Source organism: Dromiciops gliroides, chromosome 2 (assembly GCF_019393635.1).
Source record: "Dromiciops gliroides isolate mDroGli1 chromosome 2, mDroGli1.pri, whole genome shotgun sequence".
In the NCBI taxonomy this organism is placed as follows: Eukaryota; Metazoa; Chordata; class Mammalia; order Microbiotheria; family Microbiotheriidae; genus Dromiciops; species Dromiciops gliroides.
The window spans coordinates 232457871-232746228 of NC_057862.1; the positions used below are offsets into that span (position 1 = coordinate 232457871).

The 288358-nt window shown below is 40.8% G+C and overlaps 1 protein-coding gene and 2 pseudogenes across 3 annotated transcripts; 1 reads left to right on the forward strand and 2 right to left on the reverse strand.

The window, feature by feature from the left end:
- The first annotated feature begins 11617 nt into the window (after window positions 1–11617).
- LOC122738620 lies at window positions 11618–13201 on the forward strand (annotated as a pseudogene).
- Window positions 13202–70910: 57709 nt separating this feature from the next.
- On the reverse strand, window positions 70911–232967 carry ADCK1 (aarF domain containing kinase 1). Of its 3 annotated transcripts, XM_043980711.1 has the most exons (12): window positions 232893–232967; window positions 214645–214794; window positions 212646–212729; window positions 210203–210253; window positions 171329–171532; window positions 130462–130620; window positions 116688–116846; window positions 103825–103941; window positions 85737–85886; window positions 83598–83795; window positions 76188–76381; window positions 70911–71818 (listed from the first exon to the last, which is right to left on the reverse strand). In XM_043980711.1, the coding sequence occupies exons 2-12, from the start codon at window positions 214777–214779 to the stop codon at window positions 71647–71649; spliced, it is 1623 nt and encodes a 540-aa protein (XP_043836646.1). In that variant the 5' UTR covers window positions 214780–214794; window positions 232893–232967; the 3' UTR covers window positions 70911–71646. The 3 variants fall into 3 exon arrangements, with proteins under 3 accessions (XP_043836646.1, XP_043836647.1, XP_043836648.1); XM_043980712.1 differs by lacking the exon at window positions 210203–210253; XM_043980713.1 differs by lacking the exons at window positions 210203–210253; window positions 212646–212729; window positions 214645–214794; window positions 232893–232967 and adding an exon at window positions 179776–179882.
- Window positions 109860–110072, reverse strand: LOC122738802 (annotated as a pseudogene).
- Window positions 232968–288358: the final 55391 nt, after the last annotated feature.

Genomic DNA, 288358 nt, shown 5'->3' on the forward strand with positions numbered 1-288358 from the left:
TCTTTGAACCTATATGAGTAGGAAAAAAGATGACACAGTGCTGGACTTGGAGTTAGGAAGACCTGAGTTCAAATCTAGCCTCAGATACTAGCTATGTGACCTGGGTGAGTAATTTATCTGCCTCAGTTTCTTCATCTATAAAATGCTAACAATACCATCCACCCAACAGGGTTGTTGTGAAGATCAAATGATATCATATTGTACAGTGCTTTGCCATTAAAAGTGCATTAAATAGGAGGAAGCTAGGTGCCAATAGTGGATAAAGCACTGGTCCTGGATTCAGGAGGACCTGAGTTCAAATCTGACCTCAGACACTTGACACTTACTAGTTGTGTGACCTGGGCAAGTCCACTTAACCCTCATTGTCCTGGAAAAAAAAGTGCATTAAATGGCATTAAAGTGCCATTTACCAGTATGATAAAGCCTCTGCTTGTTGTTATTATTATCTCCAAGGTCAGCCATCATTTCTAATTACTGTTTCATGCTGCCCCAGGATGTATTAGTTAAGAGTTTTAAAGTATAACACACAACTCACATTTCTATAGTATTTTATTCACAACAACCCACTGTAGATTGTATAAATTTTATTATTTTCATTGCACAGAAGAGAAACAAACCTAAATAAATAAATTGTCTTATGATAGAATGAATAATGTCAGAGTTTGGGTTTTGATTTAGGTCTTGCAAGTACGGAGCTTTTTCCAGCTATGATCATGCCATACAACCCACTTTATGCGTCCAGTACAAACTAGTATAAAGGTGAGGGTTAATTGAATCAATCAATCAACCCCAACCCTCTTAGAGTAACTATCAACATGCTCTCTATCCTGATACTTTTATCAGAGGAGAACATCTCAATTGAATCAATCAATCAATCAAAGGGGGTACAAAAAGTCCTGAATCATTTTAGAAGGAGCAAAATGCTTCTAGCCATGGGATGAAATGAAATTACACAGGAAGTATATTGGGATTTGTTGGAGAGTTTGTTTTAGTTAAAAACTGAAAAAAGTTTTAGAAAGACATTTAATAGGTCTTTCAGCAGAGGGGAAAGTCAGAAAAAGGTGGGGCTCCTTTTTGAATCTCTGTTTTACATTATATAGAGTTCAAACAAGGGTACAAGCCAACCAACCCAATTACACAGGCAGATTCCCCCAAAAGGGCAATTTCCAGATGTTGCTTTAGATGTAGAAGGTAAGCACAAACAATCAATAAAATTTGGGTAAAGTCAAAAACACAAGCTTTTGGGTAGACCCAGAACAAGACCTGGGTGGGATCTAAGCATTGCTTAAAGCAATCTTGGACTTCTTTGGAGGGTCTGTGAAGTCAGAATGACCCACACCTCACATTTTGGGTTAAACGATATCTAGTCACATAAAGCTAGGCTCGAATAATATTAATAAATAATAAAATATTTCCCCCACATTTGTCATATCCTATGGGCATGGGGAATCATAGAACCATAATTCAGAAACACAGATTCAGTGGCAGACCAACATAGGGAACAGAACAATTTCAGCCAAGTCCCTGAGAAAGAAGAGCTGGGGTTTGGGGGAAGGGAGGGAAAAGAAAGACTCAATCCATCACTTCCAGCCCCAGAGAATGATCTTATGAACTTGAAAGGTCAGAATATTTTGGACTTCTTAATAGGTATTCTAGCAGTGTCCCCTGGACAGTAGTGGCTAATTGCATCTGCATTGGGAACTGAGGACAAAGTAGGTGAAATGAAGAAAGGCAACTTCAGGATTCTACAAAGAATAAAGTAAAGCTGCATCAGGCCTAAGAGGAATTTCGTGGCTCCCCAAGAAGAAGAAACAAGGCTCCTAGAAATCAGGAGCTATCTATTACCCCTTTGCCACATGCATGGTTCCCTTCTTATACCTTTCATATGCCTTTCTATGCATGATTCCACTTTCCCTGAACCATGGATGTACTTGTGGAAGAGTAATCCCCAACTCTGTGGAGGAACATTGTACCAACTATTCTTACTACATTATTTTGGAAAATTGTGTTTAGTCTTTTTCAGTCGTGTCCAGCTCTTCATGACCCTTTATGGGTTTCTTGACAAAGATACTAGAATGGTTTGCCATTTCCTTCTCCAGCTCACTCTCCAGATGAGGAAACTGAGGCAAACAGGGTTAAGTGACGTGTCCAAGGTCACTCAGCTAGCAAGTGTCTGAGGCCACATTTGAACTCTCTTCTGACTCAGGTCGGGCACTATGTGCCACCTAACTACCACTAGTAATATCTATGCATTAGTAAATAATCTGTTTCTAAAAGCTAATTTAAGCTTGTCTGGCTAATTGCTATCAATCAGTGGTGGAAATCAATGATGGAAGTTCATGAGCTATACAATTAGGGGGGAAAAAACCCTCATTCCTTCAGGGTTACCCTTAGAACCTCAGGAAGAAATATCTAGTCACCCTCGAGGACCTAAGCTACTAGTTTTAGGGGGGAAGGTGGGAAGTGAGTCCAGACCTTTCTGTCCTAGCATAGATATGGGTAAAGGCCTGAGGGAGGGTGGCTTAGATGCCCTGAAAGTATGTAGACTGCCTGGGGAACAAAGAGGGGGGGAAGGAGAGAGACCAAAAAAAGATGGATCCTATGGAACAAACGACATAAGCTCCAAGGGGAAAAGAGTAGCTAGGTCCCTATGCTGCATTGCTGGGGAGTGGGGCAAGAGTGGAGGACAACCACTGGAAAGGGAGCTGAGAGAGAGGCAATTGACTAAATGATATTTTAACTCTCTCCCCTTGTAAAACTGGCAAGGACTTGATCGTTTCCCAAATCCAGTTTTGTGTGGATGGAATTTTTGGTGACATTTACAGGAGACAGCTGTCCATTTCAAGTCGGCTGTATCATTCTGATGCTGAAGTTACATCTGTTAAGAAGCCTCTACGTTTGGGGTTTTTTGTTTTGGTTTGGTTTTTTTCCTTCTGGGGGCTACTGCCCGCTGAAAACATGTCATTCAACTGCATGCTCAGAAGCACCCACTCGACAGAAACGTGAGCAAAAGGAAATAACAATGCAGCCCAGGCCGCACCATTTCTGGAGTATGAAGAGGCTGCGCCAGGCGAGGGAGTGCCATCCGGAACGAACAGAACAGAACCGAACGAAACAGAGAGGCCGGCCAGGGCCGCCCCCCCGCCCCCCGAGTCCTGCTTCTGCCAGCTCTGAGCGCAGTGTGTCGGAGCGGGCTCAGCCAGCCCCGCCACTCACGTCTCCAGCACAGGGAGAGGGAAGGCTGCTCCTGGGAGCGGGGTTACAGTAATGATCCGTGACCACACACAGACACACTGCAGTCGCTGGCTCCGGGCGACTGCTGCTCGTGACCTTCATTCCCCCCCCCCCAAAAAAAAAAAAAAAAAGAAAAAAGCAAGGGCCTCTCCTCTGGGGGCCAAGTGGAATAGGCCATCTGGAAGCGGGAGCCGATAACCCCCTTTTCTCCTGCCCCCACCCCTAATAGGGGACGAGGCAGCTGCGGCTTAGGGGCACCTGCCCAAGTGAGCCCGGCTCCCTCGAAGATGTCCTTATCCGCGCGCACGCAGCAGGACGTGCGTGGGGCGCCGTTGGTCTCTTTCTCTGGACCACGTGTACCCATTCCTACTCACACCAGCCAAAAGAAACGTCAGAAACTTCTCTAGCTGTGAGTGCTGGAGAACGAAATTGTCAGCTGCAGGTAGTCATTGGCTCTTTTGCGCACCTGCTTTTTGGCCCTGGGAACCCGGAATGTCTAGTCTGGGAGAGAAGACTGACCTGAGCAATCTCACTGAGCAATGCTGCCCCCTGGGAGGACTCTCGGGCAGTTTCGGGAATGGACTTGTGTGGTCGTGTCCTACTCTTCACGGTCCACTGGCCCATACTGTCCGTGGGATTGTCTTGGCAAAGATACCGGAGTAGTTTGCCATTTCCCCTCTCCAGCTCATTTTAGTGACTTGCCCAGGGTCACAGAGCTAGTCAGTGTCTGAGGTCAAATCTGAGTCTTCCTGACTCCAAGGCACAGAGCTCTATCCACTTAGCCACTTAATTGCCTATAAGGGAGGCTAGTATTAGCTTCCACCAGTGAGGACAACCATAGACCAGCGCCTTGAAGAGCCACAGGCCACAGTGTGGCTGTGCAGTCCGATAAGGGAGCCGCAGCTCCTGCTGCAAGGAGGACATCGGAAACTGCGCTCTCTGTTGCCTGTTGGTTCGTTTTTCTTCCTCCAGAGCTTGGAGGCCCATCTCAGCTGCATGCAAGCTGCTCCTGATACTGAACTCCATCAGGCCGGGGTCCTTGGCCATCTCCTCCCAGCTTGCCGGTGTCTATTCCCAGAGCCCTCAAGTCTCGCTTGCAGACATCTCTGTAGTGAAGCTGTGGCATCCAGCAGGTCTTTGGCCTGAGGCTAACTCGCCATAGAGTAGATCTTTAGGAATGCGCCTATCTTGTAATGCGGTGCCGAAGGCGAAGGCGGTGCGTGTGGAAGCTGGTTAAGGCTTCTTTTGTCTAGTGTATTAGTCCATGTTTCGCTGCCCAGCAAAAAAAAAAAAAAAAAAAAAAAGCCTGATGTGGGCTCAGGACATTGTTCAGGGCTTTTTTTTTTTTTTTTTAAAGAAAGCCATAGGCTTTCTCAAAGGTATTCCTGGAAAGGACACCTTATGGCATCTCACTACATCTCAGACAATTCAGACTGGGAAGGTAGAAGAGATCTCAAGGATCATTGATTAAGGTTCTTTCCTTTGTACATATCTGAGGAAAGTCAAGGACCTAGGTCATACAGGTTTGAAGGAGCAGAACCCAGAGTTCTAAACCCAGGCTGTCTGACTCCAAATGAAAGAGAGAAACTGTGACCGAGACAGGATCCCATCATGCATCCATATTGGGCAACCTCCCTGAGCACTCTCACCCTGCCCCCTCCAACTTTTCAGTTTCTTTTTATTTTATTTTATTTTTGAGGTATCCGGGTTAAGTGACTTGCCCAAGGTCACACAGCTAGTAGTGTCAAGGGTCTGAGGCTGGATTTGAACTCAGGTTCTCCTGACTCCAGAGCCAGTTACTCTATCCACTGTGCCACCTAGCTGTAGAATTGTCTTTACCTTTCTTTGTAACCTGTGCTTAGCACAGTGCCTGATAGTAGTTACTTAATAAATTGTTTAATGGACTGACTTATTTCACTAGCATGTGTCAGAGGTGTAAGGGTTCATAAGGCTCAAGTGAGATAATAAATCTAAAGCAATTTCCAAACCTTAAAGTGCTATATTAATACCACTTATTAATAATAAGTATTATTATAGCCTCCAGTCCAGTGATGACTTGCTTCATTCCTTAACCTTCTATTGCTAAGTAAGCTCAAGCAGTGTTAAGGAACAATATAGAAATGTGGCGGTAAATTTTTAAAAACCCGGGTGGGGGGGGGGGGGGGGTGGGGCATGTATGCACACTTGCTTTTGAGTTTAATCTGCATTATTAACACTTAAATTTAACAATGGCTCCTCTCCCAAACTGGTTAAATCTGGCTCCATCATACCCTTAAATAGTGATATTTGAAACCAGATTAAAAGGAATTGAGACAATGACTGTGATAATATAAACGTAAAGAATCACAACCAACACCTAAAAATCAGTACACCTCTGCCAAACCAACTGTATTAATATAATGATTAATCATGGTCCCCAGAAAAGAGATGAGAAATCCAGCCTCCCTCCCTGCTTGCAGAGGTAAAACTATGGATGCTGAACATTGCATATACTGTCAGGCTTGGTTGATGTGTGGGTTAGTTTTGCTGAAGTGTCTTTTTTCCTCTTTGTAAAAAAATTTCTTGTAGGAAGTCTAATGATAATAATAACTGATGCTCACAAGTGACTTGAACACTATGACTTCCCTTCTCCACTACAGAGCTCCTCTGCACTAGAGCCTTGCATTTAGTTATTAGGTGCATCAGTCCTGGGTAAGCCTGGCCTCCTAGAAGAGGTATCAGCCTCCTTTTCTATCACTCTTCAGCTCACTGATGCTCAATGTCCTAAGATAATTTACTTTTGTGTGTGTGTGTGTGTGTGTGTGTGTGTGTGTGTTTTTTGTGGTTTTTTGGTGGAGCATTGGGGTTAAGTGACTTGCCCAAGGTCACATAGCTAGTAAGTGTCAAGTGTCTGAAGCTGGATTTGAATTTAGGTCCTCCTGAATCCAGGGCCAGTGCTTTATCCACTGTGCCACCTAGCTGCCCCAGATAATTTACTTAAAGCTTAGGTTTTAGCTCATCTATAGTGTCTTCCCACAAGTGTGGCATGGAAAGATATTCAATATCTAATATTTATCAAGTATGGGACAGGTATTTATTTCTTACACACAGAAAAGAAAAACTAAAAAAACACAAAGACTCACAGTACACAAGACAAGATGTAAGCAAACAGTGAATATCACTTATAAATACTATTACAATATGCCAGGAAGTTGCCAAAACTATTAAAGCAGATTACAGGGCAGCTTGATAGGAATTGCTGCATTTTCCTTTGACTCTGCACTGTATAAGTGTAAAGTTCAAGCCTGATATATTTGCATAAGACTCTTCTTATTGGTGGAGAGAATGGTCACTTGGCACTTCCTATCTGCATGATGGACAGAAGCAGAGAAAAGAAACATTTTTCTTGATTTCTGTTTCTGAGAGAGATCTTCAGAGAAAGACCCCTGGAGGGATAGAAAAGACTGGGAAGCAACAGACCTATAGAGGAATCAGTGCTTCAACATTTCCCTGATTTCCAGTTTGTTCCCTAGAGAGAGAAATCTTCCCTTGAGATGAGATCCATTGAGATGAGAGACTCAGCTGAGCTGAGATGTAACACTGCCAGTGGGAGAGGTCATTGACTTTGTGTATCGTCTGGTATATTCTAAATGTATAACTTCTATGATTTCTATTTGCTATCAGCTAACAAAAATTGATTTATTTATTCCTAATGGTCTTTTGTATAACTAGCAATTTGGTGATAAAGCAGTCAAGCCTTCAAATACAGCTTGGGGCACTCTTTACCCTTTAAGGGATAGTGATTTGTAACCCCCAAATTCATTTTCCTCTACAATAACAACACTTAAGGGGGGAAATGGAATAATTCTAGTCTGGCACCACCTTTCCAAGGAGAGCAGAGTAGCCAGCTTCAGGGCCCCCAATCTCATGCTCCCTTCAGGCTGGAATCAAGGTCTCCCTTTGAAAGAAATTCAAGGTTTCAGAGATATGCTTCCCCTCAAGCCACATTTAGGAAAGTCATGTGGATGTACACATAGCCTACATACACCTTACACAAACAACTCTGTATCATTTGCTAATCCAGGCCAGAGTATAGGTTTATTATTCTGCCAGTGGTCATTTTCTTTCTTTCCTTTTTTTTTTGGGGGGGGCAGGGCAATGGGGGGTTTAAGTGACTTGCTGCCCCCCACACTACAATTCTAAAGTGGTCAGGGAAGGTGATACAGGAAGAGGGATGGGGTTGTCCAAGCAGAGGAGAGTGAGGCATGAGAAAATCATTGGGAAGCAGAAATGAGGATCAACTGGGATGTGTCAGTGCTGGAGGCAGGTAGCCCAGAGACAAGAAGTCTAAAATACAGTAGACTAGGAAAAGGGAGATCAGTGGTTGCATGAACTGGGAGGAAGTGGGTCAAACTGGAAGATGATCCATTATTATTTTTTTGTTTTGTTTTGCAGGGCAATGAGGGTTAAGTGACTTGCCCAGGGTCACACAGCTAGTAAGTGTCAGTGTCTGAGGCCAGATTTGAACTCAGGTCCTCCTGAATCCAGGGCTGGTGCTTTATCCATTGCTCTACCTAGTTGCCAAATTTTTCTTTTTCTTTTCTCTTCTTTTCTTTTTTGTGGGGCAATGAGAGTTAAGTGACTTGCCCAGGATCACATAGCTAATAAGTATGATCCATTATTATTAAAGCATGACCTCATGATTCAAGAAGAAACCCTCTTAAACATGACTACTGTTCAGTATCTGCGGCAGGTGAAGAAACTCCTTCACTTACGGACAGGGTGTTAAACAAGAGAAGTGATATAGTTCCATAGACACACATTCCTTGCCTGAATTAATCAGGGACCAGAGAGCTTCAAGATGTTAGGAAGAGAGATTACTGCCCTCTCTCTGGTGTTTTTTAGAGGCATAAGAAGGAGCATCAGGAACCCTAGAAAAAAGGAAGTTGTGAACAAGCTTTTTGTTTATGTGGCTGCAGTCTTGTTCTTGTGAATTGACCACTATGCCCTCAAAGTTTTGAGACAACTCTCACCAGATTTTCCTGCATTTCTTATCAGTATAATAACTTTTTTGGTTATCATTATCAGAGTTGCTTAGGTGGCATGAGATGATGCAGTGGGTAGAACCCTGGGCCTAGAGTCAGGAAGATCTGAGTTCACATTCGGCCCCAGCTGTGTGACCCCCAGACAAGTCACTTAACTCTGTTTGCCTCTGTTTCCTCATCTGGAAAATGAGTTGGAAGAAGGAAATAGCAAATTGCTCCTTATGTTTGGCAAGAAAACCCCAACAGGGTCATGAAGCCTTGGACCCGACTGAAAACAATTGAACAAAATGGGCATAGTAATAACACCTACCTCCCAGAGTTATGTGAGGATTAAATGAGATAATAATTGTAAAGCTCTTAGCACAGAGCCTGGCACATAGTAAATGCTATACATATGTTAGCTATTATAGCTTTAGTGATGTTGAACAAAAATGAGCATGTAGGGTCTGCTAAGTGAAAGATACAGAGTAATAGCAACAGCAGCAACAGCAGCGAATGCTTAGATGGTTCTTTGCAATTTGCACACATTATCTCCTTTAAGCCTGACAACAGCCCCTGGGGTATGTAGTGCAAGTATTATATCCATTCAACAAACAAAGAAATCATGTCACAGAATTTTGTGTTTTCCCTGAAGTGACACAGCTACCACTGGGCAGAGCCAGGACACCAATCCTAGGCATCAGACTCCAAATTTGTGCCCTTTTCACTATACCACAGCTGCCTCTTTTTTTTTTTGTTTGTTTTGTTTTGTTTTTTTCAGGGCAATGAGGGTTAAGTGACTTGCCTAGGGTCACACAGCCGGTAAGTTTCAAGTGTCTGAGGTCAGATTTGAACTCAGGTCCTCCTGAATCCAGGGCTGGTGCTTTATCCACTGTGCCACCTAGCTGCCCTACAGCTTTCTTCTCTCTCTTTTTTTTTTTTAGTGAGGCAATTGGGGTTAAGGTGACCTTGCCCAGGGTCACACAGCTAGTAAGTGTTAAGTGTCTGAGGCCTGGATTTGAACTTCAGGTACTCCTGACTCCAGGGCCAGTGCTCTATCCACTATGCCACCTAGCTGCCCCCTACAGCTCTCTCTTAATAAAAGAATATACAATTCCTAAAAAACTCATATCTTATAGGAAAGAAAATCCTTTGTTTTTGTTTTTAGCTTTTACTTACTTCAGAGTTACAGCAATGAATTCCTTACTTCAAAGGTACAGCAAAAACAGCTGGGTGGTACAGTGGATAGAGGGCCAGGCCTGGAGTCAGGGAATCATCTTCCTGAGTTCAGATCCAACCTCAGACACTTATTAGCTGTGGGACCCTAGGCAAGTCACTCAACCCTGTTTCCTCATCTGTAAAGTGAGCTGGAGAAAAATATCACTATTAAAATGATAAACCACTCCAATATCTTTGCCAAGAAAACCCAGATGGGGTCACACAGGAGGAATTGGACACAACAACAACAAAATAGCCAAAACAAATACACAAATGTTCTTCCCCAACACCTGGGGCCCATAATAACCTCCCTCCTATCCCTGGGAAGAGGAGGAGGATTCGGCTCACAATTTAGCCCAATCCCACCAATGCCCAAATACAAAGTCCCCCAAAGTTTTCAAAATCCATTTCTACTTATTTATTACTACTACTACTACTACTATACTACTACTACTACTACTACTACTACTACTACTACTACTACTACTACTACTATTAATAGCCAGAATTTCTATAGTACTTTAAGAATTTGCAAAGCACTTTATAAGTATTTCTCATTTGATATCTCACAAAAACTTTGGGAGCTAAGTGCTAATATTATGCCTCATTTTACAAATAAAAAAATGGAGGCAGACAAAATTAAGTGACTTGTTCCCAGTCTCACAAACCTAGTAATTGTCTGGGGCCATATTTGAAACTCAAGATCTTCCTCTTTCCTGGTCCAATACTCTATCCACCTAGATGTCTTTTATGCATTTGTATATCTATAGATACTTATTTTATATGTATATCACATATATATATACATATGTATGCTCACACACATACACACATATTTGATAGAAGTTAGAAGGAGGGACCTTTGAGATCATCTACTTCAGGGGTTTTCAATCTTTTTTTATGTATTGTGGATTACTTCAGCAGCTTATAAAGACTAGGCACCCCCTTCTCAGAATAATGTTTTTAAATGAATGAAATAAAATAAATGATTATAAGAGCAATCAATTTTAATTGAATATAGTTATCATTTTAAAATTTATTTTAATTAATTTTTTTTTTTTGGTGAGGCAATTGGGGTTAAGTGACTTGCCCAGGGTCACACAGCTAGTTTGTGTCAGCTGTCTGAGGCCAGATTTGAACTCAGGTACTCCTGACTCCAGGGCTGGTGCTCTATCCACTGTGCCACCTAGCTGCCCCAATTATCATTTAAAAAAAAAACCTCAGGTTAAGAACTCTTATCTAATCCAATCTCTTCCAATGGGGAAACTGAGGTCTAAGGAGATTAAGCCACCTACCCAAGGTCACAAAGGTGAGAAATGTCAGAAGTAAAATTTGAATCCAAGTCTCTTGACTCGAGAGCCTTTTTCCAATGTGCTTCCGTATAATAATAAATTTATATTCATACCTTTACCCCATTTGTGTATATGGGCAAATAAATATAGATGTATAAATGTTTGTATACATCTATACTGTAAGGTCCTAAAATTCCTAGATATGATATCTAAAGTCTAATGAGTGGTCATTTTAAATTAGAAAATGTATAGCATCAATCTTTGGGCATTAAGTACTTATTAAAGTATATTAGGGGTTAGTAAAGAGAAACACATGGATAAAGTATGAGATTTGCCTGCTCTCCCTATCCTGCCTGTCTCTGTCACCAAGCCCCTGTCCACCAATGAAAAGGCCTCACTTCCCCCAAAGGCTTCTCCCAAACCCTCCTGTGAAACAAGAAACAGGGCTGTCCACACACACAGCTCCAAACTATTTGGCTGGTAACACTGATTGACAGGACCCACAGGGCAGCAAATGTCACTTCTGGATGCTAAAGTCACATGGTTTCTTTTCAGGCCAGAGCTCACAATGTCCCTCCCAGCAGGGGGTGTCATTCCAATTCTCACAATATGTAAGTATTCGTGCATAGCTCTATATACACAGGAATACATATATGAGGATATGCATATACTCATGTCCCTTTTACATATATGTGTATGTGTGTATGTATGTATGATGTATATATATGTTTAGGACTGGTTCTTTAAAATGGAAGATAATAGGACTCCGACCAGCTTCTTCTGTGGGCAGAGCTTGAGTTTCATCTCTGGCCCCGCTGAGGCCCCAGACCCCCCCTGCCCCTGTCTTCCCTGCCTTCCTCTGCCACTGTCATGGAGGATCCCAAATACTCCGACCTCCCCGCATTGCCAGAAATGAACCAGATGTGTTTGAGATCAGTGACCTCCCTGAGGACAACCAAGCAGAATTTGATTCGGAGTTGGAGGGGCTGGACGAGTACAAGTATGGAGCACATCATTGTCAACCCAAATACTGCCTATGACAAGTTCAAAGACAAAAGAGTGGGGAGCAAGGGACTTGACTTTTCGGATTGTATTGGGAAGACCAAAAAGAACAGGCTATGATCTGGAGAGTTTGAAATGCTCGGAGAGGGACTGGGGCTGAAGGAGACACCCCAACAGAAGTACCAGAGACTGCTGCATGAGGTTCAAGAATTAATGACTCGGGGGGGTGGGGTAGGTGGCGCAGTGGATAAAGCACTGGCCCTGGATTCAGGAGTTCCTGAGTTCAAATCCGGCCTCAGACACTTGACACTTAATAGCTGTGTGACCTTGGGCAAGTCACTTACCCCCCATTGCCCCGCAAAAAAAAAAAAAATAAAGAATTAATGACTGAAGGGGCAGCTAGGTGGCACAGTGGATAGAGCACCGGCTCTGGATTCAGGAGGACCTGAGTTCAAATCCGACCTCAGAGACTTTAACACTTACTAGTTGTGTGACCCTGGGGTAAGTCACTTAATCCCAACTGCCCTGCAAAAAAACAAAAACAAAAACAAAAAGAATTAATGACTGAGGTGAAGAAGATAAAGACAACAGTGAAGGAGTCAGCCACTGAGGAGAAGCTGACGCCCATGGTGTTGGCCAAACAGCTGGCCGTCCTGAAGCAGCAGCTCGCTGCCTCCCACCTAGAGAAGCTGCTGGGACCTGATGCTGCCATCAACCTCACTGACCCTGACAGAGCCCTGGCCAACCATCTACTGGTGCAACTGGAGGCAGCTAGGAGCCGCAAAGGAATTGGGACAGGGGGCAAGGACAGTGCTGGGTCCTCCCCTGACAGCAGCCTGGTCACTTATGCCCTTCACTCTCAGCCTGAGCAAGACAAGTTCTCCCAGGCCGCCAAGGTTGCAGAGCTTGAGAAACGGCTGTCAGAACTGGAGGCAACAGTGCACTGTGACAAGACCTTCAGAATCCCTTGTCTGCGGGTCTGCAGCCTGATAGAAACAGTGGAGCTGCTGCAGGCAAAGGTGAGTGAGCACCCTGGACCTTACTGCTTTGGATCAGGTAGAAGCACGCCTACAGAGTGTCCTGGGGAAAGTGAATGAGATTGCTAAGCCACAAAGCTGCCATGGAGGATGCAGACACACAAAGCAGGTATATCAGTTGTATGAGACAGTTCAGCACTGGAGTCCCATTGCCTGCTAACACTTCCTGAACGAGTACAGCTGCCTTGTTACCATCAAGCAGCTGCATGAGAAAGCTATGCAGTTTGGTCAGCTCCTGACACATCTGGACACCACCTAACAGATGATCGCTGGACAAACGCTGCCCTACTGGCTTCAGGTGCAGGCTACCATGCGTGAGAACCTGGTCACAGTGGAGGGAAACTTTACCAGCATCAACACACGAATGAAGAAACTAGGAAGTGAGCAGAAAAAGTGGAGGGGTATAGTCCTCTGACCCGTTGTGTAATATCCTGTACTTATCAGCTTGAGTATGGCTGCTGTTTCCCTCTTTCCTTAATTATAAGAATCCCTGGGTCCCTCCCTTACCTCCAAAGAGAGGACCCTCCCTGAATGTGGAGTGTATCCCCCTTCCATACATTAAATAGTGGTGGTCAAGGGGAAGCATCTCCTGTTAACCCCTGGAGATGGAGGGCATGGAAACAGCCATTCTCCTAACCCATGTATAACACTGCTTTCCCGTGATGTGGTGGGAGTAGGGGTACATAGCTGCTCTGTGGCTAACTGTACAACTTTCTGATCATTAAATGCTGTTGTGCCGTAAAAAAAAAAAAAAAAGGAAGATAATGACACTGGAAATTATTCTAAGCTTTTCAGAGACATAAATGACCAAACTGCCTCCTGGCTCTTGAATTATGTTACCCAGAAAGAACTTAATAGCATGTTATTATCACTTCTCCTCACTGACAGGATTTCAGGACTGAGCAGACAAACAAGGAGTGCTTTTATAATCACCAGCAGGCTCACCTCTGCAAAGCCAGACCACTGCTAATTCCAGGTAAGTTCGTCATTGAGGGAGAGAGAGCCCAGGGCCACTAATTTGACTTAGTGTCTTGGTAATTGCTGGGGTTACAGTTGATTGTCACCATCTGAAAGAAGATTAGGCAGACTCCTGGAGTATCTGGAACCACAACCTGGGGCAGTAGTAGAGCCAGATGTGGGGAAGTTTCAGGGAACAAATTAAGTTTTTTTCTCATTTTACCAGCTGTTGGATAAGGTTGGTGTGAGAAAAGAGCTTTGTCAATCTTCCTTTTCTTTCTTTTTTTTTCCCTTTTGTTCAGAACGGTGATTTCATCAGTGTGTGTAGGTAGGTTGTAGGGAGGGGCGTCCCAGTGTTGGACCTCTCCCACTACAGGTGCAATCCAGGTCAACCAATCAAATATTTATTAAGCACCTACTAAGTGCCAGGCACTCTGCTAAGCACTTGGGATTCAAAAAGAAGCAAAAAGACAGTCTCTGCCCTCCCGGAGCTCACAGTCTAATGGGGAAGATAACATACCATCAAAGATATGCAAATAAGCCCTATATGGGATAAACAGGAAATAATGAACAGGAGGAAAAAGTACAATTAAGAGGGGTTAGGGAAGACTTCCTGAAGAAGATGGGATTTTAATTGGGACTTAAAGGAAGCCAGGGAAGCCAGTAGGCAGATAGGGAGAAGGGAGAATGTTTCATACATGAAGGACAGTCAGAATAAAAATTCCCAGAGCCAAGCAATGGCTGAGAGTGTCTTGTTCCTGTAATTGCCAGGAGGTGTCACTAGATCAAAGAGTTCCTGTTGGGGAGTAGGGTGTAAGAAGACAGAAAATGTAGGAGGGGGGAAATTTATGAAGGGCTTTGAATGCCAAACAGAGTATTTTGTATTTGATTTTCAAGGCAATAGGGAGCCAGTAGAATTAAGTAGTTTGCAATTAATCTGTGGTTTAGAGTTTTATCTATCTATCTAATTTTTGTAAATCACTTTTTATTTTTTCCCAATTACATGTAAAGATGGGTTTCTTTCTTTCTTTTCTTTTCTTTTTTTCTTTTGCAGGGCAATGAGGGTTAAATGACTTTCCCAGGGTCACACAGCTAGTAAGTGTCAAGTGTCTGAGGCTGAATTTGAACTCAGATCCTCCTGAATCCAGGGCCAGTGCTTTATCTACTGGGCCACCTAGCTACCCTCCAAAGATAGTTTTCAACATTCATTTTTTTTTTTTTAGTGAGGCAATTGGAGTTAAATGACTTGCCCAGGGTCACACAGCTAGTAAGTGTTAAGTGTCTGAGGCCGGATTTGAACTCAGGTACTCTTGACTCCAGGGCCAGTGCTCTATCCACTGTGCCACCTAGCTGCCTCCATTCAACATTCATTTTTTAAAATAAGATTTTGAGTTCCACATTTTTCCTTCCCTTCTTCCCTTTCTTCCCTCCCCCTCCCCAAGACCCAAGACTTAATATTTTAGAGGCTTATCTGGGGCACTAGGAGATTAAATGACTTGACCAGGGTTACACAGACAGTATATATCGAAGACAGTATTTAAACCCAGGTCTTCCCAACACCAAGTCTGCTCTCTATCTACTATACCACAGTGCCTCTGCTTTTTGACCTTAAAATGCTATATATATAAATATGAGTTGTTATTCTTATTGTTAAGATGGAAGCTAATTGACTGTTGGGAATCCTGGTCTCACCCGAGCAAATTAAACCCATAATATCTTCCTAGACAGTGACTGGTTAGTGAGATATCTTATTAGTCCAAAGTAGGTGGTCAGTAGTTCTAAATGCTCCAGAGAATTTTATACTTCACTAGTAAGTCAATAAATATTTATGAAGCACTGGGCTAAGTGCTGGAAAGAAAGACAGATGATATTCTACACTGTCTAGGAGCTCAGTCTAAACTACACTGGGGCAGGGCAGGGGGGAATGGAACCCATGTACAAGGAGAATAAATACAGGATAAATTGGAGATAAGCAATAAACTGAAGATATTCCACCAGTACAGCTCCCAACCTCTTCCCTTTGCCTACAATCCTTAGTCAATGGTCTTTGTGAACTGCTCTGACAAAAATGGTTCATCACCCCCTGGCCAACCTTCTGATTCTGATACTGTGTAGTTAGGCTGCTTTCTGGACCATAGTCCACTAATGGCTCCATAATCGAAGCCGTTCTAGCTTGTTAGCCCTTGCCAAGACTTGTCATTTTGGTGGCATATCCTTGAAGGACACAAGGTAGAGAGACAGCATGAAAGAGGGAAAGAGCAGGAGTCAAAGGACCTGGGATGCTTGATACCTAGGTGACCTTGGCAAGGCTCTTAATCTCCATATGCCTTAGTTTTCTTATTTGTAAAATGAAAAGGTTGGACTAGATGGACTCTGCCCTGACTTTATGATCTTATTTAATCTCTTAGTGTTCTAGGCAACTCTCTAAGACTGTAATAATAACTAGCAATATTTTTCAAATATTATCTCATTCTATCTTTACAACAGCCCTGGAAGGTAGGTGCTATAATTATCCCCATTTTTCAGATGAGGTAACTGAGGTTTTAAAGTTATTATCTCTAAATTCCCTTAGGTGACTTGCTCAAGATCATCAATTGGGCTGTATCAGGAGCAAGATTTGAACTCAGATTTTCCTGACTCCAGGTCCAGAATTCTATCTACTCAATACCTAGCTGGCCAGGAATACTGCATAACAGTTGATTTGCATTGAGAGAGGGAAGGCTACTGACTAGGAGTTCCTTCCATCTATTAAATCATAGATCTGAGCAAAACAAAACAGAAAGAACTCAGGGTAAACTTAGCACCAAAGATGAGCATCACCCAAATTGTTATTAGATGGGAAATCCTATATAGAGAAATTAGAAGGAAGAGCTATTTATTAGTTTCCTAGTACTACTGACAACTTACAGTGTGGTAGTAGTTTGTATACTTCGTGAGGGAAATACAGAATCCTCTCTGGGCTCACTTTCCAAACCTTGACTCACATTGGATGGGATGGGAGACAAGAGGGCAATTGAATACTTTTCCCTTCAAGGTTCTATCATCAGTAACCCTAAAGTGCTGAGGTTTCCAGTCCCTGATCTGGTATGCTCCTTCCCCACAAAGCCAATAACAATCAATTAGTGGAAATTAAGTAGCTCTTATAAAGGAATTTTTACTGAGAAGGTATAACAAAGACAGAAGTTTAAAAAGCATTCCAGTAAACAAGGGGGTTCATTATCCCCTCAACACACAGTTGGTTGGAAGAATAAGTTCAAACTTTATGTACAAAGATAGTCAAACCTGTGCATAGAGAACATGGGTTGGGGGTGGAGCATTGAAGGTTACCTCAATACTCCCATCCTTGAGTCCTTTTCTTGCCTCAAGAAATCCCTGCCAAGTTCAGTTCTGGGCATGTCATAACTAATGGATGAGTTCCTTGTTAGGCTGGGCTAGCTCTCTGCATTCTATTTTAATTTCTTTTTCCTGTTTGCCTTTTTATGCTTCTATAGGGTCTTGTATTTGAAAGTCAAATTTTCTATTCAGTTCAGGTCTTTTCATCACAAATACCTGAAAGTCTTCCTTTTCATTGAAATCCCATTTTTTCCCCTGAAAGAGTATACACAGTTTTCCTGGGTAGGTGATTTTTTGGTTGTAATCCCCAATTCCTTTGCCCTCTGGAATATAATATTCCATGCCCTCTGATCCTTTATGGTAGAAGCTGCTAGATCTTCTGCTATCCTGACTGTGGCTTACAGTACTTGAATTGTTTCTTTTTCTGTCTGCTTGCAGTATTTTCTTCTTGACCTGGGAGCTCTGGAATTTGGCTATAATATTCCTGGGAGTTTTCATTTTGGGATCTCTTTCAGGAGGTGATGGGTGGATTCTCTCAATTTCTATTTTACCTTCTGCTTCTAGAATAATCAGGGCAATTGTCCCCGACAATTTCCTGGAAGATGATGTCTAAGCTCTTCCTTGATCGGTGGTTTTCAGGTAGTCCACTAATTTTCAAATTATCTCTCCCTGATCTATTTTCCAGGTCAAGCCTGTCTTTCCAAGGGAGATATTTCATATTGCCCTCTATTTTTTTATTCATTTGGATTTGTTTTATCTGTGTCTTGATTTCTCATAAAGTCATTAGCTTCTATTTGCTCAATCCCTTATTTTTAAGCAATGATTTTCCTTCAGAAAGCTTTTGTAATTCCTTTTCCATTTGGACAATTTGGCTTTTCAAGCTGTTGACCTTTTTTTTCATGACCTCCTTCATCAATCTCATTTCTCTTTCCATTTTTTCCTCAACCTCTCTTACTTTATCTTCAAAGTCCTTTTTGTGGCACTTCCTATGGCCTGAGGACCCAATTCATATTTTTCTTGGAAGCTTTGAATATAGGAGCCCTGATGGTGCTATCCTCTTCTGAAGGTGGCACTCAATCTTCCTTGTCACTAAAGAAACTTTCTATGATCTGCATCTTTCTCTGTCTGCTCATCTTGCCCATCTTTTACTTGACTTTAACTCCTTCTTAAAATGAGGCACTGCTTCAGGATGTACTGTCCCAAGTTTCCGGGGATCTAAGGTGGTATGATTTTAAGGAGGGGCAGGTTCTTCACTCACCTGGGAACTGTTCTCTGGTCCATAGATAACCTAGGCCAACTTGCTAATTAACCAGGTAGCAACATTTTGTGTGCTGTGGTTGTCAGCTTTGACAAGCCTGTGCCCCTCCCTGACATGGGCCACTGCCACTCAAGCCTACTTTCCTGGTTCCCAGCAGGGGTTGAAACACCAAAGTTCTGACTCAGAGCCAGCAGAGACCCCTGTAATCTCCCCCTTAGCCAACTGCTCACGCCCTCTCACAGGCTTTGAGTTTAGTTCCAGACGATACTGGCACTGCAAGCCGATTCAGAGGCTCCAGGGATCTCTTTCTCTGGCTCGGCCTGCCTGGGACTGGATCTGTGCTCACTCCACCCGAGCAGAGCAGCCCCCCTCCTGCCAATCTTCTAGCCGTCCTTTGGGTTAGAAAATGAACTCAGCATCATTCTTTTTTTTTTTTCTTTCTTATCTATCTTTTTCTTTCTTTTTTTTTTTAGTGAGGGCAATTGGGGTTAAGTTCATTCTTTTGTGGGTTCTGCTGCTCCAGGAATTGTCCTATGGCATTATTTGTAGGTTTTTTGGAGTGATTGTGTTGGGAGTTCCGAGAGCTTACTGCCTTTCCTCCGCCATCTTGGCTCTGCCCTGGAAATCCCAGCTCTCTGCATTCTGAGAGGTTGATACACTGTTGGGCTGTGTCCAGCAGGTCCCTCCTCAGAACTGGCTCCTCCCTGGATTCAACTATAGTTATTATTGGCTCTGGTAATCTTTGCTATATACTCTGCTGAAGAAAATGCCAACCTTTCTAAGATAACCAGGTCCTAACCTTGTGCATTCTGTCAATGGAAACTCATTCCTTAAGATCTGGAAAGAAGATATACAACAAAAACAGATATGCTATGTGCTCAGGGACATATGGCAACCAGGTAGGACAGAGGGCTTAGAGAGAATAGAAAGAGAAAGATATGCACAAATATATCCATAATACATACATACATTTGCAATGCATACATACACACATACATGTATGTATAGCCTTCCCCTTCATATGTGTGGGGGTCAAAATTTAATATATGGAGCATTAATTGGATGACTCGCCAAAATATTGGGGTAGCAGAAATAATGAGGGACCTTTAGATTCAAAGCTCCCTCCCCTCTGAACTGCCCTTTTAGATATTTCTCCCAGGCCAATAAGAAAGGAGCCTTACAGCTTCTTTTCCACAAAAGGATCAGATTTTATTACTTGGGAATTAATTAAACAACAAAGGTGAATTTAATAAAAATCAAAGATAAGGAAGTAGGAAAAAGAAATACAGATAAATTCTCTTGACTCTAAACTAAGTCTATGCAATCCCCAGATTGTTTCCAATTAAGTTAATTCAAATGAATTTGTGTTCACTCACCACACTTGGTATGTCTGCAGTTGCTCGCACCACCAGAAAGGCAGAAGAGAGAGAGAGAGAGAGCGCGCTAACATTCCAGAAGCACTAAAAAATTATTTTTACCACATATGTGTATGTGTATTGTCTTTTCTCCCAAAGCCTTCCCCCCTCCTAACTTCTCTATTACTGTTGAGGGCATCACTATCCGCCCAGTCACCCAGGCTCAAAACCTAGTTATTCTTTTTTTATAGGTTATATTGTGCAATCATGTAAAACATATTTCCATATTAGTCATGTTGTGAAAGAAGAAACGGAACAAAAGAAAAAACTATGAAAAAAATAAAGTGAAAACAGTATGCTTCAATGCTCATTCAGACTCCATCAGTTCTTCCTCTAGGTGTGAATAGCCTTTTCCATCATAAGTCTTTTGGACTTTTCTTGGATCATTGTATTGCTGAGAAAATCTAAATCAGTGGTAGTTGGATCATGTCACCACGTTTCTGTTACTGTGTACAATGTTTTGGTTCTGCTCACTTCACTTTGCCTCAGTGTGTGTGTCTTTTCAGTTTTTTTCTGAAATCCACAAAACCTAGTTATTCTTGATTCCTCACTCTCTCACTCTACATGTGCAATCAATTGCCAAGTTCTGCCAAGTTTACCTTCATAATATATCTTGGATATACCCCCATCTCTCTTCTGACACTGCCACTACCCTGGTGTAGTCAGTCCCTCATATCTGTCTGTCTATCTATGTATCTATGTATCTATGACAGAGAGAGAGGGAGGGAGGGAGAAGAAAGAGAGAGAGAGAGAGAGAGAGAGAGAGAGAGAGAGAGAGAGAGAGAGAGAGAGAGAGAGAGAGAGAAAGAGAGATTGAGAGAGGAACTTAGCAGCTAACAGTGACCCTTCTCACTTGAAGCCCACCAGAGAAGAAAGTGAGAACCTTTTGTATGCACCCTCAATTCTGGCTTCTCAGCCAATAAGACTCTCGATCACTACAGTACCAGGTCCTTATTTACTTATGGTTAGAAATAAGGTTATGGGGCAGCTAGGTGGCGCAGTGGATAGAGCACCGGCCCTGGATTCAGGAGGACCTGAGTTTGAATCTGGCCTCAGACACTTAACACTTACTAGCTGTGTGACCCTGGGCAAGTCACTTAACCCCAATTGCCTCACAAAAAAAAAAGAAAAAGAGAAGTAAGGTTACTAGGCCTCTGAGTGTTAGACTGAAACCAGTGAGAAAATATTACACATATTCTGAATAACCTATATGGCATATCTGCCCAGACCTCCTTGGTTAGTCCCCTCATTACATAAGCATTTGTTACAGATTTATTTGAAGTGGTTCAGTGCATACTTTGCACCTAATTTAATTTTGTTCATCCTTTTAGGACATGAACCAGTTCCCCTAAATAAATACAAGTATTCTGTCATTCTTCCCTTTGACTTGCCTCCTTTGTCTCTGTTACTTGACATCAATATGCTGTTCACTTCATGAGTGTGTTATGGCCAGGGGTATGTTGTAAATATTCCAAAAGCAACTCTTCAAAAAAAAGTGTATCTTACTTGCTTTTTTTTTTTTTTTTTTTTTTTTTGCAGGGCAATGAGGGTTAAGTGACTTGCCCAGGGCCACACAGCTAGTAAGTATCAATTGTCTGAGGTCGGAATTTGAACTCAGGTCCTCCTGAATCCAGGACCGGCGCTCTATCCACTCGTGCCACCTAGCTGCCCCCATGACCTACTTTTAAGTTTAATCTGTACTATTAACATTTTCTCCATCATTCTCTTGTCTAGATAATCCAACAAAACAATAAACCAAGCCCCTATTTGTGGGTGCTTGAAAATTTCTGAGGTGTAAATGCTCACCCTAAAAATTTAACAATTAGCTGTTGTAAGCCCGTTCAAGCTGGCTCCAGTATACTCTGGTTCCAGGCAATTTCCCTTGCAAATATCGTTTTGAGCTAAGCACTGGTGTGTTGTTTATCTATCGTTCCTTAAGATTAAGCTTCCTGGTAAATAGGCAATTTCTTAGGCCAATTAGAGAATATTGCTTATCGATTGCTTTCTTTGATATATTCCATTGGAAAAATCCATTATGCCCAATGGAGCTTGAGGTACCCCTTATTCTTATCTTAGTTGCCACTGGATTCAGGTCATGGGGGAAAATTACGTGCTAAAGGGTTAAAGCTAAAAAATTATATTTGTCCTTAGATATTTCTTTAGTACATCCTGTCCAGTAATGACACATGGTGAATCACAGTAGTTAGAGGGCCAAGTTCTGCTATGGTTTAATTATTCTATGAGCCTGGGCAAGTCACTTAACCCCATTGCCTCACCAAAAAAAAAAAAAAAATTAAGGGCTATTCACCTTGATCTTCCTTCTTTCCTCCTTTCATATCTCCAATGTCTTCCTCTAGTCTTCCTCTATCTTCTCCCCTCCAGTCTCAAAGAAGAAAAGGGTGGCCCCCTTCACTTTTCCAAGGCAAGGCAAGCCTTCTCTAAATGCATACATGATTTCCATTCCCTTCTGCTTCTCCAGAAGGCTGCCTCCTACTCTTCATTCCCTTCCCTCTATTTTTTAGTCTCTCTCTATCTACTGGTTTCTTCCATTCTACTACAAATGTGTTGAATCTAACCATACCCAGTAATTATTATTGTTTTTCTTAAAAAAATTTTTTTGTGAGGCAATTGGGTTAAGAGGACCTTGACCAGGGTCACACAGCCTAGTAAGTGTCAAGTGTCTGAGGTCGGATTTGAACTCAGGTCCTCCTGAATTCAGGGCCGGTGCTACTATCCACTGAGCCACCTGCTGCCCCCTCAGTAGTTATTATTTTGTATGTCTTTCTCTTGTGGCTAAACTCCTTAAGAAAGGGATCTATAATCAGTGGCAATTTCTGTTTTCTTTCTTCTCAATCTCTTCTAAACTCTCTGAAGTTTCACTTTCAACATCATTCAACTGAAACGATTGGCCTTTCTCAATCCACTTCCTCCTTGACCTCTTGGCAGAATTAGGACATTGTCAATTATTTTCTTTTTGGATATTGTCTTCTCTCCTAGGTTATTAGCACTTCTCCTGTTTTCTCTCCTACCCTACTCGACTTCTTCTTCTCAATCTCCTTTGGAGTCATGAAGATTGGACACTACTAAATCAACACAACAATACCCTCCACTCAATATATCTGAAAAAAGATATTTCTTCACCAAACCCCTGCCTTTCCAAAACCATTCTGTCATTTTTGAGGGGTACCACCATTCTTCTAGTCACCGTGGTCTAACAAACTCAGTATTATCCTAGACTCCTTCATTCTCACTCACCCCATATATCAAATCCATCACCAGATCTTCTTGTTTCTACTTATTCAAACATATTTTCTCTACATCCCCTCTCTCTTCACTTACATAGTCATGATCTTGGTTCAAGCCCTCATTACCTCTCATCTGAGCTGTTATAAATGAATTACCTTCTGGTTGTTCTCCATGCCTCAGCTCTCTACTCATACCAACCCATTCTCCATTTAACTGCCAAGATTATTTTTTAATTATTTTTTTAACTCCATGGAATTTTATTTTTTTTCCAAATTACATGCAAAAACAAAACTTTGACATCATTTTTTTTAAACTTTGTGTTCCAACCTCCTCTTCCTCCCTCCCCACCCCACCCCCCGAAAAACTAAAGCAATTTAATACAAGCTACACATAAGCAGTCATGCAAAACAACCCCACACCGCCAGGCTTTTTGAGAAAGAAAACAGACAAAACCAAAACTTCAGATTAAGGAAACTATCCAAAAAATTATGCTTCAATCTGTTTTCAGATATCATCAGTATCTTTCTCTGTAGATGGATTGCAATTTTCACTAAGTCTTTCAGAGAAGATTTTTTAAAAAGTATAAGTCGAACCAATGTCACCCCTATAGCCTGATAAATTCTGGTGACACCTTCTAGCTCCAGGATCAAAAAGAAAGTCCTTTATTTTGGCATTTTAGAAAACTCTTTATAAGCTGACCTCTTCAAACTTTCCAATCTTCTGACATTCTACACAGTACCCTGCACACGATGGTCCATCTACATTGGTCTTATTATTCCTTGAATACAATAATCTGTGTAACATCTCCATCACGTTGCAATGGTCATCTCCATGTCTGGAGTTCTCTGCCCTCTCACCTCCACGCTTAGTTTCTCTGGCTTCCCTCAATGACTCACCCTCAAATCTCACCATTTACCAGGTCCCCCTAGCTGCCTAATAGCTTTTTCCTTTCAGATTATTTTCACATAATTGGTATATATCTTGGATATACTTAGATATTTATGTGTGGTGTCCCCTTATTAGAATATATGATTCTAATTATACTGTGTGTGTGTGTGTGTGTGTGTGTGTGTGTGTGTGTGACTTTCTCTGTATCCTAGCACTTAGCACTGTGCCTGGATCATAGTACTTAGTAAATGTTTTTTGACTAACAGACTGGTTGCCCTCCTCTGAACACTATAGCTTTTTTTTTGTGGGGGGGGGGCAGGGCAATGAGGGTTAAGTGACTTGCCCAAGGTCATACAGCTAGTAAGTGTCATGGTTGAGGTCAGATTTGAACTCAGGCCCTGAATCCAGGCCAGTGCTTATATCCACTGTGCCACCTAGCTGCCCCCCTATAGCTTTTTTGTTTGTTTGGGGGTTTTTTTTGGGTTTTTTTAGTGAGGCAATGGGGGGTTAAGTGACTTGCCCCAGGGCCACACAGCTAGCAAGTGTTAAGTGTCCTGAGGCCGAATTTGAACTCAGGTACTCCTGACTTCAGGGCCAGTGCTCTATCCACTGCGCCACCCTAGCTGCCCCTAAAGGTTTTTGGTCTGTTTTTGTTTTTTTTTGTTTTTGGGGGTTTTTGGGGGTTTTTTGGGGTTTTTTTTTTTGGTGAGGCATTGGTTAAGTGACTTGCCCAGGGTCAACACAGCCAGTAAGTGCCAAGTGTCTGAGGTTGCATTTGAACTCAGGTCCTTCTGAATCTAGGGCCAGGCTTTATTCACTGTACCACCTAGCTGCCCCCTCCCCCATAGCTTTTTTTTTTTTTTGGATCAATGGGGGTTAAGTGACCTGCCCAGGGTCACCCAGCTAGTGTCAAGTGTGTGAGGCTGGATTTGAAACTCAGGTCCTCCTGAATCCAGGGCCAGTGCTTTATCCACCTGCAACCACCTAGCTGCCCCCTCCCCCATAGCTTTTTTTGTTTTGTTTTTTTGTTTTGTTTTTTTTATTTTTTTTATTTTTTATTTTATTTTATTTTATTTTTTATTTTTCCCCCATAGCTTTTTAATATTGTTGTTCAGTCATTTCAGTTGTGTCTGACTCTTCATGATCCCATTCAGGGTTTTCTTGGCAAAAATACTGGAGTGGTTTGCCATTTCTTTTTTCCAGATCATTTTACAGATGAGGAAACTGAGGAAAACTGGGTTAAGTGAGTTGCCCAGGATCACATAGCTAGTAAGTGTCTGAGGCCAGACTGGAATTCAGGAAGATGAATCTTCCTGATTCCATACCAGACACTCTATCCACCTAGCCACCTACCTGGTATGTTGTAGGTACTTAATAAATACTGGCAGATTGATTAGCTGCCATAACATTGCTTACTAATTTTGAGCCTGCAGTCCCCTAAGACCTTAAGAATCTAAGTATAGAGTTTAAACTAAGCCTAACGTTCTAGCCTGTCGAGATCTCAGATCTTTATTCTATCATCTTGTTGGGCTAAGGATTCTCCCCAAGCTATAATTGAAAAAAGCACCTTCTCTCATTCTCTTCTAATTTTTGCCAAAGGGTGCTTGATATAAAAGGGGTTAAGATTCCTTGGTTTAAACCTGATTTCTGCCAAGCTGCTTTTCAGTTTTCCCAGCAATTCTTATGAAAAAGGGAATTCTTTCCAAAGTCATTTCTGTTCTTGGATTTATCAACTATTATGCTATTATTTTTCTGGGTTTTGTTTTTTTACCGCATTATTTAGATGTGAGTGTGTGCTATTATTTTTAAAAATTATTTCTATTCCTTGTTTATCTAATTTGGTTTTTTCTTTTTCCTTTTTTTCTTTTCTTTTCTTTTCCTTTCTTTTCTTTTCTTTTCCTTTCTTTTCTTTTCCTTTTCTTTTCTTTTCTTTTCTTTTCTTTTCTTTTCTTTTCTTTTCTTTTCTTTTCTTTTCTTTTCTTTTCTTTTCTTTTCTTTTCTTTTCTTTTCTTTTCTTCTCTTCCCTTCCCTTCCCTTCCTTTATTTTTTTTTTTTGGTGAGGCAATTGGGGTTAAGTGACTTGCCCAGGGTCACACATCTAGTAAGTGTCAAGTGTCTGAGGACAGATTTGTAATTTGTCCTTTAATTTTTCTTACTGTTCTTTAACTTGGACCAAATAGTTTTGATAAGATAGGAACTAGACCTGTGAGTTCACTGATAAAGAGAACATCTGAATAAGGAAACTCCTTCCAGCTCCCTGTGTACCTTCCCTTCTACTTATGATCAAATTTGCCTAAAACACTGATAAGTTAAGCGACTTGCCCAGAGTAAAACAGTCAGTATATATGTGTCAGACAGTACTTGAACTGAGGTCTTTTTGGTTTCAAAGCCATATCTCTATCTGCTATGCTATACTGTCTTGATGACTACTACTTTATAAAATAATTTGACAACTGGCAATGTTCAACTCCTTTCATTCATACTTTTTCTCATTATTTCTATTGGGATTCTAGACTTTTTGCTCCTCAAATGAATTTTATTACTGGTTTTTCTAGTTCTATACAGCATTCCTTTATGATCGTACTAACTCTAGAATGAAATTTTACAATGTTGCCATGGCTCAATCATGAACAGTTAATATCTCTCCAATTATTTAAATCTTCTCTTTTTTTCAGTAAAAAGTGTTTTATAATTGTATTTATATAAATCTTTTATCTTGATAGGTTGACTCCTAGATGTTTAATACTGTTGTAGTTATTTATTTTTTTTGGTGGGGCAATGAGGGTTAAGTGACTTGCCCAGGGTCACACAGCTAGTAAGTGTCAAGTGTCTGAGGCCGGATTTGAACTCAGGTCCTCCTGACTCCAGGGCCAGTGCTTTATCCACTGCGCCATCTAGCTGCCCCTGCTGTAGTTATTTTGAATGGAATCTCTCTTACCATTGTTTCTTTCCTTTTTTGGTTAATATTATATAGAAATGCTAATGATTTTTGCGGATTTATTATGTATTCTGCTACTTTACTGATGCTGGAGAAGGAAATGGCAAACCACATCAGTATCTTTGCAAAGAAAATGCTAAATGGGGTTATGAACAGTCAAACATGACTGAAATGACTGAACAATACCAATACTTTATTGATGCTATTGTCTTAACTAGTTTCTTCTTCTTCTTCTTCTTCTTCTTCTTCTTCTTCTTCTTCTTCTTCTTCTTCTTCTTCTTCTTCTCCTTCTTCTTCTTCCTCTTCTTCTTTTGGTGAGGCAATTGGGGTATGGTAAAAAAGTTTAACAGTCGGTTAGATAATGGAGAGATGCCAGTTTTTTTTTTAGGACCACCCTTTTGGGGAGGAGACCAACAGCATGTGCTACGCACACCAGTCCGCCTGCGACGCACGCCAGATTGCCTGCTGAGCACTCGACTTCCGGGGTGCGAGCTTAAAAGGCAAGGAGAGAACGGAAGTGGGGCCTTTTTTTTCCTGCTCCACTGGTCTCCTGGCTGCGCTGCACAGACAGACACTGACTGGAGCTTGACTCGGCCCGGCTCTCGGCTTAACCGCACGTGCTTTGAATCGGTTTCTCTCCCAAAGGTGGCCTCTTGGGTTTTGGTTGAGTTTTATACAGAATATAGAACTAAGCCTAGACTTAAGAGATTTGTATTGTACTTTCATACTTCCTATCCTTCTAATCAACATCACTTGTGACTACCATACAATAACAAGCTCTAACTAGAAAACCAGAAGCTTCTTCCATTTACTTAGTCTGGAGATAAATTAAGGGAAAGGTTAAGTAGGGGAGATTTATGATCTAATATCCAATTTTAATCTCACAAGGGTTAAATGATTTGCCCAGGGTCACACTGCTAGTGTCAAGTGTCTGAATCCAGATTTGAATTCAGGTCCTCTTGAGTCCAGGGCCGATGCTTTATCTACTGCTCCACCTAACTGCCCCCAGACTAGTTTCTTCTCTTACTGTCTGAGGCTTTCTTGCTTCTTTATTCTTTTCTGTCTAGTATCTAGGGACTCTATCCAGAGATGCTATATTTATAAGGAAGAGAGGGAAAATCCATAGGTGACCACCCAATGTTCCCCAAGTTCAGTGCTCTCATTCAGAATACTTAAGAATAGTTTGGGGCCAGCTAGATGGCGCAGTGGATAAAACACCAGCCCTGGATTCAGGAGGACCTGAGTTCAAATCCAGCCTCAGACACTTGACAGTTACTAGCTGTGTGACCCTGGGCAAGTCACTTAACCCTCATTGCCCTACAAAAAAAAAAAAAAAAAGAAAGAAAAAAAAGAATAGTTTATTATAGGACTACCCAAGTAGATCTCTAGTAAAGGAGTCCTAAGACTCTTCCAGGGTACGACAATATCCACAAGTAGACTGGGAAATTTTCCATTGTGCAAGCCTGATAGAATTTAGGGGAATGGTGGACCAATTTATACCTGCCACTCCACATAACAAATCAGTCAAGAAGCAGTATGGTATAGTAGAAATAACATTGTGCTTCAAGTTAGAAGATTAGGGTACAAATCCCAGATCTATCACTTACTAGCTGTGTGAATGCCATTGTGTATGTGTGTACATCCTATCGTAATTGGATGTTATTTGTCAATATCTATTACTTATGATGTGAGTTTACAGATGTTCGAATGCATCTCCATCTAATTGGCCTTGACTACATCTCTTGTAGTTCTAGAATGTGGATATATGAACATAGCTTGGAGATGCAGGCTAACACACAAGTTGTAAAAAAACTTCCTATGATATTCACTAATTTCTGCCTTTGTTGCTGCTGTGGAAAAGGAGTTGGGAGGAGGGAGAGTACAGGGGCACAGGTTCCTGGTGTGTTTAGCCTGATGAGCCATTTATCTGAATTGAAGACCAGGGCAGCAATGACAATAGATGTGATTACTGTTCTTTCTCTCTCCTCTTTGAGAAATATCCTTGTCTATCCCCTGGTCTTTTCTGATTCTGTGTCATTTAGATGTTTCAGTTTTATCATAAGTTGGTCATATGTAAAGATGAGTATATGCATAAGATGAGCAATGAAAAAGTGAGAAGCAGAGCAGAGCAGAGGGAAGAAATAAAGGCTAATAGAACTCTGGTGTCTGCAGCCTCAGAACATCCCACTTACATATAGGTAAGCAACACATATCCCAATGAAAAATTTCACCACCAGGGTGAGACAACCACTACAAAATAGGTCAGGTCAATCACAGAATATCAGTTTTAGAAGCAACCTTAGAGGCCATGTAGGTGAACCTATTCCTGAAGAAAAATCTCTTCTACAACAAACCTGACAAATTGTCATTCTGGCTTTGCTTGAAGATGACAGTCTATGGTATTCTGGATTCAGGTTATATAGGTTTATGAGGGCAGATTGTTAAATTTTCACATTTATCCTTCAGAAATCAGCTAATACAACAAATCAGGGTTTGATTTATTGTTTTGTTGATTTTTAGACTTATAGAAATGATATAGTGTTAATAGATGTGTGTCATGCATGTTTCCCCCAGAAAGCTGGTTGTTAAACACTTACAGGGTAGCTAGGTGGCACAGTAGATGGAGCACTGGCCCTGGAATCAGGAGGACCTGAGTTCAAATTTGACCTCAGACTCTAGCTTTGTGTCCCTAACCAAGTCACTTAACCCTGATTGCCTTAAAAAAAAAAAAAACAACAAAAACTAAAAACAAAAAATTTATCAGTATGTATCAGAAACCTACTAAACCTCAATGCAGCTCATTCCACTTTTGAATAGTTCTATTTATTTATTTATTTGTTTGTTTATTTGTTTGTTTGTTTGTTTTTGGTGAGGCAGTTGGGGATAAGTGACTTGCCCAGGGTCACACAGCTAGTAAGTGTCAAGTGTCTGAGGCCACATTTGAACCCAGGTCCTCCTGACTCCAGGACCGGTGCTCTATCCACTGCGCCACCTAGCCTGCCCTGAATAGTTCTAATTATTAATAAATTCTACCTTGCATCAAACCTAAACTTGAGCCTTTGCACCTTCTACCTTTAGGCCATAATTCTATCCCTTGGGCTAAGGAGGACATGTCTAAACTATGTTTTATATTTTTTGTTGTTTAGTCATTTTAGTTGTGTCTCTCTTTGTTACTCCATTTGGAGTTTTCTTGGCAGAGATACTGGAGTGGTTTGCCATTTCCTTCTCCAGTTCATTTTACAGATTAGGAAACTGAGGCAGACAGGGACTAAGGAACTTGCCCAGGGTCACACAGTGAGTAAATGTCTGAGGTCATATTTGAACTCAGGTCTTCCTGAGGCCCAGCATTTTATCCACTGTACTACATAGCTGGATTAAATAAAGTAATTTTTTTTTTTTTTTTAGTGAGGCAATTGGGGTTAAGCGACTTGCCCAGGGTCACACAGCTAGTAAGTGTTAAGTGTCTGAGGCCGGATTTGAACTCAGGTACTCTTGAATCCAGTGCTCTATCCACTGCTCCATCTAGCTGCCCCCAGTAAAATAATATTTGTAAAAGGTTTTTCAAATCCTTAAAGTGCTAGTTAAGTGCTAGCCAAGTGCTAGCTATTATTGTCATCCAAGTCTTTGGGAAAAAAATACTAAATGGTACTTAGGGCAGCTACGTGGTGCAGTGAATAGAGCACTGACTCTTGAGTCAGGAAGATCTGAGTTCAAATTTGACCTCAGACTTTTATTATCTTTGTGACCTGGGCAAGTTATTTAGCCCTGTTTGCCTTGGTTTCCTCATCTATAAAATGAGATGGAGGGGCAGCTAGGTGGTGCAATGGAAAGAGCACCGGCCCTGGATTCAAGAGGACCTGAGTTCAATTCAGCCTCAGATACTTGACACTCACTAGCTGTGTGACCCTGGGCAAGTCACTTAACCCCAATTGCCTCACCAAAAAACCCCCACAAAACAAAATGAAGTGGAGAAGGAAATGGCAAACCACTCCAGTAACTTTGCCAAGAAAACCCCAAATGGGGTTACAAAGATTCAGACATGATTGAAACAACTCTACAACAACAAAATAGTACAGAGTCAAGGACAGATCCCTAAGGGTACTCCACTGGAGGCCTCCTTCCCAATTGGCATAAACCATTAGAAATGTCTCTTTGGATCCAAGCATACAACCAATTCCAAATCCCCCTAACTGTGCTATCATCCAGCCCCCATCTCTCTATAATTTTCATAAGACTATCCTGAGAGATGATGTCAAATGTTTTATTGAAACCCAAATAAAATATATCTATAACATTTTCCTGATCTACCTATCCAGTAATCCTAAGGAAAAAAGCAAATAATGTTAGTCTGGCATGATCTATTCTTGATAAAGCCATATTGGCTGTTTGTGATCACGTCTCTTCTTTTGATAACTATGCTAAACATCTCTTTAATAATTTGTAGGGAGGGGCAGCTAGGTGGCGCAGTGGATAGAGCACCGGCCCTGGATTCAGGAGGACCTGAGTTTGAATCCGGCCTCAGACACTTAACACTTACTAGCTGTGTGACCCTGGGCAAGTCACTTAACCCCAATTGCCCCACAAAAACAAAACAAACAAAAAAACAAACAAAAAAATAATTTGTAGGGAGACAATGAGACTATTCCACTGGCCAAAGGAAAGCACCAAACCAGTTGCCTTTGTTGCTGATAGGTCTGAAGAATAAAGACAGAAATGCAGGCCAGGAGTATGATGAATGATGACTTTGTCTCCTTATGTTACCTTTTATTCTGCCTCAAAAGAATTTGCCTGTTAAGTGGAATGTCCAAGCCTAAGTTCATTAGATATCTTTAATAAAGGACTTTAGTACCCTAGGCATGAAATTTGGAAAGAAAAGATAATCTTATCCTGGAGGCTCTCTGCCTGGCTTTTGTTAGCTAGCTCTGCTATGACAAGAGCTATCAACTTACCTTTATCAGGAAAATATTCTGACCATTCTACACTAGCACAGTGGTCTCCAAAGTGGGGTCAGTGCACCTCAGGGAGTGGGCAGGAGGGGCCAGTATGGTGTGGGGAGGAAACATTAGAGCCTCTATTTCTGTTTTGTATATAATTTACTTTTAAAATAGCCAAATTTATTATATATTTACTAATATTTAATGTACATATTGGCGCTAGTATCTTTGTTTAATTTATATATCAATGACATGTCATATGTCATTAGTACCAGTTTCACAACATGAAAGTGTTGACAATGGCACCCTCACTCCTTAGTTGTCCTCCAGACTACTGTGATGCATTGCAGTTTGCATGTGCCGGGGTTAAGTGGATTTACAGATTATATTATCTATATTTAATTAAGCTAACCCTCACAAAACAAACAAATGGGCTAGAAAAACTCCAGAGGTGGGAAAAGCATGGATAAAAGATAATGCTAATTTTGTGGGGAAAAAAAAAAATTTGTTGGCCATTTTGATGGCTTCTCCATTTCTACTTCCTTCTCACAGGAACTTTAGACACTATCCTTGAAAAAACTACCCTGGGATCTGATAAGTGAGCTCTTTGCTTTTTCCTAACTCAGATCTAGGATTCTGCCTCATTTCCCAGCCCCTCCTTTGGACCCCTGCTTCCTTTTTAGCTTTTCTTTATGAGTTGTCTTCCTCCCATTGGGTATAAATTCCTTGAGGGCAGGGCTGTCTTGCTAGTTTCTGTTTGTATCTCTGGTGTTTATCATCATGTAGTAGGGGCCAATTTTAATATGGAGAGAGTTAATTGGGTGGCTTGCCAAAATGTTGGGGTCCGAAAATAATGAGGGATCTCTAGGTCCAAAACTCCCTCCCCTCTGAACTGCCTTTAGATATTTCTCCCAGGCCAATAAGAAAGGAGCCTAACAGCCTCTTTTCCACAAACAAATCAGATTTTATTAAGGGGAATAAGATACACAGCAAAGGTGAAATTAATAAAGTCAAAGACAAGGGAATAGGGAAAAAGAAAAATGGATAATCCCCCCTAAATCTAACCTAAGTCTATACAATCCCCAAACTCACTTCCAGTTCAGCAAATTCAAAAGAGCAGGGCTCATTTGTTAACTCACCACCTGGGGTCCGTAGCTTCAATGGGAAACAGCCATGCAGCCAGGGCCCACAGGACAAACTGCCAAGAAAAAATCTCTCTCCTGTCCACTCCCACAGCTCACACAACCAGAAAGAAAGTCCACAATGTCTAGTACCTAGTAAGCACTTAATAAATGCTGTCTTTCTGTGGATGCATCTGTCCATCTGTCCATCCATCCATCCATCCATCCATCCATCCATCCATCCATCCATCCATCCATCCATCCATCCATTTATCCATTTATCCATCCATCTATCTATCCATCATCTATCTATCTATCTATCTATCTATCTATCTATCTATCTATCTATCTATCTATCTATCTATCTATCTATCTATCATCTATCTACCTACCTACCTACCATTTATATGGCAGAGCTGATAGTTCTCTTCTTGCTAGTATGGGCTCTTAATCAACTATATTACAACATAAAATCATTGATTATCTAATTAAATCAGATAAGAAGTTGGCCCCCCAAACTTAATATTATCAATAAGATTATTTAAAATATGGATTTACATCCATTGTCATTAATGATAAACATTCCTTTAAGTGTGTTATGCCTTGAGATAGTAATCAGTGATACTATGAAGACATTGCCATTAGCAGTTCACCTATCTTATTTTCTCTGCTGACCTCCAGTCTCACATCTCCAACTACCTTTGGGACATCTCAAAGTATATGTCCAGCAGACATTTTAAAGTTCATGTGTCCCTCAAAAAAATTCATTTTCTTTCCCCCCAAACCCTCCCCCAATGCTACCTTACCTTTTACTGTAGAGGGCAACACCATCTTCCCAGTCCCTCAGGCTCACAATCAAGAAGTCACCTAGATTCCTCACTGACTCCCACTCCCCATATACAAGGTATTGCCAAGGCCTATCAATTACACCTCTGTAACATCTCTTGACCATGCCTCCTCCTCTCCTCTGATACCATCACCACTCTTGTGCAGGTCTTCATTTCCTCATGTCTAGATCAGATCACATTATGCCCTAATCAATAAATTCCAATGGCTTCCTATGGCCTCCAGGAACAAATACAAAATGATCTGTTTGTCATTCAAAGTCTTTTATAACCTGCCTCCTTCCCCCTCTTTGACTACTGATCTCTCTGGCTTCCTTTAAGTTCTAACTAAAATCCCACCTTCTACAGGAAGCCTTTCCTAACCCCTCTGAATTCCAGTGCTTTCTCTCTTTTAATTATTTCCTAATTATCCGGTATATAGCTTGCTCTAAAAATTCCCATGTCTTCACACTGAATAAACTTGGAAACACAATTTTCTAAACTGTTTTAAAATCTTCCAAATAAAGAATTTCAACAGGTTTTGAAACTATTTGTTGAAAATATTAAAATGCAACACCTTCTGATTATTTCACAAGAACTACTGATTGACCTCTGGGGAAAATGGAAATTTGCTAACCAAATTTCAATAGGAATCTTGGTATGATTAGTAAATGGGATTTAAAAAAGTATCATGATTTCATAAATACAGCCAACATTGAACTACTTGCCATTTGGAGCTATATATGTTTGCCAGACATCTTTTTCATCTGTGACAGTCATTAAAACCAAGCATTGACATAACTGAACTCAGAACTAAACCTTTGAATCACTGAATCACAAGATATTCAACCAAGATTTTAAAAAAATAATGAGCCTTATTCAATCACATCTCTCATTATTATTGCCAATAATATTTTAGTGAGAGCAAAAAGGGTTTTGTACAGTTACAGTAAAAGCTGAATTATTTAAAAAATAATATTTATTTTATCTTTATCACATCCTTTTAAAGTGTTTATTTTATAATGTACTTAATGTTAGTACAGGGGCATGTCATATAGTTTATTAATAGAAATATACATACTTGGGGTGCATGTTCACAAATACTTTACCTATAGGGTATGTGATTCTTTCTTTCATCTCTCTAAATCTTCCTTCTATCTCTGCTACTTACAGTATATGATTCTTTAAAAAATCTGGAGACTACTGCCCTAGCAGACCATGTCTAAGATGGAATGTCAGTGGCCTGAAAGAGATGCATCCTAGAAGCTGGTAACAGAAAAATAGCCATCAGAGACTATGACTGACCCAGAAATAGCCAGGAGATCAGATGAGAACAATAGAGCTATACCCACAGCTGTGACTATATGCCAGGCAGTCAGCATAAGACCAAGACCAGTGTGGTATTTCATTCAGTAGAAATGTGAGACCTGCAGAAAGCAAGAATAGACTTTAGAAAGAGGCAAATTTAGGATTTTCTCTAAAAAGTAGAATGGATTGCTATAAAAGGTTGTACCTTCCCCCTTCTTGGAGATCTTTGAGCCGAGGATAGATGGCTACTTCTGGGTATATTATAGTGGGCCTTCCTGTCTCATAGGGGTTGGACTAGCTAGTCAGGAGGTCCCTTCTAACTCTCAAACTCTGTGATTTTGTGACTTAAACTCTGTGAAGTTCAGTTTCTTCATCTCTTAAATAGAAGATGATGACATGCCCAATAAGGTTTTTGTGAAGAACACGAGTTCAAGTTTCACCCCTTTCAGAGGCTGATCTCTAAACTTTAACTTGCCATAGAAATGTGGTCTATTATTAATACTGGGAAACAGCAAAGTATGGTAGATAGAGACCAAGCATCAGGATCAACGTGACTGGACGGGGGTAAAATTTCATTTCTGAAACATATTTACTTCTTGATCCTAGACAAGTCATAAACTCTCAGTGCCCCATGCAACTCACTGCGATTACAAATTGCAGAATAGTTATAGATCTGACTTGGTAGAGGACCACGTTTCATCATCAGGAGTTCCCCATGCCAAAGAAAATCACAGATTTGGATGAAACAACTTATTATTGATTTCCTCTTACAAAATAAAATCTTGTTCTGTGCTGTACGGTACTTCTTCCCCTTAAGCCCCCCAATATGGTACACAAATTGGTTAAGTGAATAGTATACCAGTCAGCCAATAAGCAATCATTAAGCACTTACTATAGGTTAGACAATGTAGGTGGGTGGGAACTATGTGTTTTCTTCTGTGGAGACCATTTCTTCAACTTATCCTCTCTGTCTGAAGCAATTACTTTGACAAGGGAAACGACTACTCACCAGCTCTTTGGAGTGAGCTCTAGAAATAGGAGCTGATAGACCCAATAAAGTAAATTAAACTTAGTACTCTAGAGAGAGGCAGCAAAGCATAGTGAGTGACCTGAGTTCAAGTCTCACTTCTGACACATAATATATGTGTGACCCAGGACAAATTACTTAATCTCTCAGAGCTCCCAGATAATTCTATTTCAAGGTAGGCCTGGGGTGTTTTTGCTGTTGCATATGAAGAAGGGGTATATGGGGTGTTTCAAGGAGGACAAACACCTCTGGAGTGAGGGCTTGCTGATCCCTTTTCAGGGCTGTTCATTCACCTTTGGTGTCTACCTGCCACTCAGCCCTCACCTGTGGCTCCAAGATGCTATAGCATATGCAGTGGCTACACCCAGGTAAACTATCTAGGCAGATGGCCAAAACTAAGTTGAGGATAATCAACAGGCCTCAAACCTGTCAGTAAGTTAAAGGGGTGTCTATCCCAAGCATGAAAAGACTTTCTCCAGTGGAATGGGCAAATGAGAACAATTTGTTCCAACCTCCATGAAGGCAGCTGAAGCAGGCTCTATGGAGTACTTAAAACTTGGTCAGGCATCAAAGACACCAAGATCATTCACTGCATTCTGGGCCATTGCCAATCATCCTAACTTTTGTCCTGCCAGTGGACTTCCATGACTCTGGAAGAGAGTGAGGCTGATGACTTTGTGCACCTCTGCCTCACTTAAATCCAATTTGCTCACAAGTCAAGACATTACCCTCTAAGAAGGAAGGGGCAGCTAGACGGATCTGAGTTCAAATCACACCTCAGACTCTTGACACTATTTGTGTGACCCTGGGCAAGTCACTTAACCATCATTGCCCTACCAAAAAAAAAAGACATATCCTAAGGAGGAGTTGATAAGGGCCTGGAGAAGATGGTAGCTATGTGAAAGAAGGGAATGGGTAATATGGGAGAGATGTTTTGAAGGTAGAAGCAGCAATAGTTAGCAATTGATTAGACATGACAGCATAGAAACTTTCTCATAATGGAATACTAAATTGACTTGAATTGAAAATAGTTTCCTGCTATCATGGAGTTTTCAATTTGGTAGTTGAACAGAATATAAAACAAATAATTATTTTTATATTTATAGATTAATTATTCATATTTTATTTACAGATAATTTATAAGTTAATAATTTATAGATACTAATTTAAATATTGTTAATAAATATTTGTATTTAAAGTTTTGAGTTCCAAATTCTATGCCACTCTCCTTCCCCTCCCTTCCCCCTTCCTTGAGGTGGCAAGGAATCAGATATAGTTTATACATGTGCAATTATGTAAAACATTTCCATATAAGAAGACTCAATAAAAGAAAAAAAATGAAAGAAAGGAAGTGAAAAATAGTATGCTTCAGTCTGTGTTCAATCAATATCAATTCTTTCTCTGGAGGTGGATAGTATGCATCATCATTAGTCCTTTGGGATGTCCTTGGATCATTGTATTGCTGAGGATAGCGAAGTCATTCACAATTCTTCATCAGACAATATTGCTGTTACTGTATACAACATTCTCCTGGTTCTTTACTATGCATCAGTTCATGTAAGTCTTTCCAGGTTTTTCTGAAGTCATCCTGCTTTTCATTTCTTACAGCACAATAAAATTCCAGATAATTATTTTTATATTTATATAAAAGAGATGCAAAACTAAGAGCTGTCTGAATTCAGAAGGTGAAGTTTGTAAAGAAGGTGGGGAATTGTATATCAGGGAAGACTTCGAGGAAGAGGTGTTAATGGTATTTGGGTTGGACTTTAAAAGACAGGTAGGAATTCAGCAAGTGAAATGGAGAACATTATAGTTATAGAGACCAGTTAAGCAAATGTACAGAGGAAGAGGAAAGCACAAGGTATGTTTGGAGGACAGAGTGTGGGCTAGTTTGCATAGAATATAATATGGGAAGGAGAAGGGTAATATGGGAAGAATAAAAAGCTAATACTAGACTATAGGTTCAAAGAGTTAGAATTTAATTCATTCAACAAGCATTTATGAGAGAGTGTTGGGGAGTGAATAGGGCACTGGACTTGAAGTCAGGAAAACCTGGTTCAAATGTCACCTCCGACATTTCCAAGTTGTGTGGGTGGCCCTGGGCAAGTCATTTAACTCCTATGTACCTCAGTTTTACCTGTAAAATAAGGGAGTTGGACTCATTGGTCTCTAAGATCCTTCTTAGCTCTAACATCTGTTTGTTTGGGGTTTTTTTTTGCAGGGCAATGGGGGTTAAGTGACTTGCCCAGGGTCACACAGCTAGTGTCAAGTGTCTGAGACCGGATTTGAACTCAGGTCCTCCTGAATGTAGGGTCAGTGCTTTATCCACTGCGTCACCGAGCTGCCCCCTGACATCTGATTTTAAGAACCTACTATGTGCCAGGCAGAGTTTATTCCTGGCAGAACTGAAACAATCCAAGTCTCCAGGGTCCTAATCTCATTATGCTTCCTCTTCTTAAGATTTGACTGTAGGGGCAGCTAGATGGCGCAGTGGATAGAGCACCGGCCCTGGAGTCAGGAGTACCTGAGTTCAAATCTGGCCTCAGACACTTAACACTTAACTAGCTGTGTGACCCTAGGCAAGTCACTTAACCCCAATTGCCTCACTAAAAAAAAAAAAGATTTGATTGTAACTAAAAGTAGTAGAGGAAAGATTATCTCCCTGATGTTGACATAGGCTTATCATAACTCATGTGGCCAGTGATTCTGGATTCCCTCTGGCTATTATGAAATAAAGTGTTGCTTAAACATAAGAATTCAATAATATTAAATTAGCTCATTAAAATGTCCTGAATTTTTATAGCATCTTCCTTCCTAAATTGCTTTACAGATATTACCCTGTTTCATCTCTCAGCAGGTCTATGAGGGAAAGAAGGGCAAAAGTAGAATTATCCCTAGATCCTCGTTTAATGCAAAAAAAAAAAAAGGAGCTCTACAAACCTTTTATTAAAGTTTAAAATACCCCCACACAGATCTTCCTTTCCAGGAATCTTCCCAGGTACCATGTGCAGAGAGGACCAGGACCTACCATCCTAGAGCTAGAATGTAGAAGTCAGATGAGTTAATTAATTATTCCTTTAAAATGTTTATATCACAGTCATTTTCCTAATAAATTCCCCCCTATCCACCATAACAAAGAAAAACAGTTAAGTAATCTGAGTTGATCAGTAAAACAGGGTTTTTTTTGGGTTTTGTTTTTTTTAGTGAGGCAGTTGGGGTTAAGTGACTTGCCCAGGGTCACACAGCTAGTAAGTGTTAAGTGTCTGAGGCCAGATTTGAACTCAGGTACTCCTGACTCCAGGGCCGGTGCTCTATCCACTGTGCCATCTAGCTGCCCTCTAGTAAAGCAGCTTTATCCATTGCTTTTTAGTGTTTGTAGGATCACAGATTTAGCACTAGAAGGGACCTTGGAGGCCTTCTGGTCCACCCCCTTCATATTAGAGGCAGAAATCAAAGTCCAGAGAGGCTGTTTTCCTTTATGCTACTGTGGTCATTGCTTATATTCATTCTCCTACCACTCACTTCACTCTGTACTACTTCATCTAAGTCTTCCTGAGTCTCTCTAAATACGGTTTTCATTGTTTCTTTTGACTCAATTAATGCAATTCCATTACATTCATATGCTATAATTTGGTTTAAAGCATTCCCCAACAATGAAGAAACCCACCTTGTCTCCTGTTTTTTTAGATATCATGAAGAGTGCTGATATAAATATTCTATTATAAATTGTACCTTTCTTTCTCTCATTGACCTCTCTGTGGTATATGCCCAGGAGTGGGATCACTGAGTCAATTGTTTAGTGATTTTTCGCATAGAATTAAAAATTACCTTTGAAAATGATTGGAAAATCCACACAGTTGATCAATCAATGAGCATTTATTAAACACCACCTGTGTGCTAGGCATGGTTCTAGGTGCTAACATCAACCCCCAACACTATTCTCAGATAAAGGTCTCATATCTCTAATATATAAAGAATTCTGTCAAATCTATAAGAATATGAGTCATTCCGCCATTGATAAATGGTCAAAGGATATGAACAGGCAGTTTTCCAACAAAGAAATCAAAACAATTTATTGTCATATGAAAAAGTGCTCTAAATCATTATTGATTAGAGAAACACAAATTAACACAACCGTGGGATATCATTTTATATCTGCCAGATTGGCTAAAATGATTGAAGGGGAAAATGATAAATGTTGGAGGGGATGTGGAAAAATTGGGACACTAATTTATTACTGGTGGAATTGTGAACTGATCCAACCATTTTGGAGAATAATCTGGAATTATGCCCAAAGTGTTATTAAACTGCTTATACCCTTTGACCCAGGAATACCACCAGTAGGTCTATTTCCAAAGATGATTAGGAAAAAAAGAAAAAGAACTAATATGTTCTAGAGTGTTTATAGCAGTTCTCTTTGTGGTGGCAAAGAACTGGAAATTGCAGGATGCCCATCAACGGGGGAATGGCTGAACAAGCTGTGGTTTATTATTGTGATGGAATACTATTGTGCTATAAAAATGATGAGCCAACCATGTATTCATGTGCTCATTTTTCCATAGCTCCTACAATACTATTTAATTTTTTTTTATCATCTTTGCCATAGTGAACAGTAGAGCTATCAAGTGAGAAATGCCAACTCTGCTGTGCCTTTGTCAAGTACATGGGTTAAATAGTGTCTCAACAGGGAGTATGGATTCCATGAAGATAAAAGTGCTTGTCAGATGACTGCATCCAAGAATCTTAAAGAGTTTTTTTAAGATTAAGTGGCGACTATTGGGAATTTGTAAAGAATTATGCCATCCTCTCTGTCATTCAATGATCTTGGCTTCTTGGCTTCCCTGGCTTTCTTCAAGACTCAGTTCAAGTGCTACTTTCCACAAAAGACCTTTTCCAGTTTCTTCCTTCCTCCACTCTCCCAGCCCCAACTATGAAAGCCATCCTCTGTGAGATTTATTCTATCTATTGTGTATATGCCTGACTATTTACATATCTCCCCATTTAGAATGTAAGCTCCTTGAGGGCAAGAACTGGGGGGGGGGCGCAGTTGGGATCCCTAGTGCTTAGCGCAGTGCCTGGCATACAATAAGTGCTTAATAATTCTTGTTGACAGACTAACATGTTTGAGGAAAAAACAAGAGTAAAGTGGCAAAAACAAATTATCTGGCCTGACCATTTTAATAAACTTCAGAGATCATTAATTCATGGAAGAGTGAATAAGCTCCCAAGTTCAGCAACCTCCTGTGGGCACTAGTGTTGGCTTATGTGGTTACAAGTAAGCTCTTTGCACAGCATCCTCACAGCCTAGAAGTCTTGGTAGCATGGTCTTGTACTAAGTTTGTTGCATATGTCAGTAGAGGTCTTAGTGACAGTGAGATTTGCTGTCCCATCACTCAGACTGGAATTCTGGTTTTGAAGTGGGTTATCACAGATAAGGCAGCTAGGTGGCACATTGGATAGAGCACTGGGCCTGGAGTGAGGAAGACTCATTTTCCTGAGGTCTAATCTGGCCTCAGACACTTATTAGTTGTGTGATCCTATGCATTTGACCATGTTTGACTCAGTTTCCTATCTATAAAGTGAACTGGAGAAGAAAATGGCAAACCACTCCAGTATCTGCCAAGAAGACTCCAAAAATGGGGGTCACAAAGAGTCAGATATGACTGAAATGATTGAACAACAAAAGTCACAGATAAATGCTGTATATGGAGCTCAATTTCAAGTATAGACTAGCAATACTCCACTGGATTATATTTTGACAAACAAGTACTAAATTGGATTTTGCCTGACAAGATACAGGCAGCAGCATTACTTAACAATGAAGTCAGCATTTACTATGGGACAGGGAAGACTAATGTGGATGTGGATTCCCCAATTCCACAGGCTATGTTACTTTGAACCTACAGTGATGTCCATAGGAGTGAAGCTAATCTGTGATATCTAGAAAGCTGAACCTCCATCATGTAAAAATGAAGGAACTGGGGGCAGCTAGGTGTTACAGATCGAGCACTGGCCCTGGATTCAGGAGGACCTGAGTTCAAATCCGGCCTCAAACACTTGACATTTACTAGCTGTGTGACCCTGGGTAAGTCACTTAACCCTCATTGCCCCCCCCCCAAATGCAGTAACTATGGGTGTGAAATACCATATATACTCTAGGACTCCATTAATTTGTTAGTCTTATTGAACTGCTGCTCTCCCTTTTAAAAAAAAGCAGTTCTTTGTTACAAGAAATGGTTTGCTAGACAGAGAAGTGGAAAGAGTATTTTCAGAAATGAAGGTGATGCACAAAAGCTATACATAAATATATATATATAAATGTACTAAATGTACTTTTTATTTGTATAAAATAATGTATCTAATGCTGCTGTCTGTGTGGTCCAATTACAAATAATAGACATAAAATTACATTCAGCTAGATTATCAAAAACATGTTAAACTTGCAACTAGGAATCCCAGTTTTTGCAGATAAAAGCTGGGATATGCTAACTACTTTAAAAAGGGTAAAATAATGCATAAATTGGTATTCGAGATTCTTTCCCTCCCCCCACCCATCAATAAGTAGTAGGCCTAGTGCACCAAAGATATATTTAGCAAAAGATATCAGTGATTTTTTGCTTTTCTCAAAAGCAACTGCGAGTCAGGGACTTAGCCCAGGGAAAGTATCAAGAGTGGGTGTAAACTTTGTTGCCCTAAACTGACCATCCTTGCCTCCATCATCCTTGGATGACTCATGATATAGAAGATGGCACTTGAACTGATCTCTGAAGGAAGCTAAGGATTTTAAGAGGCATAATTAAGGAGGGAGTACATCCTAGGCATGAGGGTCAGCTTGTACAAAGGTGATAGAAAACAGAGATAAACCAAATTCAGGGTATACACTCTGAGATGAGATACACTCTGAGCCCATGCTGGGGGACAGGAATACAAAAGAGGACTCATGCTCCAGGAAGGTCCTTTGAGTATCCTATGAATTTCCTACCCTGCTGCAAAGCTTCCATGATACCACCAGACTTTGGGCTCTGTTGACTGGGATAGAGTCCAGTATAGCTCTTGTTTGCTTTGTAAATTGGAAAGCACTATAAAACGGGAACAATTATTACCATAAAACAACAATGTGTTGACTTGTGTGCTAATGGAAAAAAATACATGACAACTAGAAAATTTTGAAATAATTTATTTGAAATTACCTTAGGAGCCAAGGAAGATAAGAAATACATCTTCTAGCTTGTAAGGGTTAATTACAAAAAGTTCGAGTAAAGCATGAAATCAAATGGAATTTCAAGTATACAATATCACTGAATTTGAATTAACTACTGGGGATAAAGTGCTGGACCTGGAGTCAGGAAGACCTAAGTTCAAATATGGCTTCAGATACTTACTAGCTGTGTGACCTTGGGCAATTACTTAATTGCTGTGAGCCTCAGTTTCCACAACTGTCAAAGGAAGATAATAAGAGTACTTACCTCACAGGGTTGTTGTGAAGATCAAATGAGATAATATTTGTGAAGTGACTAGCATTGTGCCTGGCACATAGTAGATGTTTAATAAATCATTATTTTCAAAAAGAAAAAAAAGAAAGAAAGGAATTGATGTTGGGGAAAGGTACAAGAGAGATTTGACAGCAAAATCCATGGAAGAAGAATATAATTCTAAAAGTGTTAAACCATGGTTTCCTTCTCATTTCCTGTTTAGTTTAGCCTCAGGGTGGAAACATATTTCACTATTAGTTTTGAGACCTTTGACAAATTTGCTGACACACATCAATGATTTCTCAGTTTGCGGGTGAGTTCATACAGCTTGACCTCTGTCCCCTCCATATACTAATTATTATTGCTATTATTCAGATCATGCTCTTCATAGAGGCAGATAGGTGATGCCACTGATAGATTGCTGGTAGAGTCAGGTAGACATAAGTTCTAATTCAGCCTCAGATAACTACTAGCTGTATAACCATGGGCAAGTCACTTAACCTCTCTCAGACTCAGTCTCCTCATCTGTAAAATACTCTCAACCTCTGATTCAGCAACACAGTACATATACAATTTTGGTGCAGCCTTGGCTTAATTTAGCAAGGTTGAGCTACTTTCCTACTGGCAAAATCTCCACATCTCTCCCTAAGTATCCTTTCTTCTTTCTTCCAATACTCTTTCCTTTTTTCTCCCAACCCTCCTGGTTTCACTTTTGGAAGCTTTTTTTTTTTCTGGTCTCTTCTTTCTCTACAGGCTCTTCCTTGATGATCTCATCAGCTTCCATTAATTCATTTATCACAGATGACTCCCAAATCTATATATCCAGCTCTCTATTGACATGGTCATTGGGGGTTAGAAAGATTGACTTCTTTGGGGCAGAGAATCCTACAAAAGCCTCAAACCTCAGATCCCATCTGAGAAAGGACTCCAGGAAGGGAAAAGGACTTCCAATAACTAGGAGCTAAGAGTTAGCCTTTTGCCATATGTGATCTCTAAGTATGAATTACCTTTTTGCCATATGTAATCTCTTTCTTTCTTTTTTTTTAGTGAGGCAGTTGGGGTTAAGTGACTTGCCCAGGGTCACACAGCTAGTAAGTGTTAAGTGTCTGAGGCCGGATTTGAACTCAGGTACTCCTGACTCCTGGCCAGTGCTCTATCCACTGCACCGCCTAGCTGACCAGCTATATGTAATCTCTAAAATATGAGCTTGCTTTCTTTTGTGCAGACTGTTTTTACTATATTACCATGCTAAATTCCCATTTTAAAAGCTAATTAACACTGTCTAGCCAATTGTTAATCAATAGGTGCACAATGGTAGGGGTTTATGACCAGTAGAAAACCACCCCAATCCCTTAGGGTTATCCCCTAGGATCATGAGAGAAATAGACAATTACCCTCCAGGTCCTTGTCCAGCCAATGACTGTGAGAACTTGGAGAGTGACCAATAGGTTTTTTTGTTTTGTTTTATTTTTGGGTGAGGCAATTGGGGTTAAGTGACTTACCCAGGTCCACAGCTAGTAAGTGTCAAGTGTCTGAGCTCGGATTTGAACTCAGTCCTCCTGAATCTAGGGCCAGTGCTCTATCCACTGCACCACCTAGCTGCCCCTAGGGTTGTTATATTATATCACAGATTTAGAACCAGAAGGGACTATTAAGGAACATTTAGACTAACCTCATCGTCTGAGTTCAATCTGGCTTCAGACACTCCAGGGCTGGCATTCTATCCACTGTGTCCACTTAGTTGACCATTTGAGAGTATAGTGATATGAAAATCTTAAGTATTATTATTGTTATCATTATTACTACTATGTGACCTTCCCAAGGTCACAATGCTAGCTTAGTATCAGAGCAGGATCTGAACCTGAATCTTCTTAAATTATAGCACAGTGGACATAGTGTCCCTCACCCAGACAGACCCCAATGTCTGTCTCCTTCCCTTTCTCATGGGAAAGATGGGAGCTGCCTGAGAACACTGGGGGGACTAAAAGAAGGAAAGCAGAAGGTTTTGGGGAAATAGAGGGAGAAAAATTCATCTACTTAGCAATTTTGTGAGGGTCCTCACTGCCCTGTCAACACAAGCAGATATTCCTTAGAAAAGAGAAAACAGGAGGAACACTCCCACCCTCCCACAAATCAATAACAACAACAAAAAGCCGGAGTGAGCCTGAAGCTGGTGAGTGTCAGGCAGAGCAGAAGAACGACTTACATTGTTATTTCAGGGCACAGTGACCTGGCTGGGCAAGAGAGTGACCGTCTTGGTGGAGGGCTAGTCTTCCTGACAGTATACTTATACCAAGCAAACCAAAGATCTGCATAGAAAGGGACAGCCAAATAAATCAAGGCTAAGGCACCATCTTACACGTGTAAATCAATTTAGCAGCCATTGCTGTTGTTCTGTATTTACTTTTTACAAGGACTGTTTCTCCCGTCGAAAATTATAAGAAACAAGTCATGGAGCCCAGCCAGTCTTCGTGCTGCTTTTCAAATAGGTTTTGCTTCATGGTTTGAATGCCAACAAGTTATTATTGGTTCGGACATTACAACACTGCAGTAAATCAGCTGAAGATAATCCCCTTCACCATAAACAGGGGCAGAATTGTAATTACCGCTAAGAAGTCCACATGGAAGATGCAAAGACCAGATGGAGCCAACAACGTGGGGCCTCTTCAGGCTCACTGATTTCTATCCCACTATTTGGAGATATACCTGGTACCTCAACGGAAGTGGCTGCTGGAGACTAGGTCAACTGGAAGGAAGTGAAACTCACCTGGGAAGGTGCGTTGTCTAGAAGGCCCTGTAGAGTTAGGACCAGATCATGGGGCTTCTCACTGCCCCCACCCTGGCTTGAAATCAGACTAAACTAGGCAATAGCAACAAGTGGCTTATCTTTCAAGACCCTCCGCATCTGGTCCCACCCTGTCTATCCGATCTTTATTTCCCACAACTCACCAACATGCACTGTCTCCTCCAGGCAGGCCTGTTTCCTCACCATCTGCATGAATATTAGTAGCAACATCTTCAAAGTGGCCCTGCCATGTGTATAGGGTAGGCTCCTTCTTCCCTTAAAAGGAAAGGAAGCTAACCTTGAGCCTTAATTGGCTTAGGAGACTAGGGCACAACAACAAGGCTTCCTGGTCACTAAAAGGCATAGAAAATGTAAGCCTAAGTAGCATGAATGCCCTTTAGATTTGTTTTTAAATTTAAATTTTTTTTCAGTTAACAAAAAATATATTTCTCTCTTTCTCTCAACTCCCTCCATCCCACACCACTGACAAAACAGAAAAACCCCAAACCCTTGTAACAAATGTGCATAGTTAAGTGATGCAAATCCTGCATTGGCCACAACATTCAAAAATGTATGTCTCCTTCTTCCCCATAGGTTCATCACATCTTGTCAGGAGGTGGGGAATGTGCTTCATTTAAGTCCTTTAGAATGGCTGGTCATTGTATTGATCGAGAATTCTTAAGTCTCTCAAAGTTGTTTGTCTTTTCCATGTTGCTGAGTATCCTTATGTACTAAGCTATGTTAATCTCCTTTGATTAACTGCTAAATAAATGTTCCATAGTATCTCATTTTATTCTAGCCTGGAACCCCAATGGCCAGACTAGCCTGTGCCCTGACTCCTCCTTGTTCTTTTACCTCTCGGTAGCACTGGGAACCATTAATTATATTCCTTCCAGAACATAAATCTGACCTCAGACGCTTCCTAGCTGTGTAACCCTGGACAAGTTACTTAACCTCTCTTTGCCTCAGGTTTTCTCAACTGTAAATGGGGATGGTAACAGCATCCAAGGTTCTTGTAGATCAAATGAGATAATATTTGGGTTTTTTTTTTGGTTTTTAAAGTATTTTATTATTTTCCAGTTACATATAAGGATAGATTTCAACATTTTTTTCCACAGGATTTTTAGTTCCAATTTTTTTTCTCCTACCCTCCTTCCCTCCCTCCTCCCCAAGATGGAAAGCAGTTGATATAGGTTGTATATGTACAATCACATTAAACATATTTCTACACTAGTCATCTTGTGAAAGAAGAATCAGAGCACAAGGGGAAAACCTCAAAAAAGAGAGAGAAAAAAAAAACATTCCAAAAGTAGAAAACAGTATGGTTCAATCTGCATTCATATTTCACAGTTCTTTTTTTCTGGATGTTGAGAACATTTTCTATCATGAGTTCTTTGAAACTGTTTTGGATCATTGCACTCCTGAGAAGAGCCAAATCTATCCCCATTGTTCATCACACAATGTTGCTGTTATTGTGTACAATGTTCTCCTGGTCCTGCTCCTCTCAGTCAGCATCAGTTCATGTAAGTCGTTCCAGGTTTCTCAGAACCCCTCCTGCTCATTGTTTCTCACAGCACAATAGTATCCCAAAATGAGATAATATTTGTAAAGTGCTTAGCACAGTTGCCTGGCACATAGTAGGTACTGTATAAATGCTTATTTCCTTCCTTCTTCCCTCCTCCTCTTCTTCCTTTTCTTCCTTCTTCCTTTCCTCTTTCTCTGCATTTTTGTGACCCTAATCTCTCTAGATTCTTCTCCTACCTGTCTGACCATCCCTCTTAGTCTCCTTTACTGGATCATCATCATCCATACCACAGCCCTTAACTGTGTATATACCCCCAAGGCTCTTTCTTTCTATTCTGTCTTTCTATTCTCTCAGCAAATCCCATAGATAATTATTTCATTTTTATTTTTAAAAAATAATGGATTAGCAAGCATTTAATTGAATACCTACTCTATTCCAGGCATTGAGGATATAAAAATGGGTCTCCGACCCTCAGAGAGCTTCTATCTATGGATTAATTGGTAGATCTACATTTATCTCTCCTGAGCTACAGTCCTACATCCATGCTTCCTAACTCAATGTGTCTAAAACAGAACTCTTATTTTCCTACCAGACTCATCCCTTTCCCAAACATCCATACTTCCGTCAAGGTCACCACCATTTTGCAGTTACAAGTTTACAACCTGTGTCATTCCCCATTCTTCCTCTACCCCACATAGGCAAATAGTTGCCAAGTCTTAGCAATTCTACCTCCATAACATCTCTCTCAAACATGTCCTTGTCTCTCCTCACATAATCACCACCTTATCACTTCTCTCTTTTTTTTTTTTGTGGGGCAATGAGAGTTAAGTGACTTGCCCAGGGTCACACAGCTAGTGTCAAGTGTCTGAGACTGGATTTGAACTTAGGTCCTTCCAAATCCAGGGCTGGTATTTTATGCACTGCACCACCTAGCTGCCCCTACCTCATCATTTCTCAACCACAATATTGCAGAAACCTCTTAATTGGTCTCCCTCCTTCAAGTCTCTTCCCTTTCCAATCCAACCTCCATCTAGCTTCCAAAATGATTTTCCTAAGTCTGACCACATAATTCCATTGCTCAATAAACTCCAGTGATTCCTAATTACCTCTAGGATTAAAAACAAGTACATTTGAAGACCTTCACAATCTGGCCCCAACCAGCCTTTCCAGGCCTATTATTTCTCTTGTTCACAAACTCTATGATCCATGAATACTGGTCTTCTCACCTCACACAAGACACTCCATCCTCTATATCTATGGCTGCCCCATCTAGTCCTGAAATGCAGTTCCTCCTCACCTCACTTCTTAGAATCCCTAGTTTCCCAAAAAGCACAGTTCAAGCACCACCTTCTATAGTCTTTCATGATCTCTACCCCTCCTCCCATAGTTGCTTATGTCTTTCCTCTTTATGCTTTTGAAAAGTTAAATTTTTATTGATGGATTTTGTTTTTTATATCACCATAATTTCCCCCAGTATTCCTCCCTCTTCTGCTCCCAGAAAACTATTCTGTATAACAAATAATATATTTTTTTTTGGTGAGGCAATTGGGGTTAAGTGACTTGCCCAGGGTCACACAGCTAGTAAGTCTCAAGTGTCTGAGGCCGGATTTGAACTCAGGTCCTTCTGACTCCAGGGGCCGGTGCTCTATCCACGGCCACCTAGCTGCCCCACACAAATAGTGTTTTTAAGACAAAAAAAGAAAAGGGAAGAAGAAAAAATTCAGCATAATCAATCAATACATTGGAAAAGGCTGAACATATATACAATGTATGACACTTCTCAACAAACAAATTACACAAAAAAACCACAACAAATAGCAAATAACAAATACATCCATTCATCCAAACAATATGAAATGGAAATAGGAGAAATTCTACATATTAGAATATACCAGAAAACATACAAATGGATCAACTCTTTAGATGGGAGTGAGATGAAATCTGACTTAACCCAAAAGAGACGTTTGGCTTCCACTCAAAAGGAAAGTCCCTTAAGTCTCTAGGAAGGCAAGTTAGAAATTAAGGAGATGGGGCAGCTAGGTGGCACAGTGGATAGAGCACTGGCCTTGGATTCAGGAGGATCTGAGTTCAAATCCAGCCTCAGACACTTAACACTTACTAGCTGTGTGACCCTGGGCAAGTCACGTAACCCAATTGCCTCACCAAGAAAAAAGAAAAGAAATTAAGGACATGTTGAGGACCTAGATTTTTATTAATGTTCTCAACATCCAGAAGTTTTTTTCTTTCTGGATTCATTCCTAAGGAGACTCTCTGAAGCTCTTGCACTATCTTTGCCCCAAGACAGGAGCAGCATGGTAGCATTCTCTCTACCAATAAGGAGAATTTCATACTAAATGCTTTAAGTTTAGCAACATCTCAGACCTATTAATCTGGCAAAGATGATCAAAAAGGAAAATGCAGAATGTTGGAGACACTGGAAAGACAGATGTGCTAGTTTACTGTTGGTGAATCTATGAATTGGTCCAACCAACCTCAAAAGTTATTTGGAACTATTCCCAGAAGGGTATCAAACTATATACACACTTTGACCCATGTGAGATTTAAAATTGGATATATGAGCATTAAACTCCCCCTTTAACTTTTCCCTTATATATCTCCCAGACCACTAAGAAAAAGAAGCCTCTGAGCTTTAATCAGTGAGGGATTAGTTTTTATTGTTTGGGATTAATTAGACAACAAAAGGTGATACCAATTAGGGAAATAGGAAAGTAGAAATACAAATGAATAATCTTAGATCTAAGCTTAGTCCATATTCCTTTATAAAACTCACCAAATCCCAAACAGCCTGCCAGGCTGAGAACCAGCACCGAACACCAAACGTGCCCCCATGGCTAAGCTGAAAAGTCAGAGAGAGACCAAACTTGCGTTCCACCCTCAGTTTTAAGCTGGTGTGCCGGAAGTTCATCACGGACTCCTCCCCAAAAGGGAGGGCCTTCAAAAGTCGCTTCAGTAGCATAAGCTCAACTCTCAAATGATTCAGCTAAAACTTCTGTTTTTTTTTTACCACACCCAGAAATACCATTATTTGACTTAACCCCCCAAAGAAATCAATGGAAGAGGAAAATAACCCATATGTACAAAAAATATTTATAGCAGCTCTTTTTATAGTAGCCCCAAAATGGAAACTAAGGGGGTAGCCTCCTATTGTTGAATGACTAAACAAATTGTGGTATATGAATATAATAAAATATTAACATGCCATAAGAAACAATGAAATGAAAAATTTCAGAGAATGCCAGGAAGATCTTAATGAACTGATACAGAGCAAAGTGAGCAAAATCAGGAGGATAATTTAATAACATTGCAGAGAAAAATGACATTGAAAGCATTTAGAATTCTAATCAACACAGTGATAAACCATGAGTACCAAAGAATAAAGTTGAATGTTCTCTTGACAGAGAACTGACAAACTTAAAATGCAGAGAGAGATATATACATTTTTAGCTAGTGTGGGAAGTTTGGCTGAAGTATGCAGCTATATAATGAGTATTGTACTTATTTATTTTTATTTGCTCAATGGGGGTGGGAATAGTGGAAGAGACATTTAAAATGTTTAAATGTTTGTTAATTGAAAAAATAAAAATAACAAACTATTTTTTTAAATGTCCCAGATTTGGCTGGAAACCAGGATTATATTAATACAATGGTTTTAGTTATGTTTTAAGATTCATAATGCCCATTGTATTTAAACCTCAAATGTGAAATGGACTGGCCTAAATTAAACCTAGCCTATAATAATTAACTTTCATGAGAAGTGGGGGAGTGGAGGGAAAGGAATTATTATATAGATCCTACTATTTGCCAGGCACTGTGCTAAGTATTTTTTGTTTTGTTTTGTTTGTTTTTTTTTAATGGGGCAATGAGGGTTAAGTGACTTGCCCAGGGTCACACAGTAAGTGTCAAGTGTCTGAGGCTGCATTTGAACTCAGGTCCTCCTGAATCCAGGACTGGTGCTTTGCTCACTACACCACCTAGCTGCCCCACTAAATATTTTTTTTAAATAAAATATTATCTTAGTTGATACTCAAAGAAACTCTGAGAAGTAGGTACCCTTATTACTTCTATTTACAGTTATAGAAATGGGACAAACAGAGGTTAAATAAGTTCTCCAGGATCACACAGCAATGAAGTAACTGAGACTAGATTTGAATTCAGGTCTTCCTTGACCTTCAGGCCCAGTGCTCCAACTACTGCCCACCAATTGCCTCTTCTTTTATGACCAGAGTAGGGGAGGAGGAGAGAATGGGTGGTGATACTGAGATGTGCAAAGGAATGAAGGAGAATTGAGAGAGCTCATGACTGATGGCCTCTAAGGTCCTTTCCCACTCTAAATCTATGATCCTATAATATTTGCTAGACAATGTCATATACTTTCAACCTCATGTATTATTTTTTGTTGTTGTTTGTTTGTTTTTTTTTAGTGAGGCAATTGGGGTTAAGTGACTTGCCCAGGGTCACACAGCTAGTAAGTGTGTGTTAAGTGTCTGAGGCCAGATTTGAACTCAGGTACTCCTGACTTCAGGGCCGGTGCTCTATCCACTGCGCCACCTAGCTGCCCCCACCTCATGTATTATTAATGTATCTCACTACTATTATTATTAACTCATCTATTATGACCTATATTCAGATGATTCCCAAATCTATCTCTGTGAGCCATGACCTTTTTCCTGAGTTCTAGATTCACATCTCACCCTGCCCGTAGGGTATCTCCCACTGAATGTTGTACCAGCACCTCAAATTTAATAAATAGATAAAAAGACCCTACACTTACTATCTTTCTTCCTAAACCTATTCTTCCTTCTGATTTTCACCATTTCTATAAGTAACATTCATCCATCTGCCCATGTTTCCAACCTTGGGGACTACCTTTGATCCTTTTTCTTTCTTGTTTCATATCCTGTCATGGTCCATTCTAACTCAGGGACATCTTACAGAAGTCCCTTCTACTCTGACCTAATCTGGAATTTCATTGACACAGGTCTTTACTATGTCAGTATCTTCCTAATAGTTTCTGCTGCTTCCATATTTTCTTGCCTCCCCAATTCAACTTTTATAATCTCCGTCGGAATCATCTTCCTCATGTATGGATATGCTGCTTTACCCCTCTGTTCAAAAATTTTCAGTGACTACTAGCTTCAAAGTATATAGTTCAACTATTGTAAGCTCTATAGGAATCTGCCATCACCCTATCATTCCAGCATTATCTCATATTATTTCCATCTATGTATCTATTTATAGTATATAATAAGTTCTGGGCTTTATTCTCCCAACACCAACTCACACTGGTAGGTCAGGTCCCCAGAGCATGGCTATTGCCCTGAAAGTTTTAGGAGTAAACTTGAGGAGTTTGGCAGTTTTCTTTCTACTGCTATAGATAGTGCATTATTTTTAAAATTTTTTTGGTGAGGCAATTGGGGTAAGTGACTTGCCCAGGGTCACACAGCTAGTGTCAAGTGTCTGAGGCCGGATTTGAACTCATGTCCTCCTGAATCCAGGGCCGGTACTCTATCCACTGCACCACCTAGCTGTCTCCAGACAGTGCATTTATTAAGTATTTACTGTATGCCAGGCAGTATGCTAAGTACAGGGGATATGAATACACACAGACAAGGACAGTCTCTACCCTCAATGAGTTTACATTCTGATGGGAGAAGAGAACACTTGTAAAGGAATTGGAAAGCAAGAGTGGGAAAGGGTAAAAATGGGTGCCCACAAAGGATCAAATTGATAGTCAAGGAAGTCTGGAGAGTGATTCCAGATGTAAGTGAGGTAATATTGCTGGAGCCTTTCCTAAAATGGCTTGGTCATGGGCACAGTCACCAATAAAGAGAAAGAGGGCCTCAGAGTGGAGGTTTGCAATATATTTCACAAACCCCCATGTATTTGTCCCACTATCAATTCCAGATAATATTACCCTAATATCTTCCCAATAGTACCAATATTAATTTGACCAGTTGGTATTTCTTATTATTAATTAATAGTACTCAATATTAATTTGGCCAGCTAATATTTCTTAATATTAATTAATACTACCCAATATTCATTTGACCAGTTGAAATCTCTTGCTTTGCTGAGAAGTTATAAAAAGAACTGATATACAAAATCTTCCAAAACCAGAAATACCCTCTCCTCTACCACCTTCATAGAATGAGAAGAGTGAGCTCAAACGTAGCTTGAGTGCTTGTTATTAAATGTTCCTCTCACCAAGCTCACTTTAAGGTTTATCCACATTGCTGGTGGATAAACTGGGTTGCTCCCTTGAATGCAGGATTCAGTATCTCAAATTACAAAATGATTCACTACTTGGCTGGTACTGTGCTGGCCCAGCACACTTGGTTGCTATGGCAATGGTAGACTCTCTCATGGACTTCTGTTGTTGGATCTCTGGTGACTCTTCCAAATTTTCGAAGCACCAAAGGTCATAGCCTAGACTAGAGATATCACACTCACATAAAAACAGATCCTTGCAAGCTACATATTGATGTAAAAGACCAAAAATTACCATTATCTATGTTGTACTATATTTCTATTTATCTTGTTTAGCCTTTTTTTTTTTTTTTTTGGCGGGGCCACACAGCTAGTAAGTGTCAAGTGTCTGAGGCCAGGTTTGAACTCAGGTCCTCCTAAATCCAGGGCTGGTGCTTTATCCACTAGGTCACCTAGCTGCCCCCTGTTTAGCATTTTCTAATCCCATTTTAATCTGATTCTGATGCACTCGGAAATTTGGGTCAACATTTTGGCTAATGTAATAAGTAATAGTAAGCAAACAGGGAAGAGTTGAAGAATACTTGCACAGGCTCTGCAGTGTAAGGCATTTCTACAGGTTGTTTCATTAAGCCTCAGATAGAGCACACTATGAATGTTCCAAGTCCACTCCTTCATTAACTATCCCCTAGACAAATGGGACTCTGCACTGTCCAGTTGAAATGAGATACTATTTGTAAAGCACTTTGCAGACTTTAAAACACAATGTAAATGGTAGCTATCATCACTGTCCCCTGAACACACCATGAACTCTCCCACCTCATTGCCTTTGTTCATGTTCTCTATGCTTGTTATATCTTCCATTTCCCTTTAGCTATAGAATTTCTGCCCATCCTTTAAATTTCAACTCAAATACCTCTTCCATGAAACTTTCCCTGATTGAGCAAGTCAATGATGATATCTCATAGACCTCACCCATCAGCACTTTGATGCATTAAAAAATGTTTTGTTTTGTTTTTTACTTCTGAGTTCCAAGTTGTTTCCCCTCCTCCCTCCCAAGCTCACACTAGAGAAGGTCATTATTTCACATAGATCTATATGTGAAATTATACAATACATAGTTCCATATATCAGTTCTTTCTCTGGAGGTAGACAACATCTTCCTTCACAGATCCTTTGTAAATTATTTGAATATTCATATAACTCAGAATAACTTAATCATTCACATTTAGTCTTTGAACAATATTGTCATTACTGTACACAATATTCTCTTGGTTCTGCTCATTTCACTCTGCATTATTTCATGCAAGACTTTCCATGTTTTCCTAAAATCAACCTGCTCATTATTTTTTTTATAGCTCAGTAGTATTCCATCACAATCATGTAGCACAAGTTATTCAGCCATTCCCTAATTGATGTGCATCCCTTCAATTTCCCGTTCCTTGCCATCACAAAGAGAGGTGTTATAAATATTTCAGAACATATAGGTTCTTTTTCTTTCTCCCTCATCACCTGGGGCAGCTAGGTAGCACAGTGCATAAAGCACTGGACCTGGAGTCAGGAGGACCTGAGTTCAAATCTCACTTCAGAGACTTACTAGCTGTGTAATCCTGGGCAAGTGATTTAACCCCAATTGCCTCAAACATCTGGGGCTATCTCCAGTTGTCCTAATATATATCTTAGATGGCTCCGGAGGAGAGAGTGAGGTTGGTGACTTTGCCCAGCCCTCCCTCACTTAAATCCAATTCAGTGTTAAGTCATGACACCACCCCGATGTCATGGTCTTCTTCAAGAACAAAGAACCAACAACAACCCTGAACACCTTGGGAAATAAACATAATAGTGGTATTGATGGGTCAAAGGGTATATATAGTTTTATAACTCCTTGGGCATAATTCCAGATTGTTCTCCAAAATGGTTGGATCAGTTTACAATTCCACAAATAGCAGTTTAGTGTCCCAATTTTTCCATATTCCCTCCAACATTTGTCATTTTCCTTTTCTGTCATTTTAACCAATCTGATAAGTGTAACATGGGATTACAAAGTTGTTTTAATTTGCATTTCTTTGATCAATACTGATTTAGAGTAATTTTTCATATGACTATACATTGCTTTGATTTCTTCCTCCAAAAGTGCCTGTTCATTTGTGACTATTTATCCATTGGGGAATGACTCATATTCTTATAAAACTGACAAAGTTCTCTATATATTTGAGATATGAGACCTTCATATGAAAAAATGCTTATAACAATTTCCACCAATTTTCTACTTTTCTTCTAATCTTGGCTCTATTGGTTTTATTTGTACAAAATCTTTATTAGTTTAATGTAATCAAAATTACTCAATTTACATTTCACAATGTTCCCTATCTCTTGTTTATTCATAAATTCTCCTCTTACCCATAAATCTGATAAGTAATATTCCATGTTTTTCTAATTTACTTATGATAACTCCCTTTATGTCTAGATATTGTATCCATTTTGACCTTATCTTTATAAATTATGTAAATCAGTCTATACCTTGTTTCTGCCAGGCTGCTTTCTAGTTTTCCCAACAATTTTTACCAAATAGTGAGTTCTTATCCCCAAAACTTAAATTTTTACATTTATCAAACACAAGATTACTATAATCATTTACTACTGTGTGTTGTATATCTTTTTTTCCCCCCACTTTTCTACCATTCCCTAGCCAGTACCAGATAGTTTAACCTGATACAGGTTAAGATCTGGCAGTACTAGACCTTTTTCCTTTATAGTTTTTTAAAAACTCTTTTTTTTTTGACATCTTTAAACTCTTTAAAAAATTTATTTAGAATTTTATTTTTCCCCAATTACATGTAAAAACAATTTTTAACATCCTTTTTTTTTTTTTCGGGGCAATGGGGGTTAAGTGACTTGTCCAGGATCACATAGCTAGTAAGTGTCAAGTGTCTGAGGCCAGATTTGAACAGAGGTACTCCTGAATCCAGGGCCAGTGCTTTATTCGCTGCACCACCTAGCTGCCTCCAACATCCAGTTTTAAAACTTTGTGCTCCAAATTTTCTGCCTCCCATCTTCCCCACATCCCCCTTAAAAAACGCTAGTAATTCAATAAAAGCTATACATGTGTAGTCATGCAAAACATTTCCACTTTGTGTTTTGTCATTAATTCTTTTGATATTCTTGACCTTTTGTTCTTCCAAATGAATTTTGTTATTTTTTCTAGTTTAAAATAATTTTTTGGTAATTTAATTGGGATGGTACTGAATACATAGATTGGTTAAGGTAGAATTGTTATTTTTTATTATATTGGCTTGGCCCACCCATGAATAATCAACATTTCTACAATTATTTAAATCTGATTTTATTTGGATAAAAAGGGGTTTATAATTATGTTAATATATTTCCTGGGTTTGTCTTGGCAGGTATACTCCCAGATATTTTATATTGTCTATAGTTATTTTAAATGAAATATCTCTTACTATTTCTTATTGTAGGGCTTTACTGGTAACATATAAATGCTCATGATTTATATGGGTCTATTTTACATCCTGCTACTTTGATAAAATTATTAACTAGCTTTTAGTTGAATCTCTGGTATTTTCCAAGTATACCATCCTATTGCCTGCAAAAGGAGATAGATTTATTACCTCATTGCCCATTCTTATTCTTCAATTTTCTTTTCTTCTCTTACTGCTATTGCTAGCATTTCTAGTATGATACTGAATAATATTAGTGATAATCTGCATCTTTGTTTTACTTCTGATCTTATTGGGAAGGCTTCTATCTTATCCCTGTTACATAGTGTTTGCTGATGGTTTTAGGTAGATGCTTCTTACTATCCTAAGGAAAAATCCCTTTATACCTATGCTTTCAAGTGTTTTGTTTTGTTTTAGGGCAATGACAGTAAAGTGACTTGCCCAAGGTCACACAGCTAGTAAGTGTCAAGTGTCTGAGGCCATATTTGAACTCAGGTCCTCCTGAATCCAGGGCCAGTGCTTTATCCACTGTGCCACCTAGCTGCTCTCAAGTGTTTTTTAATTGGAATGAGTGTCATATTTTGTGTAAAGCTTTTTCTGCCTCTATTAATATGATTATGTGATTTTTATTACTTTTGATATTTATATAATCAATTATGTTAGTAATTTTCCTTATGTTGACCCAACCCCATGCTTCTAGTCTAAATCCCACTTGATCATAATGTATAATTTTTTGTGATATATTGTTGCAGTCTCCTAGCTAGTATTTTATTTGGGTTTTTTGCATCAGTATTCATTAGTGAAATTGATCTATAATTTTCTTTTTCTGCTTTTGCTCTTTCTGGTTTAGGTATTGTCATCATATTTGTTTCAAAAAAGGAGTTTGGCAGGACTCCTTCTTTGCATATCATTCCAAATAATTTATTTAATATTGGAATTAGTTGATCTTTAAATGTTTGGTAGAAATCACTTGTAAATCCATCTGATCCTGATACTTTTTCCTAGGAGTTCATTTATGGCTTGTTCAATTTCTTTTTCTAAAACAGGTTTCTTTAGATATTATATTTCCTCTTCTGTTAATCTGGGAAATTTATGTTTTTGTCAATATTCTTCAATTTCAGGGGCAGCTAGGTGGAGAAGTGGATAAAGCACTGGCCCTGCATTCAGGAGGACCTGAGTTCAAATCCAGCCTCAGACACTTGACACTAGCTGTGTGACCCTGGGCAAGTCACTTAACCCTCATTGCCCCACCAAAAAAAAAAAAAAGAATGGAGGGAAGTATTCTTCAATTTCACTTATATTGTTAAATTTCTTGGTTTATAATTGGGCAAAATATCTCCTAATAATTGTTTTAATTTCATCTTCATTAGTGGTATATTCACCCTTTTTGTTTTTAATACTAGTGGCTTGGGTTTCTTCTCTCTTTTTAAAAAATCATATTAACCAATGGTTGATTTTCTAAATTTTGTAATAAAACTAACTGTTAGTTTTCTTATATTCAATTTTATTAATTTCACCTTTAATTTTTAGGATTTCTAATTTGGTGTTTAATTAAGGATTTTTGGATTGATCTACCCTTTCTCTATTTTGTCAATGCAAGCATTCAGAGATATAAATTTTTCTCTGATTATTCCTTTTGCTGCATCCCATATATTATCATTCTCTTTAATAAAATTATTTATTATTTCTACGATTTGTTCTTTAACCCACTCTTTCTTTAAGAGTAGGTTATTTAGTAGCTGTACCAGATCTCAAACTGTATTATAAAGCAGTAATTATCAAAACAATCTGGTACTGGCTAAGAAATAAAGTGGTGGATCAGTACAAAAGAATAGGCATGAATTACACTGTAGTAAATGACTATAGTAATCTAGTACATAATAAACCCAAAGATCCAAGCTTTTGGAACAAAAACTCATTATCTGACAAAAACTGCTGGGAAAACTGGAAAACGGTAAGACAGATACTAGTACAGACCAAAATCTCACATTGTATATGAAAATAAGGTCAAAATAGGTACATGGTTTACACATAAAGTGTGATACCATAAGGAAATTAAGAGAGCATGGAATAGTTTATCTGTCAGATTTATGGACAGGAGAAGAATTTAGGACCAAATAAGATATAGAGAACATTACAAAATGTAAAATAGATAATTCAGATTATATAAAATTAAAAAGCTTTCGCACAAACAAAAGCAATGTAACCAAAATTATAAGGAAAGCAGAAAACTGGGAAAGAATTTTTGCAACAGGTATCACTGATAAAGTCCTCATTTCTCAAATATATAGAGAACTGAGCCAAATTTATAAAAAATACAAATCATTCCCCAATTGATAAAAGGTCAAGGGATATAAACAGGCAGTTTTCAGACAAACAAATCAAAGCTATCCATAGTCATATGAGAAAATGTTCTAAACCATTATTGATCAGAGAAATGCAAATTAAAACAACTCTGAAGTACCACCCCACACCTATCAGAGTGGCAAATGTAACAAAAAAGGAAAATTTTGAATGTTGGAGGGGCTATGGGAAAACTAAGACGTTAATCCACTGCTGGTGGAGTTGTGAACTGATCCAACCATTCTGGAGAGCAATTTGGAGCTATGCTCAAAGGGCTATAAAACTGTGCATACCCTCTGATCCAGCAATACCACTGCTAGGTTTATATCCCAAAGACATCCCCCTGTAAGGGCCAAATTTTAATTGGGTGGCTCACCATAATATTGAGGTTCAGAAAATAATGAGAGAACTCTAGGTCCAAAGTTTCCTCCCTTCCAAACTGCCTTTTTTAGTTATTTCTCCCAGACTAATAAGAAAGGAGATTAACAGCCTCTTTTCTACAAACAAACCAGGTTTTATGAAAGGTAACAAAATTTACAACACAGGTGAAGTTAATAAAGTGAGGGACAAGGAGGAAGAGAAAATGAATAAACTCCCTGGCTCTAGGAAAGACTGACTCAAACCCCAAACTTGCTTGCTGCTCAGCTAGCTCACTTCCACTCACCACCTGGGGTCAGTAGTTTTTCAATGAGAGACCCTCTCCAGTTCCCTCCGAAGCTCTCTCACTCCAGAATGAATGTCTCTTCCCTTCCTAGTTCCTCTCTCCTTCCCCCAAAGGGGAGGTCCTTCAAGCTGATTGGTTGAAAGTGGTCTCTTGCTGATTTCAGTAATACACCAACATGTCACTCAGGGCTGGCCAGGTGTAGCCTCCATCCAATCATCCTTAAGTAGGTACTTAGTTTCTCATTCTCACCCAATTCAAACAATACTAAGTCAATCAGGTGGGGCCCCTGGGTGTCTGCCAAGTTCCATTATTTTATCACACCCCAAAAGAGAAAAAGACCTATTTGTATAAAAATATTTATAGCAGCTCTTTTTGTAGTGGCTAAGAATTGGAAATCAAAGGAATGCCAATTGATGAATTGGGGAATGGGTAAACAAGCTGTGGTATATGATTGGAATGGAATATTATTGTGCTATAAGAAACAACAAGCAGGATGATTTCAGAAAGGCCTGGAAAGACTTATATGAACTGATGTATAGCGAAGTGAGCAGAACAAGGAGAACATTGTGCACAGTGACAATAATGTTGTTTGATGAAGAACTCTGAGTGACTTAACTACTCTCAGTAATATAATGATCCAAAACAATCTCAAAAGGTTAGTGATGAAGCATACTATCCACCTCCCAAAAAAGAACTGATATTGATTGAATACAGACTGAAGAATGCTATTTTTCATTTTCTTTCATTTTTTCTTTTATTCTACTTTTCTTTTACAAAAGGACTAATATGAAAATGTTTTACATAGTGGTACAGTATAACCTATGTCTGATTGCTTACTGCCTGAAGGAGGGGGGAGGGGAAAGAGGGATAGAATTTGGAACTTGAAACTTTAAATAAAAATATTTATTATAAAAAAATTAAAATATAAGAACTACATTTTTCTGGGACTTACTTCCCTTTCTTGAAAAAAGATTAGGTCATTTAGTCTCCAATTAATTTTAATCTGTTTTCATGGCCCTCTATTAAATATATATTTTTTACATTATGGTCTAGAAGGGATGCATTTAATATTTCTGTTTTTCTGCATTTAAATATACAGTTTTTATGGCCTAACATATACTCAATTTTTGTAAAGGTGCCATTTACTGCTGAGAAAAAGGTATATTCATTTCTGTTCCCATTCAGTTCTCTCCCGATGTCAATCATATCTAGCTTATCTAAGATTCTATTCCTCTCCTTGACTTCTTTTTTATTTATTTTTTAGTTAGATTTATCTAGTTCCAAGAAGGAAAGGTCAAAATCCCCCATTATAGTTTTACTATTTTCATCTATAAAATTCATTTATCTTTTCCTTTAAAAATGTGAATGCTGTAGCATTTGGTGCATATGTGGTTAGTATTGATATTCCTTCATTATCTATGTTACCTTTTAACATAATGTAGTTTCCCTACTTATCTCTTTTAATTAAATCTATTTTTGCTTTAATTTTGTCTGAGATCATGATTGCCACTTCTGCTTTTTTTACATGAACTGAAGCATAACTAATTTTACTCTAGCACTTTGTTTTTACTCTGTCTCTTATTTTCAAATGTGTTTTTTGTAAATGACACATTGTTGGGTTCTGGGTTTTGATCCATTCTATTATCTATTTCCATTTAAGTTATAATTACCAGTTATGTATTTACCCCCATCCTATTTTTCCTCACTGTTTATCCTTCTCTCTCTTTTTACTCTATTCCTCCTCAGAAATCTAATTTACTTCTGACCACTGCCTCCTTAATCCACACACCCTTTTAAATGTCTCTCCCTTATCTTATCCACTTGCCCTATTTCTCTGTAAGTTAAGAAAACTTTTATACTTTATTAAATGTATATGTCATTCCTTCTTTAACCCAGTTCCATGAGAGTAAGGTTCCCACACTATTTGCCCTCTACTCTATATTCCCCTCCATTGTAACAATTTTCCATTCATATCTCTTTTGTATGAGATAATTTGTTCCACTTTACCTCTCCCTATCTATTTTTTAAGATAATAATCCTGAAATAATTCATTTTTTGCATCAAAATCAATAACTATACTCAATTCAACCCCAATCCTTAAATCTGTGTATACTCTTTTGAACTACCCTAATAATGATAGCATTCTTGAGTTACAAATATCATTTTCTCATATAAAAAGTAAACAGTTTAACCTTATTAAATCCCTTATAATTAGTCTTTTTGTTTGCTTTTGCAGGGCAATGAGGGTTAAGTGACTTGCCCAGGGTCACACAGCTAGTTAAGTGTCAAGTGTCTGAGGCCGGATTTGAACCTAGGTCCTCCTGAATCCAAGGCCAGTGCTTTATCCACTGTACCACTTAGCTGCCCCCTTATAATTAGTCTTTAAGATTTACCTTCTTCTGTTTCTCCTGATTCTTGTAAGTCAAATTTTCCATTCAGTTCTGGTGTCTTCCTCAAGAATAGCTAAAAGTCCTTTAATTCAGTAAATCTTCATTTTTTCCATATAAGATTACATTCAGCTTTGCTGGATAGGTTATTCTTGGTTGCAAACCCAGCTCCTTTGCTCTTTGGAATACTGTATTCCACACCCTTCAATCTTTTAATGTAGAAACTGCTAGGTCTTGTGTTATTCTGATTGTAGCTACACAATATTTACATAGTTTCTTCCCAGTTACTTGTAATATTTGCTCCTTGACCTAAGAGCTTTGAAACTTAGTCATAATATTCATGTGAGTTTTCATTTTGGGATCTCTTTCAGGTTGTGATTGGTGGATTTAAAAAAATTTTTTTTACCCTCTAGTTCTAGAACTTCAGAGCAATTTTCCTTAATAATTTCTTGAAGTACAAAGTCTAGACTATTTTTTTTATTATAACTTTCAGGTAGTCTAACAATTCTTATATGAACTCTCCTCAATGTGTTTTTCAGGTCCAGTTGTTTTTTTAATAAGTGGTTTCATATTCTCTTCTATTTTTTCATCTTTTGACTTTGTTTTATTATTTCTTGAGGTCTTATGAAGTCATTAGCTTCCCCTTGCCCAATTTTAAACTTTAGGCAGTTATTTTCTTTGGTCAGTGTTTGGATATCTTTTTCCAACTGATTGACTTTCTTTTCATAATTTTCTTGCTTTTTTATATTACTCATTTATTTTTTTCATTTTTTCCTCAACCTCTCTTATTTGATATTTAAAACTCTTCCTTGGCTCTTCCAAGAACTCTTTTTGGGCTTTCATATTCTTGGGCCTTCACAATTTCACATTTTTCTTTGAAGCCTTACAGGAAGCTGTTTTCTTTTTCCAAGTTTGAACCCTCATCTTCTCTGTCACCACAGTAGTTATCTATGATCAGTTTCTTTATATGTTTTTTTAACTCACTTTTTATTATTAATTTTTTTTTTAGTGAGGCAATTGGGGTTATGTGACTTGCCCAAGGTCACACAGCTAGTAAGTGTTAAGTGTCTGAGGCTGGATTTGAACTCAGGTACTCCTGAATCCAGGGCTGGTACTCTATCCACTGAGCCACCTAGCTGCCTCTGCCCCTTTTTAACTCACTTTTAAGGGCCTATTTCTTGTCTCTTAACTTTATGTTAGTCAGGCTCTGCTCCTGGCATGTGGCGCATAATGTTTCAGGCTTTTAGTTTTTTATGTTATTTTCTGACCTTTACCTGGAGTCCTTTGACTTCTTGGTTCTTCTAATGTTCTATAATCCAAGGCCAGGTGTGGTCACTGTTCCTCCAATTCACACTTTGGTCTATAAGTAAGTAACCTCTATGCTCCTGAGCCATGACCAGGTCTCCACCTTAATATTGCTACCACAGAAAACCTTGCTCCCTGTGGTCCCTCAGACAACTGTAAGCATCATCTTACCCCTCAGCCTTGGAACTGAAATGAGGGACTTTGCTTTCCTGCCAGTGACCAACCCAACTCCCCACCCACCCACCCAACCACACTCACTGATATGTGCCCACTTCTCCTTGCTTATAGCCATAGCCTGGGACCATGTTTGTTCAGCACACCTCAGCTCCAAGTCCATTGTCAGTGGAGGGGATCCCTGATCAGCTGCACAACCCCCACACTTTCTGTGGGACAAAATCTGCCAAAGCTAAGCCAGTCACCTATACAGCTGCCCCCAGGGCTTAATATTCATTGACTGCAGAATCTGCCCAGTGGTAACTGCACTTCACTCAGGCCAGACCACCACCCTGAAAATCAGAGCTTTCCTAATGTGCTTCCAAGTTGTCTTAGGCTGGACAACTGATTTAATTATTTCTGCTGCTCTAAAATTTACTTTGAGGCATATTTTTAGTTATTTGTGGAGGAATTTGTGAGAGCCAGGTACTTTCCTGACTTACTCAACTATCACCCCACAATTCCTTCTAATGCATTTTTCATGTATTAAAGTTATCTGTATTTGTCTTATTCCCCTTCTAGACTAAGGTCTAGGAACCTTTTCATGTCTAAACCATTTCATGAGCATAGGAACCATTTTATGTCTAAACTTTGTATAGTCTTCTGTACTTAGCAGCATCCTGAATATATAGAATAAGTACTTGATAAATATTTATTAAATGGCATTGAAGTACTACCTTTCCTGATTCTGAACTCTCTCTCTGTCTCTCTAAATTCCTATAGCTCTTTAAAATTTTTTAATTAATTAAACTAATCTTATTTTCAGATCCACATTCCCTCGCTCAAACTTCTCTTTAGTCCTCCTTCCCATCCCTCCCTACCTTCTCATTAAGAAAGCAAGAAAGGGGCAGCTGGGTGGTGCAGTGGATAGAGCACTGGCCCTGGAGTCAGGACAACCTGAGTTCAAATCTGGCCTCAGACACTTGACATTTACTAGCTGTGTGGCCCTGGGCAAGTCACTTAACCCCAGTTGCCTCACCAAAAACAAACGAACAAAAAAAAACCCCAAAATAAACAAAAACAACAACAAAAAAAGAAAGCAAGAAAAACAAAGTCCTCATTACAAATCTGTATAACCATGCAAACTAAATACCCCCATTGGTTATGTCCCCAAAACATGTCTCAAAATGCACTGAGTCCATCACCTCTCTATAGAAAGGTGGGAAGCATGTTTTTATTTTTAGTCCTCGAGAAGTGTAGTTGGTTTCATTGTGTTGATCAAAGTTATTTATCTTTACAATATTGTTGTTATTGCATAAATTGTCCTCCCAATTCTACTCACTTCACTTTGCATCAATTCGTTTATGTTTTCTAATGTTTCTCTGAAAGTATCCCCTTCGACAAACTGTGTTATATGACTGTAATGGAACATTATTATGCTATAAGAAATAATAAGCAGGATGATTTCAGAAAAACCTGGAAAGACTTACATGAATTTATATGTGGTGAAGTGAACAGAACAAAGAGAACATTGTACACAGTAATAGCAATATTGCTCGATGAAGAACTGTGAATGACTTAGCTATTCTCAGCAGTACAATGATCCAAGACAGTTCCAAAGGATTAATGATGAAGCATACTATCTACCTCCAGAGAAAGAACTGATATTGACTGAATACAGACTGAAGCATGCTATTTTTCACTTTCTTTCTTTCAAGTTTTTCTTTTATTCAAATTTTCTTATACAAAATGACTAATATGAAAATTGCACATATATAATCTATCTGATTGCTCACTGCTTCAGGGAAAGGGGAGAAAGGGAGGGAGGGATAAAATTTGGAACTCAAAACATTAAATCAAAATGTATACTAAAAAAAAGTAATCCCTTCATCATTTCTTATCGGACAATAGTCATGTACTGTAACTTGTTCAGCCATTCCCTAATTGATTGGCAACTCCCTCAGTTTCAAATTCCGTGCCACCTGGTATAATTTTTTTTTTAAACATAGGTCCTTTTCATCTTTCTTTGATCTCTTTTTGGGGGTATTGTACTAGTAGTGGAATTGCTGGGTCAAATATCTTTTTGAGAATTGTTCCAAATTACTTTCCAGAGTGGCTAGACCAGGTCACAACTCTGCCAATAGTGCATGAATGTACCTATTTTCTCACAGTCCCTCCAGTATTTGTCATTTTTCATTTGTGTCATCTTTGCTAATATAATGGGTGAGAAGTAGAACCTCTGAGTTGTTTTAATTTGTATTTCTCTAATTATTAGTGATTGAAGTCCCATAGCCCATTTATTGGCTGCATCACACAACTTCATATTTAATCGACCCAAATGTGGCATTAGAAGAAAACAGAATCAAAATTCCAAAAGCTTGTTCAATTTGTTCATGGAAAGGTGCAGAGTGGATGTGCAGAAAAGGCATTAGATTAAGAGTCAGAAAATACAAGTTAAGGTTTCACCTTTGCTGCCTAATAATTGTGTGAACCTAAAGCAAGTGACTTTGCCTTTCTAGTCTCAGTTTTCGAATCTGAAAAATGAAGAGGCTATGCTAGATTATTTCTAAGGTCTCTTCCAGTTCTTGGATAGCTAAGGAGAGGTTGTATGGTATAGTGGACAGAGAACTAGACTCAAAGCCAAGGAGGCCTAGATTTTCAGAGAACAGTGGCTTTGCAGCTAGAGGGCCTAGGCCCACCTCACATGCTTACTAACTAGACTTACTTTACCTTGGAGAAATCACTGTATCTTCCAGGTCTCGGTTTCCTCATCTACAAAATGCATAGGGGGAAGGTTAGGGTAGATAGCCTCTGAGGTCTCTCTTCATTCTAAATCTACAATTCCAAGAACCAACCTTTTTTTAAAAAATTTTTTAGTGAGGAAGTTGGGGTTAAGTGACTTGCCCAGGGTCACACAGCTAGTAAGTGTTAAGTGTCTGAGGCCAGATTTGAACTCAGGTACTCCTGACTCCAGGGCCAGGGCTCTATCCACTGCACCACCTAGCTGCCCCTAGAACCAACCTTTTTAAGATCAAGAAGGAGTTCTATTTCCCAGGCCAACATCCCAACTGTCATCAGGGAACATCCTATTCTTGGACTGTCAACCCACACTTTTTACTGAAGCTAAATTCACTAAAGTCTCTGTGTTTTAAGGGAGGGGAAAGGCCTCAGAAAGTCAGCCTCCGCTGCTTTCCTGATAGATATTATCATTGCTTCAGGCAAAAAGTGACTGCAATTTATAAAAAGGCACTAAGCTCAATCATCTGTCAAACCTTATGGCTTCTTCTATAGGACTGAGAGGGGAATCAGGGAGGGGCTCGGGCTGTGGAAGTGAGTCTGATGCCATTTCAGAATCACAGCAGGTAGCACTAGGGCAAATTCTCCTCTCTGGTCCTCTGGGCTCCACAAACCATTCCACCCTGAGGCTAAGCCTGGGGAACAACAGCCAGAAACCTCTTTTTCTAATAAAATTCACTCCCATCAACTCACAGGGGGACAGGACAAAAACATCAGAGAAGCTTTGTTAGCACTTTACACCCAATGAACTGATCATGTTGTTATTGTTGTTAATATTATTATTTTTGCAGGGCAATGAGGGTTAAGTGACTTGCCCAGGGTCACATAGCTAGTGATTGTGTTATTATTGAGGATTACTACTATCATCATATGGCATCCCAGCCCCCAATAAAGACAGCCCCTCCTTCCCATAGCAGTGTTTTGCCCACAGAAGGCTTGATAAGAACCTCTTCCTGACCCTTGCTTAATGTTAGTGCCTTTCCTATGTGATTATCTCCATTTTACCCTACATATATTTTGTTTGTACACAGCTGCTTGCACATTATCTTGAGCCACCCCTACCCTCCACTCCCATTAGACTGTGAGCTCCTTGAAGGCAGGGACTGTTTTTTGCCTTTCTTTGTAACCTAAGCACTTTGCACAGTGCCTGGCACATAGGAAGGACTTAATAAATACTTATTGATTTGACTTGATTTCAGGGACTTTGTGAGGATTTGTTGCATTGAATTGGTGTCCCACTTCCCCCTCAAATCCCAGGGAGTAGAATGGGATCTAGTCAGTTCTTTTCAGGTTAACTCCTCTGCCCCCCATCTCCCTACCCCCTGAATCTTCATCCCCTAGATACTATTTTCTTTACAGCAGGGCTTTTAATATCCAACTCAGTTATAAAGATTGGCCAAAGGAACAAGCATTAAATAAACACTGTAGCTTTTTGGCATACCAGACCCACTGGCAACCTTTAAAATCTTCTCATTTCAGGATAACAGTCAGTTAATCCCTAAGCAGAAAGAAAAAATAGGCAACTTTTTTGTTGTTGTTGTTGGACAGGACTCTGGATTGCATCAACATAGGTAGCTCCAGATGAGGAATTCCTACCAATGCAGATAAAGAACCTTCTTTTGAAACTCATCATAGTCTTAGAAAATTGCCTGGGGGCAGTGGGAAGTTAAGTGACTTACCTAGAATTACACAGTCAATATGTTTCAGTCTGGACCCAAACTTAGATATTCCTGACTCTGAAGCTAGCTCTCTAACTTGTAAACCGCATTGCCTCTAAGGAAGCGACATGGACTAATAATATTCAAAACTCCCAGAGACCATGGAGGCTATCAAAATTTAAAATGTTATAAGCATTCTTATGTTTAAAGACAGGCTTTTTTTCAAGAGTTTTTCCAAGAAGCTAAGAGGGAATAGTTCTTGATCACTGAAATGATTGCCCATCGTAAATAAAGTTGCAGTGTGGCAGAGGGAAAAGAACCTCAACTCCAATTGAGTAAGTTACCTGCCCTCTGAGAGACTCAGTATATTCCTTTGTAACATGAAAGGGTAGGAATTTTACCCATCTCTCTTTTGGTCTATCAAGTTCCTCCAAACCTCAACTCAAATGTCACTAGACTAAATGGATTAGATGATAAAGTTCCTTTCATCTAAGAGGTGGAGTCTAAATCCTTTGGGAATAATTCCAAATTATTTTCCAGAATGGTAGAATCAGTTCACAACTCTACCAACAATACATTTGTGTCCCTATTTTTCCATTTGAGCTTACTTCTTCCTGACTCCAGGGCCAGCACTCTATTCACTGTGTCACCTAGCTGCCTCTAGAAAGCAGATCTAAAATCTATTAGGATTGTTTCTCATGCAATGGCCTATCGTTGTTAATCTGTACTTTGTATCAAGGTCATAGGTCTTATTTCTGGAACTACCCATTTTATCTTTTGAATTAAGTTCTTGTTTTTGTTTTTTCTTATCCCTGTTTTTCTTCTTACTCCAATGTGGTATTGTAGAAAGAATGCCAGATTTGGAGTCAGAAGACCCTGGTTCAAATTCTGACAATGATCCTTTTTTTCTTTTTTGGGGGGAAAAAACATTTTTATTTAAAGTTTTGAGTTCCAAATTTTATCCATTTCCCCTCCCTCCTCTCCCCTCCTTTCTGAAGTAGTAAGCAGATATAGGTTGTACCACCTAGCTGCCTGTTAACTAGATACCATTGTGTATGTTAATAACCCTTGGCAAGAATTCTACTAGTTACCCATACCAGTTATACATGTGCAATTATATAAAACATTACCATATTGGTCCTTTTGTATCAGAAAACTCAAAGAAAAAAATGAAAGAAATAAAGTGAAAAATAGCAAACGGCAGTCTGTGTTCAATCAATAACAATGACCCATTCTTTAGTTTTTTTGCAGGGCAATGAGGGTTAAGTGACTTGTCCAGGGTCACACAGCTAGTAAGTTTCAAGTGTCTAAGGTCAGATTTGAACTCAGGTCCTCTTGAATCCAAGGCCTGGAGCTTTATCCACTGCACCACCTAGATGCCCCCCTACAATGATCCATTCACAACACAAGTTCCATTAACTAAGACCAGGCTTGGCCTAAACCACCGAAAGGCAGTAGGCTCTAGTAAATAGTGCTGGATTAGAAATCAGGAAAATCTGGGTTCAAATCCCACATCAGACATTTATTAGCTGTATAGCCCTGGGCAAATAATCAACCAGTTGACAAGCATTTATTAAATGCTTACTAGGTGCGAGTCTTAACCTACCTGAAAGCTCATTTTCCTCATAAGTTAAAATGAGGCAGTTGGAATCCCTAACCTCCAAGATTGCTTCCACGTCTAAAGTTATGATGCTGTGATTCATCTCAGCCACCCTAAAAAAGGCACTGGTATGGGTAACTAGTAGAATTCTTGCCAAGGGTTATTAACATACATGATGGTATCTAGTTAACAGGCAGTTAGGTGGCACAGTAGATAGAGTGATAGGCCTAGAGTTAGGAAGACTCATCTTCCTGAGTTCAAATCTGGTCTCAAACACTTCCTAGTTGTGTGACCCCAGGCAAGTCACTTAACCCTGTTTGCCTCAGTTTCTCATCTGTAAAAATGATCCAAAGGAGAAAATGGCAAACAACTCGAGTATCTTTGCCAAGAAAACCCTAAAATGGGGTCACAGAGTCAGACACGATTGAAATAACCGAACAACGTAATATCTAATTAGAGAGGGCATCAAAAGAAGATACATCAGGAAGTTGTATAACACTGGAGTTTTTATTGACACATTTACTGTGATAGGAAACAACAGAGGTTACCTAGACAGGGCTTACAGTACAAATGGAGTGTCTTCTTAACTTGGAGAATCCCTCGTCCTAATTTCCTACACCTTATGGTATGGAATGTTGGGAGGAGAGAAATGTCTTCTTTCTTTCCGTCACCATTCTGAGACAAGGGGGCACCATAGGTTAAAAAGCTCTGGCTCATCCATCCTGATCCCCTTTGTGGAGTCAAACTGTGCTTCAGTGATGGGAGAAACATCCATCCAGCAGTGAGGACACCAGGGGCTGAGTTATATAGTTTGCCATATAAGAGGCTAGTGGAATTCTACCCCTGAGGTTCCATTTTTGGGGAAAGGCAGTGGATTGTGGGGAGCTGTGGTACTCAATTCAACAGTACCCTGCTTTTGAGGAGAGGGAAGTTAAACTGCTGGTGTTTTTTCCCTACCCACATTTTCCTTTCCTTGCCCCGAGAGTCAAGATGAAGGGGTTGGGAGAGGTATTCCACCATTTTAGGAGATAGCTGGTGGATTCTGTGACCAGTGTTACATACATGGCGACAAGGCTGATAGAGGGGTAGGCGAATGTATCCTGGAGTACAACCACAGAGAAGATAATGATCCTGGGGATCCCTCTCCCACATCATTGGAGAGCAGAATCAGAGTAGAGTCCCCTTCCTGCCTACTCAATCCAACATCACTGTAGGGTAAGGTTGCCCCTCAGTCTGCCCCTCAGTGTGGAGTAGGAGACAGCCAGCAGAGAAGGGCAAAGACCAAGTTTCCAAGCCAGGACCCCCGCACACGCAGGAAGAGTTCATGCAGGTTGATCTGCCACAGGCTGAATGACTCCTCAAGAGATATCTGGGTCCTCTTGAGTAAGGAGCAAGTCTTCTTCTTCTTGTGCCTAGGGGAAGAGAAGAAAGTAGAGGGTAAGACAAATGGAAGACGGCCTCGTTGGCCACTGTCAAGCTGCCTGCCACGATTTAGCTTCCCAATTATCAGTGTCTAGTGGACATTCAGTATCATGATGGTCTTTTCAAACTAGGCTGCTGGAGCAACTCTATTTTTTTTTCCCCTCGGGTATAACTTTCCGGCAAGGCAGAAGTACTCCCCTGTGACCTTTAATAAATATAATAAACTCACTTACACAAAGATTCCCACAAATTCAGCCATCAATAGGATCAATACACATTGATCCCTAGCTGTCCCACCTGTCATATCCACAGGAGATTATAACTTAGGTTTGTTTAGGATATCCTTGAGGTACTTCAAGGGAATTGGGGGTTTCAGATCCATTGTCTTCTGGATTCCTAGAAAGGCATTTTGGTTTATTTTAAGGAAGAACCTCCTAACAATTATAGCTATCCAAACATGAACTGGACTGCTTCAGGAGGTAGTGAGTTCCCTGTCACTGGAGGTCTTCAAGTTGAGGCTAATGATCACTTGCCAGGGGCAGGTGGAGGGGATTGATGCTTTGAATAGGGGTGAGATTTTCAGATCATTCAAAGGTAATTCACATGAATTTGTATTCAAAGGGTTATTTTGCTGGATCTTAGTTCTTTGAAATCTGGTATTTAACTTGTGGCCATTCTCAGTTAAATTGGCTGAACTCTCTGTTCCTCACTCTGGATAAATACGAGTCTTAGTCTTGTCCAGGGGATATTTCTCAGCTAGGGATTTATCCTTATGATCTATCAGGGTTTTAATGTTTAAAAAAATTAAAGGTTCTAGATCCCTCTTCCTTTTGTCACCCTGCAGCAGTATACAAACATTCTCCCTTTCAAAGAATTTTGACCTTCCTCAGAGATTCATTTAGTCTGACCTGGGTTAAAAATGAACTAGTTTAGGGGGCAGCCAGGTGGTACAGTAGATAAAGCACCAGCCCTGGATTCAAGAGGACCTGAGTTCAAATCCGGCCTCAGACTCTTGACACTTACCAGCTGTGTGACCCTGGGCAAGTCACTTAATCTCCATTGCCCCACATTAAAAAAATAATTAACTAGTTTAAGTAATCTAACCTAGTTTTAAAAAAGTAAAGGTCCTAGAGCCCCCTTTCTTTTGTTACCCAGCAGTATAAGAACATTCTTCCTTTCTTTTTTTACTTTTCTTTTTTGTAGTTTTATTTTATTTTCTAATCACACATCAAGATTGTTTTCAGCTTTCATTTTTGTAAGATTTTGAGTTCTAAATTTTTTCCCCAAGATGGCAAGTATACACACATATCTGCATCTATATCTACATTTACATATTTATATCTCCATCTCCATCTCTATATCTATACACAATTAGAACATTCTCCCTTTCAAAAAGCTTTGGAACTAGAAGGGTACCTTCCTCTGAGATCCCCTATTTTAATCTCATTTAATCTAAATTAGTTAGTTAAAAAACTGATTTTTAAAAAACTAGGTTAGACTAGTTAGTTCCTAACTAGTCTGGGCTACTAGGTGGCACAGTGGATAAAGCACTGGCCTTGGATTCAGGAGGACCTGAGTTCAAATCCAGCCTTAGACACTTGATACTTACTAGCTATGTGACCCTGGGCAAGTCACTTAATCCTCATTATCCCGCAAAAAACAAACAAAAAAAAAACCCAGAAGAAGAAAAGAAAAACTAACTAGTCTAACTAACTAGTCTAACCTAGTTTTTAAAAATTAAAGAACTAGATTCCCCCCTTCTTTTGCCATCCAACAGTACAAGACCATTCTCCCTTTCAAAGAATCTTCAGAAGTAGAAGGGGCCTTCCTCAGAGATCTCCTAGTCTAACCTCTACCTAATGCATAAATCCCATCTATATGCTTCACAGCAAATGATCATCAGCTTCCACTTGAATATTTCCAGTGACTGGGAACTCACTACCTTATGAGGTAGCCCAATGCATTTCTGGACAGCTGTAATTGTTAGGAGTTTCCTCCTATCTTGCCTTTCTAGGAATCTAGAAGACAATGGGTCTGAAACCCCAAGAATTCTGATGAGTTCAAATTTATGAGATCACAAATTTAGAGCCGGGAGGGATCTTGGAGGCAGATGAGGAAGCTGAGATACAGAGAAGATAAGCGACTTGACCAAGCCAGTATCTGAGGAAGGCTTTGAATTCAGGCCTTCTTGATTCCAAGTCTAGAGCTCTATCCACTGTGCCAGCTCTGTTCATAGAAGGTTTTTCCATCCTACAATAATCTACAATCTCTCTCCCATTAGAATGTGGGCTCCTTCATGTTAACCACCTGTTGACACAGAGGGGATAGACTCAAAAATGAAAATTAAGGCATGCATTTTTAGATACGATCACTACAAGAATTTGCTTTAACTATGCATATCTGTCATGAGAGCGTCTTTTTTTTTTGTACAAGTGGAAAGGAAAGGAAAAGAATATAAAAATAATAAAGTTTAAAAAAAAGAATATAAATTCTTTGTGAGCTGAGCCTGTGTCTTTGCTTTTCTTTGGTATTCTCAGTGCTTAGCACAGTACATGGCATACACTAGATGCTTAGTAAATGTTTATTGACTAGGGGTAGCTAGGGGGCACAGTGGATAGAGCACCGGCCCTGGATTCAGGAGGACCTGAGTTCAAATCTGACCTCAGACACTTAACACTTACTGGCTGTGTGACCCTGAGCAAGTCACTTAACCCTAATTGCCTCACCAAAAAAAAAATGTTTATTGACTGACTGACCAACCAAAAAGTCAGGATCATAATGCCCCGCTCAGGTAATACTCATATTAGGGGGAGTTTTAACTTTAAGGATCAAAGTGATCACAGAATAATAAAGTCTCTTATTCCCCACCTCTGTGCCCCACCCCCATACACACATCTGTGCTATTTACAAGTTTTCCAATGGCCTTCACACCCTCACACCCTCTGGTCTTCATGACCTTCATGACCTCCTGTCAAGGCTACCAGCATTTCCCCAGTCACCCAGACTTCACACTCTCTCTCACTTTCTACATCCAAGCAGTTGCAAGTCCTTTTGCTTCTACCTTTGTAACATCTTTCGTATACGTCCCTTTCTTGGCCTCAATACCTCATGTCTGAACTCTGGAAACAGCTTTCTGGTGAGCCACCCAGCCTCATTTCTCCCCACTTGTCTGTCCTCTATTCAGTTGTCAAACTGAACTTCCTAAAGCACAGGCCTGACCCTGACCCTTGGCCTCGCCACCCCCCCCACCCCCCCCCCACCAATTCAATATATCCCATTACCTCCAGGATCAAATATTATATTCTCTGTTTGGCTATTAAAGCCCTACATAAACTTGCCCCTTCCTACCTTTCCAGCTTTTTTATACCCTTATACTCTTCCATGGCATTCAGTGACAGTGGTATCTTTGCCACGTGATATTCCATGTCCTGACTCCAGGAATTGTCACTGCCTGTCCCCCATGCCTAGAATTCTCTCCTTCCTCAACTCCATCTCCTAGTTTCATGGTTTGTTTTAGGTCCTAGCTAAAATTCCACCTTCTGGAAAAAGTCTTTCCCAATCCCCCTTCATGCTAATGCTTTCCCTCAAAGACTATCTCCAATTTATTCCTGTATATCTCATTTGCATATAGTTTTTTCATGTCATCTCCCCCATTAGCCTGTGAGTTCCTCCAGAGGGAGCAAGGACTGTTTCCCCAGCACTTGGCACAGTTCCTGGGGCATAGTAGGTGCTTAATAAATACTTGTCTACTTGACTTGAAAAGGATTCATCTTGTTTCTCTTGGTCCTGAAGGACAGAACTAGGAGCAATGAGTAGAAATTCACTTTTAGGCTAGATGTAAGAGGGAATAAAATGTTTAACAATGAGAGCTATCCCAGAGTGGAAAGGGAGATGGGGTTTTCCATCCCTCTGAATGATCACTTACTGAATCTACATGGCACTGAGGTTAATTCCAAGTCTGAAATTCTCTGATTCCCCTCTTCCCTGCCCTTCTTTCTGAGTTTTGGAAGTTGAGAACAAAGAAAAAGTGAGATGTGTTAAAAAAAAAAAAGAAAACCCTCTCTGCCCAATGTAGTATTAAAACCCTTGAGGTGGGGCAGCTAGGTGGCGCAGTGGATAGAGCACCGGCCCTGGAGTCAGGAGTACCTGAGTTCAAATCCGGCCTCAAACACTTAACACTTACTAGCTGTGTGATCCTGGGCAAGTCACTTAACCCCAATTGCCTCACTAAAAAAACCCAAAAAAACCCTCAAGGGGAGTCTTGTTAGTGAAGTGGCCCAGACTCTGGAGATGACATGGGTAGCTAAGGCTTATCTTGAATAAGAATGGAGAAGGATCCCTGGGAGCCCAGAGACTCACGCAGCAAGGGCTCTGGTACAGCATCGAGACATGTTGAGGAAGGAGCTGGCACTGGCCCGGGTAGACAGGGCTGTCTCGATGCCCCGGAGCAGGTCATTAGTCTTAAGGATGAGTAACATCTGCCGGGGCACCTTGTTGAGGAGCTGACTGATTTGTGGGAGGTAGGTAGCAGCATTGTTTCGAATCTCCACGTCCTGAGGAAGGAAAACAGAAAATCAGAATACATGGTGCAAATGTCATCTCTGTCACTCACTAGCTGTGCGACCTGGAGCTAATCACTAATCTCTGGGTCTCATCTTCTTCATCTGCACAATGGGTATGATGATAATTATTTTACCTCCTTCACAGGGATATGTATATTACCTACTGCACATAGGACAGATGAGGAAACAGGCATACAGAGCTCAAGTGACTTGTGAATCAGCTAGACTTTGAAGTGGAGAGAGCACTGGATCTGAAGACAGGAAGACCCGAATTCAAATTCAGCCTCGGACCCTTACTAGCTGTGTTATCCTGGGGGAATGGAGGGAATAACTGTTTATATGGTGCTTACATTGTGCCAGGCACTGTGCCAAGCTCTTTACAAATATTATCTTATTTGATACTTAAAGCAATCCTGGGAGGTAGGTGCTATCATTGTTCCCATTCCATAGGTGAGGAAACTGAGGTAAACAGCAGTTAAGTGACTTGCCCAGGGTCACACAGCTCATAAGTGTCTGGAGCTGGATTTGAACTGAGGTCCTTCCTGTCTCCAGATCCAGTGCTCTTTCCACTTAAAAAAATCTAGCTTGGGGCAGCTAGGTGGCACAGTGGATAGAGCACCGGCCCTGGAGTCAGGAGTACCTGAGTTCAAATCCAGCCTCAGACACTTAACACTTACTAGCTGTGTGACCCTGGACAAGTCACTTAACCCCAATTGCCTCACTTAAAAAAAAATCTAGCTGCCTCAGTTTCCTCATCTGTTGAATGTAAATAATAAAAGCAATCCCTCCCAGGGTTGTTTTGAGGAAAAAATATGACATAATATTTGCAAACTTTACAGTATTCTAGGCATGGTATTATTATTATCAATGTTGTTAAAGCAATTTCCAAACCTTAATATGTTATACAAATATAAGCTTTTTTTTTCAAATATAAGCTTTAATAATAAAAATTGTGATTGGTCAAGCAAGAGGCCCCAACTATGTCTTGTGTGGCACAGTGCAGAGTGTTGTCTTTGGAGTCAAAGGACCTGGGTTTGAATCCTGCCTCTGTCATTTACAGCCTATGTGACCTTGGGCAAGTCATGGAACCTCTACAGGTCTCAAGTTTCCCTTGCCTGGAAAACGAGGGGGTTGGATCCCTTCCAATTCTAAGTCTATGAGCCTATTTTCTAAAAGTCCAGCAATTAGGGAACAATTAGGGATATGAGTCTTCATTGTTTAGCCAGAGTTCCTAGATGCTAGAATAAGTTTCCCTAGGAGTGACCTGTTCACAGAACAGGCTTAGTACTACCAGACCGGGAGCCCTTGATGACTGAAGTCCTATGCCAGGGGCTTGGACCAGATGTCTGACATCCTTACATACTCGGAGAAAGCAAACTGAGCTAGATAACCTGAAAGAGCTTCAGCCTTCACATTGCCCCAAAGTCCCACTTTAATCAATCAACAAACATTTCTTAAGTGCTTACTGTGTGTCAGTCACATAGTTGGGGATACACATACAAAGAATGAAACCACACCTACTGACAAGTAGCTTACAATTCAATGGAGGGGACACAAAACAAGTACAAATAGAACTATCAATTTAAAGAGAAGTAACACAAAGGTGTTAACTGTAAGGTGCTTGTTGTTCTTGAAGATTATGTAAATATGGAATATGAACTACAAGGGAGTTTGGGAGGGAAGGAAGGCACTGGCATTTTGGGGAGATCAGGAAAGGTTTCAGGTACAAGGCCATACTTCAGCTGTGTCTTGAAGGAAGAGAGACTCTAGAATGTGGAGTTAGGGAGGGAGGGAATTCCAGGCTTCGGCACAGAGGGAGATTTTGTGAGGGACAAAGAAGGTCAGGTGGGCTCCAAGAGTACAGGAAGGAAAGTCACTTTCAATGAGGTTGGAAGATAGTTTAGGGCCAGGTTGTGAAAGGCATTAAAAGCTAAAGAGAAGACTTTATATTTGATCCCAGAGGTAACAGGGAGTCACTGAGCTGACTGAATAGGGGAATCAGAGATAGAGGCGCACTTAAGGAAAAACATTTTGGCAGCAGTGTGGAAGATGGACTGGAATGGGGAGAGAAGTGAGGCAAGGAGACTAATTAGGAGGCTGTTTTAATAACCTAAGTGAGAGATGATGAGAGACTGAACTAAGGTGGTAGCTGAATGACTAGAGAGAGAAGTGTGGTCCAATATCAGAGATATTCATGGAGGTAGAAAGAGCAAGATTTGGCAACTGATTGGAAAAGGGGTGAGTGGGTGAGGTGAGGGATAGTGAAGAGTCTAGGATAATGCTGAGTTTATGAAGCTGTCAGACTGCAAGAATAATGGTGCCTTTAAAAGAAAGATGGAGGCTAGGAATAAGGGAGGTTTGGGGGTGGGGGAAGCACAGCATCGAGCTTCTGGACCATACTAAATGGGGTAAGCAAGATCTCTTCTCAGCCTTCTTGTAAAGAGTCATAACCATGTGATGCTGGGGAAATCATGTAACTTTTCTTTGCCTCTGTTTCCCCGTCTGTAGGACTACTACATCGGATAGATATAGTAGGTGCTTAACAACAGCAACAACAGCTAGCATTTATACAGCAAGAGAAGCCTTGCCAAGCACTTTACAAGTATTATTTCATTTGATCCTCACAGCGACCTTGGGAGCTAGGAGCTATTATTATCCCCAGATAATTCAGATGAGGAAACTGAAGCAGACATAAGTTAAATGACTTGCCCAATGTATTATATAACTGGTAAATGTCTAAGTCAGGATTTGAACTCAGGTCTTCCAGACTCCAGGTCCAATGCTGTTACCCACCTACCTGCATCAGGATTTTTAAAAAAATTATTATTTATTGCTTGATTAAAATGAGGGAATGGGGCTAACACTGTCCCATGCATTTTGAGAGGATCACAACGTGTAAATCACACAAAAAAGGCAGAGCATTAATCTATTTAGTAGTGATTTTGTTTATTTATTCATTCAATCAACCAATATCTAATGAGTGCCTAAAATGAACAATATTTATTCAGAAGGCTTCTACCCCACCCCTACTTCTCAGGCCATGCTTCTTAAACTGGATAACAGTCATTGGCCCTTTAAGAAACATGTGCGTGCTGTTAATGCCTGAGCGGCTCCATGATTTGAAATCTCCTCCAGGCAGCTGCTATCAGACTGGAACATCTCAGCACAAAGCCAGACACCAAAAAGAGCGTGCCTGCTTGCTTGCTCTTCCTTCCTTCCTTCCTTTCTCTCTTTTTCTCTCTCTCTCTTTCTTTCTTTCTTTGTTCCTTCCTTCATTTCTCTTTCTTTCTTTCTTTCTTTCTTTCTTTCTTTCTTTCTTTCTTTCTTTCTTTCTTTCTTTCTTTCTTTCTTTCTTTCTTTCTTTCTCTCTCTCTCTCTCTCTCTCTCCTCTTTTTTCCTTTCTCTCTCCTCCCTCTTTCTCCATCCCTTTTTCTCTCTCCCTTCTTCTCTCTCCTCTCCCTCTCCTTTTTCTCCATCTCTTTTTTCTCTCTTCCCCCCTCTCTCCTTTTCTCTCTCCTCCATCCTCTCCTTCTCTGTCTCTCTCTGTCTCTCTCTGTCTCTCTCTGTCTCTCTCTCTCTGTCTCTCTCTCTCTCTCTCTCTCTCCTGTCTCTCTTCCTCCCCCATGTGCTGCTACTCTCTTATCCCAAACTAGTCACACCACCACCTTTGTGCCAGGATATGCCAACCATAACAAACCAGAGACAGATCAGATGCCCAAATCACCCCCATCCACCCCACCATCATAGACTTAAACCGGGAAGGTACCTTAAAAGGCATATAGGACTTTCTTGCTATCTCTCACACAGGACAATCCATTTCAAGACTGCAGGGATTTGCACTGACTGTCCCCAGTGCTGAGAACATTCTTCCTCCTCACTGGTCTCCTGGCTTTTTCCACGGCTTCCTTTGAGACTCAGCTCAAGTACGTCCGTCTCTTTCTCTCTTTCTTCCTTTCTCTCTTTCTTCCTTTCTCTCTTTCTTCCTTTCTTCCTTCCTTCCTTCCTTCCTTCCTTCCTTCCTTCCTTCCTTCCTTCCTTCCTTCCTTCCTTCCTTCCTTTTTCTTTCTTCCTTCCTTCCTTTTTCTTTCTTCCTTCCTTCCTTCCTTCCTTCCTTCCTTCCTTCCTTCCTTCCTTCCTTCCTTCCTTCCTTCCTTCCTTCCTTCCTTCCTTCCTTCCTTCCTTCCTCCCTCCCTCCCTCCCTCCCTCCCTCCCTCTCTTTCTTTCTTTCGTGAGGCAATGAGGGTTAAGTGACTTGCCCAGGGTCACACAGATAGTAAGTGTCAAGTGTCTGAGGCTGGATTTGAACTCAGGTCCTCCTGAATCCAGGACCGGTGCTTTATCCACTGCGCCACCTAGCTGCCCCCAATCCACTCATTTTACACATGAGGAAACTGAGACCCAGAGAAGCTCCTATAGGATCATAGCTCTAGAGCTATAATATAATAGAAATCATTCTAAATAGTAATTGGAATATTATAGATAATATAATTATATTAGGCACAATTATGTATAACAATTATATAATATTAATATTACTATACAGCTATAATGTAATGTCATATAATAACATATGATAAAAATATGATGTGATATAATATTATAATACAATATAATATGGATCTCAGAGGTCACTAGTCCAACCTTCTCAAGTAGCCATCACTTAACCACTGTCTGCCCAGTTTCCTCATCTAGAAATGGGGATAATAGTAGCATCTGCCTCTCAAGGTTGTCATGAGGATCAGTTGAGATAATATTCATAAAGTACTCTGCAAAGCTTAGAGAGATATGTACATGCTTTCACAGAAGAGGAAAGCGATTAAGTGATTTGCCCAAGGTCACCCAGAATATGAACCCAGAGCTCTATAGTACTCCACCACCCAAGATGACACAGGAAGTTAGCTTCAGAGGATGAGCAAGCTTTGCTTAGGCCAAGTCCTAGAGAGCTCTAAACTGCAGAGGGTGTGGCCCTTTACGCTGGGGTATGTTGCCTCTCCTACTTCTGAGGGACCTGGTGTTTAAGACTACTGCCATTTAAGTATAAGCCACTATAGAGAGACAGGAACAAAAGTCATGGGATCATATGAACTCAACATTGGAAAGGATTTTACATATCATTTTGCTCCTCGTCAGTCCTGTGCTTTAAAAGGAAAATCATGTTGGTAGCAGGGTAGGGATGGATCAGAGAGAGTAGAAACTTGAAGCAGTAGGACCACTTAAGAGTAGATTAGGATTGTCCAAGCAAGATGGTGTAATGGGCTAAAATTCTAGCTAGTCTGTCTAAAATATCTAATGAATAGTCACCAATAAATTATAAGCTTTAGCAAGAGTTAGACTTTTAAGCATTTTTTAAGGAGAATAAGAATTTGGTAAAGAGAGAATGGCCTAGATTCATCTATCTATTAAAGGGAGGGTGCATTTCTAGCTCCACTCTCCACCAGAGTCCTGAGGAAAGAAATCGAGGGAGCCAGCCTCTCCCCTTCTTCCTCCCACACAGAAATGTCACTTCCTGATGCCAAAGAAAAGCCACCTGGCTTGCCCTCAGGCGCCTTCTCCTCATGGTGGAGCTTTCCTACAGTAGCTCTCCAGCAGGTGGTGTCATTCCAATCGTTACAATGGGATGAGGGACTGAACTAGGGTGGGAGGTCATGTGAGCAAAGAAAGAGGATTGGGTGCAAGAGCTACTGTGGAGAAAAGGCTGACAGGGCTTGACAACTGATCAGAATGTGGGGTGAGGGAGAGCAAGCAGTCATGGATGACTTCTAGTTATAAATCTGGATGACTGGAAGGACAATGGTGACCTCAACAGAAATAGGGAAGCTCGGAAGAGGAGGAGGCTTTGGGAAAAAGATAATGAACATGTTTAGTTTGAGATGCCTATGGGACATCCAGTTCAAAATGTCTAATGGTGACTGTTGGTGACTGAGGACCAGTCTCTCTATATAGATAAAACAACAGTAATAATAATAATAATAATAATAATAAACAATAGCTAACTATATAGTGCTTTGAAGTTTGCAAAGAACTTTACGTCCTCTCTCTCTCTCTCTCTCTCTCTCTCTCTCTCTCTATTTATTTATTTTTTTAAGTGAGGTAACTGGGGTTATGTGACTTGCCCAGGGTGACACAGCTAGTAAGTGTTAAGTGTCTGAGGCCAGATTTGAACACAGGTACTCCTGACTCCAGGGCTGGTGCTCTATCCGCTGCGCCACGTAGCTGCCCCTGCGTCCTCTCTTTTTACATGTCATTTGTGCTTTTGCATGTCATCTAAATAATAGCTAGCATTTCTATAGCACTTTCAAGTTTTTGCAAAGCACTTCTTTACAAATATCATCTCATTTGATTCTCCCAACAACCCTGAGAGGTAGTTATTATTATTACACACCGTTTGATAGATGAGAAAACTGAGGCAGACAAAGATTAAGTGATTTGTCCAGGGACATACAACTATTATCTGAGGCAAGATTTGAACTCAGGTTTTCCTGGCTCCAGGTCTAGCTTTGCCACCTAGCTTTCTTATCGCGACCATATGAATAGATGCCATTATTATTTCCAGTTTAAAGATGAGGAAACTGAGGTTGAGAGGTTAAATGATTTGCCCAGAGTCACACAGCTAAGTGCCTGAGGCAGGATTTAGCTACTTAATTAGATCTGGGAGTCATCTGTGCAGAAATGATAACTAAGTTGATGAGGTCATTGAGAGAGTTCAGAGAGAGAGAAAGGTCCAGGACAGAACTATGGAGTATACCCACAATTCAGTGGGGTGGGGTATGAATGATGATCGAGCAAAGGAAAAGGTAAGTCCAGCAGGCAGGAGAAAAGCCAAGAGAAACGTAACAGTATACCTAGGCCTGAAGTTTTCCCTCTACTTTTTTTTTTTTTTTTTTTTTTTGCAGGGCAATGAGGGTTAAGTGACTTGCCCAGGGTCACACAGCTAGTAAGTGTCAAATGTCTGAGGCCGGATTTGAACTCAGGTACTCCTGAATCCAGGGCCAGTGCTTTACCACTGCACCATCTAGCTGCCCCCTTTCCCTCTACTTTATTAGCCTTCAGCATGGTTCCTTGTCCCTTTTGTAGGAAACACCAAGAAATCACAGCGTCCTCCTGCTGCTCTGGCTACCTCACTAGGGGGCCTTCCATCGATTCCCCTGAGAACTGGCTATAGGGATAGCTGGTTCTCTCCACAGCTGGAGGAGGGGCAAGGACCTACCTCATTGGCAGTGACTGGTGCCTGGCCAATGCCTTTGTTGACCGAGTCCCAGGACCGGGCTGTCAGCATACAGGCAAACAGTGGGTAGAGATCCCCCGCCCCCAGCCGTTGGCTGTATTTCTTCACACGCTTCATATCCGCCTTGATCAGGGCCTGCCAGAGGTGACAGTAATCTAGGCGAAACTCGTCCGTCAGGATCTGCAGTCAGGGATGGAAGCAACAGAGATTTGCTAGAAGATGAGAGGCATGCTTCCTCCCAATGCTTTCCTCACCTCTAGATACACATGTCAATGGCCAGACAGAAGGTGAAAGAGATGGTGGGATTTCAAGCTAAATGATCCTAGGTGATCATGTCCTGTCTCCTAGAGACAGATCATCTAGGCCAACCTTCTCATTGTGTAGATAAGGAAGGGGAGGCCCAGAGAGACAAGTGACTTACCCAGGATTACACATCTAATAAGCAGCAGAATTTGAACCTATCTATGTCTTATGACTCCGAATTCAGTGCTTCTCTCACTAATACCTCATTTTACTCTCAAATGAATGGTGGAAAATCTCTGGTTTCCCAGCTATTATCATTTGTTCTTTTTTTTTTTTTTTGTGAGGCAATTGGGGTTAAGTGACTTGCCCAGAGTCATACAGCTAGTAAGTGTTAAGTGTCTGAGGACAGATTTGAACTCAGGTCCTACTGACTCCAGGGCCAGTGCTCTATCCACTGCATTACCTAGCTGCCAAAAATTATTTTTATTTTTATTTTTTGCAGGGCAATAGGGGTTAAGTGACTTGCTCAGGGTCACACAGCTAGGAAGTGTCAAGTGTCTGAGGCTAGATTTGAACTCAGGTCCCCCTGAATCCAGGGCCAGTGCTTTATCCACTGCACCACCTAGCTGCCCCTCCCAGCCATTATCTAGACTCTTAGGAATTCTGCTAAACTTCAGAATGGAGTTAGAAGTCTAAGGTAGGAGCTGCTGACTAGGGTATTTGGCCTCATGGCATTAGGCACTTAACGGAGCACCAGTTCTTACCACTGGCTGGCTCCTGGAAGCCTTGTGTGCTTCACATAAGGGCAGAACATACATATATCACTCCTTGGCTCAAAACCCTTCATTGGCTCCCTATTGTTCATAGGATAAATTAAAAATCCCTTAAACCTGGCTTTAAAGATACATCAAAATCTCACTGTAACCTCCCTTTCAAGCATTTATTTCATGCCATTCCTTTCATGCAGTCCAAATTCCAGTCAAGCTGAACCCTCATCCATTTTTTTTTCTTTTGTGAAGCAGTAGGAGTTAAGTGACTTGCCCAGGGTCACACAGCTAATAAGTGTCTGAGGCTGGATTTGAACTCAGGTCCACCTGACTTCAAGGCTGGTGTTCTATCCACTGTGCCACCTAGCTGCCCCTCTCATCCATTCTTTTTTTTTTTTTTTTTTAGTTTTCAACATTTGTTTAGATAAGATTTCCAATTTCCAATTTTTCTCCCTCCCTCCCCTCCCTTCCCCCTCCCCTAGACAGCAGGTAATCTGATATAGGTTATATATACATATATATATATATATATATATAAAACATATTTCTGCATTAGTCATGTTATACAAGAAGAATCAGAGCAAAAAGGAAAAACCTCAAAAAAGAAAAACAACAGCACCAAAAACAAAAGAAATAGTATGGTCCAATCAGTGTCCATATTCCACAGTTCCTTTTTATTTTTTCTGGATTTGGAGAGCCTTTTCCATCATAAGTCCTTTGGAACTTTCTTGTACCACTGGATTGGTGAGAAGAATCTAGTCTATCACAGTTGATCAACATACAATGTTGGTGATACTGTGCACAATGTTCTCCTGGTTCTGCTGGTTCTGCTCATCTCCTCTCATCCATTCTTGAAACTTAGTCCACTCTTGTCACCATGCACTCACACAGGTCATCTTTCATGCTGGGAATACATGCTTTTCTCATCTCTACCTGTTGAAACCCTTCAAGGCTCATCTCAGATGCTACCTTCTCAGTGAAACCTTTCCTCATTCACCAGCTACGTGAATCTCTACATGTTTGTAGAATTTAGAAGACAGAGAAACAATCCGAACCCTGGCTCTGAGGGCAGATGGAGGGGTGGGGGGTGGGGAGGAGTGTTCTCACTCACCTGGTACAGTCCATGGTCCAACAAAACAATCTCCACCTTCCCCGTTCCTGGACACTTCCTCACCAGCACGTTGCCTGGGTGTGGGTCACAGTGAACAAAGCCATTGACAAAGATCATCTCACTGTACATCTTTCCCAATTGTTGGGAGATCTGAAAAAGGAAAAGGTTAGGAATGGAGTTCCCATTGGGCTGGGACTGGAAGACTTCCACACTGGGCTTTCCATTTTGTTCCATCCAATCCAGTCAGTTAATAAGCATTTATTAAGCACCTACTATATGCAAGACACTATCATTATTGGAAGGAGAGGACAAGGGGACTAGAAGATGTGGGGCAGAAAGAAATAGGTCTCATAGTGGAGCTGATGGCTGGTGAGCCTACAGTCCTTGAGTTGAAGGTGTGTGTAGAGGGGAGGGGGAAAGAAGCAACATTCAAATTCTTCTTCCAGTGACAAAAATTGCCCTCTAGAGTAAGTTGTTAAGTTATTTTTTCAGTCTTGTCCAACTCTTTGTGACCCCATTTGGGGTTTTCTTTTCTTTTCTTTCTTTCTTTTTCTTTTTCTTTTTTTTTGGTGGGGCAATGAGGGTTAAGTGACTTGCCCAGGGTCACACAGCTAGTAAGTGTTAAGTGTTGAATACGAATTTGAACTCAGCTCCTCCTGAATCCAAGGCCGGTGCTTTATCCACTGTGCCACCTAGCTGCCCCTATTTGGGGTTTTCTTGGCAGAAACATTGGAGTGGTTTGCCTTTCCTTCTTTATAGATAGGGAAACTGAGGCAAACAGTGTTGTGACTTGGCCAGGGTCCTTTTTTCTCTCCTTTCCCTTCTTCCTCTCTCTTCTCCCTCTCTCCTCCATCCCTCTCCTTCCTCAATTTTCAAGCAAGCTGGAAGGCACAGTGGGAATTGGGGGTGTGGTGGTAGTAGGGAAATCATTCCAGTTCCTTTTCTTCCTCATTTCAAGACTTATGTTTCTACATCCATATTTCCTCTCCACTTCCTCTTAAACTGATGAGATGGGAATTTAGTCCTAAGTCTTTGCACAGAAGAGAAGCCCAGGGCTGCACAAAAATATGGATGCTGTGTAAAGGTGAGACCTGGGGCTCTCAGGACCAAAGGAGTGGCAGAAATGTCACTCTCCAAAGAGCCTAGCTGGGGGTATCAGAAATAGGAGGTGGGAGACAAAAGGCCTCTTGGGCTGACAGAAAGGTACAAACGTAGTCCTCAGGTCCACCAGGGAATACCTGTCTAGTTGTTCAGCAGGCCAGGCCAGGGCTTAATCCCCCAGGGGGTTCTCACCATAAAAGCATCCACACCAGATTCTAAGGGACGAGCAGAGCACAGTGCTGCTCCTTCCCTTCGTGCACCTCTCTCCCATGCCCTCCCTTCCTGAGTCCAATGCTAATCTGATTTATGATGTCTGCACAGATGAAATGACACTGGAGAGGCCATTTAAATCATTCTGTCATTGCTGCCTTCCCCACTCCCAGTGGCAGCCTTCTTATCTCTGCTCCCTTTTTATTAAAGCTAAAAGCCTTTCTGGAGCAAGGAAACACTCCCCCAGAATAAAGCCAACTCTAGGCCCAGGGTAGGTCTGTCCATGCGTCTCCCAGAACAAACAGATGCTTCTATAAAGCAGTCTCTGTATCTGACACTTCACCCCCTTTACTCCCTTCTCTGGAATTGACTGGATGCCTTACTGATTTAAACACACACACACACACACACACACACACACACACACCCCAGGAAGAAGTAGAGAAACCAGGAATTGGTTGAAGGGAAGATCAAAACACAAGAGAAAGTAATAGGAGAAACCAGAGAATCCCCTTGGGAAAAAGGAAATAGACAATATTCCTCAAATCCTACAGAGAGGTCCTAGAGATTCAAACATTTGACCATATCCTGCTATAGCATCGCAATAAAATGGGGAGGCCTGGCAGTTAGGGTTTCTAGCTTCCTACAAGTCTCAGCTCACCTCCTAAGACAAATTTTCCCTAATTCCCCAGAGGTGAGTGCACTCTCCTTCCTCAAATAATCTTTTATTTACTTATCTGTTTACCAGTTATATCTCTTTTTTTTTCTTTTTTCTTTTTTTGTGGGGCAATAGGGGTTAAGTGACTTGCCCAGGGTCACACAGATAGTAAGCGTCAAGTGTCTGAGGCCGGATTTGAACTCAGGTACTCCTGAATCCAGGGCCGATGCTTTATCCACTGCACCACCTAGCCACCCCCCAGTTATATCTCTAGCAGAATGAAAGTTCCCTGAGGGCAGGGACTGCTTTTTTTTTTTTTTTGGTCTTTGGTGCCTTGTTCGTAGTAGGCTTTTGACAAATATTTGTTGAATCTCACTGAATCTGTTGAGTTCTTTTGTTGTTGTTGTTGTTTTGTTTTTTTAATAATAAACATTTTTATTTATAGTTTTGAGTTCCAATTTTTATCCCTCCTTTCCTCCCTCCTCTCCCTGAGGTGGTAAGCAATCAGATATGCATTATACATGTGTCATGCCTGAGTTCTAATAATAACTACAGCAACCAAAGAGTGTCCAGGTAAAGACAGAGAAAAACCCTGCCCGCTATTGCAGTCAGACCTATTAAAATCCATTATCTCACTGGATTTGACCAATAACTCGGGGAAATAAGTGAACAGCTATCATTACTCCGTTGTTACTCTATTACATCTTACCAGTGTAGAGCACGTCCCTATTTTAGGTCCTGTCACCTGCCTCAGCAGTGTTGTTGTGAGGATCAAATGAGATAACAGTACAGTGTCTGGCTGGCACACAGTAACTGCTGCACAAATGTTAGTTATCATTATCATCATCTCATTTAGGTCTCATGATCCTGTAGGATAACAGGCAGGAATTACCAGACTTATTTTATAGATGAGAAGACCTCAAGAGGTTCAGAGAGGTTATAGGGCTTTTCCAAAGTCACACGGCTAGGAGACAGTGGAAGGGGAAGGACAGGAACTGAGGAAGGGGGAAGGGTCTTTTTGATACAAGGGAGGCGCTTGCTGTGACCATCCTTCTCTGAGAGTGGCCTCCACCACCAGCAGAAGGTATAAGGTCTGTGAAGAAACTTCTGAGTGTAATGGGCTGGAGAAGAGGGCTGAGAGATTCTTGGTGAGGAGAAGGGAAGGATAATAATAATGATGATGATAACAACAACAACAACAATAATAATTGTTAGCATTTATATAGCATTTACAAGATGCCATTTGATCCTCACAACCACCCTGGGAGGTAGGTGCTATTATTATATTCAATTTTACAGATGATGAAACTGAGGTTATCTACCTATCTGTATGCATGCATATGTGTATATATACAGTGGACACACACGTGGATATGGATGTATACACATATGTATATATATATATATACACACACAGCCTCATATGTAGACTTTATATACATACAGCCTGTATGCATATGCATGAATATATATAACCTCATATACCTACACATATATTGCCTCATGTGTAGCCTATACACATATACAGTCTATACACACATATATACTCATATGTGTATACATACACACATATATATATTAGCTTCAGTTTCCTCATCTGTGTGTGTGTATGCACGTACACACCGACATGTGTGTGTAATTTTGCTGAATGTGTGAATATGTGGCTGCCATTGTGAGGATGTGAAATATCATCTGTCTCTACCCAAATCTTCTCCCCCTGGGAAAATCTGTGTGAAGCCCTCTGTGTTTCTCTAGGTTGTTCTTCCATGCATTTATTTTTGCTTATTAAGCTGATGCTAACCGTGTAGCCTGCTCTTTATAACTGTGGCTTAAATTGCAATGTGTCAGAAATGTAATGAGTAATTGAACTATATCTTTTATTTGTTTTGTTTTTAAGTTTTTCAAAGTGCCTTCACTCTATTATCTCATTCACCCCTCACAACCACTGTGTAAAATAGGTTGGGCAGGTGCTATTATGTCCTTCTGACATATGAGGAAACTGAGGCACAGAGAGGTTAGTGACTTATCAAAAGTCCCTGGACTCCTCTTCCTGTGCCACACTGCCTCCTGCTGCCACAGTTTCTAGCTTGACCTCTAGCTTGTAGCAAATTTCTCTGGATGAAATACTGATTAAATATACATTTCTTCCTTAGGAAACCTGACCCCTGACCCATTAAAAGTATAGGAGACAGCGGGGCAGCTAGGTGGCTCAGTGGATAAAGAGCCAGCTCTGGATTTAGGAGGACCTGAGTTCAAATCTGGCCTCAGACACTTGACACTTACTAGCTGTGTGACCCTGGGCAAGTCACTTAACCCTCATTGGCCTGGGCGGGGGGGGGGGGGGAGTATAGGAGACAGCCAATGGCCCAACAATTGCACAGGCTTCCCTATCCCTCTCCAGACTTTACCTGTTTACCAGGTGCCTTCCACCTTGGGGAATTTCTAGGCCTGCTTTCCTAATAGGTGACTTCCTAGCCCGGAACATTTCCTGAAGGACTCTAGCCACGCTCACTTCACTTCCTGCTCAACTCACTCTTTGGCCTTCTCCTCTTTCTTCACCTTGTCCTCTCCCCCTACTTTCCAGATCCCCTTGATGTATTTGTTTTCTCCCATCAGGACGTAAACTCCTTGAGGCAAGAACTGCCTTGTTTGCTTGTGTTGGTACCCCCAGCTTTTGGCACAGAGCCTGACAAACAACAGAGGCTTAATAAATGCTCTAGCTACCTATGAATCGATTTAGCTACACATAAAATACGGATCATAATATTTGCACTATCTACCTCACAGAATTGTTGTGGGGGAAATGCATTGTAAATCCCATAGCATTTAAAGTATGAGAAATACACAAGGAGTTACTATTATGGAGTTCTACAGGTACCATCTTGTTGATCCCCACCTGCTAGGTTTCCACAGAGAAGGTAAGAAAACAGAGCTCATTTTGTGGTATGACAAAAAGGGGTGGTTGGGGTGATTTGGAATCATCTCATTTTACCTTACTGGGCTCTGAACTTTGGAGGCATCCTCAGGGCTGGGAGAATTGGCCTGTAACTGTATATCTAGAAGCAAACCATGGAGAGCGCATGGCTCCAGCAACTACTAGTGAAAACAGAATGAGATTTGTTGATGTTCAATCAAGGTAACAACAACTCACACATCATATACACTCTCCACACTCCACAAACTCTAACAGGACTCTGACTCCCCTTTGCTGATTTGGAAAGGTCACTGGAGTCTAATACCCTTCATTTTATAGGCTGTTCTAAGATAGTTGCCACTACCCACAAGCCCCAGAAACATTACAGGGCTTCTTAATTAGATCCATAATCACTCAAAAGGATTCAAAAGAGTCCAATCTAGTTATCCCCATAGGAAAAACCAAGTATATAAAGAATGCCTTTTGTCCACATGATGATCCACAGCTGGAAGGACAAGCGATAGGGCTTGTCTATCAGTACGCATCTCTTGAGCAGACACTACAAAGGGATAATGTACTAAACAAAAGGAGAGAAGGCCAGAATGCCTTTGGGAAACTGCATAGTTCTTTAGATAGCCCTAAGCTTCTTCTTGAAATAAAGGCCTGTCTTTAAAAAAAATTTATTTCTCAAATGGATAGAAATCCATCCTCTCCCTCTCCTCTCCTCTCTTCTCCTCCTCTCCCCTCTCTCTCTCTCTCTCTCTCTCTCTCTCTCTCTCTCTCTCTCTCTCTCTCTCTCTCTCTCTCTCCCCCTCCCTCCCTTGCTCCCTCCCTCCCTTCCTGCCCCTTCTCACATACCTCCCCCTAAATGAGAAAACAAGAAAAACAAAGCCTCCATTACATGTATAGTAAGAAAAAACAAATTCCCTCATTGGTCATGTCCAAATAGCATGCACGCGTGCATGTGTGTGTGTGTGTGTGTGTGTGTGTGTGTGTGTGTGTGTGTTCCAATCTGCACTGTCTATAACCCCTCAGGAGGTGGAGAGCATGTTTCATCCTGAGACCTTTGGAATTATGGTTGGTCATTTTGTCAATCAAAGTTCCTAAGTCTGTCAAAGTTGTTTGTCTTTACAGTATTGTCATTATTGCATCAATTGTTCTCTTGGTTCTGCTCACTTCATCCTGAACCACTTCATACAAGTCTTCCCAGGTGTCTATGAGACCATTTCTTTCATCATTTCCTACAGCACTACGGTTATTTCATCAATTCATATACCATAACTTGTCCATCTGTTTCCCAATCGATAGGCACTCCCTCATTCTCTAATTCTTTGCTACTGCAAATTCTGCTGTAAGTATTTTTGTACAACTAGGTCCTTTCCTCCTTTTTTTTTTCCATCTCTTTGGGGTATAGACCTTGTAGTGGTATTGATGAGTCAAAGGGTATGAACCACTTAATCACTTTTTGGTTATAGTTCTAAATAGCTCTCCAGAATGGATGGACCAGTTTGGAGCTCCACCAGCCAGGCATAAATGTACCTGTTTTCCTACAGTCTCTCCAGCATTTGTAATTTTTCCTTTTTTTTCCTGTCAACTTCAGAAAGGCTTGGGTCTTTTTTTTTTTTTAAAACACAAATATTCTTGGGGCAGCTAGATGGTGCAGTGGATAAAGCACCGGCCCTGGATTCAGGAGTACTTGAGTTCAGATCCGGCCTCAGACACTTGACACTTACTAGCTGTGTGACCTTGGGCAAGTCACTTAACCCCCATTGCCCCACAAAATTAAAAACAAAAACAAAAAAACCACAAATATTCTTTGGGTAATGTTGTATGGCTGCCATTCATGGAATGTTACAGTCTCCAAAGAACTAAAGTTGAAGATCTCTCAAAGAAAAACAGGAAGGCACATCTCTGAGGTGGAGCCAAGGACTTTGGGAGGAAAAACTTTGTTTCTGGGTCTTCAGAAGCTATGGTGACTGAAGAAGCTAGGACTGCAGCATATGTAGATATAGTTGCCAAACCCTCTTTGCTTCATTTTCCTCTTCTGTAAAATGAGCGGGAGAAGGAGATGCAAACTACTCTAGGATCTTTGCCAAAAAAAACGCGAAATGGGGTCACGAAGAGTCAAACGTGACTGGAAAAATGATAGCAATAAAAGTCATTGTAGGGGGCAGCTAGATGGCTCAGTGTATAAAGCACTGGCCCTGGATTCAGGAGGACCTGAATTCAAATTCGGCCTCAGAGACTTGACACTTAAACTAGCTGTGTGAACCTGCGTAAGTCACTTAACCCACATTGCTTGGCCAAAAAAAAAAAAAAAAAACCATTGTATATGGGCAGTTAGCTAATACAGTGGTTAAAGTGTCAGGTTTGGAATCAAGAAGATTCATCTTCTTGAGTTCAAATCTGGACTTAGACACTTACTAGCTGGGTGACCGTGGGCAAGTCACTGAACCCTGTTTGCCTCAGTTTTCCTCTGAAAATGAGCTGGATAAGGAAATGACAAACCACTCCAGTATCTTTGCCAAGAAAATCCCAAATGAGGTCACAAAGAATCAGATATGACAGAAAACACATCGTCATCATCAACAACAAGAAGTTATTCCCAGAGTTCTTGGGCTCAATGTCCTGGAATTTCCCCTCTGAAGTCTGAGGGGAGGTAGTAGTCAAGTTGGAAGCAGTGGTTTGACTCACCGGGTCCACGTGGCATCCTGTCTCTCCCTCAGGATGCCTTGCTGCTTCACATAGATGACTTTGCCATGAAGATTGTTTGAAGAAAATTGGGGATATTTAACCTGAAGAAGAGAAGACCTAGAGGATATAGGCTAGCTATCTTCCAAATATTTGAAAAGCTTTTAAGTGAAAGGGGGATTAGATTTGTTCTGCGTGACTTCAGAGAACAGAATTAGGAGCAGTATGTGGGAGTTGGGGGAGTTTATACAGAAGGAAAAACTTCCCAATGATTTGAACTGTCCAGAAACAGAATGGGAGGCCTTGGGAAGTAAGCAGTCATCTTTGATTGCAGGTGTTCAGGCAGAGCTGGATGATTTTCAGTAACGTGATGACAGGGAATCTTGGTCAAGTACAGTTTGGACTAACTGATCTCTGAAGGGTCTCTTCAAACTCAGATTCTGGGATTCTATGATTAGATGCTCTCTGAGGTCTGTCTCCTCCAGCTCTAAATTCAATAATCTTTTGAAATGACTTGTCCAAGGTCACATAGCTGGTTAATGGGAGAATCTGGATCAGAACTCAGTATTTCCTTATTGCTTATCTAGTGCTCTTTCCACTACTGCCACTGATATTAACTTGAAGCAAATTTGACCTAACAATACTTGGGGAAGCAAAATCAGGTTGAGAGTAATTTACAATCACCTCATTTCTCCCTAGAAATAGACTTTTATCTACTAGAGACACCTCAATGTGAAATAACTCTCTTGGGTGCTCTGGATGAATAAGAGACTCATTCTCTTTGAGGGGTCTGCTTACTAAGACCTTACTAAGTGGGTTCTAGACCCACAAAGATAAATACGCACGCTGCCAAAGCAGAACATTCTCCTGCCAATATTAATTTGAAAACCCTCCTGACTTTTCATAGGTCAGCTCTTGATGCATCAAGGATTCAAAATGTTAGGTAATAAGACTGGATACTTTTTTTTTCCTGTTCCCAATAACTGCTATGCATGCTTCAGAACACAGCTGAATAAAAACCATTAGCATGGCGCAAGATGGTCTACAAGTCACCTCATCCAGTGAATGATTCGAGAAAACAACTAGGTAGTGCACCTCTACAAAGATAGGGAAAGGCAAGAGGTGACTTCTCAAGGTCCTTCTGCCTCAAGATCTTACAAGGAATCCATAGGCCAAGATAATAACCATTCAGAGAAGATGTCTGAGTTCTGTTGGGAGACATATGAGCATCTGACCAACCAACACTGTTAACTCAGCACAGCAGTGAAGGCTCCATGGAAGTGCCAATTCTTTAAATTTTTCTTAGTAAAAAGAATGTGCCACTCATGTAAGTAATTTCTAAGTAATTACACAATAGCGTTATTCTGTAGCAGTAGGGGGAAAAACAGGAGTCTATAAAAAGGCTGAGTAAAGAATTAATTTAGTAAATAATATTTAAATCAAGGAGTTATTTTTAGATTTTTCTCAAAACTAGAATTGACTGAAAGTCTTTAATTATTCCATAACTGCTTGGATTAATTTGTAACTACCCCCCACCCCCCCAAAGGATAGTCTATTTTTGTTCTCAGGAGCTTCTTAAAAACAAGATCAAGACCACCAAGGGAAGCAGCAAGCTAGGAAACACAGAAAACAAAGGAAAAGAGACCCAGGAGCTCCCAATACCAATCCTAAATCGAGCCCTAGTTCCTCTTAGGTAAATCTCTTTAATTCTTTCCTCCTTAGTTTTCCCCATCCACAAAATGGGTACAAGGACCCCTCCCTATGTATCTTCAAATAATCCCCACACACACACACACACACACACACACACAGACCTTTTTCAGTAGACATTTCATTGGCAAAATGAGGAGGAAGGCCGGGGGGGCTATAATTACATCAATTGCTCTCAGCTGTTTCTACTTCAGGGAACCCCTTAGGAATCCATCTGCCGAGCTGTTTCCCATAAAAATTGCCAAGCTTTTAAAGAGCTGTTAGAAAGAGATGAATACCATCACTCTTGCACCTTAAATGGACAGAGACTTTATGTCTTTTCAGCTGCTCTGATCTAACTTCCGGAGCATCCCCTGTTCAGGAGGCAGTGTAAGGAGGGAGAGCATTCCAGGCATGGGGGACAGCCGGAGAAAATGATCAGAGTGGGGATGGAGTGTCCTTGTCATAGTAAGAACACATATCAAGCATATATGTAGTCTATCTTTTCAACGGTATTCAATGTATTGGTATACATCTCTTTTTAATTACATCCTCATTCAGTCCCTGTGTGGTAATGAGAAAGGTCTCAGCACACAGCCTCAGTTTACTCATCTGTAAAATGAGGGGATTGAACTAGGTGATCTCTAAGGTCTATTCTAGTTTGAAATCAATGATCCCATGATCCTTGAATGAGCCTTTTAATAAGTGGAAGATATAAGGAGTTAAGCATCTGAGTCAAGGTCAGAGAAATAGTATGCTACAGGGTAAAGAGTGTCCGATTTAGAATCAGAAGGCCTGGATTTGAATCCCAACCCTGCCCACTTATCACCTGTATGATTTTAGGAAAAATCATTTAACTTCCCTGGCTTCAACTACTTATTCTTTTTTTTTGTTTGTTTGTTTTGTTTTGTTTTGTTTTGGTTTTGGGGGGCAATGAGGGTTAAGTGACTTGCCCAGGGTCACACAGCTAATAAGTGTCGTGTCTGAGGCCAGATTTGAACTCAGGTCCTCCCGAATCCAGGGCCAGTGCTTTAGCCACTGCGCCAACTAGCTGCCCTCTCTCAATTACTTATTCTAAGTAATTTATAATTAATAAGTGCGCAGGATCAGATGATCCATGATCCTGAGAAGAATTAGATTCAGAAACACAAAGCTTCCTCCTGGAATGTTGTCACTTATTTGGGAGTCCCATGCTGAGAGACAAATTTTTTAAAAAATTATTTTGAACTTAAACACCAACGAAGTGGAACCTTTCTATATACAATGCACAACAGAAAAAGATCATTCATACAGCTATACAGCTGTACCACATTTAGCTTGGTTCCACCTACAAGTATGGAACAAATTCAATCTGTTATTTTCAAAGCTGTCCAGCTTTATCTCTGTTTCCTACTGACCTTCCTTCTGTTCTCTTCTGTGCATTTTAAAAAATGCTTCCATGACCCGCTTTTCTTAATTTTCTCCCCCCCCATTTTTATAACCCTATTGGTAGCCTTTATCTCCATCCCCCCAACTTAATATCCCAATTTTTTCCAAAAAATGTTTTGAGAGAGAAAAAAAAATCCTCATATCTAATAAGCAAAGTCAAGCAAAACAAATTTCCACATCGGCCATGTCCAAAAATATACGTGTCTGAGGGATAAAAGTGGAACATCTCTCTCTGCTTCGGGGTGGCTTTGCCATGTGAGTAGGAATCATCATCCTTTTCCTAGTCTCCTTACCAGACGACTTTCTACCAGAGATACCCAGTGTTACAACAGAACTGTCCCCTGGCATGGCCTTCAGTCAAAACCCTCCCCCATCCCGCCATCCCCAACTCTCTCCCTTTCCTCTTTGCTAATTTCACGCAAATTAAATTGGTCCTCAGCACCAGCAGGGTCCTAAACACACTCACTGAAATCCAATTAACCTTCGATAAAGGTCTGCCAATCAATAGTGGTTCTTTGGCTCAAGGAGGCAATATTGAGCCCAGAGAAACAAGCTGCAGCCCGACCTTTACTCTTAACAAGATCAATGAGAGCCACTGTCGCCAGCTCTTAAAGTAATTGGCAAATATGATCCCTGGATTAGGCCCCGAAGCAATACCTGCTCCTGATCTGAAAAGACAAAAACAGATGGGGGCCAGAATGGGCAGCCAGCTTCCCCAATGGTCCATGACAAGCGGGCGATGGGGCTTCAGGACAAGTTTGCCATATCCCCTCCAAGGGCTGCTATTTGGGTGGATTCTGGGACCCTAAAGTCAGACGCAGGAGAGACAGAACAGGGCAATGCTTTTATCCAGTCTTCTCTCATGATAATAAAAACAGGGGGATAGGTCCCAGAATCCTGATTTTATTGGTATAGGGAGCCCCCAGGTGAGTGAATTCCCTATAACAAGGCACCTTCCCGACAACTAATAGAGTAGAGTTGCCTGGAGCAGAGGTATCAAACACACTGGCTGAATGCTGCCCTAAACACTCCCTAGTGGGGGCCTGAACCAGATTAAAATGTAATTGGGAAATATTTAACAAAGTAAATAAAAATACTATAAAATATATATAACGTTACATTTTAAAACCGAGTCAACATGCAGCCCATAAGGATCCTTCTGTACAGATTAGTGGCCCTTGTTTTGATTTGAGCTTGATACCAGTGGCCGAAAGCACCTAGAAGCTGAGTAACAACATTTCTATAGCACTTCCTATGGTGTCAAGCACTTTACACTTATTATTTCATCTGATCCTCAAACAAGTCTGGGAAGTGGGTGCTATTATTATCTCCATTTGAAAGATGAGAAAACTGAGGGAAACAGGGGTACCTTGCCCAGGGCCCAACAGCCAGTGTGTACCAGAGGTATGACTTAGATTGAGGTCATCCTGATTTTGAGGACAGATCTCTATCCAGTAGCCATGTTGCCTCTCCGATAATAATAGCTTATGTTTATATAGTGCTTTGAGCACTGGATTTGAAATTAAAGGGCTTGCGTTCGAATCTCAACTCTGGCCTTTACTACCTGTGTGACTTTGGGCAAGTCACTTCACTCCTCTGGGGGTTCAGTTTCCTCCTTTGTAAAATGAAGGAACTGGAAAATATGACTTTTAAGGTCCTTTCCAGCTTGAAGTCGATGATAACAATGTGAAAAGCTGCAGTCGGCAGAGACAGTGGGACAGCCACCTCAGGTTGGTCTTGTTCCATCTTAGCCCCTGAAGACCTAAGAAGGACTAGGCTAAGCTAGGTTGCTAATGGGGTAGGACAAATCAAGTGAAATGGGGTGGGAGGGATTTGACAACTAACTTAGAGGAGCCCAGAGCCAGCCTTTCAATCAGTCAGTCAACAAACATTTGTTAAACATCTACTACGCCCCAGGCCCTGTGCTAAATGCCAGGGATACAAAGAAAGGCAAAAAACTGTCCCTCCTTTCGAGGGGCTGAATAGTTGATTTTGTAAAAACATAAAAACAAGCTGTATCCAGGATACAATGGAGATAATCACAGAGGGAATGCAATAGCATTAAGGGGGATTGAGAAAGGCTTGTTGCAGAAGGTGAGATTTTAGCTGGGACTTGAAGGAAGCCAGGGAAGCCAGAGGGGGAGATGAGGAGGGAGGGCATTCCAAGCATGAAAGACAGACAGTGAAAATGCCTGCAGTCAGGAGATGTAGTGTCTTGTGTGAGGAACGACCAAGAAGCCAGTGTCATTAGACTGCAGAGGACACTGGAGGGTGAGAGAAAGGGAGAAGAGAGATAAAGTAAAAGAAGACTGAAAAGGTAGGTATAATCACATTATAATGGGCTTCAAGTGGCAGAGGAGTTGCTTTGTTTTGGGGGGCTTTTTTGGTGAGGCGATTGGGGTTAAGTGACTTACCCAGGGTCATACAGCTAGTAAGTGTCAAGTGTCTGAGGCCGGATTTGAACTCAGGTCCTCCTGAATCCAGGGCCAGTGCTTTATCCACTGTGCCACCTAGCTGCCCCTGCTTTGTTTTTTAAAGAGTACCTTCCCATTGAAATATCAGGTGCTGCAGACTCTTTGGGCCCATCCCAAGATTTTTTTTTTTTTTTGAGACAATGGAGGTTAAGTAACTTGCACAGGGTCACACAATTTATAAGCGTCTGAGGCCAGATTTGAATGAGTTCAAATAAGTCCTCCTGACTTATGGCTGGTGTTCCATCTACTGTGCTACCCAGCTGCCTCCCCATCCCAGAATCTTGACTCAAGACTTTTACTAGCTCAGAAAAGCCATTTGGGCTTTGTGTTTTCAGGAAGGCTCCTAGACAGAGTCTCACTTAGCCTCTCTGGACCTCAGTCTCTAAACTTTCCATTTCCCTAGAATGCTGGTAATTTGAGTGGGTTCTGGGACCCTAAAGTCAGACCAAGGAGAGGTAAAGCAGGGCAATGCTTTTATCCAGTCTCCTCTCATGATGATAGTGATAATAAAAAATAGGGGACAGAGTCTAGGCTTATGATTTTATTGGTATAGGGAATTCCTGGGTGAGGAAATTCCCTATAAAATTTGCAAAATTTTGTAAAAAATGAGGGAATATGATTTCATAGTCTATAAAGTCCCTCCTATCCCAGAGTCCTGTGATCCTTAAGATGCAAAACTCTTGATGGTGAGATTCTGTTTGTGAGGCTGATCCTCAGGTCGGTTACCTTGGAGAGATGATTAGACCCATCCAAGGCAATGAGTGGTCACCAACTCCCATGCTCTGGGTAGGACATTTAGGCCCTTAGGTTCCTTTGTCCAATATTGTAGAATACCTTAAAAAGGGACACATACTACTAATCATTAATTAATTTCATTGGGAGGAAACCAAATAGTTAAATTCTTTTAAATCTGGTCCATCCTTAAGCCTACTCACATTTAACCAGTCAGTCACAGAGTGACTCCACCTAGTTATCCAATGACATCATCGTGGCATCCTGATGTTTCTAGAGAAGACAAATCATGTAAACCTGAGGGGCTTGGGGGACTTTATTTAGGGATGAAACAGCCTACCGGCTGTATTCAAGTAAGTTAAGATTCTCATGTAGGTGGCCAAGTAAGTCAAGCAGTAATCCAAATCCTGCCTTAGACACTTAACTAGCTGCGCGAGCCAAGGCAAGTCATTAAACTTCTCTTTGACTCAGTTTCCCTAGATGTAATATGAGGATAATAACACCTATCTCATGGGGTTGTAAGAATTAAATGAGAGCACACAGGCACAGGGCTTTGCTAGCCTTAAGAGCACTTTATAAATGCTAACTTTTACGATGATATAGTGTCATATCAATGGTATAAAGACACTTGGATGGCACCTCCTTCATTCTAGCTGATAAGGCTTTCAGAAGGGCATTTCTAAAACCAGAGCAGCTGAAGGTAGCTCCCCAAAGACAAAAGGTTTTAAAGCTGGAAGAGCATTGGAGAATACCCAATGCAACCCCTTCATTTTCTAGGTGAAGAAACTGAGACAGGGAGCTGACTCACCCAGGATCACACAGCGTTAGCAGCAGAGGTCAGACGAGAATCTGATTACCAGGCCACCTCACAGAGCTGCCAGCCTCACCTGCCCCTCCCTGTCACAGAAAATTAAAACCAATCCTCCTTATCATAGGTCTGATTTTCTTGGTCTGGCATATCTATACTAAAGTTGCAACCACAGGCAGAAGGTTAGTATGAATCCATGAAAGGATGACAATTTCATAAACTATTCCATAATATTTTTGGTTAGTGCTCTTTCTGCCTTCTCAAATTTCCTTCTACTAACAAGCATCTAGGTGGTGCAGCAGAGAGAGTGTCAGGGCCTGCCTTAGAGAGACCTAAGCTCAGATCCAGCCTCAGATACTTATTAGCTGTGTCACTCTGGGCAAATCACTTAAGCCTGTTTGTCTCAGTTTCTTCATCTGTAAAATGAGCTGGAGAAGGAAATGTGGCAAACCTCTACAATATCTTTGCTAAGAAAACCCCATGAAGAGTCAGACATGAATGAAGATACTGAAGAACAACAAATTATTACAATTACTGGCACTTCAGCTTGCTCTTCCTCCAAACCCCACTTCCTGACTTGTCTGAACTATAACTGACATGATCACAGATTTAGATCTAGAAGAGATCTCAGAAACCACCCAGTCCAACCCCCTCAGTTTACAGATGAGAGATTGAGGCTCAGAGAGGTTAGGGTGAAATATGATTTGACCAAGGTCATGGAAGGTATAAGTGGCAGGGCCAGGATTTGAACTCAAGTCCTTTGACTATTAATCCATCTGGATGTGTAAAGAATAAATTGTGATCTTTATACTGTATTTCTACGTCCTAATATCCTCTTTATAGCCAGCAGCAAGCACTCTTGGTCGTGAACAAGCAACAGTACCACTAACAGATCATGTTGTGTTTGCATTTGTCTTTAAAAATCAAAGCCTCCTCCGATTAAATGCCATTACAGCCCTGCGCCAGCGAGGATCCAGAGAGATTAATGTGCTTTGGGAGCAGCTTTAATGATAATCCTGCCAGAGTAGGCATTAAGTAAATGTCACCAACCTGTTTGGAAAAGGAGGGAGGGCCTGGGTATCCTTCCCATTTCTGAGACGAGAGAGGCTCAGTTCACTTGTAAGACGGCCTGAGAAAAAGCCAAGCTTAGCCAAAGCTCCCTTCCTTTCCCCCCAGCAAAGCTGGGGACTATTTATACAGGGTGGCAAAGGAGTGAGTGGATGTGACTAAGTGCATGTGGAATTGTTTGTGCTTATGGATGGATGGATGGATGGATGGATGGATGGGAGTCTATATGCTCAGCCTACCCAGGACATCCCAGCCGGCCAAAGAACTGTGGGTCAGATATGCTCATAGAAATAAGCCAATCAGAACAAGCAGGATTTCCCCCTCTCCCTCCTTCTCCAGCAGGAGAACATCTCCTGGCTCTCACTGGACTGTCTCCCAGTTAGGGTCTGAAATCATAAGGGTTTGGGAGACTGGGCCCTGATTCGTTTCAGGAAGTTTTCCCCTGATGTCACAAAAGGGATTCCTTCTCTGATTATGTTTGGATTATATGACCTTTGAGGATCTTTCCAACTGTAATACATAGTGATTCTGTGATCCCAGGCCTAAGATTTCTTCTACTTTGACCCCTCACTCTTCATTCTTCTCCCACTGAAGACAAGGGCCAGGATAACTTCCCATGCATCCTACTGAGGGTAAGGCACACTAGTAAGGGGTGAGAGGTCACAGTGAGCATCAGTTATTCCTTGCACCTATCCCATTCCACTGGAGTTAGTAAGTGCTTACTTTGTGCTAGACCCTGTGCTAAAAGCTGGGGAATCTAAAGAAAGGCAAAAAACATGGTCCCTACCCACAAAGAGACAATGTAGAATACACAGAGTATAAATGGAAGATACTTTTAGAGAGAAAGCACTGACAGGAGGAGGGGAAGGAGAATAGACTTGAAAAGTATAGAGAAGGTGGGTTATAGACTGGGTCCTCAAGGAAGTTAGGGAAACCAAAAGGTGGAAACAAAGAGAGAGAGTGTTTTAGGCAGGGGCACAGCCAGTGCAAGGGCACGGAGATGGGAGATGAAGTATAGTGTATGAGGAACAGCAATAGGGCTAGTATCACTGGGTCATAGAGTGTGTAGAGGGGAGTAAAGTGTAAGACATCTGGAAAAGCAAGAAGGGGCCTGGTTATAAAGGGCTGCTGTTGGATGATACTCCAGCCTCTCATGTTCAATCAGGCAGGCTACCTATTGAATTCCATTCAACAGTCATGTAAGTGCAATTCACTATACTGGAACAGCCAAGGAAACATAACTTTTCCTGTTGTTCAGTTGTTTCTGACTCTTCCTGACCCCATTTGAGGTTTTTTTTTTTTTGGCAAAGATACTAGAGTGGTTTGCCATTTCCCTCCCCAGCTCATTTTACAGATGAGGAAACTGAGGCAAAGAGAGTTAAGTGACTTGCCCAGGGTCACACAGCTATTAAGTATCTGAGGCCAGGTTTGAACTTAGACCCTCCTGACTCCAGGCCCAGGGCTCTAACCATTGGACCACCTAGCTGCCCAAAGATACAAACCCACAAAGACATAAAAACTACATCCCGTGCAACAGTCTAGTAAAAAAGTGGCTGGTCCAGCTAGGAAAATAGCCATGGATAGAGAAGGAAAGACTACGGGCTAGATGGGCCCAGTGATCTCAAACCCTCTACCCACACTCCCAAGAACCAGGCTTTAGAGGCAATAGCACCAAGGTGACAATGACAAGGATGCCAGAGGAGACACTCAGCCCTTCTGTATGTGATTAATATCTTCCTCTACCCCTAGAGAAGCTTCTCAGACCTCTGGTTGCTTTTATTTGCCTCACAAGCTCTACTGTGGAGGGAGGAAAGAAGAGAGACTGTTTCTCAACTCCAGAGAAGAACAGATGGGCAGATCAAGTCCAGCTGATTTCATGCCATAGTTCTTTGGTAGCTAGTTGGCTCTGTGGCTCATCAATAGCAAGTGAGGAGAGATCAATGCTCAGCTTTCAGAAGAAAAGTAGCAGGGGCAGGACACTGGGCAAGGACAGGCCTTAGTGACTGCAATGTCCCTTCTTTTTTGAAGGGAGAGAGAGAAAGTCTTTGTGTAGGGCCCCCTAGGCCTTGGGAGCTGAAAGGGCCTCTATGTGAAATGTGAAATGAATCACATCCTCCAATTGACCTCAGGATCCTAAAAGGTTTCGTTGTGGGGCCTGTAACTTAATACACCCATCACACTCATTCTTCACGCAACAGTTCAACAACAAAAGGCACAAGAGTCTCCATTTGTGACTATGTGGCATCACTCTAAACGGGACACCACTAGGTCAAAGCAACACCTTCTTTCTCTCCTATCCAACACACTCTTCTTACCTTGTTTACATCAATCTGGTTCTTCTCCATGTAAGCCTTATCATTGACCTGTCCACCTTCTACAAACTCCATCAGGAGGACTCGTCGAGTTGACAGTTCCCAGTAAATGCGAGGGACCTAAAACAGGACAGAGAATTGGTCAGGGCAGTTCTTGGGGAACAAAAGAAGGGAGTTCTGAGAGAAGACTCCAATAGGACACAGTGAGCAGAAAAATGGAAGGTCTTTCTCTGTGGACAGAGCAAAGGACGCTATATTGAGTCAGCAAAGGAGGAAAATAGAAAATCACTGGTGGGGAATAAGGCACAAAGAAAACAGGCCATGGTGAAATGTCTTGTCCTTTAGTTTGACTCCACATTCCTATTAAGACGGCCCCTTTTCAGTACTAGAAAAGGAAGATCCACCATTACCTGCTGGTATCTTTTAGACATTATTGTAACCATAACCTACAACTGAAAACTTGAAATTCCCAACTTTTAGATTTATCTTACTGAAGGAATGGGGAAGCTAGGTGGAGCAGTGGATAGAGTGCCAGGCCTGGAGTCTGGAAGACCTGAGTTCAAATCCCACCTTAGACACTTACTAGCTATATGACCCTGAGCAAGTCACTTAACCCTGTTTCCCTCAGTTTCCTCATCTCTAAAATGAACTGAAGGAAATTTCAAACTATTCCAGTATCTTTGACAAGAAAAGCCCAAATGAAGTTACAAAGAGGGAGACATGACTGACTAACAATAACAACAACACTGAGTGACCCCAAATACATTGCCTAATATGTCTGCTTCGGTTTTTCCATGTATATATTGGAACTATTAAAAAAAAAGACTTTCCCATGGGGTCTGAATGGAAATGTTTAAGGGATGAAAAACTCTACAAGGAAACCATTGATTTTTAACTCTCCCAAGGGATAAGTTCCCTAGATAAAATTCTCAACACTTAGACTCTACCAAGAATTTCAAGCTTCCTAGTCTTCCAAATCCTCTAAGGACAGTAAAATACCAAGAAGGCAATTGATATTTCATAGCTACTCCAATCACAGATCGTCCCAGAACTTAGCAAGAGGCTGAATTTGTGGGGACCAATTTTTAATTGGGGAGTGTTAGCTAAGCAGCTCTCCGCAATATTGGGGCAAGGAAGGAGACTGGCAGCCTCCCTCAAAACAGAACAGAATTTATTTTAACAAGAACAAACTTAAAAAAAAAAAACATAAACAGGATCAGTAGGATCAAGGGAAAGGAAATAAAATGGGGAAAGGGAAATTATACAACCTGAAAAATACCACCACCCAGGAATTAGCTGAGAATACACAGACCTCCTGTTGCCCTCCATCATCCAGCTAGAATGCGCAATTCTCCACCCCCAATCCCAGAAAAACCCCACACAGCCCCAGCCAATGGGATGGCTGCTCTGACAGTCACATGACTGCCCTCACTAGGTTTCCAATCATTATAATTTTGCCAGGCCCATGTAGGTGTTGGCAAGTGGTGATGATGTGAGGTGCCAGCACCATGGCAACGGCTACAACCAGTGGGTGGAGCACCATGCAGTTTGCAGAGCCCCAGGCCAGTGCATGCGGAGGCATAAAAACCTCAAATAACAATTAATTCTTTACAAATTTCATCAAGTCCCATGGTTAAAACTGGAAATCTTTATGTAAATACATCAAAAAGTAAATATGCCTATATAAATATAGGAGTATAGATTTTAAGCAGGAAGGGATTTAAGAGAACATCTACATTCTAAATTTTGCAGACAGGAACCTGATATTCAGAGAAGTTCAAGGTCTTGCCTATGGTCACCCAGCTAGTAACTGTCAGAAGTAGGCTTTGAACTTGCTTCAAAGCTTCATTAGATCTGTGATCTCATCCTGGATGTGGGTAGTCTCTCCAAGAATACAGATTGTAACACATCCATTCATTCTTATCTCATTGTATTCTTATCCATATTCTTCCAAAGACAGCCCACAGAGGATCCATCCAATATGTTGAAGGCTTTCTTTTAGGCCTCTTTATATTTAAGAGTACCATTGGAATACTCAAGCTATCCATGTGTTATATTTTATTTGAGCCAATGACCAGTTTACTTTCCCTTCAGACTGTACCTTTCTTCAGTACCTTTCTTATAGCACTTTCTGAGCCTAGGTTAATTACTCACTGGAAATATGCCATAGTTTACTTGCGCTTAACACGTGTCTCTTCATTGTCTTCTGAGTCACCTGAAAATTTAATTACTCAGAGGTTGTGATGCTCTAAGATGTGCAACCAAAGCACATCACTGGGAGAACATCTGTATTGATAAGAGGAGGAAGGGGAAGTTTCTGTACCTGGAAGCAGCTTAGATTTGCCAAAAGAGCTGCACAATTTCCCATATGCAATGCAGCCTCCTTTCATCTTCCTAATTCAATTATGGGCTCAACCTATTTCCATCTGCAGTGTTTGTCCAACTGATGTGTTAATAATCCAACTCAATGGAGTGGTTATTCAATTGTATGCCACAGTCTGGACAATAGGCATTTTTCACTCAGTTTTTTTTTTTTCTGTGAGGATTGTTACACCAACCTCTTTTAAATAATCATGGATCTCATTGAAAAGACTTTTATTATTTGGGGCAATTTGATGAAACAAGTACCCTATCATCTATAAATAGGAGCATTGAGGGGCTCTCATCAACTAGAAATAATCCTTTTTTTCATTTGGACATTGTGCCTCATTTGACATTAATAATCAGAAGGTCATTGACCAGTGTTGTTGATATGGTTGTATTTGTCAAAAAATTCTGTAGGACCTTGCAATAAGAGTCTGAAAATTGACTGGCATTCTGGGATTTGAAGTTCAGGAGGACATCTCTTCCCCCATAGCTCTGAGTAGAAATTTGGACTACTGAGATCTTTGAACTGGAAGAACGACTTGAGTCACAATCCTCAAGAGAACAGGGGAAGCAGAAGGTGCTGGCACTACTTGACCAGAACAAGAGAAGCAGCAGTGGAGGAGGTGACATCCTTAGCCCCAACCTGGGACTTCATGAAATGATCTGGAGAGGAAAGTAGTACCTATGGGGTGATGGGCAAGAGAGACAGAATGATAGTATGATGTTTAATAAAGTTTGAGAGACATACTTTTATTAATAATGCTAGCATTTTATTACTAAAAGGAATGGTCATTTGAACACTCTCTCTCTCTTGGACCAAAGACCATTACGGTGGCAGGCTCACAGCTTATATTCGCTTAGAAAAGTGGGTGTTCTAGAGGGTGACAATCAACTCTGATTGGTTACCAATTAATGATAGGTGGACTTTAAAAAGAGAAGTGGGTTCACTGCAATGAGGGATTGGAAGAGTGACATCATGTCACTCTTGGACAAAGACACTACTTCTGCACCCAGCAATCTAGACAGAGGATCTACCTCTGCCCAAATTACTCTGAGTAGAACACAGTGGGCAGGGATTCATCTTAGATTAGAAGTCTGATCTAGCTGACCCAGAATAAAGAGAATGTTAATCCTATCTTTCATCAGACCTGTCTTTTGGAGAGACTGGTCTTTGAACAAGGAAATAGTACAGGGAAAAAAGCTTGGGTGTCCTCAATTTTAATAAATGGCTATTAATACGAGAGAGAAATAATCATTTCTCTCAATTGAGAGACAAAGAATTTAATTGGATTTAAGTGAGGGTGAAAGGTCGTCAACCTCACTCTTTCCTCCAGAACCATTTGGGTCCAATGACTTGCCCAGGGTTACACAGTTTAGTAAGTGTCTGAGGTGAGATTAGAAATCAGGCCCTCCTTACTCCAGGGTCAGTGCTTTATCCACTGTGCTACTTAGCTGTCCTTATTGCAAGTCTATATGCTGAGAAAAGGGAAATGGAGGAAACCAGGGACTAACTGTAAATATACAAAATTAAAATTGGGACAGAAAACTAATAAATATTAGGAACTTTTTAAACTGGGGGCACTGGGCTATTATTATTTTGTCTGATTTTGTTATTGAGTCATCCAACTCAGTCATGTCCAACTCTCCATGACCCCATTTCGGGTTGTTTTGGCAAACATACTGGAATAGTTTGTTTTGTTTTGTTTTTTGTTTTTTGCAGGGCAATGAGGGTTAAGTGACTTGCCCAGGGTCACACAGCTAGTAAGTGTCAAGTGTCTGAGGCCAGGTTTGAACTCAGGTCCTCCTGAATCCAGGGCCGGTGCTTTACCACTGCGCCATCTAGCTGCCCCCATACTGGAATAGTTTGACACTTCCTTCTCCAGCTCATTTTACAGATGACAAACTGAGGCAAACAAGGTTAAGTGACCTGTCCAGAGTGACACAGACAGTAAGTGTCTGAGGCCACATTTGAACTCAGGTCCTCCTAACTCCAGGGCCAGCATTCTATCCACCATGCCACTTACCTGCCTTTTGTCTGTTAGAAACTCCATAAAATAGCAGAGCAAAGGACCACACTGGCCTGACAGCCATTATATTGCTCTGAGGTTAAAAGTGTGGTAACTATAGTAACAAGGTATGGCTGATTAAATCTCCAGCCCCTGAAGTGAGAGAAGAGGCAGGCAAAGAGGAAAGGTGGCACCCAAAGAGAAAGTCATAATCTGAACTAGCCCTGAGGGGGAGGATTCAGCTCCATTCCTTCCCAGAAGAGAAGAGGGGGTAGACAGAAAGAATACCACTGGCTCCTTCCACCACAACAGGTAGGTGTTACAGCCTGTAATACTTCTGGGAGTCTTTAAGGCTGCATTCCACTCTACTGGGTCAAATGCTTTTTTTTTCTTTGTCAACAGAAAAGAAACACAGAGGGATCTTGTAATTGTTTGATTGAAGATGTGGTCTCCTAGAAAGATTCCCTTTTTCTATTTTCATCAAAGATATCCTTTATACACATGGAGATAACTGTCATAACAGTTTTGTAGCAGTGAGAAGGTAGACATACGAGACCATCAAAGGGCCACCTACCAGAGACCTCATCCCACCTTTCTCTCACTGTGTAGGGCTAAAAGGAAGCCAGCCCTGAGGATGAATCTGCAGCCATCAAAAGGAACCCAAGCTTCCTCTCTCTCTCTCAAAAATGGGGCTACATTTCCAATGAGGTCCTGGGGTTCCAAGGTACCTCAGGCAGCAGACAAGTTCTATAGATTCACCTGGGAGATATAGACTTAATTAAACTAGGGCCAGGTAGGGCTGGGAGCAGAGAAGAACTAGCCCTTTCTAGACCTTAATGTTATTTATTTATTTATTTTTGCAGGGTAATGGGGGTTAAGTGATTTGCCCAAGGTTACACAGCCAGTAAGTGTCAAGTGTCTGAGGCCAGATTTGAACTCAGGGACTCCTGAATCCAGGGCCGGTGCTTTATCCACTGTGCCACCTAGCCGCCCCCCAAACTAGCCCTTTCTATCCTTTAGCTTTGTGGGAAGAAAGGAAGAAGCCAGGAAAGGCAAAAATCAGGGAAGAGCACGTGGAGGTAATTAATGCAATAGGTACAAAGTATACTTTCCACTGTAATTGGACAAATCACTTTAATATATCCAATTCTTGGTGTTACCAGTGGAAAAAATAATTAGTCCCAAAATATCATGAAATACCATGAGTACAAATGAAGTAACCAATATGAGGTACTTTCTCCCACAGTGTCAGGCTGGTGACACAGGAATCATTCCCTTCCTGTTATTATTTTGCCCTGTATTGAATGAAGTGGTTTTCTGTGACCCCTGAAACTTAAAGTTTACACTTGACATTTTTCACTGAAGAATTACAGGGTTTTCCATAGCTTCCAAATAACAAGAAAATAAGTTTTGTTTTTAAACTTTTCCCTCTCATTTGTTTGGGTGAAAACTTCTCCAACTATTTTTTTTTCTTAGTGAGGCAATTGGGGTTCAGTGACTTGCCCAGGGTCACACAGCTAGTAAGCGTCAAGTGTCTGAGGTCGGATTTGAATTCAGGTATTCCTGACTCCAGGGCCGGTGCTCTATCCACTGTGTCACCTAGCTGCCCCCACAACTATTTTTTTTAAACACATTTTAATACAGGTGTAACATTGAATGATTCCTTCATTTCAGCTCCTTCACAGCCAAACCAGGAGACAAGGATTGTTTAAGTTTCTCTGCCTTCTCTTTGTCTGTGATGACCAAGGTCTACAGGTATCTGCTGCAGTGAACCTTAAACTTCACATTGCCCTTGTTTTTCTTGATCTTGACAGATTTGGCATCCTTTCGCCTGGCTGTGAGCAAGAAGTCTTTTATTTCCTTGATTTTTCAGGGCATGGTGGTGGCGGGGGCGGGATGAGGGGGCAGTGTGGGGCCGGAGAGATTCAGTAACTGCCAAAGGTCCGAGGAAGACAGAAAAGCAACTTCTCCAACCATTAAGGAGTCATTGTGGTATAAGGGAGAGCCTGTTATCTTTGGAGTAAGAGGTCTGGCATATGGAGTCCAAATCTCAGTTCTACTACTTACTAGAGTTATCCCTTCCCCATCTCAACTTCCCCCATTATGGTTTTGATATATCGCAGGTCAGCATAAGAAATTAAATGGGAATTTGGGGAGAGTTTTGCAGAGGCCACAGAAAACATACAAAGGTCATCAGATGACACAGAAAACGTCAGAAACTCAGAAATGCATAATATATATATATAGTTGTATAATATCAACTCAAATTTTACAATAAGATACTGCAAACACTCTATTAAAGAAAAAAAAATCAGACTTCTTCTCTGGTACAAAGGGAGGGTCAATAAATTTTATGAGGATTTTCCAGATTGGGGCAGGGGAAGGGGTCACCGTGCCCCTAACCTCTGCAATGTGAAAGGGATAACTGTACCTGTGTGATCTTAACCTCGCTAAGCTTCATTCCTTTTGTAAAATGAAGGGGCAGTACAAAATGGCTCCTAAGGTCCCTGCCAGATCTAAACCTATACCTGAGATCCTGAGACTTTGGAAAGAGAAAATTAAAACCCTATGACTAAAAACTTCCTATGGTAGCCAGCAGACAGAAAATGTCAGATAAATAGCACCGAGCATAAAGAGAAAATGAGAGATTTGAGAGATTCTGAGTTTTTAATCTGGCCCATCGGTTGTCTGCTACTACATATTCTACACATCATCTTTCACCTCAAGAAACCAGCTTCTTTTCAAACACAACTTCCATCCTGATGAGCAGAATGTGCCCCTCACCTAAAATGTCAGAAATATCAAATGTGGGAAATAAGGGGGTTTGTCGTGGAAACTCAGGGAGAACTTTGTAAGTGCTTCTCAGTGGATATGACACTGAAATGACTGTTGAAATGCCAAACTGTTCACTGCTTAGTTAGGAGGATATTGGCTTGACAGAGTTAGAGAAGGTCAAACGCCTTGCTCCATGATCAACAGGCAGCCAGGAGGGGTTGGAGCATGGTATCAGTTAAAGGCACTTATGGCATCCCAACATCTTTGTTAGGCTACTGTTCCTTCCACTTCCTGATAACAGGAAAGGTGATAAGAGAGAGTAAAAAAATGTGACCTTGGTTAAATCACTTCCCCTCTTGGGTTGTTAAGTTTTATCATCTAGACAACAAAAAGGGGTTGGACCAAGAATAGATTGGAGGTGATACCATAGCAGGATAAGATGAAGGAACAGGCAATGTTGAATCCAATGAAGAAAAGACTTTGGGGGAAAAATGGTTACCTGTCCTCAGATATCTGAAGGGCAATCAGTGAAATTGGGATCTGGCTTTATTCTGTTTAACCCCAGACAATAGAAGGGGTGACAAAGGAGCAGAGGAAGTTACAGAAAGGCAAGTTTTTCTCAATATAAGGAAAAACTTTTTAATGATAAGGGATGACCAAAAGGGTACGAGATTTTTTTCAGGAAGTAGTAAGTTCCTTATCAAGCAGAGGCTGAATGAGCAATTGTCAAAGTTGTTTCAGAGGGGATATCTCTTCATGTATAAGTTGGAGTAAATGAACTCCCTTACATCTTTGAGGTTCTAGACAATACCTAAGGTCCCTTCCAGCTCTATATCCTAAGATTTTAGTAGTCTTGGTGAGTCACTTAACCTCTTTGGGACTTAGTTTCCTTGTTTCTAAAAGTGAAAGGGTTGGATAAGATAATTTCTAAGGTATCTTCAACTCTGAAACTAAAAAAAAGAAAGATTTTTAAAAATCAAAAGAAAAAGGAAGGACACACTTCCCCTGCCCCGCCCCAAACCAGGCTTTTAGGCAGAAATCATGTAACAGTGAAAAGATCCGTGGCTGTGGACTGCTATTTATTATTTATGGGATGTTAGGCAAATGTCTTAACCTCTCCGAGTCTCAGTTTCCTCATCTGGAAAATGAGGGGGTTGGACTAGATGACCTCTAAGCCCCCTTCCAGATCCTATGAACTGCAAACTTACTTTGGGTGGGAAGATAGAGATGGAAACATTCTGTGGTGCCTTCCTGTACAGAGTTCAAATTACTTACTAGATACTAAACCACATGACTACAAAATAAAAAAGTGTCACATTCTTCCTTTTTTTAACTTAGGAAATTTTACAAATCCACATAATTGTAAATATCAGCCTGGCTTACAAAAATCTGACACCCATCTCCATACAATACAACTTTACAATGGACTTTTTTCACCCTCTAAATTGTTCTGTTGTCATAGGAGAGAAAACTAAACAAACTTCTAAAAAAATACATTTTCTTAAGTAGGTAAGCCAAAAAAAAAATCACAAAATCACCAAAAAGGTGACTGTAATTGAAAATAAAGCAACTTCCCCCCCCACCCCAGGAAGGAGGGAGATATGAAGTAGTGAACCTGAAATTTCATTAGCATAGGAAATTTCCCATGTAGAAACCCCCTCCAAAGATATAGATGTGTAACTTACATCCTCAGTTACCTGCAGTATGAGGAAGTAAAAAGATTCCACAACAGCTAATATGTTTCTTTGAATGCTTCATTTTTACTATTTCTTAAGAGCACAGTGATATGCTAGCGTATTCATATTCCTCAATTTGTTTACCTATACTATAAGCCAAGGGTTCTTAAGCTCTTGTGTTGTGGAACCCTTTGGAAATCTGGTGAAGCCTACAGACCCCTTCTCAATAATGCTCTTAATGAATACTATAAAACAATAGGCTTACAAAGGAAATAAATTACAGGTTTTTCTATTTATTAAAAATTATTATTTATCAATTTTTAACATTTATCTTTAAAAATTTAACTTCTAAATCCTCTCCTGCCTCCCACCCCTTCCTCACCTATTGAGAAGGCAAGAAATGTAATATCAATTATACGTGTGAAATCATCCAAAACATTTTTAAAGGAAATCAATCATAGTGAAAATAATGATGGGGTTTTTTTAATATCCTAGTTTACGGACCCCCTGAAATCTATTCACAGCCCCCTTGGGGCCTGTTGACCCAGGTTAAGAAACTTTGCTCTAAGTGTTGGGCATTTCCAACTTTTTGCTACTACAAATTGAGTTATTATCATTATCATAAAGATGGCTCTTGTCTGTCTGTCAATAACCTTCGTGAGATAAAATCTAGTACAAAGACATTCAAATAAATGAGTATGAACAATTTTGAAACTTGTCCTGTATAATTAGAAATAATTTCCCAAGATGGTTGAGCCAATTCACAGCTTCACCAGGAGTGAATTTGTTGTTGTTCTTTGTTCTCAAAGAGGAACAAAATGACATCACTATGTTGGGGTCAAGGTACAGTGTGTACAACTGTGGCTGATCAGACCAATAGGAGCTCAAAAGGCTCCACCAAAGGTCAACCACGAATAGTCCAATGAATATTTGGGGTGGAGATGGCTCTAAATTTGCAGTGAATTAGCATGCCTTTCAAAGCTCTCAAGGCCTTTTTGGAAATTCAATTCTAAAACGCTTGAGACTCTCCACTGAAGATCTGCCCTCTTAACAGAGAAATATGAAATATCTAGCAATTTCTGAAATGTCCAGTCCCATAACATGGACCAGTGATTCTCAACTTTTTGAGAGCTATAATACTCATCATTTTTTCATTTATTTCCCCACAGTTGCCCTTCTTTAAAAAAAAAAAAGCCTTCTGGCTTCTATTGATTTTTGTTGTTGTTAAATTAAAGTGAATGAAAATTAATTTAGAGAATTCTCTTGAGATTACTGAAATCTCTCAGAAACTGACAAAAAATTTGCTATAAACAATGTTCTGAAAATACAGATATTTCCCAAGAATTACCTTTTAATTAAGGACACTTCCCCCCCCCCCCCCCGAGCGTTCACCCTGGCTTCTTCCTGACACATCTCTTATTGTATCCATATCCTAGAGTTATGATAAGCCTTTTCGTTTCCCAACTTGTCCCCCAATTCTCTAGCCATCATCCTCTGCCAGTCCCAAATTGTAGTCACCCATTACAGACCAGATCCATATTAATTGCCCAGACTGTAACCATCCCACTCAACTTCCCCTTAAGCTCCCTGCCCCATGTGCCATCCCTGCATTTGGAAGGTGTGTGTAGCTCTAAGATTTACTGCACTAAAGTAAGGCAGTTATTAAGCCCAACATAAGCATTGGAAGATGCCTCACACACCAAGAGGTAAACTCTTTGCTGAGGCTTAATTACTCACAGATGTTTCAATGAGATGCCAGTATATAAAAACAATTTATCTCCGGCTTTAAGAGCTCAACTGGGTTCACAGCACAAAATTCACTTCCCACTTGTTATGTGCTTAGGCAAAATTAATTACTCAGGAGCTGAATTCCACTACTGTCTTTGGGGTAGTGTGCATGTTTTGGAAGCAACAGTTTAAGTCAGTAGATTAATTATTTATCCATTTGGCATCCTTGGTTTTTTCCCCCTTAAGCAGTACTATTATTATAATTACATCATCAGTACAGTTATGGCTTTTTGGCCCCAGCTGGTATGTGATTGGCTGTTTCCATGGGGACAGTAGAGGGTTCTACTTGTCAGTCTCCTAGTAACAGCTCTGATGGGCACCCTGCTTGCTCCAAGGTGTGTGTTTTTGTGGAAACCAGTTTTTAGCTGACCTATGGTGATTTCATGGTTGCTCCCCAGGGGTCCTGTCCAATTGTCTGGATTTGGATGGATGAGAGCTCTCTATTTCCATCGACACAAGCAGCCAAAGTAAGGCCAGCCAAACAGACTGGTGGTTACCAACCCACCGGAGAGAGGACATCTGGACATATCTAGCCCAGAGCACACACAACGATCTGAATTCTTCCTGCGAGAAGTACTTTCCTGTTTCTTCCAAAATGCACACACAACTCCAAGAATGAGAATTCAGCTCCTGGGTAATTAGTTTTTGGTTTTTGCAGGGGCAATGAGGGTTAAGTGACTTGCCCAGGGTCACACAGCTAGTAAGTGCTAAGTGTCTCAGGCCAGATTTGAACTCAGGTCTTCCTGAATCCAGGGCCGGTGCTCTATCCACTGCACCACCTAGCTGCCCCCTGGGTAATTAATTTTGCTTCCCCTCCCAGACAAAGATAAGCACCTTAGGTCTGGCTGTTTCAGCTCTAATGGCAAATCCACAGATTTTTTGAGCAGCAATTGTAGACACCTCTTCTTGGACCATTCTCATCTCTTCTGAATGATCTTGGTGAGAAATAAAGCCCACTTCCAAAACTGCTGTTTCTCAGAAAGTAGTTTTTAGATAGCTTGGTCCAAAGCAAGATAGATCTTTCTTCATTTCCTTGAGATGACTTGTCCAAGCTAATAATTATGATAATGGCTTCCTTTAAGACTCAGGTTAAATCCCAACTTCTGCCTATGAACTTTCCCAGTCATTCCTCTTCCTCAACATCTCACACTTCCAGGAGAAGATAAACCCTTAGAAGTCAGGAATGATTTCATTTTGGCTTTTGTGCCCCCAGGGTTTAGAACAGTGCCTTCTACCTTGTTGTAGGTCCATTGTTTCAGTTGTGTCCAACTATTCATGACCCCATTTTGGAAGTTTTCTTGGCAAAGATACTGGAGTGGTTTGTCATTTCCTTCCCCAACTCATTTTACAGAACAGGAAACTGAGGCAAACTGGGTTAAGCGACTTGCCTGGGGTCTGAGGCTGGATTTGAATCAATTAAATTGAGTCTTCCTGACTCTAGGCCTGGCACTCTATCCATTGTACCACCTGGTCGTCCCTTTTTACTGGTGACTTAGTAGTTGCTTATCATATTAATTTAGATGCCAGAAATAATGTGCTATCTATTTTGATTTTATCAAAATAAAAAGTTAAACTGCAAAAAACATAGTATTATATGATAAATGCAACAGAGTAGCCCCAAACCAAGTGCAAATATGAGGTTTGAAGGGGAAAGTTGTTACTGACCAGGCTATAAGGGAACAAAGTGGTGTTATTTCATTCTTTCATTTCTTTTTTTTTTTCTTTTGCAGGGCAATAAGGATTAAGTGACTTGCCCGGGGTCACACAGCTAATAAGTGTCAAGTGTCTGAGGCTGGATTTGAATTCAGGTCCTCCTCAATCCAGGACAAGTGCTTTATCCACTACACCACCTAGCTGCCCCCGAGGTGGTGGTATTTCAGATGAGCTTTAATATATAGGTAGGAATTTGACAGGTGAAGAGGGCTGTATGCATGCATGTGTGCATGTATATGTACATATGTACACACATATGAAGTATGTATAGGAAATGTATGTGTGTTTTTCAGATACAGGGAATATTCTAAGTAAGGATTGCCAAAATGACTAAGAATATCTGATTTAGAGTCTCAAAGAAGGACTCACATCTATTTCCCAAGTATTAATTTATTCATTGTTAGAAGGAGGATGCATCAAGGTTACACTATCTCCAAACGTCAGTAGCTAATTCACAATAAGAAGCCATCTCTGCACTTTGAACCCAGCACTCCTCCTTTTGACCACTTGGCATTCATCCTCCCCGACCCCTCACTCCTACCTTTAAGAACTCAAAGCGTTTAAGCATTTCAGCCACTTTCTCTGCATTTCTCCCTTCATTGAGGAAGTCTAACTCCAGAGGCAAGTTCTTCTTTGCCTCATCCACCAGCCACATGAACTCAAATTCAGGAAACAGCTGCTTCACAGCCCCAACAAGCACCTGAAATCCAAGAAGTCACTGTTAGCCAGCCCATTCTCCTTCATTCCTGCCCTCTGTCTCAACTTACTATATGATAACTCACTCATCACACGGAAAGGGAAAGGCATTGGGGAAATAAAGCAAAAGGTGTGGTTAAGTTCCAGAGAGACTTCTTTTTATATTTTAGGCCACATCCAAGATCCTTACTTTGTATGAGAAAATCTTTTACCAAGGTCTACTTCAAAAAAACATCAACATAGAATCATCTTTTCAAAGAGCTGGGAAAGCCTTTATTTTTTAAAAATGTATATTATATCTATTTTTTCTAATAACATAATATTTTATTTTCCCCCAATTACAAGTTAAAACAATTTAAACTTTTTTTTTTAAGTTTTGAGTTCCAAATTCTATGCTTCCCTTCTTCCTTTCCTCCCCAAGTTGGTAACCAACCAGATATAGGTTATACATGTGTAATCATGTAAAACATTTCCATATTAGTCATTTTGTACAAGAAAACTCAAATTAAAAGAAAGTGAAAATAAAAGAAAGAAGGGAGGGAGGAAGAGAGGGAGGGAGAGAGAGAGGGAGAGAGAGAGAGAGAGAGAGAGAGAGAGAGAGAGAGAGAGAGAGAGAGAGAAAGAGAAAGAGAAAGAGAAAGAGAAAGAGAAAGAGAAAGAAAGAAGGCAGGCAGGTGAAAAATAGCATGCTTCAGTCTGCATTCAGACAGTATCAGTTTTTTCTCCGGAGGCAGATAGCATGTTTCATCATGAGTCCTTTGGGATTGTCTTGGATCACTGTATTGTTGGGAATAGCTAAGTCATTCACGGTTCTTCAACCTACAGTATTCTTCAACCTACAGCTGTTACTTTGTACAATGTGCTCCTAGTTTTGCTCATTTCACTTTGCGTAAGTTCATTTGTCTTAATTTTTTTCTTTTCTGCATTCATTTAAAAATTTTGAGTTCCAAAATTCTCTCCCTCTCTCTAGCCTCTACCCCACCCATTGTGAAGGCAAGTATATGATACCTATTATAATGTGAAGTCATGCAAAACATTTCCATATTAGCCATGTTGCAATAAAAAGGTAAGAAAAATAAAGATAGTGAAAAAAAGTGGAAAAGTTATGTTTCAATATGCACTCAGAGTTCATCAGTTCTCTCTTTGAAGGTGGGTAGCATTTTTCAACAGGGGTCCTTTAGAATTATCTAGGATCATTGTATTGGCTAGAGTAGCTAAGTCTTTAACAGTTGATCATCATACAATATTGCTGTTACTGTATACAAATGTTCTCCTGGTTCTACTCACTTCACTTTGCATCAATTCATATAAGTCTTTCCAGGTTTTTCTAAAACCATTCCCCTTCTCATTTCTTAGAGCACAATAGTATTCCATCACAATCATATACCACAGATTGCCCAGCCATTTCCCAATTGATGCACATCCCCACAATTTCCAATTCTTTGCCACCACAAAACACTACTGTAAATATTTTTTGTAAATATGGCTCCTTTCCCTTTTTCTTTGATCGCATTGGCATACAGACCTACTAGCAGTATTGTTGGGTCACAGTTTTATAGCTCTTTGGGCATAGTTCCAAATTGTTCTCCAAAATGGTTGGTTCAGTTCACAGTTCCACCCACAGTACATCAGTGTCCCTATTTTCCACATCTCATTCAGCATTTGTCATTTTCCTTTTCTGTCCTGTCTCTAATTGTTAATGATTTAGAGCATTTTTTATATGACTATTGATAACTTTGATTTCTTCTTTTGAACACTACCTGTTCTTATTCTTTGACCATTTATCAATTGGGGAATGAGAGCCTCCTTTCTGTTGAGATACATCTCCTCTGATTTGTGAGTTATCTCTGCTCACTGTAGGTCTAAATATCCATGGCACATGGAAAGTCAGTTAGAGGAGGAAATCAATGTACCACTCTGTGAAAATCAGGGAAGGGCAGAATGAGAAGATCTCCATCCCCTTTCCTATCAGCACTATAATCCCTGATGGGTAGAGATTGAGAAACCAAAGTCAGGACCCTGGGAACTGTTCTGACTTTCTCCAAAGAGGATATAGCTCGAGGCTACACCTCATTAATTCTCTTTGTCTCTTCTGTTTCTCTAATCCATAGCCTCTGCTAGTGTCTGACTTAACCACTCATCTAACTTTCAATTCAATTCCAGAGGCATTTAATAAACACAGTAATGCAGTCAGTGCAATGAGGCCACTTGGACTCACCTTCTCCAAAAGTCTCTCTTGATTAGCCCTGCCCCATAATGATATTCTCTTTCTTGAACTTTATATACCATCTATATCACCTTTATGTTATGCTTCCTCCCCACTGCACTCTTATACATCAAACTTATTGTCACTCATTCAGATTATAACCAAATTATCAAACTCAATCATTCTACCATTGAAGCTCTGGATCTAAGACAAGAGGGCAGAACTTCTAAACAGTAGGCTATCAACCCTTCCTGATGGGATGGGGGAGTTAATCTTCTTTGCTGATGTGATTCCAAAGGCTAGTTTATGAACCAGACAATAATAATAATAGCTTGAATTTCTATAGTACTTTAGAGGTTATGAAGCACTTTATATACATTATCTGTGTGAGAAAATAATGGGTTTGGGGATTCCCAGAGGCCCTGCTCAAGAGGATAGTATTGAGATTAATTGGATTGACTTTGCTGATTAACTCACTTGAAGTTGACTTGGTTGAAACCGTGTCTCTCTGAGGGCCTGGCCCTCAGAGGGTGTGTTCTCTGAGCTCTGACCTCAGCACGGTCTGCTCATGGACCGCCCTCAAGTCCAGTGAACCAATGGATTTGGGTGATGCTGGCCAATTAGCTTGGAGCAGTGTGTAGGGACTGCCTCTCCTCAGGACCCACAGGAAGCTTCCACTCACAGAGGCATAGGGACTTTTCTTTCTGGCCTGAGACTTGTAGGTGGCTGCGCCTTTTTCTCTCTCCTCCTCTATCCTAGTTAGGCTTTCCTAACTTTCTGAATCATGTGCTATCTCTACTAATATCTAACCAAAACTGGCGCTAAAGCTTCTAATTTGTAAGTAGCAATATATTAGAAACCCCAGATAAAATTTCCCCAAACTTGGGACAGAAATAAGGCAACCACATATAGGTTTTTTTTCACATATAGTTTTACTTGCCACATCTGATTTAATCTTCAAACAACCCTGTGAGGTGGATACTAGGAATGTTATTTATTTTACCAATGAGGAAAATAAATCTCTGAGAAGTTAAACCCAGTTACTAAGTATTAGAAGTATGATTCGGGGGCAGCTAGGTGGCGCAGTGGATAGAGCACCAGCCCTGGAGTCAGGAGGACCTGAGTTCAAATCCAGCCTCAGACACTTAACACTTACTAGCTGTGTGACCCTGGGCAAGTCACTTAACCCCAAATGCCTCACTAAAAAAAAAAAAAAGTATGATTCAAATCCAGATCACCTGACTCAGATTCAGTACTTCTGCCCCCATATTGTCACTAAGTCCTTTGTACAGAGTAGAGGTGGGGAAACTTTTTTATTCAATCAATCAAGAAACATTTATTAAGCACCAACCATATGCCGAGCACTATTAAGACCCATGGAAGAGAAAAAAAAATTAAACTCAGGAGACACATATATTCAAATAGCAAGCAATAATTAAGACCCACATGAATCTAAAATTAGTCACCAGAAAATATATCAATTTGAATATGACCAAACTGTCTTTTTTAAAAACCTCTTCTTTTAGAATTACCAACTACCTACCATCCCATCTAGACATTGGATAAAATTACAACCATAATATTACAACCATCAGCTAAAAATGCTTTTTCAAGAAGCTAAAAGTATGGTTTTTATGGTTCTATATTTTTTAGAAATGCTTAATCTACCCCTAACAAAATTAAGAAATAGGCTCGATCCTGACTCTTAGTTTATAAAAAGTTCTGAGCACAATATGTATATACAGAGATCTGGGAAGTTGGGTCACATAAAGGGCATGACAAACATGGGGTTTTTTTTTGTCATAAGTTAAATATTCTGGGAAAAGGGGGCTTAGTCATTAGCAATTTAGGTGAAATTAAGTGGTACCCAGGTACCAGAGCACTGGACCTGGAACCAGGAAGACCTAAGTTCAAATTCTACTTTTGCCCTTATCAGCTGTGTGACTCTGGGCAAGTCACTTAACCTGTGTTTGAATCAGCTTCTTCATCTGTAAAAAGCAGATAATTATAGCATCTAACTCAGAGAGTTGTGAGGATCAAATGAGATAATATTTGTAAAGTACTTTGCAAACCCTAAAGTGCTTTATAAATGCTAAGCAGTTAGGTGGCTTAGGGGATAGAGCCACTGGGCCTGGAGTCTGGAATATCTGAGTTAAAATCCTACCTCAGACATTTACCAGCTGTATGATGCCGGGCAAATCACTTAACCTCTGTATGCCTCAGTTTCCTCAGCACCTACCACCCACGGTTGTTGAAAGGACCAATGCCTAGCATATAATAGGCACTTAATAAATTCTTCCTTCCCTCCCTCCCTCCCTCCCTCCCTCCCTCCTTCCTTCCTTCCTTCCTTCCTTCTTTCCTCCCTGAATAAAGGAGTAGGAAATTGGGATGCAAAGGACCTGTCCTCCCCATGGCTCAAAAATAATTAGGACAGATCTGTTTTGGAGCTCTGGTCAAGAGGAAGATTGTAAGAGGAAGATTGAAGGCTATGGTAATAGGATTTGTGCCCCATATTACCTTACATTGGCAGGAAACACCAGAAAGTCCATAAATACCATAAAGGGGTAGGTGAGATAGTAGTGGCCAAGACCTAGCTTCTGGCCAATTAAATAACCAATAGGGTAGCTATTCATTTAGATATAAATAAGGTCCTCTGGAAATACATCCAGGAATAGAGTTTCCTTTGAACTTTTAAAGCAAGGGTTATTAATCCAGGTTCTGTGAATGTCTTTTAAAAAATATTTTTATAACTGCATTTCAACATAATTGGCTCCCTCTGTATCATGTGCCTTTTATTTTAAGCATTTAAAAACATTATTCTGAGGAGTTTGTAAGTTTCACTGGATTGCTAAGTCTCCATAACACACAAAAAGGTTACTAACCACTGTTTTAAAGGGACAAATATCAAATAAGATGAGAGGGTCTTAAAAATGATCATTGAGTGACCTTCTCTTCCATGGAAAGTCATCACCAAATAATACCTACTAAGAACATATCTGCTTGCCCAAGAGATGCCCTCCACGTGACCCTATTCTCTCTACATCTACCTAAGGGCCAGGACTTTGTACTGTCCAGTTCAACAACCTTTCAAGAGAGTCTGAGTTGCTCAAAAAGGGTCTTTCCTACCAAACCAAGAAATGAGTGGAGCTCTCCTTTTAAAATACCAACATCTTTTAAGTAGGTCAAGCCAATCCCATATTATTTTTGTTTGGTTTTACCTTCATTTTATTTATTTTTTCAATTAACAATAATTTGTTCTCTCTTTCTCTTTCCTACCCCTATTTAAGAGAAAAACAAAACCCTTATAACAAATATGGATGGTCAAACAACATTAATTCCCACAGTCTCTGTCCAAAAAAATGTATGCCTCATTTTGCACCGTGAATCCATAATCTATCAGGAGGTAGGTTCATCATCAGTGATGATGGTTATTGCATTGGTTGGAATTCTTAAGTCTATCAAAATTATTTGTCTTTACAATGTCATTGTTACTGTGTATATTTTTCTCATTGTTCTGCTCATTTCACGCTGTATTAGTTCATACAAGTCTTCCCAGGTTTCTCTAAAACAGGTAGGAGTGTCGGTGCCTGGCAGCTGCCCCCAGCTTCTGCTGTGCCTTAGCGGGAAGAAACTGCTCTGCATGCCAGACACACCCCACTTGGGCTATGACTGCCAGTTTTTGATGCTTATCTTAGGGAAGAAGAGATGCCAGACAGTTATTATTGCTATTGTCCTTAACTGTCCATTATTCAGGGAGTCCCTGGGCTTAGCATACAGAAAAGATAACCTCTGCCTTCCATGCCCAATGCTTAGAAAAAGATTGTGGCTGGGGGACAAGCTCCAACTCCACCATCTTCCTTCCCCCCCTGCCCTGAACTACCCCTACTAGGGAAGCTGGTGACTTAGTAGTGTCTGGGAAATCAATGTCTACAGATTCCCAAAGAGACCACTGTGGTAAAGAGGGCTTCCTCTCCAAACACCTTCTCTGGAAGAACCCAGTATTCGGGAAGGATGTAGATAAAAGATGATTTGATAAGTAAAGTGTCCAGAGTTGGAACGTCTCTCAACCTCAACCTACTTATCTGGAAATAAAGGCGTTAGACCAGATGATCCCTAGGGCCCTTCCCAATTTCAACATTTTAGAGTCTGTGAATGTCTGGGCAAATTCTTCCTTATCAAAGCAGCATGACAAAGCCAAGAGGTCAAGAGAGCCAGTGAACATAGCCCAGACACACCGAATACTTCCCTTTCACCTCCACCCTCCACCCCCACTCCCACCAGAGTCAGCCAGATTGGGGGATAAATATTTCTGTCAGTGGTGCTACTGTTCTTGCAATGACTCAGGCTTAGAAACCAAAGCCATCTGTCTCTGATGCTTTCCTTTCCTTCATGCCCTGTAATCAGTCAACAAGTCCTGTCAATTCACCTTTCAAGACATCTCTTAGAACTATCCCTTTTTTCCCATCCCTTTTGTCATCACCTTTGTCCAGGCCCTCATCACCTTGTACCTGAACTACAGTAATAAATAGCTTCCTAACTGGCTTCTAGCTTCCTGTGTCTGCCCCTTCCAATCCATCTTATATATCACAGTCACATTAATCATCCTAATGGACCACTTTCATCATGTTCCTCTCCTACCCAAAAAACTTCAATGGTTCCCCACTGCCTAAAAAATAAAGTCTGAGCTCCTCATTCTGGAATTTAATGTTCTCCACATTCTGCCCCCAGTCTACTTAACGGAACCTGACTTATCTTCTTTTTTTTTTTCAGCCTCTTTATTTTGAATCTCATTTGTATTGATGCCTTTTGTTTTCATATCACATTTTTCCAAATATAATCCTTTCTCAGCCACCCAGCAAGCCATCCCTTGTAACAAATATTAAAAAGGAAAAAAAAAGGTAGTTCAGCAAAATGAACTGATCCATTAAACATGTCTGACAGTGAGTACAATATTCCACATCCATGACTCCCCATCTCTGCAATGAAGGGAGAGAGGAGAGTTTTTCAACTCTTCTTCAGGGTCAGGTTTGGTCATTATAATGCTACAGCATTATTTGGTTTTGTTCGTTGCTATTAATTTTTCTATTTACATTGCCTTAATCACTGTGCATATTTTAAAAATTCTGCTTACTTCATAACATATGACTTCATCATATAAGCCCTCCCATGCTTCTCTGAATTTTTCATATTCATCATTTCTTACAGTACAATTACATTCCATTGCTTTCCTATTCCACCAGTATATGGACAACCACTTTGCTACCAGTCTTTTGCTACCACAAAAAGTGCTTTCTTTGCTCAATGACCTTTTTGGCACATAGGTATCTTGGAATCATAGATTAATAGACTTAGAGCTGGAAGAGATATAAACATGTTGGTAGAACTGTGAATTAGGCCAACCACTCTAGAAAGCAACTTGGAATTATGCTGAGAAACAGAGACAGAGAAAGAAAGAGACAGAGTCAGAGAGAGATGTGCCCATGTCCTCTGACCCAAATAGAAAGTTTGCTTTAGAGTGTTAACAACCCCAGAGAGGTCATCTAGTCTAAGCACTTTATTTTCCAAATGAGAAAAACTGAGGCTGGCAGAGTTTAAAGTGGTTTGTCCAAGGTCACACATGGAGAAGTAGCAGAAATAACATTTGAATCTGGTTCCTCTAATTCCAAAGCCAGTTCTCTGTCTGGGTCTGTGGGTATGGACATTTTAGTTATATTGTTAGTATGTTTCTAAATTGTCTTCTGAAAGTTTCACCAACAATGCACTAGCTAACCATTTCTCCGTGACTATATCCATATTTTGTCACCTCTGCCAAATGTTGGGTCTGATGTGAAATCTCATAGTTGTTTTGATATGCATTTCTCCTTGAGGAAAATTAATTTTAATGCTGTATCATTTGATTATGAATATTAATTTTTAAAATTTTCTTCCCTGTTCAAAAGGCTATCTCTTATGCTAGCTTAAAGGGAAACTTCTCCTGGCCCATTCTCCTAAGTCTTGGACTAGGCTTCTTTGTTTATCCCATACACAGAAGCCCGTTTGAGCTAAATCCAAGCAACCAAAGGGTGACCTTGTGTCTTTGCTTTCTTTTTATTTTATTTATTTTTTTTTTTAGTGAGGCAATTGGGGTTAAGTGACTTGCCCAGGGTCACACAGCTAGTAAGTGTTAAGTGTCTGAGGCCAGATTTGAACTCAGGTACTCCTGAATCCAGGGCCGGTGCTCTATCCACTGCGCCACCTAGCTGCCCCGTGTCTTTGCTTTCTAATCAAAATTGGGAGTGACCTGGTCTACAGAGGGGGAACTAAGCCAGGGAGATCCTGATGAGGGTGGTTCTTCTAGCTCAGATTGCTAAAGGTGATTTGAATCCCATGACTAGGCCATGTTCCCCAGCAATTCTCCTCCCCACAAGGATGAAGTAATCAGGAGGAGCTGAGAACTCTTAGCCCACCTCTTCATTAAATAACCATCAATTAGGACTGCCTTTTGCTTCTCAGGGGAAATCCCAAGGATGTACTGTCAGAAGGAAGACATCTGGATTTAAGGTGGCTTGGAACACTTGCATGGAGTCCTTTGATCATTGAGAAAGACCGCTGACCTCAGTTTTTAATGATTTGCTAGCTTACTTAATAAATCAATTTATCATACCCAGAACTTTGTCTCTCAGAATTTCACTCATGACATCTTATTATTAGTGATTTGGAGAAATCTTTTATATGATTAGTAATAATTTGCATCCTTTAAAAAACTTTGTTCATATGTTTTGACCACTTATCCATTGGGAAATAGCTCTTGATTTGCTATATTTGTGTCAATTACCTGTATATCTTCGATAATATACCATTATCAGAGATATTTAAAGCAAGGATTTTCCCCCCAATTTCATTCTTACCCTAGTTGCATTGCTTTTGATCTACAAAGTTTTTCAGTTTTATGAAAAATTATCTACTTTATCTTTTATAATTTATTTATCCCTTGCTTGGTTAAAAATATTCTCCCCATGTCCTTTACCCTTACCCATACAAATTTTCTCTCCTTCAAGATTCCATAAGCCCCCTTCCCTCACAGAGCTCTCCCCACAACTGCTATAGACCATAGTAATCTCTTTCATCTCACTCCTATTGAACATACTTAAAAATCAGTACCATTGTCTTGGACACTCAATCACAAACTGACTTGTATTTTTATTTAACTGTTCAGTGTGTGTGTGTGTGTGTGTGTGTGTGTGTGTGTGTGTGTGTGCACGCGCACGCGCGCGTGTGGTGTGATGTGGTGTGGTGTGGTGTAGTATGTTTGTCTTCTCCCCAGCTGAACGGTGGAACCCTGAAAAGCAAGGACCAAATCTTAATTACCTTTTCTATGTCCTTGAGGATTTAACCACAGTGCTATTCAGATATCAAGCACTCAATAAATACATGTTGAATGAATGGAAGAAGGAAGAGAGGGGGCAGCTAGGTGGCACAGTGGATAAAGCAGCGGCCCTGGATTCAGGAAGACCTGAGTTCAAATCTGTCCTCAGACACTTGACGCTTACTAGCTGTATGACCTTGGGCAAGTCACTTAACCCTCAATGCCTCGCAAAAAAAGACAAAGAAGAAGAAGGAGGAGGAGGAGGAGGAGAAGAAAAAGAGAGAGGGGAGGAGGAAGGTAAGAAACAAACAAGAGGGAAAGGAGAAAGGTGGGAAGTAGGAAAGGAGTGGCAGGGGAGAGAGGGGAAAGGAAATACAGGGAGAAACAAAGAGAGAAAAGGAAAGAAAGGAGTGAAGGGCTTAATGACAACTGGATTGACAAGGTTTGTCCCTTCATGGTCCCTTTTGCAACCATTCTTCACATCCTGCTGTGAGAATGATACTGGAACATCACAAGGGGTAAAGAGAGATCCCTCTAGCAAAAGATAAGCCCCTAAATATGTTATCTCCAATATGATTTTTCTTAAGATTAATTTCCAGGTAAGTTTTGCATGTCTTTGCATGTATAACTGATATCATATTACTTGCCTTCTTAATGGGGAGAGAGAAGGGGGAGAGAATATTTGGAACTCAAAAGTTTTTTTTAAATGAATGTTAAAAATAAAAAAAAATTTAAAAGGACTTATTTTCAGGCATATGAGTTTGTTTGTTTGATCACATGATTACATAAAGCATAAGCAGTTCATCCATCTTAAAACAAAACAACCCTAACTACTTCCTATCATTGCTGCTAGCTGTTGCCCTATATCTCTCCTCTCCTCATTAACTAGACTCTTAGGAAAAGAAAAAAACACACATGTAAATTCCCACCCTCTGAAGTTACCAATGATCTCTCTCTCTCTCTCTCTCTTTTTTTTTTTTTTGGTGAGGCAGTTGGGGTTAAGTGACTTGCCCAGGGTCACACAGCTAGTAAGTGTCAAGTGTCTAAGGCCGGATTTGAACTCAGGTCCTCCTGACTCCAGGGCCGGTGCTCTATCCACTGCGCCACCTAGCCGCCCCTCCCCAGTGATTGCCAACTCTAATGGCCTTTTCTCAACCCTCTACCTTATTGATCTCTCTGAAACATCCGGCGTGGCTGACCCCTTTCTTCTCAGAGACTGTCCTTTCTGAGGTTCCATGACATTGTTCTATTTTGGTTCTCCTCTGACCTGCGTGATCTTCCCTTCTTAAGCGTGCTCCTTCCTGTCTCATCTATTAATTGTGGGTTTCCTCCAAGGAACTGTCCTAAGTAGGAACTCATCTTTTATCTACATATATGCTCTTACAGACCTCATCAGCTTCCAATCCTCCTCTAAATGCTGGGGACTATCAGATCTCCGCATCTAGCCTCAGTCTCTCTCCTATACTCTGGTGTAATATCAAAAACTGACTACTGGACATTTCAAACTGGGCATCCCCGAGGCATCTCAAAGTCACCATGTCCAAAATAAAACATTATCTCTCCCCTTAAACGTACCTTCAAACCCCTTTTGTGTCAAGCACACCACCTTCCTTCCTTCCAATTACTCAGGTCTGAAACCACAGGGTAATAATCCTTGATTCCTTACTCTCGTTCACCTCACACGTCTCATCAGTCATGGAATTTTGCCATTTCTTTCTTTATAACATCTCTCATATACATCCTCTTCTCTACATTCAGCCACCACTCTAACTCAGGAGCTCTTCATTTCTCACCTGGAATTTTCCCAAAGCCTCCCATCTGAACTCCCTGCCTCTTGTCTTTTGCCATTCTAATCCAATGTGGTGGATCCACCTCCTCAAAAAGTAGGTCTGACCATGTTGCTGTGCTACTTGACAACTTTTAGTGGCCCCTTCTTGTCTCTAGCACCAAATACTATCTCCTCCGTTTGGCATTTAAAGCTCTTTACAACCTGAACTCTTCCAATGTTATTAGTCTTCTTTCATATTACTCCCCTCCACACATTTTATGGTCTAGCCATACTGGCCCAATTCTATTCCTTGCCCAGGATGCTCTATCTCCCATCTCCATGCATTTGCACTGGCTATTCCTCATGCCTTGAATACTCTCCCTCCTCACCTCAGCCTCTTACAATCCCTGGCTTGCTTCAAGATTCACTTCAAATGTCACCTTCTGGGATGATTTCAGAGAAACCTGGCAAGACTCATATGAACTGATGCAAAACAAAGTGAGCATAACCAGGAGAGTGATTTCTACAATAACAACAATACTGCAAGGCAGAGAACCTGAAAAAAAACCATAAGAATCCTGATCAATAAAACCAGGCATAATTCCAGATGAATTATGTTACCCATTTCCTGATAAAGAGATGATGGCCTCAGATTTACAGATTGAACCTTTTTTTTTTTTGTGGGGGGGAGGGTGGAAGGGAAGGAGACATAGCTTCACTATACATTTGGGTTTGGTTTTTTTCTTTTGCAGGGCAATGAGGGTTAAGTGACTTGCCCAGGGTCACACAGCTAGTGTCAAGTGTCTGAGGCCACATTCGAACTCAGGTTCTCCTGAATCCAGGGCTGGTGCTTTATCCACTGCGCCACCTAGCTGCCCTTCACTATACATTTGTAATGGGAGGTTTGCTTTTTTCAATTAAAATTTCATTTTAAATTCATTAATTTGAGTTTTTAAAAATCTAATGCTACCTTCTGTAGAAAGCTTTCCTCTCTATCGTTAGCTTGTATTTACTTCATAGGTATCTTCCATAGTCCTATTCATGTACATATTGTCTCTCCTATTAAAATAGAAGCTCCTTGGGGACAGCAGCTGATTTTGCTTTTTTATACTTTATCCTTCGTATACCTAGCTAACTTAGCAAGGTGCCTGGCAGTCGTCATTAATAAAATTTAAATAAATAAACAATCAAAATAGAGAATACTTTTATGAAATTTGCAAATAAATTTAAATAAATAATAAAGTGGTATATTAATGAAGTTAAATAAATTCAAGTAAAATGAAAGTATTTCATGAAAGGCTTGTTGCTTGATTGATGAATTGAGTTCCTCCTCTCTAGAGGTCTTCAAGTGAAAGCTGGATGCCTACTTATCAGAAATGTTGTAGGGGGGCGGCTAGGTGGCACCAGCCCTGGAGTCAGGAGTACCTCAGTTCAAATCCGGCCTCAGACACTTAATACTTGCTAGCTGTGTGACTGACCCTGGACAAGTCACTTAACCCCAACTGCCTCACTAAAAAAAGAAAAAGAAAAAAGAAAGAAATGTTGTAGGGAGGATGCTTAATCGGGAACAGTTTGGACTACATGATCTCTGAGGTCCCTTCAAATTCCAAGATTTTATGAAATCTGATAGATTAAAATAAATTTCTTGAGGGAAAAGTAGGTTTGGGGGTGGGGAAAGGGAGGGAGGAAATTGTCTCTGCATTCCTCATTCCTACAACATTGCCTTGGCATGGTAAGTGTTTTAATGAATGTTTATTGTATTGAACTGAATTTTATATGGACAGACAAAAAAGATAAATTAGATGCTGTTTCTTTAAGGTTTCTTTTGATAATAATTTCTTTAAATATATTCAATGTATGCTTCACTTTTTTTATTTTTTTTGTGGGGCAATGGGGGTTAAGTGACTTGCCCAGGGTCACACAGCTAGTAAGTGTTAAGTGTCTGAGGCCGGATTTGAGCTCAGGTACTCCTGAATCCAGGGCCGGTGCTTTATCCACTGCGCCACCCAGCCGCCCCATGCTTCACTTTTTAAATCAGTACATAAGAAACATTACAACTCAAGTAAATACCCTCTTTGGATTTATAAAAGGTTTACTCAAATCCAAGTGTGAATTTGGCTATACCTCCAGAGTCATGGCACCATCTATGGTCAGGGCCAATTACTACAGATAACCTGAATTTCTTTCTTCCCTCCATCTCTCTCCCATGTTCCAGGCCTTGACTGTGATCTGCATTAACTTTACATCTTATTTACCAATAAACCAATATGATTGGAAGGAAGAAGAAAAATGATTCTCACCTCCATCAGCAGAATGTCCTTGGAGCTCTGGGCTTGTACCTTAGGGTGCTGGACCTTCACTGCCACGGTCCTCCCATCATACAGCACTGCCTTGTGGACCTGGGCAAGGGAGGCAGCCCCAAGGGGAGTGTCCTCAAAACTCTGAAACAGGTCATGGATCTGTCCAGAAGGGAGAAAGAAGGATGAAAAGAGTGAAAGGGTGACCCACTTCAAGCTGCATAAGCAATCTAAAAGAAAGGAATTATCAAGAACTTCCCTTGGCCCACAGGTGTTATCTGCGGCCACCCAGGGTCTGATGGCTCCTTCCAATCATGTGGGCTCCTTTCTGGGAGACATTTGTGGCTAGAGACAAAGGAGGGGACCAGCTCATTATCATCTATGTTTAGATGATTCCTGAGCTCCAGTCCCACATCTCCAACATTTCAGAGTGGATATCCCATAGACAACTCTATGTAATACATATAGAACTCATTGCCTTTCTCAAAAAACTCATTCCTTTACTGAATTTCCCCATTACTGCCAAAGCCACCACCTTCTACTCACCTAAGCTCACAGCCTTGGTATCATTTTTGACCACTCACTCACACCAATCCCACATTCCAATCCGTGGCCAAATCTTGTTGTTTCTACTCCCACAGCATCTCTAGCATATGTCCCCTTCTCTCCACTCACACAGCCTCTAATTCAGGACCTGATCACCTCCTGCTCAGACTATTGCAATATCTCCTGCTTGGCTTTCCAGCCTCAAATTTCTCCTGACTCCCCTCTACTCTTCACATAGCCATACTTATGCCTTTAGGATCAAATACAAAGTTCTCTGCTTGGCATTTAAAACTTTTCACAATCTGGCCCCTTTGTAACTCTCCATTCTTCTTGCACATGACTCCCCATCCATGCACTCTACAATCCAACCATGCTGACCCATTTGCTTTTCCTCACACAGGATGCTATATCTCTCATCCCTGGGCCTTTGTACTGTCTGTCCCTCATGCCCATAATGCACTCTCCTATTTGCAATCCCTGGTTTCCTTCAAGATTCAATTTAAATACCACCTTCTATATGATGCCTTTCCTGATTCCCCTAGGTGCTAGTGCTCTCTTTCCCAAAACTTGCACTTATTTTTTGTGCATATGCATGTATATATGTATGTGTGTATATATTCTGTGTATACCTATAATATATTATAAGTGTTATATAGTATCATAATATATAATTATATATGATATATATTCTGCACATATATTTTCTGTACACATAAATATATGTGTCTGTTTTGTTTTTGTTGTTTAGTTGTTTTAACTAGTGTCCAATTTTTTGTGACCCCTTATGGATTGTTCTTGACAAAGATACTGGAATGGTTTGCTGTTTCCTTCTCCAGCTCATTTTATAGATGAGGAAACTGAGGCAAACAGGGTTAAGTGACTTGCCCAGGGTCACACAACTAGTATGCATCTGAGGTCACATTTGAACTCAGGTCTTCCTAACTCCAGGCCTGGTACTCTATCCACCGTACCACCTAGCTGCTTATATGTATATGTATGTATAAAAAGGAAATATGTGCACATTGTTTCAAACTCCATTAGAATGTAACCTCCTTGAGGGCAGGGACTGTATCATTTTGTCTTTGAATACCTAGCGCTTAGCATAGTTGCTGGCAAATTGGAGATGCTACACACATGCTAGGTGGCTAGGAGGCTCAGTGGATTGGGTTCTGGGCCAGAAGTCAGGAAGACCTGAGTTCAAATCTGACCTCAGACACTTACTGTGTGACCCTGGGCAAGTCACTTATCCCTGTTTCCTCATCTGTAAAATGAGCTAGAGAAGGGAATGGCAAACTACTCTAGTATCTTTGCCAAGAAAATCCCAAATGGGACCACAAAGAGTCAGACATGACTGAAACGACCGAACAACAAATAAACATGTGTTGGTTAAACTGAGTTTATGTGTAATTGCAAAAGAAAACTGATTTCTGGATTATCCAGAATTTTGTATCATCTCATCATATGAACAATTTATCATTATCCGTTGTTTCATGATATTAGCACCCTGCTCTTTAGTAATGTGATAATCAAGTGATAATGGTACTTGTGGCCTTAGATAATAATCAGACAGGATGAATTCTAGCTCTGCCCTTATATAGCTCTGAAAATCCCAGGCCCTCGGCATAGAATGCATACGTCATCTCCCTAAGAAGCAGCCTTGGAGAGTGCGTGTGGCCCCATCATCCCTTTACTCCGAGGCTCAGCCCAGTCTTGCAGAGAGCTCTGGGCTAAGAGCCAGGAGTTTCCATTTCGGTCGTCATCAGTAACCTTGACTCACTGAACAACTTCAGCTAAACCTCTTCTATCTATGTCCTGGTTTCTCCATCTGGAGAGGGGATGCTCTTTGATCTCCAATCCTCTGCTTGCTCTGAGATATTTGTAAGAAAAAGATGAAATTATATAGGTAGATAACTTGCTGAAGAGATCTTTTTTATGATCTTTTCACTTGAAAAGGAGTCAAAAGTCCTGGTTTCTAGTTTCTGGTCATGGTCCTGGCCACCTTTGGACAAATCACTCAAACTCTCTGGGCCTCTGTTTCTTCATTTACAGAATAAGGGGATAGTATCAGACAGGCTCTAATAGCCCTCCCATCTTTAACATTCTATGATGACATGAATAAAGTACAGGTATCCAGTGGGCAGGCCCAACTCAGGCTCATTTCCTGTTAGTTTATGTTTGATATTAGAACAAAATGAGACACTCATGGGTCATTCAAGAGTTAACAAAAGGAGAACAGAAAGGATATTCAACAAGGATACTGCCCTTAGCCTGAGTAGACTCACCTCTCTCTTTCCCCTTCTCCCTCTTGACCACATACAGAAATCTATCTGGTCAGCAGGGCAGAATATGGTGTCCCAAGAGGTCCTGGTATATCTGCCAAGTCTGAAGTGCCCTGCCTCCACGTTTTATGGGGTTTTAATGTCCTTAAGTGACCGGAAGTCACAGGAAGGGGCATCAAGAGCCTGAGTTTGAGCCTTTGCTTCCTGAGTCAATCAAGCTTTGGGAAGAACTTCCTTGCCTTTTAGGAAAAGAAATAGGCTAACCTACATGGGGTTAGCTAGGGGCAGGTAGGTGGTGCAGTGGATAGATTGCCAGGCCTGGAGTCAGGAAGACTCATCTTGCTGAGTACAAATCTAGCCTCAGACACTTACTAGCTGGGTGACCTTGGGCAAGTCATTTAACCCTGTTTGCCTCAGTTTCCTCATCTGTAAAATGAGCTGAGGTAGGAAATGGCAAACCACTCCAGTGTCTTTGCCAAGAAAACCCCCAAATGGGGTCATGATAAGTCGGACACAACTGAAAAACAACTGAACAATAACAACAAAAACTGGAAATAATAATAGCACATACCTCACGGGGCTGTTAATGAGAATCAAATGAGCCAATATATGTAACGTTCAGGCAAACATTACTGTATCTAACCTAGCAACAACAACCACCTATTTGGGGGTGGAGTAGGGAGAGGAAATTATGAACTCTACTGCAAGGTGGACGTACCCCAAAGGAAAAGAAAGTGACCCTGTGAGTCTCTCAATGTTTCTGACTCCCCAGAGGCTAGGTCAGGCCAAAATTTCCATCTCTTCAACCTTATCTCACCGAGGACCCAGAGTCGATGTTTAGAATTATCCCAAGGCGTCCTATCCCTTCTTCCCCCTGCCCCATATTATTGCTGTTTTCATCCTTCTCCCTCTCTCTCCTCTGGCTTATGCCCCTGTCATCCTGTCCCTTTGTTTTGCCAAGCCACACAGTTACTCCACTAATCTCTCCTCATAAATCATTCCCTTCAACCATTTCATCATTTTTGTGGCTTTTGCTGAACTCCTTCCCATTTGTCAACATCTCACCAGGGAGGAATGCCCTGGCAACAGGGGAAGAAGGCCAAGGATCTGTTGCTAGTAGGACGGGACTACCTTCCTCCATATGAAAGGGTATGGGTCCCAAAGTCAGACTTTGGATGGCTCTTACACACACACACACACACACCCCTGTGTACAGTGGTAAATATGCTGAATTTGGAGTTAGAGAATTTAGGTTAAAATCTAAATTCTATCATTTCCTAGCTCTGTGACCTGGGTCAAGTACTCACTTACCCTCTCTGCACCTCAGTTTCCTCATTTGGAAAATGAGGAGTTTGGACTACGTGACTTCTAACGTGCCTTGCAGTTTTAAATCTATGGTCTTATGTCTTTTTCTGATCATTTTTTGGGTACTGGGTTTGTTGGGAGACAGGATGCATTCCATCTTATCTACTCTCAAATAATAGCCACTGGTTTTGGTTTTGGTTTTGGTTTTGTTTTAGTGAGGCAATTGGGGTCAAGTGACTTGCCCAGGGTCACACAGCTAGTAAGTGTTAAGTGTCTGAGGCCGGATTTGAACTCAGGTACTCCTGACTCCAGGGCCGGTGCTCTATCCACTGTGCCACCTAGCTGCCCCGCCACTGTTTTTTTAAGGTTTTACAAAATACTTTCCTCAAAATGACTCTGTGAGGTATATAGAGCAAATTTTGCTATCCTTGTTAAACAAATAACAATAAATAATAGCTAGCATTTCTATAGCTCTTTAAAGTTTGAAAAGTCTTTTCAAGTATCTCACTGATGCCAACCCTTGAAGGTAGGTGCTACCCATTTGACAGATAGAAACAGAGTCACTGAGAAGTTAAATGATTTGCCCAAGGACACACAGCTAGTAAGTATCTGAGGGAAGATTTCAACTTAGCTTTTTCAGACCCCGGGCCCAGCACTCTAATTCACTGGGCCTCCTCGCCACCATTACAAAAATACCAGATGATGAAAGATGAGAAAACAAAGAGACAGGTTTAAATGACTGAGCAAGTTTCAGAACCAGGACTCAATCCCAGAGCTTCTGACTTTGAGACTAGTTCTTTACAGTGTTCAGCTGTACAACCACCCTTTTTTTGTTTTGTTTTGTTTTGTTTTGAGGGGCAATGAGGGTTAAGTGACTTGCCCAGGGTCACACAGCTAGTTAGTGTCAAGTGTTTGAGGCTGGATTTGAACTCAAGTCCTCCCGAATCTAGGCCCGGTGCTTTATTCACTGCGTCACCTAGCTGCCCCCACAACCACCCTTTTTACTTGAGTATGTCTGCTAGTAAGGATTCTCACTGTAGGACCCAGGATTTGGGATGGGAAGTCCTTGGATCATCCCTTGGTAGCCTTGCGCTACTCACTGCTTTCCCATCTGAGAAGAACTGGATCAGGGCTTTCCTTTCAATAGGATAAAAAGCCCATTTTCTCAACTCATTTTGTCTCCCAATCATCATCACTCCATGCTGATGCCTGCCAGCTGCTCATCTTTTTTTTTTCTTTTTTTTTTTTTAGTGAGGCAATTGGGGTTAAGTGACTTTCCCAGGGTCACACAGCTAGTAAGTTTTAAGTGTCTGAGGCCTGATTTGAACTCAGGTACTCCTGACTCCAGGGCCGGTGCTCTATCCACTGCGCCATCTAGCTGCCCCAGCTGCTAATCTTAAGAAGAATATTTACAGATTTGGAAGTCTCCAACACAGAAAAAAAAAAAAAAAACATTTCCTGTAGCCTCTATCAGTCCATAGTTCCTGAACTATGAATAAAGAATTTTCTTATGAACAGGCTAGGCTGAGAGGGGGTAGAGTACCCTGCTCCCTGTCTCACTTCATCAGGAAGAAAACACTGGGTAGGAGGCAGTAGGACAATGGGACAAGACAGTTCTAGAGGAGCTAAAAAAAGAAAAGAAAAGAAGTATCATAGATAAAGAAGAGCCCCATGAGACCATCAGATCCAACTCTTTCATTTCACAGGATGAGGAAACAGAGATCCAGGGAGGTTGTGACTTTCCAAAAGTCTCACAGGTAGGTAAGCATTAAGAGACAGGATGGAAAGCCGGTACTCTGACCCTAGAGGCACCATTCTTTCCACTTCATGGAGGTGCTCAAGGGAGCAGCCTGGAAGAAGAGGGCACTGGATTTATTGTTAGAGGAATCGGTTTCAAATCCTGGCTCTGCCACTTAGTCCATGCGTTTTCAGTTGTTTTTCAGTTTTGTCTGACTCTTCGTGACCTCATCTGGGGTTTTCTTGGCAGAGATAATAGAGTGCTTTGCCATTTCCTTCTCCAGCTCATTTTACAGATGAGGAAGCTGAGGCAAACAGAGTTGAGTGACTTGCCCAAGGTCACACAGCTTGTAAGTATCTGAAGTCAGATTTGAACTCAGAAATTTGAGTCTTCCTGACTCCAGGCCCAGCACTCAGTGCACTATGGCACTACCTTGCTGCCCATAGTACTGTGTAGCCTTCAGCAAATAATTTAACCTTTCTGGGACTCAGAGGTTTCTCTATTTTTTATTTTTATTTATTCTTTTTTTTTTTTTGAGGGACAAGTGCTCAAGGTCACACAGCTTCAGGTCCTCCTGAATCCAGGGCCTGGTGCTTTATCCACTACTCCACCTAGCTGGCCCCCAGAGGCTTCTTTAAGGAGAGGGGTTTGGCCTAGATGACCTCTAAGGATGAAAGCTAGGATCCTCTAATTTCTGCAATGTCCTGGCTTTTCCCATTATTATACAATTTGTCCCAACCCAACAAAAATTGCCTTTAGGATTTTCTCAGGCAGTTCTTGCTCCCAGGGAGAATGCCATGGAGCAAGGTGCAGGAAGGGTTTCCCAGTGGGTATTGTACTCGATTCCTCACCTCCTGGCAGCTTTTCTCAAATCTGTAAAACCTGAGAGAGGAAAGGGACTTCAGAGATCTCCATTCCTCATTTCCTGTCAGCTACATTCAGAACTGTGAAACCTTCGAAGATGGAAGGGACCTTAGAGATTGTCCAATTTCTCCTGGAATGAAGAAATAAATCCCCCTCTGTCTGCAGAACATCAGCCAAATGAACTCAGAGAGGCCTCCCCATTAGACAACGTTGCAAAGCCTCAGCCTAAATCTAAGAAGGCATTCTGTGATAGTACGGGGAAATCAGAGTCTGGGCACAGGGGGGGTGCTGGATCCAGGAGCACCATCAACAGGTGATATTTCTATGGTGCTCATATCCAATGGAGGATCACAGTTAAAACAGGGAGGCTCCATGGAACAGTGGGAGAACAGCACAGGCTAAGAACTGGAAGACCTGGCTTTGAGTCCCGGTTCCACTGTTGCGAACCTTGGGCAAAGTCATTCAACCTCTCTCATCTGCAAAATTAGAATCTGTGACCACCTACCTCACCTGGTAATTAATTGTAAAGATCAAAATGAAACACTGTGTATAAAAAGTGCTTTATAACCATAAAGTACCATATATATACATCTTCATTATTATATTAACATTTTAATATAATGTTTTATAAAATATAATATATAATGTTATTTTTGCTGTTGTCCATTCACAGTTATGTCTGACTCTTCAAGACTCCGTGGGGTTTTCTTGGCAGAGACACTGGAGTCGTTTGACATTTCCTTCTCCAGCTCATTTTATGGATGAGGAAACAGAAGGACACAGGGTTAAGTGACTTGCCCAGGGTCACACAACTAGTGTCTGAGATCAGATTTGAACTCTGGTCTTTCTGACTCCAGGCCCAGTGCTCTATCCACTGTGCCACCTACCTAACCCATATAATATATTGCTATATATATTATAGTACACTAGATGCAGGATATTGTAAGGGAAATAGAGTTGGCCCCCGAGTCTAGAAGACCCAGGTTCAAGTTCTGCCTCTGACCCATTCTGGCTGTGTGACCAGGGGTAAGTCAATTAACCCTGTCCTAGGCAACTCTAATACTATAAATGCAAAGAAAGTGCAATCAGCACTGGTAAATGGTGGTTTCCACATGAGGAATTCCCTATAATAATGAAACTTCTTTGTTTCTTTGCAACCTACAGTGGGACTTCTCCTCATACTGCTTCTCCATTAAAATGTAAGCTTCTTGAGGGCAGGGACTGTTTTTCCTTTTTGTTAATATTTGTATTCCCAGCCATCAGCACAGTGCCTAGCCCTTAGGAAGCATTTAATGTTAGTTGACTGACCAAAATCATAGGTCCAATCCAATCCAAAATTTTAAAATTCTGAGTTCCAAATTCTCTCCATCCCTCCAGCCCCTTCCCCATCCATTGAGAAGGCAAACAATAGGATACCCATTATATGTGCAACATATAATTTTTTAAAATTAAATTAGAATGCTGAGGGTCCATGAGAAACTACCCACAGAGATGCAGTTAAGAAGTAGAAGGAGGACTGAACTGGAAATCTTGAGAACTGTGTTGTAGGATTATAGGAACATGGACCTTTGGAGTACTAGAGCCCAATTTCTTTATTTTATTTTTTTAATCTTCTTTTAAAAGTTATTTCATTAGTGTAGGGAGTTCTAATTTCCTCTACCAATGTCAATGCAGAATCAATCAACCCTATCTTTGGATGGTGCAGTGGATAGAGCACTGGACTTAGAGTTAAGAAGACCTGAATTTAAATCTGGCCTCAGACACTTAATAAGTTGTGTGATCCTGGGGAAGTCACTTTACCTCTGTCTGACTCAGTTTCTTCAAATGTAAAATGGGGATAATAATAGCACCTTCCTTCCCAATGCTGGTTCCCTTTCTTCCTTTCTCTCTCTCTTTCCCTTCCTTCTTCTCTCCCTCCTTTCCTTTCTTCCTCCCTCCTTCCTTCTTTCCTTCCTTCCTTCCTTCCTTCCTTCCTTCCTTCCTTCCTTCCTTCCTTCCTTCCTTCCTTCCTTCCTTCCTTCCTTCCTTCCTTCCTTCCTTCCTTCCTTCCTTCCTTCCTTCCTTTCCTCCTTCCTCCCTTCCTCCCTCTCTTCCTTTCTCCCTTCCTTCCTTCCTTCCTTCCTTCCTTCCTTCCTTCCTTCCTTCCTTCCTTCCTTCCTTCCTTCCTTCCTTCCTTCCTTCCTTCCTCCCTCCCTCCCTCCTCCCTCCCTTTCATCTTTCCTAACAATTTATACTCTTAAGAGAATTGCTTAGGGTCACTGAGAAGTTAGATGACTTAGTCAAAGTCTCAAAGCTAGTATATGTCAGACACAGGTCTTTCTGACCCCAGTGATGTTTCTTCCAACCTTATTTTACAGATGAGGAAACTGAGACCCAAGGATATTAAAATGACTGGCCCAAGGTCATATGAATAGTAAGTGGCAGATGTGGGAATAAAAACCAGATCCACTAACTCCCAATCCAGAGCTGGTTCCATTATATCCCCACTGTTGGCCCTCACTTTCAATCAATATCTCTTTCCTCTCTAATGACTTAAAGTCATTGTGTGGAAGGGATTTCTTCCCACCCACCTATTATAGTGTTCACCACTGACTCTACCTCATAGGAGGGAATAGGAGAGGCTTCAGGAGATACTACCACCCTTTGTCCCCTCCAACAAGCCAGAGTTATAAGGATTAGCACCAGATCCCTAAAATGAGTCAATGGTAATAAAAGGTGAGGGAGAGCAGTACCTAAGTCCTCTGAGGCCTAGCTGGCATGTGTCCATTCTCTGTACCTGCCTCTCATAAGTAACAGCTCTTCCCTCATTTTCAGGAAGTTATCTCTCTCTCTCTCTCTCTCTCTCTCTCTCTCTCTCTCTCTCTCTCACACACACACACACACACACACACCCTCACTCGAGAACGTGCACACATGAGCACACGCACAAATAATTTATTGCTAGTGCCATGTTCCTAGCTGGCTTTATAAAAAGGTAATTAAAGACTGGCACTGCAGCCTATAATTAAATATGAATAAAACGTCTCCAAATGGAACCTTGATGCAAGGTGTTCTTTGGAAATGCTTTATGCTGATGGACAGCAGGGAAAAAACAGAAGGCCCTGTCCCTAAAAGCGGGGTTTTTTCCTCCAGTACAGTTAAAAACAAATGCCCCCTCCCCCAATCTTCCAATACACCTTCCTGAATTCTTTCAACAACAATCATTAGAAGAAACAAACTGCAGTAGTTACAACAATTAGATTCAAACTGGGCCCTCAGCTGCCCCCTAGTCATTCACCAGAAGCTTGTCTTGATTTCTTAGGGTTTTGCCTTTCATTCCCCGCCCCCCCCCCACGTTCTATCCTGGAGGCAAAATCAATTAAGTAAAACAACTGCATTTTTAAATGACTAGTTTTTTTGTTTTTAATTACTGCTGTCCCATGATTCAAATTTATCGATGTCCCTGTCTGCAGAAAGAAAAACAACAGGGAAAAAAAGTTTCTCTCCAACCTTCCCTCTCCCCCGACTATAGTTTTTGTAAAAGTAGAAAAAAAAACCCACCAAAGATTAAAATAAATAAATATTTTATTCCTCTGATTCTTGGCAGAGATTGCAGCTAACTTATAAAAAACAAGCATAGCCTGGGGGACGGGGTACCTTTCACTTCTGTGTCATTCATAGTCACTATAAGAGATTCTCCAGAAAGCCGGCCATTAGAAATGCAAGTTCCTTGACTCAAGGGGACATTTTTTTTTGGTCTTTCATTGTATCCTTAGAAACTGGCATATAGTAAGCACTTAATAAATGCTGACTGGCCATATAAATTCCCACATTGCCACATAATTGCTTAATTATGCAGGGTCTTTAGGGAACTATTCCTTTGAATTCCCAGGGCCTAAAAGTATAGGTTTCTCTACTGGTATCAGAACAAATGTGCAAATGCCTGGGCATGGATGGAGTCAGAGTCTTGGGATTAGAAGAGACTCCGGGGTTATCTATAACAACCCTTCCTGAAACATGAATCTCTTCTATATCTTCCACAACTGGGCTTCCAGTTTCTGATGAAAGGAATCCCTGATAGGGAACCCACTTCCTCTTTTTTTTTTTTTGGCGGAGCAATGGGGGTTAAGTAACTTGTCCAGGGTCACACAGCTAGTAAGTGTCAAGTGTCTGAGGCCACATTCGAACTCAGGTCCTCCTGACTCCAGGGCTGGTGCTCTATCCACTGCGCCACCTAGCTGCCCCAACCCACTTCCTCTTGAGGCAACCCATTCCACTTATGAACCAGTTCAAATTAGTGGGAAATTTTTTTCTCCTCTTGAGCCAACAATCTGTCTCCTCATGGCTTCCACTGACTAGCCAAGAACAAATGTAACTGGTCTTCTACGCAGCATTGAAGAGCAGAAAAAGCACTGGTTATGGGTTCTAATCCTCTGATGCTTACTATCTATGTAACCTTGAAGAAGTCACTTAACCTCAATGGGCCTCAGTCTCCTTAGTTGTAAAATAAAGGAGCTGGACTAGATGTCCTTTGAGGCCCACATCTAGGGGCCCTCAAATATTGAAGACAGCCATCATGCCCCCCTTTATATCTTCTCTTCTTCAAGATAAACATCAAAAAAAGAAAAAAACCAACCAAACAAATAAATAAATAATTGTGTGTGTGTTGGGGGGGAATAAACATCAACCCATCCTTGTATGACGCTGTTTCTAGTCCTCCCATCCCTGTCACCCTCTTTTAGGTAGACTCCAAATTGTCCCCATCCGGCCCCACCCACCCTACCCCGCAAAATACTGTATCTAGATGTGTTTTTAGCCAGTTTGGGAGAACTCAAGAGGTGGTCATTACTTTCTAGGCCAGGAGTTCTTAATCTGGGGTCCACAGATTCCTGTGGGGTTATGGGTAAACTAAAGTATATCCGTGAACTTGGAGAGGAAAAAACCTCATCTTTATTTTCATTAACCTCTAACTGAAATGTATCATTTTCTTCCATTATGAACTTTTTTTTTTGGTAAGGCAATTGGGGTTAGGTGATTTGCCTGGGGTCACATAGCTAGTAAGTATCAATCACGTATCTGAGACTACATTTGAACTCAGGTCCTCCTGACCCCAGGGCCAGTGCTCTATCTACTGTGCCATATCCACTGTACTCTATCCACAGCTATCTAGCTGCCTCCATTATGAACTTTTAAAAGAAAGAATTATTCTGAGGAGGGGGTCCCTAGGTGTCACTAGACTCCCAAAAGGATTCATGACAAAAAAAAATAAAGGTTGGGAACCTCTGACTAGGAGACTAGGGAACCTGTGAGATGGGTACCTGGGGGGAGCGGTGGTTCTCCCGATATTCTCTGTTCCTACCAACTGGGCCACTCTCTCCCCTCACCTGTCACTTGTCAGAGAGGGGAAGGAGGATACACCCATAATGCACCCGACAGAAGCTGAAGATAGCTTGGCTAGAGCTGAATAAAGTGATGTGTTACCCAGAGGCAGGGATGAGCCTCACCTGTTGGGCACAAATGGTTACCACTCAGGGGCTAAGTAAACTGTTTGTCTCAGGCAGCAGCAATTTCCCAACAGCCCCAGAAACATACGAGGCGGGTTACTATGGCACCGGCAAACAACATCTGGCTGGCGATGTCACAAGCTGGCCAACTACCTGGCTCTCCGCACTCCTGGATCAATGCCAGCCATTATCCGTTAGAATCTTGTGGGGGGATGGGGGGAGGAGATAACTCCCTTTCTGCCTCAAATGGAAGTGCATGAACCATGCGTGACACCCCCCACCCCCACATACATACACATGCTAGACCTGAGGCTGACTCTGGCTGTATTTGGGATCACAGATGGGGGTGAACCACAGGAAAAACTAGACAGTAGGAGAAGGCTGTTTTAGGTGCTTTTCTCACTTCAATACGCCCCTCCTTACCTCGGCCTCACAGGGTCATTAGTAAGTGGGGAGTCCATGTTTTCCATAGGTATCCTGGTGGTGTCAAGAGAAAGCAAGAGAGGGCTTCAGCATCTTGGGCGGACCCCCCCCCACCCCCCTGCAGTGAATTTATGGAAAGACATGGATGAAAAGAGGCACACAGGGTAGGCAGGCATAGAGGGAATATCCACATCTAGGAGATCACAGATCCCTTTGAGTATGTGAATCAAAAATTTTTACTGGATTGGGAGATAAACTGAAGAAACTGCAGACCAGTGAAGGAATAGGTGGAGCCTCTCAGAATATATTTTGCATCCTGGGATGAGGAGGTGGAGAGAAGGGAACTCGAGATACTTCTCCTCCACCCTAAAAAAAAATCCAAGTCTTTCATCCAAAGACTCAACGCCGGCAGCACTACCTCAGCATTGGGGCAGAGACCCCTAGTTCCCTCCTCAGAGCAATTTATTATAATAAAAATAATAAACAATAATAATAGCTTAGATGTATGTAGCTCTTTTCCTTCAAAGAGCTCATATTAGCCGTAGGGTACTTACTGAACAGGTTGACATTATTACAGGCCCATTAGCTGTTATTTCGGAGAACTCAGGAAGGAGAGGTGAAGGGTCTGAAGGCTGGCGAAAGGAAAACATGGATTCCGCCTATTCTAAGGGCTGACCCCCACAATTATAGACCAGCAGCCTCAACTGGATTACTAGGGGAAGGTTGGAACAAATGACCAAACCTCTGATTTACCGAAAGCCTCAAGAAGACGGGGTCCTAGGTAATCACCAACCTGGTTCTATGAAGGGCAAGGCATGTCAGAGCAATCTCATTCCTTCCCATGGAAGAATGGCAGGCCCAGCAGATAAGTGGGTAAACAATCAAAAAGCTTTCAGAGTGGGCCCCACATGACATACTAAATAGTGAGTCAGTCAAACAGGAGCACTCTATTGGGAGAGGGAAGACCCCACAAGTTGGAAATCTGTACTCTAACACAGAATGGCAGAAAAGAAAGAGTACTGGACTAGGGGTTAGGAAGGTAGGACATAAAGGTATATTAAATGTCAAAAAAAAAAAAAGGAAGGAAGGAGGGAGGGAAGGAAGGAAAGAGGGATAGGGGGAGGAAGGAAAGAAGGTGAGAGAGGGGGAGGGAGGAAGGGAGAGAAGGAAGGAGGGAGGAAGGGAGAGAAGGAAGGAGGGAGGGAAGGAGGGAGAGAGAGGAGAGAGGGAAAAAGGGAAGGAAGGAAGGAAGGAAGGAGGGGCGGCTAGGTGGCGCAATGGATAGAGCACCGGCCCTGGAGTCAGGAGTACCTGAGTTCAAATCTGGCCTCAGACACTTAACACTTACTAGCTGTGTGACCTTGGGCAAGTCACTTAACCCCAATTGCCTCACTAAAAAAAAAAAAGAAAAAAAAAGAAAAAAGGAAGGAAGGAAGGAAGGAAGGAGGGAGGGACGGAGGAAGGGAGGCAGGACTCCTATCCCAGTTCCTTTCATTGATATGGGTTTCAGTCAGTGTATCAGTCCCAAGTGTCCAAGCCCCTACCCCTTTCCCCAATTTATATGCTATTTTCCTTGTCAAGATGCACAAAAATATGGATGATCTTGAGCAAATCACCCAACCTCTCCAGGTTTTGGTTCTTTCATCTGCCAAATGGTGATAATATCAAGAATCAGAGAATTTAAAGAGGGAAGGAACCTTAAAGATCAAATCCAACTCCCTTTTTTTCTTTTTTTCTTTTTGGTGAGGCATCTGGGGTTAAGTGACTTGCCCAGGGTCACACAGCTAGTAAGTGTCAAGTGTCTGAGGCCAAATTTGAACTCAGGTCCTCCTGACTCCAGGGCACAGCTTTATCCACTGTGCCACCTAGCTGTCCAAAACATTTCTTTCTTTCTTTCTTTTTTTTTTCCAACTCCCTTTTTTTATAGACAAGAAAAACTGAGACACACAGAGGGGATTGGCCAAGGCCACACAGCTAACTGGTGACAAAGCCAAGACTAGAGTCCAGGTCTCAGAGAGAGGAAGCATGATGCAATGGACACACCGTTTCTCTGTAGACTGACTGCTGTTGACTCATCACCATAGGATCTGGTCTATCATGCTAGAAAAACCTCTTGCTCTGGAAGCTCACGCCACCCTTTACTACTTCTCTCACTGGGATTCCCATTCTGCCGCTGTGGCCTCTCCCTCTGATCAGCTGGTGCCTCCATTCTAAGGAGGAGGCCCAAGCCAGCCACAGCTCCATTCATCTCTAGGCTACAGTTCTGACTCTCTCCTGGACTTTGTCTACCATACTGGCTTTGAGTGTCTTCATCTCTGCCTCTCCCTCTCCCCCGCTCCCATTTCAGCTCTCTTTTATGCACTCTCTCCCTTCATTAGAATGTAAACTACAGGACAAGGACTGTCTTTCTGCTTGTATGTGCATTCCTAGCACTTAGTGCTAAGCACATAGCAAAGTATTTAATAAGTGCTATATGTTCTATGATAAACCTATATGATCTAAAATATTTATAGTAGTTCTCTTTGTGGTGGCAAAGAACTGGAAATGACAGGGATGCCCGTCAATTGGAAAATGGCTGAACAAGTTGTGGTATATAATTGTGATGGAATACCACTGTGCTGCAAGGAATGCTGAGGAGGGTGGTTTTAGAAAAACATGGAAAGACTTGCATGAAATAATGAAGAGTAAAATGAGCAGAATCAAGAGGACGTTGTATCCAGTAATGGCAATATTGTTTTAAGAACAACTTTGAGTGAATAAGTCATTTTGACTATTGTAAATACCCAAATTAACAATAAAGAACATGAAGGAAGAAACTATCTGCATCCAGAGAAAGAACTGATAGATAGAAGTATGTATGGAATGGTTTTACACATATATACATACATATATACATACTTGTGTCTAATAGTAGCCATCTTTAGGGTTTGGGGGGAGGGAAGAACAAAAGGAAAAAAAGGTCCATGATAACTTTATTATATATCTAAAAGGAATGGCAAGTTGTACATAATAGATTTGCAGTTTCATGTATAATCTTTTTTTCCCTATTCAACTATGTTATAGAAATGCTTGTTTTATTTCTTATGTTTAGATTAAAATAAATTAAATTTTTAAAAATAAATGCTCACTGACTTGTTGTTGACACCTGGAATCTGAGAGACTGAATTTGAGTTTTAGTTTTGTTACTTCCATTGTGACATCAGACAAGTCACTAAATTTATCTGGGCCTCAGTTTTAGGCACTTTTTTTGGAGGGGGGGAGGTTTGTGGGGCAATCGGGGTTAAGTGACTTGCCCAGGGTCACACAGCTAGTAATTGTTAAGTGTCTGAGGCCAGATTTGAGCTCAGGTCCTCCTGAATCCAGGGCCAGTGCTCTATCCACTGTGCCACCTAGCTGCCCCTGGGCCTCAGTTTTCTAGCTGTAAAATGAGAACATTGGACTATATGACCTCTAAGGTTCCCTTCTGGTTCCAAATGCTATGCCAAGCTAACAAGAAAGCTAAACCTAGCACCTGGAGAACTATTGCTTGTGGCCTGTAGGAATATACTTTTAAGATACAACATGATGTGCAGCCATCAGACTCAGGTAATCTGAGGAGACAGACTGAGCAAGTCTTCAGAGCATCCAGTCCATAAAAGAGCAGAGGATATTTTTCAGCTTTTTGGTATTCTATGATATGCAAATATATGCAAAATACACATGGTAGAGAATAGCTAATATGCCGGGTACTGCCATAGAATCCTCTTATTCAAGCCACAAGGGTGAACACTCAGTCTTTCTGTTTGTCCGGACACTGTCCACTGCCTACATTGGAAACATCAGTTCAAATCCCGCATCTCAAGGCAAGAAAGCAACTCAGATTTATTTAGCCCTTACTAAGTGCCAGGCACTGTGCTAAGTGCTAGGGATCTAAATACAAGCAAAAAGAAAGTTATACTTGCCCTCAAGAGACTTATATTCTAATGGGGGGGGGAATAATATTGTACACAAAAAGGAACTGAAAAGCAGGGTGTGGGGAAGATGGGCAGAGGTCTTATTAACTGAGGAAACCGTAGGCCCAGCCACCGGTGTCCAGTTTCTCTCTTGTCTCCTACCCTAGCCATTTGTATCACCAGTACAGAAGCAAAAATATCACCCATTGTGGCTGCTGGAGTTATTAAGATGGGAAAAGTTGAAAGATTAGATTTATGACAGCCGGTGGTGGATTATGAAGAATAATTTATCAAATGTCAGCTCCAGCAGCCCACAATTTACTAAAGGGCTTGGTTAAGCTGGGGAGATCTGATTGGACCCCCCTTCTCCCTCACTTAGGCACTAATGAGTGACAGGTCTAACTGATGGCCTCCAAAACTGGCCGTCAACCCTGAGTATTTATCTATTTTTCATTAATAATTATTATCACAACATTTCCATAGAGTCAGCCCACCCACGGCTCCTGGGAAGCTCTGCCCATTTAACTCCAGGGATTCTTTGCCAACTTCCTCATGTAACAACTCCTAGAGTGCTCAGCATTCCCTGGAACAGGTTCAAAGCAATAGGTGCCAACTGACAACAGGCAACTGGGGATGGTGGGGGTGGGTAGAGGAAAACTGTAGCAACTGTAAGAAGATGAAAACTGTACCCTTAATTGGATACAGGAAAGTGGCAAGAGACCAAAGTGGAGAAGGGAGAGAAATGAAGAGAAGGGAGGCAGGAAGAAACAAAGTCTCACAAAATAGAATTCTAGAGTTGGAACAAGCTGCAGAGGTCATCCATTCCTGAAGAAGAAGTCCTGCTATAACATTCTAAATCAGTGGTCATACAGTCTCCAGCTGAAAGCCTCCAGTGATGGGGAACTTACTACCATCTGAGGCTTCCCATATCACTTCTGGACAGCTATAATTGCTAGGGAATATTTCCTTAGAGCAAACCCAAATATGCCTTTCTTCAATTTCCACTCCTTGCTCCTGGTTCTGCCTTCAAAGGACAAGCAGAAACAACATAATCCCCTCTTCCGCATTACTTGGAATTGGCTATCACATACCCCCAGTTCTCTTCTTTAGTCTGTAAACAAGGAGTCCCAGGCCCCAACCCCTCTTCTCTCCCTATGGTTGCTTCCAAGAGCAGCCATCGTGGAAAGTCAGAGGCAAAGGGATATGAAGTCTACTGGGAAGTGTCAATGACTGAGCCAGCCATTGGTGGGGCCACCATCGGGGTCCTAATTCTACCTCCTGAGACTGACAGAAAACTCAGGGCTTCCTAATCCCAAACCCAATATACTTCTTCATTCCCCCTTCTGTTTTTCTCTTTCCATTTCCTCTTGGTCTCTACTACAATTCATAGGAAAACATCATGATGTTTTCAACGGTTTCTTCCAGTGATTCTTCCTTTCTCCCATCACACCTTTCCAATTTTTCTCCCTTTCCCCCATCTCCAAACTGGCCTATTCCCCACCCCCACAGCCCCTATTCCTCAGGTCAGCCCCTCCGATGGCCTTATTCCTTGCTCTCAAGTCCATTCACAAGCCTATTGCGTTGATGGGTTCCATTTCAGCAACAATGTGTGAAAGATGGTTGATGTACTCTGCTCACAGCAGGAAATGCCAACATAGAAATCACTGAGGCATCCTGGCCTGTAAAATGGGCTTGTTCTAGCAACTCTATGAATAGGCAAGCAGGCACAGCTGGTCTATTCATAACCAACATAAAAAATAGATTAGCATGTTGGAGATTAAACATTATTGTCTTTACGGTTAGCATAAATCAACCACACTTAAGGTTTGGACTCCTCCTGCTGCTGGGCATGATGATGATGGTTAAGAGAGTGAAGTCCTCAGGCAAGTGGGTAGTGGGCTGAGGGTTTCTACAGAAGGAAGGGACCGATAGTTTACAAATCTTCTGAGTCTGAGAAAAATCATTCTCCTTGGGTCTCCCCAGTTGTCTGAGATGGCCCAAGGCCAGAGGATTATTTTGGGCTCAGTAAGAAAGCCGTCTCTGGGCCTCAGTTTCCTCATCTGCCAAATGTGAGGTTTGAAGTAGATCAGGAATTTCTTTTTTTTTTTTAATTATACTTTATTTTTTTTAATTTTGAGTTCCAAATTCTCTCTTTCCTCAGCTCCTCCTCGACCCACTGAGAAGGTAATTAATAAGTAGATCAGGCATTCCTAACTTTTGTTGTATCAAGGATCCCATTGGCTGACTGGTGAAGTTTAATGAACTCCTCAGAATAATGTATAAGGTAAAATACGAAGGATTATAAAGAACATCAATGACATTGAAATAAATGTGTGGGGGCAGCTAGGTGCCACAGTGGATAGAGCACTGGCCCTGGAGTCAGGAGTACCTGAGTTCAAATTCGGCCTCAGACACTTAACACTTACTAGCTGTGTGACCTTGGGCAAGTCACTTAACCCCAATTGCCTCCCTTAAAAAAAAAGAAAGAAAGAAAGAAATGTGTATTTTTTTCTCATCCAAGTTCATGGACTCCCTGAAATCTGTCCATTGACCTCTTTGGAGGATCCAAGGACCCCAGGTTAAGAACCCCTGGATTAGTTGAGGTCACGGGGCCATGTCCAGCTCTAACATTCCAGTACTTACACAAATCAAAAATCAAAAATCGTTTTCAATGGCACAGTTGAAGGCTCCAAAGAAATATTTGCACACATTTTACAAATCACAAGCTCTGCCCTCTGCCTAAAGGTCAGGCTCCATCCCCTGCCCTTAGTCTAGAGCCTGGCCTTTCTCACACTCATTCTCAGCACAACTCTAGACGAGCACCACAGGAACAAGGGAAGGAGAGGAGATAAGCATGTGGCAGAAGGCACATCTTCATCACCATGGGACACACACATGGGGACTGGGGCAAGGAGGAATAAGATAAGTCCACAAGTAGCTTTGAAGCAAAAGGTGATGAGAGCCATATTTATTGTTGTTCAGTTGTTTTTGAGTTATGCCCAACTCTTCATGACCCCATTTGGGGTTTTCTTGACAAAGATACTGGAGTGGTTTGTCGTTTCCTTCTCCAGGTCTCTTTTACAGATGAAGAAACTGAAGCAAAGAGGATTAAGCGACTTGTCCAGAGTCACACAGCTAATGTCTGAGGCCAGATTTGAACTCAGGAAGATGAGTCTTCCTGACTCCAGGCCCAATGCTCTGAGCCACCCAGCTGCCATGATCAGAGCCATGAGAAGAGGGAAAGATGAGGAAACACATCATGGAAGGATTGGCATTTGAAAATGGCCTTTGAAGGAGGGCTAGGCTTTCAACTGGAAGAGATCTGGGGGTGGAGGTACATAGGACTATGTTCCAAATTCAACTCCAATTATTTATTATACACCCACTGCTTACAAGATAATGAGCTCAGTGTCCAACATACGAAAACAAAAAGGATACGATTGCTGCACAGATGTATGCAGGTGGTCCCATTTGGATGGGCTAGAACACTGTGGATAGAACACTGGGCCTAGAGTCAGAGAAACCTGAATTCAAATATGGCCTCAGACACTTACTAGCTGTGTGACCTTGGGCAAGTCAATTGACCCTGTTTGTCTCAGTTTCCTCATCTATAAAATGAACTGGAGAAGGAAATGGCAAACCACTCTAGTATCTCTGCCAAGAAAACCCCAAATGGGGTCACAAAGAGTTGGCCATGATTGAAACAGCTGAGCAAGAAGTCCCATCTGACCGAACTAAAAGAGGATTTCTAAGAAAAGTAGTGATTGGAAAGGCAAATTGGGGTCAGATTATTTGGGCTTTAAATGCCAAGCTAAAAAAGCCTCTTGATCTTTATTTATGATGCAATGGGGAGCTACTGAAGATTTTTTTTTAACAGGGAAGTGATATGATAAAATGTTAATCTGGCTGCAAGGTATAGGCCAGACTGGAATGAGGAGACAATAATTGGAGTAATTACTCCAATTAATCAATAAAGGAGTCTTTATGAAGTGTCTATGTGCCAAGCACAGTACTAGGAATAGGGTTTCCAAACAATCCCTTCTCCCAAGGAGCTAATATTCTAATGAGGGAAAACAAATACACGTACATAAAGAGAATAAATACAAATATATACAAATCAGTTAAACACAAGGTAGTTTGGGAGGGAGGGCACTAGTGGTTGATAGACTAGGTCAGAGATGACGAGGGCCTGAACCAGGGTGATTCCAGGAGGATGGATAAGAGAGGACAGCAAAAGGCCTCCATCTTCCATTAGCTGTCCATTCCTCATGCCTGCAACACACTCCTTCCTCACCTTTTCCCTTAGAATACCTTGTTTACTTCAAAACTCAGTTCAAGAACTACATGAAGCCTGCCTTGATCTTCCCAGCTACTAATGCCCTCCTCTGTGGTTTATTTTGAATATATAACTGTTGTGTACACAAACGCTACAGATTGGGAGTCAGGAAGATCTGGGTATGAAACCTCCTTTACATGCTTACAGGCTGTGTGACTCTGGGCAAGTTCCTTTTTCTCCCGGAGCCTCAGTTTCCCTATCTGTAAAATGGGCACAATTAATAGTGTCTACTTCACTGAGTCTGTTGTGAGGATCAAAAGAGAATATACATACACATATATACATATACATATACATACATACATATATATATATATATACACACACATATATGTAAAAATAAAACCACGTGGTGATCATCCTAAATAGATTGTAAGCTTTCTGAGGACAGGGACTGTTTCATCTTTGCCTGTTTCCTCAGTGCCTACCACAGCACCTGGAACATAGTAGGCACCTAGTAAATGTTCACTGATTGACTGAAAAGAGGGGGACCAAAGCAAGAAATCTTCTGGAGGCCAGAATTGCCGATGAGCTATGAAAGAGAGCCCCAGACAGCATCTCCACCACTCCTTCTCATTGACTAATGCAAGCCCATTTATTCTGGATGACATTAATGCCTCTCACCATCCATCTCCGACTCTTTAAATTACCTTTTTATGGCCAAAATCCTTCTCATAATTGATAAAAATCTCCTTTTGATGTCCTGCGTTATTGGGGGCAAAACTGTTTTTTTATTCCTCATTATGTTTTTAATATAAATGTATTTTTTATTGATAGCTGCTGGGAAAGCAGGAAGAGAAAAGAAGTCGAATGTCTTCCCTTCCCCCATCCTCGCTCCCATCAGCTCTTTATCACTTGGTCCCCTCTATTCTGTTTCCACTGCTAGACATCAGCAGCCTGGCTCCTTCAGCTTTCTGATTATGCTGGAGAAGGCAGGCATGAAGGGAGGGAGCTGGCAGGGGGAAGGGTATGGATGCAGAGAAGAGACTGTAAGGGACAAGCCTGGTCTCTGAAAAGGCATCTGTGATGGGAGCTTGGAGAAACAAAATGCTGTGTGACCTTGGGCAAGTCACTTAACCCTCATTGCTCCACCCCTCCCCAAAAAGAAGAAGGAGAGAAACAAAACGTAAAGACAGGCAGGGCCATCACAATGGGTTGCACTGGAATATCTTGAGCACAGTAAGGAAGGAAGTGACCAAAGTGGGTGAGGGCATTGGACTAAAGATAAACAGCCCTGTCTGTCAGCTTCACCTGAGACGGAGAAGGGGTTGCTAAGGGGCAATCTGGCAGAGTATATACGACAGCAATAGACTAAAATCAGGAAGGTCTGGGCTTGAAACCTTCACATGCTTACAGGCTGTGTGATCCTGGGCAAGTTCCTTCATCTCTCAGAGTCTCAACTTCCCCATCTATAAAATGGGTACGATTATAGTGTCTACCTCACCGAGTCTGTTGTGAGGATCAAAGGAGAATGCATGAAGAGAGCTTTCTGATCAATCATCAAGTATTTATCAGTACCAATTATGTGCCACACACACACGAACCTCAAGGCACAAGATCAACATCAGCTATTATTAGCAAGACAGCCATCAAAATAGAAAACTATGGCAGAAAGGATTTTCATTTCAGGGGGATGGAGGGAGAGCATGACGGGGAGTGAGTGCCAGGGCTGGTTTATCAGTTTGTCTTTGCACACCCAGCACCTGGCACAGTGCATTGTATACTATAGGCCCTTAATAACTGCTTGCTGTACTAGAAAATGAGTGAGGGATATGATGTGTTAGTAACAAAAGTGAATTCAGTCTCAAGTTACATGAATCAGAATGTTTGGAAAAAAGGGAGGCTGGAAGTCCTCCTGTCGCTTGACCATAGAAAAGCCATAGCTTGGCCAGAGGGGGTCAACCAAGACGGGAAGGGGACTCAGAACCACGTCACCTGAGAAACAGTTTGGAGCAAGAGAGCTCTTTAGGGGCAGCTAGGTGGTGCAATGGATAGAGCACTGGCCTTGGAGTCAGGAGTACCTGAGTTCAAATCCAGCCTCAGACACTTGACACTTACTAACTGTGTGACCCTGGGCAAGTCATTTAACCCCAACTGCCTCACCAAAAAAAAAAAAAAAAAAAGAGAGAGCTCTTTAGACAGATGGAAGACTTAGAGGACAAATTTACAGCTGCCTTCAAGTATCTGAATGGCTCGAATGTAGCAAGGGGGATTAGATTTAATTCTATATAGGTAGCTCCAGCAAAAAGAACTAGGACCAGTGAAGTTACAAAAAGGCATAGTTGGGGGCAGCTAGGTGGCACAGTAGATAAAGTACCAGTCTGGATTCAGGAGGACCTGAGTTCAAATCCAGCCTCAGACACTTGACACTTACTAGCTGTGTGACCCTGGGCAAGTCACTTAACCCTCATTGCCCCACAAGATAATAATAATAATAATATAATACAATGCATAACACTACAAAGGAAACCAATTATGCTGAAATACATTTCTCAAAATATTTTTAAAAACAAGTTGACAGGGGGCAGCTAGGTGGTACAGTGGATAAAGCACTGGCCCTGGATTCAGGAGGACCTGAGTTCAAATCCAGCCTCAGACACTTGACACTTATTAACTGTGTGACCCTGGACAAGTCACTTGACCCTCATTGCCCCGCCCCCCCCAAATAAAACACAAGTTGACAGACCCCAGGTTAAGAACCTTGAAGTAGAAGGTAATGGACTATATCACTGGCATCAAACTCAGATAGAAATGGGGGGCATTAAACCACACATAAGGATCTCAGCAGACCACATGATGACTTGGTTTTAAAATGTAATACTAGCTAAGTTTCCATGTATTCTTATTAATTTTGCTAAATATTTCTTAATTACATTTTAATCTGCTTTGGACTGTACTCGGGAGTGTTGTAGACTACATGAGGTCTACCAGGAATGTTAATGCCCAAGGCTTTGATGACTTCTGAGGTCTTTCCTACCTCTAAAATAAAATGAATTTTATATATGAAATGTCATCTATCACCATCCTACTCTACAGGGATGGGACTTCTCGGCCACTCTTTCTGAATCCATTTCCCCTGCCTTTCAGAATAGCATCCTAGCTCTGAGCCTTATGGTGAGGGAAGTGTGGCACTGATTCCCTTCACATTACCCACAGGAAAACGTTATTCTCCCATCCTTCTCTCCAGGTAGCATGGTTCCTCACTGGCTATTTTAATGCCCCAGAATTACTCATGGAGGAACAATATGCTTTCCAAGTACTTATTACCACTTTGCTTTTGACTCTGCAACTCTGGGCCACACTCGTCCTTTCCTGGGACAGAAGGCACAACATGAACAAGAGCAGAGCCTTTAGTTCTCCTAACGCATTAGGATCATGCCTATTCTTAACAACAGCAATAAACACCTAGATGTGAGCTGCTGACAGCCTCTAAAGGGAGTAAAGGGGAGCCTGAATGTGATGCTGAGAATAGGTTTCAAAGACAGGGTGCGAGACAGGACTATCAGGAGAAGAGAAGGCACATTTTCTTTTCTTTTTTTTTTTTTAGTGAGGCAATTGGGGTTAAGTGACTTGCCCAGGGTCACACAGCTAGTAAGTGTTAAGTGTCTGAGGCTGGACCTGAACCCAGGTACTCCTGACTCCAGGGCCGGTGCTCCATCCACTGCGCCACCTAGCTGCCCCCGAGAAGGCACATTTTCAATAGATATGGGGTAAGTGGAAAGACAGGACAGCAGGAGCTACAAAGAAAAAGACTCAAGAGACAGTGTGGTATGGTGGAGAGGATTGCTGGATCTGAATTCAGAGGGTCTGGGTTCAAATGCTGGCCCTATCACTTACGGCCTGTGTGATCTAAGACAAGTTAACTTCTCTGGGTTTCATTTTCCTTCCCTGTAAAAGGAGGGCATTGGCTTAGATAGACTTTAAGGTCCCTTCCAAGTTCAAACCCTTGAACCACAAAAGAAGATATCAGGACACCATGTGGGGAGTCCAGTCATATTCCTAACCCAAAAATTTTATCATACCATTCACTCATTCAAAAACCTTTCAAGACTTAAGTGGACTGATACTGAGTGAAGTGAACAGAACCAGAACACTGTACACAGTAACAGTAACATTGTGTGATGATCAGCTGTGACAGACTTATCTCTTCTCAGTAATATAATGATCCAAGACAATTCTAAAGGATCCATGATGGAAAATGCTCTCCACATCCAGAAAAAGAACTGTGGAATCTAAATGCAGATTGAACCATAATATTTTTTGTATTTTTGTTGTGTGTTTTTTTCATTTTTGAGGTTTTTCCCTTTTGTTCTGATTCTTCTTTCACAACATGACTTAATGTTTGATGTAATTTTTTATATATAGATGTGTATATATAGAGATTTACATATGTGTGTGTGTGTGTGTGTGTGTGTGTATATATATATATATGCACATCTATATATATAACCTATATCAGATTGCTTGCTGTCTTGGGGAGGAGGGAGAGAAGGGAGGGAGAAAAATTTGAAAATCAAAAGCTTTTTAAAACGAATGTTGAGGGGCAGCTAGGTGGCGCAGTGGATAGAGCACCAGCCCTGGAGTCAGGAGGATCTGGGTTCAAATCCGGCCTCGGACACTTAACACTTACTACTAGCTGTGTGACCCTGGGCAAGTCACTTAACCCCAATTGCCTCACAAAACAAAACAAAACAACAACAAAAAAAAAAACCGAATGTTGAAATCTATCTTTACATGTAACTGGAAAAAATATTATTAAGATTGGGAAAAAACCTCACAAAACCCTTTCAGAATAAAGGGCAGACTCTGCAACCTGACACCCACAATCTGGTCCCATCACAATCTATTGAACTGTATCTCCTGCTCCTTTCCAGGGTGAACTCTGCACTCTAATCATGAAAGTTTTCTCACTACTTCACAAATACATGTTCATTACTATCTTATACCTTTGCTCATGCTATTCCACCAACTTTTTTTTTGTTTGTTTTTGGTTTTTTTAGTGAGGCAATTGGGGTTAAGTGACTTGCCCAGGGTCACACAGCTAGTAAGTGTTAAGCGTCTGAGGCCAGATTTGAACTCAGGTACTCCTGACTCCAGGGCCAGTGCTCTATCCACTGCTCCACCTAGCTGCCCCTCCACCAACTTTTAGTACATTTCCTACTGCCCATCAATCTTTCCAGTTCCTACTCAATGTTCAAGATTCAGCTCAAGTCTCACTTCTACCATGAAGCCTTCCTTAATTACTTCAGCTCACATCTATTTCTTCCTTCAAGCTTTTATATCAAGCCTGGTACTTCCATGCTTCCTCCCTCCTTGATTTTGCTCATGCAGGTCCTTTTGGTAGAATATTAAACTCCATAAGCATAGAGAATGGGCTAAGTGTGTCAGCATATGGCCAAGTAAAGTATTACCATTGGTTTCTTCTTTGAGATAACTTTGCAAATAGAAAGAAGGAAGGAAACAAACATTTAATAAGTGCCCAGGCATGTTGCCTTACAAATATCTCATTTTATCCTTAAAAAAAAACATGAAAAGTAGGTGCTAATATTATTCCCATTTCACAGCTGAGGAGACTGAGACAAAGGTTAAGTGACTTGGCCAGAGTCACACAGCTAGTAAGTATCTGAGGCTGGATTTGAATTTAGGTCTTCCTGATTCCAGAACTAGTGCTCTTTCAACTGTGCCACCTAGTTGCTTCTAGGTTGCATTATCAATGATAATACTGGGGTATTTCCTCAATGGCAAAATGAGGGAATAGCTGAAATGTTATCTAGGGTCCCATCTAGTTCCAAAACTATAATCCTATGAATTCTTGAACTACAAGACTACTAGGTATAACCTACTAGGTATAACCTAGGTATAACTACTAAGGTATAACCTCATTCACTCTTTTGCTACTAGTTGTTGAGTCATTTTCAATCACGTCCAACTCTTCATGACCCCATTTTGGGGTTTTCTTGGCAAAGATGCTGGAATGGTTTGTCATTTCCTTCTCCAGTTCATATTATAGATGAGGAACTGAGGCAGACAGGGTTAAGTGACTTGTCCAGGGTCATGCAGATAATAAGTATCTGAGGCCAGATTTGAACTCAGGAAGATGAGTCTTCCTGATTTGAAGTCCAGTGCTTTATCCACTGCACGACCTTCCTGCCCCTTCTGCTACTGGACAGAAGGCTAAAGTCTGCTAGCCAGTCATTTTAGTGACTAAGCACCTATATGATAGTCAACTATCATAGACACTACGGGGATCTATAATGAAAGAAAATTCTTGATACTAATTACATATGTGAGCCAAATCCCATTACAATAAATGCCAATAGAAGAATCTTTGTAGAAAAAAAATTCTGATCACCTACTTTTTTTAGACTATCTTCAATGCAGAGCAGCATTCCAACAATTAAATGGTAACTTATTAATCACCTATTCTGTGTGAGGCACTGTCCTAAAAGTTGGAGATAAAAGATAGATAGGAGATAGATCCTGCTACTCTCAAATAATGTTGGGAAAGAAAACTAAACAAATTTGTGTGGTACAAGGGAGAATGAGATAAGCATAAAGAAGAAGAGGGATAGCAGTATGAGAAATCTGAAGCAAGTTCTCTTTCACCTGAGATGAAGGTGAAAGAGGTGGCATTTGAGTTGGGCCTTGATAGAAGAACAGAGGGAATTCAAGAGAAGAAAATGGCATGATGAATTATATTTAATGTTGTTTTGTACTTTGTGATATATAAATGCAGCACGTATTGTTATTCTATATACTTATTATTTTTATTACTATAGCTAGTGTTGTTTTGTTTTTCTCCTTATGTAAAGTAGTCTGTCAAAAAAGGACTTTCCATTATATGTTTACTTTATAGGATTTTAACGTTGATCTGATATACCCTCAAATGATTTTTCAGGGGAGTGAAAAAATTTTGGCCAAGGGGAAAAATGTAGCACAAACATCAACAAAAGCCTCTCTCTTTCAGAGACCCTGCTACTCCATCTCTAAGAGGTATTATCACCTTGAGACTATCTATTTAAATCCCATTCTGGAGAACCTGTGAACTATCATGTTGAAGAGAGACAGAGTCAGTTAAAGAGAAAAAGAGGATGAAAAAACCCTATTTTCAAAGAATATTATAAAGGGAACTCTAAAGATCTTGGCTGCTATCCTGAGAGCTGAATGGTAGAACAAATCTGAATGGAAGAATGGCATGAGCAAAGGTATGGAGACAAAAGAATGGGGGACAGAAAATAACAAATCTGACTAGAACACAAATGTACAAAGGGAATTATTATAAAGTAAGGCTAGGCAGGAAGTTGGAGCCCGATTATAGAGAGTGTTGAATGTCAGATTTTATTCTTTATTTGGAAAAGAACAGAGAATCACTGAAGATTTTTGAGTAGAGGAGTGACATGATCTTGGCCATACATTAGGAAGACTTCTTGGAGATAGGTTACAGAAGGGATGGACTGGAGCCAGGAAGCCCATTTAGAATGCTGTTATAATAGTTTAGGTGAGATGAGATGAAGCTTTGAACTAGAACAACGCATTGGGACTGGAGAAGAGAGGCCAGATGCAAAATATACTGTAGAGGTAGAAACTACCTGACTTGACAAACTGACTGGATGCATGGGGCAAAAAAGAGAAAAGAGTAAAAAATGAATCCAAGATTATAACTTTGGGAAGACTAGGAGGATGGTAATACCATTAACAGAAGCAGAGACGCCAAGGGTATGGTTAGGTTTAAGGGGAATGATCCAATCCACTTCCACTAGCTTTTATTAAGAGCCTAAGGGGGGGCAGCTAGGTGGCCCAGTGGATAGAGCACCAGCCCTGGAGTCAGGAGTACCTGAGTTCAAATCTGGCCTCAGACACTTAACACTTACTAGCTATGTGACCCTGGGCAAGTACTTAACCCCAATTGCCTCACTTTAAAAAAAAAAAAAAAAGCCTAAGGAGAGGGACAAGTTTAAGAGAGATAATCTAATCACATTCAACAATCATGTATTAAGATTGCAATGTGGGGAGGGGACAGCTAGGTGGCGCAGTAGATAAATCACTGGCCCTGGATTCAGGAAGACCTGAGTTCAAATTTGGCCTCAGACACTTGACACTAGCTGTGTGACCCTGGGCAAGTCACTTAACCCTCATTGCTCCGCCAAAAAAAAAGAAAATTGCAATGTATGAGGCCTTGGGCTTAGGTACTGGAGATATAAAATCAAAATTTAGAGTGATACAAAATATAAATAGAAAAATACACAAATGATTATTTGAAGAGAGGCAGAGCCCTATCACCCAGGAGGATCAGAAAAGGTTTTCTGTAGGAAGAACTTAAGATGAGGCTTGAAAGTCATGGATTCTAAGAGATAAAAGGGAGGAGGAAATACATTCTAGGTGTGAGGAATGGCCTATGCAAAGACTTAGAAGTAGGAGAAGAAAACTGAGACATGTAGAGGTTAAAGTGACGTACCCCAGGTCACACAGGTAGAATGTGTCTGAGGCTGGATTTGAACTCAGGTTTTCTTGACTCCAGAACCATTGCTTGCAATATTGTGCCACTTAGCTGCCTCTTAAAGGTTCTTTAATGACAGGATTAGACATGTGCCTTAGGCAAATTATTTATGGCAACAAGATAGAGGATGGATTGGAGAGGGGAGTTAAATGAGGATAATGTAATAGTTGAGATAAGTGGCGATGAGAACAATAATGAGAGTGATGGCTATCTAAGTGAGAAGAAGAGTAGTGATACACACATCAATAAGACCTAATAAATGAATGGAAAGGAAAAGTGAGGTGCATCAAAGATGATGCCAGGGTCTCAAACATGAATAACTGAACGGATGGTAGTACCATCAATACAAACAGGAAAATCTACAGAAGGTTGGGCTTTTGTGTGTAGTGACAGCAGTATTGTTCAATGAGCAACTGTGAATGACTTAACTACTCTCAGCAGTGCAATGATCCAAGACAATCCCAAGGAACTAATGAGGAAGTTTACTATGCACCCCTATAGAAAGAACTGATAAAAAGAACACTTGTGGATTGTACATATATAACCTGGTTGTGATCTTGTGGAGGGGGGAGGAAAGGGAGGGAGGGAGAAAAATTTGGAACTCTAAATCTTATGAAAATGAATGCTGAAAACTACCCTTACATGTAACTGGAAAATAAAATAAATGTTTGTTGCTGAAAAAAGAAAAAGAAAAAGAAAAAGAAGGTTGGGCTTAGGGGGAAATACAATGAATTGCATTTTGTACAGTGTTAAGCTTGACATTCTTACAGAAAGGCAACTAGCTGGTGCAGTTGATAGTGCACAGGGACTGGAGTCAGGAAGACTCCTCTTCCTGAGTTCAAATCTAGTCTCAGACACTTACTAGTTGTGTGACTGTACAACTCACTTAACCCTGTTTGCCTCATCTGTAGAATGAGCTGGAGAAGGAAATGGCAAACTACTCCAGTATCTTTGCCAAGAAAGCACCAGATGGGATCACAAAGAATTAGACAATACTGAAACAACTGAATAACAATGGAATGAAGATGGGCAGGGAGCAACATTAGGGTGGGTCTAGGTCAAACTTGGAACAGTGAAATCTCCCCAGTCAGATGCTCGGGACCCCAGAGCTGGTGATAGAGTGACAGACAGGTCAGAGGTAGACAGTGGAGCCCAGAATCATGTCATGAAGATAACCAGAGAGCAGCAGCATTGTCCTGCCAGGGAAGGCTAAGGGAAAATGTAGAGAGAGAAGAGATATCAGGACAGATCCTTCAGGGACAGCTATGCTTCATGGCCCGGACATAGATGACTATTCGGCATAGCAAACGGAGAAGGAACAGTAAGTCTGGTCAGAAGAGGACTAGAAGAGTGGTGTCACAAAAGCTCAGAGAGGAGAGAGCATTCAAGAAGAACATGGTGACCAGTGGTGTCAAGCAGGATGAGGGATGAGAAAAGGGCATTGGATTTAGCAGTTAAGGGATCATTGGTTACTCTGAAAAAAGCCATTTCAGTTGAGTGTTGAGGTTGGAAGCCAGATTACAAGAGGCTGCAAAGTGAGTGGGTTAAGAAATAACTGATTCGGCTTCAGATGTGTTGGGTTTGTCTAAAAAAGCCACTGGATGATGCCTTGAAATCTGTTGCAATGGAACCTGATTTCTAAATTGCATCTCTACACAAGGGGCAGAAAACTCAAGAATATACACAACCAGCTTACAGCTATATGTAATGGGCTGTTAAGGATCCTATTAGTCATCCAGTTGACTCCCTAGCAGAGTTGCTATTCCAAACCTTCTCCACCCTTCTCAAGTCACGACTCCTACCCATTCCCCTTATTCACAGGCTTCCCCTAGTTTAAAAGTAACCTTCCTTTGACTTTACTGTTCCTTCTAGCTATTTCACTGACCCTTCCTACTTTTGGAGTCAAACTTTTCTTTTCTTTTTTCTTTTTTTTTTTTTTTTTAGTGAGGCAATTGGGGTTAATTGACTTGCCCAGGGTCACACAGCTAGTAAGTGTAAAGTGTCTGAGGACGGATCTGAACTCAGGTACTCCTGATTCCAGGGCCGGTGCTCTATCCACTGCACCACCTAGCTGCCCCAGGAGTCAAACTTTTCTAAGGAGTCACCCTCACACATTACTGTAATGGACTGGAGGCTGTAAGGTGGCTTCTGCCCCTACAACTCTACTGAAAAGACTGTCTCAAAAGGCACCACTGACCTACTCACCACATCTAGGCCCTCTTCTGTGTTCACTGCATCTACTACTGCCTACTGTCTCCTCCTTCTTGAAACTCTTCCTCTTTTGGCTTACGTGTCACTATACCAACTATCCTGGTTTTCTCCCTAGTTTTCTCACTCTTTCACTAGCTAAGTTTTCTACTGCCATCTAAACACAGGCCCCAAAACATTGTCATTATTCCTCTTCTCTCACTATGGTTTCTCCCCCGCCAAGATTAGCTGACTAAATCTGACATTCAAAGCTCTCCATAAGATGACCCCAATCATATTAACTCACCCACTCATGACACTCTAGCCAAAACTGGTTTGTTCCATTCCCTGAACATGCCACGTCCCTTCCTACACAGAATATCTTCCCCAATTCCTGATCCATGCATATATATCTCTGTCTAGTTAAAACTAAACCCATCCTTCAAGGCTCAGGTCAAGAATCAGCTTCCCCAATCATTCCTCAGCTAGAGATGAGCTCTTCTTCCTTTGACCTCATGCATATGGAAATTCTCTCCGAGAGTGTATACTAAAAGTAGACTTGTAAGAGTTCCTTGAGGGCAAGGACAGTCTCAGTTTCAGATCTGAATCCCCACAGCCTAGCACAATGTCTCATATACAGGAGATGCTTAATAAATGCTTGTTGATTAAGTGATTCTTGTTTATGTCCTTCTATAAAGCCTCTCTCAAGGACCTACCAAATACATTGGAGGCCTTCCTCTTTCTGAATAATTTAGCATTTTATCAGAATACTGCAATATTTGAGCTATCTGGTATCTAGATACCATGGTGAATAGGATGCTACACTTGGTGTCTTGAAGACCTGAGTTCAAATTCTGCCTCAGACACTTACTGGCTATGCGACCCTAGACAAATCATTCAGCCTCTCTCAGTTGCCTCATCTATAAAATGGGGATAACAGTACTACCTCATTGGACTGTTGGTAGGATCAAATGAAATCACATACATGAAGTGCTTTGCAAACTTAAAGTGTTATTATTAACCATCATCATTATTATTTCCCTTGCTCTTGATATATCACCTGCTTACCGCCTTTTTAAAATCAAGGACAATATCTGTTATACCATTATTTCTGTTCGAGTCATCTTTGGCAACATGTTACAGTCTACTTATAGCCTACTTACCCACTGTGGGCACTTCCACTGCCCTTTGCACTGCCCATAATTTTGATTCTTCAGAATTAAATAATGTTCTGTGATCCATACAGTATCATTCACATAGCAGCACCAGAAGACTGGTTTAGTGCCAAGGAACAGCTCATAAAATCACTAAAAGTTGTATGCAATTTCCAAAAACACATCAATCTTTTTCCTCTTTCTCCTCTTCCACTGTAGATACAGCTCACTGCCCATCTGAAGTGTCCGTCAAAGACATAAGTACTGCTGCCTCCACTGTGGTATGGAGATGACCCCGAGTTCTCGAAGGCTATGCCCATACGCACAAGCACTGGCAGGTTCTACCAACCTGCAAAGCTTAACACATGGTCCCAGGAACAGATCACATCTGCTCTCTAACACCAACTCAGTTAAGTACAGAGAAACTCATCAATCAATCAGTTGCTAAGAATGTATTAAGTGCCTAATATGTGCTGGGCACCAGGGATAAAAAGACAAAAATGAAATATCACCACCATAAAACTACATTTTATTATATTTATGATGTTTATGTACAAGTCTTATCTCAGCTATTATATTTGTTCCATGAACTCAGGGATTTTCATCTCACACCATATGCTATACATTATTCAAAATATAGCCAATGAAGAAATGAACATATATGCATCTATCTATCTATCTATCTATCTATCTATCTATCTATCTATCTATCTATCTATCTATCATGAGTCTTTGGAGCCTATTTTCATATTTAAATAGATCCATTAAGGTGGGTACTTTCTCCAAAGGTGCCTATAAACAACTGATTCATGCTTTTTCATCTTGTGTGACTTTTATCCAATTCGAGGGAAGAAGGAAGGGGGTAGAACAAACACAATGGAGCTCTTCCTCTATGTCTTTAGACATTACATCAGTACCAATGAAACATTCAGATGGAGTCTATCTGCTAACCCTTACTCTCAAACATGATTGGCCTATCTTCCTTTCAAAGCCATTTTATGTACTTAGGTCACCACTGATAACATGCTGCCTAACACGTCTCTCTATTTGCCCTTTGGGTCAATTACAATTTTTGTTCCTCAAAGATTGCTATATCCCATGATTTACAGCCATATAGCAACCTATAGCCATATAACATAAGGAAAGGAAAGGTGTGACTAGTGTAATTGACTATACCAAGTACTTTGAGAGGAAGGTATGACAATCCTGCCTCAGCTACCCATGAACAGAGCCAAGTATTCGAGGGGAAGAGGAGACGAGGATTTCTTTCATTTGGAACCAGCTGAGAGCAAGGTAGGCTTCAGTTCTATGAATGCCCTCTTCAGTGTATGGGAAGAGGTCAGCTTCAGCTTCACAAGGCAGAAAAGATGAGCAGGGGATTAAAAGTACCCAGAAGCCTTAATCTTCATGCACCTTAGCCTGGACCAATACTTCAGCAGCATGGAGCATGGCTGAGGGTGCTATCTCATCCCAACCCCAGCATGTGAATTCTTTCTCACACCCACCATCGAGTTCCCCACCACCAGTCTACTCAAAACTTGAGCACCATCTACTGGTCAATATCAGCACAGCAGCTACGTCAGCAGGACCAAGGGCTGACCAACACACTCCATTGCCCAGGTCAGTGCACAGCTAACCGATACTAAATCTGGCTCAAAAGATACATGGCCCTGTGAGGGTCACTTCTCAGGCCCTGGAGAAACAGGTCCCAACAAGCCTTATGTCTATAATTAATACAAAAAGGGAAGAAGCGGGGCTTCCTGGTGTAACTATATAAGAATATTTCATGTACACAGACTCGTACCCATGTTGGGAACATGTGTAAACCCACAAGTCCACTCCTTCTGGGGTCAAGTTTTGTCTGAAGAATACATTTCTAACTAGATCTAGTGATTTAGGACTGTCAGTGAAGGGGTTCCTGCAATGGGTGGGAAGGTAGGTTTGATAACCCTAGGGTTAGATCTCTTTCCAACTCTCAGCTTCCATAGAAAGAAATGTCAATAGTGCCTAGCAGATTCTTTGAAGTGTTCTATACTTTAATTCTTGAATTTCGGTCTTTTATTTTAGTTTTTGAATTTTTATTCTTGAATTTTTTTATTCTTGAATATTTATCTTCAATCCTGAAATAAATCTATATGAATTTTTTAAAAGAATACTTTTTTAAACAATTTCAAAAACAACAGTTATTCATGGTATAGTAGAATAAACAACAGGCTTGGGAGTCAGAAGATCTAGGTTCTAAGCCTTTATTACCATTTATTAGCTGTATAGCTGTAGATAAGGACTTTTATTTATGAATAAATGGTGGAGACCAGTGGTAGCAAACAACAGAAGTTGGAGGCCACTAAATGGTACATAAGGATCCCTGCAGGATGAGTACTGACTTAGCAGAATACATATTAACATTATACATGTTCTATTATATTTTATTCCCCAATTACATTTTAATTTGGTTCAGCTTAGCACTCGAGCGCTGACTACGTGTTTGACATCTCTAGTATAGACTATATGTTAGAGTATTAGTTAGACCGTGATACAATGGGAAGAGAGGTAACTGGATGGCTCAGTGGATACAGCTCTGAGCCTAGAGTCAGGAAGACCTGAATTAAATTTACTAGCTGTGTGACCCTGGGCAAGTCACTTAACCGTTGTTTGCCTTAATTCACTGGCAAACTACTTCAGTATCTTTGCCAAGAAAACCCAGTGGGCAGTATGGTGCATGGGGTGACGAAGAGTAAGATACAACTGAATAACAACAATGGAAAGAATGATCTATTTGAGCAAGAGGACCCAGATTCAAATCCTAACTTTACTATTTATTACTTAATGTGACCTGGGCAACTAACTTAACCTTTCTGGGTCTCAGTTTCTCATGTATAAAAATGAAGGGGTAGCATCCGATGGTTTCTACGATCCCCTCCAGCCCTAATTACTCTATGTTGTTGTGGTTTGTCCTTTATTTCCGAAGAGGACTGATGACATTACAGGTAATGTCCTGACTTGAGTGTCCATAGGATGCAGAGTTCATTAAGTCTTCAGCCTCACTCTCTTCATGAGTCATATTAGTCCAATGGCAGGACAAAAGTCAGGGCAACTGGCAACGGCCCAGGATGCAGTGGGTGACCTTCACATCTTCAATGCCTGACTAAGCTCTAAGCATTCCACAGAACCTGCTTCAGCCACCTTCAAGCTATGAAGTCAAGGAAGTCTGCAGTATTCAGGGTATTCTTCCTACAGGAAGTGGGATTTGAGCTGGGACAATTCTGACAGACTGAGAAGAGGAGGAATGACATCCCGGGCAGAGAGAACAACATGTGTGAAGGCAAAGCACAGAACTGGAAATATTCTAAGAAATGGCTAGAGAAGAAGAACCTCAAAGAAAGAATTGCTCCTTGTCAGGATTAGGAAGTGCCTGATTCTAGGGTAGTAAAATGGGCATTGTTCTGGGATAGAACAATGGCCTAGTACTATCCAAGGCCCTCAGGTAGGATTATGGGAGCTGGGGGGCCGGTCAGGGCAATTGCTTCTGTCAGAGGCAACCCAAGGGACTCATAGGATGTTAAAACTTGAAGAGGGGCAGGGGGCAGCTAGGTGGCTCAGTGGATAAAGCACCGGCCCTGGAGTCAGGATGACCTGAGTTCATAATCCAACCTCAGACACTTGACACTTACTAGCTGTGTGACTCTGGGTAAGTCACTTAACCCTCATTGCCCCACAAAACAAACCAAAACACACAAAAAAAAAACTTGAAGAGGGGCAGTTAGATGGCGCAGTGGTTAAAGCACCGGCCCTGGATTCAGGAGGACCTGAGTTCAAATCCAGCCTCAGACACTTGACATTTACTAGCTGTGTGACCGTGGGCAAGTCACTTAACCCCCATTGCCTAAAGAAAAAAAAAAAACTTGAAGAGACTTTTTTTTTGGTGGGGCAAAGATACTCATCCAAACAAACCCTTGTTAAAGCCCCAGTACTTCAGTGAGTCCTGAGAGGTCACATACCAAAGTAGAAAAAGTGCTAGGAAAGAAGGAAGGAAGGAAGGAAGGGGAAAGAGAGGGAGAAGGGAAGGAGGGAGGAAAGAAGGAGGAAAGGAATGGAGGGGGGAGAAGAGAAAGGGAGGAAAGGATGGAAGGGAGGAAGGGAGGGAATAACATTTGTTACATACTTACTATGTGCTCAGCAGTGTTCTAAGCTCTAGAGACATAAACACAAGCAAGTACCAGAGTTCCTGACTTCAAAGAGCTGCCATTCCAAATAGGGGAAGCCCATACATTTAGGGGAGCTAGAGTGGGAAAGGGCAGGGTTGGCCAAGGACAAGCTTGGAGAATTCTAGGAAGTGGGATGGTGTCCTGGTCTCTGGGTATGGTAAAGGGAAATCTCACCTGTGCTTTCCCATAGTCCCAGGTGCAGGAGTCCCAAGTTCTGATGGGAGGTGGAAGAGAGCCAGAGCAGCAGCTACCTGGTTTAGAGCTGTCTGGGAACTGACTTGAAGTCATGGAATCCCTGGGTTCAGAAACCAATCTCTGATACTGTATAACCCTGGGCAAATCAATCAACTTTTCCTGGCCTCAGTTTCCTAATCTGTAAAATGAGAAAGCTAGACTCTATGTCCTCTAAGGTCCCTTCCTATTCTAAATCTAATTGCTGATGAGCCAAGCCAGCCTATTCAATTCTCAGACAGTTTTTAATTGTTGGGTTTTTTTTTTCTGGTATTGACTTATTTGTTGTATCTGGAATATGTTCCATTATAGCTTCCACTCATGAACCCTATTTCTGACCTCTCAGTTCAGGCAGAATTAAATCTCGGGGGCAGCTGGGTGGCGCAATGGATAGAGCACCGGCCCTGGAGTCAGGAGTACCTGAGTTCAAATCCGGCCTCAGACACTTAACACTTACTAGCTATGTGACCCTGGGCAAGTCACTTAACCCCAATTGCCTCACTAAAAAAAAAAAAAAAAGAATTAAATCTCTCTTTCATATGGCTAAAATGGTCCCTAAGACAAGGAATTAAATTATAGCTCTAAAGTTAGAAGGTATTTTGTTTTTATTTTTTTATTTTTTGGGGGGAAGGGGGCAATGAGGGTCAAGTGACTTGCCCAGGGTCACACAGCTAGTAAGTGTCAAGCATCTGAGACAGGACTCGAACTCAGGTCCCCCTGAATCCAGGGCCGGTGCCCCATCCACTGTGCCACCTAGATGCCCCAAGTTGCAAGGAATTTTAAAGGCCATTGAGTCTAATCCCTTCATTTTACAGATGAAGAAACTGAGGCAGAGCAGTTAAGTACCTCGCCCTGGGTCACAGAGCTAAGTGTTTGAGGTAGGATGTTTGAACCTGTCTTCCTAATTCTCATTCCAAACCCTGCTCCACTGTACCACAATGATTTCTGTTACCAGATTAGTTTCTTGCTAAGGAGACCCATACCAGGTTAATGCAGGTATGAAATTTATTATTTTGGGGGGGGTATTTCTCCAAATGTGTTCTTAAAGGTGGTAAGTATTCACCAGAAAGGCAGGCCTGCAGGAGAACTGTTGGAGGAGGGGGGTGGAGACACAGACATCTTTGTCCCCCGCCCCTACACCCCCACATTCACCTACCCTGCTTCCCACATAGCCCCTTTCACCTCCCCTCCACCCACAGACTAGGAAAATGTCACCCAATCCAACCCACCCAGGCAAAGTGTGTCAGCAGGAAACAAATGTCATCTCCTTAGGGTGGAGGAGAAAAAAACATCTTTGGGGAGACAGGGAAGGGGGGGAGCGTGTAAGTGAGGGAAGGGAGGGCCTTGGAGGGGGGAGTCAGGGGTTTCCGAGATCCCTAGAACTAGAGGATGGAGGAGCCTTTAGGGACTGCTGAAGGGACCACCATCCCCTCCCAGGTCTGAGATGGACTTTGGATGTCTCCTGAGCTAGGCCGCCTGTGAGCGCTACCTGGTCAGAGAGAGCCTGGGATAGAGCCTGGCAAAGGAAGGGATTGGGCTAACAAAGACAAGGCGTCCCGAAAGATACAGCCCTGTTTCAGTGTCCTTTTCCAATGTCAAATTCCCTTGTATGAAGTGAGCTAGGGAAGCGCAGCCCAGCTGGAGAAGAGGCCTGATTTCCCCTCTGTGGCACTCAGAGATGCTGCTTGCATCCTTGCCTAGGTTGAAAGAATCCTCTATTTTCAAATGCCTTCCTCCCCATTTCTCGCAGCCCCTCTTCTAGAAACAAAACAGCAAGGCCTATCGTGAAAGGGTTAATCTCTTTTTTCCCTTCTCTCCCTCTCCCTCACACCCACCCCTACTGTGCTGCCACATGCGAGCAGTGACACGATTTACACTGTTATTAAAGTGATTTATTTAGTTTTAATTTGGGGGTGAAATTGGTTCTGCTGGAAACAGAAGGCTGACAGGCTTGGCAGGAGGCAGAGCAGTTCGTGGGTAGGCACCGTGCCAATCCCCTCCCCTCTGCCTGTGACCCCTTGTTCCTGACCCCCTGTTCCTGACCCCCATCTTCCTGACCTACATCCAGCCATAAGTCCTCTCCTTCTCCCCTCTCTCAATCTCTCCCAAATTACCTAAGTTTAGGAAAATGTACCCCAGCAACGAGAAGGCCAATCAAGCTTACCTCTTGTGACCCGGGTCCCTCAAGTTTCAGAATCAACAAGTTTGACTGTCTCACATGCCCCAAATCTTTCCAGGCAAAATCTGTCAGACTTAGAAATGTCTTTGTCTCAAAGACTACCGGTCTAGTGCCGGATATGTGTTGACCTGAGGGCCTCAGACAGATGCTTGTCTTTGGTCCTCCTTCCTCATTCACTTTCAGCCCCTTCTCTTCATTCCCCTTTCTATCCCATCTAGTTCTTAGCTAAATCTCAGCTAATAATTGTTGTTTAGTCATCACTGACTCTGTGTAATCCCATTTGGGGTTTTCTTGGCAAAGATATTGGAGTGGTTTGCCATTTCCTTCTCAAGCTCATTTTACAGATGAGGAAACTGAGGCAAATTGGGTTAAGTGACTTGCCCAGGGTCACACAGCTAGTAAGTGCCTGAGGCTAGACTTGAACTCAAGGAAGAGGAGTCTTCCTGACTCCAGACCTGGCACTCTAACCACTGCACCACCTAGCTAATAATTAAGGCATAAGTTATTTTCAAATAACTTAAGGCATCACAACTCTTAGGGATATTTATAGAGTCATGACTGGCAATTTCTATCCCTAGGGTAAGGGGGACAAGGAGAAGCTCACCTGGGATGCTGCTGCTGAGGTAAAGAACTATGTATGAGAATAACACAAGGCAGAAAAGGACCCTCTGGATTTCTGTGGCTATTGGAAACTTTCCTGAGGCAAAACCTGGGTCAACAGCTTTATTCTCATTTATTTATTTATTTATTTATTTTTAGTGAGGCAATTGGGGCCAAGTGACTTGCCCAGGGTCACAGAGCCAGTAAGTGCCAAGTGTCTGAGGCCGGATTTGAACTCAGGTACTCCTGACTCCAGGGCCAGTGCTCTATCCACTGCGTCACCTAGCTGCCCCAACAGCTTTATTCTTAAAGAAAGTCTTTAAGACACAAAGGAATTAATATCTAATGGTAGAATTTCACATGGGTAAAGAGTGAGGAGAGATTTTGGAATTGGAAGGGTTCTTCTCTGAATCTCTCAAATAATAATAATACATCCAACTGGCCCTGACCAGAAGTAATGGAAAACTAGAGCAATCCTCATGGCCTAACCACTCAACTCAACTACCCCGTCTCAAGGTAGAAAGCTGCACTCGAATTAGCAATGGGCCAAAGGACATCATAACTGCAGCTCACATGTATACAGCGCTTTATGGTTTACAAAGTGCTTTGGATCCATCATCTTATTTGATCCTCCCAACAGCCCTGGAAGATAGATATACCCATTTTATAGATGAGGAACTTGAGGCACAAAGAAATTAAGTGAACTGTAGTTAATAAGAAGCAAAATCAGCATTTAAAACCACATCTTCTGACTCCAAATCCAGCATCTTTCCCACTATACCATCTAACATTGTGCCTTTTTGGGAGGGAGCCCCTTTACAGATAGCCAGTTACCCCAAGGGGCCTGCTGTATTCTCCCCACTAGTTCCCCACCCCTGCTCCAGGTTCTCCCACAAGCGCCCAGTCCATACCTCTTTGCCCAGGTCCTCTCGAATCACCTGCTGGATCTCTTGCATGCTGCTTTGAGGGGCCTGGCTGTGCAGGACCTTCAAGGTACTCGTGTATTCCTCGGGCAGCAGGTAGTCCAGGGCCCCTAGGTGCTGGCCCACCTTGATGAAGGTACCTCTGTTTGCACAGCAGAGCTCTCGGAGGCGCTCGGCTGACCGACGATGTACCTGCCAGGAGATGAGCCAGGGTCAACACCACAGAGTATGTATAGGCTCTGCTTTCCTTTACCCCTGTGTACTTTCCATGTTCCCATAGTGGAAAGAGTTCTAAAGTCTCGTCAGTCAACAAGCATTTATTAAGTACCTCTTGTGTACTATGCACTAGTTTCAGAGGATCACAGTCCAGCCCCTTGCTGACCTGTTTGACATTCTCTGGGCCTCAGTTTCTTAAAATAAAATGAGAGGGCAGGGTTGGAATTCTAGGTCTAAATCTATGATCTTATGACATATTTCCCTGTGCTATGAGTAGAGGTCTAAGCAGCAATAACCACTAGACTTCAAGAACAAAATTATGAAGGAAATGTATGAGGTATTTCCATATGTCCTTTGGTTCCCCGTCTGTCTAAGAACTCTGAATCTTCCCTCCTAATTCTTGGATACTCAGAATCTCCTTCTACAATATCTGACCTACAACTGGTCCCTTAGGTTGTCTCATGTTCAGATTTCCTATATCAAAACTTAACTGTCTTGGGGCAGCTAGGTGGCGCAGTGGATAGAGCACCAGCCCTGGAGTCAGGAGGACCTGAGTTCAAATCCAGCCTCAGACACTTAACACTTACTACCTGTGTGGCCCTGGGCAAGTCACTTAACCCCAAATGCCTCACCAAAAAAAACAAAACAAAAACTTAACTGCTGGGGCAGCTAGGTGGCGCAGTGGATAGAGCACCGGCCCTAGAGGCAGGAGGGCTTGAGTTCAAATTCAGACTCAGACACTTAACACTTACTAGCTGTGTGACCCTGGGCAAGTCACTTAACCCCAACTGCATCAACAAAAAAAGAAAAGAAAAGAAAAGAAGGAAAAAACCCAACTTCCAAGAGCCCAAGTTGACAACTAATTGGATAAACCAATTGCTCCTAATTTACTAATGGCTACTAATGAGCTAATTAGCTATCCCTTTTATGGACCACGGGGCCATCCAGTAACCAAAGGAATGATTCGTATGGTGGAAGTGGCAGGCCAGGCAGGGAGTTACCTGGGGGTAAGGAGTTTTTCAGCTCCCCTTTATCATATCCACACTGATTTGTATTCTGTTTACTAGTAGGGTTGGCTATGTTTATTTCATTCCTATTCTGTGTACCTGCAGCCATCACCCCATACCAACTAAGGTTCTCAAAGCTTTATTAAATGCATCTTGCTCCTGAAGAGCTAAGAGCTAAGTCAGCATACATATAAATACAGGGCATAAAAGATCACTGGGTTTTATGGGCTACCAGAAGTCCCTTGCACAAATTAAATCAACCCCCCAAAACCTATATTGAGTATCTATTATGTATAAGGTACTATGCTGAGAGTTATGGAAGATAAAGATAGATGCAAGACGCAGTTCTTGTCCACAAGGAACTTACAATCTGTGGGGTAGAAGGAAGAGGGAAGAAAAGTCGCAACCTATAAAACAAATAATTTTCTTCAGTCGTCTCAGTTGTGTCTGACTCTTTGTGATCCCATTTGAGGTTTTGTTGGCAAAGATACTGAAGTAGTTTGCCATTTCCTTCTCCAGCTCATTTTACAGATGACGAAACTGAGGCAAATGGAGTTAAACAACTTGCTCAGGGTCACTTAGCTAGTTAGTGTCTGAGGCCGGATTTAACCTAAGGAAGATAAGTCTTCCTCACTCCAGGCCCAACACTCTATACACTGCACCCACTAGCTGCCTATGAAACAAATAATCTAAAATTTAAATAACAGTTCAAGACAAAGAGATATAAGGAAGTATATGACTAATATTAAGTGAGAGAGAGATAAATATTTTAAGAGTTCAAAAGGAAGATAGATAACTTCACATTGCAGCAGTCAAGGAAGGCTTCACGGAGGAGATCTTTCCACATTCTCTTTTTTTCTTTTCTTTTTTTTCTTTTTGCAGGGCAATGAGTGTTAAGTGACTTGCCCAAGGTCAAACAGCTAGTAAGTGTCAAATGTCTGAGGCTGGATTTGAACTCTGGTCCTCCTGAATCCAGGGTCAGTGCTTTATCCACTTAGCCACCTAGCTGCCCCCTCCACATTCTCTTCAAAGGCAACAATTACATACTATACCCCAGTTAGATGCAAGCTCCTTGAGGGAGGGCATCTATTATCTTTTTTTTTCTTTCTTTCTTTCTTTTTTTTTTTTTTAGTGAGGCAATTGGGGTTAAGTGACTTGCCCAGAGTCACACAGCTAGTAAGTGTTAAGCGTCTGAGGCCGGATTTGAACTCAGGTACTCCTGACTCCCGGGCCGGTGCTCTATCCACTGTGCCATCTAGCTGCCCCTATTATCTTTTTTTAAAATAATAAACATTTTTATTTATAGTTTTGGGTTCCAATTTTTATCCCTCTTTCCCTCCCTGAGGTGGCAAACAATCAGCTATTCTACAAGAAAACTTGATTAAAAGGAAAAAAATGAAAGAAAGTGAAAAATAGCGTGTTTCAGTCTGTGTTCCATCAGTATCAGTTCTTTCTTTGGAGGTGGGTAATATGCTTTATTATTAGTCCTTTGGGACTGTCTTAGATCACTGTATTGTTGAGAAGAGTTAAGTCTTTCACAGTTCTTCAGCAAACAATACTGCTGTCACTGTGCACTATGTTCTCCTGGTTCTGCTCTCTTCACTATACATCAGTTCATACATGTCTTTCTAGGCCTTTCTGATGTCATCCTGCTTCTCATTTCTTATACCACAATAATATTCCATCACCATCATATACCATGGCTTGTTTAGTCATTTCCCTATGGATGGGCATTCCTTTGGTTTCCAATTCTTAGCCACCACAAAAAGAGCTGCTATAAATATTTTTGTACAAATAGGTCTTTTTCTCTTTTTGGGGATGTCTTTGGGATATAAACCTAGCAGTGGTATTGCAGGACCAAAGGGTATGCACAGTTCTATAGCCCTTTGGGCATAGTTCCAAATTGCTCTCCAGAATGGCTGGATCTTTTCACAACTCCACCAACAATGGATTAGCATCCCAGCTTTCCCACATCCCCTCCAATATCCAATATCTTCCATTTTTGTTATATTTTCCACTCTGTGTCTATTATCTTTGTTGTTGTTTTTGTTCTGTTTTTCGTTTTGTTGGGGTTTTTTGGGGAGGGGCAATGAGGGTTAAGTGACTTGCCCAAGGTCACATAGCCAGTAAATATCAAGTGTCTGAGGCTAGATTTGAACTCAGGTCCTCCTGAATCCAGGGCTGGTGCTTTTATCCACTGTACCACCTAGCTGCCCCCATCTATTATCTTTGTGAGACCAGTGCCTAGCACAGTGACCTATGCTTTGTAAGTGTTTGTTGAAGTGACTATACCAGGGTCCTGCCTTTCTACATTGAGATGTCAGGCCAGTTATGGCTCAATTCAACATGGGTAGGTCTAAACTTGCGGTCATGGTCATTGTTGTTCGTCCTTGATTTTCAAAGAGGGCCAATGACATCACGGTGACATCTTGACTTACACATTAACTGGATTTAAACGAGGCCGAGCTGAACAAAGCTGTCAGCCCAGGGGCAGCTAGGTGGCACAGTGGATAAAGCACCAGCCCTGGAGTCAGGAGTACCTGAGTTCAAATCTGGCCTCAGACACTTGACACTTACTAGCTGTGTGATCCTGGGCAAGTCACTTAACCTCCACTGCCCTGCAAAAAAAAAAAAAAATTAAAATTCCCTCTCTGGCCCAGCATACCTTTCTGAACCATAACACATTCCATGGTCCAATTGATTTCTCTTACTTGGTGTCTCTCACATACAACATTCTATCCTGTCTCCATGACTGTGCAAGGGCCATGCCCCACATGCCCAGAATGTACTCCTTCCCAAACTTAGCCTCTCAGAATCCCTTGCACCCTTCAGAGTTCAGCTCAAGTGCCAATTCCCAAAGGAGACCCTTCCTGATCTTCCCAGTGCCTCTTCTCCAGCACCTTGGATCTATTATATGGGTACAGGTTGTCTCCCCAGATGGAGCATCAGTACCTTCAGGATGAAGACTGCTTTCTTTTTGTCTTTGTATACCCACCACCTAACCCTGAGCCTGGCACCTAGTAGGCATTTAATAAATGCTTGATGTTGTAGCATCACACCAACTGAGGTTCTTGACAAAGAGAGAAGGAATAGAATTCCTTCTCTATTCAGCTGAGGGAAGAAAGAGAAAACACACTATTCACACATGCACCTGGCCAGTTTATCACAGCACAGAAAGTTCAGGCCATTATGGGTAAATAGCTTTTATGCAGCTCAGATAATTGTCCTCAACACTGCGGCACCAGCAGAGGAGAAATGTGCCATTACCAGCCCAGAGAAAAAGGAAAGATACAGGAAAAGGCCCTGAAGGGGCTTCTGCAAGGCATCAGTTTCAGAAGCAGAGACATTAGTACGTGGTTTTGCCTATGTGGGTACATGGAGCCTGCTCAGCAGAACCAAGGAACTCCCAAGGGAGAGCATATTTCCCCAGATGTTTGGAGGCCTTTTTGTTATCTCCCGGGGCACCCCCAAGAGCCAGACTGTCATGGGAAAGTGAGACATGAGCCTTGTCCTCTAGCTGGGGAGACAAGGCTAATACATGTGAACAGTACGAGTCAGTATATAATTAAACACTAAATTGTATAGATGGTAACTGTGGGAGTTCAGAGAGAGGGGAGACAGGGAGGAAGGCTCCAGACTCAGTCTGCAGACCTGGGTTCTCATGGTGAGGATGAAACATCAGTCTCAAAGCTCTACCTTTCTCACCGGTCAGATGAGGACGAGATTAGCTCCACGGTCCCTTCCAAATCAAGCACCCCATGAGCCGTAATTTGTATCAGCATATATGGTCAAGAAAGGCGTCACGAGAAGGTAGGACCTGGAACTAGCCCTTAAAGAGTGGATAGGAAAATACTAGAATGGTAGGGATGAAGGGGACTCACCAGTCCAGCCCCTTTATTTTAGAGATGTAAAAACAAGGCAAAGAAAGAATCCATGTTGCCTGGTAGACAGAGAGCCTAGCCTCAGAGTCAGGAAGACCTGGGTTCAATTCCTGCCTCAGACATTTAATAACTGGGTGACAACTTACCTCTCCAAGTCACTTAATTTGCTCCCTCTCTAAGCTGTACGGTGACCGTATAAGTTACAGATATGTTGCGTCGCTAGAGGAAATGCCTTCCTGGGAGTATATGACACAGATGGAATCACAAGCATGTTCAAAAACAGAGAAAAAGAAAAAAAAAGATGAAACAACTTGCCCAAGGGGAACAACATGACTGAAGGCAAAAAAAAGGACATGTGAATGAAGGGGAAGTAAGGGCTGGTGGGGAGGCAAAACTGCTCTGCCCATCTTCTCAAAAAGGCCTCACCCATGGCATTCGTCCCTGCTATTCATGACTCTGGAGGGAGTTACTGTCAAATCCCTCCAGAGATCTCCTAGTGTTCTATAAGCCAGAGGAAAAAAGAGGGTAAGATGAGGACTGACCTCTGTTCCCCTCTCATTCTTACCACTGGACAGTTCTTTAGTGGGACTGACTCTTTCTTTTTTTTTTTTTTTAAGTGAAACAATTGGGGTTAAGTGACTTGCCCAGGGTCACACAGCTAGTAAGTGTTAAGTGTCTGAGGCCGGATTTGAACTCAGTTACTCCTGACTTCAGGGCCGGTGCTCTATCCACTGCGCCACCTAGCTGCTCCCGGGACTGACTCTTAAGGTAATAATGGCCTCTGAAATATAGAAACCCTCTCTGATCACATTCCCTGAAAACACTCAGTTGTGTCTGACTCACATATTGCTTAGATTATCAGATACCAGGACAGGGACCTTTGAAAAGAAATAAATTTTACTGAATTTTATTGAAAGCACATACAAAAAATAAAAGAAGACATTAAGAGGCAAAAAGCAAAGTCAAACTGCCCCCTATAAAAAGGAGAGGGGGAAAGATGAGGCTAGTGAATGATTTGACTAAGTCTGTAAGCTGTAGTTAGGTTCTGATTGCTTGGCGGCAATCCAAAGGATGTGAATATTGACTTTAACATCATAGTGTCCACACTGAGGGGCCACATTTACACCTACACACTATCCAGTGTCTGGCACACTCTGGGTACTCAATAAAAAGAGACTGATGATGGCAAGGGTTTCGTCCTCACAAAGCTAGTAACCATGAAACTTCATAACTGTGGCTGGCTTCCATAGTGTGAATGGATGGACGCATGGATGAAATAAAGTATTTATTAAGTGCTTACTAAGTACAAAGCATGGTACTAAGCACTAAAGACCCAAATAGAAATAGTTCTCAAGGAGCTCACATTCTAATGCTCCTCCATTAAAGAATGCAAGTAAGATGGGCAAGTCTCAAAGAGTTAGGGCACAGTGGCAAAGCAGATGCTCATGCCTTCTCTTTAGTGTTATTTCCATTCATGATACAGTGGATAGAGCACTTGGCCTGGAATCAGGAAGACCGGAGTTTAAATCCAACCTCACATACTTAGTAGCTGTGGGACACTGGACAAGTCACTTAACCTCCGTCTGCCTCAGTTTCCTCAACTGTAAAAAGGGGATAATAGTAGTACCAATCTCGTAGGGTTGTTGTGAGGATGAATAATAGTCATAAAACTCATGGCACAGTTCCTGGAACATAGCGGGCAGTTAATAAATACTTGTTTCCTTCCTTCCTTTTGACAGCACCAAGGACTTTGGTGGCACAAACGTTCTTTTCTGGGTCTAGAGTAGCTTTGATTGCCATGCCTACAGGAGCAGAGGTAAGGCTGCGTCTCTACTGGGGCTTCCTCCCCGGGCTGATGGCTAAGGCCACTGGGCTAGAAGCATGACTATTCCTAATAAAAGGCGAATTCTTCCCAATTTAAGATAGAATCCAGTCAATAATCTAATGCCAACTTCTTTTTTTTTTTTTCTCTTTTTGCAGGGCAATGAGGGTTAAGTGATTTGCACAGGATCACACAGCTAGTGAGTGTCAAAGTGTCTGAGGCCGAATTTGAACTCAGTTCCTCCTGAATCCAGGGCCTGTGCTTTATCCACTGCGCCACCTAGCTGCCCCTAACACCAACTTCTAAATGCAGTCACCTCAGTGGATTTTCACACTGCATGCCTCCAACAAGAGGGACACCACAATACCTTTGTTTAGAATTAGAAACAGCCAAGAAGCATGTTTAGGTATGATATAAGGACAAACTTCTTAATAATGAGTTATTCAAAAGTAAAACAGACTTCCTCAAGAGGCAGTGAACTCCCCCTCAGTGGAGGTTTTTAATCAAAGGCTGCCACCGACCCTGGATTCAGGAGGACCTGAGTTCAAATCCGGCCTCAGACACTTAACACTTACTAGCTGTGTGACCTTGGGCAAGTCACTTAACCCTCATTGCCCCACCCACCCCCCAAATTAAAACAACAAGAACAAAATCAATCAAAGGCTGGGTGACCACTTGTTGGAGATGTTATAAAGGGAGTTGGGTTCCCGCCCCACCCCAGGTATGGATTGGACTAGATGACCTTTAAAGTCCTGTCTAACTAGCAGACTCTGAGAAGTACTGAGCACCCACTGGGTGTATGTATGGCATGGTTTAGTCACTAGGGTAATCAATCAACCAACAGATAGTTATTAACCACCTACTGAGCACCTAGAGTAAGACCCACTCCCTGTTTATATCTAGTTGGGGAGACACGAGGTCACAGAAATCAAGTGACAAGTGAGTAATAAAGTCAGTTCTTCCTAGAGGAGAGAGAAGGAGTGGGGATGTTACTGGGAATTGGGCTGGTCAGGGGATCAAGGGGTCACAAACCATAGATTTAGAGCTGGAAGGGACCTTGGAAGTCATCGAGTCTACCCCCCTCATTTTATAGAAGAAGAAGCTAAGGTTAATTAGGTGATTTGCTCAGGGATTCAGAGTTGGGATTCAAATCCAGGACCCCTGACTCCAAATCTAATACATTTTTTAAAAGACAGCTACACCAAAAAGGGAAAAAAAAAGTCTTTGACTGGAGACTAATGCTGAAAGCTTTTCACAGAAATTGGTGTTCTCATCCCCTCCCTATGTTTTGTCCTGTCCATCTACTGCAGAATGCAATCACAACAGGCAGATAACATGTATAATTATTATGTTCTGCCCTACACCTAGCAAATTGTTGGTGCTCAATAGCTATTATTATATGAACTCACTCCTACCATACACCCACTCGAGTTCTCTCCCCCCAGAATCCCTCTATGCTCACTACTCAGCACACAACCACCCAGTTCACTAGCCCGCCTTGGAACCTACCTTCAGCCTCTTGTTTGGTCAGACTCTGTCTGGATGAAAGATGCTACTGGCATGGTACCCCCAAGCCTATCCCAGGCAGAGGCCAGCCTAAGTCTCTCTGCTGGGTGTCCATCCCTTCCTCCCTCCCCATCAAATTGGCACAGAAACAGCTGGTACTGTCTCTTTGCCTCTGCTCCATCTTCATTTTACTCTGAGCTCGATAATTTGCCTTATGATTATCTCTCATTACCAACGACCTTGCTGTAATGAGTTTTAATCTGCCTCATATTAATTAAAAACATTTTCATTAGCCAGCTTGGTTTGGGGGGTAAATAGCTAACAAAATGAGCTCAGTGGGCTGGAGAAGGAGTGTTACTCCTATCCCATTTCAAAACATCTAAAAAAGGAGACACCCGGGTCCTGAAGAAGAGAATGACAATGATCAACCTGGAAAAAAACAGGGCAACTGAAACTGATCACAGAGAAATCGTGGCCATAGTTTTTCCGACTATGTCTGTATCAAAAAGGACCATGAGTTGGGTTACTTCAGATGTCAAAAATGCTTTCCCCCTCATCTCGCCTTTAACGAAAAAGTATGGATTGGATGTTCTACCCGTGAGATTTCAATATAGAGCCAATAGGGCAGTATCTAGCATCGACAACCCCTACCTTCTCCATTCCCAAAGGAGGGGCAAAACTAAGATACCAACATGTGTGTTTTTCATCACAAAATAACTTCTCTGCTCCTAGAGAGAAGACAGGTTTTTTGTTTTGTTTTGGTTTGGTTTGGTTTTTTTAGTGAGGCACTTGGGGTTAAGTGACTTGCCCAGGGTCACACAGCCAGTAAGTGTTAAGTGTCTGAGGCAAGACTTGAACTCAGGTAGTCCTGACTCCAGGGCCGGTGCTCCATCTACTGCGCCACCTAGCTGCCCCGAGAGAAGATAGTTTTAAGAGCCCTTTCCTAACTATCAGACCATGTCCTGAACTGTCCTTTGGGGAACAAAGTTGGATTCTTCATAACTTGAAACTTAGGATCTTAAAGGGGATCTAGACAAACTCCTTCATTGTTACAGACAAGGAAGCTGAGGTCCAAAGAGGTTAAGTAACTTGTCCAAGATCAAAGAGGTAATAAATGGAAACCCAGGTTTTTCAGATTCAAACCCAGGTCCTCTGTTTCCACTGTACCATGTTGTCATTCCTAGGAGAGTGATATATCAAATCTGTACATAAGTAAGATTAATCTGGCAGCAGTGTGAAAGATGGATTAGAGGGAGTAGGTAAGAGACAATGTAAAGAAACGTTACAGAAATTTGTTCCAAAGAGAATTCCGCCTAGAGGGAAGATTCTCTTCAGCCTAAATATATACATCTTTGGAATGTCATCTACAAGAGGACTTAAACACTTTGTCCAGAAGAATAACAAAAACAAATGAAAAACTGACTTATGTTCAAGCTTCTCTCTTAGCTTTAAAGCAATTATACCAACAAATTTTGTTTCACTCAACCAATCCCAGGGCCTGTTGTTGTTCAGTCATTTTCAGTCATGCCCAACTCTTTGTGACCGACCCCATTTGCAGTTTTCTTGGCAAAGATACTGGACTGGTTTGCCATTTACTTCTCCAGTTCATTCTACAGATGAGGAAATTGAATTAAACAGGGTTAAATGACTTGCCCGGGGGTCACACAATTATTAGATGTCTGAGGGTGGATTTAACTAAGAAAGATAAGTTTTCCTAACTCCAGGCCCAGCACTCTATTCGCTTCGCCACCTAGATAGTTCATAGGCAACTATCAATCAACACAATAGAACACAGTGCATATTTTTTTTTTTTTAGTGAGGCAATTGGGGTTAAGTGACTTGCCCAGGGTCACACAGCTAGTAAGTGTTAAGTGTCTGAGGCCAGATTTGAACTCAAGTACTCCTGACTCCAGGGCCAGTGCTCTATCCACTGCGCCACCTAGCTGCCCCGAACGCAGTACATATTAATGAAGCAGTTACTGGGTACAAGGCCATGGGAATAATGTGGTATGGTAAAAAGAACACTAGATTTGGAGGCAAAAGTTCTAGGTTCAAATCCTGACAGCCATTTTTTTGGAGAGAACCTTGTATAGGTTACTTCACCTTCTCTGGGCCCCAGTTTCCATATTTGTAAAATGGAATGGCTGGGTCAGATTATCTTTAAGGTCACTTCCAAGTACAGATACTGGATACAAAGGGACACAGCACTGCTCTCAAGAAGTCTACAATCCAATGAGGGATTGGTGAAAAGAAAGCTAAGTACAGAAATAACCATGATACAGAGGAAAGTTAGATAAATATAAAGGATTTCCAGTCAAGATGGCTACCAAATGGAAGACAGACCACTCAGTTTCCACGAACCAATTCCAGCAAAATCATTCAGTTCACACCAGACCAAAATGATAAAGAAACCCAAGAAGAAATTACAGTAAATTGCTTTTTCCACCCTAGAATTGCCCAACAGATCTGCCAGAAGTTCAAGGGCAAAAAGACAGGGGACCTCCAGTAAAGCCAGTGCTAGTACAAGGCTGCCTCCCAATGTAACCAGGGATAGGCCTGGGATGTGTGTACTGTATAAGGCTTTGTATCTGGAGGCAGCAAGAGAGAAGAGTTCTAAAAAAGTTCTAGGGTTGGTCAGAAAGCATGGAACCTTGAGATTCCTAGGGAGTGGCAGAACAGTAGGAAAGGACAAGTGATTACTATAACATTAATAATATTCAGACTATGGGACAGCTAGGTGGCGCAATGGATAAAGCACCGGCCTTAGATTCAGGAGGACCTGAGTTCAAATCCGGCCTCAGATACTTGACACTTACTAGCTGTGTGACCCTGGGCAAGTCACTTAACCCCAACTGCCTCACCCACCCAAAAAAATATTCAGACTAGGACATCCTACACGAAGGGGATCTGAGGCCCCTAATACTCTATTATGAAAAAACAGGGAAGGCCCTGAAAATCCAGTGCTTTGAGCACCAAAGATTAAGAGGTGCCTAAGCCAGGGAGGTATAGGTCAGTACAAGTACCCAGATTACCCAGGACAAGGTCAAGCAGGACTGAGCCTACTATTCCACCCAAAAGCACAGCATGGGGTGGAACCTGCCCCTGGCAGAAAGCCCTAGTTCAGGAACTAAAGTTGAAGAGGTGAATAAATGGAAAAAACCACACCAACTGGAATAAAAAATTATTGCAAATATAGAGAAATCACCCCAAAACTCTATAATCACTTCAGAGACTCAATTTTTTTAATGGATTTTCCTCAAAGACATCATTAATATCTAAAAGAAAGGGTTTAAGAAGTGAAATAAAAGCTCTGGAGGTAAGATTTGGAAAGAAAATAAATAGCTTAGAAGAGAAAGTGGGAAACCTTACCTAAGTAATAGTCTTTCAGAAAATGTGAATAGACCAAGCAGAAAACAATGACTCCAATGAGACAGCAGAAATATTAGACCAAAATAAAAAACTTGAAAAAAGGTAAACTATTTTATATATCAAAAACAACTGACCTAGAAAACAGATCAAAGGAGAGATAATTTAAGAATGACTGCACTAGGGAGCAGCTAAGTGGCGCAGTGGATAAAGCACCAGCTCTGGATTCAGGAAGACCTGAGTTCAAATCCAGCTTTAGACACTTAACACTTATTAGCTGTGTGATTCTGGGCAAGTCACTTAACCCTCATTGCCCCACCAAAAAAACCCAAAAAAGAATGACTGGACTCCATGAAAACCATGATTTAAAAAAAAGCCTGGACACTGTCTTTCAAGAAATCATAAATGAATACTGCCAAGATTTATTAGAATTAGGGGTAGCTAGGTGGTGCAGTGGATAAAGCACCAGCCCTGGATTCAGGAGGACCTGAGTTCAAATTCAGTCTCAGACACTTGATACTTACTAGCTGTGTGACCCTGGGCAAATCACCCTCATTGCCCTATAATAATAATAATAATAATAATATTAGAATTAGTAGACAAATACAAAATCCACCAATCACCTCCTCCAAAGAACCTAAAAAAGGAAGCCTCAGGAATGTCATACTCAAAATCCAGAGTTTCCACATCAAAGAAACAAATTAAAAGGATACAGAAAGAAGTAGGTCAAGTATCAAGGAATTACAGTCAGGATCACAAAAGAACTAGCAGTTTCAAATATAAAGTTGAGGAAACTTTGGAATACAAAAGGGCAAAAAAAAAAAAGTAGTCCTACAACCAAAAATAACTTAACATTAAAAAATGTGCATAATCTTACAGAGGGGGGAAAAGGACCTTTAATGAAATAAGAGACTTTCAAGCATTTCTGATAAAAAGATGAAGAATTGAGTAAGAAATCCGAAATATGGATACAAGAATCCAAAGAAACCTAAAAAAAGTAAATTCACTTGAGAAATTGGAAGGAGTTCTATAATGATATATTGCTAACATCACAATGGGGGTAAAGAAACATGTACCTCTGCAGAACCTTAATGTTTCCAAACAGTAGTGAGGGAGGTAAACTGGAAAAACAGAAGTCCTGGGGTGGATTGGTGATGTTCTGAGGAGGTGACATAGTAAAGAAAAACAAGGATAAAAGGGGAAATTTACTAGTATAGAAAGGAGGAAAAGGGGGCTAGAACTTGCTATTTCTCTTATTTGGGGTACATGAGAGGAAGAGTAAATAAGGATGAGAAAGGGTTTGGGAAAGGAATATCAGATGAATATGAGTCTTATCTGAAATAGACAAGATAGGTTAGACATACAAAGACACAGTTTTTTGTAGCTATAATATGAAACACATCAGGAGAACAAGTGGGATAGAAATGGGGAGAGCTTAAATGGGAAGATAACACCAGGAGGTGAATAGTCACAAGAAAAAGAAATTTCCTGATCCTGAAGGGTGGATTTAAAAGGCAGAGAAGGGGAAGAAAAGAACTAGAATCTAAAGTGATGATTTAGATTTCCCCTTTGGCCATGATGGAATGGCTGGAGAAATTGTGGTAACACTTTGTTATTAAATAGAAATGTAACAATGTAATATTGTTCCATAAGAAATGTCAAAAGATAATTTCAGAGAATCCTAGATAGCATCATGAACTGATGCAGAATGAAATGAACAGGAACAGCAGAAAAAAATTACATAAGGACAGCAAAATTGTAAATAAAAATAATTTGAAAGACTTCAGAATTTTGACCAAAGCAATGACCAACCACATCTTGAGATGATCTATGATGAAGTATGTTAACAATCTCTTTTTTTGGCAGGGCAATGAGGGTTAAGTGACTTGCCTAGGTTCACACAGCTAATAAGTATCAAGTGTCTGAGGCTGGATTTGAACTCAGGTCCTCCTGAATCCAGAGCCAGTGCTTTATCCATTGTGCTACCTAGCTGCCCCCTAACAACCTCCCTGACAAAGAAGTCATCTCATCATTTCTTTGAGTCTGTCTTTGAGTCTGTTGACTCAAAGTGCAGAAAGCGATAAATGATTTGGGGCATGACCCCAAATATGTGGATCCATCTTGCTTAACTGTGCTTATTTTCTTAAAGTTTGTTTTTTCCCCTACATTTCCTTCTCTTAGTTTTCAAATAGAGAAGGATACACACACACACACACACTTTTTGGTGAAAGAGTAACACAGAAAAAATAACATGGATGGATTGTGATTATATAATTTTTTTTCTCTCAAACCCACCCCTCTTTGCTGAACTTCCCTCTTTCCATAGAAAGCACTACCATTCTTTCAAGTCTCCCAGGTCCTCCAACCTTTTTATCCTGGACTTCTTACTCTGTTGACTTCTTTCTTCAAAGTTACCAATGATCTCTTAATTGTAAATTCTGATGGTCTTTCCTCAACCTTCACCTTCTTGATTTTCTCCAGCATTTGATACTGTTGACCACCTTCTCTTTACTATCTCCTCTCTGGCTTATTGTGACCCTGTCTCTCTCTCCCTCAGTTCTTCTCCTACTTCTCTGACCACTCCTCCTCAATCTTTTCTGCTGATTCATTACCCATATCTTGTTTCCTAACTATAAGCGTACCCCATAGTCTCTGTCGTGGGTCCCCTTTTTTTCTCTTTATATATTCTTTTAGTGAACTCATCAAGGGTTTAATTATCTCTGCAGATAGCTCTCAGATCTATGTTTTCTGCCATATTCTCTCTCTTGAGCTTTAGTTCCACATCACAAACTGCCTATCCAACATTTTGAACAGGAGGTTCTGTATGTAACTCTAACTCATCATGTCCAAGAGCAAGCAAATTATCTTTCTCCTCAAGCTTACCAATCTTCCAAACTTCCTTATTAATATCAAGACCATTGCCATCCTTCCAGTGACCTAGATTTGAAACCTTGGTGTCATCCTTGACTCTTCACTTTTCCTAATCCATCAATTGCCAAATCTTGTCATTTATATCTTCACAACATCTCTCAAATTATACTCTTCTCTATACTCACACCACCCACAATCTAATTCAGGACCTTCTCACCTGGCCTATTCCAATAGCCTCCCAATTGGCCTCCCTGCTTCAAATCTCTCTACTCTAATTCATCCTCCACACAGCTGACAAACTGATTTTTCTAAAGTAAAGGTCTGACCATGCCATGTTCCTAGTCATTAAACTCCAATGGCTCCCATAAAAGTAGCACATCTACTTGGTAGGTATCTTGTATGTATCCATTTATATACATGTTGAATCCTTAATTAAAATGTAAGTTCCTTGAGGGCAGGGTCTATATTTGCCCCTTTTATGTCTTCTGCTCTTAGTACAATGACTAGTACATTGTAAGTACTTAATAAATACTTTATTAATTGATGTCCTGTGGATAGAGAACAATTATAAAGCTCAAAAATGAGGTTGGGGCTGAAGATTATATATAAATATACACACATACATGGAGAGAGGCAGAGAGAAGAGTTATAAGCATAGAGGTTATAGCTGAAATCATCAGGCCAAATAAAATTAAGGAAGAGAGTTTATACATATAAGAAAGGCAGGTCACGGTCAGGACCTTGGACAGCACCCACCTAAAGGGAAGAAGACACAGTCAGTGAAGGAAATGGAAGAATAACAAATTTAGAGCTATATTAAAAGATGAAGGAGAATCAGGAAATTATAATGTCTATAAAGCCAAGGGAGTCTAATGCAGTAGTTACCCATGCAAGCTACTAGCAAGAAGATAAGGAAGACTAAGAATCTCACTTTCCAAAAATATGGGAGAGCTCAGGGAAGTCTGCAGTGACCTGCACAAAGAGGATAATGTTTGTACTTCTAACATGGCTAAATAACAATTATTAATTTGTACAAGCTGACTGACCTCCTAAAAGGGAAGGTAAAGAGGCTCAAGGAATGTCTGCCCCTCCATTCTCTGTTATCAAAGAAAATTAAGAGTTCCCCCCCAAAAAAAAATTTGCACAGACATCAATGTAAAAACAAAGTACAAAAGTCATCTAAATAATAGTGACAAACATTTTTGCTGTTGCTGAGTCATTTCAGTCCTGCCCAATTCTCTGTGACCCCATTTTAGCTGTGTGATCCTGGGCAAGCCACTTAACCCTGTTTGCCTCAGTTTCCTCAACTGTAAAATGAGCTGGAGAAAGAAATGGCAAACCTCTCCAGTATCTTTGTCAAGAAAATCTCAAATGGGGTTATGAAGAGTCGGACATGACTGAAAACAACTAAACAATAACAATGGATTGGGGGTGGGGCAGGGAGAGAAGGAAGGATGGACTAGCATGGCATCAGGATATTATCAGATATTTAGAACTGGAAAAGACCATAGAGATCACCTAGTTCAATCCCCACATTTTACAAATCAAGAAATTGAAACCCAGATAAAGTGATCTGCTAAAGTCATAGAGGCAGTGATGGAACTGAATATGCTAAATATATATACACATATGCATATATACATGCATAAATACATACACATATAGACATATGTATAGACATATACATATATATATATATATCAAAAACTAAAGAGGGTTTGAAGCATGAGGAAGAACACAATGGAAAAGTTCAATGGAGGTGAAAACAGAAGTCACTATCTTCAAAGAAAACCACAAACTCCCTAAACAGAAAACAGAAATAGATGAGGAATTTGAAAAACAAATCAGAAGCCTGGCACAAAGGTATACTTGAAAAGTGATAGAGGACTTCAATTATCCATATATCTGTTGGAGGTCTATCTCTGCCCAAAGTATGATAATAAACACAATGTCTTAATCAATAAGTCAACATTTATTAAGCTCCTACTATGTGCCTGGAACAGTGCTAAGTGCCAGTGATACCAAAAGAGCCAAAAGACAACCCTGGCCCTCAAGGAATTTACAATCTAATGAAGGAGGTTACATGCAAATAAATATATATGAGCAAGCCATATGCAGGACAAATAAGAATTAACAGTGGGAAGGCACTAGAATTAAGAGGGTTTGCATTAGTGATAATTTCATTCTTCAAAAGGTGACAGGATCAACGAGGCAATATTCCATTCTGGACTTGATTCTCAGTTTCAGGGAGGAGTTGTTTGTAGGCAAGTAGTTTTGGTGGTAGGGAAGCAAGGAGTAATAACCACTCCCATCTTAGGACTGATAATAGAGAAATAAAGGGAAAATAGGCATAGTCTGACATGTACTCAAGATTGTAGGAAAACAGAGTTCAAAGGTTCATCAGCAAGATAATTAGGATCCTATAGTCTTAAATTGTTCGGGGGAATAGTAGTAGCTCAGGAGAGACGGGAATTTTGAAGAGATGAAATTCTGAAAATACAAAGAGAAACAATTGTAGTGAGAAAGAAAAAGAAGAGCTGTCTCAATTTAAGAGACTGATGTTGATGTACACGGGACTCATTAACCAACTTAACTTTCTAAAAGACACATAGAAAAGATGAAAGCAAAAGCAGATAACAGAGAATGAATACAAAAGCCTGATCATAAACCTGTAAGAACAATATTAGTAGTGTGAAAGCTCAAAAGTTACTGAGGCTAGGGAGAAAAGCAAGGAGTGTTGTTCATTTGTTGTTCTTGTTTTTTAGTTCTGTGGGGGAAAAGAAAAGCAAGGAGCCAAGGAGGAATGAACTACCCTAATAGTGAATGAGATGACAGTAATGGTTGACAGAGAAGGACAGACCTGTTTATTTTGCTTCTGTTTTCTCTGCCAGGTCTAAACAATGACCTTAAGACGGGGGAGGGCAAAGCAAAAATAACTAATAGGGAGCTGATAACCAAAAGAAGAAAGAAAATGTCAAGAGAGCACCTACGTGCCCTAAATGAATTCAGGCCACCTGGTCCAGAAGAGCTGCATCATAGGGAATAGCAGCATTATCAGATTGATCTTTGAAAGACTGTGGAGAATTGGAAAAACACAACAGGCTTGGAGAAGGACAAATGTCTTGGATTTCATAAAGGGAAGATAATAAAGTCTACAAGTCAAGGCAGCCAGACGGCTGGAGTCAAGAAGTCCTGAGTTCAACTCCGGCTTCAGACATTTAGTAGCTATGTGACCCTGGGCAAGTCACTTCACCCCCTTTGCCTCAATTTCCTCATCTATAAAATGAGCTGGAGAAAGAAATGACAAACCACTCCAGTATCTATGCCAAGAAAACCCCAAAAGAGGTCATGGAGAGCTGGGAGCAACTGAAAAAGAACTAAACAACAACAAAAATCATAGGTCAGTGAGCTTGACTTTGATTCCCAGAAAAATTCTAGAATGATCAAATAAACTAAAAAAGGAAGCAATAATCACAAAGACCCAGCAATGGCTTCACTTGGGTAACCAGGTGACATAGATAGAATGTTGGAATCGGACTTAGAAAGCCCTGAGTTCAAATCTCTGCTCAGATACCTACCAGCCATGTAATCCTGGATAAGTCATTTAACCTCTCTGAACTACAGTTTCCTAATCTGTAGAATGGGAATGACAATAGCATCTACCCCACAGGGTAGTTATCAATCAATCAATAAACATTTATTAAGTACCTATTATATGCCAGGCACTGTGATAAGTCCTGGTGATAAGGATCAATGGAATAATAAATGTCAAGCATTTTCCAAACCTTAGAGTGTCATATAAATATGAAATATTAGCTTTTATTATTCAATAATTCAACAAATATTTAATCAGTAACTACTATGCACAAAGCACTGTGCTAGGTACAAGATATTCAAAGACAAAAACAACCATTCCCCCAAAAACAAATTGTCAAAGGATATGAACAATTTTCCAAAAAATTTCCAACTATTAACAGCGACATGAAATATTGTTCCACATCACTAATAATAGGAGGAATACAATCCAAAACAACTCTGAGTTTTCACCTCACAATAAACAAATTGGCAAAAAATGATAAAAGATAAAAATAGTTTATGTTGGAAGGGCTGCAGGAAGACAGACACACTAACATACTGTTTGTACGGTTGTAAATTTGTCTCAACTATTCTGGAAAACAATTTGGAATTATGCTAAAGTTAGTAAAATGTCCATATGAATGAAAGAATAAATCAAAGGGCTTGCTCTGTGCTAATTATTCAGAATACAAATACAAAAGACAGTTTAGCCCTCAAGGAAATGATATTCTATTACGGAGAACCAAGAATGAGTGTTTTGTTCTAGAAAGTCACCAGGTTGGGAGGGAGGTTGGTAAGCTCATGATAACATGGAAGGGAGATGACCACAGTGAAACATGGTCAGAGGTCTGGGACTAGCTAGATTAAGTGGCCTCACACCCAGGCTAGCGGGACCTCAGAGGGGAATTCCTGCAGCAGCAGCAGGAAGACATGACAGGATAATGGTTGGAGTAATGCATGGCCAGGCATCTGGCCCTATCTACCCTTTGACCTGGAGATCTCATTATTGGGCATAAATGCCAAGGAGAGCAATGCCTCAAAGAAATGCTATGGGAGGATTATGGGCCCCGGTTACCCCAAAAGTTGTCTGGGGAGGTCAAGGAACTTTTTCCTTGAAACCTCAGGAGTTTTCCCTTTGAAATCAAGTAGACCTCTCCTTGAGCTCAATCAAGGACATACACACCCAAAAGAGATAAGCAGCACCAGATCAAACTCCAGGACCACCACCGTGCATTCCAGACCTTCTGAGCACCTGGATGAGGTAATCCTGTTGGGAGTGACTACACCAGGAGAAGACCACCCAGAACCGCCCATCAGCAGACTGCTCAGACCCACTAGGATGGAGTTAATGCCCATCACCAGATTGCTCACTACCGATCATGACCTACCTCAGCCCACCACCAGAGCAACCCCAGGCCATCACCCAATAAGGGACATTCTTACCCACACCATCTGAACCCTAGCTCCCCAAGCTAGTTGATGAGGAAAGCATTTTGTTTCTTGAAAGCCATCCTCCCGGCCAGTTTCTCTTGTACCCCAATAAACCTGTTATTTTATTCCTAACTAGGACTTGCACAAGAGTGTAATTCTTTACAGAGGAATCCTAAGGACCCACGTTCTTTCTCCCCATATCAGAAAAGCCCCACTTACAGCTAAATTATTCATGGCAATACTTTTTGTGACCCCAAGAACTGGAAACATGATAGATACTCATGGATTGAGGACTTGTACATTTGCAGCTCCATTACAAGAAATGACAAATACAAAGAATTGAAAGAAGCATGGGAAGAGTTATAGGAACAGATGCAGAATGGTGTATGAGGAAAACAACATTCACAATGACTACAACAAAGTAAACCAAAAGAACAACAACAAAAAAGGAACTGAACACTGTATAATTATAATAACCAAACTTGGCTTCAGAAGATAATTGAGAAAAAATATCTCCCCCCATTTTTTGCCTTTCATCTAAGATTATGTCTATTTTGGGGGGAGAAGAAAGTCTGTGGCTCTGCCTAACTTAAACCCAATTCACTCACAAGTCAAGATAGCAGCTTCATGACATCCTTGGTCCTCTTCAACAAAGAGCAAACAATAATAACAAGGGCTCTGTGTGAGATCGCTACACAGAGAAAAATTCCACAGCAAGTGTTGTGAGTTAAACCTTTGTCACACATATTTCTCCCGGCCATATATATTCCTCTCTCCTAATAAATCTTTTTATTTTACAAGATTCACTGTGAGCCTCCAATTCTTTGGGTGAGTTAGCCCTCTTGAACCAGTCCCTCCACCCCCAACAATACAACATTTAACCTTGTTGATAGTGACCATGATTGAAGATATCAATGATCTTTGGAAAATCATGGAGAATGGGGAAAGTACCACAGTATAAGAAACAGGAAAATGTGGTCCCAGTTTTTTAAAAAGATAAGAAAGTAGGTTTTTCTTCATGCTTAACTTAATTCTACTCAATTACTTTAAATCTAAAATGTATTATTAAAGAGGTGGTTTATGAACATCAGGGGAAATAGTAAACACTAAGTTCTAGCATAAGTCTATCAGTAACAAATTATTCCAGGCTAATCTCATTTCCTTTAAAAAAAAAAAAAAACGGTTACTAAGATAGTAAGTCAGAAGAATTCCATAGATACAGTATACCTGGATTTCAGCAAGGTATACTGGTAGAGCTTCTCTGGGGATCTCTTTGTGGACAAGATGTAGTGTGGATGATAGGATGGTTAAGTGGGTTTGGGGAATGGCTGAATGCCTTGACTAAAAGAGTTTTGACTAACGGATAGATGTCAACCTGGAGGGAGAACACTAATGGAGCACTATGGAGGTCTGTGTTTTGCCCTGTTTTTTGTACAGTGCTTATCATCAACATGGATGAAGGTACAGATGACACGATTACCAAATTTGTAGATGACACAAAGCTTATCAGACCACGTCCTTTCTGGGCAGCACATTTTAGGAAGACACTGACAAATTGGAACACATCCAGCTGAGGCAACTAAGATGGAGAGAGAATTACGAACTATGCAATACAAGCAATGGTTGAAAGAACTAGGAATTACCCTGAAGAGAAGATTAAAAGGGACAAGATAGTTGTCTTCAAATGTCTGAAAGGCAGTCAAGTGAAAGAGGGATTCGATTTGATCTGCTTTACCCACCCCTCAACCTTCAAGAGCTAGGAGTGATGATTACAAGTTGCAGAGAAGCAGATTAAGGCTTGAAGTAAGGAAAAGCTTAATAATTAGAGCTACCCCACAGTAGAACAAGCTGCCTTATAAGTCTACAACTAGAGAGAAGATCCATAGAATAGAGGGAAGGTCATCTTTGAGAGGAAGTCTCAAGTGGGTGGTGGAACTGGGAAGTCTTCTTGCTGTAGGTTACATTTGAGCTGAGGCCTGAAAAATGCCAGGGATGTCAAGAAGTGGAGGTGAGGAGGGAAAGCATTCCTGGCATGAGGGACAACCAGCAAGTATAAAGACAAGGAGATCAAAGATGTGGTGTCACGTGGGAGGAACAGCAGGTGGGCCGGTAATCACTGAATGGTAGAGTGTGTGGAAGGGAGAAGACAGGAAAGGTAGGAAAGAATCTGGTTGCTGTTGCTATCAGATGCCCTCAGTGGTTTGGAAAAGGCACTAGCTATGTGGATAACTGGGGGAGGTTTCCTTTAAGTAACTGTTCTGTATGCTTCACCATTGTTTGTCCCTCATTCTCAAAGAGGACCATGACATCGGGAGCTTATGTCATGACTTGTACTTGAATTGGATTTTTAAGTGAGGTGGGGCTGTGCAAAGTCACCAACCTCACTCTCTTCTCCAGAGCCATCTGGGTCCAGTGGCAAGATACATATCGGGATGACTAGAGATGATCCCAGACGTTTGAGGTAATCAGGTTTAAGTGACTTGCCCAGGGTTACACAGTTAACAAATAAGTGTCTGAGGTGAGATTTGAACTCAGGTCTTCCCAACTTCAGGGCCAGTGCTCTATGCACTGCGCCACCTAGCTGCCCCTGTGATGCCAGTAATAATTTAGATAAAGCCATAATCTGAGGACCTATAAAGGCATTTGACCTAAGACTGTCTCATCCCTTTCAGAGTGAGATGGGTATATAGGTTTATCTCCTGAGGAGGGGAGGGAAGAGAAGGGAAGGGAAGAAGCATTTATAGAGTGTCTACCACATGCCAGGCATTGTGCTAAGTGCTTATTATGAATATTCTCTCATTTGATTTGATCACTTGATTTGATGATAAGTACTTAAGCTGTGTCTGCTGAATGAATGAATCTTCAACAGTAAAAATTTTTATATCAACAGTAAATAAATAGAAGATGTGAGGGGGTGAAGGCGACCATCATAGTGGTCCTTCATCCACTCCCCCACCCCAAAACTCTTACTCTCCTTAGACTTATAGATTTAAGACTGGAAGGACTAGCTGTGTGACCCTGGGCAAGTCACTTAACCCCAATTGCCTCATCAAACAAAAAAAAAGACTGGAAGGGGCAATAAAGATGATCTAATTCAACCCCAAACATAAGAAAACTGAGACCCAAAGCAGGTAAATGACTTAACACATAGGAATTAAGTGGCAGAATTAGGATCTGAACCTAGTCTCTCTGACTTCAGGTCCATTGTTTTTTCTATTGAACGTGTACAGAAACACTCAGGGACACACACACACACACACACACACACACACACACCTATTTGTCTAAAGGGCTTCCTTTTCCTAGCCCAGTTGCCCAAAAATCTGGAGGCCCTAAAAAAACCTTCCTTCCATCTGCCCCTCAATCAACCACACTGAGAGGCTGAATAATTAATTTGTTCCCAACAATTTCTCTGCCAGCTGGATGCAGAGTATTTCAGGAATGGCAATTACCTCTGGTGTCAAAAGGAAAATGAATGTTCAGCCATCAACAGGACACGGTGCCAGTGGTTGCTTTCCCATCCCCCACCTGCAACTATCCTTCAAGTCAGGGGCTGGAGGTAGAAAGGAAAGGGTAGATAGACACTGCTGGCCACACTCCCTTCTTTGCTGAGACGTTTGGGAATCAAGAGCCACAAGGTGACAGAAGGCATCTTAGTAGAATGGACAGAGGTCTGGACTAGGAGTCAGAAGGCTTTGGGCTTATACTTTTGTTAAGGGCTAAAATTCTAGCTAAACTGTCTAAAATATCTAATGAGTGATTGCCAATAAATTATAAGCTTTAGCAAGAGTTAGACTTTTAAGCATTTATTAAGGAGAATAAGAATTTGGTAAAGAGAGAGAAAGGCCTAGATTCCTATCTATTAAAGGGAGAGCACATTTCTAGCCCCGCTCTCCACCAGCGTCCTCAGGAAAGAGAGCCAGACAGAGTGCTAGTCTCTTCCTTCTTCCTCCCCCTAGCCCACGTCACTTCCTTTTCCAAAGAAAAGACTCCTGGTCTTGCCCTCAAAGACCTTCGCTTCATGGGCGGAACTCTTCTACAGCAAGTCTCCAGCAGGTGGCGTCATTCCAATCATTACACTTTTATAAAGATAATTAAATTTACACACTTTTATAAATATATATAAAACATATACCCACTTTTTTATACTTATGTTCTTTTATAAGCAAATTATTCTGCCACCTAATTAATTGTATTATACCCTTCTTGGCCAATAATCTCACAAATGTCCCCTTGCTTTATCTATAAAATGGAAATGACCCCCTGCCTACTTCCCAGAGTTGCTATGAACATCCTATACTAATCATAATTATCATCATTAACAACTGACATTTATATAATGCTTCAAGGTTTTCGGAGCACTTTACATATTTTATCATGTCTGAGCCTCACAACAACCCTGTGAGTGAGGAAAGTTCTACCAATATTATTTATTATTCCCACTTTACAGATGAGGAAACCAAAGTTAGGTAACTCGCCTTAGTGCTGAATTGTGTGAGACAATATACGTAAACTGTAAAGCACTAAACAAATGCAAGTTATGAATCTGATCAGAAACCAACTAGTATAAAGGCCTTTGTACCTTTATGAGTTGAAATCTGGTATCAGACACTTACTAGCTGTGTGACCCTGGGCAAGTCACTTCACCCTGACTGCCTCAGTTTCTTCATCCGTAAAATGATCTGGAGAAAGAAAAAGGAAATCACTCCAGTATCTTTGCCAAGAAAACCCCAAACAGGGTCACAAAGAGTCAGACACAACTGAACAAAAGGAAGATTCATCTTCCTGAATTCGTTTTGGCCTCAGACACTTACAAGCGTCTGACCCATGGCAAGTCACTTCACCCTGACTGCCTCAGTTTCCTCATCTGTAAAACAAGCTGGAGAAGGAAATGGCAAACCACTCCAGTGTCTTTGCCAAGAAAACCCCAAATAAATTACAAAGAGTCAGGTACGACTAAGTCACTGAACAGCAAAGCAAAATGAGGTTATTATTAAATACCAAGCTATCCCACTCAAGAATGGGATTAAGAGGGGGCAGCTAGGTGGCGCAGTGGATAAAGCACTGGCCCTGGATTCAGGAGTACCTGAGTTCAAATCCAGCCTTAGACACTTGACACTTACTAGCTGTGTGACCCTGGGCAAGTCACTTAACCCCCACTGCCCCAAAAAAAAAAAAAAAAAAAAGAATGGGATTAAGAGGAAAGGAATAGGCCTAAATCTTACACCCAGGCACCTTACTATAATGCCTGGCACTATGTAGTAGCTACTAAATAGTACAGCAAAGGGGCATCTAGGTGGTGCAGTGGGTAGAGCACTGGACCTAGACTTAGCAAGACCTGAGTTCAAATATGGTCTCAGGCTCTTACTAATTATATTGCCCTAGGTAAGTAATTTAGCCTGTCTGCCTCAGTTTCCATATCTGTAAAATGGGGATAATAATAGCACCCACCTCCCAGGATTGTTGTGAGGATCAGATGAGATAATATTTGCATAGTGGTTTGTAAATGCTAGCTATCATCATCATCATTAAATGATAATAATAAATTCTCATTGACTAGGCAGGAAACACACACACACACACACACACACACACACACACCCCATAGGGAAATTTGGTAACTCATATCAGGTTGAATCCTACAAATTAGCAACTACCAGTCTGTGTGTAGAGCTATGCTGGAGAAGTCCACAGCTGTAGAACAATCCCATTAACTCAAATTCCTCTTTTTTTAACCTTAGAATTTTCTGTAATTCAGACACACGGGATCCTTATTTGATCAAAAGCAGACTGGACAATTTTTTTTAAATCACATTTTAAAATGTAAATTGGTTTAAACACATTTTTGTTAAAAATTTATTTTGCAAAAACAAATATGATATGTAATAAACAAATCATTAAGTATTTACTGAGTGCTTACTATGTACACTCAAGCAAAAAGGAAAAAAAAAAGTATAGGGAAGAAGGATAAGTGGACAGGGGGGCGGGGGGAGGACTTGTTCCTGCATCCTTTCTTCTTTAATTAACCACACATATGTCCCATTAGATCAGTCAACAATTTATTTATATATTAAAGCAATTTTCTTCCGTTAATTGGACATATGTCTCACCGCTCTACCAGGAAAAGTCTATTAAGAGTCTCGCTGCAACAGGCAAGGGTTTTGAGGGGTTTCCTAGGAGCAAGGAGAGAGCTGACTGAATTTTGATTTGGTCAAAAAATAGTTGCTTGGGCTGTAACCAGGGAGAGAATGCAACCCATATCATGTAATCTTATTGTTATAGTTGTTAACAAGCATTTCTATTCCATTATAGTGGCAGCATAATTTATTAGTTATTGCATTCTGTACCTCTATAGATTCAGTGCTACCCATTTGGAAAATGTAGATACTGAGGCACAGACACGACTGCTCAAGCCAGAGAGACTTCACTGTCCCATTGCTTCACTCGCTGTGACTTTATGGACTGCTGAGGCAAGGGGAAGAAGATAGGGAAAGCGCTGGTTTCTCAAGGGTAAAAGTACTACCCAAGGTCCCTGTCCCATCAAGAAAATCTATAACATGGAATCCAGAAACTTAAAGGAACACTGAAAGGTGTTTAATTCATCCCCTCCCCCTCACCTTCAAGGCCACGTCTAACCTATGCCATAGAGATGACTGTCCTGCCAGTCTTGGAAGACTTTTGCCTAAACCCCTGAAAAAAGGAAATTCTACAAACTCACTCTCTCATGTACTCCAACGTCAAGCAACCTTTACCATTTAGGAAGTCCTTCCCCATATCTAATAGCCCTGAATGCCTATGCCTTTCCTTGGACCAGTTTTACTTGCTCTTTCCTCAGAGAGATGGAGATTAGCTGGATTGTCCCAGGAACAGATCCTGAAAGTGGATGTTGTGAATGTGAAATAAAATAGGGGAGAGAAATGAAGATGGGAGTAAAGAGCACTGGTAGGGCCGGACAGAGGAAGGGCTGGAGATGAAGAAGGTGCAGCTGAATCAAAATGGCCCCCTATTCCTTAAGGTTCCCAATCACATTGTGCCAAGGGCTAACCCTTCGATCCAGCACCTTCCTTCCTTCAGCTAGTCCAGGGTCATTACTGAAGGACAAAGGAAAAGGCTCTGATGACTCCGGTCTGTCCTTAGCCAGCTAATCGCACCACTTCCAGGGAGAGATGGAGGAGACTGCAGTCTGGTTCCCAGCTATACTGGCCACATCTGCCTCACCACACCCCCAGCATCCCTCCCCAAGGATATCAGCAGAGAACAAGGTGATAGAGGAAAGTTGAGAACGGCTCTGATAGAAAGATGCAGGCACCCTGCTCCAAGGCAGCTTGTTTTACCTCGATGCAGTCATATGTCACTGTGAGGAAAATGTCAGGAATCTGCTAATTGAGATAATGGAGTTGATCAGGTGATTTGGAGAAGCTAAACACACTGAGCAGTTAGTTCCCAGGGAGGTAGAAGCCCAGGGGAATATATTTTGCTTCATTAAAACTTTATCCCTTAGTGAAGAATTGCTGCTCCTGAGCATGGACAGGGAGTAACTCCTTGGCAGACACCTTTGAGCAGGAACTAGACAGACATGAGAAAACCAGCATGGGCAAGAGGGCCAGCCTGAAAGAGAGGCTTGAATGAAGGTAGCAGGAGAGGGACCAGACAGCACAGGACATTCCTCAGAGCATCACTATGGGATCACTATGCTTTTCCCAGAATCTGAGCATTCCACAGTACAACCAGGAGTTGATCTGGTTCTGTTCTGTCAGGTTCTGACGAAAAGTGATCCAAACTTCATGGGAAGGGAGGAGGGGGAGGGAGGGGAAAAGGAGAAGGAAGTGGGAGTGTGACCCTTGGCAAGTCACTTAACCCTGTTTGCCTCAGTTTCCTTATTTGTAACATGAGCTAGAGAAAGAAATGACAAGCCACTCAAGTATCTTTGCCAAGAAATCCCTAAATGGGGTCATGAAGAGCCAGACCAGACTGAGAAAATGACTAAATAACAACTGACTTGATGTGTCAGGAAATATGCTAAGCTCTGGGGATACAAAAAGAGACAAAAGACAGCCCCCATCCGCAAGGAGCTCACAATCAAATGGAAGTACTTAAGTACTTAAAATTTTGTCAGCAGCCTGAAAGTACAAGTCCCTTTCTTTTTTGAAAGGTAACTTTTATTTTGGTTTACTTTTTTTTTGGGGGGGGGTGAGGCAATGAGGGTTAAGTGACTTGCCCAGGGTCACACAGCTAGTAAGTGTCAAGTGTCTGAGGCCAGATTTGAACTCAGGTACTCCTGACTCCAGAGTCGGTGCTCTATCCACTGCGCCACCTAGCTGCCCCTTGGTTTACTTTTTAACATTAACAAGCATTTATTTTTTCTCCCTCTTTACCCTAATTGAAAAAAAAAAGAAAACTCTTTTTAACAAATATGCATGCACAAACAAAACAAATTCTTCCACTGGCCATGCCCAAAAGCATATGTCTCGGGGCGGCTAGGTGGCGCAGTGGATAAAGCACCGGCCCTGGATTCAGGAGTTCCTGAGTTCAAATCCGGCCTCAGACACTTGACACTTACTAGCCGTGTGACCTTGGGCAAGTCACTTAAGCCCCATTGCCCCCCCCAAAAAAAAAAAAAAAGCATATGTCTCATTCTGCATCCTGAATCCATTGCCTCTCTGTTAGGAGGTAGATAACAGGTTTCATCACAAGTCCTTCAAAACTGTGGTTGGTTATAAGCTCTTAAGTCTTTTCAGAGTTGTTTGTCTCTACAATATTATTGTTATTGTATAAATTGTTCTGGTTCTTCTCACTTTACTCTGAATTCGCTCTTCCCAGCTTTCTCTGAAACCTTCCCTTTCTTCATTTCTTAGGCCATAGTAGTTTTCCACTACATTCGTGTAATCATAATTTGTTTAAGCCATTCCTCAATTCTTTGTCACTAAAAAAAACCAGCTGCTATAAATATTTATGCATAAATGGATTCTCTTCCCTTTCTTTGATATTGTGAGAGGGTAATGGGTTTTGGGACTCAGAGGCCCCCATTCCAGAGGAGAATGTTGGGATTGATTGGATTGACTTTGCTGATTAACTCACTTAAAGCTGACTTGATTGAAACCACACCTACCTGAGAGCCTGGCCCTCAGGGAGTGTGTTCTCTGAACTGTGACCTCAGCACTTTCTGCTCATGGACTACCCTCCAGTCCAGTAAACCAATAGACTTGAATGATGCTAGCCAATTAGCTTTGAGCAGTGTGGAAGGGCCGCCTCTCCTCCTCACCCAGGGGAAGCTTCCACTCTCAGTTACGCTCTCTTTCTTTTCTTTTCTTTTCTTTTTTTGGCAATGAGGGTTAAGTGACTTGCCCAGGGTCACACAGCTAGTAAGTGTCAAGTGTCTGAGGCTGGATTTGAACTCAGGTCCTCCTGAATCCAGGGTCAGTGCTTTATCCACTGCGTCACCTAGCTGCCCTTCAGTTACTCAGATGGGCTCATGGTGGGGGACTTGGAGAAGGAAGGAGGCCAGGCTGAGCTCTAGGCTAGATAGGCCTTTTCTTAACTTTCTGAGCCAAGTGCTCTCTCTTTTCTAATATTTGGTATGCTTTAATAAATGCTTAATGCCCAAAACTGGTCCTAAAGCTTCTAATTTATAAGTAACAAATATATTAGAAACCCCAGCTAATTTTCCCTAAACTTGGGACAGAAATAAGGCAACCACATATTATTTTAAATGCCAAAATATCTTTAGGGCATGGGTCTAGTAATGGTATCATTGGGTCAAAGGACATGGATAATTTTGTGTCTTTGGGAGCATAATTCCAAGTTGATTTCTGGGTTAGACCAATTCACAGTGCCTCCAACAGTGCATTAATGTACATTAATGTTTCCTGTAACCCTTCCAATATTTGACAGTTTTCTTTTTAAATCATCTTTTCCAATCTGATGGGTGTAGGATGAAACATGAGTTACTATAATTTGCATTAATCTAATTATTAGTATAGTCCATGCCCCAAAGTCCATTGGTGCAGATCAAAACGGCACCTTGCGAGGGGCAGGGCAGAGTTGGTGAGAATAAGGGAGAAGAGACATCTGGTCTCTTCCAGATCTTCAGTCTCTTTGGGTGCTTCTGACTTCCAGCTTCAAGAGAGATGATGGAGGATGCCAACCTCACTTCAGGTTGCTGAAGGGAGGAAAAGACTCTGGGAAGAATCCAACATGAGAGGATTTGGCATTCACTTCTATGCCCCTATCTCCAGCTTGCTACATTAGAAGCTTTGGGGAATTTCCCCTTTGGGTGAGATGCAGGACTCTCTCTCTCTTGACTGGAGCTGAATTACCTCTCTCCCAATGGGAGAGCTCCTTCATTCTGCCTTACCTGGAATATATTCTCATATATATCCTTTTTTTGATTTCTGTTTTGCTATTGACTTGGATAAATGGGTTTCTTTCCTATTTGCCACATGTGTTCGTTCAAGCTCTGGATAGAAAGCTTGGGGGTCCTCCTTTTTACCATTAAGGAAAAGGACAACAATGAAAATTTTAGCCTGAACACAAAAATCATATCCCCTAGACTAGTAACATTTAAGGGAGTAGAAAGATATAATTTTAGTTTAGTACCCCTTTCTCTGAGGAAAGGAAAGCCATGTTCTCTGGCCCAAACCTCACATTTCTTCTTCTTGCAGGAATTCAAGTCTCCCTTAGACAAGGGTGGGGGAGAGAAGAGGCTAGAGATGTATTTATTCTACTTCCCTTCAAGATACATGCTACATGTGGGGGACAACCACACTAGATCAGTCATTTGGAACATTTTTTTTAATATGGAAGGAAGGAAATAAGCATTTATTAAGTACATACTATGAGCCAAGCAGTGTGCTAAGTATTTTACAAATATTATCTCTTCTGATCTTCATAACAACCCTGGCCTCCTTGGTGATATTATTTATTCCCATTTTACATCTGAGGAAACTGAGGCAGATAGCGGTTAGTGACTTACCCAGAGTTACATGGCTAATAAGTATCTGAGACTGGATTCAAACTCAGATCTTCCTGATTCGAGGCCCAGCACTCTACCGATTATATCACATAACTGCCTCATATGGCTGTTGATGGCTTGGATTTCTTCCTCTGAAAACTGTCTAGGGCTCTTTCTTTAATCACAGAGTTGGCATCCTCCAATCCCACGGATATAAATACTTTTCCTCAAGAAGACAATACTGTCGGGGCAGCTGGGTGGCGCAATGGATAGAGCACCGGCCTTGGAGTCAGGAGTACCTGAGTTCAAATCCAGCCTCAGACACTTAACACTTACTAGCTGTGTGACCCTGGGCAAGTCACTTAACCCCAATTGCCTCACTAAAAAAAAAAAAAGAAGAAGAAGACAATACTGTCTCCCCAGTGACACCTGAAACAATACTGGCCAGCTATGAAATGTTCTATAGAGAAACTGCGTGTATAATGTAAATAGGACTAGTTTAAGAGTCAGGAGATCTGGGTTCAAATTTTGGCTCCAATACTAGCTGGGTAACCCTTAGGCAGACCATCCATTCCAACTTTCTGAGACTTAAGTTTCTTCATCAGTAAAACAGAAGTACAATCACAATGGTATAACCTATCTCACAGAGGTTGAGAGGAAAATGCTTTGTAAACCTTAAAATGTTGCTGGAATTTGAGTTACTATTGCTATGGTTTCAGTGTCTAACCTGCTGGTTGAATGCAGGCCTTTTGAATTTTAAGAAGGGAAAAATTCCATCTCAATTTTTTAGTTGATTTTCCCCTAATTGGCCAACACGCATGAACCACAGGGTCAGAAGGGCTTACCCATCTGCCAAATGCTACTACTACTACTGAATAAACTAATTACTGTTAGGTGTCATGCCAGCAGGCTGGGAACAATTAATAATTAATTGTACATGTAAAAAATTCATATGTTCTATACTCATGTGGATTTGTGATCACATAGTCTGCTACTGAAAAAAACCTAGACAGCCATTACATAGTACAAAGAGCTTTGGATTAAAAGATCTAGGGTCTAGTCTTTGTGCTATAACTTACTAGCTAGGTAAACTTTTGCAAAATCACATTGGCTCGGGGGCAGCAAGGTGGCACAGTGGATAAAGCACCAGCCCTGGATTCAGGAGGACCCGAGTTCAAATCTAGCCTCAGACACTTGATACTTACTAGCTGTGTGACCCTGGGCAAGTCACTTAACCCTCATTGCCCCCCAAAAAAAATTCATTTAAAACCACATTGCCTCTCTAGGTCTTGTTTTCCTCACCTGCAAAATGACAAATTTAGACTAAACAATCTCTAAGATCTCTTCCTCCCTTGCACCCAGAAAGTTAGAAAAGAGGACAAAAGATAGGAATAATCCATGTTGGAGGGGCTGTGGAAAGACAGGTACACTAATATACTGTGGATAAAGATGTGAATTAGTCCATTCTGAAAGTCTATTTAGACTTATGCTTAAAAAGTGACCAAAATATCCATACCTTTGACCCAGAGGTCCCACTGCTTAGTCATATACCACAAGGAAATCCAAGACAAAATGTACACTAAAATATTCATGGCAGCACTTTTTGTTGCAGCAAAGAATGTGGGCAGCTAGGTGGTACAGTGGATAAAGCACTGGCCCTGGATTCAGGAGGACCTGAGTTCAAATCCGGTCTCAGACACTTGACACTTACTAGCTGTGTGACCCTGGGCTAGTCACTTAACCCTCACTGTCTCCCCGCCCCCCCCCCACCCACACACACACAAAGCAGAGAATGAGAGGCAAAGTAGGCACCCATAGATTAAGGGTAGCTAAATGAATTAGATAAATATAATGGAATATCACTAAACCATAAGAAACAATTAATATGGGGGCAGTTAGGTGGTGCAGTGGATAAAGCACCGGCCCTGGATTCAGGAGGACCTGAGTTCAGACCCGGCCTCAGACACTTGACACTTACTAGCTGTGTGACCCTGGGCAAGTCACTTAACCTTCATTGCCCCACAAAAAAAAAAAAAAAACAATGAATATGAAAAAATTTAGAGAAGCACAGGAAAATTTATAAGAACTGATATAAAAGGAATTAAGTGATCCAAATACTGGTATTTTGTTTCCAAATTCAATAATAATTCTTCTATCTACCCCATATCAGTTGGTCAGCAGCTTAGTGTGTTTTGGTAATTCACAAAAAAGTCTACAGCTCCTGGAAGTTTGTCTGGAAAGAACATATTCAGACTATCATCCCCATCCAGGTCTCCTCTTCCCCTAGAACCTTGGATTCCACCCCTGGGGTTCTTTTTTTTTTTTTTTAAGTGAGGCAATTGGGGTTAAGTGACTTGCCCAGGGTCACACAGCTAGTAAGTGTTAAGTGTCTGAGGCCGGATTTGAACTCAGGTCCTCCTGAATCCAGGGCCGGTGCTTTATCCACTGTGCCACCTAGCTGCCCCCGCACCCCTGGGGTTCTAATAGGTGAGCCTTTACATTATTACAACCTCTGACCAAGATAGCTGCCTCAATGGACAGGAAACCACCCAGTTCCCATATGTCTGCTACAGCAAAAATCTGAAATTCACAACAGACCAAATGATGATCAAGAAAGCCAATCAGAATTTTAGTAATTGATTTCTTCAACCCCAGAAGTGCACAAAAAGGTTGGCCAAGAACCTGTAGGCAATAGGATAAGGGGCTACCAGCAAGACAACACTAGTGCAAAAAAAAACCCCAGCCCAGCTTTCCAGAAAAAAACAGAGACAGACCAGAACCACCTATGGCCTATAAGACTCTATGTTCAAAAAATATTTATAGCTGCTCTTTACGAGGTAGCAAGGAATTGGAAGTTGAGGGGATGCCCATCAATTGGGGAATGGCTGGACAAGTTGTGGTATATGAATACAATGGAATAATATTGTGCTGTAAGAAATGATGAGCAGGAGGAGTTCAGAGAAAACTGGAGGGTCTTGCATGGGCTGATGATGAGTGAGATGAGCAGAACCAGAAGAACATTGTACACAGTATCTTCAACATTGAGTGTTGATCTACTGTGATGGACTATATTCTTCTCATCAATGCAATAGTACAGAAGAGTTCCAGGGAACTCATGATAGAAGAGGATCTCCAAATCCAAGAAAAAAAAAAAAAGAACTGTGGAGTATAGATGCTGAATGAACCATACTATTTCTTTTGTTTTTGGTGCTGTTGGTTTTTTTTTTCTATTTTGAGTTTTTTCATCATTGCTCTGATTTTTTTCTCTTATAACAAGACTAATGCAGAAATAGGATTAATGTTATTATGTGTATATATATATATGTGTATGTATAAATATATATATGTATATAGATATATATAGATATAACCTATATCAGATTACCTGCTGTCTAGGGGAGGGGGGAGGGAGGGAGAAAAATCTGAAATTGTAAAGGTTGTATAAACAAAAGTTGAGAACTATCTTTACATGTAATGGAAAAAATAAAATACCTTATATGTAAAAAAAAAAAAGACTCTATGTTCAGAAGAAGCTGGAGTAAAGGGCCCCTTGAGAAAGACCCAAAGAGGTTAGAAGCCCCAGGGTGGACAGAAAGACCCTGAGTAGGGACCTTGGAAACTACAGACAGAGGCAGTGACCAGAACTACAGAGGAGAGCTTGAATCAAGACAGGTCAGGTGCTTCAAGGTCCTTTGAATTTTATGAATACTGTAAAGGTCCCTGAAGGGTTCTGAACCTCAATGACCCAAAGGTGCCTAATGAAGGAAGAAGGAGGGCAGTGTAAGAAGACAATCACCCAGGGTGAGACCAAGTGGAGTCAACCATCCAACAGGATTGGAGGTGAAGTCTAGCCCTAACAGAGAACCCTAAACCAGGAACTATATCCGAAGAGAGAATTAGATTAAAGGAAACATCAACCAGAAAAAAAATTATTGTAGACCAAGAGTTCCCAAAAAGAAGTATACAGCTGTGACCTCTACAAGCAGTGGCTCAAAGGGAAAAGAAACATTTTTCCATAAAGTTTACATGAATACCTAGAAGAAATACAGCAAGAGTTATAAATAAATAAAAACTCTAGACAAAAAAATTTAGAAGGAAAATAAATAGCTCAGAAGAGAAGGAAGTAAAATTTACTCAAGTAATGGAATCTCTAAAAAGTAGAATAGATTGAACAGAATTGAACAGCTCCATGAGATAGCAAGAAATACCAGAACAAAATCAAAAGATAGGGGAAATGGAAGATATCTTGTATTAAAAACAACTCCCCTGGGAAAAAAGTTGAGAAGAGATAATTAAAAATCACTGGACCTTCTGAAAACCATGATTTATTAATATTTTTTAAAAGCCTGGACACTGTATTTCAAGAAATCATAAATGAAAACTGCCCATATTTCTTAGGATGGACTAGAAGGCATAGTGAAGATAGAAAGACTTTACCAATAACCTCTTGGAAAAAAGAAAGGAAAAGGAAAAGTCCCAAGCCAAAACTTCCAAATCAAAGAAAAAATACTGAAAAGAAGCAGAAAGACGCAGTTCAAGAACCAAGAAACCAGTCAGGATCACACAAGACCTGGCAGCTTCTACTATAAACAAGAGACCTTGGAAAGAAGCAGAACCAGGAGAACAATTTGTTAAAGGATGACAATACTATTGGTTTTGTTTTTTGTTTTTTAGCCAGGCAATGAAGGTTAAGTGACTTGCCCAGGGTCACAGAGCTAATAAGTGTCAAGTGTCTGAATCCAGATTTGAATCCAGAGCCAGTGTTTTATCCACTGTGCCACCTAGCTGCCCTGTGATGACAATACTATTTTAGGGGCCAAAAATTATAGCTATCATATCTAAAATCTAATGAGTGGTCACCTTAAATTAGAAAACGTATAGCACCAATCTTTGGGCATTAAGTATTTATTAAAGTATATTAGGAGTTAGTAAAGAGAAACAAGTGGATAAAGTATCCCTATTCTGCCTGTCCCTCCTGCCTCTGCGGCCAAGCTGAGGTCCTGCAAATGCAAGAGCCGCTCCTCAGCAGCTTCTCCCAGAACCTCCTATGAAACAGGAAACAGGGCCGTCCAAACACACACACACACACACACACACACACACACACACGCACACACACGCACGCACACACACACACACAGCTCCAAGCTAATTGGCTTGTAACTTTGATTGACACAACTAACAGGCAGTAACTTCCGGATGCTAAAGTCACATGGTTTTCAAGTCACATGCTTTCTCCTCATGGTGGAGCTTCCCTGCAATATCTTTCTCAACAGATTGGTAGCACTCTAAATCTCACACTAAAAAAGAAAAACAACTCTGAAAGACAGAAGAACCCTGATCAATGAAATGATAATAGCATCTCCAACTACCAGACACAAGGTGCAGAAAGAAACATACATTTTTGGACATGGTCACTATGTGAATTTATTTTGCTTGACTACGGTAACTTGTTATACAGGGTTTTTTCTTTCACTCAGTTTTTATTGGGAGACAAGAGGAGACATCCAGGAAAGAGGGAGAGTTGACAATCGTGACACCAATAAAAGAGCCACTGAAACATTTTTTAAATGCACAGAAGAGAATAGAAAGAGGTTCTGAAGAAAGTATAAACAAGCAGGACAATTTGGAAAATAACTTCTAGAATTATATACTTTTTTAAAAAAGCAATTAGTAGGGGCAGCTAGGTGGCGCAGTAGATAGAGCACCGGCCCTGGATTCAGGAGTACCTGAGTTCAAATCCGGCCTCAGACACTTGACACTTACTAGCTGTGTGACCCTGGGCAAGTCACTTAACCCCAATTGCCTCACTAAAAAAAAAAAAAAAAGCAATTAGTATTCTGCCATGGATATGGATTTGCCCTTTTGTTTGGTGCTTAAGTTCAAAATAAAAAAGTAAAAATTTTAAAAAGAAGATCACACACACACACACACACACACACACACACACACATATACACACACACACTTCGCAGACATCATGGCTCTCCTAGTCCCTCCTGTCCCATAACTCTCTAAGCAAGGAAGCTAAAGGTTTTTTCTGCATACACATGTGTGCATGCACATGTGCACATACACATATACACACAGACTTCCTTTACCCAGAACCTACTAGTGTTTTGCACACAGCAGGAGCTCAATAAATAGAGTATCTGTTGATTGATTCACTCATTACCTTAAAGACTAAACAGTACCATGCACGCAGTGGGTGCTTAATAAATATTTGTTGTTGTTGATGATGATGATGATACCCCCCAAAGGTCATTAACATAATAGTCATTCAAATTAACTCCAGCGGGAAGCTTTTCAGGGTTGCCAATTAGGAAGAAAATAATGTGAAAGTATTTCCAGAGTCAACAAAGCACAGAGGCATAAATATATTCTAACCCCATAACATCAACCTGCAGCCTGGCCTGTGTCCACTAACCTAACTATTACAGATACACACCTAACAATCCCCAGTGGCCTGAGGCCAAGTAGAGAAACCAACAAACTACCATGAGGACCTCATACCCATATATCTGCCCTATCCCTATCGGAGGGCCACTGATGGTAATGGTGCATGTTCAAATATACATCTTCTGTAATAAGACAACTCCCAAAATTAACTTCTTCGTTGAAGAGATAAGAAGCCTCTAAGGCCAGCTTCCAGAAAATTTGCTTCTGGTTTTCCTCTCTGCTTCAACTAAATAATTCACGGTGTAGAATTAAGCATTACTTTTTTTTTTTTTTTTGTGGGGCAATGGGGGTTAAGTGACTTGCCCAGGGTCACACAGCTAGCAAGTGTCAAGTGTCTGAGGCCGGATTTGAACTCAGGTACTCCTGAATCCAGGGCCGGTGCTTTATCCACTGCGCCACCTAGCCGCCCCCTAAGCATTACTTTTAACTTGACTCAAGCTAGAGATTGACAAGAGTCACATTCCCGCCCCTATTTATTTCTTTATTCAGATGTGTGATTTCAATGGCATAGTGAACTCTCAGTGAGGAAGCATCCTCTCCCAGTGCAGATCAATAACTTGACTTGTAGTCTTAGATAGTGAATCTGTTTTCCTCTTCCCCGATCTACCTCTCATATACCCATTATAGAGGTACAGGCCAAGGCTGCTGGGAGAGGACAATCTGAGATGGTATTCACAGCATTAACCCTACCGAACAACAAGTGAGTCTCTCTTCAGTCTCTTTCAGCCCCGGGGATGTCAGACCTTAGATCCTTTCTTTCATTCACACATCCTTCTCTGGCTGCCAGTAATTCCTTGAGGCTCACAGATTCAAAGAATCAGAGATGAAAAAAAACTTACAGACATCTAGTTCAACCTGTGTCTGAAACAGGAATCTCCTCTACTATGCGCCTAAGAGTCAGGGGCAGCTGGATGGCACAGTGGATAAAGCACCAGCCCTGGATTCAGGAGGACCAGCCTCAGACACTTGACACTTACAGCTGTGTGATCCTGGGCAAGTTCCTATGTGCCTAAGACTCATCCAACACAATGCTCAAATGTATGTCTCTCAACAGACAACTCACTACTGTTAAGGGGCTAAAATTCTAGCTAAACTGTCTAAAATATCTAATGAGTGGTCGCCAATAAATTATAAGCTTTAGCAAGAGTTAGCCTTTTAAGCATTTATTAAGGAGAATAAGAATTTGGTAAAGAGAGAGAGAAAGGCCTAGCTTCATCTATCTGTTAAAAGGAGAGTGCATTCTTAGCTCTGCTCTCCGCCAGAGTCCACAGGAAAGAGCCAGAGTCAGAGCGCCAGGCTCCCCCTTCTTCCTCCCACAAGCAAACATCAGTTCCTGACGCCAAAGAAAAGATGCATGGTCTTGCCCTCAAAGACCTTCACCTCATGGACAGAGCTCTTCTACAGTAAGTCTCCAGCAGGTGGCGTCATTCCAATCGTTACACTACCTAACCATGCTACTTGTCAGAAAGCTCTTCCATAAGCTGGGCCAAATATGCCTTGCTATAACAGATACCTATTGATCCCAGTTCTGCCCCCCACCCCCACCCCTGGAGACATATGTAATAAGTCCAATCACTGTTCACTACAATAGCTCTACAAATATTCAAAGGCCGCCATCATGTCCCCAGGAAGTCATCTCTCTTCTCAGGACTAAACACTTTCAGCTCCTTGAAATATTATTCTTAGGAGGCAGCTAGGTGGCACAGTGGATAAAGCACCGACCCTGGATTCAGGAGGACCTGAGTTCAAATTTGACCTCAGACACTTGATACTTACTAGCTGTGTGACCCTGGGCAAGTCACTCAACCCTCTTTGCCCCGCTTCCCCCTGCAAAAAAAAAAAAAAAAAAAAAATATATATATATATATATATATATATATATATATATATATATCTTATCACATGGTTTCACTGGAGTCCATTAGACAAATTCTAGTTTGTTAATGACCCTCTTACAATATAACGAATGGAATTAGGCTTAGTATTCTGTTTGGTACCTGACCCAGTGGGGCTACCCCATCCTCAGAAGAGGATACTATATCCTCTGGAGCCTTGCTGAGTCACAGAGACACTGCCATACTGGTGCCAACCTTGGAAGTATTTCTCTAAGTCACTGCCTATTGTGTCTCTTCTCCTGGCACCCGGAACCCAGAAATGCTGGCTTGACAGGTAAGATAATTATGTTTTACCCTTCAGCTCTTTCCTTTATCGGATACACTGGGAACTGACTTAGGAGGACAATTCTGTAGTTTTCAGATCTGTTTTCTCAGTGCCAACCCATTCCCCATTTATCAGACGGCAGCCCCCATTTGTAGATGCTCCTCAAGACTATCTTGTACCCTAAGTCTTAAATATCCCTCTTACCCAATGTCAATTACCCTAAGTCTCCCCATCCTCCAGCCCCTTATCTGATGCAAGTCTGTATAATTCCTCACTGAATCTCTGGAGGCTGTCAACTACTGCAGAAGATGGAGCTAAGCTGTCCTTCAGATGACTCCTACAACCACAGATGTAACTTCTTGTCAACATCACCTCCTCTCTGGGTTCCCCTAAGGCAGACAATTCTCTTTTGTTTTCTGTCCCCAGAGCTGCAAAACCCTGCTGGGGGCCTGAAAGCAGATGTTTAGCTGAACTACACTGGCAGAAGGGGAGAGGAGGAAGCAAATAATGGCCATGAACCACCAAGTAGGTGATACTGGCAGGATGGGAGAGAGAAAAGGAGATGCGGAGGAAGCAGTGGTTCCCAGCTCTCTGTGCTTAGACACCAACCTACTGTAAGAGGTTGGAGTATGATCATGGCATTGAAATAGAGTTTTACTCAAGCATATTCCCCTCCCAGGGGGAACGAGAAGTCACTGCACCTCAGACCTGGGTCACTGATTTAGAGTTAGAGAGCAATCCATCCCGGGGGCAGCTAGGTGGCGCAGTGGATAAAGCATCAGCCCTGGATTCAGGAGGACCTGAGTTCAAATTCGACCTCAGACACTTGATACTTACTAGCTGTGTGATTCTGGGCAAGTCACTTAACCCTCATTGCCCCACAAAAAAAGAAAAAAGAAAAAAGAAAAAAGAAAGCAATCCATCCTAACCCCATTATATTACAGAGAAGTAAACTGAAGCTCAGAAAGGTTAAGTGACTAAACCAAAGTCCCATGGGTAGTAAGGAACAGCTGGTGGCACAGCGGATAGAGCCCTGGGTCTTGAGTCAGGAAGACCTGAGTTCAAATCCAGCCTCAGACATTTACTATGCAAGTCTGGGAAAGGCACTAAACTTATGTTTCTCTCAGTTTCTTCCTCTCTAAAATGAGAATAATAATAGCACCTACTTCCTAGGATTGTTATGAGGATCAAATGAGCTAATGAGTGTATAGAACTTAGCACAGTGCCTGACACAATGTAGGTTCTACATGGTAGGTAGGTAGGTAAGTAGGAGTGGTAGTGGTAGTATTAAGTGGCAAAGCCAGAGTTCAAACCTAGACCCTTTGGCTCCAAATCTAGTGTTCTTTTCACTATACAACATTGTCTCTTGACAAGTTCCATTCTCCACAATAAATATGATTAATTCCCTATTCTCTGCCACCTCCCCCCAACCCCTTCTCTGGCCCTGCCAGTTTCCTGGAGTTTAAGTAGCACATACCAAGTTGGGGATAAAGAAAATATTCAGCCCCTCTTGCTTATACATACTAGTCCTAGCATACTGGGCACACAGCGACAGCCTGGGACCCCAGTGACTTGAAGCTGCCCCAGTGTAGGATTCAGTGGGAAGGAAAGTAATTAACCTCTCTCAATTGGTTTTTCACTGACAAAGCAGTTCTGAAGCCAACAGAGTTATCTTGGGGACAGAGTCTTCATCTATTCAGAGCCATCCCAGGCACACACTGTCCCCAGAACACACACAACCAACAAGAGTGTATCAGCACCTCGGGCAGCTGCTTCTTAAATTAATAAAGCAGGGCACCATGGGATACGGCTTCTCCACCGGCATGCAAATACTGTACGGCAGAGATGGAGAAGATCCCCTCCTCCTCCCACCCTCACATTCCAGCCTCCAATCACCAACTGGCAGGGTCTCCATCTCCGTCTCCGTCTCCATCTCCATCTCCAAACCTGCTTTTCTCCAGCTAGACACAGCACTAACCATTTGGTCAGCGGGTCTTGAAACCTTTCCATGGGAGCTACTATGTTAAGTGAGCTCAGGTCAGTCCCAACAGCTGCTCACCTTTGATTTGAGTTGTGCATACTCCTCTGAGCCATAAGGAACACTCCGGAGGGAAGTGAGGTAGTCATAACTGATGACAGCAGTCTGTAAACCAAGGAAGGACAGAGACATTCTTAGTGCCCTGACACAATGTATTTGTTCTAACCTTGATGTTGTTACCTGCTTGGTACCACATAATTGATATGGCATGTCCTTACCCCTAAAATACACTTAGCCCTCAGACTTGTATCTGCAAGAGGCAAACAACATACTGTGCATCCATGTATTAATAATAAGCTAAAACTTTTTTTTTTTTTTAGTGAGGCAATTGGGGTTAAGTGACTTGCCCAGGGTCACACAGCTAGTAAGTGTTAAGTGTCTGAGGCCGAATTTGAACTCAGGTCCTCCTGAATCCAGGGCCAGTGCTCTATCCACTGCGCCATCTAGCTGCCCCTAAAACTTATTTTTTTTTGTTACTTTAAGGTTTGCAAAGAACTTTACACATATTATCCCATTCAATTCTTATATCAACCCTGGGAGTTAAGTGCTATTATTAGCTTCATTTACAATTGAGGAAGCTGAGGTTGAGAGAGGTTAAATTACTTGCCCAGAGTCATGCAGCTATTAAGTCTCTGAGGCAGGATTCAAATTCAGGTCATCCTGATTTCAAGTCCAACACTCCATCCAATAAGTCACCTTTTTGTTGTTACTGTTCAATCATTTCAGTTGTGCCTGCCTCTTTGTGACCCCATTCAGAGTTTTCTTGGCAAAGATACCGGAGTGGTTTGCCATTTCCTTCTAAGCTCCTTTTACAGATAAGCAAACTGAGGCAAACAAGGTTAAGTGACTTGCCCAGAGTCACACAGCTAGTAAGTGTCTGAGGCCAGATTTGAAATCCAGAAGATGAATCTTCCTGACTCTAGTCCCAGCACTCTATCCATTGGGCCACCTAGCTGCCCAATAAGGCACCCAGATAACAAACAGAGAGCCCTACTATGTGCCAGGTGTTGTACTAGTGCTCGAGGATCACAGACTAAGTTGGAAGGGAGACAGCTATATGGCATATTGGAAAGTATGCTGATATAATGATCCAAGGTAATTCCAAAAGACTCATGATGGAAAATGTTATCCATATACAGAGAAAGAATTGGTGGAGTCTGAATGCAGATCGAAGCATATTATTTTCACTTTTGTGTGTGTGTGTGTTTTTTTTCCTTTTGCTCTGTGTCTTCTTATAGAATGTGACTAACATAGAAATGTTTTACACATATATAACCTATATCAAATTGCTCACTGTCTTAGGGAGAGAGAAAATTGGGAACTCAAAATTTTATTTAAAAATAAATGTTAAAAATTGTCTTTAGGGGCAGCTAGGTGGCGCAGTGGATAAAGCACTGGCCTTGGATTCGGGAGGACCTGAGTTCAAATCCAGCCTCGGAAACTTGACACTTAACTAGTTGTGTGACCCTGGGCAAGTCACTTAACCCCAATTGCTCCACCAAAAAAAAAAAAAATTGTCAGGGCAGCTAAGTGGCGCAGTGGATAGAGCACCAGCCCTGAAGTCAGGAGGACCTGAGTTCAAATCCGGCCTCAGACACTTAACACTTACTAGCTGTGTGACCCTAGGCAAGTTAACCCCAATTGCCTCACCAAAAAAAAAAAAAAAAAAATTGTCGGGGGGCAGCTAGATGGCGCAGTGGTTAAAGCATCGGCCCTGGATTCAGGAGTACCTGAGTTCAAATCCAGCCTCAGACACTTGACACTTACTAGCTGTGTGACCCTGGGCAAGTCACTTAATACCCTATTGCCTGCAAAAAAAGAAGAAAAAAAAAATTGTCTTTACATGTAACTGAAAAAAATAAAATACTATTTAAAAGGAAAGTGGGCTGGCATGCAACCATGTAATATGATTTACATGATATTTCTGCAGCACATATGTAGCCTGTCTATGTAAGTAATCTTTCCTAAAGTCTCCACAAAGAGGCTTTAACTTCAATTCATTCCCACTGAGAAAACCTACCGTGGCTACAGCTCTGCCTATCCTGACTGCTCCAAAATCATTGGGGTCTAAGTACTTGTTATTGTAGAGGTAGAAGCCAGAGGAAGCCAGGGCCATGCTGGTCCAAGAAACAATTTTCAGTGTCCTCCTGGCCATATTAACTGTCAGCCCCTGAAAAAGAGAAAACAAAAGATACCACATATATAGAATGATTTTACAGATATATACATATTTGTATCTAATGGTAACCATCTCTAGGGCGGGGGTGGGGGAAAGAAAAAAAGGGGAAAAAAGAAATATACACGATAACCTTATTATATATTTAAGAGGAATAGTGAGTTGTACATAATAGATTTGCAGTTTCATGTGTAATCATCTTTTTATTATACTATGTTATGGGAATGCTTGCTTTAGTCCATAAATTTAAAATATATATTTTTTAAAAGACCAGAATGTTTCTTTTCTTCCATGCAGAGGTACTTGGGAACAAAGTAAGCTGGAATAGCAGTAAGATGGGGCACTTGCCTTGGGGTCAGGAAGGCTGGGTTCAAATTCCACCTTAGACACTTACTAACTTGTAACCCAGAATAAGCACTTAGCCTCTTTCTGACTCAGTTTCCTCAGCCATAAAAACAAGGAGGTTGAATTCAATAGCTTCTAAGGTTCTTTCCAGCTTTAAATCTGTGGTCCTGTTTCTGTGATAGTATCTCATACGCAGGTGAACCACAGCAAAATGATAGAAAACCAAAGTCATCTATCCATAGGAATCTAACTTCAGAAAAGGATGACTGGTCAGAATGGGCATGTTAAGCCCTACACATCTGGCCAATTTTCCAGATGTTTGGGTTTTATAAAAAACAATAATAATGATGAGCTTTTTTGACTCCTTTTGTTTTTCCCTCATAGTCATTTCTAAACCAGAGCTCTCTGACTCTGAAACAGACCCTCTATCCACTATGCCATGTTGTCTCTCCTTTCCCATGGAAATAGGGGAACATTGGTATATAGACCTTTCTCATGTATAGGGGGGAATGTTGTCATGTACAGACATATACCCCTCCATTCCTATGTATATGAAGGAATGTTGGCATGAAGAAGCATGTATCTCTCCTTTCTCTTGCCTATGGGGGAACAATGGCATTGTAGAGACATCTTATGTGCCTACATTTACTCAACTAGGTACATACATAGCTAAATTTACTCCACTATAACAAAAGCAAAGGAACGTGCTCAATCGGACTAAAAACTCCTTAAAGACAGGCACTGTGCTTTTTACTTCTTTGTGTCATCCTTCACAGTCATTAGCACAATGCCCTGAACAGTAGGAGGCCCTTGTTAAAAGTTTGCAGATTTGGTCGACTTCATTAATCTAATCATGTGTTGATGTAGGGGACCCAGATCCAAATCAATGCTCCAAAAGATATCAGTCCCTGCCCACCTGCACTCTCTTTTCTCACGTCTTCTATCTGATCCACCAAAAATCAGACAGTGTCCCTCCTCCAAAGTGCTGTTGTTCTTTAGTTGTTTTTCAGTCGTGTCTGACTCTTCATGACCCCATTTGGGGTCTCCTCAGCAGATATACTGGAGTGGTTTGCCATTTCCCTCTCCAGCTTATTTTATAGATGAAGAAACTGAGGCAAACAGGATTAAGTGACTCACTCAGGATCACACAACTAGTAAGTGTCTGAGGGCAGATTTGAACTCAGAAAGATGAATCTTTCCTAACTTTAGGCCTGATACTCTATCCACTGTGACAACCAGCTGTCCTCCTCTGTGAGCCCTGGCAGTTAAAGTGCTATTCCCCTTTTGATGCCTAAGAGGGGCATAGAAATCTCACACTCAGGCCTAGGCCTGAACTTGAGCTGAAGCCACTGACAAGGAAGAAGCCCCAGACCTCCAGCTCTCCAGAAGACTAATCCAGATCTTTGCTGTTGTTATTGTTCAGTCGTTTCCCTTGTGTTGGACTCTTCATGACCCCATTTGAAGTTTCCTTGGCCATTTTGCAAGTCTTTAGGGCAGTGCCAGGATTCGGTCCAACTTAAATTTAGACTATTAGCCTCTCACCCTATGCCTCAATTCCCCCTTGACCACCAGCACATTCAGCCTTTCTCCCAGCCTGGCACACCAGGCAGTATTAATAAAAAACAAAATATGCCACTGTTTTATTTAGATAATAATGGTACACATTTATGTTGTGATTTACCAAATTACTTTATGTAATAATCTCAATCGTCAAATTTACTGGGAGTGAGCATGATGTAGTGGAAAGGTAATTGAGTCTGGGGTCACAGGACCTAAGTCTAAGTCCTGGCCCTGCTACCTTCCTTCCTTCCTTCCTTCCTTCCTTCCTTCCTTCCTTCCTTCCTTCCTTCCTTCTTTTGGTGAGCCAATGAGGGTTAAGTAACTTGCCTAGGGTCACACAGCTAGTAAGTGTCAAGTGTTTGAGGCCGGATTTGAACTCAGGTCCTCCTGAATCCAGGGCCGGTGCTCTATCCACTGTGCCACCTAGCTGCCCCTGGCCCTGCCATTTTCTACCAGCATGACCTTCCCCAAGATCCTAAATAATAGCTAGGCTTTATAGAAAGCCATTTTATTTATATAAATTTATTTATATATAAAGCTACTTATATATAAGACTTGCAAAAAACTACATTATCTCATTTGAACCTCACAACAACCCTGTAAAGTACTGTTATGATCTCTGTTTTACATATGGGGAAACTGAGGCTGAGAAAGATTAAGTAATTTGCCCAAGGTCCCACAGCTAGTAAGTGAAGGAAATAGTATATGAATTCAGGTCTTCCTGACTCAAAAACCAATACTCTTATCCACTGAATTGCCTAGCTAACTCTGAGCCTCGGTTTCCTCATCTGTACAATGGAACACTTGAACTAGATAACCTGTAGGGTTCCTTTGACTCCAGCTCTACATATATGATCCCATGACCAAACAGGCATTTATTAAGTGCCTGCTATATGCCACGTACTAGGTAAGGTTCCGAGGTTACAAAGATAAAAATGAAACAGGTATTGCCCTCAAGGACCTTACAATCTATCAGGAAGTATTTCAAGTACTTCTGCGCTTTACTAACTTAAAACTGCACTCTGACTTTTGGAGTACCCTAATGCCCATGAACTAATGTAATGAGGAAACTAAGGCTCAGAGAGATTTAAGTGATTTGCCCAAAGTCCCTCAGCTATGTGACAGTCAGGACTTGTACTCAGGTCCTTGACTACATATAAAAATACTCTTGCTATCACAGTCCAGGTAGTCATAAAGGCCGTTGTTCCTTTCTTTTTCTAAAAAAGAAAAGTTAAAAAAACAAAAACAAAACCCTCATACACTCAAATTTATGAGTAAAAGCCATCCTAAAAGAAGCAAGGCTGCCAAACTCACCCCGCCCCCCCCCCACCTTCTCCCTCTTCTCACTGCTGACGCTGCTGACAATTATTATAAAAGAAGGTTTAGGGAGCTAATCAGCCTGAGTTGTTTACCTAGGTTTCATTTATTGGTTCAAATGGTTGGGATCAGTTCCCTGCACTGCAGGAAAGGGGTTAGGCTTTTAAATGCCCTTTTTTAATTGAAAAATAAATTTAAAGCCTGCTTTCAAGGACACTCTTTTTTGTTGCACCAAAGTCATAAAATTCTCTCTATTCCCATGTCACTTTACAAAGACTTTTTAATAAGCCAAGCCTACATTTCAGAGGTGTTCCCAAGCAATTTGATGTACAGGGACAAAAACATTCCTCCACTCCTCAAATAAAACTCCAGCTGGTACTAGACCTGGATTTTTTTTTTTTAATGGCACAGTAGAAAATGCTGGAGGGGCTGTGGGAAAACAGGGACATTAATGCACTGTTGGTGAAGTTGTGAGCTGGTCCAGACATTCTACAAAGCAATTTGGAACTACTCCTAAAAAGTTACTAAACAGTGCATACCCTTTGCCCCAGTGATACCACTTCTACGTCTATGCAGCAAAGAGTTGAAAGAAAGAGAGAAAGGACACATATGTACAAAAATATTCACAGTAGCCATTTTTGCAGAGGCAAAGAACTGAAAACAGAGGGGGTGCCCATCAAAGAGAGAATAGCTGAACAAGTTATGGCATATGAATGTAATGGAGTACTGTTGTGGCATAAGAAATGATAAAGGGGATGATTCCAGAAGAATCTAGAATGATTTGTGTGAACTGAGGTAGCATGAAGTGAGCAGAGCCTAGAGAATTTATAAAATAATAACAATCTTGTAAAGTCAACATTGAAGGCCTTAAGAACTGTAATCAACACAATGACTGACTATGATTCTAGAGGACTCATAATGAAACATGTTGTCCACCTCCTGGCAAATGATTTAGAGTACAAAATTTTTTGTTTGTTTGTTTGTTTTTGGTGAGGCAATTGGGGTTAAGTGACTTGCCCAGGCTCACACAGCTAGTAAGTGTCAAGTGTCTGAGGCTAGATTTGAACTCAGGTCCTCCTGAATCCAGGGCCAGTACTCTATCCACTGCGCCACCTAGCTGCCCCTAGAGTACAAATTAAAGCCTATTTGGAGGGGGTAGGGAGGAGACCAATATGGGGATTTGCTTTGCTTGACTGCAGGTATTTGTTACAAGGATTTTTGCTTTCCTTTTTTCTCACTGGGGGAGGTAGGAGGAAGAGTAGATGGATTTTAGTTAAACAACAACAACAAAAAAAAAAACAACCAAAATTTAATTTTAAAATGATATAGTGGGGCAGCTAGGTGGCGCAGTGGATAGAGCACCGGCCCTGGAGTCAGGAGTACCTGAGTTCAAATTCGTCCTCAGACACTTAACACTTACTAGCTGTGTGACCCTGGGCAAGTCACTTAGCCCCAATTGCCTCACTTAAAAAAAAAAAAAGACATAGTAAAAAGAGCACTGGTTCTGGACTCAGAGGGCCTGGGTTCAAATCCTAGCTCTCCTACTCATAACGTGACCATAATCTCTCTGGGTTTCAGCTTTCTCATTTGCAAAATGAGGGCTAGATGTTGGACTAGATGCCCTTTGAGGTCCCTTGAGCTCTAAATTTATGAATAATTATGACAAACTCATGTAATAAACCCATAATTAACTACAATTTATGTTGCTTTAAGGGTTACAGTGTACAATTCCTAACAACTTACTGAGAAAGGTAGTGAAAGCATTTATTACTTTCATTTATACATTCTTTTTTTTTTTTAGTGAGGCAATTGGGGTTAAGTGACTTGCCTAGGGTCACATAGGTAGTAAGTGTCAAGTGTCTGAGGCCAGATTTGAACTCAGGATCTCCTGAATCCAGGGTTGGTGCTCTATCCACTGCGCCACCTAGATGCCCCTATTACTTTCATTTATAAATGAAGAAACTGAGGCTCAGGAGGTTTAAGAGATTTGCACACACAGCTCATAAACTATAGAATTTAAACCTAAGTAGATCTCCTACCATACTATGCTATGTTACTTTCGGCAATGTCTCCCCAAATCATCCCCACTCTACCAATTACCTACACTTCTATCCAATGATTCTGCCTGATGAGTAGGCCATTATTTTCATTTTACAGATGAGGAAACTGAGGCAGCCAGAAATTAAGTGACTTGCCTAGCATCACTACTCACAGGAAAGAAAGATCCTAGGAAGTCAGTGATTATAAACTACCAAGGTAGAAAAAAAGAAAAGATGGACTGTGCAATTCACATTGTATCAAACAACTGTTCCCTTTGCTAAAAATGACATGTGAAAATAAGGTTTCCATCCTCTATAACCTAAAGGACAAATGACACTAAAAGTTCTGACTTTTTATTTTCTTTCTAAAAGAGTATTTATTTTTTCCAATTCCATATAAAGACAATTTTTAATATTCATTTTTTTAAATTTTGAGTTTCAAAGTTCCTCTCTTCCTCCCTCATCTCCTCCACCCCAAGATGGTAAGCCATTTGACATAGATTATGTATGTGTAATCATGTAAAACATTCTTCCATATTAGACATGTTGTGAAAGAAGTAACAGACTAAAATGAAAAAAAAAGAAAAAAAAAGTGAAAATAATATGCTTTGATCTGCATTCAGACTCCATCAATTCTTTCTCTGGATGTGCACAGCATTTTTCATAATAAGTTCTTTGACTTGTCTTGTATCATTGTATTGCTGAAAAGAACTAAGCCATTCATAGTTTATCATCATACAATGTTGCCCTTAACTGTGTACAATGTTCTCCTGGTTCTGCTCAATTCCCTTTGTATCAGTTCATGTAAGTCTTCCTAAGTTCTTCTGAAATCCACTTACTCATTATTACTTTAATCATTACAGCACAATAGTATTTCATTACATTCATAGACCACAACTTATTCAGCTATTTCTCAACTGATGGGGACCCTTTCAATTTCCAATTCTTTGCCACCACAAAAAAAGAGCTGTTAAAATATTTTTGTACAAATAGGAGTTCTGACCTCTTCTTCCCTAGCCCCTCCTTACCAGGAAGAAGCATCTCTTCACTTAAGAGTTTTCCAGCTATATTATTCTCTCAAAACATAATTCCTAGCTAGAATCTGGGCATCCTGGGGGTAACTAGGTCATGCAGTAGATAAAGCACCAGTCCTGGATTCAGGAGGACCTGAGTTCAAATCTGACCTCAGACATTTAACATTTACTAGCTATGTGACGCTGGGCAAGTCACTTAACCCTCATTGCCCCGCAAAAACAAACAAACAAACAAAAAAAGAATTGGGGCATCCTAAGGAAAAGGCAATATTTATGCCTCTTCCTATGGTCTGCTATGACAGATTGTCTGCAATTGTTTCAAAGGGGATTATGAAAATCTCAAAACAGAACTAATTCTCATAAAATCTCTGAATTTGAGAGTCCAAAAGGCCCTCGGTGTCCATTCAGTCCAACCTACATCCAAAAAGAATCCTTCACCATGAACTATCTGACAAATGGACATCCAAGTCTCTGCTTAAAAACCACCTGTGATGGAAAACCCACTACCTGTCAAAGCCCATCGCACTTTGGGACAGCTGATTGTTAGGAAGTTCCTCCTGACATAAAGACTAAATTCTCCCCTTTGCATTTTCCACCCACTACTTCTCGATCTACCCTCTGGAGCCAAGTAGAACAAGAATAAAATTCTTCTTGCATATACTTAAATACTTAATAAATACTTCAAATACTTAAAGTTAGCTATCATATCCCCATAACCCATCCTCCAGTTGTCTCTTCTCCAGGATAAACACCCCCAGTCCTTTCAATTAATCCTCATATGACATGGGCTCCTTCACCACAGTGGTTGCCCTCCTCTCAACATCGTCCAGTTCATCAATGCCATTCTTAAACTGTGGCAACCAGGACTAAATTTTATCTTATTAGATTCAGCCCAGTGTGTTAGCCTGTCAAGATCTTTCTGGATGCTGGTGATTGTCTAATGTGTCAGTTCTTCCTCCTAGATATGTGTCATCTGGAAATGTGACTAGCATACTATCTGTGCCTTTATTCAAGTCATTGATAAAAATGTTAAATTTCAATTCACTTTGGGGCAGCTAGATGGTGCAGTGGATAGAGCACCAGCCCTGGAGTCAGGAGTACCTGAGTTCAAATCCGGCCTCAGACACTTAACACTTACTAGCTGTGTGACCCTGGGCAAATCACTTAACCCCAATTGCCTCACTTAAAAAAAAAAAAAATTTCAATTCACTTTGATCAAACAAATTGTGATCTTCTAACAAGCTTGGTTATGTTATAGCTGTTCTGATTTTGTGTGAGCAGGAAGGGAATGGCACTGCAAAATGTAACAATAATAAAGGTTCAGTTCCCAAAAGGCTAGAAATCCCATAGAAAAACCTATGGATCAGAGGTACTAGCTGATAAAGGGTATCATAGGGGACGGTATCACAAATGTCAAGAGTCCAATAAAGCTGAACCAGGGCAAATGAACATCACCGATTAGTTCACTTCTTTGTTCTACGTCAGGACCCGTAAACAACTTGCTGATATATCAAGCTGCCCTTCCTAAGTAGGCATCATGTTAGCAAATCAGAAGAGCCCACAAAGGGAAAGGCTGAGGATTTATACCACCATGACCACATTATTCACTTCACTCAAGATCCTACCTTGCTAGGCGGCAGCTAGGTGGCCCAGTGGATAAAGCACCAGACCTGAATTCAGGAGGACCTGAGTTCAAATCCAGCCTCGGACTTGACACTTACTAACTGTGTGACCTTGGGCAAGTCACTTAACCCTCATTTCCCTGTGCCAAGAAAGAAAGAAGGAAGGAAGGAAGGAAGGAAGGAAGGAAGGAAGGAAGGAAGGAAGGAAGGAAGGAAGGAAGGAAGGAAGGAAGGAAGGAAGGAAGGAAGGAAGGAAGAAGGAAGGAAAGAAGGAAAGAAAGAAAGAAAGAAGGAAAGAAAGAAAGAAAGAAAGAAAGAAAGAAAGAAAGAAAGAAAGAAAGAAAGAAAGAAAGAAAGAAAGAAAGAAAGAAAGAAAGAAAGAAAGAAAGAAAGAAAGAAAAACAATCCTACCTTGCTATAACTTCATTGTCCTTCCCGTCAGGGCAGACTAGCACTTCTATTGCAAAAGCTGCTAAGCCCTTTTCAGGACTGCTCATCCACCACTGGTGTCAACCTTTCACCCAGCTCTCACCTTTAGCTCCAAAAAGCTATAGCATGAGGAGCAGTTAAGTGGCACAGTGGATAGAGCACCGGCTCTGGATTCAGGAGGACCTGAGTTCAAATCTGGCCTCAAACACTTAACACTTACTACCTGTGTGACCCTGTCCAAGTCACTTAACCCCAATTGCCTCACCAAAAAAAAAGCTATAGCACGAGCAGCAGCCATACCCCGCTAAAACCATCTCGGCAGACAGTCGAAGCCAGGTTGAGGATGACCAACAGGCATCAGACCCATCCGTGAGTTAAGGTAATGTCTACCCCAAGCATGTGAAGACTTCTTCCAGTGGAATGACAGATGACAACAATTTGTTCCAATGACCATGAAGAAGGCTGAAGCAGGCATTGTGAATCACTTAGAGCTTAGTCAGGTATCAAAGACACCAAGGTCATCCATTGCATCCTGGGCTACTGCCAGTCAACCTGACTTTTGTACTGCCACTGGACTTAGATGACTCTGGAAGAGTGAGTGGAGGCTGGATTCTGTGCAACTCTGCCTCACTGAAATCCCATTCACTCTCAAGTCAAGACAATACCCCACGATGTCACTGATCCTCTTCAAAAGTGAAGGACAAACAACAATCCACCAGCTCACTGTGAAATACACAAGTTGGTTTAGAGATCAAACATCATCAATGTCCTCTGCTCCCCACTGATGAAGTATGGTGTCTTAGGCCGGGTACACATTGGTCCCAAATGCAAGAGACTGAATCAATGAGGCAAATATTTTTTAAAATATTCAAGAAGTCTATAGTGGTGCAGCTCTCCAGATCCCTGCCTAGGGGACACAGCCAGGTCAATAACAGCAACAGTCTATAGAAATAAATAATTTGCCAAATCTAAAGATCTTTCTTTTTTTTTTTTTTTTAGTGAGGCAATTGGGGTTAAGTGACTTGCCCAGGGTCACACAGCTAATAAGTGTTAAGTGTCTGAGGCCAGATTTGAACTCAGGTCCTCCTGAATCCAGGACCAGTGCTCTATTCACTGCACCACCTAGCTGCCCCTAAAGATCTTTCTTGATATTAGTTTTTTGAGTCCCCAAAAAGGCTAGTCCCCTTAAAGTCACCATCACTCAAAGTTATGCATGCTCTTAAAATCATTCATTAATAAGGCAGCTAGGTGGCATAATAGATATAGAGTAAGGAAGAACTGAGTTCAAACTTGACCTCAGACACTATTAGCTGTGTGACTCTGGGCAAGTCACTTAACCACTGTCTGCCTCAGTTTTCCCATTTGTAAAATCAGGATAATAACAGCACCTACCTCCCAACATTGTTGTGAGGATCAAATGAGATAATAATTGTAAAGGTGCTTAGCATAGTACCTGGCACATAGTAAGCTCTATATTAGTGTTAGTATTATTATTACTGTTAACACCACAAAGCCCAATTGGCACTTTAGGACCAAAGGCCCAGTCAAAAAAATAATGCCTAAGACATTCCACCTCTTTGGTCTTGATCCTGTAGTGGCCACATCAGGACCATGGGCATATTTTATGCCTAAAAATCTACAACCAAGAACCTGATTGTAAATACTAGTAAGTCAAACATCCAATAGGATTGATACCTACAGCACACTCCCAAAGAAGGAAAAAAGTAATCATAGATGAAGAAAACAAAGCTATCTATTCCCATATGAAAAAATGCTCTAAATCTCTAATGATTAGAGAAATGCAAATTAAAACAACTCTGAGGTACCACCTGACACCTATCAGATTGGCTAAAATGACAAAAAAGGAAGATAATAAATGTTGGAGAAGCTGTGGGAAAATTGGAACATTAATGCATTGTTGGTGGAGCTGTGAACTGATCCAACCATTCTGGAGAGCAATTTGGAATTATGCCCAAAGGGCGATAAAGCTGTGCATACCCTTTGACCCAGCAATACCACTTTTGGGTCTTTTTCCCAAAGAAATCATGGAAAGGGGAAAGGGACCCACATGTACAAAAATATTTATAGGTGCTCTTTATGCGGTGGCAAGGAATTGGAAGTTGAGGAGATGCCCATCGATTGGGGAATGGCTGGACAAGTTGTGGTATATGAATACAATGGAATACTATTGTGCTGTAAGAAACAATGAGCAGGGGCAGCTAAGTGGCGCAGTGGATAGAGCACCAGCCCTGGATTCAGGAGGACCTGAGTTCAAATCCGACCTCAGACACTTAACACTTACTAGCTGTGTGACCCTGGGCAAGTCACTTAACCCCAATTGCTCAGGAAAAAAAAAAAAGAAAGAAAGAAACAATGAGCAGGAGGAGTTCAGAGAAAACTGGAGGGTCTTGCGTGGGCTGATGATGAGTGAGATGAGCAGAACCAGAAGAACATTGTACACAGTATCATCAACATTGAGTGTTGATCTACTGTGATGGACTATATTCTTCTCACCAATGCAATGGTACAGAAGAGTTCCAGGGAACTCATGATAGAAGAGGATATCCAAATCCAAGGGAAAAAAAAAAAAAAGAACTGTGGAGTATAGATGCTGAATGAACCATACTATTTCTTTTGTTTTTAGTGCTGTTGTTTTTTTTTCTATTTTGAGTATTTTCATCATTGCTCTGATTTTTCTCTTATTACATGACTAATGCAGAAATAGGATTAATGTTATTATGTGTATATATATAACCTATATCAGATTACCTGCTGTCTAGGGGAGGGGGGAGGGAGGGGAGGGAGGGAGAAAAATCTGAAATTGGAAAGCCTGTATAAACAAAAATTGAGAACTATCTTTACATGTAACAAGAAAAAAAGAAAATACTTTATTAATAAAATTAAAAAATTTTTAAAAGAAGTAATCATAGAAAAAACCCACCCCCAAAATCAGAATAGCTATAACGTAACCAAGCTTGTTAGAAGATCACAACACAGACAGAAGCCAACTGAAGACAGCACCAGGACAACAGTGAAGTGGAACAGAAAACTATCTTCTGGAATTAGAACTCAAAAGATATTTCTACTCCAAAATGTCTGCCCCCCCCCAAAAAAAAAAATGCTATCTGGAAACAGAAGCTAAGGGTTAATAATCAGCTTGCTTACAAATTGCTCCTTGGCCTGAAATATGATCTTCGAACCCCTACTCTGCCTCCAAATTTCAAATTCCCTTGCTGGGGGGATCTCTCAGGTGACATCAATCCCTTAGGCAGGTGAAATATACCCTGTGATCCAGAGAGTAATGATCCCCAAATATCTCTAGGGGTGCCATTGTCCATGCTTAAGCTTTTACCCATTTTACCACAGACTAGGCTGAAGCATTAACTGGCCAACACATCTTCCCCTATCTCTTCCCCCTCAGTCTCTCTCAAATGCTCTAGGCCCTTCCTCCATTGCCAAGCTCTCCTTGCCTTTCCAGTTGATGATACTCCACAACCACCACACAGGAGGTGAAGACCACTGGTTAGTTAAAAGTGGGAAGAGGGCCAGTAGTATGTGCTCCTATGAGAGTTATAAATCAGACTACATGTGCAGTATGGCTGCATTTGTTGGGTTTGTGGACGTTGATTCCAGTCCAGCCCATCTTAGTAGGGAAAATTAGTAGGGAAAATTCATGGGAAGCCCCTTAATTTATCCAAATCATTCTGTACTACTAACATGTAGCAGTGCTGAAGAGGGAAAGGGGTACAATGGGGAGACAAATACCTTCAAGGAAGGCATGGACTTTAAAAAGGATGGGCAATGTACAGGAATGTGCTAAATAAAGCCTGAACCTAATCAAAGGCTATACATATAATCAATAAGGTATGCCGGAGCAGAAATGGAGTTAGGGGCAACTAGGTGGCGCAGTGGATAAAGCACTGGCCCTGGATTCAGGAGTACCCAAGTTCAAATCCGGCCTCAGACACTTGACACTTACTAGCTGTGTGACCCTGGGCAAGTCACTTAACCCCAATTGCCTCACAAAAAAAGAAAAAGGAAAAAGAAATGGAGTTAAAGATGTCATCAAGGAATTATATGATAGGGAGAGAAGATGGGTTGGTCATGTAGCAAGGGCAAGGAATTGTAACAGGTGGACATTCAGAGTACTCAAACAGTCCCCTTATACCCAGTCAGGAGAAAGTATTTTAGATGAACCCCCTCTGACAATTCGATGGGCAGAAATCACACAGGATGGTTAGGCGTGATTGGGTTAAAATTGGCATTACAGGAGGAATTTTCTAATCAATGAGATCACAGATCCATTTGAGTTATGTGTCTATATTTATATGAGCACATTTGTTTGCCCCCAAAGGATGTAGGTTCCTTGAGAGCAGTGAGCATTTCATCTTTTTATCTGTGGTCCCTAGCACAGGACCTGGCCCATGATAGCAGTTACTGAAAGCTTATTGGTTGACTGATTGATTGATTATACTGTCACTGTCAAAAAAAAGAAACATTGGGATCATTGCCCAGGACCACAGCTGCATCTCTGTGGCTCAGCTACTCTGCCTTTCTTGTTGTACTAACACCAACACCAAGGAAATACATGGAGAGACAGTCACAAACAACTCTATGTTGGCAGGCACACGCAGTCCCATTGCAACATGGGTTGGCCAAACGTTCCCGGTCAGGGATAAGAAGTCAATGCCAATTATCCTAGATGAACCTGTTGAAGCCAGCTTGAAAAACTAGTTGCTCCAGCTCCTGATACAGAGCGGTCATGCAACCATGCCTTGTTCACCTGGGAGTTTAAGAAGCAAAAAAGCAGACCCAGCTTTCCAAAGACCTGGCTTCCCCTCGTAATAAAGGAGGTAGAAATTGAAATACATAAAATAGATGCTATAAAGCTGAATAGTCTCTAAATAGACCAGAGCTAGAGAGCTTTCCATAAGGTGTCAGTAGGTCTTTAACATGCAAATGAGCCGTTATGGTACTCCCTCCAGGTAGCTTAAAAGACCCTGTCAGCTGTGAAATACGCCTAAGGATGAAAACACCTTACATTATTAAACCCTTGGCTAATGAATCACTTGTTCTGGTTTGTTTTCCTGCTCCTTTGACTTTTACCTGACTTCTCATTTGGTCTTACTTCACTTGGGGTCTGAGGTGCCCTGAAACTTAATCATTAGGCAGAAGGAGTGGCAGCTTTGGGGTGGACTCACTAAGGAGAACAAAGCTCTCCTTGAGAGCAAGGACCATGTCTTATACACATAGTTGGTCCAGCACTTGGCCTGACACACACCACAAACACTAAATAAATGGTAACTGATTGATTGATTGATGATTGACTGTATTCCTTTGATAACTCATACAATCCAGCATAATACTTTGCCTATATAAAATACGCAAAAATATTTATCGATCGACAAATTGATTATTGAGATTTCACTCCCTTGAAAACTGTAATTGAGTGGATTTTAGGAAAGGAATTGTTTGAATCTTAGAAATTTGATGCTATTAAACTGAATGTGATTCAGTTCAACAAACATCTATTAAATACCTATTAGATACTGAGGAAGATACCAACTTTAAATAAGAAAGAGTTCCTCATGGCATGGAGGCTCTAGTTTAGTTAGAAGATATGATATAAAGATCACTATAACTCAGAATAATGTAGGATGGGCATGAGAGAGGGATGGACCAAAGTGCCAGGTGAGGCATGAGATAATCAAGAAAAAATTCTTAGAGTAGGTTGCAGTTAAAATGGATTTTAAAGGATAGGTATTGAATTCAAAGGGCAAAGAGGAAAGGGAAGACCCTTCCAGGCAAAGGGAACAGTGTGAAGTTTGGAGGTAGGAAAGCTCAGGTTATGTCTGGGGAAAGAGTAGTCCAGCTTGAATGTAATATAGAGTAAGAAGGCAAGTAGTATTATAAGACTGGAAAGATAGGGTGACATTAGATTGTGAAGAGCTTTGAATGCCAGGCACAAGGATTTAAACCCTACTTGGTAATTAATCAAAAGTTATTGGGGGCAGCTAGGTGGCACAGTGGGTAAAGTACCGGCCCTGGATTCAGGAGGACCTGAGTTCAAATCCAACCTCAGACACTTGACACTTACTAGCTGTGTGACCCTGGGCAGGTCACTTAACCCTCATTGCCCCGCAAAAAAAAAAAAAAGTTATTGAAATTTTTTAGTAGTGATGTGAGTACATCTAGGTATTCGGACAATTTGTCCAGCTGTGGTAGGAAGGGATGATAATAATAATAATAACAACAACAACAAAGGCTAGCATTTATATAGTGCTTTAATGTTAGCAAAGCACTTGAAAAAAGATCATCTCATTTGATGCTCACAACCACCCTGGGAGGGAGAGGCTAACACTGTCCCCATTTTACAAATGAGGAAACTGAAGCAGACACAAGTTAAGTGACTTCCTTATCCAGTGTCTGAGGCTGGATTTATACATTCTAGTCTTCCTGATTCCAGGCCCAGCACTCCATCTACCCTAACACCTAGCCGCCTCTTGATAAGACCTGTACAAGAGGATCACCAGCATTCACTAGCAAATGGCCAATCAAGGCCAGTGGAGTATATAACTGTATTATTGCTAAATCAATGATAAGAAGTGCATCAGTGGTCCCATATCACAGGAGAAACCCCAATGGGCCATGAAATGGAGAACAAGAGGCTCCCTAACTCAATAAATGAGTAGATAATGAACAAAAGTGACACAAGTCCCTGGGGTAGAGCTAAATGGAGCACTGACCACTTGTAACTAGTAAGTCATTATAGAAAGAAGCTTTTCAATCACTGATCTGCGGCTGGACTGGCTCCAGAACACAAGAGACATGATCTCACATTACCTCATTCCTCCAGTCACTCGGTACCACTTTCTAAGAATGATGAACTGGAATCATCATGCCCTCTTGTCACTTAAAGAGGAAAGAAAACCAAGGAGCCTAGTGCCATAAGACTAGACCAAATGTCCAGACCATTGGGAAGATGGTGAAGAAGAGATCTAGAACAATACCCACACCAGGTTGAGAAATAACCCTTTGGTTTGTTCCCAGGGAAAAAGAGAACTGGAGGCAGTTCATTAAAAACCAAGCATGGGGGGGCAGCTAGGTGGCACAGTGGATAAAGCACCAGCCCTGGAGTCAGGAGGACCCGAGTTCAAATCTGGCCTCAGACACTTGACACTTACTGGTTGTGTGACCCTGGGCAAGTCACTTAACCCTCATTGCCCCGCAAAACAAACAAACAAAAACAAGCATGGCTAAAGAACGGTGTGTACTGAAATGTTAGGGCTGAAAAGGACCTTAGAGAGCCAGCTTCTCAACCCCATGTTTTGCCTGCCAATAAAATAATTTTTGTTTTGTTTTGTTTTTTTGCGGGGCAATGGGGGTTAAGTGACTTGCCCAGGGTCACATAGCTAGTAAGTGTCAAGTGTCTGAGGCCGGATTTGAACTCAGGTACTCCTGAATCCAGGGCTGGTGCTTTATCCACTGCGCCACCTAGCCACCCCCTAATAAAATAATTTTTCAGTTGACTCGAAGATAGGATGGATTTCTGAAAGTAGAAAAAAGATCCAAGTGTTCTTTTGTTCTTTAGAGGCTCTGGGAGGGGAGTCCTATATCTGGAATGAGAACAAGGGTAAAATAATAGCATCTCATATTTACACGGCATCGTGGAAAATAAGAGGCAAGCCCTTTTTTGGCCAGCCTAAAGCTAAAATTTAGGAAAGCTGAGGTGAAGTCCCAGGCTGACCCTAATCCTAGAGTGGGGCAGCTAGGTGGTGCAGTGGATAAAGCACCAGCCCTGAATTCACCCTGAGTTCAAATCTGGCCTCAGACACTTGACACTTACTAGCTGTGTGACCCTGGGCAAGTCACTTAACTCTCATTGCCCAGCCTATATATGTGTGTGTGTGTGTGTGTGTGTGTGCATATATATGTGTATGTATGTATGTATACATATACATATATGTGTATGTATGTATGTATACATATATGTGTGTATATGTACATATACATATGTGTGTGTATATATGTATGTATATATGGAAAGGAAGGAAGGAAGGAAAGATTGATTCTTAGGAGATGTATCAAGCTGTAAAGTCTTCAAATACAGATCTAGTGATAGACTGTTATCTGAGGTAGGCAAAACAGACATCATTCCCATCTTACAGGTCAGGAAACTGAGGCTTACATAAGTGACAGGTCATATATCTTACAAGTGGCAGGGCCAATCATGAATGAAGGTCTGGTGACAGAAGTGTGTGGAAGGTATTATCCAACAGAAATGTAATAGGTGCCGACTGAAGTCTACCAACTAGAGAAATGGTATTCATCACCTTTTTATATCCAAACATTGCCTAAAAACAAATTTCCAGTGAAGACTTCATTAAAAACAGTCCACTTTAAAACCCTTAAATTAGAAGAAACATTTGTTAAGCATCTTCCATGAGTAAGGTACTGGACTAATCAATTAAAAAAAAAAGTTCTTGACCTCAAGCTTACTCTAAAAACAGAAAGACAAGAAATATGTTCAAGTACCATCCAGTCCACTTCAGTCCATACTGTCCTCTCTTCTGGGACAGTCAAAAGTCACACAGTTTGGTATTTAATTGACTTCTGTGTGTTAGTTTTCTTTCTCCAGCCACTGGCAGAGGTTAAGGACCTAGATAAGTCACTAGAATCAAAGCAGTAGCAAAGCAATTTCCCAATTTTAAAAGTGAGGAAATTGAGACCTGGTGCCCTTAAGTGATTTCAGCAAGGTCATACAGTTAATCAGAGCCAATCTGGGGTGGAAGAGAAAATATATATATTTGTTAATTGGGGGAATAAAAAAAAGGAAAAATAAAATAAGTTACACATACATAAAAAGGAGGCTGAACTAGAATTCAATTTAGTTTGTCTGATTCCTACTCCAATATGCCCCTAGATAGTTCTTTCTCAGATTACTTTAGCCCTTCAGAGGCTGTTGCTTTTAATTTTATGCTTATTTGTTCTTCACTATACTTCCAAGAATCAGGAATGAAATCCCCGTGGGCAACTTCTTCCATCTCCGCTGACAGCAGCCCCACCCACACCTGTTATGTCGACCATGGGTCACTGGGCCAAAGAATTCACAACTCCAGTTACCCAGCCTAACGACAGTGTTACAGAATGTTGTCTTGCCAGCCTCCTCTGCATTTTGTCAGCCTGCTCTACTAAGCTGGTCACTTCGCCCCTGTGGGCCTCAGTTTCCTCTTCTGTAAAACAATGGGTATGGGGCTAAACTGGAAGTGTGTGCTGCAATACCGGGCTTGGATGCACTGACTCCTGGGAGTCACCTCTAGGAGGCTCCCTGGGAGCTTCCAGATCAATCACCTCGCGGCAGCTGGCCAGCTGGGGAATAAATGACAAGCTCCGAGCTTTCCCTCCAGGCCGGCTTTTGGAATCCCCAGTGACCAGCTGGGACTGAAATACTCCCACTTCCCCAGCGGCTGAGCTTCCCGCCACCAAGCTGCCAGCCAAGGGGACCTGCGGCACTCCCCTGCTGCGGAGGATCAGCCTCGTGGGGTTAGTTTGGGGAGGTGGGGGGGGGGGGATTATATGTTCTAATTTCCACGACTGCATTGTATTAACCCTAATTCTGCCCAGTCCTGGCGGAGCTGGAGAAAAAGCACATCTCTTCTCCTCCCTTTACCCCTGCCCTTCGCTCATCCGGAGGGAACGAGGGCCAACCTCCAGTGCAACCAGGACAGCACAGAATAGTCACTTACCGGCTTCCCCCACCGACCTTTCGTTTTCTACGCTGGGGAATCTGGAGATCCTCCTCTCCAGCCACTCCCTCTGCACTGTGAACTTCAACCCGCGGCGTGGCAGAGCCTGCTGGGAGATGTAGTTCGACTTGGGTCTTGGGTCTTTAAACCTCACGCCCTAAACCCACATAGAGAAGGAGTGAAATCAGTGCAACCTGGATCCGACTGGATCGTCTCATTAAGGGAGAGAAAGGGGAGGAGAGAGGGAGAGAGGGAGGAAGGGAAAGATTAGATCGTTCTTTCGTACACTTATCCTGTAAAGTTGTGTTTGTGTCTCACCCCCTTTCTAGACTCCATGAAATTGTCTTGAGTTGTTCACCTTCCCTGCTTCCTTTTTTTTTTAATGGCTTGCACACAGCAGGTGATAAATAAATGTTTGTTGAATGAATTGATTTAATTTGACTTCCAACATTGGGCAACATTCAAAAGAAGAAAAAAACTAACTCGGGAGATACTACAAAACGTTTTAAAGGAATATTTTACAGATATTTTAAAATAAGACTTTACCAAAAAGGAAAAAGGAACTTTTTTGAATATGGTGGATTTGGGAATGGCTTGTTATTACTAGAAAGTTTTGTGATATTAAAGTTATTATTTATAAGGGGTGGTTTGTTTTTTGTCAATTGCAGCTTTATATTTGAGGTGTAATAATCACATACAATTTCATTTATAAGAAAAACCATACCAAAGGTCCCAGGAAAAAGTAAGAAAACATTTGCTACTGTACTCCTACTAGGCTAATGAATAAGAAAAGCTCTTGCCCTCAAGGTACTTGCACTCAGAACAGGGAGAGGACGAAAATGTTCAAGCCAGTTCTGTTTGACAAGCTTCCCAAGTGCCTATCATTTGTCTTTCACTCCATGAAGTTTCGGTCCTCACCTGCAGAAATTTTTGAGTGTCGAGAGTTTAGTGACACTGAAGATAAAGATAATGATGGTATGTAGGGTTTCTTTTTAATCTTCCATAATAATAGAGTAATAAATGCCACTTATATAGCATATTAGAGTCTTCAATGTCTTTTATATACTCATAACAACCAGGCAAAGATAGGTACCTCAGGTATCATTTTCCCCATTTTATAAATAAGGAAATAAGTTTGGAGAAATTGAATGATTTGACCATACTCACACAGCTAGAAGGTATCAGAAGTGGAATTTGAAGCCTGATATTCCCAAATCCATCACTCTATCCACTATGTATTTTGTAGTGTTAGTAAGTATGCAGGAGAAATGGCAGACTACAGGACATAATGGTAGGCTGTCTTAATACCCAGGTCAGTTGCTATAATGGATCCTGGTCCATTAAGCTGCTCCTGAAATCAGGAAGACCTGGCTTCAAATGCTATCTGGCATTGATTGATTTGCTATGTGACCATGAGCAAATCATTTCTAGTACTAAAAGTATAATATATATTATGGATAAGTATATGTATAAAATATATTGTATATTATAAATACAAATTATATTTAATAAAATAACATATAATTGTGTAATAGAGAAGTAAATAATAGAAAAATAAAGCAATCAAGTTCTTTAGCTTCAGTCAAACCCTTCAAAAATGCTCACCTTTAAAAATGAAGTTGTCAATATTAGCAGTACCTACTTCACAAGGTTATTGTTAATTTTATATAAGATAATATAGGTAAAACATTTCTCAGACTTCAAAGGCCTATAGAAATACCAGATATTGTCATCACTGCCCCCATTTCATGCAAATTGTAGCTTATCACTTAGCTGAGTTATTGATTATCAGCACATCTGCCACTGAAGGAAGGTATGTAGTGACTGGAGTTAGGCAGTATAATGGGAAAAATATCTCCTGTCTAAGTTCATGTGATAGGCTTTTGTTGTTTTTGTTTAGTGATGTCCAACTCTTGGATACCCTGTTTGGGGTTTTCTTTGCAAAGATACTGGAGTCATTTGCCATTTCCTTCTCTAGCTCCTTTTACAGATGAGGAAACTGAGGCAAACAGGGTTGTGACTTAACCAGGGTCACACAGCTAGTAAGGGTCTGGAGGCCAGATTTGAACTCATGAAGATAACAATTCCTGACTGCAAGCCCATCAGTCTATCCACCTTGCCACCTAGCTGCCCCCATGTGATAGATAACTGCTGCCAAAATATATTTACCACAAATATATATACATATATATATATATTTACCATAACAGAAATTATAAAGGTTAAAACCTAGGCCTTATTGTTATGCTCAAGTGCAGGGTCAGGCCTCAGAGAAGACCTGAACAATTATTAGAATTCTAACCAGGCTTTTTATAGGCAAAATTGCAGTAGAGTGACAGATAATTTTTTACACATTGTAATCTTGTATATTCCTCTCACACCATAAAAGTTAAAGAAAAGATAGATCCATAATAGCTTATTTCTTTTAACTCCTTAAAAATAGAACAAACTTAGTTAAACAGAGTCAAAATCTCATGCATCCCCTAAGAAAACAAAATTCATCAAACTCCATGGATAAACCAAGTCAGGTTATGACTTCAACTACATTTAAAGGGCACACAAATAGGTTAATTGAGGAGAAAGATTTACATGTCACCAAGACAACAAAGAAGAATTCCAGTCAATCAGGAAATCCTTCCTTCAACAATTAACTCAGGAAGCTAGCAAATAACTAAATCAACTTTGGCTCCCCTTGGACTTCTACTTGAAGAACATCAAATACTCTTCCCTTATTTCGCGTCAGATTTTGGTCAGGTAAGGTTAGGTGGCAAAGGAGATAGACCACTAGGCCTGAAATCAGGAAGACTTGTCTTCATGAGTTCAAATCTGGCTTCTAGCCAGTGACTAGCCCTGGGCAAGTCACTTCACCCTGTTTGCCTCAGTTTCCTCATATGTAAAATGAGCTGGAGAAGGAAATGGCAACTCGATCCAGTTTTTTTTGCTATGAAAACCTCTAATGGGGTCATGAAGAGTTGGGCATGATTGAACAACAACAAGGTCAATATTAACAGAAGATAGGCTTTTAGTTCATCAAAATTTGCAAGAGGAATGGACCTGAACCCTGAATAATAAATAAATAAATAAATAAATAAACAATAAAAAATTCCCATTATAACAGACAATTCCCTAAGAGCGTAAAAGAGAAAATGGTATGACCTTTAGGAATTTTTTTAGTATTACTTTTTGTGAATGCACTTGTTTTAATACCAGAAAATTCTCTTCTCTGTGGTACATATATATGCACACATATATATGTGTGTACATGTATATATGGAGAGAGAGAGAGAATGCCCACTCACATGTGAGGTTTTAGAGCCTCCAGTGAATAATAACACCAGCCTGGCACTTTCAGTTCTGTCATTTTTCAGTCTTGTCCAACTCTTCATAACCCCATTTCAGGGTTTTCTTAGGAAAGACACTAGAGTGGTTTGCCATTTCTTAGCTCATTTTACAGATGAGGAACTGACGTATTCAGGGTTAAGTGACTTGCCCAGGGTGACACAGTATCTGAAGCCAGATTTGAAGGTAGGAGGATGAATCTTCCTGACTCCAGGCTCAGTACTCAATCCACTATGCCACCTAACTGCCCCAAACTTGAACATTCAGTCAAGAGAATTAGACTTTAAAGAGAATTATTTTAGTTGTTGGAATGCTGCACAGTACAAATGAGGTGGTGCAATTATACCTGCACCTCAGTAACCATGATTTTGTTGTACTGTTAATATTTATAACTGTACGTTTCAGCAGATGGGGTAGAAATGGTTCAGTCTAGCCCCAGGCCAAAGTGTAGAAGACATGAAGTTTGAAGAGGCATTCCCTTTTACTTGTATCAGAGGGAAGCAAGGTAGGTAAGCTGGCAGTGGAAATGAGCACCTCAAATGCAGAGACATAGCCATAGAGAGATACACAAAGACAGCCATCTGAGGGAAGAAGCATAACCACTCAAGGAAGAAAAGAATACAATGAACTTTACAAAAGCACCAACCTTCAGAGTCAAGCAGAGAGCTACACTGAAAGGGAACTTTATGGGAACCTTACAAAGGAAAATGGACAGTGAGGTGACACAATGGATAGAGTACAGGTCTGGAGTCAGGAAGACTCATCTTCCTGGGTTCAAGTCTGGCCTCAGACACTTCCTAGCTGTGTGACCCTGGGCAAGTCACTTAACCTTGTTTGCCTCAATTTCCTCATCTGTAAAATGAGTCAGAGAAGGAAATGGCAAGCTACTCCAGTATCTTTGCCAAGAAAACCCCAAATGGGATCACAAAGGGTTGGACCCAACTGCATGACTAAACAGTAACAACAACCATTCCCCCCCACAGATACTGTTTGTATTTGCAGAAGCGTCTGCTACAGACTTTTAGGGGGAATGTTTTGCACCAACCAATAGATTGAATCTAGCTCTTTGGGAGATTCAGGAAAGACCTCTGATAAGAGGTGGAGTTTGATCTGAACTTTGAAATAAGTTAGTGTCATGGGGTACAGAGCACCCCAGAATTTCTCTGGGGCACACCGAGGAACCTTCTCCTTGAGAAACTAAACCAGAGGACAGATAACGCCTAGAGAGATAAACTGAACCAAATTGGACTGAGCTAGCTTCAGATTCCCACCCTTCATTCTGGTCTCCCTTACCCTGGGGAGATAAATTTGGGTGTGGCTGCAGCCTTTGTGTCCTGAAGAGGGATCCGTAGCCACCCCTCACCCAATTCCTCTAGTCACTACCAGTGGGGGATGGTCCTCCACTCCTCACCCAATTCCCCCAGCTACCACCAGTGGGGGATGGTCCTCCCTCACTAAAGGAACTTTCCACAGTCAAATGGTCACCCCTCCCCGCATCAGTCCTATAAAAGTACCTGCCAATCTCTTGTTTGAGAAGATTGGTACCTCTGAACAACGTGCTTTGTGCCTATCTCCCCATGAGAAGTCCAAGGATTTCTTTCATGGTTTCCCTTTCCCCCACCCTTCCCTTCCCTTGGCCCTAAATAAACTACCACCTTATTCTAACTACTTTTGTGTGCAAGAGGGTGTAATTCTTTAAAGAGGAATTCCTAAGAACCCCAACCCCTAACCCAAAACCCCCTACCCAATTTCCCCCATTACATTAGGGATTAGAAGAAATGGAGATAAGGAGATACTGTTTTCCATGTAAACACACAGAGACCAGAGATAGATGGAATGTCATAGATAAAAATCAAGAAGTCTACTTTGACTTAGGGAGATTGGAGCCAGGTTGGGAAAATCTTCAAAAAGCAAAGGAGTTTATATTTGTTCTTGGGGACCATAGAGAGCCACTGGAGTTTACTGAGCAAGGGAGTAACATGTAGAATTATGTTTTAACAATATCACTTTGGGGACAACTAGGTGATTCTGTGGGTAGAGTGTCAGCCCTGGAGTCAGGAGGATCTGAGTTCAAATCCGGCCTCAGACACTTGACACTTACTAGCTGTGTGACCCTGGGCAAGTCACTTAACCCCAATTGCCTCACCAAACAAAAAAGAAGAAGAAGAAGAAGAAGATAGAAGGGGAAAAATAAATCTATAATTCTAGGCTTAATTATATGCTATTCAGCAGGAAGGACCAGAAGTTGGACAAATGTTATTCTTACCTTGGTGGTCCTGTTGAATGGAAGTTCTAGGGAAATGACAAACCCCCCACTCAAACAGCTGAGGAAACAGTCTCTGTACTCGAATTTCAGTTTCTGAGAACGGTTGGGCTCACAGACTTAACACAGTTTCTACATAGTCCCACCAAGCTCATGTCCAAAGGCAAGATAGCTGCTGAATGAATCTTTGTCTCAGGTATAGCTGAGCAATGTGCCAAAGGTCACCTCTTACTATGGCTGGATGCACAGACTCCACTTGTGGCTCTCTCTACTGACCCTTCAAAACTCACAAGATTGTAGCTTCTAATCTTTTTCTCTAAAACCTGCTAGCAGGAAAAATAAACACAAAGGCAAAAAGCAGTGTGAGAAAATGGGTAGTTGTCTCCTCTCAATGAGGATATAACAGTCAATCATACTCCTCCTTATCTGTTTTTAGGACAAAGGTCTCAGATCCCCTCCTCCTGCTCTGGCTAACAAAATCACATGGTTCAAGGAGCCCTGGTTTCAATAAGGTCCACTCCTTGGGGGGCGGCTAGGTGGCACAGTGGATGGAGCACCGGCCCTGGATTCGGGAGTACCTGAGTTCGGATCTGGCCTCAGACACTTGATACTTACTAGCTGTGTGACCCTGGGCAAGTCACTTAACCCCCATTGCCCTGCAAAAAAAAAAATTGATAAGGTCCACTCCTGAGTTGTGTCCATATAAAGAAGAATAAGGTACACTCCTGAGTTATGCCCATATAAGGAAGAACTGATTAGGGATGGGAATACAGAGATTAGCTAGTTTTTGCATGTAAATTGTAACCCTTGAGTAATCGCACCAATGATGAAAAAGGGTAGGGTCCATTCACTTTAGGGACTAGGGTTTAAAACAGGGTCTTCAAGCCCCCTTTCTTTGTACTCACTAGCTGTGCACTAGGGTGCCTCCTTATCAGGAGAAGGAAATAAAAGAGCCTTTGTCACATTGCTGCTGAGTTCCTGAGAATTATTGAGAAGAGGATTGTTTTCCATCCCACAGAGGGTCACATATTGGCCTTGGATGGGGTGGGCTCAAAGCCTCTGCTCTTGCCTTAATGCTACTAAGACAGAGTCAGACCAAAAGGGAAAAAAGGGAAGAAATTCTGCTCAACTAGTGCCTTTTGAACACATCTTCATTTCTGGTTATAAAGTCAATCAAAGAGGCTCCTCTTCATGGCAGGTAAGTAGAGTGTAAGCAATTATAGAATATCTATGAATATTCCAAAGGGAGGTTGTATCAGCATTCTGCACATGCTAATAAGGTCTGAGCTCATTGGCCAGTCTTCATTAATTAGTATTTAAAGTTCTTACACACTGACATCCATGCCAGGTTTTTTAGAATTTTAATGTATTTTTATTTTATATTTGAACAATTACATGTTAAAACATTTTAAACATTTTTTTAAAGTTTTGAGTTCCAAATTCTATTCCTTCTTCTCTCTATCCCCTTCCCCCTCTGAATAATGCCAAGTAAGAATATTGGGTTTTAATTTTTTGTTTGTATCTGAGTTTCATATGAAACAACTGGATAACCTAAAATTGTAATTTAAAAGGCTCCAGATTTCATTAGACATACAGTTTTGAGCTAACTTTCATTATCTTATCTGGTTATTGTCAAAATAATTTAAAGTTGTGTTAAGATCAGTTTTGGGGGGCAGCTAGGTGGCATAGTGGATAAAGCACTGGCCCTGGATTCAGGAGGACCTGAGTTCAAATCCAGCCTCAGCCACTTGACACTTACTAGCTGTGTGACCCTGGGCAAGTCACTTAACTCTCATTGTCCTGAAAATAAAAAGATCAATTTTGTAGGAGATTTTCAGTGAGGAAGAAGATCTAAAGGACCTCGGAAAAACTTCTCTGCCATCACACCTGAGATCATACCCAGAATACAGAATTGTATCATGATGATGTCCCAAGAATCATCTCTAGGAGATGAGACTTCTAAAGACTTAAATGGACATTTTCCTTTTTGTTTCCCTTTCCGGTTTTGCTATACTGTTTGTAAGATCTACCTACTAAAGGGAACAAAAGGAACACCTAGATAATGTACTTTGCCTTAAGCAACTTGAGTGAGGGTCTTCTGCATTCTTTTCTCTGTTGTCATCTCTATAGTTCATTTTAATGTAGACCACCTTCAAGTCATGTCAACCAATGGAACTGAATGATGCTAACCAATGAGCTTTGATCAATGTATAATGACCCACCTCTAGCAAAAGAGAAAAAAAAAAGCACTTGGAAGATGCCAGGAGAGGTCTTCTGGGTCTTCTAAGTCTTCTAGGGTTTCTAGGGTTTCTAGGGCTTCTGGGGAATCTTTTTAGCATCTTTCTTGGTTCTCTGATAACACATGGTCTCTGTCTCTATAGCTCTTTCTCTCTTGGGTCTCATGGAAACCATGTGCTATCTTTCTGGGAGAAGCATGGGTCTTTTGGGGCCTTTTCTCCTACTCTCGCTAACTGGCATGCTGAAGCTGTCTCCCTGGTTTCTCTACCACTCAGCCTGAGGCCATGAGAAATTAGGGAGACATGTGGTCAATTCTTTACAGATATAATATTGATAAATTAATATGTGCTCACCGAAAACTGATAGCAATAGCAATTAATATTAAAAAATACATCTCCCTGAGGCAGTAAGCAATCATTTATAGATTATACATATGCAATCATGTAACACATTTCCGAATTAGCCATTTTGTACAAGAAGACAAATAAAAGAAAGAGGATGAAAAAAAGTGAAAAATAGCATACTTCAGTCTGTATTCAAACAATACCAGTTTTTTCTCTGGAAATGGATAGTATAGGGGCAGCTAGGTGGCGCAGTGGATAAAGCACTGGCCCTGGATTCAGGAGTCTGGCCTCAGACACTTGACACTTACTAGCTGTGCGACCCTGGGCAAGTCACTTAACCCTCACTGCCCCACTTAAAAAAAAAAAAAAAGCATTTATGGAAATGGATAGTATGCTTCATCATTAGTCCTTTGGGATTGTCTTGGATCACTGTATTGATGAGAATAGCTAAGTCATTTACAATTCTTCATTATACAATATTGTTGTTACTGTGTACATCATTCTCCTGATTCTGCTCACATCACTATACATCCATTCCTACAAGTCTTTCCAGGCCTTTCTGAAATCATCCTGTCATTTCTTATAGCACAATAATATTCCATTACTATCATATACCACAGTTTGTTTAGCCATTCCCCAATTGATGGGCATCCTCTTGATTTACAATTCTTAGCCACCACAAATAAATATTTTTTGTACAAATAGATCCTTTCCCCCCCCCATTCCCCCCTTTTTTGTGTCTTTGGGATATAGACCTGGAAGTTGTATTGCTGGATCAAAGGGTATGCACACTTTTATAGCCTGTTGGGCATAGTTCCCAGTTGCTCTCCAGAATGGTTGGATCAGTTCACAGCTCCACCAACAGAGCAGTTTTCCCACATCCCCTCCAATATCCATCATTTTCCTTTTTTGTCACATTAGCCACTCTGATAGGTGTGAGGTTGTGCCTCTGAGTTGTCTTAATTTGCATTTCTCTAATCAATAGTGGTTTAGAGCCTTTTTTTCATATGACTATAGATAGCTATGACTTCTTTTTCTGAAAACTGCTTGTTCATATCCTTTGACCATTTATCAATTGGGGACATGCAGTTTTTTATAACCATAATAATGATGACAATAATGGTATTTTGTGATAAGAAAGCATTTTCACATATAATATCTCACTTCATCCCCACGATAACCCTATAAGTTTGACAGCACAATATGAACATCCACATTTCATGGGAGAAGGAATTAAAATCCAAAGAATTAAAGGGACTTTCTTAAAGTCACACAGTTAGTGTCAATCAGAAGTCATGCCTTCTGACTTCAAATTCAGTGTTTTTTCTATTCAAGAGTATCACACCTTTGTGATCTAGAAGAAAGTGACCTAGAAAAAGGCACACCATGCCAATCCTCCAAAGGGAAACAAGAAAAACCAAAGACCTGACTCAGAGGATCATAGATTTAGAATTGGAAGGGACTTCAAAGGTCATATAGTCCAACCCCACTCATTTTACAGAGGGGGAAATTGAGGCCCAGGGAGGTTAAGTGACTTTCATGTTATCTCACAAGTAGTTACTTTTAAAGGCAGAATCTTAATGGAAGTTTTCTGACTCTCAAGTCACTGTGCCACATTGCCTCCCAAAGGTTTAAGATCAATAAGGCAGGGGCAGCTAGGTGGTACAACAGATAGAATGTTGGCCCTGGAGTCAGGAGGACATGAGTTCAAATCCAACCTCATATCCCCTTACCCTAGCTATGTGACCTTGGGCAAGTCACTTAACCACAATTGCCTCCAAAAAAGAAATTTATTAAAAAATCAGTAAGGCAACTAACTGCACAAAGTAGAACACAGTGTAGCTCAGAGCCACTGTTAAATTAATTTGCTTGAGATACCAAAGAACTTCCTTGGGAACAGGGGTTCAATGAAGCAATTGTCCATCTCAGGGAGGAAGAAAAGCATAAGGGCTAAGAAGAAGGAGTGTCACAAGGAAAGAGGAAAACTTTGGCTCAATTCACAGCAGCAATCTAAAAGAAAAACAAGGTTCTTTCCAGAAGATCAAGTGAGAAGCAAGAGAGGGAAGGAATATGCCTTGTGAAGCAAGAAAGGCAGTTCCGGGTTCTGTGAAGAGGACAACATAAAATTAGGTTCCAACTCCTTAGAGGGCATTTCAGCAATTGTTAGGAAATTGATGGGGCAGCTAGGTGGTGCAGTGGATAAAGCACCGGCCCTGAATTCAAAAGGACCTGAGTTCAAATCCAGCTTCAGACTCTTGACATTTACTAGCTGTGTGAACCTGGGCAAGTCACTTAACCCTCATTGCCCTACAAATAAAAGAAAAAGAAAAAAGGAAATTGACTAAGTAGGTAATAATTTTTCTTAATATAATAAAAAGAACACTGAACTTAGAGTCAGTAGACCAAGGTTCAAATCTAAGCTCTACCACTTACTAGCTGTGTGACATTGGGCAAACCACACAATCTCTGTGGGCCTCAGTTTCCTTATCTGTCAAATGAATGTATTCCCTATTCTACCTGCCTCAGCAGATTGCTGTCAGGAAAGCATTTTTGTAAATCCAAATGAGCTATATAAATGTGAGCACTTTTATCATTTTTATGAACACATTTTCTTATATTTATTTATTTTATTATTGTTGTTGTTAACATTTACCATTATATTTAACACATTTTTAATGACAAGAAAGTCTTGAATCTCTTCCTAATGAGCTGGCATCACAGATATTTATTTACTTAACCTTCTCTGTGGATGTTATCTAGTTCTCCACAGGACTCATGTTTTCCAGTATTACTTTGTAAAATGGAAAGCTAAAGGGATTTTGTCAATTCAAGGGTGGGAAGGAGGTTGAATGACTTGAAAAGCTTTTCCCAACCAGAGAATGGAGTGTCCTGGAGAACAGAAACCAAGCTCCCATCTTGCCCCTGATTGCCCTATGTTCAGACAAGTTATCTAATCTTCCTTGGGAATCAGTTGTATTATCTGCTAAATGGGCTAGAGAATACTGATTTCCCTTGTGAGAAAGCTTTAAGAATTCATTCTTAAAGGTGGCTGTGGAGTTTCTGTGAAGGTGAAAAGGCTCGTTGAATTTTTAAGACCAGCTTTTGAACTATTGTTGAAAATAATTTCAATTCATTCCAGCAAACATTTAGTAAAAAGACTGGTAAGGTGACTAGGGCACTGAACCTAGAGGCAGGAAAATCTCAGTTCAAATCTGGCCTCAGATACTCACAAGTGTGTGATCCTAGACATATGCCTCAGTTTCCTCCTTGGTAAAAACAGTGATAAGAATAGCACCTACCTTCCAGGATTGTTATGAGGATCTGCTGAGATAATATTTGTAAAGTGCTTTGCAAACTTTAAAGTTCTATATAAATTCTAGTTATTATAAATGCCTACTATGTGCCAGGGCAGCTAGGTGGCATAGCGGATAGAGAGCCCTGTGCTTGGAATCAGGAAAACTCATCTTCATGAGTTCAAATCCAGCCTCAGACACTAGCTGTGTGACCCTGGAAAAGTCCCTTAACCCTATTTGCCTCAGTTTCCTCATTTGTAAAATGAGCTGGAGAAGGAAATGGCAAACCCCTCCAGTATCTTTGCCAAGAAAACCCCAAATGAGGTCATGATTGAAACGACTTAACCACGACAAACTATATGCTAGGCACAGGAGAAACATAGTGTCTGCCAACTAGGAGTTTACTTTTTGTTGGATGAGTGTAGGGATTGAGGGAGAGTGAAAAGAGGGGCACTATAGGTATCAAAGGTGCTAGACTCAGCCCTCTGATATTATTAAAAACATCCTTTGAAACCAAAAATTTGCTATATCCCCCAAATGATTTCACTCAATGGAGGTTTGGCTCTTCTGTTACTGACCTGACCTTGGAGTTTCTCCTACCTTTCCTATTCCTCCTTATATACCCATCCCAAGAATACTAAAGGGATTTACCCAAATAGGCTTTATGAAGCAGGCTGATCCACCAGCCCTCCCATTTAGTGAGGAAACTAACATCAAATCCAAAATAATAGGACTGCAGAGGTCCCTAGAAACTTAGTGATTGTCTATCAATACAGAGGATAGCAGGTAAAAGGTGGGAATGGTGGATGAGGGGTGGGGGTAGCTGCTTGTCTGCTAGGGTATATATGATGCCTGATGATGCCTCTTTTTTACCTTTTTAGTGGAACTGCTAGAAACTGAAATGGTGATAGACCAAGAAAAGAAAAAGAAAAAAAAACACAGAACAGCCCACAAGAAACCAGCCTTTTGTCAAACAACAATGCCCAAACCCAACTGCAGCGAGCAATTATGGAACAATAGCTAAAAGCTTTCTATAATTAGAGCCAGAAACCATCAAGAGTGATCAGGGCTTCTTTGTCTGTGCTGACCCTCTACACCCGGGAAAGGTCATGTGAGATGGATGCTGTAGGTCTTGGTGTCTTTTCTAGTTTTTCTTAGGGAATTAAATTTCAGATCATCCTTCAGTTGCCAAGAAAGGGTGACAGCAGGGATAGAGAGAACCTCCTCAATAGACTAGGGAGGAGATTAGAGATGTGAATAATGCCAAACACCAGCCCCATTCTGAGGAAGAAAAAGGACCCAAGAGCCAGCTCCGCTGGCTTCAGACCCACTGGCCCTGGAATGGGGATGAGGGAATATTGGTTTAGCTTCTTTGATGGGAGGGGTAAACACCAAGCTTTGGTTTGTTTTCTCCCACTCCTGCAGCTATCCCACATTATCTTTTTTCCTTTTGTTAAAATCTCTAAGGATTGAAAGAACTGTAGCTTAATGGGAATGAAGAAAGCAATGGCCGACCTATAAGGCTTCCTGAGAAAAGTAAAACCCAGTGCTCTAAGCTGTAACCCAAACAGAGAAAATAACTAAAGAAATAAACCAAATGATATGAAAATGAATTAGCTCTTTTCAAGAACCCCTACCTTCTGTACTACCAACAGCCAAAATTGGTTTTACAAAATTAGGCAGTAAGATTATATATAATATTTGTAGGTATATTATATATCTAACAATTACAACCACAGCCTTGGCCCAAAAGATTTTGGCTCTATGCCCTTGCCCTTTCCACTCAGAAGCTTTTCTCAGGGCTTGACCTCTGTTTTTAGACTGGGTTCAGGATTGACTATATGAAATAAGGATAATACTCTGTATCCTGCACTCTGAGTTGTTATGCCCCTCTTCTGGTGCTCTGGGGAAAAAATATTTAAAACTTTCCTCATCTAGAATCTCTCCAATGTGTGGAGTAGAAAAATAATCCATGGGGCAGCTAGGTGGTGCAGTGAATAGAGCACCGGCCCTGGAGTCAGGAGGACCTGAGTTCAAATCCGGCCTCAGACACTTAACACTTACTAGCTGTGTGACCTTGGGCAAGTCACTTAACCCCAATTGCCTCACCAAAAAACAAAAAAACAAAAACAAAAAAAAACCAAATCCAACCTCAGACACTTAACACTTACTAGCTATGTGATCCTGGGCAAGTCACTTAACCCCAATTGTCTCACCAAAAACCAAAAAAAAAAAAACCAAAACCAAATCCGACCTCAGACACTTAACACTTACTAGCTGTGTGATCCTGGGCAAGTCACTTAACCCCAATTGCCTCGCCAAAAAAAAAAAAAAAGAAGAAAGAAATATAATCCATGTATAATATCAATCAGGTATGGAACAGTTATGTCCTCTACATAAGAAAAATGCTTAACATACACAAGAGCCACAAATACACATGAGACTCAGTAACTTATAGATACTGTTAAAAAATAAAATAATAAAAAACTTATCGCTACTGTTTTACTTTTCTGGGATATTGAGATTTGAATATGAGAACATGAAGCAATTTGTCAGATAACTGAATAAACATTTTTACATTTCATCTGGTCTCCATACTGTCTAAGCAATTCCCTTCAGATCCATGGCTGCTGGTAAACCAAGCTAGGAATTACACTCCTTCCCCTATCAGTGGGTATCCTACCTAGCAGAGAAACTACCCAGTCAAAGAATTTGAGAGTTGGAAGGCACCTCACCAGACATATAATCTAACCCATATTTGAAAAGAATTCTCACGATGGCATAGCCAACAAGTGGTCATCCAAGTTCTGCTTAAAGACCTCCAAGAAGGAAACCCACCATCTCTCAAGGCTGTCCACTCTACTTTTGGACAATTCTATTTATTAGGAAGTTTTTCCTAAAATCTAACCTAAAATTTTCTCTATATAACTTCTATGTATTACTCTAATTTAGGGGCAGCTAGATGGCGCAGTGGATAAAGCACGGGGCCCTGGATTCAGGAGTACCTGAGTTCAAATCCGGCCTCAGACACTTAACACTTACTTAGCTGTGTGACCCTGGGCAAGTCACTTAACCCCAATCGCCTCACAAAAAAAAAAAAAAGTATTCAAAAAACTCTAATTTATGCTGAGGCCAAAAGAACAAATCTAACCCCCCCTCCTCAAGTATCTGTCTTTCAAATACTTGAAAACAACTACCATATCGCTGTGGAGTTTTATTTTTTTCTCCACTCTAAATAATCCCTAGGTTCCTCAGTCCCCTGTTTCTAATTCACTCTGATTGAAGACACTGGATATATAAGCTTGTTGAACTCATATGGTTTGCCTTCAAGACTACACACATCCTGGGGCAGCCAGGTGGTACGGTGTATAAAGCACCGCCCCTGGATTCCAGAGGACCTGAGTTCAAATCTGGCCTCAAACACTTGACACTTATTGGCTGTGTGACCCTGGACAAGTCACTTAACCCTCATTGCCCTCCAAAAAAAAAAAAAAGACTACACATATCTATCCCTCTTAGGATTATTGTTTGGTCTTCTATAATGAAGAAAGAACAAACACAGAAGAGACTGCCCAAAACTGAAGCTCAGGCTCACATAGGCAGATTGTTTGCTTGAGTTACCATGTGCTCAAAGTCTAGTATCTCTGCTGAGGTAGGGAAAAGACATACCCCTCCACCCACTTTTCATGGGAGCACAACTTATCACATAGGGAGAGCTAAAGGAAGAAGAGGGACAGGAGGGGAGACACTCCCTCTTAAAAGGTCCACTGAACAAAAATATTTATAGCAGTTCTTTTTGTGGTGGCTAAGAATTGGAAATCAAAAGGATGCCCATCAATTGGGGAATGACTAAACAAACTGTGGTATATGATGGTGATGGAATATTATTGTGCTATAAGAAATGAAAAGCAGAATAATTCCAGAAAAACCTGGAAGGACTTATATGAATGCATGTTTCATGCATAACAACTGGACAATAATTGTAAAATCTCTAAAAGATTCTGAATTTCCTTAGACATGTTTTTGAGAACTCTCATTATTTTATTTGATTATTGGAAAAGCTATTTAAAGTTGTGTTAAGCTCAATTTTGTAGGAAACTTTGCCAGCTGATTACCAGAATCTGAAACACCTGAACCACTTTACAACCACATCCAAAACTTGTTAGTTGATCTTCAGCATCCACATCTGAAAGACTTTCATTCCACAACTACACCCAGAGGACATCCCAAGAATCATCTGAGAAAAGACTTCCAAAGACTTAAATGGACATTTTTATGTTTTCCTTTTCCCCATTGTATACATTGTTTATAATTTCCACTTACTAAAAGAGAGTGTCCCTTTTAGTTTTTCTATTTGTGATATCCTCCTGCTAAGAGGGGAGTACCCCCTTTGGCCTTTATTAATGTGTCTGCTCAATTTCTTTTCTCTCTTTTCATTCTCTTTACTTTGTTAATCATAAGTATCTAATTTTATTGCTTCATAAAGGAAACAATTGTTTCTTAACAAAGCACAGGGGGGAATGTGATAAAACTATGGAATTTGGAAGGTGCCCAGGGGTCCCACCTGATTTAGTATTGTTTGAATTGGGTGAGAATGAGAAACTGACTAAGTACTACTTAAGGATGATTGGATGGGAACCACACCTGGCTGGCCCTGAGTGATGTGTTGGTGTATTATGGATGTCAGCAAGAGACCACTCTCAACCAATCAGCTTGAAGGACCTCCCCTTTGGGGGAAGGAGAGAGGAACTAGGAAGTGGATGCTTGCTCATAGAAGAAGTCTCTTTTTGGTGAGAAAGAGGCACATGGCAATAGAGGGAGAACAGGGGTTCCCCTTGTCATTTGGGACATTGGCTTGGTGGCAGAATTTCACATGGGCTATTAAGAAAGGAAAGGTTTCTGTCTCTGGCTATACTGAATAGATCCAAGCTTTAATAAATCTTTAAAAGCCTAAACTCTTTCTGAATTTATCGGTGATTTTAGCCAGCTTCCCCCCCCCCAAGACTGGGGGGCGGGGTGCAGATTAGAACCCACATTTAGATTTTAAACAACACAGAAGCATACTATCCACCTCCAAAGAAAGAACTGATGTTGATGGAACACAGACTGAAGCAATGCTATTTTTCACTTTCTTTTTTTCTTTTATTCAAGTTTTCTTATACAAAATGACTGGGCAGCTAGATGGCGCAGTGGATAGAGCACCGGCCCTGGATTCAGGAGGACCTCAGTTCAAATCTGGCCTCAGACACTTAACACTTACTAGCCGTGTGACCCTGGGCAAGTCACTTAACCCCAACTGCCTTACTAAAAAAAAAAAAAAAAGACTAATATGGGAATGTCTTACATAATTGCACATGTATAACCTATATCTGATTGCTTACTGCCTTGGTGGGGGATAGGGGAAGGAGGGAAAGAGAGATAGAATTTTGAACTCAAAACTTTAAATAAAAATGTTTATTAAAAAAAAAAAAGAGGTCCACAGTCATTGTCTCTTCCTGCTTTGTGGTCAGTAAGGGGATAACTTCATCACCTCCAAAGAACCTGAGTCCTTTGCCACAGTGCCATTATCCCACACATTTAGATTTCTGTAATAATCTCCTGACATCCCTTTAGTGTCTCCTCTTCTGACCCATTCTACATAACACCACAAGACTAATCTTCATCAAACCATTCCCCAGGACAAACAAACAAACAAAAACAACAACATAAAAAAAAAAAACTGGCTCCCCATTGCCTGTAGTGAGGCTTCTTAAACTTTTTCCATTTGCAACCTTTTTTTACCCAAGGAATTTTTATACCACCCCGATATATAGGTATATAAAATAAGTATACGTAACTTTTTACTTTTGTCAAGTTTTTCTTGACCCCCACATTCAGTTACACAACCCCACATGGGGTTGAGACCCACAGTTCAAGAAGCTTTCTATAACCAGGTCCCACCCTATTTATCCAATTAAATAGCTGGGTTCCTACACTCAGCCCCTGCTGAACCATGATAGTTTGTCTGGAGGGTCTTCCAACTTTTCAAAACTCATTTAAGAGCAGGAAAAAATGAAACACAGAAGACAGAAAACTAATGGCACTATGTGTTCAAGACTGCATAGCAACCCTGAGGGGGAGTTAAGTGTTCAAAGCTTCTCTCCCTCTCTGAGGATTACACCATATCTTCCCTTGATTGCTACCAGGAAGGAGCAAGACTTAACCTAGTTGGCTTTGTTTTTAGCATACTCAATGCCAAACAGTTACAGCAATCAAATAAAAGCCTTTTCTTTATCATGAAGTAAACAAACAGGAAATAGTTAAAGAATACCTGTGCATGATCTGCCATGGAAGCTGGCATTATGCCTGACTAGAATCAGGCTTCTCAAACATCCACATGGATTGGCAGCAGGCCACATGGATTGCACATGACCAAAGGACAGGGTCCCCATTGGCCACCTCCCCATTATACATGTATATATATATTTACACACACACATATACATGCTTACATATATAACTAGGTATACAAGAGGAAAGGTAACATAGTGAGGAACAAAAACCTTGTTGCATCACTTGAGTTAGATCTTTTTTATGCAATGATTTTTACATGTGGGGACTTGTCTAAGATATCAGAGAGGATTTTCTTGCTCCAACATGGGTTGAGCTAGAAGGCCTCTGAGATTCCAACTCTGAGATTCAGAGATTCTCTGACATAAGACCTCTGCAGGGTCTTTTCCTCAGTCCTCAGGTGTTCCTGCAAACACACTGGCCTCCGGCTCCTGCAAAGCAGTCAGATCCTGTTACTGCTGGAATGAGAAGTTCAGGGGTTACATGGAAACAAGTTGATATTTCGTTTGTGTTTTTAGAGGGTGGTGGGGAAGAGGGAGAAAACATTTTTTCAATTTCCCAAGTATTGCAAGAAAGACCCAACATACCCCTGGATTTTTCTCTTTGGGGTTAAAGAAGCAGTGGGTTTTCCTCTCACATTCCAAAACCTATCCTCCAAGAGGAACAAGGATCCCACGCAAGCATAGTAATCTAACTGGAGAGCTTCAACTGAGAATGGAAAGGTGGCTCAGCGATGCCACTGTAGTAACTCTGAGATCCTACCAGTGCCTAAACTTGCTCACAAGCTCCCCCAGGTGGTTAGATGTGAATAGAAACTTTTATTTGTTATTTTTTCCTCTTCCATATACCCTATACCAATTAGTTTTGTTGATTCTTCCTTTAACTGTCCTCTGTACTTATGATGAAAAATACTATCCACTTCCAGAGGAAGAACTGATGGAGTATGAATGCAGATCAAGGCATCCCTTTTTTCTTTCTTTACTTTCCTTGAGTTTTGTTATTGGGGTTTTCGGGGGGGGGGGCGAAGGGTCTGTGTTTTCTTTTGCAATATGGCTAATATGGAAATATGTTTTGCATGATTGCATATGTGTAATCTATATCAAGTTGCTTGCTTTCTCCTTTTTTGGGGGGGGGCAATGGGGGTTAAGTGACTTGCCCAGGGTCACACAGCTAGTAAGTATCAAATGTCTGAGGCCGGATTTGAACTCAGGTCCTCCTGAATCCAAAGCCGGTGCTTTATCCACTGTGCCACCTAGCTGCCCCTGCTTGCTTTCTCAAGGGGGAGAGAGGAGAGAATTTGGAACTCAAAAAAATTTTTTTGGAACTCAAAATTTTAAAAAACGAATGTAAAAGAAATTTTTGCATGTAATTGAGAAAAAATAAGAAAGAAAAAAAATTAATCTCTCCTTATGGTAGAGAACTTCCTTTCCATTTCCTTTGCCACATCTTTATCCACAGTGCCATCACTCTACATACTTAGACTCCTATAAAAAGCTCCTGATTGATATACCATTATTGTCTCCTCTTCCAATGCATCCTATGTAGTATTACAAAATTAATCTTCCTAAAATGCTAATGTCATCAATTTATTCCTCTGTTCAAATAAAACAAAACAAACAAACAGACAACAACCAAAAATAAAAACCCAACCAGTGGCTCCCCATCACCTCAGCATGAAATCTAAACTCAGCTGACATTCAAGACCTTCTATAACCAGGACCCATCTTATTTATTCACTTAATTTTGTTCTGTACAACCATATAAACTCCCCATTAAAGCTGGTATCATCACTGTCTCTAATAATAACAGCATTTATAGAGCCTAGTCTGTGCCATGAATTTTACAAATATTATCTCATTTGCTCCACACAACAATCCTGGGAGGTATCATCCCTATCTATCTATCTATTATGCTATCATTATCATCCTTATTTTGCAGTTAGGAAAATTGAGGCAAACAGAGTTAAGTGACTTGCCCAAGATCACACAGCTAGCAAGTGTCTGAAGCTGGATTTAAACTCAACTCTTCCTGTTTCCTGGTCTAGTGCTCAATCCATTATACCACTAGCTACTCTGCATACATTCTACTCATTCCTGAACTCAAGCTTTTGCTCTAGCTATTTCCTCTAACCTTCTCAAGTGCCAGTTTCTACATGAGACCCTCCCCAATCACTCCAAGCTGGTTTCCTTCTTCTCTAAACTCCTATAGCACCTGTTATTAATATCACTTATACAAGAAACAGAAAATGTCTTTAGACCTTTGTTGTATTCACAGATGAGTACTCTGAAGTTATTGTTTAGTCATTCCAGTCATGTCTGACTCTTCATGACCCCATTTGGGGTTTTCTTGGCAAAGACACTGGAATGGTTTGCCATTTCCCTCTCTGGCTCATTTTACACATGAGAAAACTGAGGTAAACAGGGTTAAGTGACTTGCCCAGGGTCACACAGCTAGTAAGTGTCTGAGGCCAGATTTGAACTCAGGAAAATGAATCTTCCTTACTCCAAGCTCAGCACTATCCCCTGCACTATCTAGCACAGAAGACCACTACCATAATTATTCTACGTTAGACAATAATATCTGCTACAGAGCTAGAGGAGCTTAAAAAAATAACAACTTGATAAAAGTCTCAAATTAAAAGAACTTATACCTTAATGACCAATGCAAAAGTAGGCATTGAGAACAACAGCAAAAAAACATATTGGAAAACATGGTTCAGGAGTGAAAAACAAGAGAGGCCTTATACTTATATACTATAAATACTTTCTTCAAGAAAAATCAGAAAGCATAGGACATAGAAAAGCCCTAATAACATGACAAATATTTTAAATGACTATCGTTTAGAAAACAGGAAATGACTGGCCACTGATGTCAGAGTCATTTCCAAGTTAGCTATATACAGTCAAACCACTACCTTGCTAAAACAAAGATCAGAACCAATACCAAATTAGAGGAAAGAAAACAATGAGTCATGGCACGCAGTTGAGGCAGTTTCAACTTAGTTCACTTAAACAAGCAGTTGATATTGAAAAATGTGAAATGAATTTTAAAAATAGACATTAATATAGACTACCATAATTTCCTAAAGATGTTTAAACTACATAAATTAGTTATGACAAGGCTGAGACCAAAAGAGGTTGGAAACCTCAGCTAGCAAACACGACCTCTTTGTTAATTGGAGACATATATGGCAGACAAGGGTGACATCAATTTAGAATATTAACACATTTGTAAAGTCTTAAAGAGGAATGGGTAATAACAATAATTATAACGTTTAGAGCCTACTATGTCCCAGGTACTGTGCCAAGCACTTTATAAACATTATCTCATCTCTGGGAATATCTCCATTTTGCAGTTGAGGAAACTGAAGCAAACAGATATTAAATAGAATATAAGTAGAAACAAATTGTGGAATATTAATGTGTCATAAATATTATTGTACCATAAATAATAAAGGACATGAATAACCTAAAGAAATATTGTGAGACTCTTATGAACTGATGCAGAACAAAGAAAATGGAACTGAGAAAAATGTAAGCAATGACTTACATATAAACATAAATGAAATAGAAATATAAGTGAAAACAAGCCAAATGTAGTCAAAATGCGGCCGAACTCAGATTAATTGATGTAATCAATTTTAGCCCCAGGAAATAGATAAACTTTTTTTTTCCTATTAGCAGAAAGTTAAAGGACTGCTGCTTTTTCTGTCAAACCCAATTTCTTTGTCAGTTGATTTCACTTAATTTTTATTTGTAACAAGAGTGAGGGGCAGGGTATAATTTTGGAAAATGATTGTGAGGCAAAAAATAAAAAGCATCAATAAAACTTAAATGTTTTAATGAAACAAAAATCTTCAGTATGAGTATGGTGGAATATTATGAAAAGCATTGCCTCATAAAACAGCAAGAAGCAGTAGAGGGAAACAAGATAATGTAAAACCTTGCCAAGAAATTCAACTAAGCCAGCTTTTAAGGAAGAAACTGGCAAGAGACTAAGAAACAAATAAAAATGGGAAAGATCTATAAAGAAAAAAAAGATCTATAAAGATTTCTATTACAAATCCTTTTCTTCATTCAGATATCTAATATTTAATCCTAAGTGTTCTGCACCAGAAGGTAGAAATGGAAATAAGGAAAAGGAAGGTGGAAAACCCTTCAGACTAAATCACACATAGGCAACAGATGTCTGTGCTAGAGGCAACACAATTTTTTTTTTTTAGTGAGGCAATTGGGGTTAAGTGACTTGCCCAGGGTCACACAGCTAGTAAGTGTTAAGTGTCTGAGGCTGGATTTGAACTCAGGTACTCCTGACTCCAAGGCCGGTGCTCTACCCACTGGGCCACCTAGCTGCCCCCGAGGCAACACAATTTTGAAGATGTTGAAATGCTAGCTCTTAAGAGGCATCCTCCATCCTCAGCAAGGTTCACAGCAGCCTCAACCACTTGAGTGTCAAGGTATCTTGAGACAAAACCAGCACCCACTCTCATCTCCACATGTTATGTGGCTTTCAAACTTCCTTTTCAATCTATTTTTTTTGGTTCAAAAATTTCAGGAATTCTATCTGAACATGTATGTATGCACTTTGGAAGATTATTATTAACAAATTATATATATATATATATATATATATATATATATATATATATGACTCCATGCCCATACCTCATTAGGTTTGCCTTCTCCATCTCTCAATCCCATAACAAACAGTAATAGTCAAATGAACTCATAATTGGTGTCCATCTAGGGGTTTTTTTTAATAACAGTTTCAAATGGCAAAGAAACAAGAAAAAACATTTGAAGAAACAAGATGTCAAAATTCTGGCCACTTTGGCTATAGCCAAGAGGTCTTCCTACGCATGGCCCACCTCTATCCATGTTGGGAAGCAGGAATTGTTCAAACAGGTAAATGAGGAATAATGTCCCCATTCAAGGGACACAAAGAGAAAGAAGTTGTTTTAGGCCGGGTTTGTCTGTTCCTAGAGTCTGCTAATTTTTCCCACTCTCACTAGCACCCACATCTGGTCACTTTTTTGCTCCTCTGTCCTTGCCTCATGGTCATCAGAGCATTAGGTCTTGTCCTATCCTTTACATCACCATTGTTCTCTGCTCTTACCCCTACCCAACCTACAAACAGGTAGGGGTCCTGGTTAAAACTGATACTGCCACTCTGGACTCCTAGAATGCTAATTCATCTCCACATGGGCACTGCTTCTTGACCCTTCGGGGTCAAGACTACAGCAGCTTGAGGAGATCTTGGTAATACCTGCCATCCCACAAGTAAATATTTCTATCCCACCAAATCTCCTTGGTAACAACTCTAGAAGAGGGGCTATCTGTGCCAAAACAAGGGCTACACATACAAGAATCCTTGAAAGATGTAACTTCAAAGATAATTTTGTCAGCCAGCACTAATGATTAATATCAATCAAGACATAAAGCAAATGATATCTGCTTACCAAGAATGCTTGCCATCACCATAGAGAATAACCTATGTAGAGTCCAAATTAAAAAAGGATTCTCTATAGATGATAAAGTCCTCCACATGTTCCTGTTTAGGGAGAACATTACACCAATTGTATTACACCCCAGAACATTGCAAAGCTTTCTAAATAAGATCAATAATCACTCAAATAAATTTTCTACGACTATTCACATAGAAAAAAAAAACAAACGGATGAAGAATGTCTAATTTCAGGCTATGTAATATAGTTTATTGAACTGGATATTCAGCACATGTATCTTGGACAGACTGTCAATGAACAGGGACCCTAAATATCAATGAGAAGAATAAGCCTTTGGGAAATTAAGCAGTGGGGTAGCTAGGTGGCGCAGTGGATAGAGCACCGGCCTTGGATTCAGGAGGACCTGAGTTCAAATCCAGCCTCAGACACTTAACACTTACTAGCTGTGTGACCCTGGGCAAGTCACTTAACCCCAATTGCCTCACCAAAAACAAAGCAAAACAAAACAAAAACCCCAAGGAAATTAAGCAGTGCTTTTAATTACTCATTTCCCCAGAGATTCACTATAATACTTAGGGCAATCCAGCAACTTGTTCAACTTTTTCCCAATTGTTGGGCACTCCCTCACTTTCCAGTTCTTTGCCACCACAAAAAAAAGATTTGCTATAAAAAGTCTTTGTATACTCTTAGAGTTTATCTTGCTTAGGACTAATCCCTCCCCCCCCCTTTTATTCTTCCTGTCCCTTCGCCCCTTTCCCTCCAGTTTACCTGTTAAATGAAATATCATTCCATACCCAACTCTGTGTGTGTGTGTGTGTGTGTGTGTGTGTGTGCGCACGCGTGCATGCGCACATTCTTGCTTCCTTTGGCTAGTTAAGATCAGAGTCAGGTTCAGGTGTTGCCTGCTCCCCCATCCTTTCCTCCTTTTTTTGTATAGATTCCACTTGTGGTCACCAATGATATGTGATCATTTTTCCTCTCCTTCTTTTCCCCTTCTCTCCACCACCAAATTCTTCTTCTCTCTTTTCAATCTTCTTTTTAAGATTATCAAAGGGGGCAGCTAGGTGGCGCAGGGGATAAAGCACCGGCCTCGTATTCAGGAGGACCTGAGTTCAAATCCGTCCTCAGACACTTGACACTTACTAGCTGTGTGACCCTGGGCAAGTCACTTAACCCTCATTGCCCCACAAAATAAATAAATAAATTTAAGATCATCAAAGCACAACAGAACCACTCCCAAGACCTCTCTTTACTTAACCTCCCTCTATGACCTCTAATGATGATAGGGTTCTGAGGAGATGACGTATTACCTCCTCAGGGTGTATGGAGGGTTGAGGGAGAACCTCTGATGTGAAGGCTTGCTAAGCCCTTTTCAGGACAGGTTTGGTGTCCACCTGTCACCCAACTCTCACCTGTGACTCCAAGAAGCTATTGCACACATAGCAGCAATGCCCCAGTAAAACCATCTTGGCAGATGAACTAAACCAAGTTGAGGGTAATTAACAGGCCTCAAAACCATCAGTGAGTTAGGGGAATGTCTATTCAAAGCAGTGAAGACTTCAACCAGTGGAATGGGCAGATGAAAATAATTTGTTGTTTTGTTTTGTTTTGTGTGGGGGGGCAATGAGGGTTAAGTGACTTGCCCAGGGTCACACAGCTAGTAAGTGTCAAGTGTCTGAGGCCAGATTTGAACTCAGGTCCTCCTGAATCCAGGGCCAGTGCTTTATCCACTGTGCCACCTAGCTGCCCCCAATAATTTGTTTTAAAAGCCATGAAGGTGTCTGAAGCAGGTCCTGTGAAACTCTTATAACTTGGTTAGACATTGAAGATACCAAGGTCATTCACTGCATCCTTGGCCATCACTAGTTGTCCTCTATTTCATCAAAGATCCATTTTAACACAGTGGGATTTTACTCAGTTTTGCTAGGTAAGTTATTTTTGTTGATAAGCTTAGATTTTTTTGCCTCTAGGAATATCGTATTCCAAGCTTTCGGCTCTTTTTTTTTTTTTTTTGTGAGGCAAATTGGGGTTAAGTGACTTGCCCAGGGTCACACAGCTGGTAAGTGTTAAGTGTCTGAGGTCGGATTTGAACTCAAGTACTCCTGAATCCAGGGCCGGTGCTTTACCACTGCGCCACCTAGCTGCCCCTGCTTTCGGCTCTTTTAAAGAAATAGTTTCCAGATCTTCTGTGATCTTGAATGTGGCTCCTCTCTACTTTTTTTTTTCTTTCTAGCTGTTCGTAATATTTTTTCTTTTGCTTGAAACCTCTGGAATTTGGCTACAATGTTTTGGGGAGTTTTCATTTTTATTTCTTTCAAAAGGTGACCAGTATATTCTATTTTGACTTTGTCTTTCTAATAGATCTGGGCAGTTTTGCCAGTTGACAGCTGTTCCTGAACCCTCCACAAGGTTGTGACTCTCTTTGTGGGTCTTGCCTTAGTATACAGCCATAGTCATTTTCCAGTTCTCATAATGTATCAAGTGGTGTACTCTTGGCTAGATCTGTCTCCAGTGTCCACAGACCTCTCTGATTCCCTATGCCACTAGAAAAATGATTTCTTAAAATATTATATTTATGGTATTTTTAAGTCATAGCTTTCAGGCAGTCCAGTGATTTTTAAATCAACTTTTTTTTCAAGTAAGTTATTTTTGCCATGAGGTACTTTACATTTTCATCTTTTTTCAGTATTTCGACTTTGTTTTATTATTTCTTATTGTCTTATGGAGTCATTATCTTCTATTTGGTTCATTCTAATTTTCAGGCAGGGCAGCTAGGTAGCATAATGGATAGAGTAGCAGCCCTGGAGCCAGTAAGATTCATCTTCCTTAGTTTGAAATGTGTGATTGTGGGCAAGTCACTTAACCCTGTTTGCCTCAGTTCCTCATCTGTAAAAAAAATGAGCTGGAGAAGGAAATGGCAAACCACTCCAGTATCTTTGCCAAGAAAATCCCAAATAGGGTCATGAGGAGTTGGATACAACTGAAAAATGCTGAATTTTCAGGAAGTTTGTTGCTTGAGTAAGGTTTTATTCCTTTTATGTCAAGCTGTTCATTTCTTTTCCAATTCTTTCTTCCATAGTCTCATTTCTTTTTAAAATTTTCCCTCAAACTTTAGTGCTCTTGTTTAAATTATAGAAACATTTTCAAACTCTTTTTAAAATTCTTGCTTTAGCTCTTCTGAGAATTCTAGCTGAACATGTTCTCAAACTGTACTTTTCTTTGAGGCTTTGCTTGTAGATGTTTTAGAATCATTCTTTACTTTTGGGTTTGTGTCTTGAGTATCACTGTCACCATAATAGTTTTTAATGATGGGATTCTTTTTTGTTTATTTGCTCATTCATTTATCCTACTTCCTAACTTTGTATGTTTATGTTGGGACTGGACTCTGCACACTTCTGATTGAAATTTCTAGAATGAGCTTGTGCCTTTTGAGTCTTTCTGCTGCTTTCTTGAGCTATTATTGAGTGTTCTTTTATTCCAGGATTTCAAAGACAGCTCAGTCTGGGTACCAGAAAAATTTCAGTGCTCCTAAAGTGGTGTGATACAAGAGTGAAGTTCTTCTTATGGTCTGAGCTTTACAAGTCCCTGACCTGGATTTGGATCTCAGCAACATGCCTATGGGCTTGCTCCTGACTGGAGTTAGAGCAAACTGCTACTGAACTCGGCCAATATCAGTCAGCTGGAAAACTCTGCTGGATTAGTGATAGAAATTGAGATGCCTCTTTGATCTGAGATTCCTGTCCTACTTTATTCCCTACAGGCTTCAGATTGAGCTAGGGGCTAAAACTGTGACACCACTCCTCTAGTAGGGGTCAGAACCACACAGATAACGCTTTTTTTGGGAGCTTGTTTCTTTCTCAGTCATATAGCCTAAGGCTCACAACTGTTCTTTACCCTGGACTGACACTCTTGGGTACAGGACCCCTCCTCATTCAGCCCTGGATCTGTGATGCAGAACTAGATACTGAGCAACACAGCTGCCAGTTGGCATCTGTTCCTGCAGCCTTAAAAAGGTTGAGCCCCTCTTTGTGGGTCTAGGACCTTTTCTTGCCTTGGTGCACAGCCTCAGTCATTTTCCAATTCCCATAATGAAATGCATCAGGTGGAGTATTCTTGACTAGACCTGACTCCAGTATCCTGGGCTATTACCAGTCATCTTGACCTTTGTCTTGCCACTGGACTATGAGAATAGTAGCAGATGCCTTCTGGGGACCCAACCTGCCAATTCAAACAGAAACTGGGGGAATGCTACTATTGATGCTGATGATGATGCCCCCCCCCCACCATGGGACAATTTACTTCTTGTCCTCTGTGGTTTTCATTTTTGATTTCTTGAAATACAGCTCTGGAAAAAAACAGGCTTTTTTTTTTAAAAGCCCATTGTATTTTAAATAGAGCTACTTGACTGCTCCTTCAAATCACTCTGGCTGTCATCGAATGGCCAAAAATAGCCCCAACCCAAGCCTCTATAACTCATTGTTTAGGTTTTGAGGTCTTTGAATGAATGTAAATAACAATTGTTTTCTGTTCTGGCCAGAAACTCTGAGGGTCTTCTCCTCCCAGAGTGATATCTTTGTGAAGATAAATTGATTCATCTTTTCTCTCAACTCTTACCTAGCCTTTAGTCATTGAATGGGTATGACCTCAGACAGATTTTAAAACCTGGGAAAGACCTTAATTTAGAAAGGTGTGGGAACCAATTTTTAATTGGGAAGTGTTAGCTAAGGGGCTTGCCACAATATTAGGACAAGAAAGGAGACTGGCAGCCTCCCTCAAAACAGAGCAGGATTTATTTAACAAGAACGAACTTTAAAAAAAAAAAAAAAGCACCGGCCCTGCATTCAGGAGTACCTGAGTTCAAATCCAGCCCCAGTGGGGCAGCTAGGTGGCACAGTGGATAAAGCACTGGCTTGGATTCAGGAGGACCTGAGTTCAAATCTGGCCTCAGACACTTGACACTTACTAGCTGTGTGACCCTGGGCAAGTCACTTAACCCCCATTGCCCTGCCAAAAAAAAAAAAATTCAAAAAACCACAAACAGTATCAGTAGGATTAAGGGAAAGGAAATAAAATGGGGAAAGGGAAAATTATACAACCTGGATAACACCACTGCTCAGGAATCAGCTGAGAATACACAGCAGTGTCTTCCAGAGCCTTCCAGCTTCCAGCTAGAATGTGGGGGGGGGGGGGGAACACGACACTCCCTTCTTCCCAGCACACCCCACACAGTCCCCAGCCAATTGTCTGGCTGCTCTGACAGTCACATGACTGCCCTCACTAGGCTTCCAATCATTATAATTTTGCCAGGCCAGGCCCATGTAGGCGTCAGCTCGTAGTGATGACATGAGGTGCCAGCGCCATGGCAACGGCTACAACCAGTGGGTGAAGCACTGTGCGGAGCCCCAGGCCAGTGCACGCCGAGGTGTTTTGGTTTTTTTTTTATTTTAGCCAAAAAATGGGGTCATAAAAACCTCAAATAACAATTCTTTACAAAGGCCAAGGTCACCCACTGCATCTTGTGCTGTCCCAGTCATCTTGACCTTTGTCTTGCCATTGGACTTGGAGGAGAGAGTACAGCTCTGTCACACTTACATCCAATTCATACACAAGACAAAATAACACCCTCATGATGTCCTTGGTCTCCTTTGAGAAGCAACAACAACAACAACAACAGACCTGTCTCCAGTGTCCACAGACCATTCTAATTCACTAAGCTAGAAAAATGATTCACTATGGGTTGTTTTTTTTTCTTTCTTGGATTTGCTGATAAGGACTTACTCTGGTGCATTTTCTAAGTTTTTGTGGAAGAGTTGAGGGAGGGAGACAGGTGGAATTTGACTATATTTCTTCCTGATACTCTGCCATCTTAGCTCTGTCTCAATAATGCCCTCCCCCCCAAAATCTTATTGTTCCCTTTTTTACTTAACCAGATTGTTGTTTGAACCTGCTGAAGGGATCAGGCCTTAGAGTGCATCTCTACAGTTAGTTTGGGGACAGCTAGGTGGTGCAGTAGATAGGGCACCAGCCCTGGATTCAGGAGGACCTGAGTTCAAATCCGACCTCAGACACTTGACACTTACTAGCTGTGTGACCCTGGGCAAGTCACTTAACTCCAATTGCCCCCCCCAAAAAAAATACAGTTAGTTTGATACCTCCTTAGTACCTTGTGATTATATTCAGGACCTTTTATGTGATTAGTCAACTAAGATAGGATGTTCCCTTCTCCCTTACAAACAAATACTTGCTGAAACACACACGTGCGTACACACACACTTCTGTCCTTCTGAGTCCTTCTGTCCTTGTGTCCTTCTGGACAGTGTAGTTGAATTGAATAGAAAGAACACTGGATCTAGAGTCAAAGAAGCTGGGTTTAAATCCTCACTCTATTGACTGATTACATTAATAACGGGCAGTGTTGTGCCATAGTGACTAGAGCACTATACTTACAGTCAAAAAGACCTGAATTCAAATCCCAATATTTATGAGTTGTATGTCTCTAAGCATGCCCTTTAATTTCTCTCTGTCTCTGATTTCCTTAGCTGTAAAATGAGGCGTTTGAACTCAACAGACTCTTTTGACTTTAAATCTGTGATCCTACAAATCCTAGTACTTTGGTGAAATCACCTTATCTCATTGGGCCTCATTTTTCTGATCTGTAAAATAGGGGGATGGATTATTCAGCCTCTGACATTTCTTCCCACTTTAGGTTTTTACAGGCTTATGCTCTTCCTTAAGGTAGATTTTCAGTTTTACAAATTTCAGTTTCCTCATTAGGAGTTTTTTTCCCCTTTGTTTAAAAGTTTACAGCAATGTATCCCACTGAACTTTTAATTCCTGTGAGCCAAAGTAGATTACATCAAACCTGGCAGAATTTATTTATTCATATTGAACTCGTATTTCCATTCCAAAAGAAGACCAATTAAATCTATCTTTACTTCCTCATGCTTTTGTTTCCTGTATTCAGAATGTAAGCCGAAGCAAACTGAAGAGTAAGAGGAGGTTGGGGGGAGCGGGTTCATTCTGAAAGAAGAGTTAGCCTTTTGTTTCCAGAACTGATGAGCCTCATTACTTCATAAAGAGCTCTTCTTGTTCCATCACCTGGCATATCATCCTAACATATGGGAAGTCCAAGTCTCAGTGCCTTGTGTGAGTGGGATGGGCCAGAGGTAGGGTATAGAATATACCACCTTGCCATAGTGTGCCATCAGGCAGATGCTCTGTTCCTTGGACACCTGGTGTTCTGTGAACTGTTTCTTTAGGAGACCCAGAAGAAAAAGTCAAAACCAGGCCAATCTTAGAAAATCAAGGACAACTGTAGTCCAGGTGCATGATGAGGCAATAGAGAAAAAGGTGCTGCTTTCAAAAGCATTCCAGTAAAAAAAAAAAGGTTAATATCCTCAACATCCCCTACACATTGAGCCTTTAAAAGGGGGTGGAGAGGAAGCAATTCAGTAAAACCAGCTAGTACACTGAATATGTCTGACAGCATATGCAATATTCAACAGACATAGTCCACCTCTGCAATTAGAGGAAGAAGGTATATTTCTTTTCCATTTTCTCCTTTTTTGGAAATAATCTGGGTTGAGTGACTTGCCCAGGGTCACACAGCTGGTAAATGTCTGAGGTCAGATTTGAACTCAGGTCCCCCTGACTCCAGGACTGGTGTTCTATCCACTGAACCACCTAGCTGCTCCAGAAGGCATATTTCCTCAACTCTTCTCCAGGTCCAAATTTTACAATTTTAATTATACAGCTTTCTTTCATTATTTTTTTACAAGGTTCATTCTTTAAAATCTGTACCATATGTATATTTACATAGACATATATGTGTGTGTGTGTGTGTATACATGTGTATAGATACACATTCTCTTTTTTGTTATTGATTTTTTAAGAATTTTGGTTACTGCAGCTAGGTGGCACAGTGGATCCGCTAGAAAGGGAGGGCAGAGTATGGTAACAGGATAACGACAGAAGAGTAGGAATAAGGTGGATGGAGCTGAGGAACTGAGTAGTGGTAGCAGAAGAAAAGAGGGCTTTTTCCACTAGGCCATGCTCTCCTCATTAGAATGATCAAGCCCAAGGTCAACCTGACTTTGCAGTGACAATAGAATCCACCCATTTAAGCAGCTAGCAACAATGCAACCATCCTCACACTCAGGAATTCCTCCCTTTTGGCATTATTAAATTTCCCTCACCTTCACCCACCTCAACTTTGCAGTCAATGTCCACAGAATATCTTGTTACAAGAGTTAAAAGACAAGGGAAGTAATGTAATAAGTTACTTCAGACATCAGATGCCTGTAGTTCTCTTGATAGGATGAAAATGATCAAAACAAATGACAGGACTCAGAGCAAGGAGCAAATTGTTCCCCGGCTAAGCTGCTCAATAGGAAAAGAAATATTTTCTTGGACACAAAGCCTTGGAGTCTCCTCTGGCGTCTCAGTTCTTCAAATCCCCTGAAGGTTAGCACCAGCGCTCAAAAGGAATAATTAAATCTGGAAAGAAACAGGGTCGGGGAGGTCTCTCCCAAGTCTAAAGAAGGAGGCTCTGTGTCTGCTGAGTCGAAGAGGCTGACAGGAATGCTGTCTTACTTCCTCTCTGATTCAGAGAGCAAATGGATCCTGATGGGAAGAAAAAGACGATATCCTATCTCAGGAAACATATGTTCACCTTTAACTCCCCTATCCACTTGAGAGTCTGGACTGAGGGGAGGTAGACCAGAATGATTCTGCATATAATTCAAGAAGCCACTTCTGAACATCTGGGGCCCTTTGAACAAGTACTAAGCAAATCGGAGAGTGTCTGGATTAGAAGGAACCAGGAATTGATCATATAATTCAACTCCCCTCATTTTATAGATGAAGAAATTGAGGGACTTGCAAAAAATAACAGCCTTAAGGCCTAGGGTCTCCTGGTGATCAACCTAAGAAATCTTGCCATTCCTGGAAAGACTTGTATGAACTGAGGTATAGTGAATAGAGTAGAACCAAGAGAACATTGTTTGATGAAGATTTGACTATTCTCAATAATACAATGATCCAAGACAATCCCAAAGGACTAATAATGAAGCATACTATCCACTTCCAAGGAAAGAACTGATATTGATGGAACACAGACTGAAGCATGCTATTTTTTACTTTCTTTCACTTTTTTATTTGATTCGAGTTTTCTTATACAAATGATTAATATGTTAATGTTATACATAATTGTACATGTGTAACCTATATCTGATTGCTTACTGCCTGGGTTGGGGGGGGGGAGAAGGGAAGAAGGGATAAAAATTGGAACCCCAAACTATAAAAATGTTTATTACTGGGGCAGCTAGGAGGCACAGTGGATAAAGCACCAGCCCTGGATTCAGAAGGACCTGAGTTCAAATCCAGCCTCAGACACTTGACACTTACTAGCTGTGTGACTCTGGGCAAGTCACTTTAACCCTCATTGTCCCACAAAAAAAATAATAATAATGCTACACACATAGTAAACATACACAATGAACATTTGTTGATTGATTCACATAACCATGTTATAAAAACATTAAAGATAATCACATCTAATTAAAAATATGAAACTTAATTGCTAGAGGCAATAACTAAACTAAATTAGAATCTAGCTTAGATATACTAAGGTATTCTTGGAGTGTTTATTACTTTAAAAAATTTTAAAAATAAAATGATACCATCCACTTAAAAAAAAGAGAACTTTCGCCACTCATTTTACAACCTATGCTAAGGGTTGTTTTCTATCCTAATGTAGTATCATTGAAAATCTTCCTGATATAGGCAAGTCTTGGTGACTGTGTTCAGAAAACAAATATCAAATTGAGAGACTAACAAAAAATAGCACATACTTGTTTTCATTAAACAGGCCTGCTATTTCCCATACATGATATTCCATTTCCCCACCTTCAAGTCTTTGGATGGAGAACCTCATGTCTACAAAGCAAGCCTTCTCTACCTGTACCTCCTGTAATTCCCAATTTCCTTCAATACATGGTTTGGGCACTACATCCTACAAGAGGCCTTTCTGGATCTCCCAAGTTGTTAATGCTTTCTCTTGTACTTGAAAGATGTTGTTGTATGTATAACTCGGGCTTTAGGCCTAGACATTTTTTCTTTTCTTTTTTTTTTTTGAGGGGGGGCAATTTTCTTGCAAGGTATTTTAATATGTTGTAAAACAAGAAAGCAAAATAACTGTGATAAAATAGGCCTAGATATTTGTATAAGACTTTCCTCACTGATGGAGAGGATTACTTGTTCCATTTCCACATGAGGGGCAGAATTGGCAAGAACTTGGAAGAAAAGAGTGTTTTCCGGCCCCCAACTTTGAGAGAAGACACACATGGTTCCAGGGTTTCTTCAGGTAGAGGTTCCTAGGGAGAGTTGTTGCTGAGTCATTTCAATTGTGTCTGACTCTCAGCAACCCCATTTAGGGTTTTCTTGGAAAGATACTGGAGTGGTTTGCCATTTCCTTCTCCAGCACATTTTACAGATGAAGAAACTGAGGCAAACAGAGTTGAGTGACTTGGCCAGGGTCACGTCGCTAAGTAAGTGTCTGAGGGGGCAGCTAGGTGGCATAGTGGATAGAGCACTGGCCCTGGATTCAGGAGGACCTGAGTTCAAATCCTGCCTCAGACCCTTGACACTTACTGGGCAAGTCACTTAACCCTAATTGCCTCACCAAAAAAAAAAAAAAAAAAAGTGTCTGAGGCCCCATTTGAACTTAGGTCCTCCTGTCTCCAGGGCCAGTGCTCTGCCCACTCCACCACCTAGGTCTCCCTAGGGGGTATGGGAGAGAGAGAGAGAGAGAGAGAGAGAGAGAGAGAGAGAGAGAGAGAGAGAGAGAGAGAGAGATAGAGAGAGAGAGAGAGAGAGAGAGAGAGAGAGAGAGAGAGATTGATTCCAACAAGAAGCTAATATATAGTTTGATGCCCTGAGAATGTTTATTTCCAGCTTGCTGCATTCAGGAGAATTCATTTACTCTGTATATCTATCATCTGGTATATGCTCATCTATTGTTTTTGGTTTTTTTGTGTGTGTGTGTGTTTTTGCGGGGCAATGGGGGTTAAGTGACTTGCCCAGGGTCACACAGCTAGTAAGTGTTAAGTGTCTGAGGCCGGATTTGAACTCAGGTTACTCCTGAATCCAGGGCCGGTGCTTTATCCACTGCGCCACCTAGCCGCCCCCCTATGCTCATCTATTAAAGTTCTCTGATTTCTGTTTGCAATCAGCTTGGATCAATGAGTTAATTAGTTATTCAATATTTGTAGTAGTCTTTGTGAAACTGGCTTTTGGTAGGAAAGGAGTCAAGCCTTTAGATTATACATTAGGGCGCTCCTTCTCCATTAATAAATAGTGACCAGGAAAACTGACTTGAACCAAAAAAATCATTTCCCTAAACCATCAAAACTCAGGAAGTAGATAGACATAGTTCTAGTTCAGGATTCCTTCTCTGAGGAGAGCGAGCAGGCCATCCTTATGATCCCAATCTCCTGCTCCTCTGCTGGCAGGAATTGAAGTGGCCCTTGGAGTGCCTCCCTAGGAGCCACATTTTGACAAATCCATGTAGACATATACCTAACCTACATGGAAATGCTACTTAACATATATGTACATTACATATCACATTATATATATATACTCATATATACATATCTGCATACATGTGTCCCAGGAAAAATACTAAATGATATAATCAAGAGAATCTCCCCCTACTATTAACTCTGGCTAGAGTACACCCTAAAGAGCATGACTAGATCTATTCCCCTGCCAGTGTTCTCTCTCTTGTTCTTAGAATTGGGCTTCTTCCAATTACACTCTTGCCTTGGATCTTTTGATGAACCCCCTGATAAAAGACATACACAACCAGAGGTTTTTCAGTGGGTTTTGTAAGCTGCTTTTCTCTCCCCTTCTCTGTTCCCCCTCCCCATGAGAGGAGGAGAAAGGAATGAATCATAGAGCACCCGCCACTGATTCAGCAAGAGCCACCCACTTAGTCACTTAGACCTTAAAAAGAGAGACTCTACCCTCTTTTTTGTCTCTTTAATATGTGACATGTAATTCTCTCTCTCTCTCTCTCTTTCTCCTCCTCCTCCTCCTCCTCCTCCTCCTTCTCCTTTTCCTTCTTCTTATTTTCCTCCTCTGTCTCTCTTGGAAGGGGCAAATGTGTCCCTTAATGGAAAAGGAATTGCCACAAGTGCCCTAAACTCTTGTGTCCCATAGTAGTTGTTATTGGTAGTTGCCATCTCAAGATCAATTGGATTTGGTTACATACTCAGGAAAGGAAACATGAGGTGGGAAAGGCAGTCAGGGGCCCTTACTCAGACTTCTCTGGTTGGTTCCTTCCACCTTAGCTGCTATGGGGGAGCAGTTCCTGTGATGCCTAAGTGGGAGAAAGACACCAGACCTGCCCCAGTCACTTCAGAGATAAGCTCCAAAGGTAATGATATACCCGGTATGAAAGGAAGAGATGGCTTATTCCCTTTAAAAAAATCCAGTGAGTCATTGACTCTTCTTGCTTCAAGGCCAATGAGGAGATTGCTTTATCAGAACCCTTCAGTGCTATCACAGATGACCAGAAACAGCCAGGGGTCTTGTCATCCACAAAGAGCCCAAGAGCTAAACTAGATACATGGTCAACTAGAATCATAAAGGGCACTTTTGCCCAGACCCTTCAGCCTTCATTGACATAAGCTTGTAGGGGTAGGATAAGAATAGTAGAGAGATAAATCTGATACATTACAGATTACAACATTATAGGTGCTTATGCATGAAGGATCTATAGGTAAGGAATTTCTTCCATCATTTCAGTCAGTCAGTCATAATCTGTAAGGCCTAACTAATTACCTGGCAGCCCAAATTAGTCGAAGGACTTACCCTAGTCTAGAGCTAGCAATGTTGGGAATGGAATTTGAACCCTAGTTTTTCTGACTCCAAACCCAGCACTCTAATACTTTATGACATGTTGCATCTATATGTAGAAAGGAGAAAGTAAATTGAATGAGAACAGATAGAGAAATCACTTCTAGCAGGGGCCATCAGGGGAATATTTATGGTACAGGTAACAGGTAGCAAGGCTTTGAAGGAAGAGCAAGGTATCCACAGGTGGAAAAAGATGTGGAGAACACTATAAGTCATAATGTGAAGGTCATACTAGGGAGACAGTAATCTATCGCAGCTATGTTGTGGATTCATTAGCTTTCTATAACTCTAGGCCTAATCTTTTCCATATTCTGTAAATGACTATAATCCAAAGCAGAACCATGGAGACACTGAGTACTCAATACATGTTTCTTCTGGATGATAGAGGACTTTCTAAGAGCAGGCAGGTTTATGGGAATGAGAAATTATGAACTCTCTTTCCTTGAAAGTCTTTAAGAAAAGCATAATTACCTATTGGTTATGGAAATATGTTTTGCATGATTGCACATGTAAAACCTATATAAGATTGCTTACCTTCTCAGGGAGAGGGAAACGGAGGAGGAAAGGATGGTGTTTTTTGTCCTTTGTTCTCAAAGAGGACCATGGCATTGGGAAGGTGATGTCATGACTTGCAAGTGAATTGCATTTAAGTGAGGCAAGGCTGTGCAAAGTCACCAGTCTCACTCTCTCCTCCAGAGCCAGCTCAGAGAGAAGGATAGAATTTGGACTCAAAACTGTGGAAATTTATTTTGATTTGGGGACCCTACCTTTAGGCTGAGATTAGAAAGCCTTAGGCCCTCAGGGTCTCTCCCCCTCCTTTAGTCTTTAGCTGAAGCTGAGGAGAAAAAGTCCCGTGGGCTATACAAGACGCGAGGTCAGACAGCTGGGGGGAGAAAAAAGTCCCCAGCTCCCTCTGACCTGAGCGGAGCTATCTTAAGATCCCGGATAGCCTGTGCTGAAGCATGTGAAAGCTGGGGAGTGCACCCCCCCAAAAAACTAGCCGCAGCCCTGGCTGGCGTATTAGCTTGGTCTGTGGGGGCGAAGGAAGCCCCGAGATTTGAGTGGAGAGAAGAAAAGGTATATATAGAGCTGGGAGTTAGAGAAGAGGGGGCTGACTAGAAAAGGCTGACTAGAGGAAGGAAGGAGACTAGAAGGAGACGGACTAGATAAAGAAGGACAGACTAGAGGACGGGCTGAGGACGGATAGATAGATAAGACTCAGGGGTTCGGACGGACAAGAAGAGGAAGGAGACAGATGGAGGAGACGGACTAGTGGAAGGAGACTCGAGGAAGGACTAGGAGAGAGGCTGACTAGAGGGGAGCCCGGACAAGGACGGAGGAGAGTTCAGTTCGGAAAAGGAGAGACCGGGCTGACAAGGTTACAGGCCTTAATACAAACCAGGGAAAGTGTAACTTGCCCTGAGGCCGGAGGCGGCTAAGGCCCTTATTGTATTCAAGAAGTTCAAGGCGCAGCAGGTGGGAAAGAGGCAGTGGAAAGAGACCGCAGGAAAGCAGTCAGGTTGTACACTTTATTTCCCTGTATTCCTAATTTGAAATAGTATCTCATAAATAAACTCTGCTTTGATTATTTAGTTAGAGGCTTCTTAATCTTTAGTCTATCAGTTTGGGAGCAGTGTGGTGGAACTTTATAAACGGCCCACAAAGTCAGATAGCCAAATAGTAAAAAGTCCCCAGTTTAGTCCTCCAGTCAGATTAGCCCCCCAAATTAGGCTAGTCCATTTAAAATATTCCAAGAAAACTTAAAAAAAACCTAAATGTTAAAAATTATTTTTATATGTAATTGGGGGAAAATATTTTTTTAATTACATATTGGTCTATAATTTGATGACAAATTTTAAAATATGACTCTTTGTAAACACATTCAGAAAGGTATTTCTTATCCTTTATTACTTACATTAAAAATAATAACAATAAATAATAACAATAACAATCATAACAACAACTAGCATCTCTATTGTACTTTGGGGGGGGGCAATTAGGGTTAAGTGACTTGCCCAGGGTCACACAGCTAGTAATTGTTAAGTGTCTGAGGCCAGATTTGAACTCATGTCCTCCTGAATCCAGGGCCAGTGCTTTATCCATTGTGCCACCTAGCTGCCCTATATTGCACTTAAAATCTGGAAAGCACCTCATAAATATTTTCTTGTTTTATCCTCACAACAACCATGGGAAGTAGGTGCTATTATTATTATTCCCATTTTATAGATGAGGAAACTGAGGTAATTAGAGATTTATATGACTGGACCAGGATCACACAACTGGTAAATTCATGGGGTTGCATATGAAATCTACTCTAGAAACAGTACACTATCCATTGCTTCATCTACCTATCTTTAAAAACTATTTAAAACTGAAAGGGACTTTAGATAACACCCTGTACAACTTCCTTATTTTATTTTATTTATTTTGGTGAGGCAATTGGGGTTAAGTGACTTGCCCAGGGTCACACAGCTAGTAAGTGTCAAGTGTCTGAGGCTGTATTCGAACTCAGGTCCTCCTGACTTCAGGGCTGGTACTTTATCCATTGCACCCCCTAGTTGCCCCAACTTTCTTAATTTATAATGAAGAAACTGAAACCCAGACAAGACCTGGAGCAGAAACTGAGGTCAGGTCAACGTGGCCTGGCGAGAGTCATTTGTTCCACGTCACATTTCTTCAGGAAAGAGTCTCTTTAAAACATAAGAGCTGGGGCAGCTAGGTGGCACAGTGGATAGAGCACCTGCCCTGGAGTCAGGAGTACCTGAGTTCAAATATAGCCTCAGACACTTGACATTTACTAGCTGTGTGATCCTGGGCAAGTCACTTAACCCCAATTGCCTCACCAAAACCAAAAACATAAGAGCTTCTAAGGGGCAATATTTGTGCTTCCTCAGTGGTTTTTTAGATTAAAAAAAAAATGAAGTTCTTATTTCCACTAGGAGGCTAAAAGTCATGCTAAGGAATCACCATTAAACAGTGAAGTAAAGTGGAAATTATAAATTCAGTGAGAAAAAGTAATTGCATTTTCCTAATACCACCAATGTGCAGAAGTAAACCAGAAAACAGATTTCATTCTTCCATATTTCCAAATCAAAAAGAAAATACAAAGCAGGAAACCCAATTTAGTGGCATTTTAAATTGAGACTTTCATGTTTGCTTCCAGTGTTGTTACTTTCTACATCAATTGGACTATCAATTTAGCATTTTGCCATCTTGGATTACAGACCTATTTAGATTCAAGTAATGAGAAAATTTTGCTTCAAAACAGGATACATACATTACAGAATCATTGAGTTCTAGGAAAAATAGAAAGAGATATGTAATCCAGGCATGAATAAAGTTCGGGTTGGAAGAATGAGTATGGTATAATAGAAAGACCACTGTCTCTCAAATCAAGAAAGCTGAGTTTCAACCAGGTTCCAACACTCAGTTGTGTAGCCATTTGCAAACTACCAAACCTCTCAGAGACTAATTTTCCTCAGCTGTAAAATAAGTTAGGAGGAAAATGTTTTGTAAACCTTAAGTTTATTTATGTATATAAATCAATGTGAGTTAAAACCACTAATGGCTTCATTAACCTTGAGTGTTGATAACTAATGAGGATAACTCACCAATGATGAATGATTCTCACCAATGTTTTATCATCCTTTTTCTTTCTTTTTTTTTTTTTAGTGAGGCAATTGGGGTTAAGTGACTTGCCCAGGGTCACACAGCTAGTAAGTGTTAAGTGTCTGAGGCCAGATTTGAACCCAGGTACTCCTGACTCCAGGGCCGGTGCTCTATCCACTGCGCCACCTAGCTGCCCGTTTTATCATCCTTTTAAAGAAAATGTCGTTCAATTTTTTACTAATGGATAAGAAGTTAAGAAATTCAGAGGGAGACAAAATTTCCACCTTATTTCTCATACTATGAGATTATTATAAAAGTTAGGCAAGGTCTCTTCTTATTACTGGAACTTCATTCTTCCAGTGATCCCACTGTGACATACTTCTTGCTGTCCAGGTACAACAGAGGGGAGAGGTCAGGAGTAGATGTCTCATTTCCCTCAATGATCCCATACCATCTTCAACTTCCATAGCTATTACCCTGTGGTTTACTGTCCTTTTCCTTTAACCAGGACTATAGAACTCCTCCTACAATGAAATCGTGTTTGTTCCATTCATAGTCCCATTTGCTTTGTGGGAAACAGTGTAGCCTAGTGTACAGAGTGCCTGGTCCTAGAAGTAAGAAGCTTTTAAAGCTCCTAGAAGTATGTTAAATCCAACATATTGGGAGAGAGCTCAGCATAGTAGAAAGAGTAATGGATTTAGAGTGAGAGACTCTAAGCTCAAATCTCTACTCCAGGACTTATTATTTGTGTAACTTTGGGCAAGTCCTTCACCTCTGCGAGCCTTAGTATTTCTTTATCTGAAATATGAGGTAATTGGATTAAATAGCATCTAAGATCTCTTTCAGATATAAATCTATGATTTTATTCTAGTGTAACAGCTCTCTTTCTCCCACCCTACCCTCCCCCCACTTGCACTCTCAGCTACAAGTTCTAGGAATATACCTGTAGGTGCCTTATCTTTTCCTGCTGTAGTTTCTAAGCCTCCATTGGTATGCTTCCCATTAAAAAACAGTAGGAAATCTATCTATCTGTCTCTCTGTCTGCCTATCTATCTATGAAGGAAAGTTAAGTACAGATAGAAGTTATATACCTGTAAGTATAGATAGATATAGGTATACACATATAAAAAGATATATATCTGTATATGTATGTATATATACACACACTATAATAGGTTTTATAACTTTAAAATGCACTAAAACCTTTGGGACACCCTTATACCGCTGTGCATGACATCTTTACAAAAACTAACCAGATATTAGGACATTAAAAACTTTACCAAAAACCCCCAGAAAAGAAAAAAAATATTAAATCATCTTTTATTAATCACAATGCAATAAAAATATATTCAATAAAATGCAACTGAGGAAAGGATTAAAAAGTAATTGGTGGGGCAGCTAGGTGGCACAGTGGATGGAGCACCGGCCATGGATTCAGGAGGACCTGAGTTCAAATCCAGCCTCAGACACTTAACACTTACTAGCTGTGTGACCCTGGGCAAGTCACTTAACCCCAATTGCCTCACCAAAAAAAAAAAAAAGTAATTGGTGACTAAATAAATTAATCCTAAAGAATTGGTGAATCAAGAACAAATCATAAAAGCAATAGAAAATTTTACAGAAGATAATTACAACAATGAGCCAAGATCACAAAAAAAAAATTTTTAATAAACTTAAAGTAGTGCTTGGGGAAATTTTCTCTCTCTAGATATTTTTATCAACAAAAGAGAGAAAAAAGAGATTAATTAATTGGGCATGCAACTGAGAAAAAATAGAAAAGAAACTTCAAAACCTCAACTAAACATCAAAATAGAAATTCTAAAAACCAGAGAAAAAATTCACAAAAATACAGATTTTTTAAAAAATTAAGCTCTTTTGGGGCAGCTAGGTGGCGCAGTGGATAGAGCACTGGCCCTGGATTCAGGAGGACCTGAGTTCAAATCCGGCCTCAGACACTTGACACTTACTAGCAGTGTGAACCTGGGTGAGTCACTTAACCCCAATTGCCTCACCAAAAAAAAAAAAAATTAAGCTCTTTTTTAAAAAATTGTACAATTAGGTAACAATTTTTTTAAAAAAGAAGAAAGCAAAATTACCAGTTGTTCAATTGTTTCAGTCATGTCTGACTTCTTGTAACCCCATTTGAGGTTTTCTTGGCAAAGATACTGTAGTGGTTTGCCTGTTCCTTCTCTAGCTCATTTGATAGATGAGGAACAGAGGCAAACAGAGTTAATTAAGTGAGTTGCCCAGAGTCACACAGCTAGGAAGTTTATGAGTCCAGCTTTTAACTCAGGAAGATGAGTCTTGCTGATTCAAAGGCCAATGCTCTATCCACTGCATGAATTTAATTATTTAATTTCATTAATAGAGAATTTAAATAACTCATGGTTGTTGGGGGTTTTTCAGGGCAATGAGGGTTAAGTGACTTGCCCAGGGTCACACAGCTAGTGTCAAGCGTCTGAGGCTGAATTTGAACTCAGGTCCTCCTGAATCCAAGGCCAGTGCTTTATCCACTGTACCACCTAGTCACCCCTCATGTATTTCTTAGAAAAAAAATTTAATTAACCATAAATGGACTCCCAAAGGGAGTGGTGGTGGTGAAACCACAATTGTATGGATTTACAAGTGAATTCTATCAATCATAGAAAGAACCTACCCCATAGTCACCAGATGGACTGGGGGTTGTGGGATTACAGGCACACTGATACATTTTTAGAGGAGCTATGAATTTGTGAGAATTGGAATTGTACCCCCTACTGGAGAGATACTGTAGGGAAGCTCCACCATGAGGAGAAGGCAGGTGAGGACAAGCCATGCAGCATCAGCGTCCAGAAGCTGGCCGGCTTGCAGCTGTAGAGCTGCCTATTAGTTCTATAAATCAGGACTGCCAACCAATTAGCTTGGGGCTGTGTGTGTGGATGGCCCTATTTCTTGGAAATAGGAAGGGGGGAGCAGTTGCTCTTGCTCCCGGGACCTGCTGTGGGGTGGAGCAAAGATGCTGGCTCCCTTAGATAGATGAAAAGGCATCTTGGCCTCTCTCTCACTCCTCATTAGATTCTAATGTTCTTTAATAAATGGGTAAAAGTCTAAACTTTTCCTAAAGCTTCTAATTTAAAGCGACTACTCATTAGATTTTTAGACAGTTTAGTGAGAATTTTAGCCCCTTACAGATGGCAAACTTTACAAATGGTGATATTACAAATTACTGGTCTACCCATTCTAGAAAGCAATGTGAAATTATGCCCCCCAAGTAACTAAACTGTGTTTTTCCCCTTGACCCAGCAATACCATACTAGTCCTACTCCAAAGAGATCAAAGACAGAGGAAAAGAATCCATATGTATTTATAACAAAGTTGGATTTGGGGGGGGGGCTTTTTGTTTTTTTTAGAACTGGAAACTAAGGGAATGTCTATCAGTTGGGGAATGGCTGTGAATGACTGTGGTATGTGAATGTGATAGAATATTATTATATTATAAGAAATGACAAAAGGGATAGCTTCAGAGAAACCTGACTTGATCAATTGAACTTACATGAACTGATACAGAGTGAAGTGACCAGAATCATGAAAATAATGTATACGACAGCAATAATGTAAATACAAGGGTAAGAGAATAATGGGATTTTGGCAGATACTCAAAGGCTCACCTGGAGATTAATCTAAACTGATTGAATTAAGTGAGAGTGATTGACTGGTGATTAGCTTACTTCAAGTTTATTAGATTGTAACCACACTTGACTAGCCCTTTAGAAGGTATTGTTCTCAGAAGCTAAGGACTTTGAACTCAACATGGGACTATCTTCAAGTCCAGTGAACCAATGGATTTGAATGATGCCCACCAATCAGCTTGAAGCACTATGTAAGGACCGCCTCTGCTCCAGACCTATAAAAAGCTTCCACACTCAGTTTGAGGGAAGTTCATGGTTGATGCAGACTTGTGGTGGAGGACTTGAAGAAGAACCAGACCAGGCTGGAACTCTGGGCTAGATAGGCCTTTAACTCCATGTGTTCTCTTTTTTCTAATACCCAGTATGCTTTAATAAATGCTTAATGCCCAAAGACTGGTGCTAAAGCTTCTAATTTAAGGTGACCACACATTAGATTTTTTAGACAACACATTTAGATTTTAAACATTACACAAGCCATGGTGGGAAGATGGTGGGATAAGCCAGAAAATTAACCAGCTTTCCAAAATTCTCCTGTTGAGGCAGCTAGATAGAGTAGTAGATAAAGCACAGGCCCTGGGTTCAGGAGTACCTGAGTTCAAATCCAGACTCAGACACTTCACACTTACTAGCTGTGTGATCCTATTACTTAACCCTCATTGCCCTGCAAAACAAACAAACAAACAAAAATTCCCAAATTCTCCTGTCAAATAACTAAAAATAATGCCTCAAAGTGAATTTTAGAGTGGCAAAAATAATGAAATGTTGGAGTAAAGCCTAAAACAATTTGAGAAGATGTTAGGAAAGATTTGACTTCCTGAGGTGGTGGTCCGCCAGAGAGAAGTACAGCTACCATCTGGCAAATACGACAACAAAGAACAATCCCTAGGGACAACTGTGTAAGCCTCAGCTTTAGCTTTGGGAACTTTCACCCCTTTGACTGTGTAAGGGTCAGACAGCTGATCAAGAGAAGATTATGTGGGGCCCACTGCTGGCACTAGAGGTAGGACCCAGGCAAGTTGACCAGGCACAGTCCTAGGTTGTGGCTATAGGGGAGGAGGAGTGAGCACATTCAGGTAAATGCAGTTTACAGAAGGGCAGAAGCCCTGCTGCTTGTGGTCACTCACAGGAGAGTAGAGTGCCTGGTACCAGGACAGAGAAGCTCTTGTGGTTGCCAGAGGGACTGTAGGGAACAAGGTCATTTGCAGTGGCAGGGGTACTGGGGGATCTGGTCTTATCCCTTGCAGGCAGAGAGGAGTAGCAGAGGATACACTTAGACCAAGGCATGAGCCAAAAGAACACTGACCATACCTAGCCTTGATTCATAGATCATTGGAAGAAAAAAAGTCAAAGACCCCCCCCCCCAGAGAGAACTTAGAAAATAACAGTACAAAAAACTTGAAACCTGACACATTATCCCCCACACTCTGAGAACAGATCCTAATCCTAACATAAAGTTAACAGCTAAGAAATAGGCACTTAAAAATGAGTAAATAAAAGAGAAAGAACCTAACCATAGATAGCTACTTGGTGAAAGAGAAGATCAGGGTTCAAACTCAGAAGAAGACAATGAAGTTAAAACAGTTACATGTAAAGCTTCAAGGAAAAATTTAAAATAGTAACAAACCTAAAAAGAGTTTTTGGAAGAGCTTAAAAGGGACTTTAAACATCAAACAAGATAGGTGGAAGAAAAACTGGGAAAAGAAATAAGAGTAATGAAGGAAAATCAATAAATTCATGAAAAGAAAATCAACCAGTTGGTAAAAGAAATCCAAAAACTTATGGAAGAAAATAACTCCTTAAAAATTATAATTGGGCAAGGAGAAGCTAATAACTTCATAACATATCAAGAAATAATCAAATCAAAAGAATGAAAAAACCAGAAAAGAACATGAAATATCTCATTAAAAAAACTACTGACCTGAAAAACAGATTGAGGAGAGATAATATAAGAACTGCCAGACTACTTGAAAGTTATGATCAAAAAAAGAGTCTATGCACTATACTTGAAGAAATTTTTAAGGGAAATTGCCCTGAAGTTGAAAACTAGAGGGCAAAAAAGAAATTGAAGGGGGCAGCTAGATGACACAGTGGTAAAGCACCGGCCCTGGATTCAGGAGTACCTGAGTTCAAATCCGGCCTCAGACACTTAACACTTACTAGCTGTGTGACCCTAGGCAAGTCACTTAACCCCAACTGCCTCACTAAAAAAAAAGAAAAGAAATTGAAAAAATTTACCATTCACCCCCTGAATGAGATCCCAAAATGAAAATTCACAGCAATATTATAGCTGTTTCAGAGCTCTCAGGACAAGGAGAAAATATTATAATCAACTAGAAAGAAACAATTAAATGTTGTGAAGATATAGTAAGAATAACATAAGCTTTAGCAGCTGATACATTAAAAAACCAAAGGGCATGGGAAATGATATTCTGAAGAGCAAAGGAGCTAGATTTGCAACCAAGAATAATGTACCCAGCAAAGCTGAGTGCAATCATGCAAGGGAAAAAAAGATATTTAATGAATTAGAGGACTTTCAGGTATTCTTGAGGAAAAGACCAGAACTGAAGAGAAAATTTGACTTAGAAGAATCAGGAGAAATAAAAGAAAGTAAACATGAAATACTAATCATAAGGGATATAAAACTACACTATTCACTTCTCATATGGGAAAATGACATTTGTAACTCCTGAGAATGTTGTCATTACTAAGGTAGCTCAAAAGAATATGCAGAGTTAACAGGTTTCGGGTTGAGTAGATTGTGATGGGGTGATCCTAAAAAATAAAATTGGGTAGTGAGAGGTAAAATGGAGCAAATTATCTCATACAAAAGAGGTGTGAATGGAAGAACTATTACAGTGGAGAGGAAGAGGCAGTGGAGAGTAGGCAGTGTGGGAACTTTATTCTCATCAGAACTGGGTTAAAGAGGGAATAACATATCTAATAGAGTATATAAGTTATCTTAACTTACAGAGAAATAGGAGGGCAATAGGATAAGGGAGGGACTCTTCAAAGGGTGTGTGGATTAGGGAGGCAGTGAACAGAAATAAATTAGACTGCTGAGTAGGGATAACATAAAAAGGCAGAGGGGGGAGAAGAAAGAGATAAGGAAAGAGAAAGAGACAGAGAGAGAGAGGGACAGAGAGAGAGACAAAGAGAGACAGCGACAGAGAGAGACAGAGATAAACAGCAAAGAAAAATAGGATAGAGGGAACTACACAACTAGTAATTATAACTTTGAATGTGAATGAGATGAACTCACCCATAAAACAGAAATGGACAGCAGAATGGATCAAAAACTAGAACCCAATAATATATTGTTTACAAGAAACATTTAAAAATGAGAGACACACATAAAGTAAAAATAAAGAACTAGAGTAGAATTTATCATGTTTCAACTGATGAAAAAAAGCAGGGGTAGGAATCATGATTTTAGATAGTTAAAGCTAAAATTGCTTTAATTAAAAGATATAAACAAAGAAACTACATTATGTTAAAACGCACCATAGGTAATGAAGTAATATCAATACTAAACATATATGTACTAAATGTGATAGCATCCAAATTTTTAAAGGAAAAGATAAATGAATTACAGGTAGAAATAATAGTAGGGAAATTTAACTTTCTCCTCTCAGAAATAGATAAATCTAAATACAACCAAAAAAAAGAAACAAGTCAAGGATATGAATAGAATCTTAAACAAGCTAGATATGATAGATATATTGTGGGGACCAATTTTTAATTGGGGAGTGCTAGCTAAGCGGCTTGCTGCAATATTGGGGCAAGGAAGGAGACTGGCAGCCTCCCTCAAAACAGAACAAGATTTATTATTTTCTTTTTTAGTGAGGCAATTGGGGTTAAGTGACTTGCCCAGGGTCACACAGCTAGTAAGTGTTAAGTGTCTGAGGCTGGATTTGAACTCAGGTACTCCTGACTCCAGGGCCAGTGCTCTATCCACTGCGCCATCTAGCTGACCCAAGATTTATTTTAACAAGAACAAACTTAAAAAAAAAACAAAACACAAATAGGATCAGGAGGATCAAAGGAAAGGAAATAAAATGGGGAAAGGGAAATTATAATACCTGAAAAAGTACCACCTCCCAGGAATCAGCTGAAAATACGCAGCAGAATGCCTGTCGCTTTCCAGCTTCCACCTCAAATGCCCAATTCTCCTCCCCCAAACCTGGAAACACCACACACAGTCCCAGCCAATGGGATGGCCACTCTGACAGTCACATGACTGCCCTCACTAGGATTCCAATCATTATAATTTTGCCAGGCCCATGTAGGTGTCAGTGAGTGGTGATGATGTGAGGTGCCAGAGCCCTGGCAACGGCTACAACCAGTGGGTGGAGCACCATGCGGTTTGTGGAGCCCAAGGCCAGTGCGCGCCAGGCATAAAAACCTCAAATAACAATTAATTCTTTACAATATGGAGAGAATTGAATGGCAATAGAAAGGAATATACCTTTTTTCTCAGCAGTTTATGGTACATTTAGGAAAAATTGAGCATATATTAGGCTATAAAAACTTTATAGTTAAACACAGAAAAACAGAAATATTAAATGTATCCTTTTAAGATCATAATGAAAAAAAATACATTTAATAAAGGACCCTGGAAACACAAATTTAAAATTAATTGGAGACTAAATAACCTAATCTTAAAAAAGAGTGGGTTAAAGAACAATTCATAAAAACAATCAATTTCTTTTTTTCATAAAAGTATTTTATTATTTTCCTCTTACATGTAGAGATAGTTTTTAACATTTGTTTTTACAAGATTTCTAGTTTCAAATTTTTCTCCCTCCGTCCCCTCGCTCACCCCTCCCCAAGACAGCAAGCAATCTGATATAGGTTATATATGTACTGTGATAAAATAATGGGATTTGGCAGACACCCAGGGGCCTCACCTGAAGACCATCAAAATTGAGACCACACCTGGCTGGCCCTGAGTGGGGTGTTGTACTGACATCAGCAAGAGACCACTCTCAACCAATCAGTTTGAAGGACCTCCCCTTTTGGGGAGGGAGACAGGAAGTAGGAAGGTGAGGCTAGCTAAAAGGTTCCTCTTTTTGTTGAGGAACCAGCCTGATGGGAGACAGAGAAAAAGGTGGGTCCCTCTTGTCATTCCAGACTTCAGCTTGGTGGGAGATAGAGGTAGATAGACTTTTCTGGCATTACAGGATCCCATGTGTTGTCTTTACTCTAATAAATCCTTAAAAGCCTAAACTCTTGCTGAATTTATCAGTGATTTCATCCAGCTTCCCCCCCAAAAAAAAAAAAACTGGGGGGGGGGAGCAGATTAGAACCCACATTAGATTTTTAAAAAAAGATTTCTGCATTAGTCATGCTGTGAAAGAAGAATCAGAGCAAAAAAGAAAAACCTCAAAAAAGAAAAAAAAATAGAAACAGTATGGTTCCATCTGCATCTAGATTCCATAGTTCTTTTTTTTCTGGATATGGAGAGCATTTTCCATCATGAGTCCTTTGGAACTATCTTGGACCATTGCATTGCTGAGAAGAGTCAAGTCTATCACAGTTGATCAACATACAATGTTGATACTATGTATAATGTTCTCCTGGTTCTGCTCATCTCCCTCAGCATCAGTTCATGTAAGTAAGTCCTTCCAGGTTTCTCTGAAATCTTCCTGCTCATCATTTCTTACAGAACAATAGTATTCCATTACATTCATATACCACGACTAAAACAATCAATAATTTCAGTAAAGAGTATGGTAATAATGAGACAATATACCAAAACTTATGAGATTGCACCAAAAGCAGTAATCACAGGAAATTTTATATTTCTAAGTCTTTGCATCAATAAAATATAGAAAGAGTAGAACAATGAATTGGGTAGAAAATTTAAAAACTAGAAAAAGAACAAATTAAAAATTGCCAATTAAACACCGATTTGGAAATCCTAAAAATTAAAGGTGAGATTAATAAAATTGAATGTAAGAAATTTACTGAATTAATAGATAAAGCTAGGAGTTGGTTTTATGAAGAAAAAAACAAAAATAGATAAACCACTGGTTAATGTGATTTTAAAAAGAGAAAAGTAAACCATATCACTAGTATCAAAAATGAAAAGAGTGAATTTGCCAGTAATTAAGATAAAATTAAAGAAATTGGGAATTATTTTGCCTAATTATGTCAATAAATTTAACAATTTAAGTGAAATGGAAGAATGTTTATAAAAATATAAATTCCTAGATTAACAAAAGAGGAAATACAATATCTAAACAAATCTACTTTAGAAAAAGATATTGAACATGTCATAAATGAGAAAAAAAAAAAAGCATCATGACCAGATGGATTTATAAGTGAATTCTACCAAACATTAAAGATCAACTAATTTCAATATTAAATAAGTTATTTGGAACAAGAGGCCAAGAAGGAGTCCTACCAAACTCCTTTTATGAAACAAATATAATGCCAATACAGAAACCATGAAAAGCAAAAATAGAGAAAGAAAATTATAGGCCAATTTCATTAATGAATATTGATGCGAAAATCCTAAATAAAACACTAGCTAGGAGACTACAACAATATTATGCATTGTGACCAAGTGGGATTTATACTAGGAAAGTAGGGCTGGTTCAACATAAGGAAAACTATTAACATAATTGATTATATCAAAAACAAAAGTAACAAAATCATAGGACAAGGGAGAGAGATTAATAGATGCAGAAAAGATTTTTGACAAAATACAACACTCATTTCTATTAAATACACTTGAAAGCACAGATATAAATGGATTTTTCCTTAAAAGGGTAAGAAGTATCTGGGGGCAGCTAGGTGGCGCAGTGGATAGAGCACCAGCCCTGGAGTCAGGAGTACCTGAGTTCAAATCTGGTCTCAGATACTGAACACTTACTAGCTGTGTGACCCTGGGCAAGTCACTTAACCCCAATTGCCTCACTAAAAAAAACAAAAGCGTAAGAAGTATCTACCTTAAACCATCAACAAGTATTATCTGTAACAGGGATAAACTAAAAGCCTTTGCAATAAGATCAAGATCGAATCAAAGATGCCCAGTATCACTAATCTTATTTAGTATTGTATAAGAAATGCTAGCAATAGCAATGAGAAGGAAAAAAATCGAAGAAATCAGAATGACCAGTGAGGTAATATAACCATCTCTTTGCAGACAATCTAATGGCATATTTGGAAAATCCTAGAGATTCAACTAAAAAGTTAATTGAGGGGGCAGCTAGGTGGCACAGAGCATAAAGCCCCAGCCCTGGATTCAAGAGGACCTGAGTTCAAATCCTGCCTCAGACACATGACACTTACTAGCTCTGTAACCCTGGGCAAGTCACTTAGCCATCATTGTTCTGAAAAAAAATTAATAATCTTTAGCAAAGTAGCAAGATACAAATTAAACCCACATAAATCATCAATATTTTTATGTCATCAGCAAAGCCCCCCAAGAAGAGGTATGTCATTTAAAATCACCATAGACAACACAAAATACCTGAGAGTAGACTTACCAAAAGAAACCCAGGAACTATATGAACATAATTATAAAACACTTTTTATACAAATAATGCCAGATTTAAATAAATGGAGAAATATTCATTATCCATGGGTAGGCTGAAGCAATATAATAAAAATACTAATTCTACCTTAACTGATCTACTTATTCAGTACCATCCCAATTAAGTTACCAAAAAATTATTTTATTGAGCTAGAAAAAATAATAACAGAATCCATTTGGGAGGCAGCTAGGTGGCGCAGTGTATAAAGAAAGCACTGGCTCTGGATTCAGGAGAACCTGAGTTCAAATCCAGCCTCAGACACTTGACACTTACTAGCTGTGTGACCCTGGGCATGTCACTTAATCCTCATTGCCCTAAAAATAAATATATGAATGAATGAATAAATAAATAAATAGGAAAATAAAGGCAATAATAATAAAAACTATTGGGTACTGGCTAAGAAATAGATTGGTGGATTAGTGGAATAGAGTAGATGCACAATATGCAGTAGTAAATGGTTATTTTGGTTAAAACCTTGTGTTTGATAAATGTAAATATTTGAGCTTTGGGAATAAGAATTCAGTATTTGGTTAAAAAAAAGTTGGAAAAAATGTTGGGAAAATTGGAAAGCAGTCTGGCAGAAATTAAGTATAGACCATTATTTTACACCATTTACCAAGATAAGGTCAAAATGAATGCATGACCTAGACATAAAGGGAGATATCATAAGTAAATTAGAAGATGATGAACATATTACCTATCAGATTTATGGACAGAAGAATTTATGAATAAAGAAGAGATGAAGAATACTGTGAAATGCAAAATGAATAATGTTGATTACTTTAAATTACAAAGGTTTTATACAAATAAAACCAATGTGGCCAAGACTAGAAGGGAAGCAGAAAACTGAGGAAAATATTTTTTGACACAAAGTGCTTTTAACTTTTACTTACTTTTCCCCTTTCACATTATTTTATGTGGTTCATTACTAACAATCTAGCATATCTCACAATTCAGGAGTTGCAAAGTACCACAGTATTCATAAATAATGTTTTCAATACTACCATAACATTTTTGCAAAAGCTTAAAAATTATTAGTATTATCTTGCTTACCAAATCTTGAAGATGGTTAGTGAGTCCCCTTCAATTTATTTTACTGAAAAGACCAAATGCAAAGTTTAGTAAACTGAAAAACATTAGCTTCTGGCAGCAAAGATGATGGGCTTCCAATAAGAAATCGTTTCCTCATTTTCCTTGGGGTTTCCCATTGGAAGAGGGAGAAAAAAAATGTTATCGGAGAATTTATTGTACTTTTATACACACATCAATGGACCATCTAGAAGAGTTTACACTACTTGGAAAAATAACAGCACCTTATCTATTGTTATCTATTAAATATACATATTTCGCTAAGACCACTGGAGTCAATTAGATCAATTTAAGTTAAAGAACCGAGAAAGTTGTCCAAAAGGTGAAAAGCAAGAACAAAGCTCCTTTCCTGTCAAGTGATTTATGAAGACAAAGACACTAACAGTGCTTTCACCTACAAGGCAGATTTATTATGAGCTCTCTCCAGAAAGCCAGGCTAAAACATATATCATACTCAACCATGTTTTTAGCTTCAAGCCTCCCAACTCAGCAATGGATGGAGAACTTGAAAGACACAGGTTCTAATTTTTCTGCCACTACACATCTTGCTCTGTGACCTTGGGCAGGTCAATTAACTGTTCCAGGCCTCAGTTTCCACATAATGAGAGAGTTGGATCAGTTGATAGCTAAGGTTTCTTCAAACTCAAACATTCTCTTTTTTTCTTTTTTAATTTATTTATTTCAAATTTTATTTTTTTCTCAAATTACATATAAAAACAATTTTTAATGTCAATTTTTAAAACTTTGTGTACCAAATTCTCTTCCTCCCTTCCTCCCTACACTCCCTTAAGAACGCAAGCAATTCCTTTTTGTGGTGGCAAAGAATTGGAAATTGACGGGATGCCCATCAATTGGGGAATGGCTGAACAAGTTGTGGTATATGAATGTAATGGAATACTATTGTGCTGTAAGAAATGATGAGCAGGAAGATTTCAGAGAAACCTGGAAGGACTTACATGAACTGATGCTGAGGGAAATGAGCAGAACCAAGAGAACATTGTACACAGTATCAACAACATTGTGTGTTGATCAACTGTGATAGACTTGACTCTTCACAGCACTACAACGGTCCAAGATAGTTCCAAAGGACTCATGATGGAAAATGCTCTCCCTATCCAGAAAAAAAACAACTTTGGAATCTAGATGCAGATTGAACCATACTATTTCTACTTTTTTTGTTTTTCTTTTCTGAGGTTTTTCTTTTTTGCTCTGATTCTTCTTTCACAGCATGACTAATGAAGAAATATGTTTAATGTGATTGTACATATATAACCTATATCAGATAGCTTGCTGTCTTGGGGAGGGGGGAGGGAGGGAGAAAAATTTGAAACTAGAAATCTTATGAAAAAAAATGTTGAAAACTACATCTAACGTAACTAGAAAATAAAATACTTTTATGATAAAAAATAAATAAATAAAAATTCAAGCAATTCAATATAAGTTATACATGTGTAGTCATGCAAAACATTTCCACATTAGTCAGGTTGTGAAAGAAAACAGATTTTAAAAAACTTAAAAAAAGAAACTAAAAAAATATGTTTCAATCTGTATTCAGACACCATCAGTTCTTGCTCTGGAGAGGGACTGCATTTTTCATAAGTTCTTCAGAGTTGTCTTGGATCATTATATTGCTGAAAATAGCCGTCATTCACAACTGATCATCTTACAATATTGCTGTTACTTTGTATACAGTACATTTCACTTGGCATCAGCTCATGTAAGTCTTTCCAGGTTTTTTTGAGAGCATCCTGTTCATCATTTCACATAGCACAATAGTGCTCCATCATAATCTCATCCCACAATTTGTTCAGCCATTCCCCAATTGATGGGCATCTCCTCAATTTCAAATTTAGCTTTTTGTTTTTCATAGGTGAAAGCAAACTCGAACATTCTCTAAGTGTATGGTGTACAATCCATGGGACTACTCCCATGTCTCCAAAATCCAGTAACTAAAATTAAATTTTGAAGCTCATTTTATTTCTGAACTAATAATAACAATAATACAGGAAAACAGGACTTGAATGAAATCCTTCAGTAAGCTATTGTTATTAAGTTCCAGTTTTGTCTGGTATAAATATTCCATTAATTGAAACTACTGTTTCTTCGGTAACACATAGGCAAACACCATTCCAACACAGAACCTCTAATCCTCACATATGCATTTATATTCATCATATAATACTACAATCCTCTGGAAACAATCCATTATTATTCACTCTTATTCACTATTTTGAGTGTAAACTAGAAAGAGATGTACTAAAATGGACTATCACTTTCTTCTTTACTATCAGGAATAGGAATTTTATTTATTTTGTCCTGACCTATGATTTCATCAGTGGAGGGAACTGCAGGGGTGGAAAGTCTCTCTACCAGTGCAATCAGAAACACATCTCTAACTTTTCATTTTAGAGAGTTGCACTGGGGAACTCTCAAGGGAGCATGAGTTTAAGTGATTTGCCCAAGGTAACACAGCTGGCATGTATTAAGAGGTAGGTCTTGTGATCTCTAAGGCCAGTCCTCCATCCACTACACCACTTTGCCTCTCATCAACTTTATAGGCATCAAATAAGATTCCCTGTTTTACTTTAATATTTCTATAAATCCTAAGCAGATTTGGGGGTGGGGGAGGGCAGGGAGGGGCATAAGCTTAAGGAGGGGTTAGAAGAAGCTGCATAGGAAGAACAAAGTTATTCATTTTTTATTCAACTTCCTTTAGGTAAATGAATAAAATGTCTCATTAAAAACAATCCTGGCAATTTTAGTACATTCATATCATCAGTTTACATTTTATAAGCATTTCTTCCCCAACCCATGTCGTTACAGGTAAAATCTCATCCATTACAGTGAACTCTAATATTCAGTCTTTAAAAATTAATGAGTACATTGCTAGAAATCATGCTCATAGACTTTAGGAAGCTGAGGATGAACCACCCTGAGAAAAGCTGAACTTTAAAAAATGGAAAACACTCTGATCCAGTAGAAAGGTAAGTGGTGTCACACACAAGCAATACTTTTTAGTTCAAGTTACTGGAATCCTTAGGTGTTATCTTGTCAATGCATTAGGATAATACTTAAGTGGTGTATTTTTAAAATAAATTACTATTGCTATTTGTTATATACACAAGTTTTAGGTAAGCATTGTCAACCTGAAAAATAATGAAATAATCAATACAGGAGAAATAAGGTCTTTAATTGGGGCAGAAGAGCTATAACTCAGAGTATCACAAAGCAAGATTGCTAGGAATACTCAAAGATGGGGACTGAGGACAGGGTTTATATGGGTTAACAGAACAAAGGGAGCTATGACACTGCCCTTGGATTAGATAAGTTTCTCAAAAGTAGAAACTACTTAACTCTAAATGGAAAC

Excerpts from the sequence above, each read along its gene's own strand:
- ADCK1 (XM_043980711.1), bottom strand. The coding sequence starts at position 214,779 with ATGGCCAGGAGGACACTGAAAATTGTTTCTTGGACCAGCATGGCCCTG. Across the intron at positions 212,730-214,644 it reads TAGGCAGAGCTGTAGCCACG|ACTGCTGTCATCAGTTATGA; the intron begins GTAGGTTTTCTC and ends CTTGGTTTACAG. Across the intron at positions 210,254-212,645 it reads ATGCACAACTCAAATCAAAG|GGGGAAGCGGGGCAAAGAGG; the intron begins GTGAGCAGCTGT and ends TTTTTTTTGCAG.